Raw genomic sequence first — 227,405 nt, 5'->3', positions numbered from 1 at the left:
GCACCTGTAAAAACAATATGCTCAAATGAAGGCTCTTCAGACAGTATTAATGTCGAGAGATAGAGGCCAGCCCATCTGCTGGTATTTCAGCTACTACCAGAAACATGTACTAACAATGACTTATTTTTGGCCAATGAGAAAGGTGGTGGCTTCATTCTGGCAATTTCAAGTTTGATCTAGACATGGAAGCAACAATGACACCTGATTTGCCTTTGCTTGAATTCCAAAGCTAAAATCACACCTAGTTAATTCTTGGAGGAACACAGCCAGGAAATTCCAGGGTTGTAAACTGAACAAGGACGTCAGGGGTAAAAACACCTAATGGAAAACAAGAGCATACCTTTTCCACAAAGCTGCCAGCAAAACTGCAAGGATATCTCTAAATATCACAGATGGCAGTGCTACTGTTGAGTTTTGTGATGAAAAAACTGGGTTACAAATACCACTGACCTTCATTGTGGTATTTTGTTAAAGCTTTGAAGGAAATAAATAAATAATAAGTTACTCTTTCATATAAAGTGTAAACTGTAACACATAGGTGTGAGACTCTTGGCACCATTTTTCTTGATTGTAAATTTAAGCACAAATGTAAGTAGTAAAGTCAATACAGGATGACTTGCTTAAAATTCCTTTGACACTGAAATACAGACAAGCACACCAATTGGTGAGATGGTAACATCCACCGCCTAAATTGAAATAACAAAAGAAGCAGAGATAAGAAAAAAAGGGGTCTGCAGGAAAAGTCATGCTGTCCTCTTGAAATGTGAATTAACCTCAAAGAATGATTTTGGAAATGGGGAGGGCTTCTTCTTAGCCTCACGCATGATGAGTAGAAACGTATAAATTGGCATGATGAGTAGAAACGTATAAATTGTATTACTCGAAATCTGTCCTCGCACTCCTAGTATTCAAGCCATGGGGAAGAATCTGGGAGGCCGCACTTGCAACCGCTTTTTCAATTTCTTTGCAATAAAAACTTTTGAATTGTGAACCAGACTTGTCTTTTGAATTGTGAGCATAAAAATTGGGTTTTAATATCTCACAGCTTCATAAAATATTTTGAAATTTGTTATAATGGTATGTACCTTTATTTAAAACAGTGATTTTTATTGATTAAAGAATTCTTAAGTCAGCAATTTTCTGAGATTCAGAAGCTGGAAGGGAATCACACATAGGAGAGATCTTGAATATGCAGGGTAGAACTTGTGCCAGAACCTATTTCCAAATTGTCTCGATTGAGTGCAACTGTGACCTTTCAGGACTTGGATATGTTCTTCTAGAGATCTTGGGTGCCTGGGAGCCCTTCAGCTTGGATCATTTCTGGGCATGGTGGGCCAAAGGATTGGAGCAGCTTTGTAATGCAGGGGTAAGATGAGAGAGGCTGCCTCTAAGGTGATGCTCAGGAACTATAGGGGAGGCAGCAAATGGGCCCATCTCTGCCATGGAGTAGTTTTGAGTTTTGTTGTTTCCAATACAAATATTTTGTTTTGTGAGACTTAAGTTTTCAATCATTGTTTGGCTTGGTTTCTAGATTGGAATTTGATCAATGAGCATGGTGGTGTGTTATTTTTTTTAATTTGGCCAAGTATAAACATTATTTTCGGGAGGGGTTAAGGAGTCACCACACATTTGTCATTTTATAGAGTTGCATCAATACAGACTTTTGAAGAACTTTCATTCTAAAAATTTATAATCCTTTGTATGCTTATAGTTTGAATAATATGGATGCAGCAAATGAAATATTTTGCTTTTAATGATGAGAAGTTTTACATTTATGTATCTTTAAATAAGGATTCACCAATAGAAGAGAAGCCAGGTTATTTTTGACAAATGTATGTACAATGCCAAGGGTTAGAAATAGGAATGCAATACACTTTATTAAACTAAGTGGGTCATGGATACAAATGTTAATTTCTTCAGATTTGTATAAAAAATGCACTTGCAGAATTTACATTATTTAACGGCATCCAGAAATCTTTTTAAAAATGACTTATATTTTGTGCTTACAGGGATGACCACCAGTATTTATTTACAGTACCTTTATCACCATGCACCAGAAGGACCCATGGCATTTTAAAAAAATTCTAATCATTTTTATAATTAGATTAAACTTCAAACAGAATTAGTTTGGATTTTTATTCCATAGCTTAATCTCAGGGAAGAAACAAAGCAAGTGCAGCATTTAAAGGCAAATTAAAATATATGTGGCTAGTTAGGAAAAGTATTGTTATATATTGGGATCCAACTCTATACATCATCATGAAACTTTATCACAATCAAACAGAAATTTATAAACACCACCAGTCCATTTAGTCTGAAAAATAACTTTATTTTAAAACCAATTGCATTGAGTGATATCCTATTTGGCAAAACCAGTTAGAGCAGAATTCCTCTTTAAAGTGTGTATTTTCTCTTGTTCTAACAAGGAGTGCACTCCACAGGGGCCCCTCCATCTAAAATCTCAGCTTTGAGAGTTTCACTCACATATAAACTTATGCTTTTTAAAATTCCCTTTGTAGTATTTATGCATGAAAGTCACAGCTACAATAAAATGACAGATAAAAATAAATTTCCTGTATATTTGACAGAATATATCTACATTTCCATCTGAATTCCCAGACCGCAGGTTCAACAGAGAGGTGATTTTGTTTAGTTTACAGAAGGCCTCTGGACAAGAAGCATGAAGAAGCATTGTTCTCTGGACCCCAAGCTAAGGTGTCTTTGCAGAAGGGTCTGAACTGAAGAGAAAGGAAGGATCTGATGGCTTCATTATCCACATAACCCCTTCCTTCCTTCCTTTTTAAAAAAGGCTTTTCTGTACAAAAGGGATAAATACACAAAATCCCAAATCCATCAGAAAAAAACAAAAATATTGCAGAGCTTTCAAATAGGCATACAATTCATGCATGATGCCTACATTATATAAATCTCAGGAAATATTTAAAAAAATAGGTTATTGGATATTCAGAATACCTGATGAACACAAAATACTTGAACCGAGGCCTCCCACTCATCCTTGTGCAGAGAAATGTTTCTTGAATTCATGAATACAATGAACTGAGTTCTTCTTTAGGCACATACCAGTTGACAAATGAACTGATTTTTAAAGCCACAGATAGAAAGTTAAAGAAAGATGCATATTTATCAGTTCCTTTCCTGTTAAAAGTGCCCAAAATATTAACCATAAATTGGACAAAGTTAGATGGATGCTAAATTGTATGGCTTTAACTCTGATAACTGAATACATTAATTTATTGGCTGAGTTGCCTCTTCCAAAATAATATAAGCAAGCATACATGCTTGTACAGCTACAACATGCAAAAACCCACATTTCATCTGAAGATGGTATAGAAAACAGTAGCATAGCAGAGGTGAGACATCTCAGAGTTGGGCAGAGAAATAAGAAATGACGAAATTGCTTCATGAGGAATGGCTGGAATATCTGTGTCTTGATTACAGTAATCAGGCGGGGTTACCTAGGTATTTTGAGGCCTGTACTTCAAAAAGACACAACCTCCAAATTCCATTATTGAGACCATTAACTCAGACTTAGTTTTACTCTCAGTCATTCAAGGCAGTGCTTCTCAACCTCAGAAACTTTAAAATGTGTGGACTTCAACTCCCAGAAGCCCCCAGCCAGAATGTAGATTGGAGAAATCTGGGAGTTGAAGCCATATTCCTTAAAGCTGCCAAAGTTGAGAAACACTGATTTAAGGCACAAACTTTTTTTAAAACAACACCACCACCTGTTTCATTTTAAAGATAGCCAGACATTCAGGAGTCAACTTTTCTGCTATTATAAAATAGTGGGGAGACTTTGTGGGAATAAGTAACTGAAATAAATCCTCTACCCCCTCATCTTGGAAAGCAGGGAGAACAGTTCAAGTAATAGTTCAGTTTCCATTTTCTAAGTCTTTTCTTGGTAGAAGAGCCATTTAATGGCAACAATTTCTACTGAGCATCTGAAATCTCAGCTTCCCTGCATACTATCTGCCTAGACCTAGAGCAATGAAAGCTGATTATCAGCAGTAAAGGCTAAAAAGCAATCAAATACAGGTCTGTAGAAACATGTCCCAAACTGTGTACAAAAATACAAGAGAACATGCAATTTTATACAGGTTCTGTATAAATATTCCCCTCTGAATCTTTCTTTTCCTTCCTTTTCATTCAACACATTCACACATACGCACACATACACACGTGCACACATCCTCCCCCAAGGAGAATCTTCATGGCAAGAGGCACTTGAACAATATGTGGAGAATTCCTATGAAAAAGATGTTCCCCTCACAGTGATATGGGACAAAGAGAAACAGGTTCTCAGGATTCCATTTCCTCCTGGTCAAGTGGTGGCGGCACAAAGCTCACCACTTCATCATAGGTCAGGCCTGGAGGAGAAAGAAAGATGGGTTAAGGCTTTCACTAGCTCAGAGATAACTGCTTCCCATTCTTCTATCCCAGATGATGAAATGGTAAAATAAGCATAATTTTCTTTAGAAGAGAATGCTGATAAAGACCACATTCGACATGGCCTGAAAAGACTTTCCCTCCTTCTTAGCCTTTCCTAATCTCTGGTACAGCTGTATTTCTAAAACGCATTGGAAAATGGATTGGAGTCCTTTCTTGACAGAATGTCAGAAGATTTTTGTGGACTTGTGGAATTATAAGTCAGACCCAAATGTTTTTAGAGGAAAATGGCAAACTAATAACAGCAAATATAGTCCAATTTTCATAATATTAGATGCCTCCCAAGTTCTAATTCAAACATTCATAGTGGACATGTGAGTAGGGAAATACACATAGGATCTAGATATACAGTATGCTTCATCCACATCCCAACTACCTTTGTGCAAACTGTCTGAATTACAAGTACTGTATTTGTCCCAAAGGAAAATTAGAAACGAACAACTTAACTTCCCTATTTTCTCAATAGCATTGTCAACTCCTACTGAAAACATTCCAAAGGGCGGGGGGGGGGGGGAGAGAAATCTCCCAACAAATATGTGGCTCTGACCCATTTGTGAACAGATGTACAAATTTGTATACATTAAGTCCTTGACTTATGCTCACAATTGGGCCCAACATTTCTGTTGTCAAGCAAGAAAGTTATTGTGAGCTTTGCCCATTTTACCACCTTTCTTGTGACAATTGTTAAGTGAATCACTGCCGTTGTTAAGTTAGTAACTGCTGTTTTTTTCGCTCATTTCTGCCCTCCCCAGCCCCCAAGAGCATTCTGGAAGCCTCCTAAAGGCTATGCACAGCCATTTTGGTGAAGGGGCAGGGTTTCAGGAGGCAAAAAATGCTGTATTCAGTGTATAAGACGCACCCAGATTTTCAGTCTCTTTTTTGAGGAAAAAAAAGGTGTGACTTATACTCCGAAAAATGTGGTACATCCCATTGATTCAATGGCTCTTACTTTCAGTGTGCTCAGGATCCCACAAGTATGCAACAAGTGTCAGCAACTGAGGCCCCCTCTCTATCCATTTAAAACTCTACATTCATGGAAGGTTCGGATTCTCCTGGATCTTCAGTTTGCATGGAGTCTCCATAATTAGTGAGACCCTCCACTAGTCACTCAGTCTCTACAGTGGGAGTTCCTAACTGATAGAACCTTCTCCTCCTTCTCTCTTGCCTCAGCTTCAGTTTCCCGCCCGTTTGCTTTCTTTCTACAGATGGTTTCTCTCACCGGATTCTCAGCCAGAGGAGAAAGATAAAGCTAGTGTGCTTGTTCCCGTCTGCCTTGAACTATTTCCCTTTCTTCTTTCTGATTCAGCCATTTCTTTTCTTTATTTATAACTGTCCTCCCCCCCCCGCAATAACTTTCCTTTAACTGCCTCTTCCCATTATGAAATTCTTAGTGAATGCAAAATAATTTTTCTTTTCTTTTCTGTAGAATGCAAAAACTATAGTGAAGAGAAGGATTTTGTGAAGTGTTCTTTCGCTGAGCATCATCAGAAGTGTTTTAATATTAATGGTAAGTCATAGAACTCATTTTATGCAACTATACTCATTTCCTGAGTTTCTCTATTCAGAAGGTATGTTTCTGCACAACCTATTTTGCCAAACTAGATTTCATTACTTCTTGACATCTTTATCTTTTCACATGAACTACAACAATAATGTTGTTGAATGGCATCAGCAATACTTGGTTCACCACATCAGTCTACCAGAAAACTTACTCTTCCACTCCTCAATATCAAGTTCTCTGCTTTCAAAGGACTGATCATAAGGATCTGCCACTGGCTCATCATCTGGGTCGTGATACTGAGAAAAATAGCCGTGGGCCAAAGCCTCAGCAGCAGTGATCCGTTTATCTGTGTCCAGCACCAGCATCTTCTCCAGCAAGTCTACAGCTTCAGAAGCCAAGGGAATAGAACAAAAAGAGGGATTAATGTCCAATTCCTCGTAAAGTCCCAACTCAACTTAAAGAAAATCAGTATTTCCCAATGCCAATATGCTGCCATTCATTTTTGTATGCAAGAAGAATATGAGTTTAATATCTATAAACATTATAAGAAAAACATGCTTCTAAGAAAAGCATTGAAAATTTGAATTCGGCAGGAACCCTTGGTTGTGTTTCTGAGCATAAAGGTGAATAGTAAAAGTACTGAGTTGTGTTTGTGTGTGTGTGTTGTGTGTGTGTGTCTGTGTGTGTCATATACGGCCAAGGAAATCTGCAATGCTTTTTACAACAAAGTAGTTCTGGCACTTCAAGATTGCTAGTTCATGGATGCACACTATTCCACAGTGCACCAAGGGGGCAAACTAGCTTTGTACCAATGGGCAAGCAGAGTTCAGGGTATGTCGAGTTATTGGGCTTTCTTCTGCTGACTTTGCTTCGCATCCAGAAAATATTGAGTAATTAGGAGGCAGCACACCACATTTAAAAGGAAGAATGTTTATAATACTTATTTAAAAGATCTGTAGGGCCACTTATCTTAAAACACAACTATGGGCTTAGGTAACTTGAATGCAAAGTATGTGCTTATTAACCTAACTATCAATGAAAACTAAGTGACATGCATTATATATGAAATAAAACATAAGAAATAAATGAAAATAGAAAAAAATCACTTTTATCTTAAACATTTCTTTAAGAGGAGGAAGTGTGTGAGTTCTTTTTTGTCTCTTAAACAAAAACATTCATTTAATTAACAAAAGGCCAGATGAGAATAAAAAATTAAAAACAAAACAATACCAGACAACAGAAAAGGAAATGGTCATCCTAGTGGAACAGACATAAAACTCTCTCCCGGATGGATCCACATCCCCTCCTAACCCAAAGCCTAGGAAAAGATCTAGGTCTTCAGTGTTTGCGTAAAGTACAGTAGAATACAACAGAGCTGGGGCCATTCAAATCCCTAGGAAGATACTGTTTCAGAGCCCAGGTGCTGTAAAAGAGAAATCATGCTTCCTGGTTCGTATTGTTTAATGGATAAGACCTGGGATATGCTGACTCCGCCTGATCTTACAGGATGTGCACACACAAAGGAAGACAGGTGGTTCCTCAAACAACTAGACCCTATGCTGAATAGGGTTTTGTAGGATAGCTAGGACCTTGAACTGAAACCTAATGGTAACCAGTAACCAGTGCAGTTTACAAAGCAAAGGTGTTACATGGGCATCCCATAGCATGTCTTTTAATTGTTCATATTGGCGCATTCTAAACCAACCTAACCTTCTGAACTGCCTTCAAGGACAACTTCATATAGAGTGCACTCAAGTAGTCCAAACATGACATAATCATAGCTTAATACCTATTTAAAAAGTCTTCCAGTTTCAGGAACATGTGCAATTGCTGCACAATATGAATCTGTACCAATTTCTCCCTGGTTAACAGTTGCTGCTGACCCTTTGATCAGGAGCTACAGGAAGAATTCAAGAAGACCTTCAAATTGCATCTAAGTTTAATCAGGGAAACTCCAGCCTCATTTACCGTGTTTCCCCCAAAATAAAACAGGGTCTTATTTTCTTTTTACCCACAAAATATGGCTTGGGCCTTATTATCAGGGGAGGGTTTATTGTTTTGGGGTTGCCGGGCGGCTGCTCTCTTGCGAGTGGGCTCCCAAAGAGCCGGGCATAGCCTCAGGGGCGAACGGCTGTGTTGCGCTATCGCAGCAGCGCAACACAACAGCCACGAGGCAACCATGCTCACGAGCAGTCGCCCAGCAAACCCACTTTCCAGCTGGGCACAGTGCCATTCACTGACCTAGGGGTATCGCCAAGCCATGTGAGCGCCTGTTCGCTGCCACCCGGCTCCTGCGGTTTGGCACCTTCGAAATGCCAGTGAATGGTGCTCTGCACGGCTGGAGAGGGGGGTTGTGTGAGCGGTTATTCCGCTCTGGCTTAAGCGCCTCCCAATGCCCTGGTCCAGCTCTCCCTGCAGAGCCAGAGCACCTCCGCTGCCATCCCAGCATGGCTTTTTCGGCAGCTTCCAAACTGAGTCTTCCGGCAGTGGCCGCTCTGGGCATAGGCTCTATGGTTGTGAGTTGGCTACCGGCAGAGCATACTCCCAGAGCATACAACCATAGAGCGTATGCCCAGAGCAGCTACTGCTGGAAGACTCAGTTTGGAAGCCACTAAAAAAGCCATGGTGGGATGGCGGCGGCAGCGGAGGTGCTCTGGCTCTGCAGGGAGAGCTGGGCCAGGGTGTGAGGCTGGGAGCCGCATGAGCGAGAGCAGAACAGCCGCTTGTGCAACCCCTCTCTCCAGCTGTGCAGAGTGCCATTCACTGACCTAGAGGCATTTTGAAGGCGCCAAGCCACAGGAGCCAGGCAGCAGTGAACAGGCGCTCATGCGGCTTGGTGATACCCCTAGGTCAGTGAATGGCGCTGTGCCCAAGTGGAAAGGGGGTTTGCCGGGTGGCTGTGCCCGGCGCTTTGGGAGCCTGCTCGCAAGAGAGCAGCTGCCTGGCAACCCCCCTCTTCAGCTGGGCACAGGGCTGCTCACCAACCTAGTGGTATCTCGAAGGCGCCAAGCAACGCAATTACCTTTGCCTCCCCCCAGGTTCTCGTGGCTTGGCACCTTTGGGATACCGCTAGGTTGGTGAGCAGCGTTCTCCCTGGCCAGAGGTGGGGGGTTGTCCAGGGGTCTTATTTGTGGAGGAGGGCTTATATTTTTGCCCACCAGAAAAATGTGGCATGGCCTTATTATCAGGACATGTCGTATTTTTGGGGAAACACAGTAGAAGTACATATGAAATGTCCCTGGAACCAGACAATCTTTACATAGGTAGCCTCTTGGTTTTGCTAGAGCACCAACTCCAGGAACTGGAATCAAATGCTGACAGTATCACTGAGGTACCCATGAAGTTCATGAACTACTGGGCTGCCCAGACTCTACATCAGATGTGGGCAGGATGAAATTTCCAAGGACATTAAGTCTTTGAGATTTCACTGTTAACTGGCAACAGTCAAGCAGCTTATGTAGGGATCTCATTAAATATCCTGTTTTCCCCTTATTATCCCCAGATAATAAGCCCAATTAGGCTTTTGAGCGCATGTGCTAAAATAAGCCCTCCCCCAAAAATAAGCCTCATGAAAATATTGCAACACAGCAGCAGCAGCCATGAGGTGACCATGCTCGCCACCTTCTGCACCTCAAAAATAATAAGACCTCCCCGAAAATAAGGCCAAGCGCTTATTTCAGGGGGTCAAATGAAAATAAGACCTTGTCTTATTAATAAGGCCCTGTCTTATTTTCGGGGAAACACCATAGCAGGTAATCTGGTACAGCAGCAACAAATTAACTATTCCCTAGAGCCTAACTTCAGGCACAAGATCTTCCATCTGGTTATCTGTGGTTCAAAACTTTGAAAAGCCATTAGAACTTTGCAGATGAAAACTGCCCCCCTCCCCAGGTCATGCCAAATTAAAACATAAACGGCTTATTTCAGACAGAGAGACGCTGCCTTCCAGGTCCTTCCAAGTCTTGATTACGTATTGACATAATCAGGTTGGTTGCCTCAGCCATAATACAATTATCAACTTAGCATTTGTTTATAAGAAAAATTAAATATTTGAGAAAATATAAGTTGGGCTTAGGACTTTCAGTTAACTGGTCTCATTTTCCTTTTGCTTCCTCCAAATTACTTATTGCTACAATTGGAATTGTCTCTATCTATGGATCTATCTATCTCTATCTATTGAATTGTCTCTATCTCTCTATCCCTAGAAGGTCCTGATACTCCTGAGTTCTCATTTGAATGGACAGTTGTGTTTGGATGAATAAACAATTTGTTGCACTTGCTGGAAAAACCTCCCCTTGACACAAGTTTTATGGCAAGGTGCAGAATCTATTTTTAAATTATTGAAACAGGTCAATGACACTAGAAAGCAAATTCAAAAATAAAGGGAACAAAATGCACTAACAAATTTCAAAATTCTATTCAGGAAGGATTTTTATCCAGAAATTCTCCAGTATCATCATCTGAAAGACTAGCATTCAGTAAATTACATTGAAGTTTTGAGTATCAGTACGAAATGAGTAAAACAAATGAAACATTCTTTGGTCAGATTTGATGCTAAAGGAACCAAAACATGAACATCTGGATTGCTTAACCTTATCTCCTGGCAGAAGGAATGAAGTGGGAGAGATTTAGTGTTATGACTAAACCTATGACTGTATACAAATGAAACCATCTTCACTATGTATGTGAAAAACTACTTCAAAGCCTTTATCTTTATCTGTCATGCCAAAATAGTGTTCACAAACTTGGTATAAATGCATTTTATATTCTCCACTGTGGTGGAACTACTGTTGAGTCTTACCTAGAGGATTCGCACCAATAAATACATTTTCAAAATTCATCTTCGGCATGTAAGACAAGGACTGTATGTAATTTCTTGCCTGGAGGAAAATAAAACATGTTATTAAACTACCAGTATGCTTCTTAATCACTGCATTTTCTATGTAGATCTGTTTTTTAAACTTTGATTTCATCTGTTTTTAGTTTTTTAATTACTATCCACCTCTATCTTCTCATTTATATATTCAACATGACAGTGATGCTATAAATAAAGGCTAGATTTGGAGTCTTATGCACTGCATAAGCAATACCTGTGATATGCTAGAGGATAGTAATGGCACCTGAATGATCTTAAATGGTTGGAACATTGATTCATTGCAAATATTAAGCAGAGTAACATCTGTATGGGACAAGTGTACCAATTAAATGAGAGGTGTACAATTGTACTAAGAAGAATAGACAAAAATGTGTGACTTTCATCAATTTAGATTTGCTTCTGGTTACGTCTTCACTGAACTACAGTAAAGTAGTAAACTACAGCCTACACGTAAAGCTTCTTGTGAAGACAGTTTGAAAACCTCAGTTGGTATAAAATGCAGCTTTTGAAAGTTCTTGGGAAATACATGTTCACAGCACCTTTCTCTAATATTTTACTGTTTGTATAGATTTGTTATTGGTTTTCTAGTACTAAAACTTTAGTGAAGTGAGACAAGATTTCACCTGAAGCACTTAGTTGTACTAATATAAGCTTCCTCAAAACAGCCTTAATGATCCTCACGCTAGTGGGTATCAAAAATATCTTTCCCATTATCTAGACTGAATTGCTTCTTTTAAAAATATATACAGTTCTTTATGTATTATCGTTTAAATACATTGTAAAGATAATTTTGTTTTAATTGTACCTACTACTGGAACATGAAATGCTGGAATTACATGGAGAGAAGTGGAGGAACCAGATCCTCAGGTCAGTAAGTACTTTTAGATTAGGAGTAGATTGTTATAAATGGCTTTATGATTGTTTAAATTTGGGTGCCCTTGGAAAGTTAAAAAATATTAAAGTGAATAAAATAATTAAATGTTTTAAATTGCAGACCAATGTGCACATCCTCCTAAGATCTCACCTCATGGCTGGGCATCCTGTTAATGAGATATGCAGGGGGTGTCCCCGTCAGACGCATGATTTGCTGAAGCTGGTTAATATCTTAAAATGCCTTGTCAAGGGCTTTGTTACTATTTCAACAGTGTCAATGCTCAAATTAGCTTTCACTCTTTTGCTACAAAATAGAATGCCTTGAGGGTACAGCATCTAAGAATCTTTCCTATAGATACAAACTTTCAAAGCAAACATGCAATATTAGAAAGCACAAAAATACTACTTTGTCAGTGAATAAAAGAAAACTGATTTAGTATCAACTAAAGACAAGTATGCACAAGTGACTAGCAAAAAAAAAAGCACACATTAGTCTATTTAATTCCATATATGACATTTCATTCTAAATCACAACTTGCCTGTGTAGGGAAGGAAGAAAGAGATTTTAACCAATTCATGACACTGTAAATACCAAACTAAACTAAGGGATACCAGATTTTTCAACTTCAGAAGGGTACTACAATCTATAGTCCTTTTGAAAATGTAGTATTACTTTCTCTAAGAAAATACACTATTATCATATTTTTGTTTAAAGAACATCATTATTTAAACAGCCAATAAACATTTTGCCTTTAGGCAGAAGCTCAATTCCTTAACTTTTATGGCAGATGCATATCTTTATCTGCAAGGAGAAGTCAGATTAATTACTCACTCATTGCTGAATTTTTGTTATCAAACTAAAAGTCACATGGGAAAAGATGGGCAACTTGTTTTCTCCCAGATAAGACAGGTATAAACAAGAGGCTGTATATGATGAGATTAATCAGAAAAGGAATTGAAGCACACATTGGAAAGTGTAGGGACTCTTATTTTCTCCTTCTTTGGACAACTAGTATAACGGAACAATTCTGGGGGGAAATTCAACCAACGAATAAGACCTTGGTACTGCCAATTTCCATACTAACAAATAATGCAAGTTAAGGCAACTGGTAATTAACAATCAAGAGCTCATATTTTAGCCATATAAAAAGTGAGCATGAAAAGAGGAATTTATCCTTTGTCTAATCAGACTTAGGAAAATGCCATGATATTATTTTAAGATATTACTAATACTGACAAGAACAGCAACTTATCTGTTCTCAAGAATCAGCTACAGGATTCCCTATATCTGAAATACAGATTCCAAGTTAGAGGGCCAGAATTTTTAATTTTTCTGCAAAAACATTGGTCTTCAATACTGTCTTTTGTTTATTCTCAGAAAAATCAATCCCTAATAAGTCTTATACTTTGTGTAGGTGAATGTTACATTTATCAGATCTGTATGTCACATTGCTTATTCAAACCAACGAGCTAACCAAAATCTTTATCTCAATTATTTGTTTGAAAGCCTTTTCAGATAACAAGATGCTGTTTATCGGCATGCTATATACACTTTATCAACTTTTTGCACTATTCAACATGCTCTTTCCTGAGATCTTGAATTGGCAACTAGCAGAGCAAAACCCAGCATGCATAAAAGAGTTGATGTGACAGTTGCAATCAATGAAGCTGTAAGGGGAAAAAAACCCTGTTACCTGAAAAGTAGACCCTGATTTCCAAGCTGTCAAGCACAAAGACAAGTATTTTTTTATTACACAACATACAGGAAAAATTAGTTTTCATGCTTTTACCAAACTAAAGCACATGCTTTTCAGAGGACAATTATTTTCCCTTTTCTCAATAAGCCGGTTCTTCTAAATCTCTCCAGAATTAGAATTTTGACTACATAGTTTTCTTCAAACTGTCATGTTTTCACCTGTTTAAATAGTAACTTTATTTACTTACTTATATTTCATATTTCTTAACCGCTCATTTCCCTTGAAGTTCTTGAGCATTATTCTTTTTACAATCTACAGTATTTCCTTTTTGTTCATTTGGATATTTTTTTTAAAAAGAGTTGTTTTATACATCCACATTATATATATATTCCTCTTTTATCAAATCTTCCTGGACCATATGAATTAAGGGTTTTTCAACCATTCTTATCATAGTTTTTCCATTTATGATTTCATTGATGATGTTATATTAAAAATTATACTGAAATTATATTAAAAATCTACTCATATAGAAAGGCAAAATGTGTTCGCTACTATGCTCAAATGTAGTTTAACTCTGATAACAAAAAAATTGGACAGCAATTTTATGACGCCATGCTTTGAACTCTAAATGAATTATGCAATCTGAAGCATCATTACATGAGATAACTTTCAGATTTATCAGCAAAAGATCATGCCGGCAAGGAATTCTTGCATATATGAAGAACACTCAAGTTTGGTGTGTGAAGGTCTGAAGCAAGTAATAACTGCAATTCAAATACTTCATTTCATGGATTGTTAAGTCTGTGATATTACAAATTCAAGTTGCAAAGACTAACCTTTAAGAAATGCACAATCCATTTAATAGAGAGGGCACACTGTGTTATCTATTCCAATGGCTTATTGGTACAAATTTTTATTGATAGAACAAAAAATAGATTCTTCCTAGCTAGAGAGCTAGATTTTCCTGAACAAATGTAGGGCATACGTGGAAAAAGGAGAAGTAAAGGAAAATGACACCCATTTCAGAGTTTGAACCTGCAGTATTTCATATGGTTTGTCAATAGCATGTGTGAAAATTTCTTTACTAATAGCATTTAATAAAATATATTTAATGTTTAGCTAAGCCTAAAATAGCCTACAGAGAAACAAAAAAATGAATAATATGAGGAACTAGTTAACTGAAAAACAATATAGAGGAAGCACAGTGAAACATCAAGAGGCCTATAGAAATAAAGAAAAAGTCAAACATAAAAAAATATAGAGACAATCTTCATGACAGCAGAGCAAATAAAATAAAAGAAATCCACATAAGGGAGTCATTACAATTAAATTTTAAACTCACAGACTCTGAAGAGATTTTCTTCAAAAGCTCAGGGCCTGGGGTTCCAACGAGTCTCAAAATGAGCTTCAACTGATCAATATCTAACAATGGACCATAAAGGAAAATTCTGGGACAAATAAAATGAAAAAGCAGCAGCCCAATAAAATAAAGGGGGAAAAGTTCAACCAAATAATTATAAGCAAAATTAGCATATCTCTTATGTATAAATATATATCCCAAATACCCCCTGGAAATTCTATAGTCAAACATATCTAAGTAATATGGAACACTGGCAGTAATTAACATCTGGAAGTGGTCACTCATCAGAGCAAAATAATTTCATGAAATTATTCTCAACATTGTGACTTTTTATCCATAAGCTGTTATTTTCCTGTTCATGAAAGTAACACATAGTTCTGAATGTAATAGCAATAATGTAGAATACAGGCCTTCTTCAGAATTTTGAGAATCACGTCTTATAGACAGTGTAAAATTGTACAGCTGACATAATTAGGTTTTTGTCTAAAGGATTAAAAATATGATGAGTATAGTTGAAGTTCTAAGATAAACCTATCACTAACCGAGGTCTATAAAGCATTTTTATTAGCTATTAAGTATTTCCAAGTTAATTTAGGCTTCCTCCACCTCATTCAAACCATTTCCTAATACAATGCACTTTTGCAATATCTAATTTATATACTGAAGACTGAAATGGTTTTAAGTTAGATGTATTTAACTCAAAGTCATTAGCAAGATGAACGTTCAGTGTCAAATACAAAAACGGGCATGCACAGGTGCTACTCATTGTAATAATTACTATTATTTACTTCTAAAGCCTACGTTAAGTAGCATTTTTGAGACTAGTTTTAATATAGAACAAAAAAATTGCTTATAGTCCACTAATTCAATTATCTCCTTCAGTTTATCCCAAATTAGTGAATTATTTGTATTACAAATTTATTATCCAAAACCAATAAGAAAAATGTCAAGATAATAATAATTATTTGAAACAGGAAGAATTTCGGCTTCTTAAATTTGAAGTTAACCTATCTTATAAAAGTTTTGATGTACATTGCTAAATAAAATTCTTATTAAATCCATATACATTTTATAAATAAATACAATTATTCTGATCATAGAGATACAAAGCTTTAATTCTTATCAGTAAAATGCTGTATTTGTAATACCAAACAAACAAAACCAATTGTTCTAAATATCTTGCTTCCTCTAGGACAGTGGTTCTCAACCTTTCTAATGCCACGACCCTTTAATACAGTTCCTCATGTTGTGGTGACCACCAACCATAAAATTATTTTTGTTGCTACTCTATAACTGAATCGTAATGTAAATATCTGATATGCAGGATGTATTTTTATTGTTATAAATTGGACATAATTAAAGTATAGTGTTTAATCACAAAAACAATATGTAATTATATAGTGAAATATTTATTTCTAATTACAAATAAATGAAATTTTGTCTTGAAGCATGGTGTAGCTTTGGTTTTTCTTGCCTAAGTGTTAAGAGTTTACTTTACTTCTACTTCCCTCTTCTTTGGGGCAGCCCCTTAGCTATTGGAAGACTGCTATCATATCACCCTTAAGTCCTTTTCATTCAACCAGACATACCCAGTTCCTGCAACTGTTCTTCATATGTTTGAGCTTCCAGTCCCCTAATCCTCTAGGTTGCTCTTCTTTGCACTTTTTCTAGACTACAGTCTCCACATCTTTTTTATAGAGGCAGCCAACATCTTGTCTGCTCCTAAATTTGGGGTCTGAAAAGAACCACATCCTGGAGGCTGGACAACCTCGGCTGCTATACAATCATACACACACATACACAGAGATACACAGTGGCTTTATTCCCACAGCCTCCTTAACTAAGTTGCCTGCAGCTGCATTCACAAACTTCCTTACCCTGCCTGGATGGATCTTCAACCTGGTTTGGTTTGTTTGCAGGAGTGCTCTTAACCTTGGTGGTGGTGGTAAGCTTAACTTTAATTTAATGGGCAAACATTGTGCATTGTTTATTTTTAATTTTTTTAAAAGTTTTTTTTATTTTCTCTTTCAAGTTCATTCACAAATATACACTTTTATAATCACCATTAATTATATCATTATCATTATCATTAATCATTATTTTCTTACAAATACATAGAATACAGTTTGGGTCACTTTCTTGCCACATTTTATTTTGCAACAACCTTGCTCCTATCTTCTCTACCTCCCTTCTCTGCCTTCTTCTTTCCTGTCATTCCTCCCTTCTTCTTCCCCTCTTTCCTCCCCTCCTCCTCTCTTCTCCTTCCCCTCTCTCCTACTCTTAATTCCCTTCCCTTACTTCCTCTGCTTTTACCCTTTCTTTTCCCACTTCCTTCCTCCCTTCTTCTTCCCCCCTTTCCTCCTCTCCTCCTCTCTCCTCCTCTTAATTCCCCTCCTTTACTTCCTCTGTTTTACCCTTTCTTCCTTTCCCTCCTCATCTTTCCTCCTTTCCGTTGTTGCCCTTGCTTATTTACTTTCTCTGATGGGTTCTCAGGGTGGCATTTCAGGAAATCCAACTTTATATTTTAATACATATAATTTTCTCTGTTACATTTTATTTCTAATAATAATTGCACTTGTATCATTTTTTAAATTGTTTACTTGCATTGCATTTTTTTTGCTTTTTTCCTTTGTGCATGGTTTATGGTACTTTTAGCAAGCAGGTTTTCATTGTGTGAATGGGGCCAATTCGGGCTCCTGAGCTTGGCTCTTGATGACACGTCTGGTTGTGGATTTAGATAGTTAAAAGTACCTGGCAGCGGCATGGAAAACATAGCCGCACGCACGCCCCACATAATTACAGCCTGGAGCAGGACCTAAGCCCCTTCCTCCCTCGCAGGAACACTTTCCCACCATTACAAAGTCTCTAAGGCTAATTGTACGAAGTGTGTGCGTGCACCTGTTTTTTACGGCGTTGAGCCACGGCAACACGCTGCATGGCCGGCGATGATTCTGGAGCCCATCCGCAGGGGATTTCAAGGAATGCGAAGTGAAGTCTAAAGTTTAGAGTTGCGCGGGTCTCAGTGACCCCTGTGAAACAGTCGTTCAACCCCAAAAGGGGTCACAACCCACAGGTTGAGAACTGCTCCTCTAGGATAAATGCTAAATGGTTTACATTATTTGAAAAAGAATTTGAAAAATGAATTAAGTTAGGTATTATGTATTCTTGAAACTATTTTATTTGCTACGTTCAAATTATGTTTCTTCATTATCTATACATATTTTTAAGAGGATTGAAGATATGTTAAGTCAGCAACTGATGAACATTTTGTATAAACAGTAAAAAATACTGAAATTGTATTATTTGAAACCGATCCAGAGAATAATTTGTACTCAGCTACAGAAGAAAATTCTTATACTGAATTATAACTTTGACATGATTAGATGATTTAATTACATTCTGGAAACGATTCCACAATTCCTGATTGCAGTCAGATTAAAAGAGAAGAGTAATCTATAACTACAGGGACAACTTGGATTGTGAAGTATGGAAGAAATTGACCACTTAGAAGAAGGCAATGACTTCTGTACTGTTGATATAAAAACTACATGGATATAGATGAAACATTTAAACAGACCAGGATACCAAATAATTGGTGAGCTACCCCACTTCTCCATTTCTGAGAAGGCATCCCTTTAAATTATTGACAAAGAAAGTCAAACTTTCATAAAGACATAGTCAGATCAATAGTGGAAGAAAAATAAATCACAGTTGGTACCAGAACTGAAAGAGAACTTTTAAAATTTTACATGGGTGCATAGTGTTGAAGCTTGAAATGCGAGAAGCAAAAATTAGACTGTCAAAATAAACATGAAGTGAAAGGAAAATGTTACTTCATTTTTTATAGTTATACATGGATACATGGATAAAAATATCAAATGAATAATCAGAGTTCAGAAAAGGCAGAGATGAATAGGTAGGTATCATAAGACGGTCAACAAAAACAGTGGACAGATATTTTACCTTTCTCTATTGATAACAGTAAAACTATTATATAGAATGTGGAATATAATATAAATCAGTGTGGAATATAATATAGCTAACCAGTATTTCAAAATACCTGATGATTCTTCTTTGGAGCAGCTACAACAAACAAGAAGGCATTGTTAAAAATCAAGTTAGAAGAAACAGATTTGTTTGGGTAGCAAATGGAGAGAGACACAGTGTCTTTTTAATTTTTACTATCAATCTGTTTAATTTATACAATCAATCTTTTATAATGATGAAAGACACAATAGATAGAATCAAATCTGAATTTTAAAACATGACAACCTAAGATACACAAATAGTATCATTTTGTTACTCAAAGTAAAGAATGCTCAGAAGAGGTGATTGCGAATTTAAAATGGGAAACAAAAATCTGGGTTAAATATGATAAAAGTTATCATGCTTAGCAAACTAACAAATGATGATAAAGAAATAAGAGGAAAGATATTTTTATTTTCTTAGACTTTCTGAAGAAGGAAAGAGGAGAGGGAGGCAACAAACATCTTAGACAATGTGATAATAGAAAAGGGAAAACTTATGACAAAGATTTTTCATTTAATTACTGTACAGTTAATGACCAGCAAGATAAAACAATAGCCAAAGAAAACAGAATAAATGAATCATTTTTATGTCTCAAAAAGTGTGACTTAACATAAAATATAAAATAGAACTTTACAAAACTTCATAATGCCCTTGTTTCAGAATTAAGATACATCAAAGCAATGAGGAGTAGTTAAAGCAATGGTTTTATGTTGGTAAATACCACAACTTTGAAAATAGGACACTGGAGAAAGAGAAAGACAGATTGCAAGAAAAACAATCAATTAGTCCCGGAGAAAATAAAAACTGCTTCCTTGAACAATAACTAAGAAGCATAAACTCACTATGAATGGATAATGTGCTAGGAAAGCTACTAGCACCAGTAGGGTTGAGAAGAGTAGAAAACAATGGATAAAATAGATGAAGGTATCTAAGTGGTCATTGAAATGTCATTGAAAGAGTTACCAATTACGGTCAGGCAGAGATGGGTGGCATTTGTCCATATAATCACCAAGGTCCCAATTCAAGGGCACCTAAGTTAGTAATTAGCAGAAGTAAAACTAAAATAAGAATTTATCCAAAACAAATTTTATTAAAAGAAAGAAATGCAGTAGCAGTAAGATTCATCTTTAAGGACGAGAAAGTCCCACAACTGAAGCTTGCCAAAATCATCAGCAATGAATTGTATAAAAGCCAAATATCTTATTCAGATAAAGCAAACTGTTGATCTATAATCAAAATGAATAATCAATAAGCAAATATCAAAAGAACATAATATTTTGAAATTATCTTTTCAAAAGTTTTAATAATACAATGCAATACAATAGCAGAGTTGGAAGGGACCTTGGAGGTCTTCTAGTCCAACGCCCTGCCTAGGAAGGAAATCCTACACCGTTCCAGACAAATGGCTATCCAACATCTTCTTAAAGACTTCCAGTGTTGGGGCATTCACAACTTCTGGAGGCAAGCTGTTCCACTGATTAATTGTTCTAACTGTCAGGAAATTTCTCCTCAGTTCTAAGTTGCTTCTCTCCTTGATTAGTTTCCACCCATTGCTTCTTGTTCTACCCTCAGGTGCCTTGGAGAATAGTTGGACTCTCTCTTCTTTGTGGCAACCCCTGAGATATTGGAACACTGCTATCATGTCTCCCCTAGTCCTTCTTTCTATTAAACTAGATATACCCAGTTCCTGCAACCGTTCTTCACATGTTTTAGTCTCCAGTCCCCTAATCATCTTTGTTGCTCTTCTCTGCACTCTTTCTAGAGTCTCCACATCTTTTCTACATCTTATAATAATTTAGAGTATTTTCATTATAAATTGTGTGCCAATGTAGACAATTTTCTTATAATATTTTATGCTGAGAGAAAATTTTAAATTCAGGTCTAGTTCACACATCACAGACATGTTGGAGTGTGCATAATTTGGGTTTAAGGTGTGACATTTGAAACCACTGTAATAATATGTAAATCCCAATTTATGGTCACCATAACTATGCTCAATAAATCATGTGTTATAACAGTTTACTACAGTATAAAAAGACAGCCTAAAAGTTCACCGCAACTAAATTAATCACACACTTCCCAAACCACATCACAATTGAAATATTACATTGAACGAGGTCAGGGTAGAAGGAATATTTAAAATTTATCCATCAGTTTTAGTCTTAGATTTTACTCAACACAATCTTGACTGAGCATTTTAATGTAATGTTGGGTATTTTAAAAGTACCCAAGTACCCAAAACACAGAAGAAATGAAAGAGAGACGGACTACCAAGTAATAGATAAACCCATTTTACCCCTAAACTAATGGGATATACTTAAAATTTGAGAAGCTTAGTATTCTCTTTAGGAAAACATTATTTTTGAAACATTAAGACCAAAGAGACTTTAAGACATTTTAATTTAACTAGAAATAAAAATGTATATTTTACTATTTGGAAAATATTCAAATAACAATATAAGCATTATACTATTATTCTCATAAATATTCCCACAAAGATAAAGGTTTCCCCTGTCCAGTCATGTCTGTTTCTAGGGGACTGATGCTCATCTCCATTTCTTAGCTGAGGGAGCCAGTGTTGTTCAAAGACATTTCCGAGGGTCATGTAGCCAGCATGACTATATGTCGAAGCGCACAGAACGCTGTTACCTTCCCATTGAATATTCACTTACATGTGTATTTTTCTTAATAAAACATCACTGGATGTTCTTAATGATGTAATTTCTATGGCAACAATGCATTTTCTCTTCTCAACCACAGTTAAATACCAGGCAACGACAATTCATTTCGAGTACATACAAAAAAAAAAGCTTTTTCTCTAAAAGAGAATGAATTAATTTTCCTAAACCAAGATTGACAAAATAGCCCTGCAATAATTTGCACAAGAAGGAGTGCCACTATCATAGCTTCATATTAATTAATCTATCCATTCTAGTTTAATCTGTAGTTTTATTTTATTTATAGATGCTTCTGAAGGATACGGTCTGTACCAGGGAACAGTGTTCTTCCAGTCAAAAGTTCAGCCATAATGCATCCAACTGACCAAATATCAACTGAGGATAAAACAAATCAAGTTAAAAAGTAAATTAATAGTTACAAAGCTTAACTGAAATATTATTCTACTGGTAAAAAATTCTATACAATATGTATTTAGTTGTTAAGAATTAATGAAAAAACAGATTATGTTGTAAAACTAAGAAAAAGTTAGGATTAATTAAGCTGATCCAATACACACACACACACACACACACACGGGAGGGGGGGAGGCACACACACAGATACACACATATAGGGAGAAGTATCTGTGTAAGTTAAATTATGAATGAAATTGATAACACATCTATCAAAAACTATGAACTGGTACCATTTATATTATACTGTGTGTACAAAAATATTATGAATATGACCATTGGCTTACATGAAGGGTCGTTCTCAGTGCACTGCAGGAGTGTCCAAGCAAGGTTAAATTCTGTCCCTCTGCCCAAGGACTGGATTGAAAATCTTTGGCCATGCCCTCTGGCTCCTTCCATCCTCAGTTTTTCAATGAAGGCATGGTCCATCTGAGACGGATGTCCGTCAGGCAAAGCATCCTCACACGGAAAAGCAGGACATCCTGGAATTAATACCCTAGAGTGGGGTTGGACACTCCTGCAGTACACCGAGAACGACCCTTCAGGTAAGCCAATGGTCATTCTCCAGTGCACTGCTTGGAGTGTCCAAGCCAGGGTCATGCCCAAGCAAAATGTCACTAGGGCGGGTGCCTCCAATGAGGTCCACAATCCACATCAAGATTCAGCAGAAACCACGCTCTGCAAGACATGTCTTCCGAAGGCAGCATCCGCAGAGGCGTATTTGTCCAGCTTGTAGTGCCTAACAAATAAGGATGGCGTCGCAAAGTCACAGCTTTGCAGATCTCCTTAATCGAGGCCTGGGTGGTCGCTGCGCTTCGGGTCGAGTGCACTGTCTGCCTGGGAGGTGTAGACCTACCCTGATGTTCGTAGGCGAGGGAAATACAAGCCCTGAGCCAGCGACTGATGGTGGAAGATGAAACCTTCTGGCCCATGGCCACCGGTTGAAATGATACAATTAAGGCCTCCGAGCATCAGAAAGAGGATGTACGCTTGATGTACCACTTCAATGCTCTCTGCATGTTGAGGGTATGCCAATGGCGTTCTCTAGGATGCCTCGGGCAAAAGTTCGGGAGAATGAGCTCCTGGACCCTGTGAAAGTAGGAATTGATCTTCGGGATAAACCAGGGGTCCAGCTGGAGAATGACCGTCTCTGTGGATGAGGCACAAATCCTCCCTGACTGACAGGGCTGCCAGTTCAGACACCCTGCTCACCGAGGTGATGGCGACGAGGAAGGCCGTCTTGAAGGAAAGGTGCCTAGTGGAAGAAGAGCGGAGATGTTCAAAGGGTGCTTCTGATAGAGCCCTGAGGATAACAGCAAGGTCCCAGAACGGGTATCAATGGATCACCTGCGGCCGCAGGTTCGATGCGCCCTTAAGAAAGGCCCATACGCTGGGGTGACAGCTGAGCTGTTGGGAAGACTCGACATATTACAGTGGCCAGTGCAGCGACTTGGCATTGTAAAGTGTTTGGAACTAGTCCTTCCTCTTGGAGGAAGTCCAGTATTTGAGGGAGAGACGCAGACAGTGGCTCTAGGTGATGTGAGCCGCACCAGGTGGAGAAGGCAGACCTGTAGATTCTGGTGGTGGAAGGGCGGCAGGCTGCCTGGATAGTATGAATAACCTGCCCCGAGAAGTTGGCTTGAGCTAGGAGATCCCCCTCAACTGCCAGGTGGTTAGATTGAGCCACTGGGGCTCTGGGTGTTGTATGACCCCGTGGCTGAGGGAGACCAATTCCTGGGAAATTCTCCAAGGCTGGCTGACCGAGAGGTTGGTGATGTCGAAAAACCAAGTTCTTCATGGCCAGTAAGGGTGCACCAGCAGCACTTCCGCTTGTTCCAGCAGAATCTTCCTGATGACTCGAGGAAGTAGAGGTAATGGTGGGAAGGCGTAAAGCAGGCCCTTGGGCTAAGGGCAATTGAGCGTGTCTACCCCTTCCGCCTGAGGTGAGCTGTACCTGGTATAAAAGCGAGGAAGTTGGGCGTTCTCCAGGGTGGTGAAAAGGTCAACTAGAGGAGTGCCGAACCTGAGACACAGTTGACAAAACAGGCTTGGGTGCAGACGCCACTCCGACTGGTCCAGAGTGGACCTGCTTAACCAATCCGCCCAAACGTTGTTTATCCCCAATATGTGTTCTGCTCTTATGAAACTTACATGATGCTCTGCCCACCGTTACTCGCTCGGGTTCTCAGAACAACGAGCCCTTCATCAATGCTGGTATTTGCCACCACCTTAGGGAAGAACTTTCAGCGATGGGCGAATGTGGGCCCTGGAGTTGCTGGCATTGGCTCTTAGCGAGGGAAGGAGGAACCATTGCAAGTCTCTTGCGTGCAGCCTTGCCCAAGGAACAATTGCCAGACAGGAAATCATCTTGCCCAGCAATTGCGACAGCAGGACCACGGGAACGGTGGGGGACCGTTGAACCTGCCGTACCAGCTCTTGGAGGCTGCAAATCTGATCTGGAGACAGGGACACAAGGCATGACGAAGTGTCGAACACCGCTCCCAAGTGTAACACTCTCGTGGAGGGAGGGAGATAACTCTTCTTGCGGTTGATGAAAAACCTGTGGTACTGCAGGGAGTCCATGGTGACTTTCAGGTCCCGCAGCGCTTCCGTGTGGGACGACTGGATCAAAATGTCATCCAGATAACATTGCAGATGAATGGGGCACTTTTGGAGGTCCAACACCACTGCAGTCAGTATCTTTGTGAAGACGCTTGGGGCCGATGACAGGCCAAAGGGAAGGGCCCGATACTGGTAATGCCAGCCGGCATAATAAAACTGCAGGAATTGCCTGTGGGCCCGTCTTATCAGAACGTGGAGGTAGGCCTCCTGTAAATCGATGGAAATCATCAGATCCCCTGGTCGAAGGCTGCCCAGGATTGACTGCATCTTGAACTTCTTGTAGGCAAGATGGTAGTTGAGCTTCTTCAAATCCAAGATGGCCCTCCACCCCCCTGAGCTTTTTGGGATCAGGAAGAGAATGGAGTAGAACCCCCTCCTCTCCTGTCCCAGGGGAACCGGTTCTATGGCCCTTACGAATCTGTCTCCATGAGCCCCCTCTTGATGGCACACCTGGGGGTGGGACAATGAATGAAATGATGGGGGGAAGGGAAATGAACTCTAGGGTGAGGCTGAGCCTCACTGTTTGCAGTACCCACACATCTGACGTGGTTGTTTCCCAGCGGTCTGCAAACAGTTGAAGCTGAACCCCTATAGGAGTGTGTGACTGGTGGTCATTTGTTGCGGCGGAATGGCTTGTTAGCCGATCCGCCTCGAAATGGGCGTCTAGAGAAGGACTGGTGACAGGTCCTGCCTGTCCTGGTTATGTTCGGAGCCCTGGGCATAAGGGCATTGGAAGGAGGAGGAATTGGAAGAGGAATTGGGTTGTGAATCAGCGGCTCGAAAGGACTGCTTCCAAAAGGAAGAGTTTCTGCGGTCTGGTTTATGCAAAACAGAAGGCATAACCTTCCGCTTGTCCTTATTCTCAATAAGGACAGAGTCTAAGGCATCCCCAAACAACTTGCTACCCTTGAAGGGAGCAGACGCGAGCTTCCATTTAGATCTCATGTCCACGTTCCAATGGCGGAGCCATAAGAGCCGGCGGGAGGTGATGTTAACGGCCATGGCTCTGGAAGCAAACTTTGCCGTGTTAAGAGATGTGTCTGTGGTGTATTCGGCTGCCGCCATTATTTTATTAACATCTTGGCGGAGCCTGGTATCCCCTTGGGGAATACGGGTGAGCAGTTGGCATAACTAGGCAATGGAAGCCCTGCTAAAGAAGGAGGCCGAGGTGGAGGCCCTAATGGCCCAAGCTGCAGCCTGGTGGGTCTTATGACAGGCTCTTTCCATTCTCTTATCTTGCGCCTTGAGCCCTTCCAAGAGATCTGGGGGAAGAATAGAATTAGAAGTCAGGGCCACCACCAGAGCATTGACCTCCGGCAATTTGAGAAGATCTTCCATGCCAGACTCTACGGCATAAAGCCGCTTGTCATTATCCTCTGGGGTCGCCCGGGTCCCTGGCTGAACCCACTGGTGTCCTTGAATAACTTGGGTGCAGGCACCAGGTCCTGAGCGTGGATGGTCTCATCAAACAATCTCCCACTGGGGTCAGCAGGGTCTGTAGATTCCGGAATAATGGTGGGGGGTCGCCTCCTGGTGAGTAATGACCTTTGCCTTATATAATAAAGACTTAAATAAGGAAGACTTGAACAGGCTGGTTATTAGACCCTCATCCTCAGATAGATCTGGTTCATCTAGATCCTCCCTCTCTGAGACTGATTCAGCACTAACCACGGAGGGTGGAGGTGAAGGTCTGGGAGTCTTAGACTTGCTCTTGTGACCTTGGCCTGATTTTTCAGCACGTTCCTTAAGGCCCTGGGATATTGCAGAAGCAATTACCTCCCTCATTTCGGCTGAGAGATGGTCCCTGGTCCTCCACTGGGCAGGTCCCCGCCCTGGAAGTAGAACTTGAGGCTGGCCTACAGGGCACAGAAGGAGGGGGAGAATCCTCCTCCTCATCCCCTACCCCACAGTCAAACAGATCTGCACCCCCACCAATAGAAGGGGAAGGGGACCTGGACCCTTCATATGACTGGTCTGAGGAGAACTCCTGTGGTTTCCCCACGCAGGAGGATGGGGGAGGGGCAGGTTGGGAAAGGCCCTGGCTCCCCAGAGACTGAGGTGGATCCGCATGAGGACTTGAGCCACCATGGTGATTTGCCTCTGCACCCTCTCAAATTGCCTAAGGCTTTTTGGCGCCCGGCATCCACTTTATCCTGCCCAGCCGACTCCTTCCTGGAATAAGGACACCTGCCAATCCCCCTTATAGCTTCCCTGGCCGTCCTGCCTGCCCTTCTGTTATAGGGCCTATCTACCCTGGTGGAGGGCCCTTGTTCAGGAGCTTCGACTATGGAATCTGTGTCCATGCTGCCCGAGCTACTGATAGCTGAACCTGAGGAGATCATGAGCCTGGAAGCAGATGGTGATTCCGCCTACATACTCACAGAGACTGAGGCACTGTGGTCAGGAGAAGGGGCAGGGCTCTGTTGGGCCACAGGTGGAACTTGTTACTGGTAGGGGAAAAGGGCCGTGGAGGATGGCAGCTGCGAAGGCCTCCAAACGCCCAAACACTTGCCTGAAACTGCTGCAGGTAGAAGGAGTGGATCCGCTGGGTCCTGGAGCTCTGGCAGCAATTTGGCTTTTCGGCGGGAAAAATCCACCTCCAAAATGGCCACCACCACTTCCCAAGATGGCCACGCCTAGTGAGAACACGCAGTGCGGCTCCGGCAGAGATATGGCCGCTCCTGGTCAATCCATCGTTGTGTGGCCTCTGGAGACACTGGAAATACCTCCCGAATGCCTGACGGGCCGCCGAAGCTTCAGACAGTCCCGTTGGTGAAGATCAGCTGGGCGGCAGCACCATGAAGGTGATGAGCCGCCTGGGAGGCTGAGAAGCACGCTGCTCTGTCCGGAGCAAATCCAGCTTTTCAGAGCAAGGCAAACGAAGCTACAGTAAGGAAGACTAGCTAACTGAAAAAAAAGGAAGGTAAAACAATAAAAATCTAAGCTAAGGAAAGTAGTGATTGAACTTTGTCAGCTAAGGCTGTTAAATACGTCTGATGGGCTTTGGACTGAATTGAAAAACTGAGGATGGAAGGAGCCAGAGGGCGTGGCCAAAGATTTTCAATCCAGTCCTTGGGCAGTGGGACAGAATTTAACCCTTGCTTGGACACTCCAAGCAGTGCACCAGAGAATTATTAATTATGCTTAATGTAACATTATGACTAGTAAATTGTGGTAATTAAAAAAAACCAGGGATCTGGAAACTCTTTCTGAAAACACAAGCCGTGTACAACATCAGAACCCTGCATAGCTCTTAATATGGAATGAGAGTTTGTCAGGGGAAATAATTTTTATTTAATGCAATGGGAATAAGAAGTGCATGGGGCAAAACAAGAGATAGGGTCAAGAATGAAAAGGTGATGCGAAATCATGGATGTAATAAAAATCTGAGTGACCGGTAAAAAAATGTATATTGAGGCGGTGTGGTAATATAATGAGAATGAAAGTGTGTCAGATCACGAAACCTTTACCCGAAGGAAGAAGTAATAGGTTGAAAGGAAGAGCAAATTGGATTGGATAAAGACTGATTATTTCCTCAAAGCACTTCTGTAGACAAAAGTCTTTTTATAGACAAAAAGACTGTTTGAAATAGTATATGGTCCAGAAATGTATAGTAAATTCTGTAGATGTAAACAACATTTTATCTTCCTTTTCTTCTATATCCTGCTTTTAACTTTTTTGCTTACCACTTCTTAGTCCTTTCCTGAGCTTTGCATAGTATCTATTTACCTCAAAATGAAACACAGTGGTGGTAATCTATGTTATGAAACAACTGCAATAGGTATCTAATACTAAAATGATTAACTACCATGGGAACATAAAATATCCCACAAATATACTGTAATATATAAGAACAGATAAGTTCAGATGAAGAACTATTAGACAGTTCCAAAAACAACCAAATTATATTGTAAGAATTACCATATTTATCGAATTATAAAACACACTGGAGCATAAGATGCACCAAGATTTTAAAGAGGTAAACATTTTTTAAAAAGTTTTTGCACTCTGCAGATCTCCAAAGCCCTCTGCACGCCAAAAATGCTGTGTCAAGTGTATAAGACGCACCCAGATTTTAACCTTCTTTTTTGGGGGGAAAAGGTGCATTTTATACTCTGAAAAATATGGTATACACTGTTTATTAGGTTGGATCTGGATAATTGTATTATGGAGCACAACTTGTGTTATTTGTTAGTAAGAGTTAAGGCTAATGAAATATCTTACCTGTTTGATTGTAATGCATCCAGTTCAGCATGATCTCAGGAGCTCTGTACCACCTAGTTGCTACATATCCTGTCATTTCATCATCTGTATGCCGTGCTAACCCAAAATCCAAAATCTGAAAAATAAGAAAAACAGACTTATATTGACACAATTAAAAAATGTGAGCAAGAGAAGACAAAAAAGGAGGGTGAGACAGAGGGAGCACACTTTTATTCTAGCAAGCTACACTAGGAAGAAGTCTGAGATTAAGCAGGCAGACAGAAATGAAAAATTTAAAATACAACAGATATCAATGATTTATAATACATCTGAGACAGTGTATGCAAAAGAACAGTAATAATATATCACATTAACATGATTCAAGAATGATTAAATTATATCCAGAAGAACATTATGGACCTATATACACAGGTACCTACACTTCACTATCAAGATCTTGACCTATAAGATTAATAATGCTTAATTTCCATAAACAATGTGGCATATTAATTCCAAGTTACCTTCAACTCACAGTCTTCATTCACAGCTAGGTTACTAGGTTTTAAATCCTAAAATAAAAAAGGGAAAAAGAGAATCAGCCCGCCATATTAAAATAACTGTGCAAAACCAAGCTATTAAATAGTCACATCTTATTAGTAATAATTTTTATAACCTGCACTGTATTGTATAACAGCAACAAATGTTAAACACAAATGTATAAGATTATCCATAAAAATACAATATTGCATTTACTATAAAAGTTTACCAAAGACATCCTGCATTTTAACAGAGAAAATGAGTGAGAAAGGTGAGTGGAATCAACACTGTAACAAAGTTGGATGTATAATGTCTTCCTTTATATGGATAGGTTTAGTTATTTTCATTTATAAAATTTCAATATTTTGTCTTCTAGAAGAACTATACAATATACTATAAATATTGTATGTTTTAATAAAGCAACAATACTTACTCTGTGTATTATATCAGCAGAATGGATATACTAAAAGAGAAAAGTATTAATATTAGATTTAGGGCAATATTTTCAATTTATGAAAAAATATGTTTTTCCTACCCCATTTAATACAGCATTCATGATATAGTAATTGTACTTTTTTTGGTCTGGTCTCAACTTCTTTCTATAGAAAAGCAAATATCTGCAACTAGAAATTTTTAAAAATGCCTATATGAAAAACAATAATGTAATGTAATATTTTTATTCTTTAGATATAATCCTTTTCTGTTACATTTTGATTCAAAATATCTATGGGCAAAGTGTCTTGGAATCTGAACAATTAGATAATCTCATCAAAAATTACACCATAAAATTTTAAGGGAATGTCTGGCAGGTTGGACAGATTTCAATAAAATGAAAGTTGATTAAAGATATGCTAACTAACCCTTTCTATATATGTTTAGGAGAGTCAAATTCTCGTAGCCCAATTCCATCTTACTGTAGTTGTTACTGTTTGTGTTTTGGAGTTATCATAACTAGTACTAAACCAAACTAGAAACTAAGAGACTGTGAGTTCTGGTCCTATCTTAGACACAAAGGTGTCTGGGCCTGTCACTCTCTTTCAGCCCCAGAAAGGAGACAAAGGCAAATTCCTCTGAAAAGATGCCCAGAAACAAACAAAACAAAAACCCAAACAAAAAATGTTTTCTTCCAGGACTGCCCATTTTGTTAACCAAAACAAAGAGCTGAATTTTGGCTTTGCATAATGTAGTTCAACTAGGCCACTTTTTCTCTGGGCCAATATAGGACATTTCCCAACTCTGTGTTTCCTTCCTGAACTGAGTGCAGTCAAACAGGAATCACATGACAGGCAGTATCAATAAAAAAGAAATGTAGACAATATTTCCTGAACTCATTTTATGGGAGATTAGGGAAAACAACTATGTTTCTGAATTTAATAAAATGGTTGAGAAAATATTACTACTGGCTACATTATAAAATTATGTTTTTCATGCCTGTTGGAGAACTTTCCTATCTTTGTCTAGATGACAAAGGGGTGGGTGGGAGAGAGTACTTTACAATGTTATCTACAACATGACCTCTTCTCCTGTTAGGTAGTATTGCAAACAGTTGAAAGATTAGGTGAAGACTTTTTAATATCCCCTCCCTTCAAGTGTCAAAAGCAGTCTCCTCTTCTTCATATCTAATAAAAATACAGCACATGCAGTACAAGCAAATGAAAAAATGCCATGCACTACGAACATTAATGCCTTGAATATAATATAGAGCCAAATACAAATTCAATTGTGCAAGAAGCAGAACCAATTCAATAGTTGTGCAACAGCATTTTTGCTTCTATCCCAGATTTCAGAAAGGACAAACCTTCTTCAAATCTATTTAAAAGGAAATCACTGTACATAATTCAGAAGAGCAAAAATGTAATAACTGCCTTTGCCCGAATACATTATTTGCCTCTATAGTTCTTTTTAAAAGAGGAAGTAAATGTACATAGGAATTAATATGCTTATAAAACTGGAAATACCTTCAAACCCCTAAGAATTTGATAGATGAGAAACTGTACATGGTCATCTGTGAGTTTCTGACATTTTACAATATTGTTCAAATCTGCTCCCATAAGATGGGTTACAAGGTATCTGGAAAACAGAAGTCAAAATGTTACTTCTTTGTAAGACACCTGAACAAATATGAAAACTCTACCTGTGCAAAAATATCCAGAAGAATGTTCCATCAAAGTCATTGACTTGAGTGAACTATTTTTCTTTGAAGTATTAAAACAGTCATGTCTTTCTTGAAAGACTGTCTCCAGTTGTTTGCATTTACATCTGTAAGCAATACTTTCTATGGAATTGTATACAAAGAAAAGCAGTTGCATGTGCACACGTAAGCACAGACAATCCGAAACAACCTTCAAAGCAGACTTGAAGCCTTCCAGAGAACATGGCTGCTTTAATATTTGAGAAGGGAAGTTTTGCCTATTAACTTTATTTGCAAAGCATCTCAACCCAGCATTTCTGAGATTAAAGAAACGGAAGCAGAACCACTTAAAATCATTAATTATAAACAGCATGTGTGGTATATTCCAAGACATATAACCATGTTTTACATATCTACTAATCACCATCTTACAGTAAAGTGTAGTCTTCATCAGTTGAACTACAAATCTTTGGACATCAATGGCAAAAGTTGATGTATACAAAACAATTGTCAATCTCCAACTCAGTATACTATAAAAATGGCTATGGAGATTCTCAGTTATCCAAGTCATGGTTGTCCCAAAGATGCTTTTTCAAGAGGCAACTGGACTTTCTAGTTTTTCTTTGAACACGTTTTGCTTCTCATTCAAGAAGCTTCTTTAGCTCTGAAAAGTTAACTTTATCTCAAATTTTTCACAGAGAGCTTTATTTTACAGAAATATAATTTTTTATGTATTTTGTAAGTACAAAATCAGCACCATTATCCATTTAATCCAAAAATATGAGATTTGTGTATCTATAAAATTGTATTTATAGAATTTTGTGTATTTTTATTATTTGGGAAATATATCTAAAATATTCTAGATTATTCATTTCAAATGGAAACAGGATAATAAAAACGAAGGCTGTTTCATATAGGTTCTGGCGTAAAGGTTATAAATGTGAGAAGATAAAAGAGATCTCATGACAGTCTCCCACTGTGTTCACATAACTTTTATTATCAACCAAGCCATCCACTCACTGCAGCCACAATAAACCACTTCTCAGAGAAATTATAATAAGAGAATAAGAATTTTCAGAAGTCAGTTGTTCTTCCTAACAATGAATTAAGGAGATTTTTATCAGTTTTTCAATTTCTCTGAAGAAATGTAAAAAGATTGTACAGTACAGGCTAAATGAAACATTTAGTCATCCATCTAAATGGACTTATTAAAACAGGAAGCCTGTCTCAACGTGCCTATGAAAACTGTTACATACAAGTTTTACAACTTTTAAGCACAGCTCTTAAAAATGTTTGCCACTTCATAATCTACTATCTCTCATCATACAGCTGCAAGTACGAGTCCTTTAATGCAAATTAATGATGGAACAGAAAAGCCTGAAAATTTAACAATAAAACCAAGGAACTTTATTCCTCCCTGTTATCAGACATTCAAAATATTTTGCTCAGCTTTTCTTTTTCTAAGTCCTTCCCGCCCCCACCTTTTCCCAGAAAGAAAAGTAGCCAGTTCTACTTCAGAAAGTAAATATTTTGCCAACACCTTTTATTTGAATTATAAAACCTCAACTTCAAAATGGTAAACAACATAAACAAAGAGATACAAAGCTCAATAGGTTGAAGAGAGAGAGAGAAAGAAGGAGGGGAGGGAGGGAGGGAGAGATACGATGGCATACAAACGGAGATCCTCACAAAATTCTGTACTGTTATTTAAATACTTAAAATCAATTTATGTATGAGATGGCTTAGAAACTATTGTTACCACATGTACAACAGTTCTAGTATTTTATCTCCTTTTGACATGAATATAATTAGCAAATTATATATTCTATGATCCTGATAAATACTGACTGGGTGTAACACATCATATTAAGTTACGACTTTGGGAGAAGAAGCCACAAATTCTAGGGAGTTTGAACATGTAGGCTAAAGATGCTGCCTGAACCTCTCTTCCTACTTGCCCAGAGACAGGTGCTTGCCCAGTAGAGTGGGAATGTTGTCTATCAGTGCTTTGGCATTGACCTGCAGGACGCCAGCCAAAATAAACACACTGTGGGCATGTGGGATGGGGCCATTTTTTTACAACCTGATTAGAGGACCTGGAGTGTGAGCTTCCAGACTTCAAGCCTGGGCCCCATGCTCCAGGATATATCTCTGTGCAAGGTAGGTACAACCATATTATGATCTTATATGCGTCAAATGTGCCAAATGCAAGGATCAGATGCTATGCGGTTATGATGTGCTCAGGCAAGTGATATGGTAGGAGAGGAATAACAGTAGGTATCTTGAAGATGGGATGCAGATTTCTAGGGTTGTGTGGGACTGGAGAGGCTTATCCTTCTAATTGAAAAGGATCATTTTGCATTTGATTCTTTGACTGTTTATTTCGAATAAACAGGTTTTGTTTCGTAAGGTTGCAGAGTTCCATTATTGTCCTGTCTAGTATCTAGATTACAATGTTATTATTAAGGACGAGTGATATATTTCTTTTCATGCCTAGTCCTGGTCCTAATAAAATCATTGCTTTGGTTTGGAGGAGTCAACATGAGCTTATTAACCTTTTTTTTTTTTTTTGGGGGGGGGGGGGAGGGATACCATCAAGTTTGAGAACTTCTGCACGAAACTATACACCATAATTCCCAAACTACAATACTGACTTTAAACAACACATAAAACAAAATGAAACAAAGTATTATCAATGACCCTATCTATGATTTTACTGTTTCCTCAGAAAACATATAGTGTGAAGCAGTAGGTTATTTTAGGTTAGGTTATAACAGGTTATTTTTCATTCCAAACACAAGATTTTTCAATGCTCATACACTTCTACCACAACAAAACTGAACAGGTGTAAAACTTAAACTATTCATGACCTTAGATGCATACTCTCACTCATATTTGCCCCATTAACTCTCCTCACATGCAAGTTTTCACACAAAGGCTATAAATTTTGGATTAGTATTTTTAAAAATATAAAGTATACATTACAAAGTTTTAAACTGTTGCTTACACATCATTGAACTCTTCAAATGATTTCGCAGGTGAGAATACATCTAGAAGTCCAATAACCTGTAAAATGGGGAAAGATATTCCTAAGTAAGCATATACATTAACACATTTTTTTCCAATACATTTCCCCAACTGAAGTATATTTATTATCCTTTTCCAGAGTGCCTGATATGTAAATACTTGATTTAAAGCATCAAATCCTCTATCAGTTTCATTGTTCTATTGTTGCCATGTTTTTTATATATCAATTTGTAGTAAAAATAATGTAGTAAAGCAACTAAAGAGTAATTTTATATTTGGGTAGAACTTCTACTGGCACCCAATGTGCATTTCAAAATAATCATAATGATGATAGTGATGTATGGAAATGTATTGACAAACTCCAGTGAAGAACAGTTCATTACATCTTAAATAATATGGTGAATTTGCGGTGATCTATCCAACTTGCATTAGATATGACTGCATTAGCCCTAACGGACCAAAATAAGTGCATTGGGATGTTACAGATCTAGCTCTGAAGACCTAAATCAGAGGTACTTACTACAGCCATCTGCATGCAGTCTTTATAAAAATGGCTTATTTATTGGAAATGCCACAACCAAGAAAAATGTTACCATATGTAATATATGCAGAAAAAGATCAAAAATAGTGGAAACAGATTTATCAAAATATACTGAAATTAAAATCGAATCAAAACCACAAATATTTTATTAAGTATGATTCAGAGAATCTTATTGAAATGCATCATAATTGATTATGCTAACAGTGGCAAGAAATCAGTCTGGCACAATGTTGCCAACAATACAAAACTGAAAGATTAAAATTGGAGAATGGAGTATGTGGCATTTTCATACAGTTTTTTTTCCAAATAACAGCAGTTACTTCCAGTTTTTAGCAAACCAATGCTTCGGTTAATGACTATGACATTCACTTAATGACCAATATGTTTGCTTAACAATCTCAAAAATGTCATAAAACCGATTGCTCATGTTACTGACCTGTTTTAGGCTTATGACCATAGGTTCCACTACGGTTGTAACTCAAGGACTACCATTACTTGGGACCGGAATTTTAGCTAAGCAATGTGATTGTGCATCACAACATGTAACCCACATTGCTTAGCAACATCAATCTTGGCAAAGTTCAAATTTTTTTTGCAAAACCATGCTAAAGAAAACTAATATAGACATGCTGGGGCTTGCTATAACTCATCACTATCATGCTGAATATACTCTGATTACTGATTGTTACTATTATTAATTGCATTTAATAAAACCAATATTATACAAGTAGTCCTTGATTTATGACCAGATTTCCGAGAGAGTTTGAGGATATGACCCCAGACCCTGAAAAAGATACTTACAACCCAGATTCAAGGATCTTACAATCAACCTCCCTGTAGTCATATGACTGCATTTTGGGCGCTTGAGCCAATATGATGCAAAAAAACTGAAATGAATGACTTTGGAGCAAACATATATTAGGAGATAACTAGTTATATTAGGAGACTGGCTTTTCGAAAGACTTTTCTAAATTTATGGGAATTTTAATTACTGTGGGCCAAACATTTTAAAAAAATTGTAAGTGCTAGAGTTATGTTATGCTTCTTTGATTTAGAAGAGGGGCTTTGGAACGTGTAGAAGTGTGAACAGAGCACTAGCTTGTAACTCCTAAAGCAGCTCATCTCTTTCCAGGACCACATGTTCCAAATTATGGAGGTTTCGCTTACAATCATGGCAGCACATTTCCACTCCCGCATGTTTTGTAGCAATTCTTCTAAAGTGTTCACAGTTATAATATTCATCCATCTATCCATCCAATATCCAATCCACATTAATATCCAATCCAATTTACATGTGAAAACTTTTCACTAACATAAGTAGTATTAAAAAAGTAATGGACTTTTACTGAAATTCCTAAATATTCAATGTCAACAATAAAAACCAAGGTAGGCCTGTCCTTAATGAGCAATTGAAAATAAATATATGAGCAAATATAGCTTTTGAAGCTTAATGTTTTGCCATTTACATCAATATATTCCAGTAATAAATTCTTTACACACAATTACAGTTACAAACGACCAGTCTTTACTATGGTACATTCAGTGTTCTGACATTACCCGCAGAAGAATGAAACCTGATAGTCCTTGACTAATAACAATAGCATTTAAGACTTTAAGCACTCTTCCAAGTGGGTTACAGTCAGCATATTGACCCCAACAATCTGAGTCCTCTTACTGACCTTGGAAGGAGGGAAGGCTGAGTCAACCTTGAGCCTACTAGTGGGCAAAGTCAGCCTGTAATACTGCATACTAACCACCCAGCCACTATATCTCAGTATAAAAAATATATTATTTAGAAACAAGGCACAATTCAATAGGAACTATAGTTTGAACTGTTATGCTCAAAGAGTTGACAATCTGATCATATAGGCTCATCTGCATAATTTTGTTGTATTGATTTTCCTAGCATTCAAAGGGAAATTAAGAGGTGCTTTTATAGAACAACCTTTCCACACTTTCATTATTTACTAATATATCTGAAAAAGTATTTTGATTAAAAGCAGATTAGCTGTACTGTACTTCAAAAATCTCCATTAGTTCAATCCTTAATACTGCAGGCTTTACTCAAATTGTAGGATAGATCTATTTATTAAATATTGTAAACTTTGCATAAGATGACAGGCGTAATCATTTGATTTATGCAGCTGCTTATTTTATATCTGTAGCTCTAGAAATGAATAAGGAATTAAAACCAAAGAAGCAATACTATTTAGGCAAAAAACAAAAAATAAAACAAAAATTCCTCCAAACAATAAAATGAAATGTGCCTAGAGGTCTTTAAAAAAAAAAATCAACCGAATTCTAATCAAACAAGATAAGAAGAACTCATCTGACATAGTTGCTTAACCTGGACAACAACTGAACTAGAGGAAGAAATGTTTTTGCAATATTGCGCTCCAGAAATAGAGAAGCTATGAAGCATTTCACAACATGTTGCAGAATTAACAGTTATATTATTTCCTCAAATTTGACTATGCTCTTAGTTAATAGGAGAATAAATACTTCACTACTATATCCCTCCACTGTCATTCTTTGCTTGAAGACTAATGTCATTTTCATTTCATTTCATTATGGCTGACATGTAAACTGACACATGCAAACTCATGGATTGCAGTGTTCAGTTCCAATGTGTGAAAGGTGCTTTGGATTCAGCACAATCATATTCATTGTACCTGTGAGCGGCCCTGTAAAGAAATCTTTCAAACAATAGTTCTGCATGAGCATGACCAAGCCCTTTCCTGCTCAGAGACTTCACTCGTAAAGTGAACCAGAGTTAACAAACTGTTCATACTCAACTTCACTCTGAAACCAAATACAATTATGATTTGTGTCAAACTCACATTTTCATGTTTCATATGTTTGAGCAGTCGCAGTTCGCGGTAGGTCCTTTTGGCATGTATGATAGACTGAAATGGTCTGGACAATTTCTTCACTGCCACACGGAGGCCAGTTTTAGCATCAAAGGCAGAGCTATAAAATCATTTTAAAAAAGCATTAATGATGTAATTAGTGTTAACATTTTATTATGAAAACATTATCATTTATCATATTCTTTTGAGACAATGTAACTAACTTTTGTAACTTACAATATGAACTCCAAAAGAAGTTGAAAATTTTTCTCAGAGTAAACTTGGAAAAAGAATTATTATATGATGTTCATTTTAATATACTATACTAAATGAATAACTTTGGGAATTATTTTGGCGTTATAAAGAATGAATGAAAAATCTTGCAAATATATGACTAATAACCCAGAGATACGATGACTTCCTGTAAACTTCTTGAAAGTTTCAACCTCAAAATTCACATATTGTGACATTTCATAAACAACAGCTCCTATATCGTGAAGCACGATGTATGCCTCACAGCAAGTCAGTTGTGGAAATAATGCCCAAACTACTCCTCAGATCTTTAGATTGAATAACTTAATTCAGAAATATCCACGCTCTGTTTTTTTCAGACATTGGAATCAGTAAAATGTTGAAATGTTATTGCCATGGTTTCTGATCTAATCAGATTAACAGATAATACTAAAGAGATACAGTATACTCATTTCCACGTATTAAAAAAATCCAGACCATATTTTTGTAATTGTTATTAAAAAGCAAACAAGTGTAAAATGTACAAAGAAGCACCCATCAGATCTGAAGATGAAATAGATATTGTATATCTGACTACCAACAATTCAGTAAGAAATAATTTGACTGTTTGAATAGAAAAAGCATTTGTCAGAATAAAATTATTTTAGTACAGATTTCATTATAGCAAGCCAATGTAAGCAATAAATAGCTCAAATTTTTCTGTTTCTGTTAAAACGTATCCTAAAACTAATGTACCCATATCATTTTAGCTTGAAATGGAATGGAAAATCTTTTTTCACTCTTCCCCAGAATCAGCCATGCCTGCACTAAATTTGAAAATAATTGCTTATGCGTTATTAACTACACTGAACTGAACATAAAAAGAGACATTCCCACAATGGATACTCAATTATTTAAGGCTGGCAGGTGTTCTTGCAAAATATCTGCAATGTTTGTATTAGCACAGGAAGAAATGATGCCATACACCACTAATCGACTTGATTCTTCATCATGCCAAACTAGTCCCAAGGAAAGGTCCATATCTAATCACCTTCTCCTCTTCCTTTATATAAGCAGGTGGGCAGTTTTTATTCTAATTTTCTAAGAATACTTTTGAGGTCTAATATGAATCCCAAATGCATATATTGAGTTAAACAAAAAATTATGAATGCCTGACATTTTGCTCTATCAATTTATCAGGAATGCAAAACCTACCATGATTCTTCTGGGTCATTGTCAAACTGGCCATCCCTGGCCAGTTTGCCAGAAGATAATTGTCTGAAAACAGAAACGTTTCTGATCTTGCAGATGTGGTGGATCATGGCTCAGCGTCTTCGAGAACACCAGAAACCAGACCTACCTAGTTTGGAAAAATAACTTCTGGAAAATTGCCAAATTTCTCTTAGAAGTTCCAGAAAGGAGGAGGAGGCAAGTGTGGTCACGGCTGCTGCTGTGCTGCAATATTTTGGGGGCTTATTTTCGGGGAAGGGCTTATTTTAGAGTTTGCGCTCAAAAGCCTAATTGGGCTTATTATCTGGGGAGGTCTTATTTTCAGGGAAACAGGGTATATATGACCTTGCTACAATGAAATTGGATTTACTGCAAATGAATCCAATAATTTCTTCCTCTGGCTATTGTTTCAAATTCTTACAACAATCTTACATGAACAGATAACTTGTATACCTACTTGGATGCTAGCCTGGATTCCTCAACCTATCTATATTGCTTAATTATCATTAACTGATCAAACTATATACTGATTAAATCCTTAATCTTGACGCTAAAATATTTGCACTGTTTTACATCAGGCAAAAGGAAATATGCCACCAGATGCCTCTTAACGCTTAGTACTCTTATAATATTTGGTCAAGTATAATACTGGCAAACTAGTACAAAGAAAAATTTAGTCTGCAATCAGGAACTTCTCTTAACTTGTGCAATGAATACACTGTAAAATATTTTAGATGACTTAGAAGTGCTCATCACCATACGCTCCAAAATTACTAACTGCAAGAACCCTTGGATTCTCTGCACTATAAAGATAATGGGTGACTTCATGGATACATCCAAGCAACTTACACAGCTCTATAAAAGTGTTTTTAAAATTCCAGATATGTTCATCAGTCCATCAAGACTGAAATTCTGAATTATGGCTACTAGAAAAGGACTAATAGGACTCAACTCCACTTTAGTTTGAATTATTTCAAGATATGAAGGTAAAAGCCCTTTGAAGAATGAAAAGAATCAGAAGGGGGGGAGTATTTCCTTCAACAATAATGCCTCATCTTCAAGTCAAGAATCATACACTGGATAAGTGGGGAATTGAGTAAGCCAATACCATCTCACAACAAGGTCCCTTTTTGCTGCTTTGAAGCACAAGCCACCAAATTGTTAGAAGAATCCACAAAAATATTCTGTTTTATCCTGAGCCTGAATGTCTATGGAGATTCTCAATCATCCAGATCCTAAAGGTGCTTTTTCAAGAAGCAATTGGACTTTGTTTTTCTTTCAAGATGTTTTGCTTCTCAATCAAGAAGTTTCTTAAGCTCTGAATGGATTCCCCACCATCCAGTCAGAACTGAAGAAGCTTCTTGGATGAGAAGTGAAATGTCTTCAAAGAAAAACAAGGAAGTCCTGTTGCCTCTTGAAAAAAGCACCTTTGAGTATATTCTGAGCACTTACAATGGATGTTCTTGTCAGCTTAAAAGCAGGAATTTGTAGAACAATGTATACTTGGAGGTATATAGAGAATGAGACTTTTTCTCCTTTCTAATTCAATTGAGACCCCAAAACACACCGAAATTTCTAATGCTAGAAGCATTAGCTGAAATAGTTATGTTATCCTGAAAAACTATAATATGGTTCTCAAGATGGAACAAAGTACAGGTAGTTTTCAATTTACAATCATTCATTTATGATTGAAGTTACAACAGCATTGAAAAAAGTGCTGTTACAGCCATTTTTCACACTTATGACCATCACAGCATCTCCAAGATCACGTGATGATGAAAATTAGGACTCTTGGCAACTGCATGCATCTACCATGGTTACAGGAGCCTGAGATCATGTCATCATCCTTTGGGACCTTCCCAACTAGTCAAGCAAAGACATTGGGAGAAGCCACATTTGCTTAATGACCATATAATTCACAACAATCATGGCAAAAAGGTCATAAAATTGGTCATGATTCACTTAAGTCCTGCTTAACAACAGAAATTCTGGTCTCAATTACGGTCATAAGTCTAGGAGTATCTTAAATGTATAGTAAAAGGACAATGGGAATGTTTAGGTTAAGTGAATATCTAGACATAGTTAATTATTTCCCTGCCTTAAACTGTTTGGAGGAAAGGGGGATAATATAACTATTTAAAACTTTGGAGCTTGCCACAGAATAACAGAACTACATTGATTTCTCAAGGAAGTCCACTATACCCTATTCATATTTACCTGAAACTGAATCCCATTGAATGCCTTATTTTTGAATAAGGAGTAGGAACTAAAATCTAAGTCTAACTTAAATCTTTGAGGCTATACCATAAAATACAATACTAAATTAGGAAATTTAACAATCATCGTATGAATTCAAAATATACTGTTTTTCTCATGTGATGAAATGTTGGTATACAACGATGCTCCAGATTCTCAAAACTAGGAGTATAACATTAATAATCTATTTTCTAGAGGTATAAACATTAGAAAGAAAACTTGAGTGCTAAACCTTTAAAAACTGAATTACGTTTTTACAGATATAAAAGTATGCTGATTCTTTGTACATCTTTCCATGACTATAACATACGTAGTGCTTTTGGATTGGCTGAAACAAATCATTAAAAACTTATATAAACAAACTCTTAAAAATATACTAAACACATTGTTGCCAAGAAAGCATGTCCAAACTGAGTTTGAAATGGCTATATAAAAATCTGTATCAAGAAACTAATAACTTTATGTGCCTTTGAGATATTTGAAACAATAGATTGAACAAAAATATTCATAGACCAAAGTAGTCAGTAGACATGTACATTCATTAAAAAACTTAATGAAATACATTTTATTATCATTCCAATGTCCTTTCCATAGAATAAAGGTAGTCAACTTGCAACAGTTGACTGTTCGAACTTACAACAGCACTGAAAAAAGTGACTTATGACCGTTTCTCACACTTAAGACTATTGCAGCACCCTCCATGGTCATGTGATCAAAATTCAGACCCTTGGCAACTGATTCATATTTATGACAGTTGCAGTGTTCAGGGTCATGTGATCACCTTTTGTGATCTTCTGACAAGCAGATTCAACGTGGAAGCCATTTCACTTAACAAATGTGTTACTTAACAACTGTAGTGAGTCACTTAACAAATGTGGCAAAATAGGTTATAAAATGGGGCAAAATTCACTTAACTCTCTCGCTTAGCAACAGAAATTTTGGACTCAATTGTTGTCGCAAGTTGAGGACTATGTATATGATGTATTTTGAATAATGGTACACTATTTCAATGTTTGACTCCTGCCACAATGTTATCTGGGAGGTTCAGTGCTGAATTTCAGTAACGTAGAATATTTAGAGAATCAAGTAACGTAGAGCATTTAGAGTTTAGAGTTTAGAGTTTATTGGGATTTATAGGCCGCCCTTTTCCCTGAGGGGACTCAGGGCGGCTTACAACCACAAGGGAAGGGGGTGCAGCGTCAAAAAAAAAAAAAAAAAACAGAATGTGAACAAAGAAAAAATAGTAAAAACACAACTTTCGTTCAGCAATCAAACACTCGGGCGGGTAAATTAGGAACCTATCCCCAGGCCTGCTGGGAGAGCCAGATCTTGAGGGCTGCGCGGAAGGTCTGGATGGTGGTGAGGGTACGGATCTCAACGGGGAGGTCGTTCCACAGGGTCGGAGCTGCCACAGAAAAGGCTCTCCTCCGTGTGGTCGCCAGTCGGCATTGACTGGCAGATGGGATTCGGAGGAGGCCCAGTCTGTGCGATCTAATTGGTCGATTTAGGGAGGTAATCGGCAGAAGGCGGTCTCTCAAGTACCCAGATCCACTACCATGGAGTGCTTTAAAGGTGGTCATCAGTACCCTGAAGCGCACCCGGAGACCAACAGGTAGCCAGTGCAGCTCGCGGAGGATGGGTGTAACGTGGGCGAACCGCGGTGCGCCCACTATCACTCGCGCGGCTGCATTCTGGACTAGCTGTAGCCGCCGGATGCACTTCAAGGGCAACCCCATGTAGAGCCCATTGCAGTATTCCAGCCTAGAGATCACAAGGGCTCGAGTGACTGTTGTGAGAGCCTCCCGGTCTAGGTAGGGCCGCAACTGGCGGACCAGGCGAACCTGGGCGAATGCCCCCCTGGTCACAGCTGACAGCTGGTGGTCAAAAGTCAGCTGTGGGTCCAGGAGGACTCCTAAGTTGCGGACCCTATCTGAGGGGTATAAAATTTGACCCCCCAGCCTAAGCGTTGGTACATTGGCCAAATTATTGGGAGGGAAGCACAACAGCCACTCGGTCTTGTCCGGGTTGAGTACCAGTTTGTTAGCGCTCATCCAGTTCTTAACGGCCTCTAGACCCTGGTTCATCACGTCCACCGCTTCATTGAGTTGGCACGGGGCGGACAGATACAGCTGCGTATCGTCCGCGTATTGGTGGTATTTTATCCCGTGCCTCCGAATGATCTCGCCCAGCGGTTTCATGTATATGTTAAATAGTAGGGGGGATAAGACCGAGCCCTGCGGCACCCCACATGTTAGGGGCCTCAGGGACGATCTCTGCCCCCCGACCAACACCGACTGCGACCTGTCCGAGAGGTAGGAGGAGAACCACCGTAAAACAGTGCCTCCCACTCCCACCTCCCGCAGTCGTCGCAGAAGGATACCATGGTCGATGGTATCGAAAGCCGCTGAGAGGTCAAGGAGAACCAGGATGGACGCATAGCCTCCATCTCTGGCCCTCCAGAGATCATCGGTCAATGCGACCAAAGCGGTTTCTGTGCTGTAACCAGGTCTGAAGCCGGACTGGAAGGGGTCAAGATAACTAGCTTCCTCCAAGGCCCGTTGAAGCAGGAAGGCCACCACCTTCTCAACAACCTTCCCGATAAAGGGGAGGTTGGAGACAGGACGGAAGTTGTTTAAAATGGCTGGATCCAAGGATGGTTTCTTCAGGAGGGGTCTCACCACCGCCGTTTTAAGTACGGCGGGGAAGTGCCCCTCCCGAAGGGAGGCGGTCACAACCGCCTGGATCCAGCCATGTGTCACCTCCCTGCTGTTGGCAACCAGCCAGGAGGGACACGGGTCCAGAATACAAGTGGAGGCACTTACAGCTCGAATGGCCTTGTCCACATCCCCAGAGGCAACATCCTGGAACTCAACCCAGAGATGGTTTGCCAAGTGGTCCTCCTGTGTCTCGGCTGGATCTACTGCGGTGGAGTCCAAGTCCGACCGAAACCGAGCTACTTTGTCCGCCAGGAATTGAGCATAGTCCTCAGCCCTACCCTGCAAGGGGTCTCCCGCATCCCTCCTATTAAGGAGGGAGCGGGTTATCCTAAACAGGGCGGCTGGGCGTGACTCGGCGGACGCAACCAAGGCAGAGATGTATGATCTTTTAGCAGTTCTTAATGCTCGGACATAGTCCTTGGTGCAGGTAGTTAAAAGTGCTCGGTTCGCCTCGGACTTATCGGACCTCCACAGGTGCTCTAGGCATCTCCTCCGGCGTTTCTTCTCCCGGAGCTCCTCGGTAAACCAAGGAGGCCTCCGGGATCCACTGACCCGGAGGGGCCGTAGTGGCGCAATCCGATCAAGAGACTCCGACGCCGCCGAATACCAGGCGGCAGCCAGAGTCTCCGCCGAACTGTGGGCGAGAGTATCAGGAATGACCCCAAGCTCCGTCTGGAACCTCAACGGGTCCATAAGTCGCCTGGGGCGGAACCACCTGGTCGGTTCCTCCTCCCTACGGTGGGGGTTTGGCCTCCGGAAGTCAAGCCTCAGTAGGCAGTGGTCTGACCACGACAGGGGTATGATCTCATTACCCCTCAGACCAAGATCACACATCCACTGCTCCGAGAGGAATACGAGGTCGAGCATGTGACCCGCTGCATGGGTTGGGCCCCGAATTACCTGGGTCAAGCCCATGGCTGTCATGGAAGCCATGAACTCCTGCGCCCCATCAGAGCGTTCACCGAGCGATGGCAAATTTAGAGTATGAACTAAAAGCACTGATATGTATATTGACTAATCCTACTGCATTTGTTAAGCAATGTATTTGTCAAGAGCACTTTACTTCCTTCTGATTTTTTTAATCAGAAAAAAAAGGAAAGATTTACCAGCATAACTGACTTTTAATGTTTTTTTTAAGATTCTAATGTAAGAATATTCAAGCATTCTGTACAAAGCAATACCAGCAATATTTACTTAAGCTCCACAAAAATTTGTGGAAATTAAAAATATTGTCTCATCTGGAATGTATCCTCCTACTCATTACAAAATGTTGGAGTGGCAGAGTGAATCTATAAAATCTATAACCTATCACAATAAAATGTTATGAGTAGAGGCAGTAATCATTATAACTATTTTTAAGATATCTACAATATTAGCAAAATCTATGTATTTCCACAAAAGCAAAAAGGTAGGCTGCCTCAGCTTTATTTACTGTCTAACTTAACATAATGTAGGTGTTATTAATAGTGATTTGTTATTGAATCTGATTTCCTTGAACATTCTTTCTCCATGAGGGATAACTACTGTATAATATTTTGTTGTACTAATGCACGTCATAAAATAGAATGAAAAACATTTTTAGGAGAAACATTACAACTTCCTCTTCTAATTTACACTACTCTGTTTCAACTATTTTACAATATCTTTAGGCTCAGCCTATACATTCCATAGCTTCTTCTATTTACAAGAGCTGAAGTATGCTAACTTTATTTAAGAAGGTGCTATTCATACGCTCAGAAAATTCAGTTTGGTGTGTTGAAATTTAAATCCATTAAGCCTTATGCCAGTCCTGGTCAGCCTAACATACCCACAATCTTTGTAAGAAGAAAGACAATGGGAGAACCAAAAGGGTATATGAGCTTCTTTCAAGGATAAAGGAGATGAACGCAATAGATTTGGCTAGCTTACTCTCTCATCATGCAGAACTGAAGTCACTGCTTTACTGATGTAGGCCCAACAGAAAGCAACATCACCCTAATAAGAAACAATTTTTGCCTGGAAAGATCCTGAAGTCATCAAGGCACTAAGGTTTTTTCCTCAACCAGACAACCTGCCCAGCAATTCCAAACTGAAACTGGGACATGAATAATTAAGCAATTCCTCTCTCCCAAAGCCTATCATTTAGGCACCAGAAAAGCAAGATGGTTTATGCATATTTGTTAAATTTTTATCTGGTCTTTCCTCCAGCTCAAGGCAGAGTACAAAACGCTCAATTTGTCGTCATCGTCCCTCCATTAACCCCGGGAGGTAAACTGGGCCGAAAGAGCAACGGGACGAAGGAGAAGTCCAAAATTGGCCAACGAGCTTTCCTGGGTGGGTGGGTTTAGTGCTTGGTTTCCCTGGGTCCTAGTCCAACAGGATAACCAACCACCTACCGGATGATTGCTCAGAACAAAATAAGTGGAAAGCGTCCACGAGGGAAAATGAGACTGACAGGACAATGTGATGGTAGAATAAAGCATAGGAGGGCAGCATAAGTCTACACGCCCGGACTTTAGAGAGTAGAACAGAACAGCCCAAACCAGTCCTTCTGATACCGCAACTTGAACAACCCCTTTTTTGGTGGGGGGGGGAGAGGTGAAAGCATGCTAAGACCAACCATCCCGAGAGGCTTTTAAAACAAAGCAAATTGTCAAGGAATAGGATCTCCACCTGGGTGACAGGCCTCGGTGAGAATGCAGACAACTGCATGTCGGGCGGCGTTGCAAAGATGCGCGTTCCGCTCTTTGGATGCAGCGCAGACGGCGACGTTTCCTCTCCCCCCCCCCCCATGGAATGATTGCAACTCACCAGACGGAGCCGTAAGCTCCAGAGCCCACCGGCGAGAGGTTCTGGTAACGCTCGGGCACCTCCCAGATGGTCTTGTTCAGCTCTTGCCGGTAGAACTTAGGCCGCTCCTGGGTCATCGCGACCCCCAAGTCCGCCCCACCCAGCGGGGCCGGGAGGGAGGAGACCCTCGAACCGGGGACCTCGGCTCCTCCCCCTGCAGCGAAAGGGAGTTTCCCGCGCGGAGGGAGGAGGTGGGAAAGTCGCCCGCGCCTTCGCTGCAACTTCGGTCGCTTGACCGCGGCTCGCCCCAAGCGCCTTGCACCGCTGCAGCCCTTCCTCGGGAGGAAGGCAGAAGGACCGCTGCAGGAAGAGTGGCCGGAGCGCGGGGACCCCGCAAGCGCTCACTTCTCCAGGCTGCGCAATCCCTTGACGGGAAAGGCCACCTAGGGTGCACGCAAGGTCTCTAAGGAGACCGGAGCTGGTTTAAGAGTCGAGCGGGGACCCAAGCAATGACGAAGTCACGCCAGTCTGACTTCTGCGAACCTCTTCCTAGATCCTCGACCAATCGATCGAAGAGGTATCGCGAGATCTACGGCTCGGAATCGCTAGAGGCGATGCCCCAATATGGAACCTGATTCTTGCGGCCTATACGAGCACAGCCCTCTAGATGGTCTCGCGAGATCTAGGAGAGGGAGAGAAACGGAGGAAGGCGGAGTTTGAGGCCATCGTAGGAGTTGCCTTCCTGGGGGTTTAGTTTGACAGCGCGAGCCCGCTTTTATGTCTTCTTGCATTTCCTCCCTGTTGCTATGGGAAAAGGCTGCAGCCCGGAGCTTTAGGCGAAGAAGCGCCGTAATCTTCATTGCGACATTTCTAAGGCAGCCTCTTTGGTTTAGAGATGAAGAGTAATGAAAAGTGCTCCACCCCCCAAGCTCGTTTTTGTTTAACCAGTCTAAATGTCTATCTAAGTAATGGTTGTCCCAAAGATGTTTTTTTTTCCCAAGAGGCAACTGGACTTTCTGGTTTTCTTTGAAGACGTTTCGTTTCTCATCCAAGAAGCTTCCTCAGGTTAACCAGCCTAAATTACTGAAACTGCTGGATTTCCGTTTATTTTAAATCCAATTTGCTTTACTCCACGAGTGTTGTCTAGCCTTACTCAAGAAAACAAAAGCGCCCACGCTGTTTCGTTTCCTTGTACTGACCACTGTTGATGCCATATATTCACCCGTATGCAGAATCGAGTTTTGCTCGTTTGTTCATCTCCCCCTACTCTTGGCAAATGGGCAACTTACTAACAGGCAATACTCGTTTCCGTTTCTCCCCCCCCCCCGGAACAGGATCTGTAAGGGGAATCACGCTCTATACATTATATTACCTTCAACTTATTAGTTAAATGTAGCTAGCCACCCATCTCACATAAAGTGACTGAGGGCGACTTACAAGAATAAAACAGTACAAAAAAAAAGCCATGTAAAACGTAGAGATATTATCAGATATTAGACGCCGCTCTGCGGAAAGATACTTCTTGAAAAATGGGAAAATAACACAACCCTAAATCTCACGTTAAAAGTCGATCCCCAAACGCCACTAACAGCCGTCTCAAAACGGCCCGCAATTCTGCAGCAGTTTCGGACGCTGCGACCTGCCGCCACCTGCTTATGGATGGGGGCCATCAGAAACCAGTTGCCGGAACAATCGCTCGTTCTGGGACTCCGAAAGGCGTTCTTGCACCTTTGACTGTCATGTCGGCTGTGCCTATGAATTGAAACTTCGCCCGCAAGCAGAATTGACGGCGGATACGTCACAATTCTCTGTCTAGCGACGGCACCTCGCTACCGCACGCTAGGCGGAGTTTTTAACCCTTACCCCGCTCTCTGACCCCGCCAAATCCGGCGAAAACCGAAAGGGAAAACAGCGGGCTGCGGAGGGGGAAGCGCATGCGCTCCGCCCATGGGACAGGGGGAGGCGGCCGAGGAGCCTAACGCGCGGCTTCGCCCTCCCATGCAGAGGAGGAGGGGGCGGTGCCGTACGCGCTTGGAAGAGCCGGGGGGCGTGGCTTTCCTTAGTAGTCCCAGCTCGGAAGGAAGTGACAGCAGCGGCGGCGAAGAAATTTGGTGGCGCGCACAACGGCGCGCGAAGATACCGGCCGTACGCACGCGCCGGCCGGCCCGCCCACGCCCGGCGCAGGCGCAAGGAACAACTTTAGAGCGCACGCGCGGGAGCTCAGAGAGGCTGCCGTCGCTGGCCGCCATGGAACGGAAAGGTGAGCGCGTTGGGCTTTTCTTTTTGCTCCGGTTCTCTCCCCCCCCCCCTTTTGCTTAATTCGCCTCAGGAAGAAGTTACTCTTCTTGGTCTTCTTTTAATTTGAATTCAACCTGCTGCTCTGATCTAAATGATCTGGTTTCTGGGTTCTTTTTAGTATACTTAATAATAGATGCCTGTTGCATTTTTCAGGTATGTTGACAGTGATGTGCTTAAGTGTCTGCCTAGCTTTCCTCTTTGTGCGTACGAGGTGGAGAGTATGATGCTTTGTCTCCACTTAGGTTACGTTCTTAAGGAAGAAAAAAAGAAAATGACGGAGGCATATATTATTGAAATCGAAAATAAATGGTGCCTCTACTAAAGGATTTGTAAACCAAAGATGATGTTAAAAATTAAACTTTCTGTACCCGTTTTTAATTCAGCTTTCTTCTACTTCCCCGTCTCTTTTCAGTTTTAGCATTGCAAGCCCGAAAGAAACGGACCAAAGCCAAGAAAGATAAGGCCCAAAGAAAGTAAGTGCTCCCCATTAGGTTTGAAATGAAGATAATGGTTGAAAGTTGTATATTCTAAACTGAAATAAAAGGGAAAAAGTCTAGTAAACATTTCTGTGTTACCCAGTATTACCCCTGTTCATACCAGCCTGTCCTTATGGCAGCATGTGTATTAAAAGTATGTGTTTAATCTCTATTATTGTTCATTTATCAATTTTTCTAAAGTAAGTTTAATGAAATTAATTATAGAAATGCTACTAGGATTTTTGAATCACATATAACATTGTATGTTTTCGCCTGCACTGGGTATTCTGCTACTGTACTTTAATTTTCATGGTTATTATTTGGATCATAATAGTCATTTAAGCGCATTATGGGAAAACCCTACCTGCTGCCTCTAAGAGATTTGAAATAATTAAAGTTTCTTCTGGTTTTGCACAATTCCCCCCCCCCCCCCGTCCCCCTTCTTGCTTGTTGTTTAGCTAAAGGCATTCCTTTATGCAGCTTAAGTACCATAGTTCAATTTAATTATAAAGCTTCATTTTATAGCCATGGGCAACGCAGGAACTCCACATTTTAACAGTACTGATTTATACCTTGCCTTCAGCGCCCACCTTCTAAAACTTCCAATAGATTTCAGTTAGGCTTACTATTGAATAACAGAAAGTTATTGCTTGTATGTTGAGGTGCTCTTTATTTACATTTAAATTCATTCAATTATCTGTCTACGATTTAATACCCTGTGGAACATTTTAAGGCTTTAATGTACACACTGGCAAGTGTGTAAGCCTATTGCACACTAATTTATTTACTTATTGGATTTTTATTTTTAAGGAAGTTACCATCATGTGATTCTTGATGACTACAAAGAATAAAATTCCCTGGTCCAAATAATACTGTAATAAATGCAACCATTAAAATGTATCTTTAATTGGCTATCAGAATGATATGTAAATAACCTCTGAAGCTCTGTCCTAACTACTTAAAACACTATTCACAAGAGCTCCTTTTTATCTTGCTTCCAGAAAACCACTAGGGTCAGTGCAAGTCTAACTTCTTACTTAACATCATGGGTTCCATAACAGAGAAAATCACCTGGGTTGTTCTGATTTCATGTTAATGGAAAACTACAATTGTTTCTTGGTTAGGCTAATACTGTTTGAAGTAGACAATCCTGAATGTGCTTCAGCCCTAAGCCATATAGAACTGCAGTCATTAGAAGCTTATGAACAGAGTAAACCTTTAATTTACTGCACTAATAAGGTGAAAAGATGCCCATCAAAGCAATGTATCTATATATGTGCATGAAATTGGGATGAGTCATTAGGCATTTGCAGTTACCATATATCAGATGTATGAGAAATGGTGACTAGACATGGACAGATTGTTGCATCTAAGTTCCATTAAGGTGTGTGTATGTGTGTACATACACATATACACATGTATGTATGTATGTATATGTGTGTATATATATGTATATGTATATGTATACACACATACACATATATATACATCGGCTCATCACAAGAGGCCATCCAGACAGAAAGCCCAATATTTTAGGCCCAAAACCCAGCCTGAAAATGGCGAGTGAGACCTCGCTGAAACATTGCCAAGACAATCTCAATCTTACATGGGAAAAGATCCAAATACAACAAGACCAGCATACGTACACCCGTGAAAATCTACGAAAACGTGTGTGTGTATGTATAGACAAACACACACACACATTCTCGTATGTTAATGTAAAATATAAAATACCCTGGACTATCTGCACATTTACCTTCTCAAATGAGCTCTGCAAAGAAGCAACAGCAATGAGGTCTATTTACTGCAGTTCATAAACAACAAAAGCAAATATCCACTTTTTCAGCTGTTCGTTACTGTTTCCAATTGCATGTGTATAAAACATAATTCTGACATTTGGCATTCTGAAACTACAGAATCATAACAGTAAGAATTCTTGTAATGCACAAATAGTATATAGTTTTGCAATCATAACAGTAAGAATTCTTGTAATGCACAAATAGTATATAGTTTTGTATTTGACAGCCTGCACGAAAAGCAAGTGCATAATGTAGTCATAACGTCATGATATAATCAATGAACTCTTCACAGAAAGAAATTCAATTGCAGCACTAAATATGTCTGTTGGACATGCAGCGTTACTTTTTATCTTTATGTTTTTTCCCCCTTCACTATCATACTTCTGTACCCCTTTAACTTATCCAGGCAATCGCTAATAGGGATGAATTTAGTTAATGCTTTCTCCCAAGTTTCTGTGAGTTAGAGGAATTTAAACAGAAGAATGAATCATGCAACTTGGACATATTCAAAAGTTCTGGGACAAAACTATAGTAATTTGTTTGTTCTGTGGTTGGAACTTTAAAATACTTTTTTGGTTTACAACATTTAATCCACCTTTAGGATGCACGTGGTAATTTGTAGAAATGGAAATTACAATCAGTCTTTGAGCATTAGTAAAATGTTGCTTGATTTTGTGGGAAAAGCTATAAATCATTAATAGGCAAAGTAGTACAAAGTTGTTCCTGCTCATTTTTATTTGTTTATTCAGAAGAGTTTATCAAAAGGAATAAAAATATCTGGGTTTTAGTTAAGCAGGGTTGGACCCGATTACTATTTGGATGGGAGACTATCAAGGAATACCAGATGGCTATGCTAGAAAAGGAAAAAAAGGAAATCAGAAAACAGTGACAAAACTGCTTTTATGTTTTAAAAACTACTTGGACATGAGGTTGTCAGCTCCATAAAGTTGTCAAAAATCACTTGTCAGAAATTTTCTTTTTAAAAATCTCTTAAAATATTGAATGTATTTTTACCTTAATGTATGCATAGGATTTTTTATTCATTTGGTGGCTTTTTTAATATTCAGTTTTTAAAATGTGCTAATTCTTTAAAAGGGTTGTTCTGTTTACAGATAAGCTTCTGCAAGCTTCTGTATAATTTTAGCAGAAATAGGTTTATACTATGAGAATTTGTTTTAAGCAATAATTGTAAAATTACTTTGTGCAGTGTTTTATTATGTAAAAATTGGGAGGATCTCTAAAAGACACTTGAAACATAGTGATTAATCTGATAGAAAGATTTAAAATATTTTTATATTTTCAAATAGCTAATAAGCCACAGAATTGCTCTGCCTGCCCACGCATATTTTTGCTATTTATCTGTCTTCTAAAAGAAAAAAGAACTAACTTTAGAAAATTTTCTTCTGTGGAATTAGGCCTTGCTCATATTTTAGCAAATGGTCATCAGTAAATTGTAGTGCTGTGCGTGATGTTTGATAAAGACAAATTCTTGTGGAGTTTATTTTCTGGAAAGAGGGTCACACATTTGATGCAAGTGGCAAGTATGAGTGTGTGTGTTTGTGTGTGTGTGTGTGTGTGTGTGTGTGTAGTATATGTATCTACATACACGTACAGGATTACATGTATGGAATCCCTTATAAATTGCCTTCTAATCTAATTATCATTATTAAAGTACAAAATACACTCATCTTTCAAGTTCAAACTATTGCGGAATGGTCATTAAACAAGACTCAGCTGTAAAACCTTGATGTTAACCCTAAGCCTAACCCTAACTGACAGGGGAATTATGGATTACATTTGAATTTGCACACAACATTTTTGCTCTAGTGATTAAGCAAATCACCATAGTTCCTACGGGAAACATCAGGTGACTGTGACTTGTGACCTTCCCTGATGGCTTCCCAGTGACTTTGCTTGTTGGAAGCTGGCTGGGAAGGTCGCAAATTACAATTATGTGACTGTGTGATCTGCAACTGTCATAAATTCGAGGCAGTTGCCAGGAGTCCCATAGGTGCTTTTTCAGGAGGCAACTGGACTTTCTTGTTTTTCTTTGAAGATGTTTCGCTTCTGATCCAAGAAGATTCTTCATCTGTGGCTGGATGGTGGGGAATGGAAGGATCAGAGAACCATCCAGTCAGAGATGAAGAATCTTCTTGGATCAGAAGCGAAACATCCTCAAAGAAAAACAAAGTCCAATTGCCTCCTGAAAAAGCACCTATGGGGCAACTATGACCTGGATGACTGAGAATCTCCATAGACAGTTGCCAGGAAGTCATTTTTTCAGCCCTATCATAACTTGAAAAATTGCTAAATGAATGGTTGTAAGTTGAGGACTAGAAAGGAGTAGAAAGATTGACAGTGTATTTGTGGTGTATATTCAGACCTAGACATGATGTACTTTGGCAAATTGATTGATGCTATTGTTACCATTCTTGGCTTTTAACTTTTTTGGAGGCAACTAAGTAGTTTGAGCAGATTCCAGTTGCATTCTATAGTATAGAGTATGTGTTCAGCAGTATTTGTTGATATATTTTGGTTTGGTTCTTGTTAAGCATTCATATGCCTAAATTCATGTCTACTAGAGTAATCCAGGAATTAGTGGTAAATAGATACTTCAATAGATAATAGATCAGGGGTGTCAAACTCAAGGCCTGTGGGATGCTTAAATCCTGCCATTGGGGCTTCCCTGGAATATCAAAGGACCCAACCGCGGTTCCTCTGGTGGCTAAAATGGGTCGCGTGCATGCCCCCATGCCTTGATTTCACCCTCCATGGTTTTCTGTAGCACTCTGCCGGCCAAAACCGGCCTGAAAAATGTGCCCAAAATAGGCCAAAAAATGGGCCATGTGACCCTTTTTTGGTCAGCAGAGCACTACAGGAGGCCATAGAAGAAAAAAATTAGGTGCAGCAGGGCAGCATGTGGATTCCCTAAGCCCCCTTTTGGCCAGCAGGCTGCTGCAGGAGGCATCCGTGCCACCCCGCCATTGCCCCCCTGCTGCCGCCAGCTCGCAGAGGGGAACTACAACGCTGATCTGGTGCTCGAAGAATCCAGTTTGATAGCCCTATAACAAATAGTTCAATTTCTGGCAGTTATAGAATAACAAAGTTGGAAGGGACCTTGGAGATCCTCCAGTTCAATCCCTGCTTGAGCAGGAGATCCCATACCATTCTAGACAAATGTTATCTCCAGTCTCTTCTTGAAAACATCCAGTAATGGAGCATCCACATCTAAAGGCAAGCTGTTTCACTGCTTAATTGTTCTTGTAATTAATCTTATCTTTAAATAATTAAGCAATTGATTACTATTTATTTAGTTAATATTAAAAATTAATATTGTTTAAATTCAGGGCCAATAAAAAAGAATTATTCAGATGCTTTGCGAAGTATATTCTTTGCAAGCAGATCTTTTTGGGACTTGCATGTGATTTGGGATTCACTAAAGTAATATGCTATAAACATTTTATGTGGTCAGGACTGATTTTCACTTTCTATTAAGCTTATTAATTTCTCAATATAAGGTCCAAGTTTCCATAAATTATATTTAGTTTATATAAATTGAGTGACATTCCAGAAATAAATCTTTTCTTCTAGGCAGAGTTAGTTGCAAGAAATACAAAGCATTTACTAAGATTTTTAAAATGTCTCTCCTTCCCTGATATTGTAATCAGAACTCCCTTGTAATAAGAATTATCTACTGTGGATTTTTAAAAGTTTTGAAGGAAGTAAATTATTCAGCAGAAAACTAAAAAGCTTTATTTATTTTTATAAAAGCTAGACAACAAAATCGTTATACAATAAATATTCTGTCATTCCAAAGTATAGCTAAATTTTGCAGGAAGCAAATCTGAAATCAGTCCTTCCCACTGATGTTGCAAGCCATTTACCTGCAATGCAGTGTTGTACATCTGCAGCTAGGTGGTGGAGGCATAGTCTGCTTTTTCTTCCTTCTGCACAAAGCTTTGCTGTATTCAGGGACGGCCAGCACCCTATTCACAATTTATGCATCCCATTACCAGGACTAGTGTGCCATTTGGGTTTTATGGCTCTTTTGAAAATTGTTGATTCATCTTCAGAGGTACCTTCATCAATGGGTGTGCGTGCTTCGTGCAGGTAAGCTCCCCCCACCTCCATTTTCTTACTCAGGAAGAGTGTGATTTCAAGAACCAGAATTTTTCAGAAATACAGTGCTTGAGATGAAATCTTTGAAATTATTGTAATATCTTTGTCTCCACTTGTAAATCAACTTTTAATTTGATGTGTAATAGCTGCAAAATTATCTGCATATTATTCTGTCTTTGATTTATAGTCTGTTTAAAATAAATCTTTTAACAGTATTATTTGGTTTCCTGGCCTATAGCAATAGTAAATTGGGATGCATTTTTAAAAGTTGTGGCAGGAAGAGTTACAAAGATCACAGTGAACATTGTTCAGAATTAATTGTAAAAGTATACATTCTTTGTGAACAATAAATAGGATAGGTCTCTGAATATGTTCAGACTTATGTTATATTCTCTGACAATGATTATCATTTTAAAAGTGTAATGTTTTAATATGTTTAAAGGCAAAGATGATATGATACTTTAGTTTCCTTTAGATCAGTGTTTTTCAACCTTTTTTGTGCAAAGGCACACTTTTTTCATGAAAAAAATCACGAGGCACACCACCATTAGAAAATGTTAAAAAAAATTAACTCTGTGCCTATATTGACTATATATAAAGTGTTTTTTCCCACGGCACACCTTACACTATGTCACGGCACACTAGTGTGCCACGGCACAGTGGTTGAAAAACACTGCTTTAGATGAAGAACAAAGGCAGCCAAATGCTTTATGGAGACTTTCTAGTAACTTCCTTGCTACAGGAAAGTTGTGCATGTTGAAGAAACGAATTATTGCAGAATATCTGATAGCATTCTGACTAAAACATTATTACTGAGGTTTAGCAAAAGCCACAGCAGCTAAATAATCATTAATTGATTGAAATATTGTACAATGTGCCTTAACAATTCAATTTTACAATATTTATGGCATAATTAATAAAAGCTATGCTAATGAGTGTAGCTTTTAATTGGATATAAATCGTATTTACTTGTTTGATCTCTGGATTCAAGAATTACTCATTATCCTTTTCTATATTGCTCTTAGCTGTCAACTTTCCTATTAAACTACATAGTTTATTATTTAATTTTGTGTTTATCTCTGTGGGTTCAATTTCTGTTACTTCTACTATGTAGATTTATTATTTTTCCTTATATAGGAGATTTGAATAAATCTGCAACCACAGGAGGTAAGGGAGAGAAATGTTCATAAAAGAAAGCTTATTCATTATTCTAATAATGTATCTCGATATTACTTATAGGGAAATATTTTTTACCAAATCATAAATGGATATAGAATTGGATATTTCAGATTTTTTTTTTACAAAAATAGTTGCATAGGTATAAATTATTATCATCCTCATCAGAGAGTTCCAAATATTTGATTATTTGAAGCTTTTATATTTCTAGATATATTTCTGTGTAAGAAATTTGTGTATTTTATTAATCTTTATCACCATTTGGTCACAATAAATGCTGCTATTGAAGGAGCTTCCTGATAAGTAGTTCCATATCTGGAATTCTATTCAGTTTCTTCAAGGCTGTGATTCATAAAGGTGCCTTCAGTAGGGTTGTAAGAAGCTTCATTTCTTTCCAATTAACATTTGAATGAAGCTTCCCAGTGAAGTTTTGAACAAAGCAATAATGGTTCCCTCATAAGAGAGTTCAGTCAACAGGCAGGACTGTAATCTGTTAGGCAAACTCACAAGAAACCATGAGAACTTGATAAATAATTCTGTACTGAAGTAAGGTTAAATCATATTCCAAGAATTTTAATGATAGCTTTAAGACTCAGCCTTATATAGAGAAACAGTATTTAACTTGTGTAATCCTATTCTGTTCTTATGTAATGGACTATCTGGTCCCCCTTTTCATTAGGGGAGGCCTGATTTTCATCCATTTTGGCAATGTCAGTTTTGCTATTGTGCTATTTTTCATTGTCTATATAAGAAGGAACACTAATATTTCACTTTCAAGATGAAACTGACTGCTAACTTCAGAGCACCTCCCACCTTTTAGAGGTTGTACTCTGGAAAAAGGTTGAAAGGATCCTTCTCCTACAGTACCACCTAAGGGGCCTCCACAGATAGGCAGTTGTACTGTGAGTTCTGGGGGATTCAAAGATTATACGCTGACTGAGCAACGGAATCAATCAAGCCAGCCTGGCCTGAACAAAAGAAAATAAATTATTGAGCATTGTTAATTTTAATTTGAATTTTTTAAAAATGTTATTGTCAATTCTAATTGGGTTTGTTTGAGATATTCTATTTAATTTTTTAAAATTTTTGTATTATGTGTTTCTTTTAATGTTGTACGCCACCCTGAGTCCTTGGGAGAAGGGCGGCATCTAAATCTAATAAACCAAACCAAACCAAACCAACTACAGCATGTGCTGAGTCCCCTTTGGCTGCAATCTCCTTGAATTACTTGCTAGAGCTATTTGGCCATGTTGAGCTTGGCCAATGGCACCATAAAAGCTTTTCTGTTAATAAGCTATCAAGAGAGTCTACTGACATGCATCCTTTTATTTATGTAATTATTTATTCATCATATTTATATAGCTTCCCATCTCATGAGATGTCCTACCTTCTGCATCACTTGCCTTCTCCTAATCAGTGCCAATGAATGAGAGAAGGAGGAATGTGGAAGAGTTTATTGTATGTTCCTGGGCTTCTCCAACTGTTGGGTAGCTGATATATGTTTAAGACAGTCCAGCAGCATAGATCCTTTGCATTGTTGGCATTTTTCTGATCTTTGTCAGCAGTGATATACTCCAGAGTTGTGTTCCTAGATTCTCCCAGCTACTCATCAGTTGCAAGCTCAATGGTATGAAAGGATGCATCATCCCTTCATGCCTCTGGCCTTTTCCATTGGAAGCTGACCAATATGAAATGAGGCCAAAAACCTTTGGGGAGTCCTGTTGAGAAAAGCCTTATGAGAAGAGCCTTTTTCATGCCCATCCAGGGGAGCCCTTCAGGCAATGCATTTGAGAAGATAAGTCACACTGGCCAAAGTATTCAGTGTGCATCACTGAAGATATGTGCTGGAGATCTTCTAGGAAGGGTAATGTTAGGAAGACTTCAGGCAATCCCAAAGTTGCTTGGTTTGGAAACTTCTCACCCAGCCCTGTAGAAAAAGGCTTACAGGAGATTTCTCCTCCAGTGTAAGCCTGTAATGATATCAGGTCAAATAAATTGCTTTGTCAAGGCAAATAAATGGGAAGTACGGTTTGCTTTGGAGCAGCAAATTGGGTTGCCTTTGTGACCTGAATGAATTCAGATCAGTGTTTGAATTTTCAGGCATAATCTGCAGGAAGGTAACTGAAATGAACCAAAGTCACTACAGGTAGTCCTTGTTTAGTGACCGTTCAAAGTTACAGTGGGGTTGAAAAAAGTGACATGATCATTTTTCACAGTTATGGCCTTTACGGAATCCCCATGTTATGAGATCAAAATACGGGCACTTGATAACTGGCATGTATTTATAACTGTTGCATTATGCTGGGGTCATGTGATTATCATCTGTAACCTTATCAGCTGGCTTCTGACAAGCAAAGTCAATGGGGGAGGCCAGATTCACTTAATGAACACATATTTCACTTTAATAACTAACTGAATTGCAGTCATAAGTCAAGGACTTCTAGTATAAGGAGATTCTATAGAAAATAATTCAGACTCCCAGAATTTTTCGTTTGTGTTGATTCCACCAGCAAGCAGCTTTCTCTGCAAGCATTTGGAGCCAGAATTCCTAGTGTAGGAATTATTAATTCTAGTAATTCTGAGAAAATTAATGATGTAATTCATAAATATTACAACTTTAGAGAATTGCATGAAAAAGATACACAGGATGAATGGCAAAACCACATTCTTGAACCATTCTTCACTATCTGATTTATGTAGTCGAAACTCCCTTTTCTTTTGAATTGGCATTTGCAAGCATAGAAATTTGCTCCCTAAAGTAGAATTTTCCTCATGACCTCGAGATAGAACTTGTAATATAAGAACTATATAAAGTACAGTTGTATTTGTTGATAATGTAACATTGGTATAATTTGCAGCTTATATCACTAATTTAAATATTAAATATGCTGAGATTGATATTGAGAGCCAGTTTGGTGTTGGTGTGGAGTTAAGATGCTTACCAAGAGACTTTGAGTTTCAGATATCCCTTAGGCATGAAAGCTGGCTGGGTGATTCTCTTAGCTCAACCTACCTTATTAATTGTTGCCATGGGGGAAAATAGAAGTTGGAAGTATTACGTATGTTCACCATCTTAAGTTTAACAATAAGCCAAAATAGATTAAAAAGTCAGAATAAATAAAATAATAATTCAATGGTTATAGATTTAAGCCATTTGACAGCATATTTATATTTAGTCCTCACTATATTTTCAGCAAGATGTTTCAGGCAGTTTCTTAACATGTATTTGTTAACTATTCTGTTCACCAATTTGCTTTCCTTGTTTCCATTCTTTAGATTATTTAATATATGTCGGAAACAGCTCTAAATTCTCTTTTTTTGTGGGCTGAGGGCAGTAATGGTTTTCTCTTATCTTCGCTACCAGTTCAGAACTAGGAGTTCACAAGTGCACTTCTGCATGCACAGAGCGTCCTGTAATAATGTCTCCTGCTGCCACCCGCCACTACCGGTTCGCCCAAACCTGGGTGAACCGGGCAGAATATCACCTCTGGCTGAGGATATATAAAATGAAATTAATAATATCATTTTTGAAAATCAATTGATTAAAACCATTGTGATAAACTGTGACTAAATAAATAGTTATAATATAGATTATGTAAATGGCAAATCAAGTATGCACTTTTTTTTCATCTTAATTTATTTAAGAATAATACTCATCATATATTTATTAGATATTTCCAGTCTTCCTTTCTGATGCATTCTCAAAGTGGTAGACATTGTAGAACTTTATATGTAATGGCTTTCTGGTAATTTTGAGAGATTTTGAGATTCTACACACTGTCTTTTTACAGCTATGCCGAGCCAAGAGCATGTTCTAGAATTGATGCCAATCTATGGTAAAATTAGGTTTTCATTCTGGTTGAAGTCATCCATTTCTTGTAAAAATGCCAGTGAGCACCTATGCTAATGGGAGTGACTCTTGATACAAAACTGGAAAATAGCTTAGAACAGATTAGTTTATGAATCTCTTGAGTCATTCCTCCCCTCCCAAGATCTGGACAGCTCTCATTCTGGAGGTGTTCAGGAAGGCCTTAAAGACCTACCGTTAGTTGTTCTCTCAGATCTTGAGGTGAGGATACATGTGACACTCCTTTGTTAGGAGTTTTTGTTACGATTGTTTCATTGTTGATGTTTTTGTCTGGACTATCATTGTGATATTTCTCTCTGTATTTTTTTTTAAATCTATGTTACTGTATCTAAATTCTGGTTTAAATTGTGAGCTGCCCAGGATCAATCTAGAATTGGGTATGCCAAAATAATTTTTAAAAAAACTATTTGCCTATCACTAGATAAGTGATAGAGGATTTTTACTGTATATCTGCAATATGCCTTCAATGAAAATCCTGTCTAGTGCTCAGAGAATCTCTAAACCCAAATTTAGGGAAACAAACTGGGAATGATACCAAAAGACTTGTTTTCAGAAGTGGGTGGGTCTGAAAAGGTTTGTATTCTCTGCAAAATTACTGCACAATGTTTTGAATCATAAATGTAGTTTACTATAGACACTAATAACATGAGATCTGACTTTTTTTTTTTAAAAAAAAAAAAGAGGACTATTGATATATCCAGCCTTAATTTTAAACAGCATTTTAGTTCTTACTTATTCTTTATTCCTCTCCTTATAAACTTACAACTTAAACATTTATGCTGTATCTTAGGCCTGAAACTCAACATCGTGGCCCTACTGCCCATGCAGAGAATGACCTTCCTGAGCAAGAAGAAGAAATACTGGGGTCAGATGATGATGAGCAAGAAGATCCCAATGATTATTGCAAAGGTATGTAATTACAGTTCTACATTTTCAGTGTGTTTGTTTAGGCCAATAACACTAGGCTAATATTATGACTTGATGAAACCTTGCATAAGTCACATTATGAATTTGCTTTTAAAGGAAAACAAGGCTTAAAAGATTTAAAACTGTTTATAATAAGAGCAGTTATATACTAAGGTATTTCTTTGTTAAACAATTTAATATCATAACTTCAAGATGAAGGAATATGGTTGTTTCAGGTATATTTTATATACCTAATATAGCTTAGGCATGAAAGTCAGCTAGGTAATTTTGAGTTAGTCACTCTCTCCTAGCCCAACTCACCTCACAGGGTTGTTGTTGTGGGAAAATAAGACCAGGAATGAGTTTGGTATGCTCACTGCCTTAAGTGATTTATAAAATTAAAGGTGCACTTGAAATAAATTAAATTTAAATAAATAAATATTTAAATGATTCACAAATTGCAGAAGGAGCTGCTATTGCCCTTTGATGGACAACAAGACTCAGACTTTACTCTCTGCTTGGTCAGGGTGACAACTAATTTGTTTGGACACACTTTGAATGAAAGCTTGGAGTGTAGTCTGACTAAGTGCCCAGTGTTTTGTGTATACAAAACTGGTTTGCAGTGAGAATTTATTCTAGGTCTACCTGGTGAAAATAACAGGCCTAGGAAATTGCACAATCAAATTTCTCCAAGCAAAAAGGGCTCCAGCTTCTTGCACACTTAAAATTCAATTACTGTCAGAAGATATCCCAATGAAATAATTACTTTTATTCAAAGAAGGGTTAAAAAATTAATACTAGAAGTAATTTAGGAAATCATAGTGCCACAAAGTTTTAGAACCACATCATAAAGCTTTCATTAAAACTATACTATAAGGTACTAGAAAAGGAAAAAATAATTTAAAAATAATTTAATAAACATGAACATTTTAGAAGTAAAACATAGTTAAAGAAATGATTCAGTAGCCCAGAAAATGAAAAAAGGCAATAGCTTTTAAATGCTTGATATAAGTAAATGCCTACATGCCTAGTGTTTCCTGATTTGCCTTCCAGTTAGCGCGAAACGCAGAGGGATTCATGGGAATCTCAGTCACCACATAGAAAAAAAAGGCCTACAGTTAGAAAAAGTATTAAATATTGTCAAAATGGTAGAATTCTTTGTGTTCAAATTACCATATAAATATATTTAATACTACGAATATAAAAAGCACTTCTATGATATAGCAAAGATTAAACATTTCTTCCACTGAAATGCATTTCTTCCTTTTCGGTGAAAAAGTATTTTTAAAATCTACTAATTATGGAATATCTGGAATTACTATAATGGGAATTCTGGTTACATGAATCCAGTATTTTAGCATCTCTCAATAAAATATAGGCAGTCCTGGCTTAACATTCATTTGTTTAAAATTAACATTCATCTATTTAAAATTAACAATGGTGGTGAACAAAGGGACATGACTGGTACTTGACCTTATGGCCATTGCAGTGCACACACACACACACACACCCGCCGCAGTCACGTATGAAAATTTGGGTGCTTAGCAATCCACCTGCTCTTTTGAGTGGCAGCACGAGCACTGCAATTGGCCCCATCTGCCCATCCCAATCTCAATCATTCACCAGTGAATGCAAAACTACTATGGCACTGAAGGCCAGGTCTGCCACCCACTTCATTATACCCAGGAGTGCTTTCAGTTATATATGATGATTTATTAAAATGAAGTATTGTATTAATTTAGCTTGATTTATTGGTTTTTATGTTGTAAAATTTTATGAGTTGTCTGCATTTGAGTCTATAAAGTTATGCAAATAAATTTAACTTTCTGTTAAAGTTATAACATAACCTCAATTTAACTGTTGATTTAATAATTCATTATACGTTTTGTAGGTGGCTATCATCTAGTAAAAATAGGAGATCTGTTCAATGGAAGATACCATGTAATCCGAAAACTGGGATGGGGACACTTCTCAACAGTATGGTTATCGTGGGACATCCAGTAAGTCTTTGTTCTTTGGTTGGAGTTTCTGTTAATTGTTCAACAACTATTATAGATAAACAGCATTTTTTATTTTATTCTATTATTTTGAAATCGAGAGCATTCCTATTATGTTTATAAACAGAGTGATACGGATATAATGATCAAATGTATTTTGTCAGGATTCATGTTTCATCCCTTTGTATCATTTGTTCATGATTGTGTTTCATAGTCTTTGGGGATGATACTTAGTTCAAGAAAGATCTAGAGCAGGGGTCCCCAACACCCAGTCCGTGGACTGGCACCAATCCATAGCATATCAGAAACTGGGCCATGCAAACAAGTGAAGCCCCATTTGTGAGATGCAGGAAGCATACAAAATTACAGACCCTTCGGTCTGCAAAAGAACCTCTCTCCACAGAACCAATCCCTGATGCCCAAAAGGTTGGGGGCTGCTGATCTAGAGAAAGGTCTCCCCAGTCACCCTCTGCACACACTCATCACCCATAGGACATAGTTCTGAGCTCTCATATTTTTATCTGTCAGCATTATGTGGTCCCTAAGAACAGTTTGAAATTAAACTTTGTGTCCATTAGGGGGAAGAGGTTTGTGGCAATGAAAGTTGTGAAGAGTGCTGAACATTACACAGAAACAGCTTTGGATGAAATTAAATTACTAAAATCTGTGAGTATACAAAAGTAAATTATTACAATATAGCTTCAAACTTATAATTTTTAAGACAGGATGTGGTTGGTTTCAGATCTGTTTTTCAAAAGTTGTGAAAAGAAGCACTGTTTGTCACAGCCTTGCATGTGCCTGTTTCTTTTCAGATGTAGGCAATGAGAGAAATTTCAGTTTGAGTGCTTAAAATGTGGTTGGATTTAGTTACAATGATTCTTGAGAGTGGGGAATGTTGATATTCTGCCCATGTCATCATCTGCAGATGTCATTAGCATTCTCTAATAGTATTTATAAAGGGTTGAATTCCAGAGGCTGCTCCGACCCTCTGGAACGAACTCCCCGTGGAGATTCGCACCCTCACCACCCTCCAGGGCCTTCCGCATAGCCCTTAAAAGCTGGCTGTTCTGACAGGCCTGGGGCTAAAGACTTGTAACCCCACTCGAATGGTATGACTGTTGTGCTTTTTAACGGTGTATGGTTTTATCATGTTTGTAACCTGTCTGTTCTCCCCTCCCTTGAATTGTGAGCCGCCCTGAGTCCCCTCAGGGAAAAGGGCGGCATACAAATAAAGTAAAATCAAATCAAAATCAATCAATTTCATGAGATGAAATATGAATTATTGTCTAAGACCAGATAATTTGGTTATATGCTTTTTTTAAAAAAAAAATCTGGCATATTAAGAAAAAGAAGTGCTAATGTGAGAATGTAGCTATCTTAAGACAATCAGAAACAGAATTCAATCAGAAATGATGATGCATTTGATGATGGAACTCTTAAAAAAGCAGTAAGAGGAGCTGGAAAAAATTCTTAGAAGGTTTGGAGGGATCTTCCTGTACTCATTTTCTTCTGTCATTTGGTTTCCCTCTCCTTTATATAGGTCCGCAACACTGACCCAGATGATCCAAATCGAGACCGAGTAGTTCAGCTTTTAGATGACTTCAAAATCTCAGGAATTAATGGTTCCCGTATCCTTTTCATAGAACAGATCACAAAACATGGGTTCAAACAATACATTTATATAGCATTTAATGTATTGTAACATTAATTTCTGTCCATTGTTCAGCCACTACAACTTTGACTTTGCTGTGGTGTATAATAGCAGAATTATTAGTACTTACATCCCAAGCTTATCCAACTATGCCGACATGCTTGTTAGAAGCCACGGTACTATTTTTTTTAAAAAAGATGTATAGCTTTTTTAAACTTGGGAAAAAGTCAAATTCCTTTCAGGGGTTTATTTTTGTATTGGAAAAAATTAATAATTTCATTCCACATGGTTCTAATCTGCTGTATAATCTCTACGTTCCAATATGGAATGGTCTATAAATGTATTAATGTTGTACCATCACCCATGTTTTCTGATAGCATTCAGTCACAATACTATAAGCATTACAGATGCTGTAAAGAAGTTAATGCAGACAAAAAGAATACTAATACAAAATTTCAAGAGGAATGTCATTATTGGAATAGTCTAGAAATTCATCCTTGACTCATCTCAGATATTTGTATGGTATTTGAAGTATTAGGGCACCATCTTCTGAAATGGATCATCAAATCAAATTATCAGGGGCTTCCACTACTTTGTGTAAAACAAATCATCCTTCAGGCAAGTTTCATATCTCTTTCATATATTTCAGTACTAATTTTGCTTTTAAAATTTGTTAAAAATACTTTCATCTTCAGTGTTTATTAACGAAAACATGCCCTTGAATGGTGAGATATAGATAGTCCTCTAGTTACAGTGGCATTTGGCATTGCCATTGCTAAAAAATATGGTTGTAAAGCATGACATCACATGGCCTCATCAATTAGTGATGGCAACCCAAACATTCTTCGTTGCTATTGTAACCCCACAACAAGTTCATTGTTAATCAGGAAGCACAGGGAGTCCCGGTCAAATAATATGGAGAGGTCATGGGGTGTTGGGGGAGGTCCAACAAGGCTATACAGAGTTGGGGTTCCTGTAGTACAGCACAAATTCAAGGAGTCTGGGGAAAGCGGCCACAGTGTGTGAAGGAGGCTGAGGAAAGAGGGTGCAGGCATGCAAGCATGGGGAAGCTTGGAAAGGAAGGTGCTGGTGGGTCCCTGTGTGCTGATGGGTCTTGGCTGGAGATGCTCTTTGACATGACTATTCATTGATATATTTCACTGATAGAAAAATACCCTAATTTGTGCAATGATTCCACTACTATTGAATCCTAGGATGAAATACTAGTCTGCTTGTAATTAATAGTCAGTAATTTGAATCAATAGAGCACAATAATTTTATTATTGCCTTTAATAACTGTTAGCATTGTGTTTTCACTTCTGGATGGGGTCGCATTCTCCCTGACTGAACTGGTTTGTAATTTGGGATCCTCTTGACTTAGAATTTCTCAAGAAGCAGGTAGCAATTCTTGGCTAGGAGAGTCTTTGCGCAATTTCTTCTTGTGTACAGAAATCAAAGCCATTTCTGTATCCAGGGGCCATAAAGCTATTTTGGTGTCCTTTCAGTTGGACTGTTGCTATTCACTGTAGATGGATTTGACCTGAAGACCATCAAGAAGGTACAGTAGGTCCCAGATACAGTGACTGGAGTAGTTAAGGGTATTTCTCAATTTACTTAGACTCAATATTACTAAAGCTGCACTGGTTGGCATTTGGCTTCTAAATGAACAATTTAGGATGCTAGTTTTCACTTTTAGAGCCTTACATTGCTTGGAATCTGAATATACCTGCAGAACTTTTCTTTCAAACGTACCTCCCCATCCTATAAGATGATGTAAGGAGGGCACCATTCAGATTCCATTTCTGATGGATTGTTGTTATCAGGGACAACAGGATTGTGTCTTTTCTGTCTCTATCTCTCACCTTTGGACTGAGGTCAGCATTAACTCTGTTGGCACTGAGAAAAGCTGCTCAAACCTGGCTATTATGGGAAGCCTCGGGAAGCTTTGTAAGACTGATCTTGTTTCATCTTTGAAAGCTGCCTGGAATTACTGAGAGTGAGTTAGGCCGCCATATGCATTTTGTTAAATAAATAAATTTAATTCCTGCATTCTTTGTAAGCTGCTTTCAGACTTCTTCGAATTGAGCTACATATAAATTGCGGTAAAAAATATTATAGAAGTAAAGTGGACAGGAAACTTAATGGGACACAACCAAAGCGTCGGAGGATACTTCTGAGCTATAATTTTATCTCAGGGTGAAATTGTTGTTCCTTTTTTGCAAAGCAGGGCTGCAGGACCATAGCTAAGTAGCTTTGTGTAGAAAAAATCAGGGGGAAATGGAATATTTCACTAGGACAGACCACAGACCTCACTGCAATATTCTGACATGCAGCATTGAGATCCGAGTTACCTGTTAGTATGCCATCTCTTCTGTAAGGAGGAATCGTGTGAATAGGAAGTGAAAAGCAAAGAGTGTTGAGAAAATGCTACAAAAAAGACGTTAGATACAGTATAAGTGTGTGCTTTTTGAACAGATGTGTTTAAAAGTATCTCGGAGGAAGGCAAAGCGGAAATTATTTCTGTACTGTTGCCCTTAAATTGAATAGTTATATATATGAAATCAACTAGAAATTAAGCTTGATTCAAAGGAGATTACCTTGATTAAATTCTGTCTCTTTAGTATTCCATTAAATGTACTATGTTGTATACAACCTGAGTACTTGATTTCTTTTATCTTTTGTGTTTTGCAGGTCTTGCAAGGTCTGGATTATTTGCATGCTAAATGTCGGATTATCCATACCGATATTAAACCAGAAAACATTTTGCTGTGTGTTAATGACCAGTACGTCCGTAAACTAGCTGCAGAAGCTACAGAGTGGCAAAGATCTGGAGCCCCTCCGCCTTCTGGCTCTGCAGGTTTGTGCTTCCCGATTGTTTTTATTTCAAATTTGGCTCATTCTAATGATAACCTCAACTTTTCTCATTCATCTTCTCAATTCTTTTTTGGCTTGGTTTTTCCAATGGGAAGATGGAGGGCAAGTGTTGGTGATCTAATTTGTTCTGTTAATAGCCCAAACTGAAGAATATAAATTGTTGAAATAAATAATATTGAATATTTCAGTTTGTTTATAAAATGAATATGTTTTATAAAAAAAAGCTCAGGAAGAAAATTGTTGTAAATGTAAAAGATTAGATTTTTAAACTTCATTAGTAATTTTAGGTAATTAAGTGCAAATATGACACCGGTTTCAGTTAAATCTTTTTTTTTTAATGGCAATATAGGTAGTCTTTATAGTAGGACCCTAATGGAACCTTCCCTTTAGGGTTGTAAGTCAGAAGTATTTTTTATGACTTCTTCTTTTCAGCTCTGTTCTCTTAGTCACTCATGCCCTGATCACCTCCAAAATGGATTGCTGTTATATACTCTGTGTTCGATTGCCCTTGAAGACTGTCAAATTAAAGAGCTAGATATGACGTTTAAAGCCAGATTATCTGAGGGCTGCCTCTCCTCATCAGGTTCCCCAGGATAGGCATGTTGTTCTAGTTGGTTAGGGAGCTTCATTTGATGGACCTCCTATTTAAGCACTAATCTGGCTTTGCTTACCTATTTTGAAATCATCAAAAAAGTATGTGACATTTTAAAAATGATAAATAGAATATTTCAGCCTTCTCCACAAATGTGTGTTTCTCTGAAAAAATTGAGGAAAATTCCATTGTATCAAAATTTTGGGAAATTTTCTCTCAAAGAACATTAATGTTTTAGAGATGAACCATCGTTACTGCTTGTCACAGAATCAGCCAGATGTTCAATCTGAATTTGGCAATTTTATCACCTATCGGGTCCTTCCCAAGGACCTAAGATAGGCAGATGTGGATGTTTGATAGTGTTAAAAAGAATTGTCATAGGATGTAAGCTGTTCTGAGGACAATATCTTTTACACCATTAAATGCCCACATCTGCCTATCCTAGGTCTTTGGATAGTAGTAGGTGGATTAAAAATGCTGGTTCCAATCTGAACTTCTGGCTGATTGTGTGATGAGCTATGATAATAGTATTATTTGCTGCCCATCGCACTGTTTGAACTGATTCTGATAACCCATTCAATGGCATAACCCATTCCTGAAGGGTTACATTTTAATGTGAATATCTACATAAACGCACATTCTATGCTGCTGGCATCTTAATAGAAATAATATTCTGCTTAATAAAGATGTGTGTATTGTGCAACTTGTACTGCATCGTTGCTCCTAGGATAGAAATATACTAATGCTGCTTGCTTTATTTCACAGTGAGTACTGCACCACAGCCCAAACCAGTAAGTTTGATTATTTCTGCTTTTTATACTTAGATGATACTTTACATAGTGGGAATAATCTGGTTATCATTAGATGTGGCTGGGATTTTGGGTTTTAAGAGTTAAAAGATTTGGGCCATGCAAAGAGGTAATGGATTTCATTTTAACACTTTTTCTTGTCATGAAGCTCTTTTTGTGCTGTCACTTACTAAAGCCAAGAGAAGCTTCTGCCCCAGCTTTGATGAGATTGTGCTGCAGAAGGTCAGCAATATGTTGTTAAGAAATAAAGCAACTTTGTTCTTTAAAGCAATGAAGCCACATTACTTCTTTAAGAGCATTTCATTTAAGTCCTCGTGGAAATGAAATATTCCTTCAAAAATTTGCACAGCCCTACAACATTTTTACTTCATGAACAAATAATAGTTCTTCATGTAATAATTGGCATATAGCAGACAGGATCTCTGTATTAAACCACCTATAGGAAAACAAGCTGTTGTCACAGAGACTTTCCATGTAGCATCTTTGCTATTGTATACTTAATAACCAATGAAATTATAAGAAAAGGAGAAAGATTGAATTAAAGCTTAACTTTACAATCCAAACGATGGCTGTTTAGATGGAAGTATGTTCTGTTGAACCCAGTGATATTTCTTACTAGCCATTACTAGTTGTCAGTGTATGTAGAATCTCACTTTAAAGATTGGTAAGGAATTTCCATTTTATTATTTATATGAGTTTGGAAAAATGCCTACTAAATTATTATTGGCAATAAAGTAGACTCATAAAAGTAGCTGGTTTGCATTTATCTCTTAGGCTGACAAAATGTCCAAAAATAAGAAAAAGAAATTGAAAAAAAAGCAGAAACGACAAGCAGAACTGTTGGAGAAGCGAATACAAGAAATTGAAGAGATGGAGAAGAAACAAATCCTCTGCAAATTGAGTCTGGAGAACAAGAAGAAGTGGAGAGACCAGTTGAGCTAATTTTAAAAGAGAGTCCCCCAGATGAGGGACTGTCAGCAAAGACAGGTACTGATCTCTAGAAAAAAATGTTTTGGATCAACTTATTACTCTAATCCTGCATTCTTTGAAGCTGAGCAGGTCTTAAAAATAGAGATTTGAATTGATAAAAGTTTCAAGATATTTGGACTGATAAAATTTTTAATTGGGTAAGTTAAAATTTCCTAATATGTATAATAGATGTTTAAATTAAGTAATGTTCATACCATCATTATCTCTGGGCCCAAACTATCTCAGAGGATGATGAGGGAGAAAAATGATGAGAGGAAGTGTTATTTATACCATCTTGGAAAAAAAGATGGGATATCAGCAGCATTGATAATATTTTTTTATAAATGATTGACTGGCCTATATTTCCAGTTGCCCCTTATCAGGGTACATTGTGATTCCTTTTGTGTCTGTTCTTCCCTTGCCCCATAAACATAGTTTCTGCTTTTTCTCTTTTTGTTCAGAGCAAAGTAGCTTAATGGAGGGAATCGAAAAATGTGTAACAGAAATCAATTGCAATGGATTGGTGCAAATGTCTACTTCTCGAAATCCATCAATCAAGTGTCTGTGAAACTCGAAGATGAAGTTCATAATGCCAATGATTTCACTGGCCCTTCTCAAGAGCAGGAGGAAGAGAGCAGTGCTTATAGCCAAAGCAATGGTGGTTCAGAGAACCTAATACAGGAAACAATATCACAGCTTCCTGTACCCTTAATTTCAGAGGTTCTTGATTCAATGGTTTGTCAGGAACCCACATGTGAGGAACAATATTTAAATGCACAGCAGATCATCCAATTACAAGAAAGCATCAGGTCAGAAATTCCTTCAGAAGATGAGAATGAAAATAACGGGTCTTCTGAAAACAGTAAAGGTACAGCACATTGATTCTTTGTCAGAAATAAATTGTTTATTTTCAAGGAGAATATTCCTTTTTTTTAAAAATGTAAGAATGAAATGCTCAGAGTTGCCTCAAAGTATGAGATGGATGGCATATACATTTAATAAAAAATCCCAATATTTCATGGTTATATAGATTTTTTTCTAAGCATTTGCCATATAGAGTTTAATCTTATAAGGATCTTATACAACATGTTAGTACTTTTAACATTAGACCATTTATAATCCATAATTTCCGTTTGACATGTTTTGAATAAATCATCTTTAAGTTTAATTAATCAAAAATGGAAGGCAATTCTATGGCTTAAGAAGATTTCTAAGCAAGCTTGATTCCCACTATGGTTTATAGCTAAACCATTGTTTATTATATTTTCTAAACCATCTCATTGGCATGAATTTTACAAAAGATGTTCCAAAGTTTTTTTGACAAAAAATATCTCTAAACTGCATTTTTTATTATAAGCTGCCCAGAATCACTTAAATAAGATGGGCAATGTAGAAATTGGATGGATGGATGTATGATGGTTGAGCTAACTAATGTTTATGCTGAGTCTAGAAAAAGCTGCTGCTGGAAATTTCCTCCTTAATCCGCTTGAATCTGGGAATGCTGATAAACTCAAAGTGAAGATAGCTGATCTAGGAAATGCTTGCTGGGTGGTAAGTTTGCTTTCCCTCCTGAATGCCAGCATTGCTAATTTTGCAGTTTGCTGGAATGAACATAGTTATCATTTAAAATATCTTAACATGCTTCTACAAATGCAAACTTAATTTGTTCATAGCTCTTAAATTGTTCAGTGTTCCCTTGGAAAAAAACAGTTCTTTCTAATACAAATTTTCAAAAGACTTGATTTTATTGGGCAGGATGTAAGTAGAACTGTTAGAATTTCACCCTAAATTTGAACTTTACAGTGACACCAAATTTCTATCCAGGAATGAGAATTCTATCATCCATGCCCTCAATTTGGAAAAAGTATCTTACCTCTGCTAGCAACCAAATTATTGTCGCTGCTATAAAGCAAAGAGGTATTAGTTTCATGGATAGCATAGGTGGAATGGCAAGATCATTTCCCTCCTTTTCATTTTGGTCTATATTTAGACCAAATAATATTAACTTTTTATTCATAACTGAAAATAAATAAAGATGTATGGCTTTATTGAAGGCTATTGTTTTATAGCTATCCTGCACCATTTCTGGATTTATATGTGGCAATATTCTGCTTATTCTCTATGTGAAACCATTCAGTTTTCCTAGAGAGATTAAGGAAAAAAAGATGCAGTATCTTCCATTATCCCTTTCACTAATGATGCTGAAAGCCATTCATATGAAAGGATCCTAAGATTTTTTTTAAGCCAGTTAATATGTTAAATGTTTGCATGATGTATGCCCTTACAAGAAAAGGCAAATTAGACTTGATTCTATTATTTGTTTTTCACTATACTTTGCATGTAAAACATACATAAAATGTTATATCCAATCATTCAATTTAGGAAAAATATGTAATGTTATAGCATCTGTAATATTACATGTGTAAAATATGTAAAAAGAACTAATAATTAAATGTATGAACATTTATATAAGACAGCCTTCCTCAACCTTGCCCCACAGTTCCCATGGTATTGATCCATGCAGCCTACCTTCATCAAGGTACATGGGAAAGCTGCTCTTGACTGTTAATGAACAGAGATACATCCCAGGAGTCGTGGTTTATGTCATCTCAGCACATTTTCTGCATTGAATAATTTTTTTAAATCTGATTTAGTCAAAGAAGTTCCACTGATCTTTGTTTGAGAAGACAATGTTTTTATAGAATGACGATGGGGAATTTCGATCCCATTGTTTGTATTAATTTTCTAACTTCCTTTTATTCTACAGATTCAGGTTTTAGGAGTGATTACTCAGATTCAGTGTTCATGAAATGATTTCAAGATATCAGAAAGCAATAAATAGCATATCTCTTTTTTAAAAAAACTAGTTGAAGACAGAAGTGGGATGGCCTGCTTTAGCATCTCTAGCTGTGCTTCTAATGCTTGAAAAATGATGGAAGAAGACACTGCTTGCTTGCTGTCTCTAATGTGTGGCTTTTTAAAAAACAAATAACTGTTCTGCTTTTAAAAATGTAATGTTAAATAGTTGTAATTTATTTTAAATGGAAGGACACCATTTGGGTAAATGATTAAAACAGCATCTTAATGGAAACTATAGTAGATAGAATGAAATACATTTATGTGAGAAAACAAACAGACTAAAAATAGGTAATTCTTTACCATCTTTCTCACTGGCTACATTGCTAGTAATGCTATGGATCCCTTGGGCTTTAATGGATGTCACCAGTGAACTTTGTGGGATTTAGTTTTGTTAAAAAGGTATAAGACTGGTCTATAAATATACAGAATAAAGCTTTCCCAGATGTGTAAGAGAATCTTAGTGGTTTCAAGGGTTTACATTACAGAGTCAGATCATCCTAACTTCCTTCTTAAGTTTTAAAAACTAGAAATTAGAGATACACTTCTTACCAATTATACAAAAACTTCCTTTGCTTCAAATTGTAACACATTTCTTCTTCTATAGCATAAACATTTTACGGAGGACATTCAGACAAGGCAATACAGAGCTTTGGAAGTACTGATTGGAGCTGGATATAGCACTCCAGCTGATGTTTGGAGCACTGCCTGCATGGTAAGCTTGGTTGTACTATCTAAACCTGTGGTACGATGTTGATTCACAATTGGGTAGGAGTCTGTAAGTCCTATCACAAAAAACTGATTTAATTTCTACAATATTGGATTATTTTATGTTGTATATTATCCTAAAATCTGACGTGTTGAAAAGCAATATTTGGATTGTTTTAAATGCTTTTTTTAACAGACCGCTTCATTTAATGAAAATGATTTTTTTAATTTTAATTTTAAAACTGAGAAGTACTCAGATCTAACATTCAAACCACTTATAAGTCTGAAATCCAGTTGGTAATTTAACAAAACAGTAAGCAGGAGACACTGCCTTAAATCAAATTTGTGAGAAATCTGAAGTATGTTGCAAAGCATGTCTAGGACACCTCTAAATTACAGAGTCATTATGCATTACGGAATAATTAGAATTATGCTTTAAAACTTAGATCTTAGATTTTTTTCTGAAAATTATGTTATTTTCATCTTCAGGCCTTTGAACTGGCTACTGGTGACTATTTGTTTGAGCCTCACTCTGGTGAAGATTACTCTCGGGATGAAGGTGAGAACCTATGCCAAAACTGTGTTAAGTAGCAGAACCTGGATAGTAAGAAAATCAGCAAAAAAATATGACAGGCTTTTTTTTTTTTTTTTTTTTTTGAAAGTCAACCTTAGATTCTGCTATATTTTTGGGGTGGTTTTTTTTTCCTTTTTTCCTTTGTTTTTTTTATTTATATTTTTTTCAAGTATCTTGGAGAACATTAAAGTTTGGCTATAAATTAGAGCATGGATAGCAGAATCAATTTCTGTTTTTGCAATAATGATCTTAGCTATATTTATGTCTATATTAAGGACACAAATTTGACACATTTATTTCAATAAGCATTTTGTAAAGTATGTTTTACATTGCAGAATAATTGGGACAAAATTATAAAAAGAGCTGTGCGAAATGACATGAGCCACCAAGAGACAAACTCCGAGTTTCCCTCATAGACATTAAGTTTACAGAAATGTCTTAAACTACATTTCAGGAGACAATTAAATGGGTTCAGACCCAGGATTTCAGTTGATTTAAATTTATCGATCACTGTATATTGCTTAATTAATTGAATTTGAAGGCCATGCAGTAGAAATTTCATCGGTCAAAGTCAAACGACACAAGTACGTTGAATTATTCTGGCAGAAGGATATTTAACTGGGAATAATCATTTATGCTTTATTTATTAAAATGACTTACAATTACTAAAAAAGTACAAACTGTTAAGTAATCCAGAGCAATATCTCTCTGAGTCCTCAGGAAAGCCATGTTAATGAGATTTCCGCATATTAGGAGATCCCAGAAAAATAGAGGTAGATCTTTTCGCTACATTCTTTCATCCATAAAATTTCTAAAAACTACACAAAACCAGTCCCAAGGTTCACAATAAAGTCAGTATGACTTAATTCTAATTCTTATAGTCTCTTCCTTATTTTCTCCCTGGAAGCACAGATCATATCGCATTGATTATAGAACTTCTTGGAAAAATACCTCGTAAGCTCATTGTAGCTGGAAAATATTCCAAGGAGTTTTTCACCAAAAAAGGCAAGTGGGCAAATAATTTGACTATCTTAAGATTTTTGTAAAGTTTGTTGTAAAGTTCTACTGCGTTTCTGAGACATTCCAAAACATTGAATTTCAAAGTGCAATGAAAATTGATTCTAACCTGCTTCTGTCTATCTGTCTAGTTTTACTTGGCCAGAGGCCCTAAATAACAAAGTACTAAATATAGTATAAAATTTGGTATTAGATGAAATAGTTATTTTATTGCTAAATAAAATTATTGATAAAAGAGTATTCTGTATTTACTTAATGTAAACAACTAAGAAACATAGAGAGCTGAAAAGTGTAATAAATATGTAATTTATTCCAAACTTCACAGGTGAACATGTCACTTTGACTTTTCCATTAATTCCTGTACTAAATAACTTCATATTTTTTGCTTAGCACAATAAAATCCTGAGGTCAAACCCTAGAATACAAATAATCAGGATCAATGCCAATCTGAATATCTCTTTGGTCAGCTGTTTAAACCATGAATTTACAAAAGAATCATTTGGGATTTTATGTAGCAGTCCGTCCTTGGTTTTAAAAACATGCATTTAGAACGTAATAACATTTAGCAAGGTTTTTGTTTTAAAAATGGAGTCAGTTTCCAGGAGAATAACAGTTTCAAACACAATTTGGAACATTTAAAAAAGATCTTAAAAATCACCTGAAGTTGGGCTGTTGTTACAGGTAGGCCTCAAGTTACAAATGTAATGGAGCCTGCCAATTACATTCATAACCCGAGGATTCCTAGGAGTGAGTCATATAACTTGACCGTGATCACTCCCTCCTTTCGCCCACACATTCGCTATTCAAATGTGCAAGTCATTAACTGCACATGATGTATCTAATGGTGGAGAAGGCCATGTTGGGGGAGGGGGGTGTAGTGATGGAACAGGCTACCTGCATCAGAGCACCCAAGGCTTCCTCTGATCCACAAATACCTCATGAAATTGCTCCCCCCCCATCCTGCCACGACTGCCTGCTTGTGGAAACTCATTTACCTTTTGAAGGTCTAGCGAGTTATCTCCTCTCCAGGAGCAGAGGAGGGGCATGATGAGCATGTCCTGCTTGGCTTCTCTGACTTACCGAAGCTTCCTGCCACTTCTGGAGCGGCCAGCAGCCTTGCTGAGCCTCCTCCAAAGGCTTCCAGTCTTGGCATGGAAAAGTCTTTGCATGCCAAAGTGAGACTTTGGGGCAGCGAACCTACGTTGCTTCAAGCCTCTTGTTGTCATGTAAACACTTTTACTCCGAAGACTGGAACCTTCTGAGTGCCCTGATCTCACATGAATTGCTCTGTTTCCAAGCGCCCCATTTGCATGCAGATGAAGTTTCCAGGCTCTGTCAGATTTCCGTCCCGATGGGCACTTGGGAACTGAGCTATTTGTGCGAGTCAAGGCACCCAGCAGGTTCTCCAAAGGAAAATGCACGCCAACGAGAAGCTAGAAGCAAGTTCACTGCCCCAAAGACTCACTTCGGTGTGCAAACGCTTTCCCACACCACTAGGAAAAACCAATACAAAAAAAGTAATTTGTACTATTGAGTTTTCCCAAGATAGATAGCAAACTAAACTTCCTATAATTGACAGGGTCTTTTATTTCTCTCTTCTTACACAGGTAGTCCTCAACTTACAATCACAATTGACCCTCAGATTTCTGTTGTTAAGCGAAGTAGTTATTAAGTGAATTTTGCCCCATTTTACAACCTTTCTTGTCACAGTTAAGTGAATCACTGCCGTTGTTAAATTAGTAACCTGGTTGTTATGTGAATCTGTCTTCCTCATTGACTTTGCTTATCAGAAGGTTGCAAAAGATAATCACATGATCCTGGGACACTGTAACTGTCATTAGCTGTCATAAATATGAGTCAGTTGCCAAGTGCCCACAGTTTGATCACGTGGCTATGGGGATGCTGCAGTGGTCGTAAGTGTGAAAAACAGTCATTGGAAATTGCTTTTTCAGTGCGATTGTAACTGAACGGTCACTAAATGAACTACTTTAAGTCGAGGACTACCTGTAATATGGAACTGATAGCCCTATTCCAACTTGAAGAGTTTAAACCATAGTTTTTTATTCCTGGAAATAGGACCACAAATAGAATTTAATAGATACATTTTTTCCTGGCCAGAAACCTTATCAGAGTTTATTATTGAAATAATAAATTTCGAGATGAAGAGAGAAGTGTTCTTAACTTATGCTGGCAATTATGCCAAATGAACCTGAAAATTAAATGTTCCAAAACTATATAATAGCACTAATGCAATGACATCATGTATAACAGCAAGTCTAGTTTCATATATTTCTGCACATGTTTTTCTATATTGAAAAGAATCCGCTTTTATTTTGGGTGATAAATATATTTATTTGGTTTCTTTGAAGATAAGGAAGAAAATTTAGAATACCAAATTTCTCAGCCATGCTTTGGAATCTAGACTGCTTAATACATATTCTGCTATGCAGTGCTGCTCTGCCTGCATAATGCAAATTATAAATTTTGGAGCAGAAAAAAAGTTTCTTTTTTTAATGCATCTTTTAACTCAGTTCTGTGAACTGTTCAGTTGGCCTTCCTGCACATATTGTATTAACCTTTCTATTATTGTTCACAGGTGATCTGAAGCACATTACTAAATTAAAGCCATGGGGTCTCTTTGAAGTATTGGTGGAAAAATATGAATGGTCCCAAGATGATGCAGCTGCATTCACAGACTTCTTATTACCTATGCTGGAGCTGAATCCTGAAAAAAGAGCTACAGCAGCACAGTGTCTCAGGCATCCCTGGCTCAACCCCTAAACACTCCAGTCTGATATGGTGGCCCTTTCATTGGGTTACGGCATAAAATATATAAACACACACACACAAACACACACACATACACCTAGATGTCTCAGCTGTCCCTTTTCCTTCTTCCAGGTCAACTTTTTTCTTGTTGATTTTCAGAGTGAAACTTCTCCTTGAAGGCTTTTTAGATTTTAGATAAATCTAACTGTTCATGTGAGATTGTGTATTTGACTTGGTGGGGACTATTATTAGCCAGTGGACATCCAATATGATTTTCAGTGATTGGAGTTTGCCAAAGAATTTTTATGGGAATGTGAAATTATTGCATAGTCTCTTCCTTACACAGATACCTTACCTTGAAGGAAATCTTCATGGGGATATGCTCCCTTAAGTATATTGCAGTCATCCCAAGGGGGATGTGAAGAGCTTGTGAATCCCTCCTTAGCTCACTGACTCTGGGAGTCATTTCTTAGTGCACATTCAGTTGCTGGCAGTAGGAGGAAAAGTAGCAGATGGCACCAAGGTGGTAGCTCCATGAGGAGCACTAGACTCAACTAAATCCTTAGGTGTCTGCTCTGCTGCTTGGATAACTTTTTTCTTATTTTTTTGGACATACTTTTCTTTAGCCATTGACTCTTTTGAAATTATTTACATATATATAAATATATAAAACATATACACACATGCCATTTTTGATCTTTGGTGCTCAGGGTAGTTCTGAGTCCAATGAACTTTGCTCTCCAAAGGTGGGCCATATAAACCTGAATAAGTTTCACAAGGGAAATAAAATGAAAGGATGTGGTAAAAGTAACCTTTTCTGCAGTATGGATCTATGCATTTATTGCCTGCAGAGGGGAGTCAGACTACCCAAATTCTAGGCCAGGTCTGTCCAATACATAGCCTTGGGCAATATGTCATTGCCAGCCTGATAATGTGGCACAAGAGTGCTTGATAAAACATTTCTGCAACCCAACCTGGAGTTCAAAAGTAGGAATATACCAAGTTTGTGGCAGTCCACTTGTTACATAGGTCTGCTTTATGCCATTGGTGTCATATTGGCCATGCGTGAAATTGTATTTTTATTAGAGAGCAGTTCTCAGAAAGATAGATTATATCCTTACTGTAAAATAAGAAAAGGTGGTATTAGTGCTATCTTTTCAGCCTTGCTATATGCCCAGACCTAGAACCAACAAATGTTAATGAATGTAATATTATCAACTGTGTTAACTAGTCTAGAATGCTAGACTTTAGAAAGTACCTTTTTAAATAGAATGCTGTTTTTACTTATATATTAACTTCAGGGCAAATAGTCTTAATTTTTTTCCAGTAGAGATGAAGTGACAATTCTGTTTTCAAGATCATTACAAATATACTGTTCAACAGAATATATTGTAACTTTTAAACTCTAAGAAGAAGAACTGGTTGTGAGTGAATCTTACCAATTTTTTAAAAAAATTAGAAGAGTATAAAACACCTGTTAGTTTTACAATAAGCATCTCCTAGACTATTCCTGGTTACTTTCTTTTATATGTCTTCTGTATTCAGATGTAATGATAGGTTTGGGGTAGCTGGGTCTTCAGTTGCCTTCCTAACAATGGACCAAATAGAATTTTGACATTAGAAAATTCTCCAAGGCTGGAAAGTGCTAGAGAACTGGTATGTTTCAGGCACTGTTTGAGACAATTCAGTTCATATGCCAATAGCAAGATCATTCTTTTCATTGTGTGGCAAATCCCGATCTAGATGCTTTTTAGATGCATCCCTTTGCTGAAAAAATATCTGTTTAGCATGTGTTAACAAAGCACCATATCTCCTTTTTAATTTAGTCATGTAACAAGATGGGGGTTTTAGCAAAATGTTTGTTTCCATTTAGAAAAGCTTAAATAAAGTTCTCTGTGCATAATCTTAAAAGGAAAAAGAAAAATGTTCCAAAAGTTTTAATTTTACTCACATTATTTGGGGTATCTTGCCTCCCAAAAGCACTTCTGTGCCTGTCTGTAAAAAAGATTTAGGATAGAACTTAGAATGTATGTTAGTACTTCCTCTCTGAATACTGTGAAGACATTCTGGCAAAAAGAATTGAACTTCTGGTGACAATGTAGCCTCATTTGCATACCCTGACTATCTGATTAGAACAAGAGGCATCTCTTGGTTGTAATACTCCAGTGAAGGAGGCCGCTCACAGCTCTTTTGCACTAAAAGAGATGTTCTGAGATAGTACAGGTGGTAGTTTGTCTGGATTGTCTGTGTACTTTGTAGTTCACATCAGGTTCACTCAACTTCCAAATTGCCATAAAGTGCTCACTAACCAATTTGTACTTGTTTTCTTGACCTAAAACTAGAAGGAAAATACATTTTTATTCTTTCTATTGGGTGTATTGTCTTTTTTTTCTTTGTAAATACCGCACAATAAACAGATTATCCAATAATTCACAGATACTTCGGAAATGCTGTCTATGTTTATCTAAAGTATTTATTGTAGAGCTCTCTTCAGATGTTGTGTGAAATATACATGGTTTCCACATGCCAAGCATAAGCATAATATGACTTGTTGAATAAGATCAAAGTGGTCAAGGATTGTATTTGAACCTAGTCAGTGAAAAAATTAAATATGAGCACTATAGATGCAATCCTATGAGTGCTAAATATACGGTAGTTTTGTAACTTATGGTGATAGGAGGAAGGAGAATATTTCATTTCCAGTTCCTATAATATTACTTAACATACTTTTTCTGCTCTTTATTTTTAGCCAAATTCATAATCAGAGCAGTACTTAGACCAGAGTGAATTGAACAAAAAAAAAGCAGGGAAGTTAAATGTGACTAATCAATTATATTTAAGGAAAACTGTTGCTGGAGGCTAATTTGTTCCCCTTCTTTTTTGAATGAACTGTTATGAATGCACTTGCTTGAGCTCTTGCTAGGCTTCTCCACATACACATTTTAGGAACAAAAGAAGCAGCAGAGCCTGTGTCCAGAAAGGGCAAACTGAAATTAAGGCAAATGGAGGAAGGAAAACAATATCCTTCCATTTTCAGAGATCATCAAGTGAATTGTGTGAGAAAGCCAGGATTCTGAACTCTATAAAGAAGTATGTTAGGAGTTTCTTTTATTGTTTTAAAAATTGCTAATCGCTATCACTAATGAATATGATGATAGAAAGTCAGCTGACTTAGTGGCATAGGTTTATCAGAGTGTCATATGTATGACTGTCAGTTGGCCATAAACTGAGTTCAGGTTTAATGCAGTGAGCCTTTGATTCTTGCAACAAGTCTCCCTTTGAAACCAACATAGCTGAGCTGAAGATCCTTAGAAAGGTACAAATAAGATCTTAAATATAGCATCTCATTTCTAGGTTAATAGATTCCTTGATGTTGGTGAAATGAGTTTACTGGGAAAGGACTTTTCAAGGATAAAGAGAGATATACTCCTAGGAGGAATTCAATCCTTGGATGATGAACTTGTGTTCTACTGAGGGGAGCAGTTGGCTGTGGGTTGTAGATGAATCAAGCATTGGAAATTGAAGTGATAGGTATAGTGCTTCTGTATGGACTTTGCATACAGGTAGTCTTCAACTTAGGACCGCAATTGAGCCCAAAATTTCTGTTGCTAAGCGAAGTATTAGTTATGTGCATTTTGACTCATTTTACAATCTTTCTTGCCACAGTTGTTAAATTACTTTGACATTGACTGCTTGTCAGAGGTCACAACCCTGGAACACTGCACCCATCATAAATATGAATCAGTTGCCAAGCATCTGAATTTTGATCACATGACCATGGGGATGCCGCAATAGTCATAAGTGTGAAAAATGGTCATAAGTTGCTTTTTTCAGTGCCGTTGTAACTGAATTGTCACTAAATGAACTGTTGTTAAGTCGAGGATTACCTGTACTATGCAGATGGACTGTTGGACAGTACCAAAAACAGTAGTCCAAATTGGAATTAATATTTCATTAGTCAGCCAATTCTGAAAACCAAATGTAGGCAGCTAAATAGCATATTAAGGTCCAGGACTGATTAAGCATCCTTAAAAACACCTGTTCTATGCCAAAAGCAGAGTATTGGAGCCATTTAATTAAATCTTTGTGTTACAAATGATAACATGGAAGATGTAACAGAAATCCAGTGGAATGGTGTCATAAGGATAGGATCATCCCTGAAAGTGACCTTTATAAAAGAATAGATCAGCATGCACTGAAGTGGGGGTGTGTGCTTTCTATATCACATAGGATGTATACCTAATATATTCAAAACTTTGAAAGATCCATCTCTTTCAGAATTGCTTTGTGGCAAATGTAAATTGGATATACAAATATACTATCACCTCTTGATTGAAATGCAGAGTAATCCTGAATAACATCTTGATCCAAAAGTTCAAAGCTGTAACTCCTACGTACAACCTAACTTTTTTCAATTCATACTCGCTGGACAAATAAATTAACGGGGGATTGTATCCCATTGGTTTAAGGAAAGCATAACCATATCTGCTATATATAGACATTTGAACAGAACTCACAAGAGCTAAAGGGTTACATTTTCCTGAAGTAAGAGTTTGCAGAGCAGCCATATATGCCTGTTATAAGTAATATTAAACTAGCTGAATAGATGCAATATTTAATTCAGCAAAATGTTTTGAGGTCTATTATTAATTATCCAGATCTGTTGGGCACTGCAGGTATAGAACATACAAAACATGGTTGCAAATAGGATGTGGAGATCCAAACCAATTAATGTCACACTAAACAAAATTTATTTCTAGAAAAGAGCGCACAGTTTTTTGCAGAATCATTCTTCTATAATACAGACTGATGTGTCTAGATAACTAGCAGAATCCACATTATCACTTATGTATCAAGCAGTTTTTCTGAGTCCAAGGTCAAGTTGGAGTACTCAGTATTCAAGGACAGAAGTAGGTACACTTGCGATTCCTTCAGTCTTTATTTATTTGCTTCCTCTGCAGGACAAAAGAAACACGCCATAATAATAATCCACAATGTGCCTTTCCCCTCCCCATTTCCCCAAAAGCAGCTAATGGAATAACACCCCTTCATGGTGTGAAGTATTTTTCAAATTTGGCCACTTTCAACTTCTATCATGCTGTGTGAGGAATTCTGGGAGTTGAAGTCCCTACATCTTAAAATAACCAAATTTGGTCTAAATCAGGGGTGAAAATCAGCAGGTTCTGACAGGTTCTGGATCAGCAGAAATTTTTAGTAGTTCAGAGAACTGGCAAATACCATCTCTGGCTGGCCCTAGAGTGGTGTGGGAATGGAGATTTTGCAGTATCCTTCCACTGCCACATCCACCAAGCCACGCCCACAAAATCGGTAGTAAAAAAAATTGAATTTAACCACTGGTCTAAATAGAAGCTGCTATGTCACATGCTACATTTAGGACAGAATTTGCCATTAGCGCTTGATGAAGAGTATTGAATTTGTTGATCATGCTTGACTATGATTATAAACCCAGGGACGAGAAGGGCTCTGCTTTGGAGTAACTCACTTCAACTGAATTAGCATGGCAGTGACAGTTAGTGACAACCAGGTCAAGTTTATATGTGTCACTAAAGAAAGAGTGAGTAACAGCTCCCAGCTTGAGCGCTCTACCAAGTTTTTACAGCATCCGGAAGGCTGCTCTGTGAAAAATGTAGAGACTATTTTTAGTTTGTTTTGTTATATTGTTTTGAAGTTTTGATGATAATATCCCCAATAACCTTTTCCTTCTTCAACAGAGGGCACTGTGAAACAGTTTTCCCCATGTTTTCTGTTACTGAAAGAGAAAAAAAATCCACTGCAGTCTTTTTTGTTCTTGTTGACAATCAGAAGAGACACATTGGTTGAACAGACATGTTGAATGCACATTTGGAGAACAGGTGAAAAGGCAGAAGTTTTAATCACCCATTTTGTTGCTTGAAACTTCTCCAAATGGGAAAGATTGGCCTGACATTTGGGAAAACATAAATTCTAACCCTCTATATAAAATGCAGAAATAATGTCCAAATTGTATCCTTTTTCATTCTAGAATCCCAAACCCGCTGAATTGCACTGAAGGCCAGTGGAATAATTTCATTTTTATCAAAACAGTGGATGTTGCATATCACAAGATGTCTAAAACTTAAAACAGTGATGAGACACAAAGTTACAGTCTCATGCCTATGATGCTATTACAATTATTTTTAACAGCTAGGGAAAGAGAATAATTTAGAAGACAGTTTATACAGTAGCTACAAATAACAGAAGCGTACTTGTGAATTTTTTAATTTTAAACTTTATTTGGAAGGTGAAGGGCTTCCAAACAAAAGTTTGCAGAAGCGTTGCATGTTTTTCTCCAATGATTTATAATGCATTCATGAGTCTGCTGTGCTCCTCACCTGCCCAATCCTTCACTTGCGGTGAATTAGAATATTCTATTTTTTTTTCTTAATCCCTGCACCAGCAGAGTCAATTATACCATCAGCCATTGCCAGGCAGATAATACAGGGGCACATTATGGATATTTACAGGACCGCATATAGCCATATTTTTTGACAGTAGACACCTTGTAGCTTGCATGGAAGAAAAATAGGATACCATGAGAACAATTTAAATTAAGAAAAAAGTGTTTCTGACAATTCTAATGTTGCATGAGTTGTAATATTAATAATCTGCTCACAAGACAAGCTTTTGCACTTTTTGTCCTTAAAAATTTTATGGAAGTAAATGTCCAAATCTCATCATCTACCATTCCATTGTCATTGCTATTTTGACTATGGCGGGGGTCAGCAACCTGAAACACTCAAAGATCCATTTGGATCTATTTCCCACAGAAAAGAAAAGACCGGGAGCCATGAAACCTATTGGGGATCGAAAAGCTCAATAAATTGCATGGTGGCGGGTGTTGCACATTGGCAGTTATGTCAAATATTTTGAGCAACGGAGCAGCAACAGAGGGATGAAAGAGCCACATGCAGCTCCAGAGCTGCAGGTTGCCGATCCCTGGACTATGGAAAGAGTAGGTTCTTCGAGGAGGGCGGGGTAATTGACTTACCTTTGTTTTCCACTTGGAAATCAGAGGGTAGAAGATTGTCTTGCCGATTGCCAAGCACAAATGCTAAAAAAGAAAGGATGAGGGCATCAAGAATGCCGATGATGCAAAGGATGTACGCCCAGCGCACAGTGCAGACTCCCAGGGTGTATTTGTCAGTCTTCTCTCCACACATGCGTTTCACCTCAGGGGAGTCCCAGCCATCAGGGTAGAGCAGGCAACCAATAGACAAGCCGGCACCTGGAAATGGAAGGTATTCAGTGACGATATTGAAAGACACAGTTGCAACCTCAACGTGGTATCTCTTCTCTTGGGTTTTTCATATGAAGTGTTCTGCTCAGGCTCCTGATTATGCAGGCTGGGCAATAAATCTAATCAATAAACAAATAAAAAATTGGGACAGATTCAAAGAGAGTTTCAAGTGCAAATGATGGCAAGACAGTGCAATATAAAGTACACTCACCACCTTGTACCACTTTTGAGAAATGGAGGTGGCTTCTGGATATGTCCCCTGTTTTCTATTCTCTCCCTTTTGAAACTGATCAGAAAGCCTGATATCGTTGCTCATCTTGCTGTCTTTGCCAAAAATTGCAGTTTAAAGCTTGGTGAAAGCTTGAATTAGTGCAAATACAGCTTAATTTGGGAACTAAAGTTGCAGTCCTAGAAACTATTGTTAGCATCATGCCTTTTCTTCCCTGATTGAATAACCACAGGTCAGCCCTGTATCCAGGGCATAGACAATCACAATACATGATTGCTTTTTGGAAATAAAATATCTATGATTAATACTTTATAAGCTGTTCTTAGATGAGTATAGTAAGAGATCTATAACTTGTACAAAACACTCATACTATTAGAGTTAAACATGAAAAGTAGAAAAAAGAGCACAAAATTTCTGTCCTTGGAAAAGAGTGGACAAGCACAGGACATTGAAAATTGCTTTTCTTACCATTTAGTTTATGATTACATGCTATTCCTGCAAGAGATCTATTGTGTGGCCCTCCAGCAGCCAGTGGAGCTGGTAGCAGATTCAGATAGTGAGAAAGTTGGGGAGGAACATGGGCCAGTCTTGGAGTCTGAGGAAGGCTCTGATGCAATGTTCCCTCTTAAGTTTTTTTCAGTGTGAACGGAAAAGTATAGTGTTTGAGTGGCGCAGTTTCATGCCTGAGCACCTAAGAGAGCAACAGTTTGAACTGCTGTCACGTCTGCTGGACATTTGCGCAACATTCCAAGCGTCAAGCACCGATTGCGAGTGAGGTTTCAGCCTGATGAATGTCAGGCATGAAAATGTGCCGTTCAAACACTTTGCTTTTCCACTCACACTGGGGAAAAAAGGCTCTCTGCTCAGCTTTTACATTGTTAGACTGGCTAGAGAGAGACATGGCAGCCTGGGTCCTGGCATTTTGCAAGCAATCTGTCCACTCACATTCCTTTGGAATGCAACCCATCACATTTGAATTAGATTTTGCCAATTATCCTATTAAAAGATAATCCTATTATTCTAAAATATGACTAACTCAATATTAAAAACTGTAAATATTTAATGCTGATAAATAATAGCACTAATTGTTATTTAGTATGACTAAAATCAGTATTGATATATCAATATAATATCAATCAAAATTGACAAACACAAAAATAACAATACAAATATATAATGTGGAATATAAATGTAATAAATATAATATATAAATGCAATATAAATGTAATAAAATGCTATGTTATGTTACTTAAGAATATATATACCTCAGAATCAGATACAACATCCACATCATTTCCAACTGAGTCGATAAAATAATATGCCATGCCAAAACTATTTTAAATAAAGATATGAAATTAATCAAGTATTGCATTTATTTTTCAAAATGAATGTAGTATTTTTTTATCAGGGAGTGGGGAAAAGGGAGGGAGGAGATACGGCCACAGCTAAGCATGCAGCAACCTCGGTGTCTAAGCAGGCGAGTCCACAGCATGCACGCCCGCACGTCCGAGACAGGGCATAAAAAGGGAAGGAAAGGCGGGGAGGAGACAACCAGACCCAGCTCCATTTGGGATGGCAGCTTCCACAAAAGCAAGTCCCCCATGCAGGGTGGGGAAAGGCTTTGTTGAAAGGTCCAAAGTCCAGAGAATCAGGAGGTGCCACCCACATGCAGCCACATAATAAATTGTACCAATTCCGCCCAAACTTTTTTAAAAAATGTTGTCAACAGTCCTGTTTAGCTGGAGGGGGTTTCGTTTGTGATTCCGTGGCCGTTCTGCAGAGTGCAGAGACTGCAGTCCGTGTCCGGCAAATGCCACTGTGCGGCAGTGGGAAACTGCTGCACGGTGTTTACTTGCCATGTGGGAACCTTAAAGGAGTGAAAGGGGAGTTTCAGTAGACAATTAGTCTTGTGACTCTAAGACTCCTTGCCAAGTTTTGCAGATATTAGCCTGGCAGCTTTCCAAGCCAGATAAGGTCTGTGACTGTAAATCCTCCCTGAAAAGACTTCGCTGGATGTGAATGAGCAAAATTCACAGTAAATTAATAAAAGAGTTTTTTGTCAGACCAGGAGTTTGCGTCATGATCTTGGGAAGCCTACATCAGAACAAGATCAATTGTTGTCCAGAGAAGCGCTAGTCGAGCCTTTCCTTTACTAAAAGGCTAGTTATTTGCTATGGCATTGAAAGAAGAGTCTGTCCTACATTCAAGAAGAAAAGATTTCTAAATATCTACTCATTCCCTTTCTTTGCATCCTGGGTTTTCATCTATGACAAGACAGTCCTCACTTAACAACTGCCTTGTTTGGCAACTATTTGAAGTTACAATTGTGCAGAAAAAAGTAACTTTAGGAAGGGTCCTCATACTTACAACTGTAGCAGCATTCTGGGTTATCCGATTGCCATTTGCACACTTCACAGCCAGCTTCTGGCAGGCAGAGTCAATGCAGAAGTGGACAGTTAAAATTGCAAGTTGCGGTCACATGATGGCTTGCATAACAAGTAGATTGTTTAGTGATAAGAGTTGCCTGTTTCAGTTGTGGTCATTAAGTGAGACTGCCTGTACAGTACTTTAAGATGTAAATTTAAACATCCAGGAATTTATATAGAAGTATGTTGAGATTTCCAAGGAGCCAGATTCTAAGGTCAGTATAACACATTATTATTGTTATTATTGTGAGGAAGGTAAATATTCAGATGAATGTGAGTGTGTTACTTGGATAGAAACATATCGCGAAGTTGCTGTGGCAATTTACTGATTTATTATTTTAAGAAAAGCTTTTATACTCCCCTGTTACTTAGGACAGTGACAGCTAACATTTTCCAGACCAAGTGCCCAAAGCATGCATGCCCCATGCCCCCCACATGCGCAGCAGAAACCCCCACATGTGCCCCTCCCCCCATGCTCATGCACGACAGAGATTCAGAGACCAGATGGCTGGTGGGAGGTACATGTGCATGCACAGTGGAGCTGAATTAGGGCGATGGCTCGCATGCCCACAGAGGGGACCTTGCATGCCACCTCTAGCACGCATGCCATAGGTTCACCATCATGGATCTTTACAGTTCTCCAGCATTGTGCTCTTTAGCCAATGTGGGTTAATCAGAAGCCTTTTCAAGCCTCTTAAGTTATTTATGTTTAAGGCCAGGAAGAATTACAGCTTTCTTTAATGCCACGCCTGTCCTTGCAGCTTATTCAAAATGCTACTACTGCTAAACCTGTTGCTGTGCTGCCAGACTTACTTTAACCTCTCTTTCACACAATGCATTTCTATTTGCTGAAGAAGCCTCTGCAGATCATGTAACCAGGCTTTGTTCCCCGGCATGAATATTTGAAAAAGGTTTCCAATAACGTTACTGGCTTTCAGCATCTTCTTGCTTTAAGATCACATGGCCACATGGCAGGTCTCTCTCACTATGGAAAACCTGCAGAGAATTATGCTCATCTTTGGGCATCCCCATTACGGGCAGGCCTTAATTAGCTTAAGCATATTTAAGCAGAATATTCCAGGCGGAATGGAAAGTCATTACCTAATTCTGGCCCTAATTTGAATTTGTGGTAATTTTTAGAAGATGGAAAGCTAAAGTGCATTTCATCAAGCAAAGAATGCTAGTGTTTTGCATAACATTAAATAAAGCAGCTCATTTATTTCTCTCAGAATGAGGTAGAAGAAGCAAATTTTTTTAAAAAAAACCTTTGTCACTAATAGCAAAAACCCATAAATGAACAAATAGAAGGTAGGATATATTTCATGTTGAGTTTCTGTCTACATACTATTTCCCAAACAGCATTATTTAATTTTGCCTCTAGGATCTTGTATGTGTGCTGTGTGTGTTCTGACTTGCAATGCTTGTTAGGCTCAGGTTTCCTTAAATATGATTTTTCTTTCTATAACATTGCTGACAAATATGGGAATACTATCCATCATGTTATATGTAAAGTATCCCAATTAAAACTGGATCTTAAGTCGAAATATTTTTGGTGAATCTATTATAATTATGGCTATGTTTGACCCCAACCCACTATTTATTTTGAATTAGTAAAACCTGTACCCTTTTGCTAGTAAATATTGCAGCAATATACTTTACTTTCATCATAACCTTCCCATGGCCACACCAGCACAGAATTATAGGAAGTGTAGTTTAACATATCTGAAAGGTTTCAGCTGGTAGTGACTATTGTACTGCCAGTATTCTCTTATGAATCACAATTTTACCCTGTTTTTCTTAGGCTGCAACTATCTTTATGATTTTCTGGCTTCTCTCATACATAAAAGGAAATACAAACAGAAGCTCATTTTCCCTTTGGCCTCAGAAATTTCTAGCTGCTAATGTCTTGCATAAAGCATCTCCTTTTCATCAGAAAGAAGCAGTTTTCTTAAAACACACATCTCCTCTCTAGGCAATGCCAAGCACTAAATCTGCCTGTCAAAAGCACTGAAGATGGAGCCTTGATCATATTCAGCAAGATTCCTCCAGTGTTCTCCTTGCTCATTCATGGTTTGTTCTAGTGATGTTTTAAATTAATACCACTTCTATATAGTCACTTCATGATTACATCTGCCCCTTCACCAGAGACAATGGTTATGGGAGCCGCAAAGAAAGCAGATTAAGAGAAAAAAAAAACATTAAAACATAACTTCATTTTTAAAAAAAAACAAAGAATCAGAAAAAGTGCATCAATTGCTTGTCCTTCAAATAGATAATACAATTAGGTGTCATTGCATATCACTTAACAGACTGCAATATACTTCAAGAACAGATCATCTCACTAAAATAAACACATTGCTGGCTGACAAGGGAACTAAAGAAATGAATATTTTGGTTTCAGCGACAGCAGGAAAAAGCTGCCAATGGAACTTGAATCCAAATAGCAGATTTATATTCACAAACTGAAAGGAATTCCATCATCAAGGAACTAATATTTACTTTGCAGTACCACAAATCTCTTTTTCTTTTTCATTACTAGGAGTGATGCCAATGGAACTTCAATCCAAATGGCAGATTTATATATCGACTTTAAATAGATGCTCCTTGCATTGCAAATTTGGGAGATAGGACAAAGAAGTTATGGTATCCCCAAGCATAATATACTTGAGCAGGAATCCCTTAGCACATTGAAGCTATGTTTAATTGATGCCTTAATCTATCCACTGGGTTATCTATGTTCAACTCACATGCTGCCAGTTGCATCCAAGCACACACTTTGTAGACAGTGGCTGCATTGCAGAAGAAGAAGAGGCTAAAGCAGAGGATGCAGCCAATTATAAGAAAGGTAGAAATTCCCACAAAAAACATAGCTGTTTTGAAAGCACTTGAAGGGATAGTGCCAAAGTCCAGTGGGCTACCCTTGCAGATGAGTTCACTGGTCAGGGCATTTCCAATGCAATAGGAGTAGAGGCCAAAATAACCAGCTTGTGGAGTGTCAATGCTGTCCCCAATCCAATAGGGCTGGATGAATGTTACCACCATGATCACAGCGAAGCAGAGGGTGAACAGTGCCCACAGCACTCCCATGGCTCGAGCATTCCTCACATAGTTGGTATGATAGATCTTTGCCGCTTCCTGTGCTGGCAGCATCTTTGCCATGGCTTCAGAGATGGCTATGTCTTGTAAGACATGTCTTGAAGTTCAGGGTCAAACAGAAAAACGATTGTCTTCTCACTCCAGGAACACATAGGGAAACTGAATCCAAGGAAGAGGAGCTGCAAGGTTGGCTTTCCACCTCACTGACAAATCAGGATTCTGTGAAGCAGCTCTTGCATTTCCTATAACTCTTTGCCCCAGCCACAGATGCTCAGATGACCATTTGCAAGAAGAGCTATTTGTTTCCATACTGAACAGCTCGGTGGGAGGTGCTGTAGCCTGAAGAGTGCTTAGCCTTTGTTGCTGCTGCTGCACTACTGCCGCTGTCGCTGCTCCTGTTCCTCCTCTCCCAGCATCCAACATATCTGGTGCTTTCCAAGAAATTGGCATTCCCTCCCTGTAAAGGAAATATCCCTCATATCCCTCCTGCTTCCAAACCAGCAAGGAAGATGAATTTCTGCGGCTTTATTTGTGAACTCTGTTTCAGCACCACAGACAGCGATTGGCAGAGAAAGCCAGGAAGCCCAAAACTGATGAACCGAAGGCTAGATACCATTTCCCATTAATTGGGGGCACACATCAGAGGACAGGCACCAATTCCCTTGACTAGGATAGATAGAGATTAATCCACCATCTACCATTTCAAATTAAGTACTAGCAATTATACCTTTGAAAATAGTTTGTTCCTAGACAGGACATATAAATCTTGTTCAATATAGAGTTAACATAAAAGCACGTGCTCATCCTACAAAAGATAGCAAGACACCAATTTGTACAACATCAAGAATGAGCTGGTTGTTCTAGATATTGGCTTTAAGGCTGGATTCATAAATCTCACTAAGCTATTATGTGATTTATATAGTTTTGATTATAAACATTTCCAAACAGTACAGTCAGTCCAATAAATTTTATGACTTAGAATATTATGCAACCTTGCAAATAGTGTCTTATTTAACAAATAGTAGGCATGTAAATCATAGTTAGTGTAATGTATGTATGAACATTAACAAAGTTAACATTTATATCATATATTAACTCTGTATTATTCTATCTTAATCAGGTTCCCTGCAAATGTGATGAGCTATGCTCCCAAAATACCATGAAGCTGACAAGTCAAATAAATATTATTATTATCATAGACCGGCATAAGAAGGGAGGAATACAGACAATTAATAATTTTAAAAGCTAAAAAATTACACAAAATAAAAAAAATATACTGTTAATACACATCTATACTAGCATTATAAAATATATATTTTGTATTTTTTTTACTTTTTTTATAAAAGCAAAAACCTAAAGAAACTATAAAAAGGTGTTAAAAGGTCCTTAAAAATTAATATATGGTTATCTAAATCTATCACAATACAACAATACTCTCAACTAACAAGTTAAATACTCATTAAAGTTGGTTTGAAGCACAATTGATCATCTGATGGATTTTAATTGCTTCAGCAGAGAGCCTAGCAGCATTGTATGGTGTAGCAGGATTAGTATCTGAAAGAAGCAGGGAGGTATAAAATTGTCCTGTGTGCACTGGATATTTATATAGTATTGTTGAGATGAGGCTAGCTAGCCAAATGTTTCTGCAGTCAGATCCCTATTGCAGGGATCCCCAACACTGGTCCCCAGCCTGTTGGGGACCAGGCCACACAAGCAGCAGGCAAGTGATGTGCACATGCATGGGATCTAGTTTACACATTGAAACCATCCCTCCCCTTCCCCCCTCAGTCAATGGAAAAATGTGTCTTCATAAAACTTGTCCCTGGTGTCAGGAAATCTAATAAGCAGCAGTATATAAGGAAGCCATTGAGCACCTGCTGTCTTCTCCACAATATTGTGCTGACCCTTCTCTTCCACCAGTTTGCCCAACAGAAGAATCAGTGCACTATGGATGGCAAAATAGAGATCATTGATGAGCAGAGATCCCAACTCTTTAACAGCAAGCACACATAAGAATTGTTGACATGACCAAAACATGAACCTGCTGCTTGGAACTTCCCAAGAATAATTTTGATGCTTATTTTTGTACAGTCTCTGATTCTTTTTAGTTGGAATAGAGTTAATAGTGAGTCAGTTCCTTGGCTATCTAATTTGTACAAATATGATTTTCTAAGATGGTATTTTCTAAGATGGCCTCTTGTTGCTGCAGGGCATCTGGTCATTTCTGAGAATTTCTGAGAAATCAAGTGTTCCACTCCATCATTGCCAGAAAGAAGCCCATTGAAAGGGAATGTACAGAACTTGCTTGGCTGATTTAATATTCACCAAATGTATTGGAACAATTGGCCAAAAAATGGAAAACATGACATAACCTGGCTTATATATTCATTAGGGCCGAGGTGGCACAGTGGTTAAATGCAGCACTGCAGGCTACTTCAGCTGACTGCAGTTCTGCAGTTCGGCTGTTCAAATCTCACCGGCTCAGGGTTGACTCAGCCTTCCATCCTTCCGAGGTGGGTAAAATGAGGACCCGGATTGTTGTTGGGGGCAATATGCTGACTCTGTAAACCGCTTAGAGAGGGCTGAAAGCCCTATGAAACGGTATATAAGTCTAACTGCTATTGCTATTGCTATTATTTCTAATTAATTTCATGAAAAATATTTAAATGAATGTGCAAGAATCATATAAGTATGTCCACATTTTCTCAAATCCTTGCAGAGAAATGTCAGGGGCATTGTTAAACTAAAACCATCATAGACCTTACCAGAGTATTTGATTTTTCTCTGTAAATACTACTTATTTACTACTACTTATGATATACGTAGCTCCAATAATTCTCAGTCAGAATCAGGTTAGGATAGGCAGTGTTACATATCTAGATAGAGACTAATAATTCTGCTAGGCATTATCAACAAGTATCTTACTGGCCGATTAGTCCAGGATTGCATAACAAACATTTGGATCCTGAGAAAGTTCCAGTAGGCCATATCTGTTATTGGTTCCAGGTAACTTCTTGTTTCAGGCAACCTGGCATCCAACTTTGAGAAATAAGATGTCTTTCACACATGTTGTTATAGCAGGATTTTTCCACTAGATTCTGCTGAACTTTCTGTATTAGCTTTGTCTGATACAGTTCCTAATATTAGACTGGAAAAATTCTTATCACTGTCAGCTGGCATGGCCACGCTGCCAATCTATACAGGTGTTCAATTGTCCAGATGGCTCTACACTGGGGAAATTTATGCTCTCTGAAAGTATTGTAACATAAACGATAGGGAAACAAATCGTAAGATTCTCTGTTCCTTTTTTCAATAAGCCAACTAGAAAGCTAAGGAAAGAGGTTCATATTTGCTCTTATTAATTTTGCTTCATCAAAATAAGTTCTATCAGTTTATCAAAGCTGTTGATGAAAGGATCAAAACCTTATTAATGAACTGACCTAGACTACACATCACACTAAATCAACAAGGCAAAACCTGTAACATTACACTAAACCAGAGACCATGATTTTCTCTTCCAGTGCCTGGGTTCACAAACACATTCAGCCAAATCCTACAAAGGATTGAGCAAAGTTTTTCTGAGTTTCACAGAAAACTGACATGCTGGGCGGAGATGGAAAATTCAGGAAAGGCACAAATTACATATCATACATCATGGTTTGTCAAACATATCAAGTTGTTAGATTAACATGTAACAATTAACTTTGAATCCTGGTTTCCAACAACTGGCTGACCTCTTAGAATATTCTGAGGTAAACAGATCACAAAAAGGACTTCCACAATGTATGAATCTATCAGTGTGATGACTGCTTTGCTGATATTGAGGGTCCTCATCTCTGCAAGTTTCAAAATCAAAAAAAGACCTGTTCTTAACTTAGTATCCCAAGGTTTATAGACTACCATGTTTCCCCAAAAATAAGACAGGGTCTTATTTTCTTTTGACCCCCGAAATAAACACTTGGCCTTATTTTCAGGGAGGTCTTACTATTTTTCAGGTGCAGGAGGCAGCAAGCAGGGTCACCTCATGGCTGCTGCTGTGTTGCAATATTTTTGGGGAGGGCTTATTTTCAGGAGAGGGCTTATTTTAGTGCATGCACTCAAAAGCCTGATTGGGCTTATTATCCAGGGAGATCTTATTTTGGGGGAAACAGGGTACAGCTCTTATATTTTGCTAGTTTCTTTACTATTTCATCTCGTGTTTCTTTCCAAATCAAGTTTGCTATCACTATCACATGTTTCCATGAGATACATTCATTGGAAGGAAAGATTCACGTGACTTTGACAAAGGGTTTTATTAACTGCAACTTCCAGGCAGATCTGGACTCTCTGATCTCAAGAGACTTCGATTAACTCATTGGCTGCCTAGAATCAATGGACAGACTTTGGATTTTGTCACTGCTGACATTTGCCTTGGCAGAGTCTACTATTCATCCAAGAGGACTATTTATTAACTTAGTAAGTGAATGTGAGATATCCATATTTTAATCCTTCCAGAATTATTTTCTTTTAGATTTGGACAAGTATAAGGCTAGGAATAATTTGCCCTGGTCCTATTCTTTTATTTAAAATCTAGGGTACTATGTAAATCAGAACATAATCAAGATCAGTGTCAACACATGACATTCCTTCAAAATTCCTGTGAAATGATTTGGCCAACATAACCTGATTATTACTCCGTGAGCTAACATATTTTTATGAGAATGTAGTGATGAATCTAAAGAAACAAGGCCTTTCACAAAAGGGCTGAAGTAGAAAAATGAAAAGAATGGACACATTACTGTATTAACTGTCGTGTTTACATATTTACTTCCTGGTTTCACATTTCTTTTTCTCTAGGAAAATGGAGAGCTGTGTCTTAATAGTCTACAGTGCAAAAGCCACTGTTGTCACCGAACCACAGGCTTAAGTCTTGCTCGCTGTGCAAACAAGGCAGCTGAAAACCAAGAATGCTCCCTAAAAGTGAGTGTCATTTGTGTGTGTGTGTGTGTGTGCCCATTGTGAGAGAATGAGAGACATATTCTGTTCAACATGATGGCAATTAAGTTCAGCTATTAGCACAGAAGACAACTTTAAAGTGACCATGCCTTGTGCAAAACAAACACTAAGAAATAAAATGATATATTAAGCCATTGGCACCATTACAGTAGGAAAATGAAGAGTTTAAAAGTGAGAAACATTTGTATGGAGAAACATATATCAGCGGATTCATAGCTTAATGTTGGTCTATATCCCAGGCTAATATCTCTGTTTTTCTGCATCTTGGGAAAAGTGTCCAACACAAGGGAGAGGTTGTTATGAATGATGGAAAGACTTATATTCATTGCCTGAATGTGTCCCATAAGCCTGGGCATAATTATCAGTATCTTCCTGTTTCCTGCAGAGTCTATATGGAGTTTACTACAAGTGCCCTTGTGAGGAAGGCTTAATCTGTGATGCTGATCGGACCATTGTGGGAAGTATTGTCAATTCTGACTTTGGCATTTGCAAGGACCCATCAAGTAAAATCAGCAGTGACAAAAAAGAAAGAAAGAAGTATGGTGGATAGATTTTTACCCCAGATCCTTTAAGTAGCCATATAGCTGTTATTCATTGCAAAACAAATTCCTATGCTTTTATGTACTGCTCCAATAAGCATACCCTTTGTTTATCTAGATTTCAGTTAAGTTCAAACATTTTTCTGATCCACTCTACTCAAAATAAGGCCTTGCCATACATTTTTAGTATGATATCATCAAGCAGTAATATCTGACTCACCTTACTTAGACTTGGGACCAAATCCAGGGTGGAACAGCCAGTGATTGGAGGACAAATCATTCGGTTAAAATGCCATGGCAGTAGCCTAGACTGGGAAGCTGAAACGATATCCTGACAAAGTATTTATATCAACAGGTGTGAAGATATCAGTACATCTTCAAAATGCATGCAGAAACCTGTTACCCTCAGGCATGTTCACTCTCTTTAATGATTAATATATTTCCCCTTAGTACTACATTTTTAGAATGACTAAGCCTAAGATGGGAATTCATCTTTCACAAAATTGGAGTGCGGGAGATAGAGATGGCTTTTCAACTTGCATGAAATTATAGATCAGGAACTGAAAAGAAAATAGACAACAACAGCAACCAATGAGCACAGAAAGAAAAGTATGAGAATCAGGAAAGAATTTTTTAAAAAAAATTATTAAGGCAGTGGATTCCACTCTATTCTGGTGGTCTAGCAATGTAGTGAGTTCTAATAACTAACCTTCTCTCTAAGGAGCTCCGCAATTTGATTTGTACAACAGCAATGTAAGGTGAGCTAGAATGATGGATAATAAGTGATTAGGTCAAAAACACACAAGACATTGTGACTGTAATGTCAGGTCCAAAGCACAGTTGAAAAGTATCAGTAAAATCTCTTCCAACCAAGATGTCCTCCTGGTCATTTCATTGACAGCATTCTATACGTTTCTTTGTAGCAACATGAATAGGATTCCTATTGCCTTCTTTGGGCTATTTTTTTCAACTACCCAGTCTAATTGGAAAACTTAGTATGATCTATGAGAGTAGCAACTGTGTTTAGTTCCAAGACACTGCCATGTCAGATATGCAGGACGAAATTAAATGATCTTACATTTAACACAAACCAGTATTTGTTGTCTGTCTTACTGGTATTTTACTGTTTTTATTGATATTATTATTCTTTTAAAAATACATAATGAAAAAGGAAAATAATAATATGGATCAGCAACTATTTACTCCAAATTGCCTCTTTTGACTAAGCCTTCCGTTTTACTCTTTACATTGTTCCATGCCTTTACATTTCATTGTTTTAGCTCTCTGATCATGCTTCTCTCTGCTTTGCTACTGCAAAGTACTACTACTCTAATTTATCTTCTAGCCAAGTTTTTTTTTCCAGGGAAAATGTTCTTAGACTTAGGAATATTCAAAAGTTGTGCATCAAACAAGTAAGGAAGTGTTTAGAAGAAATTGGCAACCCATTGGATAGTTAATAAAATGTCTATACCGTGATACATTATTGACGGGGCCTGACCTTTGATAACCCTATGCATCTGCCTGGCTGCCTGCCTGCCTCTCTTCCTATCTACCTACTGCAATGTGTCATAATCTGAATCATTTGAAAGCTGCCATTCTGAGAAGTTCTGTGTTTTGGAAATGACTTCTGGGTGAGAGTTAATAAAAATATACAATCGAGTGTTTTTCCATTTTTCATGATTCGTCACACAGGTCTCTAACACATTGTACTATTTCTGGCAACAATTTCATTTTAAATTGCCTGCCGCTCTGGGTAATGTTTAATTGTGATGACGTAAAAGCCAGAATGAAACAAGCTAGGGGTCATTTTGGACTGCTTAATTTTGGCTTTTACGTCATCCCAATTAATCATTAAAGAGAACACTAAGTGATGCTTAGAAGTAAACTTAATTAAAGAGAGCTATAAGAGTAATATATAGATAAACATTATCTAGGTTGAAATACCTAGATGCTAAATCGTAGTTGTCAAATAAACTACAATGACTGGGTTAGCACATAAAGCAGAGATCTACATTTTCCAAACCAGAGCACTGAATTTATTCTATGCACTGAGCAAAAGTCAAACAAGCAACTTAAGAAGCAGTCCAGTCAGAGGGAAGAGAAAGAGAGTGTCAAGAGAATATTGTGTGGCTGTGCAGCAATTGTGGAATTGACTTCCAAAAAAATGAATTGAAGCATCCAGTATGATGCATGAATGTATCACCTGCATGTAGCACCTTAAAATAGACCCACTTTTCCCTAAATCATGTTTCAATAGGAAATTCTCTACAACCTAAAGGTACAAGGCTCTTCTATTGGGTGACTCATCTGGGGATTTGTGAAACAGAAGCAAGTTATTCAGAAGGACACAAAGATCAGCTCCAAATCAGAAGACAAGCAAGCCTACAAATCCCTTAACTCAGAAACCAAACAGTAGAGAAAGAACAGCTACAAGCCCTACTATACCGTATTCGGTTCTGAAGAATTCTGAGCTGGAGGAGACACTTCTAGTTTTAGGAATGTTGGTAGCAGCTGAGGACATCCAGAGAATCATAATAATCCCAAATAATGACATGGGCAGAACGGCATCATCATACTGTACATATAATATCACATTACATGATACAAATATGTAAGTCACAGCATGTGCATGATTATATCATATGCCAGCTTCATCATATCTTCACATGATCTCTCCTCTAGGCATCCATCGGAATAGGCGGGTGGTGGTGGAAGGCGAAGGAATGGCTGCTTGTAGGGAAGGGCATCCAAGGAAGGCTGAAGCTTTGGAAGTCTGAAAACATACACCAGGGAAAATCAGCTTCAACTGTCCCTGGCTAGAGAATAACGGAAACCTGGTTGTCAAAGTCCACTTAGACTTCGGAAGGTCATCCACTGAAGCAATGGGTTGCTTGTTTTGTCTGAATTCCTGAGAACATTTACAGCTGGAACCAATTATCTTTGGGAATGTGATTTGTGGAGTTTTATCTCTTGGACTGACTCAGACACAATTACTGCCTTGCATCCCTGGTGAAAACGTACTGCTTCGTAAACAGGTTCGGCAGCTACTGAATTCCTAGATTAGGCTGTGAAAATACATATGAGAGAAGACCTGGGAAATTTAGTCAGATTTTATTTGAAAGAAAGATTTGTGCGAGTTGGATAACATTGTGTGTGTGTGTGTGTGTGTGTTCCAAAAGGTTGCCAATAGTTTAATTTTTAAGCAATTTTAAACAGTTTGAAAGGGGAGGGCATTTGCCCAATTAACTTTGCTATGATATGCCCACGATGGCAAACGTATGGCATGCGTGCCAGAGGTGGTATGCAGTGCCTCTCTGATGGCATGCGAGCCATCGCCCCAGTTCAGCTCTGACACGCATGCACATGCACCTCTTGCGGGCCAGTTGGCCTTCGGTCTTGGCTGCGTATGCGGGGGGCAGGATGCGCAGGGGGTGTCACATGCACATGCATGAGGCATGTGCGAGGGGTTCACGCACATGTACGGGGTTGCAGGTGTATGCGTTGGGGCGGGGACCGTGCATGGGTGTGCACATTGCACTTTGGGGGTTCAGCCGCACACACGCGCATTCGTACACGCTCACCCACACGCACACCCATACTTTGGGCACTTGGCCTGGAGAAGGTTTGCCATCACTGTGCTAAGCCAAACCAACGTTAGCAAGTTGTAATACACGAATGTAGCTTTGGAGTGAAATCGTTGAAAGGCTGTTTACAATGCTACAATCCATGATAGGCAGGATATGGTTATTACTTGTGGTGGAATCTCCAGCTAGACTGGAGAGAAGTGTTAAGAAGGGTGCAAGTTCAGAGTTTTTGCACTGCAGAAAGCACACAGGCCTGGGAGAGGCAGGAATATCAATCTCTTTTGTCATTTTTTTTTCTTTTTGTAGAGAGACAGAAAGGCATTTTCCTCTGTTTGCCAACCCATTTTATTAGTCTCTTTTTTCCTATGTACAACTTCCCCCTTCAAATGTTGTTGTCACTTTCAATTGGGGGAGTGTGAAAACTATCCATGGGTTCCTCCAGGACAGGCTCACTGCCCTCCACAGAGATATTTGGAAGGGGCTGAAAGCTATGATCGGCTCTCTCAAGGGGATAAAAGCTATGGCCAGTCTCATTGGTGCCCAAGAGAGGGTGAAAGCTGCCACTAGTCTCATTGGTGCCCAAGAGAGGGTGAAAGCTGCCACTAGTCTCATTAGTGCCCAAGAGAGGGTGAAAGCTGCCACTAGTCTCATTAGTGCCCAAGAGAGGGTGAAAGCTGCCACTAGTCTCATTAGTGCCCAAGAGAGGGTGAAAGCTGCCACTAGTCCCATTGGTGCTCGAGGGAGGGTAAAAGCTGCCATCTTTTTCACTCTGAGGAGCATTAGAGGAAGACTCAGTGGTTGGGACTGAAGACAGGTTAAAAAGGGAGGCATTGGCAATCTGGCTTTTTATGGTGGATTCAAGAGGGTAAGCACTAATCTCAGACTCCTGAGGAAGGTGAAAGCTGCCACTAGTCTCATTGGTGTCCTGGGGAAGGTGAAAGCTGCCACTAGTCCCATTGGTGCTCGAGGGAGGGTAAAAGCTGCCACCTTTTTCACTCTGAGGAGCATTAGAGGAAGACTCAGTGGTTTGGATTGAAGACAGGTTAAAAAGGGAGCCATTGGCAATCTGGCTTTTTCTGGTGGATTCAAGAGGGTAAGCACTAATCTCAGACCCCAGACTATGCCCATTACTGATCCTGCTTTCTTCCTTGTTAATCTTCAGGCTGAGGATCACTTTGCAAGCCTGAGTCTGCACATCTTCTTCAAGATGAACAATGAGAGCCAGCAAGCGCTCAGAAAGACGGGAATTGTCACCAAAGATGATTTCATGGAGGGAGTTTTTGTTATAGTCCCACTGCATTGACTGGTACTGTGGAGACTGGCGCCCTTCACTAAGTCGTTCCAAAAATACTAACATCTCATAAAGCAGATTCCCAGGTTGAGATGACTGGAAGAGGTTCAGGAAGTCAGCGGGTGCCTTGGAGGAAGAGATGAAAAACACTTCATTCATAATACTTCAGTTCAGAGCCTTCCTCCTCATTCTTTCCTCTCTCCTCCTCAGCTCAAGGAATAAAAAATAATACTAACCCACTAACACTAACTCCCGCATTCTCAAGCTAGACACAGCATGTTATTACAAAAAAGGGAGGGAAAATAAGGTATCAACTTGTATAAATTGGGGCTGTATATAATTTTAACTTCATAATTGAATTAAAAGTGCCCTGAATGTCATTAAACGAAAGAAGACTGTGACCAAGTTCTCTGCATACTAGTTCAGCCTGTTATCCAAGAGAAGTGGATGGGCAGCTTCTCCACTGTGAAGTGTCATCATGCATAATCTCTCCATCCTTTGATGTAGACCAGATCAGGATACCACATGACAAGGATTTCAAGAATACAACTGAACTGTTGTATGGTATAATAACATTAACTCGAAAGCCTGCCAGAGCTTTCCTCCGCTCATCATTAAACCAAACATAATCAACATAGCGTTGTTTTGAATTCCCCCTCCTGCTTTTTCCTTTCCCAGGGCTGTGTTGTCAGTTACTTTCTCTTAATGGCTCTCCTAACAACTCTTTGTCAAGGTTATCTTTGTATTGCTCTACTCTACATTATCTCAGAGAAAGTTGAAGAAAAAGAGCTATTTCTGGTTTGGGGCTAGAAGGTGCTTGCATATTCATGATGAGCAGTGGTGGGATTCAAATAATTTAATTACTGGTTCTCTGCCCTGATGACCAGCTGGGTAGGCGGGGATCAGTAGTCATGTGACTGGGTGGGCGTGGTCAACTCAACATCACTCAGGTCAATGGGTGCTTCGCCTTAACTGTTACAATGTAACAAGGGTTAACTGGAGAGGCAGTTTCTGTAAGCAGGGTAATAAAGATTAGGCTAGGAACAACACCAGACTGTTTCCTTCCTGCCTTCTTTACAGGATTTGCTCGGTAAAGTGAGGAAGGGGGAAACAAAATGAGATTTCTTCCAACAACCAGTTCTCCGAACTGCTTAGAAAATTAAGAACCGGTTCTCCCAAATAGGTGCGAACTGGCTGAATCCCACCACTGATGATGAGTAACAGGGACAAGGCTGGATCAAGCCCGGGGCAAGAATATGACAGCTAAGTGCTCGACTGTGCCTATCTTCCTGCATTAAAACCCAGAGAATGTCGAGAGTCAGATTCAGATTTGAAGAACAGCTGAGACAGATTCTGCAGGATCTGGATGTTCTCCATAAGCAATATCTAGGTCTCTAAAAACATAGCTTTATATTGGCGTTTGAATCTGCTCACTAAAATCTCAATCTTATTAACTGCGTGTTTAGATCAGTTGCCCGTGATTTTAACCAACGCTGTTTGTGACTGACCAAATGCAATAAAACTGGGCTAAAGCAACTGATGCAAGTCTTGAACCCGATGCCTAATCCATCACACACCCCAAAATATGGAAAGGTTGAAACTATGAGTTATGCAAGGTTGGTTCTAGAAGTATTCCTAGGCATTACCACACCCCAAGGACAACATTGACCAGGCTCAAGAGACTAGGAAAACAGATTAGCAGTGCTTAACTATGTGGTGTGACAAATTGACATTCTTATTTCTTCTGCTTATCATCTGACTTTTATTTGGCAACTATTTTGATTTGCCACCGATCAGAAGGCGTTCTGGCTGATTTCAGTGATCAAACAAGGCTTTAAACTATCCTAGAATCTAGGAAGTCAAGCTTTCATAAGTTGCTGCTATGTACTCGGATCCTAAGAAGAAGCAAGAGATGCTGTGGCTCAGTGGCTCAAGGATGCTGGGGGATGGTCTCTGCTCCAGTGGTTCAAGTCCTAGCACTGCATAGCAGGGTAAACTCCCATTCCTTGCCTCAACTTCTACCCACCTTGCAGTTTGAAAGCATGTTCTATGTGAGTACATAAATAGGTGCCACTTCAGTGGGAGATAAGCTGATGCTTGATGCAGGCAGTCAAATTCCTGCTGGCTCTGGACCTTCCCAGTTGCAATGTCTATTTACGAGGTGGCTCTGGTGGAGGAAGGGGGTCTTAGGTGCAGGAAGAGCCATATGTCTTTGGTGCACCTTGGGAACTGCACAAGCGTGAACCTAATAGAGCTAGTAAGCAGGCAGCCAAACTACTATTCTGCATTAATACTGTAGTCTCCTGGCTAATGTAACAAAGCCATATTCTAAATAAAAAAAAGATTATGAAGAAGTAAAACCCAAAACAGATCATCTCTTCATGATCCTGGCAATTCCTGCTATGTCCTACTGCTTCCTCCCACCCCAACATAGACTTCTTACCTGGCAATTCATGATGTCATATAGCAAGTCTTCCTTCTCCATGAGTGAGCCAAGAAATTTGAGAACTTGTATCTGATCAAACAGGCAATAAGATCCATTTTAGAAACTGCCGTGTAGAAACAAGACCAGTTTAGCTTCCTTTACAACTAAAGCTCTCTAGCAAATAAAGAAGCACTGCTGCAATATTTGTTGCTGTTCCTGGTCATCTCCCCATAAGGGCTTTATTGCATCAATCTAGAGCACGGGTGTCAAACTCAAGGCTCGGGGGCTGGATCCGGCCTGCAGGTGCTTAGATCTGGCCTGCAGGGCCTCCCCGGAAACAGCGAAGGACCGGTCTGTAGTCCCTCTGCCAGCAAAACAAAAACCTGGGAGCAGTGGCGGATTAAGGCTCACTGGTGCCCTAAGCACTGACAAATCTTGGTGCCCCCCTCCTTTTTACATACTGTACAAATCTTCATTGTTGTTTTTTTCTTTCTCAACTTTGTGGTGCCCCCTTTGGGCCTGGTGCCCTAAGCACATGCTTAGTCTGCTTAATGGTTAATACACCACTGCTTGGGAGGGTCACATGCAGCTTCTGAGCTCCATTTTCACTGCAGAGGGTTGCAGGAGACTGTTATAGCCAAAAATGGAGTTCGGGAGCCCATTTTCACTGGCAGAGCACTTGGGCTACCACAGGCGCCATCACACAAGTGACGTCAGGCTGGCCACCCCCAAGGTGATCCCACAACCTGATGCAGCCTTCAATGAAATCGAGTTTGACACCCCTGATCTAGAGTCATCCAACTATTATAAGTCAAAATAACCATAAAGAGCAGTGACGTGCGGTGAGGTTTATACCTGGTGAGGCTCAGCTGGGCATCCTTTTGCGAAGCAGCTCAGCAGGGCAGGGGTCGGCCTCAGCGGGGGAGCGGGGAATTTGCATCGCGGGAGCAGCCAAGCACCCGGGTCTGCAGCAAAGGCGCTTGGCGGCTCCCGCGATGCAAAGTGCCCCGCAGGCCCCGATGCTGCCGCCCGCCCGCTGCCCCGGCCTGCTTCTCCAGGCTCTGCCACTGGAAGTCCCGGATCGCCTCTGGGGGAAGGCTGGGTGAGAAGCGGAGCGAAGCTTCTCCGCGGCCTCCCGGCGCTGCGCAGAGGCTCTTGCAGGAGTTTGTGCCAGCGGCCAGCGGCCCGGAGCGGCCACGGCTGCGAGACAAGGCAGCGGCTGCTTTAAGCGCTGCCTTGTCTCGCAGCCAGGGCCGCTCCGGGCCGCCAGCTGCTGGCACGCACTCCTGCGAGAGCCTCTGCGCAGCGCCGGGAGGCCGCGGAGAAGCTTCGCTCCGCTTCTCACCCAGCCTTCCCCCAGAGGCGATCCGGGACTTCCAGCGGCGGAGCCTGGAGAAGCAGGCCAGGGCGGCGGGGGGGCACTTTGCATCGCGGGAGCCGCCAAGCGCCCAGGTCTGCAGCAAAGAGCCAGCCTCCTCCTTTTCCCCCACTCCTCTCTCCTCTGACGCACGCCCTCTGAAATAACCCGCCCAACGTAAGCGTGCTCAAGAAGACATGATTCGCTGCTTCCAGATCAGGAGGCAGGAGAATTAGTGCCTCTTTTGCATCTGAACTTTTTTGCCTTTTAACTCTTTCTTAACTTTTAGAAGGCGAAAAATTCCTTATCTTAAATCTTATGGAAAAGAGGCCCCGAGTTCTCTCGCCTCCTGCTTTGGTTAACACTAAGCAGAACCAAGCCACTGTGACCTGGAATCTGGTTGCAACTATCTTGGTTTTAATTATTAAAAAATATATTTAAATTTCTTTCTTTTTCCTGAGGAGACTGGTGAGGCTCCACCTCCGTTGCCTCTAGTGACTGCACGTCCCTGATAAAGAGGACAGACTTCATATCCTTTCAGTGATGGCTTGAGGGAAAATAGTCCGGCATCCAGAGACACTGAGTTCCTGAAAAGTCACTCTGCAATGCTCAGTGCATCAACTCTTCCCTATGCCAGCAAATTGATTGATATCCTCTATTCATTTGCATGTCGGGGAAGGAGAAATTAAAGATGAAAGTTTATTTTTAGTCCAAGACCACTCAGGTAAAAAAAAATATCAAACACAGGAGAAGGAGAAATCTATTCTGCTGAAAAACAGCTTTTCCCCCTTCCAGTTTTTACTCTGCCTCTCCTGCCTGTCTATATTAGAGGGAACAAGCATGAGGAGAAGAGCACTTCTATCAATAGATGCTGATTGTGCAGGCCTCCAGAGCATCTATGACAGATTTACCAGTTGCAAACTGTAGTCATGAATCAGACTGGTTAAGGATTCCATGTAAAGCTTTCCAGTCTTGGCAGCACTTACGCAAAGCTGGTTTGATAAGTGAAGTGACAGGCAGCATGAGTTCTAATAATTATTCTCTGCATTTTTGATGTTGAGGTTGTCGATGTAACCAAACTGACACCACTTACCCAACACAGAGAGAGCTTAGCAGGCTCCAGGATTCTTATTTTGGCAGATGTTAAAACACACATACAGTTACACCTACAACAGCACACTCCAATGGTGGCTGAGTATTAGTGCTCATGAACAGCTAACAGCAGTTGGGGCACAGAATGGTGTACTCTGGAAAAGCCTGAATAAAGGCTGATCAACATTATACTCTGGGTCCAACTTTTTTGTTCTATTTCTAATATTAGGACATGATCATTTTCATTCAGTCAAAATGGCAACATCAATGAATGGGAGCAAGCCAACAGCAAAGGATAGGATATCCCCATGGTGGCTAACCTATGACATGTGTGCCACAGGAGGCACACAGTGCCCTCTCTGTGGGCATGCATGCTGTAACCCCAGTTCAGCTCTGCTATGCTTGTGCATGCGCTTTCCTCCGGCCAGCTGGTCTTCAGGTCTCTGCCACGCATGTGCAGGGGCAGGGCACATGCAGGGGCCATGTGCACATGCCTGGGTAGTGGGGCAGATTTGGGGGGCCATGTGCATGTGCACAGGGGGCAGGGCACTTGGAAGAGGGGCATGTGCAGGAGTGGGACACATGCAGGGGGTGCATGCACGGGGGCAGGGCCCATGCTTGGAGAGCAGGCATGCATGGAGAGGGGCATATGCAGATGGGCCACACATGCATGCGCATGGGATGGGGTGCATGTGCAGGGTCCTCACATGCATTTTGGGGGTTTGGGCATGCACGTACGCGTTTGCGCGCATGCACATGCTTTGGGCACTCCGTCTGTAAAAGGTTAGCCATCACTGGGATATCCCAAGGTGTACAAAGAATACTAACAATTTTTGAAAGATGAGGGAAAAAATGTTATTTAGTGTGGACCGAATATACTTAATGACCCACATAAGGTGGCTTATAGGGCTGGAATGTGGTTCAGAAATTAGATTCAAAACTGAGTCAGGGTATTAGAGTAAATCAGAATCTGAATGACTGCAATTAATGATGTATTTAGAGGAAAGATGCTGGATATTATTACATCTCTTTATAGACATAAAGCTCTATTTTTGCTCTGCTCCGAGCTTAGCCAGTCTAAAACTCCTGAGCTTATCGCAAGAGAAGAAAGTGCCTGTGTGTTGTGTACCTTGGTCGAAGTGTTTGCTGTGAGCAGAATGTCCATAAAGTTTGTAATCTGCGTTCTCAATAACGTGTGTGTGTGATCTGGTATGTGCAGTGCATTCAGCAGCTTCAAACCAGCAATTTGCAGATTGTTGTCCCAGTTGCTCGTCACAGTCTCGATGATTTGGGGGACATATTCCTGTGAAGAAAGATACATAAGAAGAATTGATAATCCATCTATCTTTGAGACGCAATGTCAGTAGTTGACTTTTGACTTTTTAAATATACATCTCTAAAGTATTCTTTAGATACTTTTTCAACTTTAGCAACTTTAAGATGTTCCACTTCCAAAATTCCCTAGCCAGCACACTGGCTTTAATTTAAAATTTGTGAATTAAAAAAAAAAAAAAGAATCAATACTCCTTGATCATAGCGCCTTCTACTGGCAGCTGAAAGAATGTCTTTTCATTGACAATTTAAATGTAATTTCAATGGAACGAGATTTTTGTTTTAGCTTTTAAAAACGGGTGTCAGCCTCCCCAAAACAATTTGTTCCCTTTTTATTTTGATTTTTGGAAACATTTAGTGAAGGTGTGTGTATATATATTCTTTTTTCTTTTTCTTTTTAGTTTCAGCCCAGTATGGCTTCTCTTGTGTTGTAAAAGCCAAATATATTAAATATACCTCTAAAAGGAGGCAGATACTTACTAAATTGAGTAACTCACTCATAGAGAAAGAAAAGTATAGAAAACTGGTGCCAGAAAAAGACCTAGTGGTCCTTCAAGTCTCCCTTTTGAATTTTTTCTTTTTTTGTCAGGTGATGGGCATGTGTTTATCCCAAGCATGGTTAAATTAGTTACAAATGATTGACCCATTACCTCCACTGGAAGGTGTTTCCAAGCTTCCACTACTCTGTCTGTGAAGTAATACTTTGGAACATTACTTTTGAACTTCCCTTCTTGTACATGAAAAGCATGTCCTTCCTCAAAGGAACAGTATTTTATCCATCAAATAGATTGATCTAATATACATAAGTGGAAATTTAAAATTGGATAACTATATTGTAGTTCTGACTTACAATTACTCTACATTTGTAAGAGAACAAGAAATAAGCAATTCATAAGAGGTTTTCTTTCATTGATTGTTTATGAATGTATTGCATTTCCTTGTGGATCTCTTATTTTTTCCCCAGATTATATTTAAATATAACTTTATTATTCACAAGCTTCATAAGTTTTTTATTCACAAGTTTTTTTGTTATGAATGAGCTGTAAATTTTATTGGCTGTTTGGAATTCCTTTAAGGTAGGTATGTTTGTATGTGTGTTTGTGTGTGTGTGTGTGTGTGTGTGTGTGTATGTTCATGTTTGTTTATTATACTCTATAAAAAGAAAAATTGGCAAGTGGAAACAGGAAAAAAATTTTTAAGCATATATGCAGATAATTCAAAATCCCAATTACACATAGCATTTATTCTTGCTGCATAGAAATACAGTTGCCTCTATGTTTTGAAACAAATCACTGAATGATATAAAGCAGTGGTGGCAAACCTTTTTCTCCTCAAGTGCCAAAAACATGTGTACCGAGGGTGGGTTCCTGCCAGTTCTAACCTCTTCTATAGAAGAAGTTTCACAAATCTACAGTGCCATTAGAACAGGTTCCAGCTCCCTTCCCCCGCCTGTCCGCACATCAAGATGAAGAGCGAGAGGAGGAATTCTGGGAGTTGAAGTCCACAAGTCTTAAAGCTGTCAAGTTTGAATACCCCTGGGGTTTTTTCTAAAGGGTTAGGAGTGCAAGGGTCTTGTAACTTGACAGCTTTAAGACTTGAACACTTCAATGCCAGAGTTCCTGAGCCAACATTTTGGTTGCTAAGCAAGAGCATTGTTAAGTGAGTTTCACCACATTTAATAAGTTGGCCATGCCCACCCAGTCACATGACTGCCAAGCCACTCCTCTCAGTGACATGGCTGGCAAGCTACTCCCACCTGGTCACAAGGCTGGCAAGCCACTCCCACAAAGCAGGCCACACCTACAGAAGAGGTTCTAAAAATTTTTGAAACCCACCGATGTGCACCCACGCTATCATCGTGCCTCCTGTGCATGCTCACATGACCGCCATCGCTGCTCGTGCATGCGCACATGGCTTTCTTGGAGCCTGTGGAGAGCAAAAATGGCCAGCCTTGCCTCCCCAAGGACCTCCGGAGGCAAAAAAAAGGCCCATTTTCTGACTTCCAGTGGGCCCGGTACGTCCCTTTTTCGCCCTCCCCAGGCTTCACAGGCTTTTTAGAAGACTGGGGAGGGCCAGCAACAGCCCATTTTCTGACTACCTGAAGTCTCCGGAGGGCAAAAAATGGCCAAAAATCAAGGCTGAAAATCCAACGTGTGCATGTGTGCTGGAGATGACAGGGCCATGCCTTGTGTGTCCTCAGAAATGGCTCCACGTGCCACCTGTGGCACGTGTGCTATAGGTTCGCCATCACGGATATAAAGTAAAAGTATTGGGAGCAAACTAAAAGTAAAGGTAATTACTAACCATTCATCCGAAATAGTTGCAACCATGTAATCTTTATTATATAAACCACACAGAATGCCCAGGAAATAGAGAGATAGATAGTTTGATTAATAAATCAACTTTTGTTTTTGGGCTGCACTTCTATTTTGCCAAAGAATAATAGATATTGTTACAGGAAAAACTACTGATTATCCTTACATATTTTGAGACTTATTTTGACTTTTCTGCCCCAGCACATTTCAAAATCCAAAATGATGCTTTTTAAAGGTTTTTCCAAGTTTCTTTAGTGAGGTTTATAAAACTGGGACTTTAGAGACAGGTAAAGACCATGCTCACTGTGCACAATATTTTAATGAAGATTCCTAGTCATCCAGGCAGAGTTGTCTGGAAGTTGACTCATGGGCAACTGGGTGTCTTTTCTTTTTGATTTGAGACCCCACAGAATAACAGACTGATATATATATATATATATATATATATATATATATATATATATATATATATGTATGTATGTATGTATGTATGTATGTATGTATGTATGTATGTATGTTTGTGTGTGTGTGTGTCTTTGGTTATTTGGGTTTTCTCCCGCGTAAAATTGGAAGTGTCTTGGCGACGTTTCGACAAAGTCTCATTCGTCATCTTCAGCCTGCTTTACTCGGTTTTGTGCTTCCAGGAGCAATGTGAGATCTCAGCTGTTTCTTCCTTTTAACTGCCAGTGGGGGTGTGAGCTGATTGGGTGGGAGCTTGGCTGTGTTCTGATTGGGTGGAGGTGTGTTCTGATTGGTTGAGGGTTTTGTGCTCGGCTTAGTCTGAGTTGCCAGGGGATTTGAGCTGGTGAGCTGCATTGCTGTGGTTTGGCTTTGTGTTTGTGGCCGTGTAAGGTCTTCATGGTGGGTGTCAGTCTGCTTCATGTATGGAATGGAGGGTTTTGAAGTGGCTAATGATGCAGCTGCAGTCTGGCTTCTGGTCCTTGGTCGTGCCTCATCATCAGTGTGGGTTTGAGTCTGCTTTCTGTGTGGATGTGTGGTGGTGACATCCTGTGTGGCTCTCGTGAGTGTGGGTCTGGTGTCATTCCTCGTGTTAGGGACTCGTTTGTCAATTAGGGCGGGTTTCCAAATGGCTGGTAGGCGGGAGGTATCATCTCGTTTGTTCCTGCTGTGTGGGCGTTTTTCTATCTCAATGGCTTCTCTGATTATTCTGTTGTTAAAGTGTTCAGCTTTGGCGATAGTTCTGGTCTTTTTAAAGTCAATTTCGTGTCCTGTGGCCATCCTCCCATACATAAAAGGCACCACAGACAAAATCAGCAAAATCCTCCACAAACACAACATCAAGACAGCATTCTGCACAAACTGAAAAATATCCACCATCCTAAGAAACCCCAAAGACAAAATTGAGTTAGAAAATCAAGGAGTATATGAAATCCCATGCCCCACCTGCCCCACCACATACATCGGACAAACCAACAGAAGAATAAGTGCACTCATTGAAGAACACAAGAACACAATCAGAAAAGAGGAACCAACTTGTTTCCTGGTCCAACACCTTAAAGCCAAAGACCTACCTACATACAAAAACCTCAGAAAACACACACACACACATACATACATTTTCAAAACAGACACAACACAAAGAATCCTCCTTCTTTACATACTGTAGAAAGTGTATCAGTTGGTTACAAAAGACTTTTGTGCATCTCTTCCACAGTCATCAACCATAATTCATATTAACTCAAGTATTTTAACTCAAATATATTTATACATATTACCATCATCATATCTCCATTTTCATTTGACTATAATTGTTTAAACGTCCATCATCATAAAATATATCAAGATTTAAAACATAACCACATACTGGCATTTCATTTGCTATTTCTAATATCCTCCAATAACACTGAATCCTTATGGCCTATTCTGGCTAAACATCCATAAACTTAGTAACCAAAATTTCTAATCCTCCTTTCCAAATCACTGTTTACAATTTACATCTACTTTCCTTATGTTGTACCCATGCATATATGTATGTATGTATGTATGTATGTATGTATATATATGTATATATATATACATACATACATACACATACATACATGCATGGGTACAACATTATATATATATATAATGTTGTACCCATGCATGTATGTGTGTGTGTGTGTGTGTGTGTGTGTGTGTATATATATATATATATATATATATATATATATGACTATAACACAAATGTAACAAATGTAACAAAAAGGCAACAGTAAAAAATATTGGGTTTCTGTCTGGATGGTCTCTTGTGACGAGCCGAAGGACAGAGAATGGAAGTGTGATCTTCCTCCCATATTTGGGCATACCAGGGGTTGTGACTTTAAATATAAATAAATAAATAAATAAATAAATACACACACACACACACACATTGTTATCATTATCCCTTCTTTATTTAACTCTGCCCTTTATCATAACATTTTCCCCCTAATAAACAAAACTGAACTAAATTTAACTTCGTTCTTTTTATTAACCTTTATATATAACAAAAAAAATTCTAATCTTCCTTTCATAGGTACCATTCAATATTCATATCCAATAATTACTTATCATAGCAATACACATGTATACATTATTATCATTATCAATTATTTATTTAACTATATCTATTGTCACTAAATTTCACTGTTTAACTAGTTTTAGATTATACCCTTTCATCTATCAACCTGTATCTTTCCAGTAGCAAAACAATCTCATGTCTTCTGCCATTTGTGGTATCAGTCCTCTAATCTTCTCCTTAATCAAATTTGTATGGAATCCTCTTTGCAACTCATTGCTTATTAAGTCTCTCATGTAATTTTGATGGCCTTCTTCTATTTCCTTAATCATCTTATCTTTAATTGTCAGTGGTGTTTTCAACGATGTTGCTAACAAAATTTCTCTTTTTAAACCCATAAATTCTTTTATTTTTTCTTATTCTGTATCTTGCCATCTGGGGTAGAGTTCCCCTCCATTTAATTCTCTTTCTGTATCCCACTCTGTCCATTTGCAGACGCAAACCAATCACCATAGATATCAGCGGATTTAATTTCTTTGTAGTCATTTTTCTCTTTGGTTTTTAGGACACTAACCACTTTTTCCACTTGATAAACATCTCTAACTTCTTCATCATATTTTACTGTCAGATTCTCTAGATTTTCCAACTTCTTCTCCGTCCTCTCAAATGTGTTTGATAATTTCTGAATTTCTAACAATATCTTTTGCAAACTTAAAGTTTCTTTCTGCTGTTGAGATTGTGCCATTATCTCAAGCTGACAAACATTGCTGCTCTGGCTTGGAAGGTTTTTACAAGATTAAGCATAAATTCACAATAATGTCTTATTTTCACTTTTCTCTGGTTAAAGATATACTTCAAAGGAACAGCTGTATGCTTTTCTTCTTATCACTCTCTATAGACAAAACCATGAGACATTGAAGTGTCAAACCAGAATAATCAATGAGGAAAGTAAAAGTGTTTTGTTTCCAATACACAAACTTCCAGCCTCTGAGTAGCAGTGTTGTCTTTCCCTCTGTTGTTACAATTTTCTTTGTTGCTTTTTGTATCTTTTTTTATTCCAAGTTTAAAAAAAGTCAAATTCTTGAATGAAATAGAGAAGAAAAAGGGAAAAACACATGCAGTAATGAAGAAGGAGAATTTTAGTCCATAGGTTGCAAAAAATAAAAAAGAAGAAGAAAACTTAATCCCTTCAGTTTAAAAGGCTTGCATAAATTCCATCCATGAAAATAACATTTAAAAAGTAAATGTTGCAATGGTTTGAATAGTCCAAAACCATTCAAAGCTTAATTCTGCCGCTTATTTCTTCTGTTCCCAAATCTAAATTAACTTTAAGTTTTTTATATGTCTCTTTTAAAACGGTAAAAATTCCTCACAAGCTGGAAACACTTTCTCTTTCCATATCCTTCCATTTTGGAGCTGCCCTGACTTCATCAGCCTGATGGCTGGACTTTTTGTCGCCGGCTTGAAGAACTTTTCCTGGATCGATCAGGGACTTTGCGATGTCCCTGAGATCAGCAAGACGTATTCTTCCTGTTCACTGTCTCTGCGGGACGGTTTAGGTCCAATTGCACCACCAGCAAAAGTATCGCCTGCGGTCTCGGTGCATCGAGACCGCACAACCGTATCATTGCGACGTTGAATCCTCCTCCAGACTTCTTCATTCTGAAGAAGATACTTGGATAAGCAGCAAAATGTTTCAAGCCAAAAAGAAAAGAAGTCCAGTTGCCATGAACACTCAAATTCCAGACTATGCACATTATTCTCCAATTTGCTTGCTAAATGTTGATGCAAAATTATTGACCACAGCGTTGTTATATACTCTGTCAGCAATATTGGTTTTCATCATCCATCCTGCACAATCTTGTTTTAAAAAAACAAAATGTCAAGCATCTGATAATTGAGAAAAAATGTAATTAATGGTGGAGATTTTATTGAATGGCAGAAAAAGCCATTACTAATGGTACAACAGATTTTTTTTGAAACATATATCCTCTGAATGCAAATTTTCTCCTCCTTTATGAATTGGATCAAATTGTGGTCAAATTTCCTTTCCTGAGTTATTACAAATGGAATTACCTCTTTGACTGTTATGATGTGGAAGTATTCAAGGACATCTTTTATCTCCTCTAATTTTTAAATTGGTTAGTTCCATCAATCTGCTTGAAGTAACTTTAAGGTATAAACTTAGGGCTATCACTACTGTATGTCATTATATCAGTCTTGAAGTAAAATTCATTTATGCAGCATTTATCTTTCATAAATTTGATGAGATTTTACTATCAATAATATATTACTAGCATATAATATCATATCTGCACTGCTACTATTATGTACAAAATTGTCTAACTGACCAATTGGGAAGATTTTGACAAGGTAGTATAACTCGGACCCTTATTCGCATATTTATACTTAGCTAGGTAATTCTAGTTTAAAAGGGCTCTTCTGGTAATCAAAAACAAGCAATTACATTAATAGGTTTTAGATCATATTATTGTCAATGAAATTGAAAATTTGAGTTATTGCAAGAAGAATCTGGAATGCATAAAATTGTTAAATGGCAGAATATTCAGTTAAAACATCTCTTTATTTCACAATTTGTCCAAATACATTAGAATTCTATAAACTCTCAAGTTATTTTTAGTATTGGAATGTTTTTCAGATGCTTTGATAGCTACCGTATTTTAAAATAAACAATTAAAAGCTTTTTCTTAAAGATAAAATTAAAAGGTATAATTTATTGAAATCTGCGTACTACTAAAACTTTTCTGTCTGTTTGTAACACTTAGCCATTGATGCAGTGGCTCAGTTGCTAAGATGTTGAGCTTATCGATCAGAAGGTCAGCAGTTCAGCGGTTCGAATCCCTAGTGCCATGTAACAGAGTGAGTTTCCATTACTTGTCCCAGCTTCTGCCAACATAACCATTCAAAAGCACATAAAAATGCAAGTAGAAAAATAGAGACCACTTTGGTGAGAAGGTAACAGCATTCTGTACACCTTTGGCATTTATTCATGCTGACCACATGACCACGGAGATGTCTTCAGACAGCGCTGGCTCTTTGGCTTTGAAACAGAGATGAGCACCACTCTCTTGAGTCAGAAATGACCAGCATGCATGTGCAGGGGAACCTTTACCTTTAACCTTCTATTGGGGAAAACAGTGTATCACGGGGCAACAATTTTTGAATCAAGGTATTTCAAATGGCTAATTTAAAGAATACATCCAAATCCAGGACCCATTCTATGGGATTGAGATTTCAAGGATTTTAAGACTACTTACATTGGCAAAATTGTGCCACCCTGTAGCATCATTATGGTCAACTGAGGCCATGTATTCATAATTTCTGATCCTTCTTGCCAGCTTCCCACAGGCAAAGTCAATAGGGAAGATGCAGAAAGTTGGAAGTCACTCCTGCTCCATTGTTTTTTTGCCTACCCATGTTGATTCTGTTTTTCTATTCAAATATGAAAATACATATAAAACTATGACCCATAGATCATGGTCTATACTGTATTAGCTCTTTGCAAGAAATATGGAATCTCTCAGTAGCTTGCTAGACAATGGTAACCCCCCTGTGTCACTTTCTATATTGAATTACTATAGATCACATTTTCCCACAAGGGAAAATATACAAAGTAGAGCATTAAATAGCTGTGTTCATTTAATTCATTAAAAATTATTATCCCATCCTTTCTAATAATGCCCTAGAGCGACTGACAAAAATAAGTAAAATATAATTAAAAAATAATTAAAATACAATTTGGAAAGTAAAATACAAAACATACTTTAAAAAAAAAAGCCTAAAAACATCCAAAAAGGAAGGAAAGCATGTCAATAGCAAATACAGGATAAAAAGACATCATCTGTAGAAAGCGTGCTGAAGTCAGAATCCTTATGAATGTTTAGGCAGCTGCTAACCTCCTTAATGTCAGTTACACATTATGTATGATATATGATCTATAAATAAATAAATAAAAACTATAAGATCATTACTACAAGAAATCATTCCTAGAGATAAATTTGAGATCCATAAACCATTTCCAAAAATGTTTACCTGGATTTTGATTTGAAACTTCCAGATGGTACTGAAGGCTTTGAGGACATTAAGGGTCTCAGTTTTAGTCTCTTTATCCCTATCATCCAGGAAAGAGACCACTAATTTTATGTCATCATTGGTGCAACGACTTGCCTAGGAAGTAAGAAAGAATCAATCACGTGGCTAGGCACATCAGCCTTATCAATCACCATACTTGAAATCCGGCAAATATGTCATATTCACCATAACACCATCTGACCCGTATTATGTACCAATTCACAGACCAAATATAGCATGGCTGTCAAACTCGCCGTGTCACATTGCCATCACATGATGTTTTGCGTCTTTTCCCCACTTTGTGGAACTGGGATGGGCGTGGCCTGCGTGTGACGCATCTGGCCCACGGGTCACCAGTTTGACACTCCTGATATAGACAGTAAAGTGGTAACTGTCAAGAAGTATGCAATACATTTCTATTGACATTGACCCTGGAGAGTAATTCCATTTCATGACGGGAATGCAGATCTTGGGTGCAGGGATGGCATAATCTGCATTTTACTGGAATAAATGCCAAACCTGTCCTATGTCTTTATCAATTCCACCCACCAAAATGCATGCCATCTTGAGTTTTTTTATATCCCCTATGGGTATGCCTGTGTAGGACAGCCTGCCTTCTCTCACCCACTAATATGTTTAATTACAAGCCCCATCAACTCTGCACTATGTCGAGGGGAATTGTAGTAAAACATATTCTGAGAGCTTTAGTTTTGGCAAGACTCACATAGGATCAAGGATCACTGGGCAAGTCAAATGGAAAGAGAGTAAAAAAAAAAATCTTAGCACTGAAATTGCTTTGGAGTTTTTGATTTTTATTTTTGAATGGGATTTGATCTCTAAGCAAGGGAACAAGTGCTTAATTTACACTTAATGTCCCCAAGTTCAAAAAAGAACCGAGGAAATAAATTGATCTCCAAAAGACCTCTGTCTTGTAGTCTGAGTACACACAGATCCCAGGCTTATCCTGGGATGAAATATATCCTAATTACCTGCATTTAAGTGTACATTAGGACAAAAGTAGTCTCCCCTTCATATTCAAGGACTTTATAAATGATGTACATTGCAGAAACTGAACAGTAATTCTAATATCTATTCCAGGTCTGGCCAAAGTCTGATTTTCCCAGAAGGCTGATGTACAGATAGGAACTGTTGATTTTATCAGTTGTGATCTATTCAGTGGTGAGATTCAAATAATTTAAAAACCAGTTGTCTGCCCTAATGATTTCTTCCAACAGCCAGTTCACCAAACTGCTCAGAAACTTAACAACCCGTTCTCCCAAAATGGTGTGAACTGGCTGAATCCCACCACTGGATCTATTACCTTTCATTTTCTGTTGAAAAGCTAGCTTAATTTTTCCCAGTGAAAACATCTTAAGTATCTCTCAGTAGAACATTAAGCTGATCTCTGCAGAATCGCTCAGCCCCTTCTCCAGAAAAAATACAGAATCTTGGAAACTGATCTCTAATGGAATGAGGGAGGGTAATAGTGGAATTTTAAGGCTGAAGATATTGAGCTATACACCTGGGCAGCTGCATAAGATTCAACCTTTCTCATCACATTCTACAGCATGTCCTGTAAGGTAGGACTTTCACCTCAGATTCCTTCAAGGAGATACACTGAGCGATATCACGAAGTGTCCTCCTCTTGGTGTCATCATCTAGGTTGGGACTGAGGGACATCAGAAGCCGAGTGAGCTCTCCTGGAACACTTACTTTTACAGATGCAGTATAGAAAGAGTCTGTAGATAGGCCTGGAAGCAATAATTCAAAAATGAAATTCCAATTCCATGGAAATCAAAGATGGTTTAAAATTTCTGCAAAGACATTTTTGCACTGGAACATCCTGCATATACAGGTAGTCCTCAACTTACAACAATTCATTTAGTGACTTTTTGAAGTTATAACAACACTGAAAAAGTGACCTTTGACCATTTTTCACACTTACAACCGTTGCAGCATCCCCATGGTCACATGATCAAAATTCAGACACTTGGCAATTGTCTCATATTTATGCAGGGTCCCAGGATCTTGTGATTATCTTTTGTGACCTTCTGACAAGCAAAGTCAATGGGGAAGTTAGATTCACTTAACAACAACCTAACAACTGCAGTGATTCACTGAACAACAGTGGCAAGAAAGGTCGTGAAATGAGGAGAGGAGAGGAGAGGAGAGGAGAAGAGAAGAGAAGAGAAGAGAAGAGAAGAGAAGAGAAGAGAAGAGAAGAGAAGAATTCTTTCTTGGCCAAGTGTGATTAGACATACAAGGAATTTATCTCCAGTGCATAGGCTCTCAGTGTACATACAAGCAACAAATGATAAATCATGATCATAATCATAGCACAATCATCACAACTCATAAGATACAACACTCAGTGATAGTCATAAGATTAAATAAAAGCAATCAAAATAATTCTGACACAAATAACAAAGTGGCATTATAAGATGCTAAAAGAATAGACAATAGGAAAGATGAAAAGGATTAAAAACTCTGCCAATATTGTTATTAATATATGCCAATCTACAGTACTATTACACTGGTGTATTACCAATCTCTGCATTTCAAAAGGAATATTACAAAGACAAAAAGGTTTAAAAGGGCATCTAAAAATAAGCTCTCTAAGAAAATGTTGCAAATTTTTGGAGCTTTTTACTTATGTACAAGTAGTAAGCAAATAAATGCATTGCTTCATAGGAGAAGAGTATAAAATTAAAGAAAACAGAAAAGAGGAAGAATGAAATTTTATGATATTAGAACTTGAAATCATAGTATTAGAAGTATTTATTCCATTACAGCTAAATTTCTCCTTAGCTCCAGATTGGATCTCTCTGTAACTAGCTTCCCCCCCATTGCTTGTTGTCCTGCCCTCAGATGCTTTGGAGAATAAGCCGACCCCATCCTCCCTGTGACTGCCCCCCCCAAGTACTAGAAGACAAATATCATGTCACCCCAAACCTTCTTTGTTAGACTAGACATACCTAATTCTCTTAACTGTTCATCATACAGTCCCCTTACTAGTCCCCTTATCATTTCTGTGTTCTTTGCATTCTTTCTAGGGTCTCAGCATCGTTTGTGTCATTGATGTCAAATCTCTCTTCCACCCTCCCCTCCTCTACTTTCAATTGTGCCTCTTTCTATTACAGTGTCCTTGTATGGTTCATGCTGGGTTTTTCTTGGGAAAAAAATGCTTGACTAGACAGGTCATTAGGTGATACCTTCTAGCCAATCTTGACTAACCTTGAAAATCAAGCAAAGTCAGTCTTGGTTAGTATTTGGATCCAAGGCCAATGTTGGAACTCAGAACAATTGGTTAAAGTGAGAAGTTGAAAAAAAAAAATTATGGAAGAAATAAATGTTTGGATGGATGTCATAATCAGCAGCCCAGCTCGACTCAGTGGGTCTTTAGAAACCAGATATTGATACTGTTTTGCTAGCAGGGATACATTAATGCAGCATTTGTTTTAAAATGTGGCTATAATAAAATGGCAACGATTCTTTGATAGCAAAAAATTGCTTTAAACCTTTTGACATTCCTGCTCAGGACAACATGTCTTGTACCCCCATTTCTCCGCCTTACATGGCCTTACAGCTGCCATATGCTTCTTTTCCCAGTGACTTTTGACCACATAAAATATAGTTAGCAAGGGCTTCTTGTGTATTTTCCAGTTCACTTTTTCTCTCCCCTTATTTTATTTTAGTTCAACAATCAAGATGACTCTTCAGTGGTAAAGCAAACGTAATAGCCACAGTGTTCCAGGAAGAATCAGAAAAGGTAAGTGGGAAGGGGAAGGTTGTCAATTCAGAACAACCGAGCCTAAAAGCAGGATGGTATTTTGCAAATAATAGTCAACACTGGAAAGGTGACCCAGAAACAGGAGAAACATGAGAAGTGGTTGAGAAGATCTACTGCAGACGGGAATATCAACCTTTTAAGGTATTTCCCATTTCCACTACCTGCATAACTGCTAGACTGGCCTTATAATTTGGCACCAGTGCCTAACAATTCTTCATACTCAGATGATGATAAGTGGTTGGAGATTGGGGGTGGTGGTTGGATTGCTACTGAGAGATTGAGAAACTGAGACCCCATCCCATCCCACTTGAAACTAGAGGGAGACTTCCAGACTGAGGAGAGGAGAAAGACATATCAGAGATAGAAATTCTCCCCTACCAGTTCCTGTTGTCACAATGAGATGGGCATTCCTATTCTCAAATCTCCGCTGCCTGAAGTTGAATAGAAGACTTTTGGACTGGGGGAAACCCTAGCCATTTCCTGCTATTAGGAAGACAAACAGTCTCCTTCTTCTCCAGGAAATCAGGAAGCAAAGATACTTTGACAGTCCCAGCCAAAATACAGATGAAGGCTTGGGGTAGACATTGGCCCTTGCAGTTCCTCATGCCTAGACGAAAGAGAGGAGACACCTTAGGGTTCAAGGAAGGTGGAGAATTCTAGGGAAGGAGAAACCTAGAGAGCTGATGTGAAGGTAAGAACTGGCAAGATTAAAATCAAAGAGCTTGAGATGAATTGGTCCATCTAAATAGCAATAATCAGGGGTCAGGTGTTTGTCACCATGAGAAAAGATTGGCTGTCAATCCATTACAGAATAAAGGTAGGAGAATGAGACAGGATTTAAATATGCAGCACTTCAATCCTACAGTTTCCAGCAAGGCTTCTCTGGTATCTGAAATGGCCATGAATCTCCGATTGTGAGACTTCTCATCTGGATATCAGTCTCAATGAAGCCTGGCAGGAAGGAAGAGAAAGAGAAGGAGAGCAACAGCAACAACATACATTGTGAGCATGTTCAACTCTTATTTCATTTAACTCACTGGCTAAGTTCATTGAATCAGGGTTGTAGGGGGGGCTTCTTAGAATTGCTAGGAGAGCCTTCGACACCAAATAGATGGCTGTAGCTCCAGTAGCTGCAGATACCATGTTGTTAGAAGTTATCAACTCATTGTACTTCATATTGCTTTAAACTTCCAGGAAACCTGATGGAACCCTGACCTGACTACAGGCCAACCCATCCTTCACCTGTGACAATACTATACTTCACATAGTTTGTGGATTGTGATGTCACCTGTGTGCCCTGCATGACAACTCTGGCACATCATCACCATCATATGGGTTGGCCTCTGAATCTTCTCTCCTCTTTCTCCTAATATCAGGAAAATACCATGAGATCTTGAGAGAGAATTTATTGGCATTGTATTTGGAATGAAAAGATGTTAAGGAGAATAATTAGTTAGTAGAAGAAGGGACACGAAAGGTTCACTAGCTCAAGCTCTAGCATTTTTCTACCTATAGAGCAGGGGTGAAATTCAGCAGGTTCTAACAGATTCTGGAGAACCAGTAGCGGAAATTTTGAGTAGTTCAGAGAACCAGTAAATACCACATCTGGCTGGCCCCAGAGTGGGGTGGGAGTGGAGATTTTGCAATATCCTTCCCCTGCCACTCCTACCAAGCCACGCCCACAGAACGGGTAGTTTAAAAAAATTGCATTTCACCACTGCTATCGAGGGAGTGGGAAACAATCAAGATAAAAAAGAGTCCTCTGCATGTTACTTTGGAAAATCACTGTCAACAGAGAAAATCAGCTCTCTCCAAATCATTATGTTGCAACTACTTGAAAATCCGGCCAGAAACCCTCCCCCCCCCCCACACACACATCATATTCTTTGGGAATATGAAAAATCCTCTTTCCATAAATACTTTGTTGAAGAAGAATTTTAATGTTCAAAGTGTAGATGTTTTGAATTCATACTTTAGCTTTTAGCTTTCTTTTCTTCTCCCTGCTGCTCAATTGTTTGTCTTATAAATGTTTTGCTAAAGTGTTATTATTTTGGAGGGGATTATTATTCCTTTAATTGTTTTACTATTTGTAAACCAGATGAAGTTGTTTTTGTAGAAGTATAATTGCCACCAGTAAATAAGTAATAAATTGCCCATTCTGGTGGATTTTGTATATGAGCTGTATCTCAAAGGTAAAGGGATGAAATCTTCTTTATTGTCGAAGGCAGCAAAATATTTTGACTACCCTTATGTGTTTCCATAACAAAGAACAAAATATAGCTACTGGATATAACCACACTTACTTTTTCAGAAATGAATTTAATGTGGCATTTAAACACATGCACACACAAATCTGTTTACTAAGAAGTAAGTCCCACTATGACACATTGCTTAGTAGATGAGGGTATGATGGCACCCCATATTGCTGTAATTATGCTTCATTTTTAAGGCTGATATACATTTGCTATGTTTTTAGGTCTTCGAAGAACATTTGGGAGACTCCAGAAGAGGGCAGCAAAACTCTTGAGTTGAGTGACAGCCCTTCTACTCCCAGGAAACAGTGTTTCTCTAGGCTGTATCCCAATGAATCAGAAAGAAAAAGCTGCAGATGAACCAAGCCAATTCTTTGGAAATTGGCCTTTGTCTCCTTTCAGGATTCCTCCTCCTCCACCACCACCGCCTCAAATCCAGCTTTCCTGATCTCAGATGGAGATCATGACACAAGGTGACAACTCTATTTCTCTAGTCTGAGAATTCTAATAAGAAAAGTATAAGACCACACACAAAACTCAAAAGATTGCAATAGTTATTCACACTGGCTGACTGGGTTTGCAATCTAGTTCCTTAGGGTACCAAAAAGCACTTCCAGATGATCACATTTTCCCCCTGTCTGAATTCTTCTGAATGCAGTTCAAAACACACCTGAGAATGATCCAGACTGTCTTGACAATTTCCAGAACCATTTGGACAACAGGATGCTATAACCACAGGATTGTTTCTATGTTTGAAAGTCTGCAGAGATCTTTCAACCCACCAGCTAATCAGAGCTTGCTATTTCTTGCCAGTACTTGAGAACAGACCATTGTCAGGTAGTTGATACTCACTACTGGCCAGCTATTGAGTACCTTATCCTCTCCCTTCAGGTCTCTGTTAAACACCCATCTTTCCTTCATCCACAAAAATAAAGGATTTGTTTTTATTATACATTTTCCATTCAACAAGATTTATCTAATCATGCAATGGTAAAATCATGTAAGGGGATAAAATGTAGTATGTTTCAAGAATCCTTTGAATAAGAACACAGACCAGTGGTGCAATTCAGCCAGTTCTATCTGGCTCAGGTGAACTGGTAGCAGTGGCAGTGGGAAGCTCTGCCCACCCACCCGGACATTATCACATCCTGTTTTTGATGCTCTGCGCATGCGCAGAAAGTCCTGCGCATGTGTGGAAGTGGCTCTTGCCCTCACTTTTGTGAACCGGTAGCAAAGGTAAGTTGATTTCACCCATGACACAGACTATTCCTGTAAGCACAAGGCAGTGCATTTGCTGTTTCTGAAGCCTTTTCACACATAGCTATGTCACTAATCAAGGCTATAACAAAACTGTTCATGATTGTAAGTCCCAATGACAGCATCATGTGATTAGCCGGGGTCTTATCTTGCATGTGGTATAGAGTGATGCTTCAGTTGACAGACCTCTTAGAGATGTGGATCAATACTGAATGTAAAAATTTGGCAAATAGAAGTCTGATATAAGGTCCTATTCCTGAAATGACCCCCCCCTTGTTCATATCCCTATTTCATGCTGAAGTAGATTGCAGCAAAGATATGATGCAATTAACACATGAGAGGGCGCTGAACAGCAATTCTGGTGGGACTCCAGCATTTACAAAAAGTACACAATAGTTTCAAAAGAGTATCCTAAGGCACGAATCCTAAGCAATTTCTACTAAGGATGTGTTTTGTTTCCAGGAAATATGGTGAAAGACAAGGAGAAAATTAGGGGACCAGATAAGATCAGCATCAATGTTGTGATGTAGCACTTAAGATGTCAGCTTAAAACAAGGGGGTTCACTTCTGCAGATTTGAGTTTACTTTCAGTGATGGAAGCTCCCTAGATGATGTTGGGCCAGTCTATTTTATTACAAGGTTGCTGTGGGGAGAAAAAATGGAGAAGGGAGTACATTGTATAATAAACAAGCCAGAGCCCCTGGAGACAGGGAGGGATGTAAGTCTAACAATATATACGATAATAAAATTCTCCTGCAAGTGCCACTTGTGAGACGGTGATTTCATTAGCAGACACACACATATAGTTTTTCAACATCTAATGATTTACAAATGGTGTTTGCTGACAAGACTCTATTGTAGCAGTCCCTAGGATCTCACCAGCAGCTTAAGGAAAACAAGTCTGAGGCTTTTGCAAGACAATTGTCAAATGATTCCAGAGGCACCCTTTTGTATACGTGTCACTGCCATCACACACACAAAAACTGACACACAGGCACACATGTATATATAAGGAAAAAAAGATTGTAGAAATGTTACAGTCAACTTATCGGTCTTTCACTTTCTCCACAACTTAAAAAGAAAAACAAATTTGCCCGTGGGAACAACTGCTTCTATGTACTGGCCCTGAGGGTGGATGCAAATAGCTTTATGCTGGATCGAAGAACTGATGTGATTCAGGCCATGCAAAACAACTCTATAACCCAGGCAAACAACTCTGCGACCTACTGTATGCATCTTGACCCTTCCTAACCCAGAACATCTTATTCAACATAAAAATAACTCCTGCCATAAAATTCTGCTTGCACAAACATTTAGCTCCCCAAATCACACACCAGCTCCTATTCGTTGTTCATTGTCCACTGTCACATTATCATGGCAAGCTCCTTCTTCAACAGTCTTTTGCTTGGTAACACCTCTGTATAATTTTTCTTAATGTTCTCAGAGACACTTTTTATGACAAGGGTTGTTTATTTCATGGCATTATTGGAGTCACTCTTTAATCACCATCATTTCCTAGTGAAGCTGTTGCTAAGGTTCTTGATGCCCCGTGTTATGTCTATTCTTAACTTAATGAGCACATTTGGCAGAACGCTCCCTCCCACCCTCTGATTATATCGTGAAAAATCCCCACTGGATTTCACAGGCCTCACACAGCTGGCTCTTTAAGAAATATCCTATAATTGATAACCACCCGAACCAGTATCCTTATGACTTTGTGGTAATGGCTCTAGAGAGAGATGATAAGCCAAGGTTCAATAATTGAAGCCTCTAGAGCAGTGTTTCTCAAGCTTGGCAGCTTGAAGATGTCCGGACTTCAACTCCCAGAATTCCCTAGCCAGCATCGCTGGCTGGGGAATTCTGGGAGTTGAAGTCCGGACATCTTCAAGTTGCCAAGCTTGAGAAACACTGCTCTAGATATTGAGAAGGGGAGGGTGCACTTAAATGGGCAACCTAGATGCTTTCACTGGGAAGTTATAGTGGTGACCCTGCTCACTGGGTTGACTGGAGGCCCAGGACTTCTCCCTGAAGTCTGGTCCAGATGCAAACATTTAAGGATGACTTTACTGTTTTTTGCTACATGATAATCATGAATAAAAGGGCTTTATTCAACCTCTAACAGATGACCAAAGGAAGCTTCTCCATAATTTCTCCTCAAAATTTTCTGCTTTTACTTGCAGGAACGCTCAAACTTGCCACTGGTGAGCACCATCTTAGAGAAGGCATCGTGCGTTCTCCTCAGCTGAGGCAGGAGCTTCTTTTAAAGTGATCTTTGCAGCAACACCTACAGGCAGCCTCTGCAAGTGAAGGGTGTCTGCCTTTCAAGAAATCCCTGTTCCAGTCACAGGTCAATTCTGCCGATTTCATTGATGCAGAATCATTTGATTAACCGATTAAGGTTCTTTTTAAATGCAACACAGGCGCTCCTCATCTGACACAGTTATTTTTCCCCCTCCCAAGCTCCCTATTCCCTGTCTATGCACATGTACTCAACCTTCTCAAGCCCACACAAATGCACTCACACATCTCTTGCACGCCTTCAGTACAGCTGCTCCCCCCCCCCCCCGGCACAGCAGCGCCTGCCTGCCTGCCTCCATTCCCCCACCCCCACTCTGCCCTTACAGGACCGTTTTTTTTTCATACTCAAAGGTACAGGATGTTCTGTTCTTTCTCTCTCACTCACACGCTTACGCGCGCACACCCTCTCCTCCCCCCCCCCCGCCTGTTTCTGTTCCTCAATATCAAGCTTGGGGCCTTCACCTTTTTAACCCCTTCAGCGCCGGTTTGCACTAGGAGAGGCACGGATAACAACACAAACCCTGCTGCACCACCACCCCTCCCTCTGACAGGCTAAGCATTGCTCATTGCGGAGTCTGACAGGCAAATGTCGTGGCTTCTCAATTAGCAACCCAGCCTGCATTTACCAGGGGGGTTCCTAAAGAGTTGGGGGCCAGCTGGCAGGGGAGGCCTTGGGCAGGAAGAAGCATTTTTTCAGTGCTGTTGGCGGTGGGGCCAGAGAAAGCAACCCTCCCTCTTTCTTGACTCGACCCAGGAGATTGAATTATTTAGTCTCCTTGGGTCTCTCCTTCTGACCTTGCTTTGTCTCACAGGTTAGCTGTCCCTGACTAACAAGGTTAGGAAGAGGATGACGTAGATTCAACCGATAACACCAAGAGATGAGCTGGCAACCGCTGGCTGGCTTTGTGTTGAGGGAAATACCGACATTTTTGCTGAAGAAGCATCTGGCCAGTCATCGCCTCAGTTTCTCTAAAGCAAATGACCCAGAACTGATCAGAACATCTAAATAAATTTGCACATCCAAAACCAGAACACTCCCCCCCCTCCAAAAAAACTTCTATTTGATTTCAGGCGGATTACAAGGAAACAAATACAGTAGAACCTCTGGTCATGTCCATAATTTGTTCTAGAACATTGGTTGCAAACCAATTTGGTCGTGACCTGAACCTAATTTTGGAAATTTGGCGCTCACAAAAAAATGGTGCGGAAGGGGAAATTGGCTACGGGGGGGGGGGGGGGAATGTGAATTTTTTGATCGGAACCTGATTTGGTTGTGGTCAGAAGCATTCATGAAAGCATTCTATTGTAAAAATGCAAAATATTCATAATGTAAAACAAAAAATAGGAATACATAGTGGTCAGGAATGATGTGACCTATATTATTCATACAACAGGAGATAGGTTCTCACCCATGCTAGGGCCTCAAGCTTGATCACAAGCCACAGGCCAACACAGATGGGGCCAATCTAATTGCGGGGGGGGGGGAATGATTTCTAAAGGATGGGTGCCACAGGAGAAAAGTCTCTGCTTCTATGCCTCTTCAGCTGTCCTAGAGCATGCCCTTCTTGCCAGATTGGAGAGGCTTGGGGGGGGGGGTTCAAATTTAGATGTTTGACACAGACGCTTTCATCATATGCACACTTTTTGTGATAATACCTGGGTTTTGTTGGTATTCTTCACACAACAGCAGGAATTGGACTGGGGCTGGTAGCAGGAATGCTGCCTATGAAGGAGGTATCACAGGAAGTACAGTTGAAAATGCATTCAGTGTGCACCATAGTACAATAACAATCTCCTCTTCTACTTAAGCTTTCTCACCTGACACATTCTGGATGAGCCTGTTATTTCCATTTGCTAGGCCTAGCCCTTTTTTTTCTCAAGGACATTACTCACAGGGATACAAAACAGAGCTCAAATAGAGTAGCTAGGGAATCAGTCCCACTGGATTTTTGACTCAAGTGGGAAAACAAAAGATTCAATACCCAACTCTCTTTCTTTCAAGGGCGCTCATGTTTCTGCACACAACCCAGATCATCTACCAGAACCTGCCCATACTTATTTTATGTGCCATCACTTGAAAGATACACATGTAGTGATATTTGAGATAAGGCGTTTTGATAAATTCACCCCTTCAGAGGATGGTGTTGAGATTGGCTTCTTTATTGTTTTGTATTATATTGGCAGTGTAGCCAGTTTTGTTGAGTGTTTTACGTCACCGTTTTGTTTTAATATTAATACTGTTCTCATAGTTAAAGGTTTTTAATACTTTTTAAAAAATAAATTGCACACTACTCTGCATAACTGATGCAGAGCATGATTTATCAACACCGGGTTGCCGTCTCCACAATATTTAAAGCCTTTTTCAATCGCATAAAGAAGAGGAAAAGACTAGATTATGTGCACCTGACATTCTTCAGGCTATTTCTGCAGTTTTTAAAGTCGAAATATTTTGGAAGGGTATACATGGGTACTTAGTATTAGTATAGCATTCACAAAATAGGCATGGGGATTCCTCATATCCTTATTTACACCATCTGTACATGTTTCTCAACTTTCACTGCAATCCGGAAACTGTTAGAAGAACTAGACCATGATATTAAAAGTAATTAGAGGGTTTGTAAAAAAGGAAACCAATGTGACCTGGAATAAACTATAAACAAACAAAGCTCAAGAATTCCTTTCAGGTGTCTGATTCTGCTTGCCAAAGTGAATTAAATTCTTGCCATTGACATAAACAGGAACAAACTTCCTATATGTCCCAGATGACTCCATGACCAAACTTTGTAAGGAATTCACATCTTTGCAAAAAGCATCTTACTAAGATTCAATCTTCAACCAACAGCTCTCCTGTACCTTGAACTTTGGAAGTTCCTCCAGAAATGAAAACTGCCAGCCATTCTCATAACTCTGCAGGGAATTATTCTTTCTCATCCACAGGTCATTCCTGTGGATGGAGATTGCTAGCAAAAGTCAGGATGCACTGATGCATCTTGCTATATGTCTGAAAGAAACTTTCCTGTTAAATGGAATGCCACAGCCTTCAAATAATACATTTTGAAAACAGTCCTGGAGGGATATATCTGGTCCCAATCAGCACGGTAATGAAACTCAGCTTCAGAACCAGAGATATTTATTTTGACACTCATAGAAGCATCATGTTCATATAGCAAATATCATTGGCTAGTGGACTGTGATACAATCAGATTTACATTCACACCTCAAGCAGGGCTGGGATGCTACAGGTTTGGATCGTTTCGCCCGAACTGGTAGAAAAAATGCTATCAGTTCTCCCAAACCAGTAGTAAAAACGATCAGCTGTGACGTGAAAATATTTTCTATTAGCTAGAAAGCAGGATTTCGCGCATGCTCACATTTGTGAACTGGTAGCAAAGGTAAGTAGATTTCACCCCTGACTTCAAGGTGTGGTTCTATAGCAAGTTTTTACTCTCTAAGGATAAGATGATGGTGGTTTCTCTTCTTGGCCCCAGAGCTTTGGCCCATATACATATTTTCATCATACCAGCATGGCTAGATTTCAACAGCAACAGGAAATGTAATTAAAAACTCCTGGAAGGCACCAACTTGTCTCATCTCACTAAGACAAGCCTTCTGTACATGTGCTGGCAGAGGAGGCCTGCTGCAGATCCCATAGATCAAGAAACTCTGGCTGGTGAGAGTTTCCAGGAGAAGAGTCTTCTCGGCTGTAGCATTAGCCTTCTGGAACATCCTCCCCCATCCGCACCCCACCCTGGGGTGAGGTCTGCCCCCACTTTCTATCCTATCCTTCAGGGCCTGAAGACCAATCTCTGCCAATTGGCTTGGGGAACTAATAGGGGAGTACCACACTGGTAGTGGCCTGCTAGACAAATTAGCTAGTAGCTAATTAGCCCCACTCCTCCTCCCCTTTCCCTCTTTATTTTTATTATTTCATTGCTTTGCTATTATGTTTACATTTTTTAATTATTTCCCCCTGTTTTACTGTTATAAGCCACTCAAAGTAGCCCCACAGCAAAAAGAGTGGCAAATAAAATTTAAAAATAAATAAATAAATATAGTTGGGGAAAGTTATACATCCTCCTGGGCAAAAATTCCAATTATTAGTATAAGACTTCAACAAACTTTCAATATAAGTTTCAATAAACCTTCCCTCCCCCATTTCTATAACTATATAATGTGCTTAATTGTACTGTACTGGCATTATCTACTAAGAGCCTTGATAACTAATGTTACCAGGAATAAGTTATGAGTAGCAAGTTCAGTTCTGAATCTTTTATTCTCCATTTCCATCAAAACTCTCCCAAGCCCTTGCAATGCCTATTTACTGAAGGGAAAATCTGCACAAGATTGCCAAATGCTCAACTTATATTTGCTTGGCTTTTTTGGTTTTGTTCTTTCAATGAAGTGCATTGGCTCCTATTTCTTTCTTCTATTTTTTTTTTACCTATTTCCATGTTACATGTAATACTAAATGATGGGCAGAAATATTCAGAAGATAATGAATATATTCCACCAAAGTACTTGCACATTGAGGAAAGCTTCTATTTCTAAATGTCTACTTCTCATGCCCCTATTTTTTTTTTTTAAGTGAATATTCAATTGGCATCAGATGCCATTTTTACAGCAAAAATTTGCAAATGTTGGTAAGGGATAATTTAAGTCTAATATGCTTCTGGAAGGGAGCAGATTAGAAATCCTTGACCTAACAAGTGAGAGTTACCTTTCAGTCCTAACATTTTATTTATTTTGATTCATAATCAGCAAATTAGAAGGAAAAAACACAATGAAAAAGGAAAAATAGCAGTGTGTTCAGTCTTGCCCATCTGTGCCTTGTTTCCATTGCAGCAACGTAAAATGTAGCTATTGCACCAATGATAGATAACTGAGAGAAGATTCATATAATAATCATCCATTCTTCTTGGGTATTGTTGCAGCAAGCGTATGACATATCTATTCTGAAGAGCCCTGTAGAAATTACAATAGAGTAGGATATGATATGTGGTAAAGTGTTTCTATTTCCATTGAATGTTCCACCTTCTTTTATTTTAGGATGTCAAGCTTTTTCTTCTTCCTTGTATAATTTTGATGCGTGTTTCCACCTCTTGGCAGTCCCTTTGTTCCTCTTCTTTCATAATAACATTCTGTTCTTCATCACTTCATTTTATCTAGCTTATCCTACATCTTTTGTTCCTCTCTTTTTCATTGCTATTTAAATGCCTGGTTTTTCTGTCTACGTTCTCTCTTTTCACGTAAGTATTCTAGACTATGCCATGAAACTTTCTTCTCAGGACATTGAAAATCTGTCACCCTTTGTTTGAGGAAGGTCTGGGTAATGACATTCTCTAGGTGTGCCACTCATCTGTTATCCTTGCTACATAATGTTTAATTTGGAAGAGTTCATATTTTGGGCTTACACAATAAATTTGTGGCAGGGTTTTTTTAAGGCTTAAATCTTAGCAGTGGGTAATTTGATGGCTAAGCCATACAGCATATGGCAGAAAACCATTTATGTTCTTGTTGTTAGTTGCAAAGTCATGTCCAACCCATGGCGACCCCATGGACAACATTCCTCCAGGCCTTCCTGTCCTCTAATCCAGTGTTTTTCAACCTTTTTTGTGCAAAGGCACACTTTTTTCATGAAAAAATTCACGAGGCACACCACCATTAGAAAATGTTAAAAAAATTTAACTCTGTGCCTATATTGACTATATATAAAGTAATTTTCCCACGGCACACCTTACACTATGTCACGGCACACTAGTGTGCCGCGGCACAGTGGTTGAAAAACACTGCTCTAATCCTCCATCCTTTGGAGTCCATTTAAGCTCATGCTTACTGCTTCAGTGACTCCATCCAGCCACCTCATTCTCTGTTGTCTCCTTTTTTTGCCCTCAATCTTTCCCAGCGTTAGGCTCTTCTCCAGTGAGTCCTTCCTTCTTATAAGGTGGCCAAAGTATTTGAGTTTCATCTTCAGGAACTGGCCTTCTAAAGAGCAGTCAGGGTTGATCTTTTTTAGGACCGACCAGTTTGATCACCTTGCAGTCCAAGGGACTTGCTGGAGTCCTCTCCAGCACCATAGTTCTAAGGCCTGAATTCTTTGGTGCTCAGCCTTTCTTATGGTCCAACTTTCACAGCCATACATTGCAACTGGAAAAACTAGTTTAGTTTAGCAGTGAATATTTTGATAGCTCAGCCATACAATATATGGCAGAAAACCATTTATAACCACGGGTAAATGTTTTGTATATTTTAAGGAGTTCTTAATCACAAACTAAAGTGAACATCTTTGTTACAACACTACCTAGGAAATGTAATCTTCCTGTAAAACAAAAACTTCCAAACTGTGGTCTACCCACAGTCTGAAGAATAGTTGGAGTTAATTAGTCCTTCACTTGATTATAAATAATTTTCTGATGATGGAAATTGAGGCTGTTTCAACCAGGCTAGATTATCAAATAAGCTAGTCAATGAAGTTCTAGTCCCTGATCATTCAGCACTGGTCTCCAATATGCTGCAAAAATGAAAATTAGTATAATGAGTTATGTAAGTTTTTCAAGTGGTTTTATTTTTAAAAAAGTTGAAGCTTTACAATGTAAAAGTAAGGTGATTTTGGAGAAGAGGATCTGAAATAGAAAAAAGGGAAGCATGATTCCATGGTTTGAAATAGAAACAACGCAGACTTTGCCATCATTTCAGCTGCTCACTGTTTCTGCATTCTTACTTTGCTTCTTGGGAAGTATACAGTATATCTAAGGGTCCCAAGTATCATCTGCCTGGGGGGAGCAGTCAAAAAAAGCCTAGATGCTGCTCACAATCATGGAATTGAAACCTTCCCCTTTTCCCAATGTGTGTAAAAAAAAGCCCAAGGCTTTGATCATATGGCTGTGGCATCATCTTGACTTTTTGGATCATCTGCACAGGCACCCCTGCCAGGGACAACGATGAGCAATTTATGCTGAAGAGCATCTCATGCAAAGCCTCGAAATACTTACATTGAAATTCTTATGCATGAATCTGCAAGCAGTTTGCCACAAAGATTTTTTTTAAGAAAAAAAAAACCCTCTTCAGATACCACAAATTTGTGAGGTCATATTTATCCACATCCAGTAAGGGGCAAAGCGCCTCTTTCCTAGGAGTCATTGGAAAGCCTGTAAGTAAAGATCCATTTTAAAGTCCAAGTGAAATTCATGCATAGGAATTTCAGCAGCCCCAAGTAATTTGAGATGGGTTGAGATTGGCCAATACCTTGTTCCTGTAGTTCTGACCTGATTTAAACTCATGCTTTCACATTGAGTTCCCATAGAAGTCAGAAAAGGTAATCTCTAGCCTGAAGCATTCCTAAGGCCAACTGTGTTTTGCTTCCACTTCTGCTGGTGTGGGGTGACATTGAAAGCCTTCGAGAAAAGCTTCCAGAGGACAAGAATGTCTTCAGCTATTCTTTGGGAAAGGAGAGTGCCATATTGTTAAATGTTCTGAAAAGATGGTGGGCAGAAAGTACAGGTAGTCCTCAACTTATAACAGCTTGTTTAGTGACCGTTCAAACTTACAATAGCGACTTATGACCATTTTTCACACTTATGATCATTTCAGCATCCCCATGATCATGTGATTTACATTCGGATGCTTGAGAACTGGTTCGTCTTTAGGATGGTTGCGGTGTTCCAGGGTCATGTGATTCCCTTTTGCAACCGTCCGACAAGCAAAGTCAATGGGGAAGCCCGATTCACTTAACAACAGTGTTACTAATTTAACATCGCTAGTGATTCGCTTAACAGCTGTAGCAAGAATGGCCATAAAAGGGAACCAAACTTACTTAATAACTATCTTGCTTAGCAACATAAATTTTGGGGTGAATTGTGGTCGTAAGTCGAGGACTATCTGTAGTTCAAATTCTTGCTATGGATCAGAGAGAGCTTGTCATAGATCAGCAGTTTTTGACTTGCACAGAGGGTTTTTTCTTTTTTTCTTTTCTACACAGGTTAATGGCTCACTGGGCAAAGTAAGATATCATCAGACAGTTTCACTACTGGTTATGACTGTGGGTCCTTGTAGGATTTGTTTTGCTTTTTTGTAGTTTCAAAAATAACTGATTCTATTAAATCTATTTGCTCCTGGTCTAAAATGCCTAAGGTGGCAGTTGTCAGGACAAAGATTTCCTTCTACAGATTTTAAACTAGATTTGGAAAGCAGACGTAAATTCAGGAATATCACACGTAAGAAATCAGCCTATCTCTAACTGTAAGGTGAATTGTTAATCAAAAGTATAAATCACGAAGACATTTCTGTTGTTCTTGGAAGTACAGGCTGTGGAAATAAACAGATTTAAAATTAGTGCTCAGCATTCAGAATGTAATCTGTAATAGTCTTGAATCTCAAAGAGCCTCCCCTCTGAGGCAGCCTGAACCTAATCATTCTGTTTCCCATTTTAGAGATGGATAAAGTGAGATTTGTACTGCCTATGGCTTCTGAACCTAAAGCAGAGTAAGAAAAATAAAAAGAACAGGAATACTCCTTCCTGAATCTCTGATCTTGAAATGGGAGGCAGGCAAGAATGTGGAGATAGACAGACAGCTGGAATCCATGAATGTCTCTCTTTATGCCTTGCAGTCTCCGTGGTCTGTTGCTGTGTTTCAGGAGGACTGATGCTGCTGACCACAAGCCCGCAGGAGTGGTTTATCTAGCGGCACAGCACACCCACTTCCCTGGCTGCTGAGTCAGGCTGTTCCCTTTGCTGCCTCGTGCTCTGTACATTGTGTTCCAGCTCTCCTCATTGGCACGTAGCCGAGCTCACATCAGCTTCTCGCTCTTGTTTGTGTTCTCAGTTTGCACTGAGGGCTGGTTTGCAGCTCCACAATCCTCCCCTCCCATCTGCGACTCCTTTCCTCATCCTTGCAGAAGCTGGGGCTCCCCAGTCCGGAGGGAAAGGAAGCCTTCGTACAAGGCTGGGATAGCACCAGGAACACAATTCTTTCATAATAGACAGGTTCTGATCAGACACCTATAGCTGCTTGGGTGTTATTCTGCAAGCAAAACATCACCCTTGCCCTGCAGGTCTAATGAGGCAAAGAAAATAGATCATGGTTGCAGCAAACTGATATGCATGATTACATAGAAACTTTCTGGGAAACACATTCTTTCAGCAGCAGTTGGTTGTAGTTTCTAAAAGCCCAAGTAAAATGCTTTCTCTCCACCATCCTATTAACCATCTTACTGCATGTAAGCAAACAAACAGGTTTTTGGCACCTTGATATTAATTACGTTTGTGTCCCATGCTGTATTCAAATTTCTTCCTCCAATTGTTTGGCTTTACTTTTCATAGTTACCCAAAGGGAGGCAATGCGATAGCTCAGGGATGGCTAACCTTTTTGCCATTGCGTGCCAAAAGCGGGGAGAGCGCAGGAGGGGTCAGGCGTGGCCATGCCCACACCCATAATTCTATGTGTGTGACCCCCGTGCATGCGCAATACCCCACTCTAGGAGCCTGGGGAGGGTGAAAAAGGGCTCCCATGCCCCCCCCCCGAGGCCTTCCAGGAGACAAAAAACAGCCCAACATGCAAACCAGAAGTCTGTTCCTGAACTTCCGGTTTGCCCGTAGGGCTGTTTTTCACCCTCCAGAGGCTTCAGGGAGGCCTCCGGAGGGTGAAAAATGGCCAAAATTGAAGGCCAAAATCAGCTGGCCTGTATGGATGCACACTGGAGCTGATAGGGCAATGCTTTGCATGCCCTAACAAATGGCTCTGCGTGCCATCATGGCTACAGCTATTGTCCCTGATGTACAGAGTAAATCCATGAGATTGAACACAGGAGCTATATCAGTGGTGGGTTCTGGATTCCACTGCAACTGGTATGGTGCAATGGGGCCCGGCGTCCCACACATGCAGGCGCGCAGCATGCACACACACACGTGCAGCATGCACATGCATCCTTAGCTCCACGACACCTCTGCAATGCCTCTGTGATGCTCCAGCTGTTTGGCGGAGCGTCATGCAGGTGCTGTATGCTCCGTGCACATGCACGAAGCACCAAAGAGCTCAAAAACAGGTAAGGAGCTTGGGCGGGCGGGTGGGCCCGCTGGAGCACTGTACCAGAACAGTACCCGGTGCTCCTGGCAGGCACTGGTATGCCCGCACTGGGGCGTACCACCTGCAACCCACCACTGAGCTATATATACTGACACATTGACTATATCAGTGTACCGCTTCCACAATCCATGCAGAGACTTTCTGTTACACAAGAGCCTGATTATAACACTAAAAAGTTAACTTTGCCCTCAGAGACCTGGTATGCTCAAACACAAATATTCCCAAATTTTTTGGGTTGAGCCTGATACAAACAATCAAGCAGTGCCCTTCTTGTGGAAAAGGATGAGCTCAACTTATAAATACAGAGATGTTTCAGAGATTCACAAGGCCATCTGAACACCAACAAAGTCTTCAGAGATTAATGAGACCATTTTAGCTATTACCAAGTGCTCAGGAGATTAATGACCGTCTCTGAAATACGCATAATGTTCTGGGGCCTGGCAATGACCTCAAGATCACATAAGGCTGGGAATATCTGAAAAGAAATATGAGTGTATTGGGAGTTGGGTGGATGCATGGGATAGCAGCATGAATTATAGGGGAATAAGTATTGAGAAAAGGACATACAGGATCAGAGACTGGGATTGTAGCTATGGAAAGGGTTATATATATCAAAAAGGTCCAGAGATTTTTGTGAGCTGAATTAGGAGTACATCAAAGCTAGAGATTCCCTAGACCTGATGTAATAGACAAAATATTCCATACAGTATATAAAACTAGAAGCATGTTATTAAGGACCATTTGCATTTAACTTGCCTTTTATGAAAATTAAGTTATCAGGAAACTCAATAATAGGAAACTCAGTCAATAGTCATTTCCAGTTAAAATAAAAACTCCTTGTTGTACTTGAATTGTTCTTTGGGGCTAACAGAACAGATTTGATGCCCATTAGTCATTCTGTTAGCCTTGAGGCTAACATTATTTATTCATATTTATGTGAGTCACTCAAATGTCCACGGAAGAAATCAGAGAGGTTTCTCCCCACTTAATAAACCTCCTAAAAAATACAACCGAGAGAATTTTATAAACTAAAGAGTCCTGTGTGGTTGAATCTAAACAGCTTGGTGATATCATTTAAAGCTTACCAAAGCTGAAGAGAAAATCTTAATGGATAAGTAATTTTCTCAAGACCAGTCATTGGCTGGTGTATAACAAGATGTATAAGCTGGTCAAGTCATTCAGCCAGGGGTGGGCTTTAAATTTTTTAGCAAGGTATTCTCTGCCCGATTGCTGGGTGGGTATGGCCTAGTCAGCCTCCTGCATCCTGGCAGGGGGGACGTTTTTGCTCTCCCTGGGCTCCAGAGGTTTTTCTCAAGTCTCCGGGAGGCCGAAAATGGCTTCCCCAGGCTCCAGAGGTCCTCTGGAGGCAGGAAATGGGCCTGCTTCCGGCCTTCTCGAACTTCTAGTAGGCCCTTTTTTTGCCCTCCATGAGCCTCCGGGCATGCCCTGCATCCAAAATGGGCCGTGTGGGGACTCCTGGGAGGGGAGGGGTGTGCGGGGCCAGCCAGATGTGGGATTTGGGGGTTCTCCAAACCGCACAGAATCTTAGCCAGAGGTTCTCCTGAATCCCTGCAAACCAGTGACGTGCGGTGACGGTTACTGTTGGTGAGGCAAGACCACAGCAGCGGCGAGAAGCAATGTCCCCGGCACTGTGTCCGACAGGCGTCTCGCATTTATGGTGGACATAAACGCGAGACGCCTGTCGGACACAGTGGCGGGGGTGTTGCTTCTCGCTGCCGTCGCGCTCCACCGCCTTGCCGCCCGCCTCCTCCGATGAACAATCCTGCTGCCCCAGCCTGCAGCCAGCCCAGCCACCCCCGCCCGACCTGCTCCCTGCCTGGACTCACCACTCTCCTCCTCCCCACTTGGTGCTGGGCTTTAAAGGGGTCTCCCCTCCCCAGCCAGCCAGCCCACCCAGCCAATTCCTCCCACCACCACCACTGTGTCCAACAGGCCAGGTGTCTCGCGTTTATGGCGGACATAAATGCGAGACGCCTGGCCTGTTGAAACACAGCGGCAAGAACATCCCTGCCGCTTCCGTGCTCCACCGCCTCGCCCCCCCTGCCTCCTCCGACCCCACCGCTGTGAAGAAAGAAAGAAAAATACACACACACAAACCTCACAATAAAAAAATTACAAATTAAATTACAATAAATTTGAATCCCCCCCCTCCATCTGATCCACCTTTTCCAGCTGTGGAAACTCTCTCAACTCTCCTCTTGTCCGCCCAACGTAAGCGTGCTCAACGTAAGCGTGCTCATAAGGCATTATTCGCTGCTCCCCGATCAGGAGGCGGGAGAATCAGTGCCTCTTTTGCATATGAAAGTTTTCGGTTTTTAACTCCTCCTTAACTTTTAAAAGGCGAACAATTCCTTAGGCAAAAGAGGCCCCGAGTTCTTGGGCCTCCTCCCATAGTTAACACTGAGAGCAGACACCAAGCCACTGTGACTTTGAATCTGGTAGAACAATTCCTTAGACAAAAGAGGCCCCGAGTTCTCTCGCCTCCTGCTTTGGTTAACACTAAGCAGACACCAAGCCACTGTGACCTGGAATCTGGTAGCAACTATCTTGGCTTTAATTATTTTAAAAAAAATATTTAAAATTCTTCCTTTCCCTCAGGAGACTGGTGAGGCCCCGCCTCCCCTGCCTCTAGTGACTGCACGTCCCTGCTGCAAACCCTCAGCAGCCCACCCCTGCATTCAGCCTGTGATGCCAATAAGAATGTGAGAACAAGACAATGATGTTGGGTAAAGGAGCTGTTGACAGATTTCAGAAACTGGCATCATTCTACTGGCAAAACGTTGGCTTTTTTAAAACTGATTTGAGATCCATTGAATAAAGAGAAACACACATGTTTCCAGGAGAAACACCCCACCCCCACCCCAGAAAATCAGGTCTGGGACCATCAATAGAAAAGCCATTTGGTTTTTTTGCATGATGATGACTCCCCTGCACAGTTCAGGGCAACCTCTTACTCTCCATCCCATACTCTCCTCTGAAGAATCCCTTCTCCTGCAAATCCCTGCCCTGAAATACCTAAGTCACTGCTTGGGAGGAGATTGGTATGATTTGTTACACTCAGGCCAGAATGTACTTTGTGTTACAAATGGCTTTGGTTCAAGGCTCAGAAGCTGGACTTTATTTATACTTTCCAGCTCCAGACTCAGTTACATCCTGCTGTCAGTTATGTATGTCTCCCTGCCTTGCTCTATCTGGGAGAAGGATGACTTGGCCTTTAAAAAGTCATTCATATCATTTAAGGAGGAGAAAGCAAAATGAACCATGTCTGCCTGCTTTCCTTTCCAATGAACAAATCATCAAATTAGTTCTATGAAGAGAGGGAGGAAATATTGAATATCAATATTTAGGTTGCCCAAATAAGAGAGCAATAAGCTCAGGTAGAGTAATCCTAAAGTGATAGCTGGTTTAATATGACCTTGGCCAACCCTTAAGGTTTTTTTATGCTTCCTTTCCACATTAAAAGGTTTTTGATTACTTTTGATTAAACAATTTCCAGGTGGACCTTTTAGTGTAATGTATGTATGCCGATTAATTACAGTAACTTCACAATGTTTTTAACACAACTCATCAAATGGATGACTGTTTCATAACACTTGAACTGATGTATCTGGAGGTACTTTGTGTGCATCCTATCCAGTGGTGGGTTCCGGATCCCGTTGCAACTGGTACCACATGAACACACGCATTAAGTCCTTACCTCCAGCTACTTGGCAGAATGTTGCGCGGGCCCTCCATATGCGGAAGTGCCAAAGAGCTCAAATACAGGTAAGCAGTTCAGCAGGCAGGTGGGCCCTCTGGAGCACCATAACGGAATGGTACCCAGTGCTCTGGGCAGGCACCGGTACACCCGTACCGGGGCATACCACCTGCAACCCACCATTGACCCCATCGTATCCCAGTATCTGGAGACTATGAGGGTCTGGATGGTCCACAGCAAGCTTTAGATGAACCTTGGCAAGACTGAATTGCTTTGCCTTTGGAGGCCAACCAATTCTAGGACTATGCCATCTTTCATGCTGGACAAGAGGGGCATGCTGTGGGTTCCATCTCTCAGGAAACGATACCTGGCAGGTCCATGGAGGCAAGCCTCCTGCTGTGGTACCTACCTTAGGGAACATTCTCTCCCCACCCCGCAAAATAATACTAATTCCATCCCTTCTTATTTTCAAGAATGTCTCAAGACCTGGTTTTGTCATCAGACCTGGAAGAAGACCAGGGAAAACTTAAGATCCCTACGTTGCGTGTGTCTGTATGCATGATATGACTATGTTTAACATGCTTATTGTTTCATACTTGTTTTTTTGCTCTATCCCATCCAGAGTCACTTCTTGTGATATGGGTGGCTATATAAATTTGATTAAATAAATAAATCAGTCCCCATCTTCTACCCAAAAGTTATTCAATCCCTATTGAGCACACGGGGAGGTTATGTTCTTTTTTCTTTTTTCTTTTTTTGCTTGGCACTAGCCAAAAGGTTTTTGCCTGTTGTAGATTAAATCAATTGATAAAATATTCTTATTGTGATTACAGTGTGGATACGTACCATGCATTTGCAGAGGTAACTGTCAACCATCAATCAATAACCTTAACCTACCCCATTTGGCAGGAAAAAAAGTGTGGGACATGAATGGACATAATCGATTAGTACACAAAATTCTCTGCAGGACAAAACCTTTTTGGCAAATCAAAAAAGGAACAACAAGAGCCAGTGGTAGTTTTAATCGTGTGAATTAGTGTTTTCTATTTTGCGTTGTTCCCTTTACAACTTTGTTTTTAAACAAACTCTTACAAGTTTGCCACTTTTAAATATATTTATTGTACCAAAACTTTTCTGATCATAGCTGAAGAGAATTTTTTCTATGGATACACTTTACTTGAAATCTGCATACTTTATTTTTTTTAAAAAATTCTGTAATCATATGAAAATACTGATTATGAAGACAACAGCCACAATAACTCAGTGAAAATCAAGCCACATCAGCCTTCTAGTCAATAATGTTGAAATGTTTTATCTCTAGAGACAGTTCATTTATATATTAATCTGCCTTAGTTAACCATTTGAAAACTTGATTGGCAGGTTTTCATTCTAGATCATAGCTTCTTTCCTATCTCTACACATCCCATAACAACAAAATATTTCACAATGTCATTTGCAAAACAACAGTTACGGGGTTAACATGTTCCAGAAAACACATCTGAAGTGTGAAGACATAAAATCTAGTATTGCTTTTCTCATGGGCAAATGATATATGGCTTCAAGCAAACCACTGCCGTTCCTCTTTACTTCTCCATAATAAATGAGCCATATTATCTTGCAATGTTGTAAGGTAAACAGTGGGGGTGGGGAGGAGGCATGATATGACTTTGCAAAATAAAAGGGCAATTTAAAAAAGATAATAGCTGCAAATAATGCCTCAGGAAATGACTGGGGTTTTTTTAAAATACGTTTTATTCAAAGTTTTGCAAAGAACATGAAAACTAACACAAACTCATAAAGAGTAAAAGGAGCAAAGAAAGAAAAGAAAGAACAACCCAGTACTCTCAGTACTTCACTAGACATTCCCTCTTTTTTAAATTCAACTCCTATAGTCCTTGAAGGATGTGGCCAACTTCCCATTCCACAGAGTAACAGTGTTCAGAATCTCCTAGGGTAACAACAGTGATTGAATTTTAGCCTGTGGCTGAATTCTAATACAAGTGTGTGTGGAATAGGATATACCTTAAGCCTTTTCAAATGACTTATGGAAGAATAAAAGGCAATGTCACTATGTCCCACTTCTGTTTACACCTTCTGCACCATTTCTATTCTAAGGATACAACTGAATATTTGGGATTTGGAGCTGACTTACTTTGAGCGCAATATCAGAGAGTACAAATAGACTTTACAAATAACTTTAATATATGGAAATTGCAGGGAAATTGCAGGGACTATCTGTCCAGGAAGTCCCCAGGAAGTCCCCACTGACTCAAAGGCACAAAATCAAACCAGCTATGGAAAAATGGAGAGAGGCAAAAATCTACTTCTCTGTACATAATTTTTAAGTGAAATAAATTATTAAGACAATCCTAAAGGGTATGGGGAATTTTGGGGAATTTTAATTTAAATCAGGGCAATTGACTAAGTTTCATAACTTCCAGGCATAATGAGATTACGGCACCGTCAGCCTTGATCATTCCCAACATACATTAAAACTAATCTGCAGTTTGTGCACATTGTACTTACCGTGAGCTGATCTCAACCACTTTCAGTGTGGTTCTATTTCTATGCTCATAAGGTAGGAGTTCACAAGTGGTTCTGCTGTCAATCACTGCTTAATCCTGAGTGGAGAGCAAATCATACTTGGCTTTTTCTTCCAAATTAGCTAATTGCTGAAAATCCTGTTCCCAGAGCTTCTACCATTCCATGAATTAACAAAGAGCTCTGCTCTCTTCCTCCACTTTTAGTTTCTAGCACCGCATGCTGTGTGTGTGTTTGTTTGTTTTTTAAAAAATGTGGTTGGAGATACACTTCTTTAGATGGATTGCTATGGAGGCAATTGCAAAGGAAGATACAGATTTTTAAGCTATGAAGAAATACACGCCAACGTCTCAAAGTTCATCATCCTCCAGATCAAAGAGGCAGAACAAACTGGTGAAAGTGACATTCTAGTAAATTTGGGATTATCTTGGCATATCCTGAGTGTGGCATGGACAGCAGAATGTCTGGCGGGAAAACATGCCTTCGAAAGCACAAATAAATATTACTCCCTTATCTGGGCCAAATGAAAGAAGCAGGAAGATACCGAACACGACAAGCAGTCCCTTCACGATAAAACACTTGCCCTTCACGATAAAACACTTGCCCGGCACTGTTGGAATTTGTTTCTGAAGCGAGGGAGTGAAAATGCGAATTGGCTTTTCTAAGGAAGAGATTGAGTTGAAGATTTAAAAAAAAAAACTGTATTCCATCAGGATTGGTGTGCTAGCAACGCATGCCATATGAATGATAAAATAACCAGATTCAGCGCATCTCAGGACACCGGGTTAGGACGAGATAGCTTAAACTTTCAAAAGTTCATTTAAATCATTGGATTATCATGAGCAATGCTGAGATCAGTGCACTAAGTTCTATAGTCTGTACTGAAAGTATTAGAAATAAAACCAAGCCATTAGTTGAGCTTGCCTTGCATGATTATTGAGATAAGAAGCAAGTGAAAAGTCAATGAGCTACAAAAACAAAATGTATTCTTAAGGACCAAACTATATGGGAGTAGGCAAAGGAAAGACATTATTATGATCTTTTAAAACATCTGTAAACAGAATAGATTTTGATAAGAAATGAATGAATCAGACTGTGGCTTATACAGGCAGTCCTCGACTTACAACCATCACGACTGAGCCCCACAATTCTGTTGCTAAGTGAAACATTTTTAAAATCAGTTTTGCCCCATTTATGACCTTTCTTGTGGCAGTTGTGATGCAAATCACTGCAGCTGTGAAGTTAATAACGCGGTTCTTAAGTGAATCTGTCTTCCCCGTTGACTTTGCTTATCAGAAAGTCACAAAAGGGGATCACATGCAACAATCATAAATATGTCAGTTGCCAAGAGTCTGAATGTTGATCGAGTGACCGCAACGATTATAAGAGTGAAAAATGGTCATAAGTCACTTTTTTCAGTGCCATTGTAACTTCAAACGGTCACTAAATGAACTGTTGTAAGTCAAGGACTACCTGTAAATAGTAGGAGGTTTGCCCTTCAGTGGATATATTCCTTCTCTAAGGCTGCCACAGGTAGCATTACCATCTAGCATGTGTGTTACATAAATAATTACATAGCATGCATAAACATAGCCATGGCCATGGGCAGAGTATTTCCAAGAGAGTTTCCTTGCCAGGCCAACCAGCCTCTTGCTCAAACCTCCCAGATGCAAATTTGGGACAACTTTCATCACAAAAACAGGCTGGGAAAAAAGTTTAGACACTCCTCTTTCGGTATTGCAAAATCCTAATCCAGACCAATCTCCTGTTGTGTGCAAAAAAAAACTGAGAGCACAGCTGCTGCACGCCAAAGTTTAAACCCCAAGGAGCAACTTATGTATTTCTCTTGACATATCTAGTAATATTTGAAGAAAACTCAGAAATTGCAGCCAGTCCAGAATACAGCAGCACAGGCAGTTATGGGCATGCCATGGTTACCAAGAGCCTCACGGCTTACCAAGAACCTTCCAGGAACAAAGTGCTGGTTATCTCCTACAAAGCTCTTCAATATATGGCCTGATTATCTGAAGGACAATCTGTCTCCATAGTTTCCACTCACCCTCTGTGATCAGGCACAGTTGGTACACTTCAGGTTGCATCATGTTGACATAAGCCACTAGGAGACTCTTTTGAATCGCAGTAGCATAGAAATATGCATAATAAATTTATATAGTTGAATAAACAAACAAACAGAAGATGGGACTAGAAAATGGGCCTTATCTGTTTGTAGCACCTGCCCCCTGGAATGATGTCTTCTCATTCACACACACACACACACCATTGCTCTTCAAATGAGTCCTAAAAACTTGGCTCTTTCCTAAAATGCACATCATTCTACTTGATTTTATGGAAGGGCAGAAACTATGGAAGACACAGTTGCGATGAAACAAACGAACAAGCAAAGAAATGAAATGGTTAGGGGACCTGGAGCAAAAGCTCCAGTCCAGTACTCCCAGCATGCTCTCTTATCCCCAACTTACTGAATAGCCTGGGGAGAGTATTGGAAGGATGGTTTAGCTTTTGTCTCTGCTTTTATAGATTAAAAACAGATAGACAGAATTAACAATGATCCATTATCTTATCACAGTAAATTGTACTCCTCTAATGCTTGAGGATAAAAAGTATGTATCTATGTATTACTAAAACTCTTGTGTCTGTAACCTTTGATTGGAGAATTGGTGGATCACAGCAGGGCAAGCTCTTTTTATTCAGGTACCTCAAATGGGCTAACTTACAGAATGGTGGGACCTATTACTCCAACAGGAATGAAAATTTTGGAAAGTTCTTGCCATTTCAGCATTGTTGCTCTGCTGCTGGTCATCACTGCTGCAGGGGTCACGTGATCCTCATTTACAATGTTCCCAGACACCTTCCCACAAGTCAACAGAGAAGCCTGGGAAGCTTGCATGGAGAAAGTGAGAGACACATGATGTGGCTGCGGGCGGGGGGGGGAGGGGAGGGAGGGAGGCAGAGAGCAAGGCAGCTGCTTTGACTAGCATTCTTTGTTTAGGTAAGGAAATATATCTGGAAGGATGAGCCAATGGGTCATAGGTTGTCTAGTCGGTACACATACACACACACAAAAGAGGAAAGCGACATCAAACAACTAAGCATTGCTATGGAGAATGTTTGCAACCCTCTGATAAGATTCAGCTGCCAATCCAAATAGTATATAGAATGAGACACAAACACCAATTTGCCTTCTCCTCACCTAGTATAATGTCTTGGGAGTACCTTATACCAACTCAGGCTAATGATTAATCTCTACTAATACTGTTAATACTACTGGCAATTAATTGTTAAGGTTTGAAGCAGGAGTTTTTCAAAATAGAACAGAAGAATGTCATAACTGAGCCTAGTGTTTTCTGCATGTGTATTGTGAAGATCAGATATAGTGATACAATCCCAGTTGCTAATTTCCCTGAAATGCATCTTTATCACAAAAATTGAGCAAGTGTTAGTGTTTCTTGTGTGTAAAGGTAATAAAAAGATTGGTCTGAAAGTGCTTTGATAACTGGTTTCTTTTTTTTAGATTAAATCCTGACTTGCAATCAAAAACTAAAATATATTTGATATAATGACTATACACAATACTACGTATTTGTTTCCTTCCAACTTCCACATGAAAAAGGCTGTTTGCATAAACTACATTTTTCTTAACAATCAGCATGAACTCCTGAAAACATCTGTAATGTACAAAAATCAGTTTTCATAAATGAATGAAAATGGGAGGTCATTATCTGCTACAGTTTAGAATTCAATAGCAATTTAGCCTACAAGATAAAAACTATGTTGGATTTTTAGAATACTACTCATCTGAAGTAGCAGAACCAAAAGTAGTTATCAATCAGAATTCAAAAATCCAAAGTCTGTGAACCAAATAAATGCAAGCTCTTCTAGGAGCTACTTAGTAACAGAAATAAGAAAAAGAGTTTATTACCAATTTATTGTTTATATCCAGTCAAAGTTGCTTACCAGAACTTGGGCAAACAGTTGTAGGTCTGTTTCAAGATCAGAGAACTAATGATTAGAATTGTCAGAAGTCTGACATTACAAACCTCCATTAATATGACAGATAAAATTATACATATTGCTTCCTCTTTAGCTTCAGAATCCAGTATGAATACATCCAAAATATCTTACACCTTAGAGATATTATGGGCAACTTTCTGTTTGGGCTGATTAAGTAAGCATGGAAGTTTGAGAGATATTACCTTCCTCCTTTGGATTCTTCAGATATTAATGATTAATACTTCCTGGGAGGAGAATATGGCCTTTTCTTTCTCAAAAAGACAATCATTCATGATTGAATAAATTTTGGATTACTGTTCTCCAGTATTGAACTTGCCATTTCTGGACATGTTAATGAAATGGGAGTTAAGGCTGGTTGACCTTGCCAAGAAAATAAGATGTTAAAATGGAAGAATGTATTCTTTCTTACTTTCTGGGATTTATTTATTTTACTATTGAGAATAGGATCTTTCTGGACCATCCTTTCCAAGACTTGGGGGCACAGTAGTAGGACTTTCTGCAAGATCCAGAAATTCTGCTTTATGGTGGAACAGGTCTACTCTGTCTTCCATATCTTTAAAAGTCATCCAGGAATTGAGATGAAGAATTATTAGTATGCAAATAATTACAATTCATACCTCTCATTTCCATAGAGAAGTCTCAGGAAGGCAGAGAAAACATTCAGAGCTGTCTAGAAGCAGGTTTTGGATGAACAAAGAAAAACTCAATGTTAATACAGAGAGTATTATTGACTGGAAAAGCTCATGAGTAAAAATGCATGATGAATTTTAGAATTTCAGTGAAGAATCAATAGTGTTATCTATTAAGAGGTAAATGATTTCAGTGCCAAGGCAACAGTTATCCACTTCATTGGTTCATGCACTGTGGCCCTATCTGAAAAAAGCAGCCCTAACAATGTTACACCTGCACTAGGCACATCATTAGAGAAGGCCCTAGGAAGTCATTCAGTGGCCACACACTTGTGGAGTTAAATAATTTGATCTTCTCATGTGTAATGATTACCATGTGGTTACTGTTAAAGAAACCACTGAAGTCCTAAATGGTTTCAATCCAATTTTGAACCCACTTTTCTCCATATCAAATCTCTCATGGTCATTGTTGATCATTGGCCATGGAAGTTGTTTCTCCTGTGACTTTGTAAGATAACATATCCCGAGATCTACATTTGGGAAATGCTAGGAAAGAGATTTAACTGTTGGTACAGAACCACTGATAAGCAGGGTATTAGATATAGCTATATACCATACAGGCAGCCCTCGAATTATGACCACAATCGAGCTCAACATTTCTGTTGTTAAGTGAGACATTTGTTAAGTGAGCTTTGTCCCCTTTTATGACATCTTTTGCCAAAGTTGTTAAGTGAATCACTGCGGTTGATAATTTAGTAACATGGTTGTTAAGTGAATCTGGCTTCTCCGTTGATTTTACTTGTCAAAAGGTTGCAAAAGGGGATCACATGACCTTGGGACACAGCAACGGTCCTAACTATGAACCAGTTGCCAAGTATCTAAATTTTGATCATATGATCATGGGGATGCTGCAAAGGTCATAAGGGTGAAAAATGGTCAAAAGTCACTTTTTTCAGTGCTGTTGTAATTTGAATGGACACTAAATGAACTCTTGTAAGTCAAGGATGACCTATACCAGTGATGGCAAATCTTTTTGGCACCAAGTGCCCAAACCAGAATGTGTGTATGTGCGCCAAAGCCCCGGAAACTCAAAGAACAGCTGGCCAGTGCACATGCGTGTGCTGGCCACCTGGTCTCCTGGTTTCTGGTGCATGCATGCAGGCTGGCCAGCTGTTCTTTGTGCACACTGGAGCAAGGGAAACCCGAAGACCAGGTGGTTGGTGCACGTATGCACATCGGCCAGCTGGTCTTTGGATTTCCGGGGCTCCGGCACATACGAAGATCAGCTGGCCGGTGCGCATACATGTACTGGAAGCCAGAAGAGCAGCTGTGGATGGCGTGCATGCCCACACAGAGGGCTCTGCGTGCCACCTCTGGCACATGTGCCATCGGTTTGCCATCACGGACCTATACCTAATGATTTTTTTTCAACTTGGCAATTTTAAAATGTGTGGATTTCAGCTCCTCCAGTATAGGAGTTGACGTCTTACTAGTTGCTGAAGTTGAAAATCATTGCCATAGATTAAAAAGAAAAAAAAGAAAACCTGTACAAGGGGAACCTCTTTCAATACCATAAACCAACAAAGCTACATGAAAGCAGAATCTAGAATTTTTCTGTACCTAAGTTTATAATTGGCAATGTGTGTGTGTGTGTGTGTGTGGGCAGAAGGACAGCTAGGAACAGGACAATCGTATGTACAGTTCTGAACAAAAGCTGTGAATTTACCCAGGAGACATTCAAGGCTGTGATAAGGAGTCCCTGAAACATTACAGAGCTAGCCTGCCATTTTTCTTCCTACACAAGCATGTTTTTGTTATCTATTTAGCATTTGGAATGTTACCATTAAAATAACAAGCCCAGAAATATAAAAACAAGTACACGTTATCAGTTCTGTGGTTTTGTAACAATGGCTGCTTGCTTCTCCCTGAATGCAGTTGATACAAAAGGCTAAAGTCAATTTACAGCACCACAGAAGAAGAAACATTCATTAGGCACATATGGTCTGTGATGACACAAATCTCCCATATTGATTGCCATCATGCAGCCAGCACATGAAAGTACTCTTTACGTTATCGCCAGTAAATATTTGGGATACAGAAAGCAGGAAACAAGCTTGTCACTCAAGGTTGTTTTTTTTTCCTGAAGGCTTAGGCTTTATGGTTAAAAACATATCTGGTCATAAATGCAGCCCGCTCCTTGGGGAAATTAAATACCGCAAGTCCTCCTTGCTCACTTCAGTCTTAATGGGAGAAAGAATGCAATCTTAGGCTGCTGCGAGTCATTTTAGTTCGAGTCATTTTAGTTCGTTCTATTAATCCTCAGTGTTAGTACATCCTGTCCCCATTTCACAGGCAGCAGCGAAAATGCTAGGGATGGGGCAGTTGCACCATGTTTAAAACTGCAAAGAACCCTTCATGCAGGAATGATAATTGAAGATTGTTTAGACCTATCTGTTGTTGCACTTAAATCGTCATCTGGAGCAGCTGCACCCAATGCTTACAACTGGTACAGAATGTGCTAAGAGGCTATGCAAGCTATTGTGTAACTCAGAGGCCCCAACAAGCTGTAAACATGCTGCCTATATCCTCTGACGTATTTGCTTAGGCCTAGGTTTCATTTAGCAGTGGAGGGCAGTGCTGTCCTGCCTCACTCAGTGTGCACAAGACACTCCCTGTTGTAAACTTCCAAAACATAAAGGATTCTTGCGCAAACTACAGCATACTTTCTCTTTCCCCCTCCTCTTTTGGGTTAAAACTTGGCATCCTGCAATACCAGCCTCAGAACAAATATTTTTAGAAAAATGTACAAGGAGGGGGGGGGGAATTAATGTGCCTGAATGAGGCAATAGTTTATCCAGGCTATTGCAAGAGACATCCATGCTGACTGCTTTAAAGTAGCTTTTTAAAGAATCTTTTGGAGCGCATATATTATCAGCTGAGATTTTTCTGTGGGAGAGAACATATGTCATTCCATCTGCAGGACAGTGTCTTCAGCATACTAATACATATATGATGATATGCAATATGTTCAATGTCCACATATGTGGACCCTTGCATGCTTTTGTCTGTTGAAATAGCGGGCATTTGGTAGGGTATTTGAATGCAAGTGAGAAAATAAAAGATTTAAATATACATTCAGTCCTCCAATCATTCTGGGCGATTGATCCAATCATTATTATCTTCCAGCCTAACCTATCTCATAAATCTCAAAAGGGGAGCTACCAAAAAGTAAGGGTGGGGCTTGCTTACCTCGTTTCCTCTTTTCCTCCCCCCCCCCCCTTTCAAGCTGGCTCTCTCACAAAATTGAGAAAGGCTGAACTGGAAAGTTGCAGCCACCCCTATCATTCCTCCCCCGCTTCCCCTCCCTCCCCCCATCATGGCTTTGCAGGAGACTTCCTGGCCCTTGACACTTTATTGAAACATGACACTATGGTGGTAATGGTGGCGGTGGAGGGGTGTGTGAATCCAGAGGTACATGAGAAAACAAGGGGAGAGTTGCTACAGCTAAAACGTTTCTGCTCTGCTCCCCTCGGAACAATTTTTTTTTAAAGTGACACCAACCTGTCAGTATCAGCCTTGGGAAATGCGTTTGAATCCCCCTTACCAAGTTCTTCCCAAAGCTGGGTAAATTATCTAAAATTGGTTAGAAGTGGGTAAAGAAACTTGAACTCATGAATCACCGCAAGGAGCTTTAAATAAGGACTGAAATAAGACTGAAATACTGAAATAAGTAGAGTTTGGGTAATGAAGGAACAAGTTTGGGAAGTACTGCCCGAACCCTTGTCAAAATGAGGACAGTAATGAGTTCCCCATTGCTGAGCTGAAGGGCTATCCATCCATGCTTGAATAGACAGAAACCTCCATCAGCATCAAGTGAGCTGTCATTAGCCTCTTCATTGCTGATCCTCATTCTCACTTCTATAAATCAGATTCCATCCTCTATAGCAGGAGTCTCCAACCTTGGCAACTTTAAGCCTGGTGGACTTCAACTCCCAGAATTCCCCAGCTAGCTTTGGAGACCCCTGCTCTATAGGATCAGAAACCTGCCAATGAAAAGAGCCTTCTTCGCCACTTCTCCCTTTCTTTTTTCTCTTCTCCTGCTACCCAAACAAAAGTAGCAAAGGAGATAAGACGTCCCTCTGCCTCTCCCTCCTCAAATACAGGAGATAAAGAGGGGGAGTGTGTCTTCTCTCCTTTCCTCTTCGGTAGAGGCATGCCAACTGAAGAGATTTCCCTTCCCATGGAGGAAAGGAAGTGGCTTTTTAGTTGATTCCCCTCTCCCACAACTCCGTAGAGCTGGCTAATAGCTGCTTCTCCTGGCTGCCTTTCCCACATTTCAAGCATCTTTGAGCTGGCAATGCTGCAATGCTCTAATTTGGGGAAATTAATTTGGGGAAGGGGAAAGAAAGAGATGTTCAAAGATCTTCCAGAATTTTACTGAAGGAGTTGTCTAGCACGTCTCCCCTACTTTTAATGTTCTAGCAGCAAGCCTGCAGCGGAAGTGGGATATCACTGTGATGGCAAAATCATGGCACGCGTGCCACAGGTGGCACGCAGAGCCCTCTCTGTGGGCACGCGAGTCATCGCCCCAGCTCAGCTCCACCATGCATGCACGCGTGCCTCCTGCTGGCCAGCTTATTTTAGGGCCTTTGCCATGCATGCACGGCAGGTGGGACGCATGTGGGAGACACTCATGCATGCCTGGGGGGGTCACATGTGCATGCACAGGGGGCATGGGGAGCAGGGGCAGCACGCCACCCCCCCCCCCCCCCGTGGCCCGTTTTTGGTAACAGGAGGCTGCAGGGACGCATCCTAGGCCCAAAATGGGGCATGGGGGATTACACATGTATGCGTGGGGGTGGCGGGAGCAGGGGGTCCACATGCATAGAGGGAGGGGCACACAAGGGTGTCATGCACATATTGCATTATGGGGGCAGGGGCAGGCTTTCGGCATGCGATGACCAAAAAGTTAGCCATCACTGGGATATCATATCATGGGATTGCTTTTCCTTGTAGCATTGGTGCAGAATGGCCTCCTCTCAAGGTGCCCAATTGTCTTCCATAAAAACTGCTGAGTCCATGTTCAGAAGGATTAGGCAATGTGGCTAACAGCTGTCCTAAATGGATGTTGGCAGCAGGGCAGCTTGGGAGTGAAAGTGTGATAAGTTTGGGATAAGTGTGTGTCATCTTAAGAGGCAATTTCCTAGCTTCTCTTCCCTTGAGCTCAATGGCCCATATCTTATGCACACACCCAAAGGGAAGAAATGGATTGTACAAAGAACTGCCCAGTGTCTTTTATGGCAATGGAAGTGCAGAACACAGCAACTAGACAGAGGGTATGTCCCAAAGCAGACTTGCCAGGCCAATGAATTGCTGATCTCCCAAGGCTCCTTCTCCATATTCCTGTCTTGTCTCCATGGGAAGTCTGGTTTCATACGAAGAAGGAAAACATTCATCCTGGAACAATTAAAGCCAACCTTGGACTGCCTCAATATGGTCTGCTAACAAGATAGTTTGTGTGTGTGCATCTTGAGAACATGTCTTTGGTAAATCCTTACTGGAGTATATTTTACCACACCAAATGGAACACATGACAGAGTCCATAGCCTAATAGATTTTATAAAACGTGAGGCTGCTCTTGAATAATGTAGATATAAGGGGCAATACTATTTTAAGTATTAAGTACTAGGATAACTAAGGGCAACTTAAGCCTCATTTCCGATGGGTTGGGGACAAGATGAAGGCAACTACATGAATTATGGTAGATGTTTCTGTGGTTAGTAGCAGGCAAATAAAAGATTTAAGTCTCCTTGTTTGGGTTTAATCTCTATTGCATGGAGGGACACTGCCACTGCAATTTAATTATCATTAATGTAATGATGATAGAGAACAGCCACTGATGTTCTTTTTCTCCAAGCACATCTCTAATCTTTTTAGAAGCCATCAAAGCCTAAGGACCATCACACATCTTCTAGCAGTGATTGTTACATTGTATGAAGAAGTCTGGTCAGCAACATTCTCCTAGGAGACTCTCTGATTTATTTTTGCTTCCATCTCTGCAAATAGAAAAACCCAACCAAACAAGTAATTTAGAGCAGGGATCACCAACCTTTCGGACCTTGGGGACCACTAAATTCATAATTTTAAATCCCGTGGACCACTGATATGATCTGCCTAATGACTAGCTGGGTAGACGTGGCTAGGTGGTCATGTGACTGGGTGGGCATGGCCAACTCGATGTCACTCACGTCAAGGGGCACCTCACCAGCCTCTACTCACCCCTCCCCTCCCAGCCCCTCCTCGCCCAGGCTCCTTAAGGCCCCAACAGAAATCAGTTGTTGGAGCTAAGCAGCCACCACAAGAAAGAGTTGGCAAAACAGCTGGCTCAGTTCATCTGACCAAGAAGGAGGCTCAGTAGAAGCATATCACTGAGTACTATGAGCATAGGTTTTCCAAGCAGAGGGAAGATCTGGGGGAGTGCAATGCCACATACTGGCGTCTGGAGTTCAGCGGGCTGAAATAGTCAGCCAGTTTCAGGCCATGATGCAGTCCCACTGGAACAAGGCCCTCTGGCTCTTTGCCACCAGAGGAGCTTCCCTCCAGCCTTCACCCAAATCCCCGCACCAGGAGACTGAAGCAGGCCCCAAGTCAGGATTTTTGCCCCCCCCCCCTGCACAAAAAGACCCCAAAGGGGGAGACTCTTTGCAGCAACACAAACGTTCATTGCACAAATCTGGCCCAGGCTAATCTGCAATGGCTAGTCACACACCTCCAGGAAACTTACCAGCCGGGTGTGTATGTGTCTGTGAGACAGAGAGTCAGGGAGGGACACTATTCCTTTGTTGTTCTCTCCTGCTCTAAGTATTCAGCAACTTCTGAACATGGGGGAGGAGAGCACTTAATCCAAGTTCCAACAAATGAACAGAAGGAAATGACTCACCAACAGTTTTCTTGCCCCCACAAAGACAAGGATATAGGATTTCATACAGTTAGAGCATGGTCCTTTATTTCTATAGATGCAAATTTAGACATAGTTTCCATGATTTAAAAGAAATGATTTACATCTTGCTAAATAAAGATTCCCTCAGGTTGAGTTCAACTCCTGGTGTCTGCATGGAAGGCATGTCCGTGTTGTTTTCTTAGTAACAGTGCTGAAGTGATTGGCCTCAGCCTTCCTCCAAGATCTTTGTTTTGTTTTTGTTTACTTTCTAGAGTATCCTATATTCCCTGGTGGTCTCCCATACAAACATTAAACAGGTCAAATCCGGCTTAGCTTTCCTCAACATCAGCCAAATTTGGCTAGTGCTGGAAACAGTGACTACGTGACCTGAATGCCATGTATTCAGCTTGTTGTCCAACTGCTAACTATGGATAGACAAGTTCAAGCCTAAATTTTCTCCAAAACAGGAAACAGTCATATTAGCTAAGCTGTGACGTCAAGATGCTGTGGTACATGAGCACAGAGAAGCTTCCAGTAACAACATGAGTGAAAAACAATGGTAACTTTGCAGAATCTAGAAGTACAAATGGTGGAAGTTCTATTGTGCAAGACCACGACAGTGTATACCAGCTGAAATAGTTGTGCTTAAAAAGACAAATAATAAAAAGCATAGACAAATACTAGGGTAAGAGAAAAGTGATGAATTTGATAAGTCATGCAATGATAAATACCTGCCCTCTGTGTGTGAGGTTTATTCCCATAAATTATTTGATAATTTGTTATCCTGAATAGTGTGAGATTTTAAGACACACAAAAACATTTTTTTTAAAAAAAGAGAGAGAAGATGGAGCAAACTAGTGTTCTGGTTTTCAATTCGGAAACAAATATGGATTTCAATCAGTGTAAATGAAAGCTAATTCAATTCCCCAGGGAAGGAGGACTATATCGAATAAAAAAGAAAGAAGAAGTTATGTGACAAGTTAAAGAAAAGCCAATTTATTGTTGCATAAGCTTTCATAGAAAGTGGGAAGAGATAATAATGTTGTTTCTTCCATCTGAAACTTATTAGGCTGCTTCTTCAAAGCTACTAAGATGCAGTAGCTGGGTTTTGATCCCTCTCCAATCTTGTACTTCATAAAAGTGGGCAGCTGCTGAGTTTCTTGCAAAGATTATCTGATCCGGAATAGGCAGAAACCTTTCCTGGCAACATCAGGGTGAAAGCGCCGTATCTTTGTCTTGCTAGTGTAGTAATTGGCTGTGAGACTGACAAAAATTAAACTGTTGATTTTGGCTGTTCTTCACAAAACTCCAGGCATCCCAAAGGCGAGTAATGTTGCATCTCTATCAATCAGCACTCACAAGAGAATATTGGTTCTGTGCTGTATCTCTGTATAAGCAAACAAAAGGCCTCAACCTTTTGAAAATCGTGTACTAAGTAGCACATTCAAGCATGTAGTAAGCCTGTCAGCAAAGAGCAATATAATATTTCTTTTAGTACTCCTAAAAAAATATGATTCTACCGTAATGACTGAGAAACTAGTAAGCAAGGAGTAGAAAATCAACCATTCAAGTTTTCTCCCTTATTCTCCCAGATTTTTCATATATTTCCCCATATTTACAAGGTTGACTCAGCCTTCCACCCTTCCGAGGTAGGTAAAATGAGGACCCAGATTGTTGGGGGCAATGTGCTGACTCTGTAAACCTCTTAGAGAGGGCTGTAAAAGGACCATGAAGCGGTATATAAGTCTAAGTGCTATTGCTATTGCTATATTGGCAGATTATTCTAGAGAAGAATGCAATCTGACTAGAAATTTCACAGCTTTAAACCCAAACCTAACAGTAAGCATCTACTTTTCATTCCATTTAGCTTTAACTTTGTGTGCAATGCTATCTTGTCAGAAAAAACACACAGGGCACTGCAACAATTTTATTGCACTGTTTATTATCAGTGCAAAGCAAGTCACAAGCAAGCCACCGAATCAGTCATCTTTTATATCAGATTCACGACACTGCAAAACAGACAGCCCAATCAGCCCTAAACCGGACTAAAAACCTTCTTGCTCTTCCTCACAAATCTGTAAATCATTTGTATATGAATCAAGATAAATGCAACCCTAATACAGTAAAAAATTATTTCATTTAGGAAATGACTGAAAGTGCTGTCAGAGAAAAAGAAAACCCCAGTTCTTCTGATCACTGGAATTCATATTTCATCTCACATAGTAATTATTTTGGAATCACTGCAATAAAACCTTCAATCTGGGATAGGAACAATCACTGCTGTCCTTTGGTGCCATTGTTTCGTGTTACCTTACGTTGTTATGTGACACAAATGCTGTTAAGATGCTGCTGTGCTAATCAGTCTTCCTATTATTCAAACCCGCCAGATTGTACAGTGACAACAAAGCTTAGCACCGTTGCTCCTGTTTCACATCACCAGCAATAGACGTGTTTATTTGATAACTGTGAGTTTCGTAGAGAAATGACAGTCAACCAGAGCTTGCTTTCCTGGCCAGACAGTCTGTAAGCCTATAAGGAGTACTTTATTCCTTCACTTTTTGATCCAAAGCAAAACACAAATCTTCCCCCGTCCCATTAAAATAACAAAAGCAAAAGAAAATTCCAGCAGTTCATGAGATGACAAGCTGCCTAAAACAACACCCAATTATTGCAACTCCTTTCCCAAGCTTGAATTCCCTGCACCCAAGTCAAGGATACTGGGAGGTTGAAAGGAGGATGAGCTGAATATGCCCTCCCATGCTCACCAAGCAGACCAATTCAACACAAACTTGAATAAAGCTGCTGCTTCTACAGTCACATTCGAGGCCCAAAAGGTTTCCTATTGGCAACAATCCTGATAAAAGCATTAAGAACAAACCAGGACAAAGACCCTGGTAAACCCCCTGAGCTGATCACCAAAGGGCTCACAGACCCACTAAAATGTACTCTCATCTGTTACAGCAATAACTGGGAGCTAGCCTCTGGTTCTTCCCAAGTGCTTCTTGGTGAGTTTCATAATCTTGTACAACCAAGTTGACTTTTTCAAATTAGAGGGGTAAAATAGCAATTATATACTGAGGTATAACATCCCTACAATGCCTCTCTCAAGCCTTTCAGAACATCTGTTAGTAGGACTTCCAGATTGTTGGAATCCTTTAGATAGCATAGCAAATAGGAAGGGAATAGGCTGCAAAATCAGGCCAGTTTGAACATGGCTTGCTTATACAGGTAGTCCTCGAGTTACAACCACAATTGAGCCCAAAATTTACATTGTTAAGTGAAACGTTTGTTAAGTGAATTTGCTTCATTTTACAACTTTTCTTGCTATGGTTGTTAAGTGAATAACTGCATTTGTTAAGTTAGTCACACAGTTGTTAAGTGAATCTGGTTTCCACATTGACTTTGCTTGTCAAAAGGTTGCAAAAAGTGATCACATGATCCCGGGGCATAGCAACTGTTATAAATATGAACAAGTCATCAAGCACATGAATTTTGATCCTGTGACCATGGGGATGCTGCAATGGTCATAAGTGTGAAAAACGGTCATAAGACACTATTTTCAGTGCCACTGTAATTGTGAACAGTCACTAAGTGAACTGTTACACGTTGAGTATTACCTGTAATGACTTCTGCAGAATGGGCACTCTAGTTGTAACAGTTAGGAGCTTTTGCAATGAAAATAACATAACATAGTTGCCCATTTTAAAAATTGGAAATAGAAACATTTCCTGATCAGCTATCCTTCAAATCATTAGCAATTTCAATATTTGCACACCTTGGCTTCCACATTCAGTCATAAATGTTTTATAACTGGCATAACTGAAATTTTCTATTCCTACTTATAGCTCTATTTTGGAAAAGTACTGATGAAGCTATGAAATGTAAGCCTATGTCACCAGTCAGATACACTGTTTTCTCATATACATGGCGACTGAATGCTTTGGTAGGAAAAAAAATCTTCGTAGCTTATTTTCTTTTTTTCCCCTTCAGAGTTAACATATAGAAAAAAATGCTTCAGAAAGCTCACTTTCACCTCTTCGATTTTTCAGGATAGATACTATCTGGAGTATGATCATCAATACTCAAATGCCTTAGGTCCCATTCAATCAAAAGTAAGGAGTAGTCATTGTGTGTTGTTATCATCGCTAGAATTATGTACCCATATTGTGAAGGACCCCATCATTTCTGGTTCCTTTCTAAGCGTTGGAGATCAAGCAAAGGCTCAAGTATTAATAATTTAAGGCTCCAGTATCAAGATATAAAAACTGATTAAATATGATTCTTTTAAGTAATAATTTCCATTAAAGAAGAGCCTAAGAGATATTTTCTTCGTCCCTTTATTGGAACTGTGTGTTGGTGTACATAATTTATAGAAGAAACTGAATTGTATGCATATAATGCAAGATGGATATTTTGACACGTCACTTTGTAGAGGTGAGAAACTATATTAGTACAAATTTCTTTTTTTAAAACCTGCACTTTAATCTATGTAAATGTAGCCTCTTTATTTTGATGGAAACTGTTAACTTTCAAAACTGAATTTGCTGATAAAAACATTGATAAAAATGTTTAGAATTGTCTTTTTAAACAACTATGACCGCTTCATGCCATTCTGCACAAAGCTATGCAAGATAAGTAGATAACTGAAACAAAACATGGAAAATATTATCCCCTAATTAATGGCATGATGTCCTTTTTTCCCCTTACCCCCTGCCTGAATTTCCCCCAAAGCAATCCAGCATCACAATCTTTTGCCTGCTCATTGCCTGCTTAGATGGAAATTGTCTAGACAAAGGTTTGCTAGTAAAGTTTTCCAAATGCATAACAAACACATGGGAACAGTCAGGTGAAGAACTACATCATACTGTCCTCATGATACCACTTACTGAACGTAATATGCACCAAATGTTTTTCTGGTCCTTTCAAAACTGTAGGGCAGATGTGTTCTGAGAGTAGTTGCAAACATTTAACTGCCTATGACCTTTTGAAGAATGCTAGCATTGCACTTGGAGAGAGAAGTCTTTCATGGGGTGAAGCACTGATGCTGACTAAATCTCCATGTGTATCGTGAAATGGTACAGTCTCATGAGAAATGGATTACGTGCCTTTCCTGAGCATTTTAATCAGCTCTAAATGTTCTGGAGCCACATAGTCATGAAATAACCATGGTAACGCTACCGCTGGGTTCAGTCATGGTACCTGAATACTGAAAGGTAGATAATGAAACACCATTTTTTAACTAAAGTCTTCGCAGCAATTCTGGAAAAGCTTTGGTGACCAAAATAGTGTCATGCTGTTATGACTATGTATATTAATCGGGAACAAATAGAAAGCCATTTAAAGGTAAAACCTTCACCATAGATAGTTTGTTGACCAAATGCAAATGAATAATTCACTTTATAAAAAACCTGAATTCCTATTCAATTAATCAAATTAGACTTATTCCTTGAATCTCGCTGCATCCATATTATTATTATTATTGTTATTATTATTAGATTGTTATTCCCACTCCTACCCCCGTCTATATAGTATGTGCCTTCACATTGTCTTCTGTAAAATAAAACTGAAGTTATATCCTATATCTTTTACTTTAAGTAATTGGGAGTAATCAGAGATTGACTTATCTACTGATGCAACCAGTAACGATCTGAAGATATATCTTCCATCTTGTGTAATGGCAGTCACAACCTATAGCCATGTAAATGGAATGATAAGGCAAGAGTCATATAGTCAATGACACAAGAATATGGAAAATCTGAAGAAGAAAAAGTAATAAAAGGCTAAAGCACAGACAGAACAATCTCATATGAAAAACTAATAAAATAAAATGCTTAGTTTGGTTGTCTCGGAAATAAGAAGAAGAAAAAAGAAAGGAGGGTCCACAGCTTGGAAAAGATGGTAGGGATTGTAATATATAATAGAGAGCATGCAAAACTGCTCTGCTTCAGTCTTTTCCTAAAGGGAAGCTATATTTATTTAAATATTCAAATAAACCTATACAGAGAAAGTGATACAAGAGGAGAGCAGCAATTAAAGTCCTTCCTTCCTTCCTTCCTTTCTTTCCTTCCTTCCTTTTCTTTCTCCCCAATAGGGTGACTTTTAAGAACACCAAGGTCAAGGAATGAGAGCCAGTTTGGTACAGTGGTTAAGGCACCAGGTTAGAAATTGGGAGATCATGAATTATGGTCCCATCTTAAGCCCAAAGCCAACTGGGTGACTTCCTCTCAGTGTTAGGAAGGAAGCAATAGCAAGCCACTTCTGAAAAAATCTTCCCAAGAAAATTGCAGGTACTTGTCCAGATAGTCTCCGAGAATTAGACACAAGTGAATGGAAGAAAATAAAAGTTCAGGGGGGGGGGGAGGGCATTCTTTTATGCTTTCTTCTTTCCCAGAGCTGAGTAGCTATAATGCCTCTGCCACTTCCTTCTCAAGGTCATGACCCTTGCCGCAAGGGGCTTCATAGGCGATGCACCTACAGAACCATGCAGTACACTAGGAAGTCACTGGTAATTAGTACAACTTGAATAGGAGAGATGCTACGTGATTGTATCAAAGCAGACACTGGTATTTAGATGCAGCCCATTGCAATATCCACTGATTAAAGTGGCTTAACTAAGGCATTGCTGATCATAAGAAGGGACTTCCGATTCAGGAAAGGGGGGACAGTTGGTGCACAAACAGATCTGTGCAAAGATGTTCCTGGCCACAGCTGCCACTTGCTCTTCAAGCAGGATCTGTGAATCTAGGAAGATACCCTTATTATGCACCAATTGTACCTGGGAAGTATCACCCCATGAAGTATTTAAAATAAAAAGTCTGAGGTACACAAAGAAACAATGAACTCCATGTCACTCAGTTTTCTCAGGGTTGAGCTTAATCCATCTAGACCCCAGTAGCCTATAAGTGCTGGGACAAATGGGTCTACCTTCTATAGCAAAATTAGTGCCTATACATTATATCAATTAAGATCTTATGCTGCTAGCATTGACTAAATGGGATGAAGTGAGTTCTTGTGAATCTTTATTAGCTGGAAAGTTCCTTGATTCATTCTGTCACCAGAGATAAAACATCTGAGCAGTCTGACCAAGGTTGACTTATGAAGATTGTTATATTGTGATTGACACAACCTGAAACCTCTAAAGGGGGAAAATATCAGGAGGATAGAAACTGCATTGGCTGAGTGGGAGGTTACCCAAGCCTGCCCACAGTACATTTAATTAGATTTTGAGTAATGATTGCTTCACTTTTGCATCTGCTCCCTATTCAGCTGGAGGTGGAAGACAACAATTCTGAGGCATGTATTTTGATCACCACTCAACTGTTTTAGCGTAAGTATTAACAAGATGTCAGAACAGAGTGATCTTACATAATATATGTGTTGGTGCAATACACAGGCAACAATAGGGTAAGTTAAGGATATTGTGGCTGCCTCAACAGAGAAAGTCTTGGCATTCAACTTATGCACATCATTTTAATCTAGATGAACATCTTATTTACTTTTAAATTGATACCAGCAAAGAGGAATTTGGAAAGATGTGAGAATGCAAAATGGGTATACAAATTTGTCTTGAAGACCTAGGAGCAATCTGGATGACAAGGAGAAAAAAATCACAACAGGCACAAAAGTTTAAAAGCGGGGGGGGGGGGGAGGTGTGTTTATTTCATACTAGTGTGGGAGTTCAGTCTGTTGACTCTCTGCCTGGATAATGAAATTATCTGGCATTGCCACACAAATGCACATATTATTAGTTAAAACAATTTGTATAGGAAAGTCTCAGTCTTATCTCCATGTCCTAATCACCTTATATGTTCTTAAGTACAAGTGCACTTCCATTGCAACCCCTTAACATGTTGTTTCCCAATACATTGTTTTGTTCTCTTCGTACAACACACTTCACGAGCCTTGCACATAACATCCTGTTTATAGGAAGAAACATTTCTTTAGTGGCAATGGTACGTTAGACACCATATAAACAATAGATATAAAATTGTTGCCTTCCAGAAGATGTCAAGGACGAGACATATAAGATTAGAATTAAAGAAAACTACCATACTAAGGACTGAATGTTGTAATGTTGGATGAAGAAGCATTAATTGGGAATATAAAAAATGATTACACCTTTACTTCCATTATTATGGTTTGCTAGATATGGATAACCCAGTCAAATAAATACTACTCTCTCAAAAAAAATTCATAAGGAAGATATTAGCAGCATATCTGTTGCAGACACTGGTATCTTTAAAATGGAATAACTCTCTGTGTTGGGACTAAGAATCTTCTCTCTCTCTCTCTCTCTCTCTCTCTCTCCCTCCCTCCCTATATATATATATATATATATATATATATATTTGTTATATTTATGCTGATAAATAAATAAAGGGAGACTAGTATAGATCTATTTCAAGCTATTTAGCTCTCATCAGCTAGCCATACCCAAGTTTTTTGGGGAATCGAACCTGTGCTCTATTGCCTCCCAGGCAGGGAGTTAACCATTTGAGCTACAGAGAACGACTCCTTTATCAGCCAGCCAGGGTGGGAGGTATACTAGTCTCCCTTTATTTATTTATCAGCATAAATATAACAAATGTAACAAAAAAGGCAACAGTAAAAAATATTGGGTTTCTGTCTGGATGGTCTCTTGTGACGAGCCTAATGACAGAGAGTGGAAGTGTGACCTTCCTCCCATACTTGGGCATACCAGGGGTTGTGACTTTAAGTATATATATATATATATTAGAAGTAGTGATCTTCCTCCCATATTTGGGCATACCAGGGGTTGTGACTTTAAATATATACCTTTCACCCTGGCTTGGCTGATAAGGAGTCGAGCTCTGTAGCTTATATATATATATATATATATATATATATATATATATATATATATATATATATATATATATATATATATATATATGTTTGTGTGTCTGTCTGTCTGTGTGTGTGTGTGTGTGTGTGTGTATGTATGGTGTCTATATATGTATGTATGTATGTGTGTGTGTGTGTGTGTGTGTGTGTGTGTGTATGTTTCAACATAACTCTGGATTGCTTTGAGAAATTTCAGCCAAACTTGGTATACAGATGACTTACTCTCTGGAAAAAAATATTGTGGGGGTAAGACACCCCTGAAACCCCTTGGGGTGTGTGTTCTGTTAAGATACAGCCTGTTATGCCTTAAAATGGCTTCTACCGTATTGCTGTAAAATGGCTTCTACTGTACAGCACAGTGGAGTTGTGATGGTAATGGCTTTACAGTACTCCACAAGGGGGCTCCCTCTGTTAAGGGGGAAAAATCCAACATCAGAAATTATGTTTGGTCCGGACAGTTCCCCCCTATAAATGAATACCTGGGCAATGCTGGGGTATTGGCTGGTTTGGAATAAATTGAAAGCACGATTGTCTCCTAAAATCCCTTTATGGCTGCCACCCCAGGAAGCTTTTTTTCAGAAGAGATATGATAATTTGGTTACAAACTTGGTTGACTTATCCTGATCCACTGATCTTCACTAAAAGAGAACCTAGATTAAAAACAAAAGTTGGAAAGGAGGTTATATTTTTCATTAGGCTGCCTATGTACAATTGCCAGAAAGATTTACACTGGACAAAAAGATTTTTTTTTGCAGATGAAGAAACAGACTTTAAAAGAAACTTATATACTAATGGAAACCATCTCATTGCCAACAAATATAAATTATTGTTGAAAATGAACCATAAGGATGAATATATTAATGAGTATATGATTAAATGCGCAAAAGAATTGGATATAATACTACGCTCAATCAATGGAAAAATGTGGATTAATAAATGAAATTTTAATTACCTATAATATGAAATATACTTTTCGTAAAATGACACATCTTCTGTCTTCTGAAAAAATGTCAAACTGTATATAATATCATTCAAGTGTTGAAAATATAATCAATTTGACAGTACTTTTTATCATCTTTGGTGTACATGTAAGACTGCCAAGTAGCATTGGGATCAGATATGTTGTTTGATTCAGAAAATATTAAAAATGAATGTGAAATTCAAACCAAAAGCTTATCACAAAGAAGCAGATTGAATGAAAGCATGGGATTCTATTTTCTATATATGACAATGATGGCAATATTTTTATATGCACAGAGATGAAAACAAATTCCCACTGAAGAGTGGATTCTGAAATTAATGAAATTGGCAGAGATGGCAAAACTGATATTTTGATAAAAGACAAAAATCTATCTAGCTTCATTTCTATCTGGAGACCATATTTGGACTTCTTGCTTCAGAAAGATAAAAAAATGAAAATTTGATTTTAGGATTCACTGATTAGATCTGTTATAATTACATAAAGTATATTTCAATATTATCATTAGACCTGCTCTCTCTCTCTCTCTTCCTCTAACAATATCAAGAGCTCATCTGAGAAAGGATGAGAAAGTGCTAAGAGGATACAAAATAAAACCAAAGCACTGAAAATGAGAACATTTGAATAGATTGATTAAAAAAAGAGAAGAGAAAGAAATTTGCCAACATTAATATATACTTATTCTTGAACTTTCTGTTCCCAATCATTTTACATGATTAAATTAAAAATTAAGACACATAATAATTTTAAACAACAACGAACATTTAATGACAGCAAAGATACAATTATCAAAAAGATCTATATTGGCTATGTCACAAAATTAGTATTCCAGTTCTCTGAAATAAATGACACTCTGCAAACCGTTGCCTCTGTGTCTGCAGTAATGATTCATCCACAAAATTAACTAGACAGTTTTGTATATTTACTATTGAAGGAAACAAGAGTAAGGGGCCCTAGTCAGGGGTGTTCTTGCTTTACCGGATATATAACCCGTGGTAGCCCCTCACTAATTGACTGATCCTTTTTATGTTTCCTGTAATTGTTTCCTGTTTCCACAGATTGCCATAGGAACTAGGATGCTCCCTTTGGACATATATAGAGCATTGAATTGGGTGGAAGATGGGAGATTTATGTAGTTATAATACATGTTTATTATTCATCAAGATTTTAGAAATCATTGTTTTACAAGTCATTGTTCCGATAAAATGAGGCAGATTTCCACTGGAATGCCTGATAACAAGTGTGTTTATGAGTGTGTGTTGTGTCTGGGACAAGTATTTGTGTGAAGGCATACTTGCATCACAAACAGGGACTTCCCTATACTTGTTGACTCCTTGTAATAGAGTCTTAAAGGAGACTTCTGCATAAGTATGTCAACACACAGTTGGATGCCAGCTATAATATTAATGGCATCACAGGTCTGAATATTTATTTGAGTCTGCATTATCTTAAATTCTGTGCATGCCATATATGGTTTTGCCACCCACTAAGAATGCCTATAGAGTCTTTGTAACACTTTTAGTCATTTTTATGAAGAAGATGCCAGTGGTTGACAGCTTGATTTGCAGGGGGGGGGGCAGCTTTTTGTGTCTGTTTATCTGTCTAGAAATGAATCTGATAGGGAGATGTGTAAGAGAAAAAGTGAGACAGAGAAAAATCAACAGTTAAGCAAGAAGCAAACAAACAGGTAATTTATCTCATCAGAAGCGATGTGGTCAATTAATATTCTGAGACGTAACTTCACAGACTTGAAAGCAAAAAGCACAAATTTATACTAACCAAGTGATTTGTTTCAATACAATAGCAGAGTTGGAAGGGACCTTGGAGGTCTTCTAGTCCAACCCCCTGCCTAGGCAGGAAACCCTATACCGTTTCAGACAAATGGCTATCCAACATCTTCTTAAAGACTTCCAGTGTTGGGGCATTCACAATTTCTGAAGGCAAGCTGTTCCACTGATTAATTGTTCTAACTGTCAGGAAATATTTCCTCAGTTCTAAGTTGCTTCTCTCCTTGATTAGTTTCCACCCATTGCTTCTTGTTCTACCCTCAGGTGACTTGTTTCTGCTCTACTATTTCTTTAACAAAATAACTGTATTTTTAATGTGTGCAAAAGAAAGTTGTCTTTCTTATTTCACTTTGTGTACCTCTTATTCATTATTGTTTTTAAATTGTACCATGAAGAGATTTAGTCACAAATGAAACAATTTACAGCAACCCCAATAAGCAACTATAGATTTCTGTTTTTATGTGTGCTGAACTCTCAAGAAATACTAGACCCAGAGTATTGGATTATTGCCAATAAAGCAAGCCAGAAGGAAATACAGAATACGCTCTTAACCAGGGATACTGGTCAAGGAATTTATGGAACCTAGACAATAATGTACAGTAACAAAATAAATATGAATAAATATTTAATTATGTACAATATATTACTATAAATAAAACCATGGTTTTGTGTATATGTAAGGCTAGGGGTATCTAAGAAGATAATAGCAAAGGGATAGGAAAAGAGAACCAACGGTTATAGATGAAGTACATCAGAAGATCTAAAGAGAAAGGACAAAGACAGTGCTAAAGATAGGAAAAAAGGAAAACAAGAGGAATATTTCCAGGAAAGCTGTTAATAGAACTGGAGCAGAAGATGGAAAGAAATTTTGGCAGGAAGAGAAACAGTGGGAGAAAATGTAGCATACTAATAGCATTGATCCATCTGACATCTTTTGATTTGCACTGATGATGTTACCTAGTTGGATAATGAAATGTCTGCAAGCAAAAATGAAAGTCAGAGAGCATCAAGAATTCCAAAGTGCAATGCTGAGCTATAGATATTCTCTTCTGTTGAAACATTTAAGCCTCTAATGAAGCCCTTTACTGAAGAGAGTAATACCCTCATAGATTAGCAACTGGTTAAAGAACAGAAAAAAAAGAGCAGAAGTGGACAATTTTCATATTGAAGAGATGTGAAAAGTGCTTCCTTCTCCAGGAATCAATATTTTGACTCCGTATCTGCATCATAAAATATATCCATATCTTTCAGCTTCTTGATGTCTGAGCTAGAGTTAAGCATCAGTACTAAAATTTGCAAATAATATCAACTTCTTCACAGCAATAAAATCAAAACATGACTGTGAAAAACTCCGAATTATTTTCACCAAATAGGGTGAATGGGTCATAATATCATCAAATTCAGTTTGGTGTTACAAAAAAGAAAGTGATAAGATACTGGTCTTAAATGCCCCCCGCCACATACACTTAACATACAGTACGTGTGAATGAGGTTTTTCCTAGTAATGACTGACCAGGAATATAATTTGGGAATGACGGTAAGATAGTTTAATTAAAAATGCTAACATAACTTAGTTGTGACAGTTAAGTTGCTTCTGAGGAAATGATTGTTGTCATTTTGCAATTCTGCTGTTAGTGATAGCATTTTAGATTAGAGATTCAAATGTATGCAATCCTGTTTCATGTTATTCATATTCTGTCCTAAGGTCAATATTATACAATATGACTGTGTTTTCTGCTCCTGAACACCATGAAGTAGAAGAAATTACTACTGAGGCACTTAGAACATCAAATCCAAGGTTAGGAATTAAGAAATAGCCCACCCAGTGTCTTGACACAGTCCTTGAAAGCCGAAAGATATGTGTTTCCGGATTAACTCTTGCCTAGAACTCCAAGCTACACTGTTACACTGCAAGTTGTCCTTTTTTTTGTTTATTGATATGTTTCTAATGGAAACACATTAGAGGGGCTTGTTGACCCCCACAAGGTCAACAAGCCTGGATTAAATATCCTTGAAAAGCAAAAGTGGACCAATAAAACTACCCAAAAAAAGCCTGGCTAATAACTGAGCCAACTCACTTCACAGAGCTGTTTTGTGAGGAACCCAGGAGGATTAGGTCTGGTCACAGCCTTGAGTTATTTATAAAAATAATAAAGGAGAGATTAAAAAATAAATAAAAGATAGCTACTCAGTGCTTCATAATTTCTAGCATGCTACCCAGGGGTGGGTTGCTACCGGCATTACTGCCAGTTTGATACGCAATTTTTTTTTGCCGGTTATGCACGTTCCGCGCGTGTTCGCATTTGCATCTAAAAAGATCTGCACATGCGCAAAGCGTTAGAAAAGGGAAACAAATTACATTTCTGCAGTGAAAATCGTTGGATAACTCAAAAGACAGTACCTTCCCAATTTAAATGGACATTGCTTGCCTCTTTTTAGCATGAATTATTGTCTCTCAAATCTGGCATACTCCACAAAAGTGGCTCTTGCAACTCTTAGTATTGGGAATCTGGGAGTTACAGTCCCAATGCACCTCGGGAGGCTTTTGGTTATAGAAGATTTAAGAGGTGCTTCTTGAAAGTAAACAATGTAATTTTTCGGATACTGGTTGAAATGCCTGGAATTCAATTCAATCCAGTAGCTAAACATGACATCCCAGACCATCCACACAGTCTTTAGGAAAAATCTGATTTCTGTTCCTTCTCTTAGCTCCTTTTGCATCTGGTATCAACTAAATAATAGATCCATAAACCTGATAGATACTGGTTAAAGCAAAATGATATGCTATAAATATAGTTTCAGTATGTCTGTGCAGAATTTAGAAAGCTGATTTTCAGCTTCAGCATACTGAAACAAATTGAGTGATAGCAAAACAATCATCCATTATTACACTACATATCAGTGGTGCTATTCAAATAATTTAACAATTGGTTCTCTGCCCTAATGACCAGCTGGATAGGAATGGCTCGGTGGTCATGTGACTGAATGGGCGTGGCAACTTGACGTCACTCATGTCGATGGGCGCTTCGCCTTAGCTGTTGCAATGTAATAAGGGTTAACCGGAGAGGCAGTTTCTGTAAGCAGGGCAATAAACATTAGGCTAGAAACAACACCAGAATGTTTCCTTCCTGCCTTCCTTACAGGATTAGCCCTGTAAAATGGAAAAAAACAAAATGAGATTTCTTCCAACAACCGGTTCTCTGAACTGCTTGGAAAGTTACTAATCGGTTCTCCCGAATAGGTGCGAACTGGCTGAATCCCACCACTGCTACATATCCAGTTCAAGTTTTTAACCAGCAATAGTAAATGGCCCTGTAAACCAGGGGTGTCAAACTCAAGGCCTGTGGGCTGGACCTGGCCCGTGGTGTGCTTAGATCTGGCTCGTGGGGCTGGTCTGGAAATAGCAAAGGATCGGCCCACAGTGCCTCTGCTAGTAAAAATAGGGCACGGGCAGGGCATGTGCACTCCCCCGCAACCACTTTTGGTCTCTGGAGTCATCCAGGAGGACTTCCAGGCCCAAAGCGGGGGGCCCGGAGTATTGCAGGAAGCTGTCCTTGACTCAGAAGGTTATAAAAGGGAGGAAAAGTAAAATATTTTACCTTTCAGGCTTACAAGATTCTGCTACTAGCCTATGTCAATAATTTATAGTTCTAGTCTTCCTATGGAGTCGGTTTCTTCATCTTCTCTCTCTCTCATAAGGTGATCAAGCAGATAAAGTAAGTATTAAAAAAAAATCCCAGAAATGTACACCTCCCTATTTTTATAAGTTTATAAAACCATGTCTGTGGAGGTGCGATTCCGTATCACGCCTACCATGGCCACCCACACCATGGCGACCCACACCCCCCCCCCACCCACCTGGCCCTCCAGGGTAAAGGTCCTGATGTGGCCCTCAATGAAACTGAGTTTGATACCCCTGCTGCAAACTGTTCTGGCAAAAACTGTGCATATGAACATTTTATGCTGTATAGCAGACATTACAAACTTAGCAAGTGCTAATGAAACCCTCATGTTCCTGAACATTAGGACAGTACTATAGTCATACAAACTGAAAGCTAGTTTCATTATCTCTGGTTGCTAAGAGGTGAGAAAAATACAGTGAATTTATGTTTAGACATACTTACCATATACCCAGTTAAATTAATGGGACTTCAGTTATGACTAACTTAACCCACTGATTGGAACCAGTCTTCTCTTAATATGACTTTTCTGGGCTCAACTAAATAGATCATAGAATAGTCAGTCTGAAAAAAGACTGCAATAGTTGGCTTGTAGGCAGTTAGACTCATCTATTACAAATCCTTGACTAAATTAAAAAGGTTATCCTGATACATTGGACAATACGTGTTAATTATTAATGTGCTCCTTTATTTTATAAGATCTATTATTAACAAAAATACAAGTGGCAGATGACATGATAAAGCCATTGTGGAGTATGGCAAGCTTCTGAGTAATTCCTTCCTCTTTATCTGAGTATGTTACATGCATTCTTATTTTTCTCTCACTTTCTTTTTTCCAAGAAAGAGCCTATAAATATATATAATCACCAGAGGCACAGAGTGCAACTCCTATCAGTATTAGTTGTAATCCAAAAGCATGAAGAGCATCAGATTGGGGAAAGATGAAGGCATCACCTAATTTTAAAAGAAATTATTTATTCTTATTCCTCAGTAGATAAAGCCACAAATTACCCTCTCCCACACACACATTAGATTAGGCAACACCCTTTTTATATTTAAGAATAAAAGTAGAAATTTTCCATCTCTATAATTATCCTGTCATTCTTTTTTAAATATTTGAGGAATTATTTTTCAAACAATATTCTGTAGTATGGGTTATCTTGAACATATAATTAAGTCCCCCCCTTACAGACCTGACCACACGCACAAAACATAAAGATGTTGTTCAGAGTATGCTGCCAGTTCTTATCTTCAACTCACAAAGTTAAAGAAAATAAAGATTCCATAGCATTAACTCTGTCCTCCTCCCTTGTTATTGCCTGCGAAATGAATAAACGTTGAAATGCAATTAAAAACATAATGCAGAGACATAGAGGTGAGTTGATGGCAGAGAGGTGGGTTTTTTTGGAGAGGTTTTTTGCTGAGTGATCAGACCATGATGAAATTACGCCTTGTCTTAATGCTTACCTTCACTTTCTTGGGAAGTGGGCAATTTTTCACCTTTATTTCTGAGTACTGGTGAATAAGATACCTAGGTTTTCAAAAGCCAGCTTCCATAATAATCCTCAGCTATTCCTACACATTCCAGCCCAACTTTCTAGAGCCACTGACAAATAACCTCCTGCATCCTAGATCATTGATTAGCTTAGTTCCATCGGAGCCTCTTTCCCAGCAGAGCCACTGTTGTTGATCTCTTCTCTTTTTTTTTCCGAGCTGCTGATCACAAATGTTGGAGTGGGAGGGAGGGGGAGAAGGAAAGAAAACGAGACTGGATTGAATAAAATGGTCTCCTGCGAAAGAATCTTGGCCAGCAGAAAGGGTCGAGATTTCATAACATTACGGACGTTTTCAGAAAAACAAAAACATGCACGATCAGTGGTGGACTGGTAGTAAGGAAAAAAACCCAAACGTGATGGCTCCATCTATGGGTGCGTGAGCCAGGTATACAGCTAGAGAAGAAAGCATTATTTTAAACTGTAGGTTTCAAGCAGGATTTATTCAATATTCCAAGTTGAATGAACCTGTAGCAAATTCGCCCGGGGGTAGATTTTACTCGAGCAGCGTTTCTCCGCAGGCGCTGATTTAAATACGATCATCTTCCTAGCCACGGATTTTAACTTAAGAATTCTTAGGAACGGGATCATCTTCTATCATAATCGTACGACTTGGTAAAATAGAAAGCCCACATGTTGGGAAAAAACAACAACATCGAACTATTGGGGGGGGGGGACGTTTTTGCAAGATGATTTTGCCAGGTCCTCTTACCTTCCAACCCAGAGCGTTGGAAAACACCTCTCCTTTTTTTTTATCACGAGAGGGTGCCGAGAAAGTTATACCTGGGTCGAGTTGGGATACTTCTAAGTACATACAAGATCAAATTACACCCCGGCCAAAACAGTCGCCTGTGATCTTTGGCGGGAATTTGTCCCCACAGCCTGCCCTCTACCTGCCTTTTAAATAAACTTCAGAATACGGTTTGCGTAAAATCCCGTTTACGCTACGTTGCTTTAATTGGTAGGGTCTGCCCACCTACCCTCAGGTTAAAGTACTTCAACTGGAAGAAGAACACCACAACGGGGGAAAATAAGCAGTAACAAAAGAATCAGAACACAGCCTCCTGTGGGATTTGTACAGCACTCAATGAAAGATGTTGCCCGTCCAGGGCATCCCTGAAGATCGCATGCGGGGGGGGGGGGGGTAGAGACGCTATTGCCAGTTGAGCTAAGTAGTGGAGTTCATCTGGGTGTGGGGGAAGAGACGCAATGCTTGGGATTTTACTCTGTCTGGCTCAATCGATCAACCCTTTAAAAAAAATATTTTCGCAGAAGCAAGGGAGGGCACGGCGGACGGGGGGTGGGGTGGGCGGACTGGGAACTCGAGACTTCGGACTCCCCCTCGGGCGGCTAATTGTCGATTGGAAAAGGAGGCGTTATTTACATACGGGAAGGAAGACGTGGCCAATGAGAAAGCGCTCTAGGTGCCCTGGCTCCTGACGGGCAAGCGCCAGGGCCAGTAAGGCACGGGAAGGCGGGCTTTTCGCGAAGGGGGACTCGCGGCCAGCGCCGGTAGCTCGTGTCATTCCCGGTTGGGTAAGGCAGCGGCGGCGGCGGCGGCGGAGTCGGAGCGGACGGCGGCAAGGGCAGGTACCCGGCATTGGCTCTCGGGTTGGGGGCGTCTTGGCTTTGTGAAGAGAGAGAAAAAAAGGCGCCCTGCTTGTGTGCCTCGTCTCCTCAGAAAAGCGGAGAGGCTTCTTGGCCGGGGTGACTCCACAACCTCATCAGTCGGCGTGCGGGGCGTTGGGGGGGGGGGGGCTTTGCAGCCACCCTCCCTCCGGCCCCCTATCTTTCCCCCTCAGCCCCACTGGAGAGGCCTCTTTCATTCTCTTTCCTGCAGGGAAATCTCAGCAGTCCAGGCTGTGGGTCGCTTGCTGTGTGGTGGCGACTTGCTCTCTCTCTCATCCTCGCAACAGCCGCCACTCATTCCCCCCAACCTTCCTCCCCTCCGCCCCGCCGCCTCTGCTTTTCCAGGTCCGCTTTCCTGGGGCCAACGAGCTTTCTGTTCCTTTGCAAGATGCTGAATGGAACGGGTCTGGTTTTAAAAGGAACGTTTGTGGTTAAACACGAAAAGAAAACGAGAAATAACACGCCCCTCACCATCACTTTGACATGGAAGCCGGCCTAAGGACGATTGCAAATGCTGCGTCTGGTCTATAGGACGGGCGGGGAGAGATAGAGAGATTGAAAGAGAGAGGGAGAAAGGCGCGAAGGAAGAGCCGGTTTGCTCCCAGCACCACCCCGGAGCAATTACGGCTTCTGGGGATGTTGACACACCTTGCATTTGCAGCCTAGATTTCGTGTATGGTCCATTTTATAAACTACAATCGTAGCAGTAAATGTTACTAGCACACAACAAGAGGAAGGAAGGAAGGAAGGAAGGAAGGAAGTTTTTTTGTCGCCACTCTCCCCTTTCTCTAATTGTGGAAGGATAATTTGGAATTTGGTTAGGGTGGGGAAGAGAGCCTCCTTTTGTTTCCTTCAATCACAGCCTTGGGAGATGGCTGGTTTGGAACTAGACTGCCAACCGAAGTTAACCATAAAGACCAGAGGAAAGACTTCATAGAGACAGTGAGCTATTTTTCTTTTGAGCCACTCTCTGCTAAAGAGATGTGTCCCCAAGTTCTCAGAATTTTCAATTTACCTGGTGGACTCTTACCTTTGTACCTTTTGGGGTTGGTTGGTTTGTGTGCTTGCTTTTACAGATTGAGAATGAAGTCTGGACAACAGTTTGGGCAGATTTATCATTTTCATTCTAAACAGCCAAGCATATAATTATAGTCAGTAAGCCAAAGGTATTTTAAATGGGCAAGGCCCATTTAATCCTATAAATTTTGGTCTCAATTGACAAAAACCAATGAAAATCTTTGTTCAGATAGAAAGAGAGAGGAGGGAGAGAAAGAGAGAGTATTGTCCCAAGCTTATATGCTTTAAAAAAAGCATTTGTCAGAACCTGCCTACAAATGTCTTGATATGTAAAAGAACAAAATAATGGACCCCATGATCAAAAAGTTTTCTATGCAAGATCCACTGAATTTATTAGCAAGGAGAAGCCCTACAAAATTAGGATGAAAACATAGTTGTCCTTTTAGTGGTTCCTATTTATTTTAAATAGGGCTGCGCATGAGAAACTGCTGTCAAATTTATGCTTGAACCATGAAAACAAATGTATACTAGGTTTGTTTGTTTAGATGCATATGGCCATCCCTCTCAACACAGTCACTCTGGGCCATGAACAATTATGTTACAACTAATTACATTGGTTAAAAATAACATGTCTGTAATAAACTTTAGCAACCAGATACTTTTATTTCCCTCCCATCTAATTCATTGGTGAATGCACTGTCATAAAATATTTATTTGTCAAAAAGTAGCATTAAAAGTAAAATTATTTATTAGATTTATATGTTGCCTTTATATTCTACAATTCTAGTGAGCGTACGTAATGTTCCTTCCCCCACCTATTTTCCCCAACACAACAAACAACCTGTGAGATGAGTTGGGGTGAGAAAAAAATGACTTATCCACAGCCTGCTTTCATGCCTAAGGGAAAACTAGAATCCATAATAATGTCCCAATTTCTATTCCAGTGTCTTAATCACTATACAAAAATGGATTCTTTGATAAAATATATATTTTAGGTTTATTTAAAATACCAGTAGTTTTTTCCGTAGCCTTCACAGGGGTTATAATTGCACTTAAAGAGCACTTTTGTTTTGCAAAATTAAATGTTCATTAGTAGAACCAGCTGAAAGTTAGAAATTGGTGATGAAGAATTTTGAGTGAAAAATCTATTTGGGAGGACTGAAACCCCTTTAAGCACAGCTTCCTTATAGTTTTCATGTTGCATAGTAACACTTTTCAAGAATGCCTACATAGGAAAGACAGCTGTAAAAACCCAGAGTATGAAGGAAAACTTAAGGTTGTAAGAATAAGTGCTTTCAGTTATCTTCCATTAAACTTTATATTAAACTTCCTCTTTTGAATAGTACTGTATTAATAAGGACTGCAGTTTAGAGCAATAGGATTTTCACAAATTAGTCAAAGTGTTTAAAATTTGAAAAATATTTTCATGCAGTTTATTTTAAAATTTGGTTTGTAGACATTTCATTGGGTTTGCTTTCTGCTTAAGGCATTATATACAGGAAAAGTTGTATAAATTATTTATGTTCATTCTGTTTAGCAAGCTACAGGAGAACTCGTAATATTAATTGTATCAAAGAGATTTAAGTTTTATGCAAACCTACAAACATCACTCTTATCTCACTCTGCATGTTATAATAGCCATTATTCTTCTACCTGAGCAATGCAAAAAAATATTGAGTAGAATCCCATCTATCTTCTCAGATGGAATAAAAGAGAAACTATAACTCAATGTAGTTCTTCCCATGTAGTAAAAGTTCAGAAGTGGATAGCAGAATATAGTTGAAAGTCTAGATAAAAAGGCCATAGCTTTATTTATTTATTTATTTTGCTGCTTATCTTGCATGAATCTGACATCTAATTGTACTTAGCTGTAATTATAGTGCCTTTGATCTCCTCTTTTGCCCTCTCTTAGCTTCAAGTGGGACAAGGTGTACTGTATCTGATTTATGGTTTTCTAAATCCCTGTCTAGATAGTTGCTGATAGTTTGGCTGGTGAGACTTAATACTGTGTTTATTTAGGTGCTGTCTCATTACCAAGCTTAACACATCTTTTTAAGCATTCTCCCCAGAATCCCTCCCAGTGCCAATTTTCTTTGTTTCTCTCCCTAATTCCTATACATTTAATTATTTGTATTATGGAATATTTTTCCTTAAAATATTTCAGTTAATATGGGACAAGGAACAATGTCTCTTGTACTAGTTGTATCATCTTGAAGAATAACAGGGGCCAAAGTTTGTTTCATGAAATAAAATCTCACATTATAAGTGCTTTTACTTGAATATATTTGGACTCTTCAAAGTGCCTTTAGATTCCATTGTAAAAAAATAGAAAAGGTTTATTATTTTGGATTTGGTGCTTTTAATGTTTTAATTACAGCAAAAAAACATGATTTGGCTCTCTTTTGATCTTTAAGTCTCAATTTAGTAGAAGAGAATAAATGTAAATATTTCTGTCAAACAAGTTTAATAAATTATTTTTGGTATTGGTGTTGTCAGTATTCACCAGTATTCATATGACAAAGACTAGAATGAGAAAAATTGAAAATTTCTCCCAATATAATGAAATTAATGAAAAAGTATTAAGAAAAGGATGTTTGGTACTAGTAAACTTCACAATTGTTCTTTAGAAAAGTTTAAGAAACCTTAATTTGGATGGCTAGTGTCATTCAAAAAGCACTGATCTGTATTGGACATCATCCTAAACCATGTTTTGTTTAACCATTGTTTATTTAATAAACTATAATAGTAGGTTAACATAGCATGCTAAATGTTAATTAACCACTGTGAATTATGACATAGGGTGATGTGTGGAACAGTTCATTAGGTTTGATGAATATAACTTTTTCATTTTTAAAAAATAGTAATGACTCAAGCAGGCTTATTGTAGAAGGAAAATTATTCTTATAACCCTATAGTCCAGGCAGACATTTGCTCTAGTATGAACCATCCTCTGGCATAAGTGAAGATGAAATTTATTCTTAATTGTTTTATTTCATGGAATCTACAAGTTTAACCTTAGTCTGGAACTTTTGTTTATGAATAAGACAGCTAAAAAACTTTCCAATGATGTTGCACATTGTCATGAACACATGTTCAGTACAAGTCAAGAATAATTTTTTATAGAACAGGATTTTCTACAAAAATGAACCTTATAAGTTGTTCCAGTGGTGTCTTATTTCCTACAATACAGTATTTCAAATGGAGAGTCTCCTGGATCATATAATGGAACTGTATCAGATTCCAGGGCAGAATTTTACCTAGAGTACAATTCTATTACTACTCATAGATGTTGATATCTAAGTCTACAGTACTCATCCACCATAATTTTTTAATTTAAAAAATGGTTTGCATTTTATTCTGCAAGCTAGAAAATGGATCTTTCTGTAGTCTTTTGAGTATTCCCTTGTCTTTCCATGCAATTGTACAGGTCTTCCGTTGGTAGCATTTTTAATTTTTGATATGATGTTTGTTTTATTGTAAGTCCCATGTCTAGTAAGAATTATCTCACTGTCACCTCTATTTCTGTTTATGGATTAACTATAAGGCAATTATTATTGCAGAAGGAATAAAATGCAATATGGGTTTGACCCAGAGGTGGTTGCTAATCTTTTTACTACCAGTTTGGGTGCACTCCCATGTTTGCGTGTGTCCTGGCGATCCGGGCCAAACCAGCAGCCAACCCATCTCTGCTATGACCTCTTCACCCTTCAAACAATAAATATTTCTCAAATCGCTGTAGAATTAAATGGATAATGTAATATACCTCTATTGCTCTGTGCAGTACCAAGAGCTGTGGAAAGAGTCTTGCACTTACTCAGGTTTATAGTTTCTTTATAATCTCAGACAGACTGCAACTGATACAAATATTTGACCAGTTTCATAAAAGCGTACATCTGACTGAGTTTGGTGTCCTTTTTAAGGTAGTAGCTGTGAAAATTTAAGCATTCTAGTATTGCTTTAAATAATAATGGTGTTTATAAAATAAAATTTCTATAATTGGTTTTGATTATCGAATTATTTAATTTCAAGGGGAGTTAACCCCCTACCTTTTATTTACTTAATGATTTTTAAGTTAATTTTTGGCTCTGTAAAATGTAGAAAATCTGACTTTTAGAATTTGCTAATAGCAGGCCAATTGATTTTTATAAATGCACGGTTTTCAAAGCCTCTTTGGTTATTGACATAAAAGAAGTCATATAATTGAGTGCCTAAACAAGAACCCTTCAAGGTTCCGATTTGGTGGCTCACTAATAAATCTCTGAAAATGATGTCAATAGGACCATCATAAAGCAAATGGCAATGAATATCAGTATTCTGTGTAATAAAATTTAGAGATTTAGAGATTTAGAGATTTATTAATATTTGTAGGCCGCCCTTTTCCCTGAGGGGACTCAGGGCGGCTCACATAAAATAGGGGAAGGGGAGATACAGACATTAAGATAAGACATATAATAAAATAATAAACAACATACATTCATCATTCGGGAGGGGAATTATCCTTGTCCCCAGGCCTGACGGGCGAGCCAGTTCTTCAAGGCTGTGCGGAAGGCCTGGACGGTGGCGAGGGTGCGGATCTCTACGGGGAGCTCGTTCCAAAGGGTCGGGGCTACTACTGAGAAGGCCCTCCTCCTTGTAGTTGCCAGCCGACACTGGCTGGCCGATGGTATACGGAGGAGGCCTAATCTATGTGATCTTATTGGTCGCAGGGATGTAATTGGCAGAAGGCGGTCTCTCAAGTATCCAGATCCACTGCCATGTAGGGCTTTATGGGTGACTAATAGCACCTTGAAGCGCATCCGGAGATCGACAGGTAGCCAGCGCAGCTCGCGGAGGATAGGTGTTATGCGGGTGAACCGAGGTGCACCCACAATCACTCGCGCGGCCGCATTCTGTACTAGCTGAAGTCGCCGGATGCTCTTCAAGGGCAGCCCCATGTAGAGCACGTTGCAGTATTCCAGCCTAGAGGTCACAAGGGCCCGGGTGACTGTTGTGAGAGCCTCCCGATTCAGGTAGGGTCGCAACTGGCGCACCAGGCGAACCTGGGCGAATGCCCCCCTGGTCACAGCCATTAAATGGTGGTCAAACGATAGCTGTGAGTCCAGGAGGACTCCCAAGTTGCGAACCCTCTCTGAGGGGTGTAGAATTTGACCCCCCAGCCTGAGTGATGGAATATTGGTCGAATCTCTGGGAGGGAAACACAACAGCCACTCGGTCTTTTCTGGGTTGAGCACGAGCTTGTTAACCCTCATCCAGTCCATAACAGCTTCGAGGCCGCGGTTCATCACGTCTGCCGCTTCATTGAGTTGGCACGGGGCGGACAGATACAGTTGAGTATCGTCCGCATATTGATGGTATCTAATCCCGTGCCTGCGAATGATCTCACCCAGCGGTTTCATGTAGATGTTGAATAGTAGGGGGGATAAGACCGAGCCCTGAGGCACCCCATAAGTTAGGGGCCTAGGGGACGATCTCTGCCCCCCCACTAACACCGACTGCGACCTGTCCGAGAGGTAGGAGGAGAACCACCGCAACACGGCGCCTCCCACTCCCACCTCCCGCAGTCGTCGCAGAAGGATACCATGGTCGATGGTATCGAAAGCCGCTGAGAGGTCGAGGAGAACCAGGATGGAGGAATGTCCTCCATCTCTGGCCCTCCAGAGATCATCGGTCAATGCGACCAAAGCGGTTTCTGTGCTGTAACCGGGTCTGAAGCCTGACTGGAAGGGGTCTAGATAGTTTGCTTCCTCCAAGGACCGCTGGAGCTGGAAGGCCACCACCTTCTCAACAACCTTCCCCAGAAAGGGGAGGTTGGAGACTGGACGATAATTATTAAGGATAGCTGGATCCAAAGATGGCTTCTTCAGGAGGGGTCTCACCACCGCCGCTTTCAGTGCGGCGGGGAAGTTCCCCTCCCGAAGTGAGGCGGTGACAACCGCCTGGATCCAGCCTCGTGTCACCTCACTGCAGTTAGTAACTAACCATGAGGGACACGGATCCAGTACACAGGTGGAGGTACTTACAGCCCTCATGGCCTTGTCCACATCCCCGGGGGTAACGTCTTGAAACTCAACCCAGAGTTGTTCAAATTGATCCTCCTGTGCCTCGGCTGGAGCTGCAGGGGTGGAGTCCAAGTCCGACCGAAACCGAGCAAAATGTTTTATGAGTTAATCAGCAGTAAATGTTTAAAGGCCAATTTGTACATTTTTTGCTAGTTTTGATAGAAATTTGTTAATATTTACAGTAGAGAATATTATAGGAATTTTTAAATAGTATATAGTTCAATTTTGCATGTTAATTTTGTGTTGTTCAGACAAATGGTTAAAAATAGTTTTATTAAACTGTTTAATCTATAGACTCATAGATCAAAGAGAAAGTTATATATAAAGGTGGCAAATTTTAAAAAAGTAACAATGTTTACTTCCATCCTTATGTCAATTACTTAATGCAAGAAAATATTGATAAGCATGGCAAGCTAAGAACAGGAATATTACATGGTAATAAAGATAAGACCCCAAATTTATGTTATATTTAAGTATAAAACTTTTACATTTTCTCATTCATTCCCAGCTGAGTTAGTCAATTTGTTACATTGTTGATCAATTTACACTAATGAGTATAGAATTATAATAAAAATAAGATGTTTCAACCAGGAGTGGGTTCCTGCCAGTTCTAACCTCTTCTATAGAAGAGGTTCTACAAATCTACAGTGCCATTTAGAACCGGTTCCAGCTCCCTCCCCCCGTCTGTCTGCACATCATCAAGATGAAGAGCGAGAGGGGGAATTCTGGGAGTTGAAGTCCACAAGTCTTAAAGCTGTCAGGTTTGAACACCCCTGGTGTTCACCCCTTTTTTTCTTAAGGGTTAGGGGTGCAAGGCTCTTGTAACTTGACAGCTTTAAAACTTGCGTGCTTCAAATGCCAGAGTTTCTGAGCTAACATTTTGGTGCTAAGCAAGAGCGTTGTTAAGTGAGTTTCACCACATTTTACAAGTTGGCCATGCCCACCCAGTCACATGACTGCCAAGCCACTCCCACTCGCTCACATGGCTGGCAAGCCACTCCCACCCGGTCACATGGCTGACAAGCCACTCCCACAAAGCAGGCTAGACCTACAGAAGAGGTTCTAAAAAATGTTGAAACCCACCACTAGTTTCAACACTTCACATACTGCTTGCGTTTTAAATTTGTCAAATGTGCATATTAATTGCTTAATATACTTACCAACACGTACAGCAGAGATTCAGCATTTACTATCCAAGAATTTTTTTTCTCTACATGGCAGTATTTTGCATATAATTTTGTAAATGTGAATTAAGAATGAAAGTTAAAAGTAAGATATATTTAAGAAACATGGGACCCATGAAGTCTTCATATAGTGTTTTTCAGCATGTAGTATAAAGAATAGAGAAACTACTTTCCACACAAATTGTGTTATATAAATTGAAAATGGATTAGCTATTATGTATTGTCTTCCAATGCAGCTTCTTGAATATCTTGAGAGCCAATCATTGGAACAGAAGGGGGAGAGGATTGAAAAACTTCATTCTGTTAATAAAATTAAACTAAGAGGTATTTTTAGACCTGTTGAGTAAGTCCTATTTCTTGTTGGTTAATTTGCTTTGGGTAATTTGGGTAATTTGTTTTGTTCTCCAGTTATGAATATCTATAACTTAGCAGTAAATTGTAGTATTTTTAGTATTGTAGTATTTTTTATTTTCTTTTTAGTATTTTTAATCTTTGATACACAATTTTCTCCCTGTAACTGCTACTCTTGTTAGAATATGCTGGACTTTTATTTAGTAAATTACTGATCTTACACAGTACTAGAAGAATATCAAAGTGTTGTATATTAAATTGCTTCATCAACAGATGAAGATATTGAAGTATTTTAGTTCCACAAGTCTCCTCACCCCTGATCCTTTAAATATTTACAGTAGATTATTGCAGAAATTTTTATTTCAGTGGTTCAAAATAGAAACAAGTAATGCTTTGATTGAAGTTTATTTTGTAACTATTTCCATCTCTGTCTCCAGCCACCCTGCCTCTAGCTTCTAGGGAGAGTTGACATGTAATGTTGATTAATAGTAAAAATGATTTGTTTAAAACATTATTTCAAATATTTTTGAAAAATTAGTATTGCCACTTGGGGGAGCTAGGACAATTTATATTCCAAATTATTGTGAATCTTGCTGAACTTGATAGGGTAATTGGAAAAACAAGTGGGAAGAAAGCTATGAATTATGTAACATTTATGATGGATGATAATGCCAAAAATAACGCTTGGAAATTGTAAAAAATCTGGAAATTCAATTTTTGGTTAATAAACCTTTAAGACCAATATGCCTAGTTTCAATAAGAAATTTGGTCAGAGACTACATTTAATTGCCTTACTGCAGTTAATCAACAGTAATGTCAGAATAAAAGTCTATTTGATACACTGATTTCAACCACTTTATGTAAATGCTATACAGTTGATTTCTTCATACTATGTGTAAAATTGTTACAGGTAGTTAATTGCTAACAGTTTTCTCAACATACGACAAATGACAATTGTCCTGTTCAGAAAATTGATATTTAAAGGTATCCCTGTGTATACTGTACATTGTTGATTCTTATGAGGTTACTGAAGAATGACACTTAGGAATTCTTAAAAGGAAAAATCATTGTTTGTTTATGAACGATAACTAAAACTATAGACCATCATAGACTTCAGTTACTTCAATTATTTAAAATCATGGCTCACAAACTCAAATCATCTTCCCAATTTGCTTGCTTCCCTTGACAGTGTGCCAGCAGCTGACAGTCACACAAATAGTGAAGAACTTCAATGGTGGCAGTGTTTGTCATAAGGTGATTAAGTGCAATGCCAGGAATGCAAATATGGCCAAACTTGTCTGCTGGTCTCATCCTTGTTAGACATTGGATTGGACACTGTCAAGGAATATGATGGCTGCAAGTTAATTTATCAGAATCAGAAACGATCTCTGGAAAATATATTTCCATGCTATTGCCAAGAAAACTGCATGTTGGGTCCATCAGGAATGAAGATCAACTTGAGGGTATTTTTATCTTTTATTTTAAAGACCATAATTATATTTATGGTGAAAATATGAGCTGGGGTCTGAAGTTTTACTGTTTCACTTTCTACATTTTTTAGAATGTATTGCATTCTGCATTAGGGATTTTAAAGTATCATAAGCCATTTTAAGAATTATCAATAAAATTGGAGAATTGATGAAAATCTAAATATTAACTAAAATTGGCTTTAAATGGAATGAAAAAAAAATATGTATATGATAGGGAGACATCTGCAAATGACTAAACAATTAGCGGGTACAGTTTCCATGATGTTAAGGTGCCATTTTTTCCTCTTCTGAAGAGATGCTAATATGTTCTGGAAAAGAAGTGGTAGAAAGGGAAATGGTATTATTAGACGTAGCCTTTTGAGCTGACCCAGATTCCTTCAATTACTCAAAATGGTATTTACAAAACATATTTTTAAAAAAGTTAATTTGCTTTGGTGTTTAGAAAATATTGCCAGGGAAATAAATAAGACTAAATTAAATGAACAATATCTGTAGTTATTATTAGCAATAGCAATAGCAGTTAGACTTATATACCGCTTCATAGGGCTTTCAGCCCTCTCTAAGCGGTTTACAGAGTCAGCATATCGCCCCCACAGTCTGGGTCCTCATTTCACCCACCTCGGAAGGATGGAAGGCTGAGTCAACCTTGAGCCGGTGAGATTAGAACCACTGAACTGCAGATAACAGTCAGCTGAAGTGGCCTGCAGTATTGCACCCTAACCACTGCGCCACCTCGGCTCTTATTATTAGAGTTGGGAGTTATGAATATCCTGAAACTTCAGATAAAACTTGATAGAACATGGAATGATTAATTTGTAATTTAAACATCCTTTGCCTCCCCATGTGGGAAACAATGAATATGTAACGGAATACATATATACTACATATACATATGTATCACTTCCATTTCAGAGTGAGCAGTACTACAGAAAGCACAACAAGAATTAGAATAATAAGTAAAATAATTAAAAGCAGGAAAAAAAGAGAGAAATAAAACTATTATTTTAAACTCACCCAGTTCACTATATATTTGCTTATATATATGCAAATATCTGTCCTTGTTTTTCAAACTTCTCACCTCTCTTTTAAAAAATAACACATGAATTCTAACCAAGTAAAACTTTCTCTTTGTTCAATCCATGTATTCCTCATATGATTTGTTTGTATGACCAAAGTACCAGTACTTATTTTTTTTTATATTGGACATTCCCTTTTCAACATTCCTTTATAATCCTCTCCTATTACAATATATACTTTTAAATCAATCCATTCCCAATATTCTCCCAATATGCCCAACTTTTACAAGAGAGTGCATAGAATAACATGTTTATACATAGCAATTTTGCTTCTTTCATCAAACATTTGTTCCTCATAACATATCATATATTACATACTATGATTCTACTTGCATTTGATCTACTTAATTAATTTTCTCTTGAATACTATGAAAATATTCAAACTTCTCTACTTGGTCTAATTTTATATCATGTATGATTTTCAATTATTCACTTCACTTGCCATAGTAAACAGAATTACATTGATTTTAATGCATTAATTTTCAAATCAATACTCATTGTTTTATTGATTTAAATATACATTGCAAATCATTTGGATTTTCAACCAACATGGCATTGTTTACATATAAAAATTCATAGACATTCCCCTATCAACACCTACCAACCATAAGCATACCTTATTTTCACATATATTTTAATACATTTGTATGCATTTATCCATAAACATATTAAACAGTTGAGAGGGCATCATGTATCCCTTATATTTCTCTCTGATTGATGGTGAATCAGTAATTAATGAATAGTTATTTTTATTCATGCTTTGCTTTCATTTTATACTGATGTTATGACATTAAATAATCAACTTTCATCTTCATTTTTACCTAGTTCAACCCCATTCATTAGTATGTTCTTTTCCAAACTTTCAGGAAACCTCCTTTTAAAAAAATTATTTGCTGAAGAATAAAAATCTGGTTGCATGTACTTTTACTACAGATTGTTTCTATTACTACAATTTTGTTCACTGCCGTCTTCTAGAATCTCCCTCAACAAGAATTCTTCCAAACACTTTGTCAGGCAAATTGTTGTTACCTTTCCCTTTGTATAAGAGAACAGAAATATCATTCTTCCAATGATCAGATACAGATGGAGTCCTCACAAACTCCAGTTATGACCATCAGTTGGCCCAAAATATCAGTCATTGAGCGAAGTGGCAGTTAAGAAATATGCTATGTGACTGCTTCTCTTAAAGACTGCAATCCCAGTTCTCTCATCACAGTTGTTAAGTGCAGTGCTGGGAAAGGGCATGGGCCTTACGGGTGGTGGGGCATCAAACCTAGGAGGCCTGGACCCTCTGTCTGCCCACCAGGAAGAATAGTCATGAGCACGATAGTATTTGCTAGTATTTTCACCAAATTTGAAGTCTCAGGACACTAATAAATGCCATCTTTCTGAAAGGTTTAGAATCCATTTGTGAGGGGAAAACACTAGTAAACACAATGCTTTGAGTTTTGAACAAAATTGAACTACATACTATTTAAATATTGGCGTTTGTTAGCGGTTTTGCCAGATTTGAGGTCTGTTTGTCCAGATTTTCAGACATGCAAAATCAATGGTTTTCTCCAAAAGGGAAAACGATAGCGAATCTGAGCATTCTGAAAGGCTCAGAATGCTGTCATTCGCTAGTGTTTTCACCAGGTTTGAGGTCCCTTCCTCCATCATGTGACAGGATTTCCCTCCCTGCACAAAGGGGAGAGAAAATCCCTCAGCGCACTGGGGGAATGGACCCCAAATCCAATGTCCCTTCCACTTGGAACCTTTCCTGCCAGCTTTCCTGTGGACTTTCTGGGGAAGCCAGCAGAGAAAACTGCAAAGGTGATCACATGATCAAAGGGCACATGGCAACCTGTAATAAATGCAAATAGGATGCCAAGCACTCAAAATGTGGTCATGTGACTAAAGGCAGCCAGCAAGTTGTTTTACAGCAGCCAGAAGTTATTTACGTCCATAAAGTATTCATTCCCAGGAGTTGCTGAGTATGAATGGTAGTAACAATCAATTGTAAGTTGAGGACAAGTTGAACAACCATTGGATAAACAAATCATATTCATAAACCTCAGCTGCCTCCAGTCCACTAACCCACCAGCTAGAAGATACATATAGTATATAAACCCATTCTACATATAGTACTTTAATAAAATTGCTTACAATTAAAATTAAAACTGCATTGGATTCATTCCTCATACTTGATACACAATCCAGCAGTATTCCTTTCCATTTTCCCCCGTTTCATTTAAGAACTGACATAAGACATTGAGATGGAAGTTAAATAAAAAATGACTCCATTCGATTGCAGATCTAGCTGGTGTTCCAGACAGTTTGAAAATACATTGATTTATCATTTATGATTTCCAAGTAACGTACAACACAGATAAATTTGACCAGTTGAATTCTGGCACAAAAAATTGACTCAAGTACCAGACAACATATTTAAAACATGTATTAACAATATATACATGCTTCTGGATAGCTGGATTTTCTTACACTGTACCCAGTAATGACAGGGCTAGTTATTCCAGTTGCCGCTCCCATAATGCCCATAATTCTCCTGGAACATGTCTCTCTGCTTTATTCATCATTCAGGCTGAGTCATATGTGCATGCATATATGAGGGACTGACAGTACTTTCTTAACTTGTTTATGTCTTGGCTTTTTGTATTTAAGATAAAAAATTGATACAGGCAGTCCTCAACTTACAACAATTCATTTAGTAACTGTTAAAAGTTATAACGGTATTGAAAAAAGTGACTTATGACTGTTTTTCACACTTATAACAGTTGCAGCATCCCCATGAACATGTGACCAAAATTCGGATGCTTGGCAACTGACTCATATTTATGATGGTTGAAATATTCCATAGTCATGTGACTTTCTGATGAACAGAGTCAATGGGGAAGCCAAATTCACCTAAGAACTGTGACAATAAAGGTCATAAAATTTGGCAAAACCTACTTAACAAATTTCTTGCTTAACAACAAAAAATTTCAACTCAATTGTGGTTGTAAGTCAAAGACTTCCTGTATTTGCCTGAAGGTAAGGAGTTTGCAACATACAAAACAAATAAAGCTTTGCCAAACATTTCTTGGACAGCACGTATATTGCTAGGCCTTCGATCCACTCTGACATAATTAGCATCATAAATCATGTGAGCAGAGTAGAACTACAGTAGATAGATAAGACATACCGTATATACTCGAGTATAGGTCGATCCGAATATAAGCCGAGGCACCTAATTTTACCACAAAAAAACTGGAAAAGTTATTGACTCGAGTATAAGCCTAGGGTGGGAAATGCAGCAGCTACCGGTAAATTTCAAAAATAAAAATAGATACCAATAATGTTTTTGAATATTTATTTCAAAGAAAAACAGTAAACTAGCTCTGTAAGTGGAAAAGAGGGTCAATAAAAACAATATGGTATCAACAATAACTTTAAAAGTACAAAAACCTTAGCTCATTCAGCAACCAAGCTAAAACACAAGAGTTAAAATCCTTCAAAACTCATAGGCTCATAATATACATTCTACCAGTGTCCTGCCTGTGCCCATTGAATATACAACCTGCCCTGTGTCCATTAATTACAGCCTGCCATTGCCCATTGAATAACATATACAGCCTGCCTGTGCCCATTAAATATACAGTAGCCATTGTAAAAATTTGCTCTGGATAACAAATTATTATCACACAATACCGGTGTATTCAATGAAATACTTCACTCACCTCATGATTAAGGTGACCAGATTTTCAGATTGGTAAAGAGGGACACCTTTGATCGGGGGGGGGGGGAGGGAGCTGGCCGCGGCGGTTACTGCCAGCCCACGGCCTTGCTAGGGACGTCTGGTCACCTTAATTATACACATCCTCTCTCTCTCTATTCACTATGTCACGGCACACTAGTGTGCCACGGCACAGTGGTTGAAAAACACTGGTCTAAGAGACAACATGCACTGCAACAGAAGGAGTGTTCCCATAAAGCTAAGGTTTTCAGGACCTACAATTTTACCATCCAAAACAAGAGTGTCAGCATCGGTGTGCACAGAGTATAAGGACATCCCAGCAGCTCTCCCATTCATTCCCCAAAGGATTCCCAATGACCCCATAAACCATTTTTACCATGTTCACACTCTTCCCTATCTATAAATACACACAGTGCTACAGTAATGCTAAGGGTCAGCAACTGTCACAAGGGCTTATAGACAAAACAGCTGAAAGAAAGGGGATCCGAGGTCAAGTCTGACTACCCCCAAAATGATGAATCAGCAGATTATCTGTTTGGGTCCCCCTTTTTCCTTTCCTCCCCTTAACCCTAGTTAGCCCCCATTCCTTTTTTTGTGTGTGTGTCTGTGTGTGTGCAGAGCATACTTATGGGTGACCTCATGTTGATGAGTCAGCAGTGTCTGGACTCTGCACACAGAAGGCTGCAGCCAGCAGATACAAGGGGGTAATTCAGTCCACCTCATCCCTTTGTAAAACACCCCCCACCCCCAGCCGCTCTGTGAAACACCCCCCACCCCCAGCCGCTCCTCAGCCCCACCCGTTCCCAGACACCTGATGAGTCAGCACTACTTGCCCAGATGGGGACAGCGCACCCAACGCTTAGGTAGTCCGAGAAGAAGCGGGGAAGGGCCCCACTTCTTCTTCTTTCCACCCCACCTCCGCAGAAGGAAAACTCAAAGCATCACGGCGATCCCGGGAAAAAGAGGCGAGCCGGGGAGCGGCGGCATTTCTCTCCCTCTCCCTCTCTTTGCCGCGACCTGCCGCCGGCGGGCAACAAGGACGGCCACCCACGCCGCAGATCCACGTCCAGCAGGGAGGAGGAGGAGGGAAACCCACCCACCTGTCAGCCACGGGAGAAAGGAAGTCGGCGAGCGGAGGAAAAGACGGGGGAAAAGGAAGCTCGGCGGGTGAAATGCGGTCCCCGCCAGGATCTCACCTCGCCCTCTTAGCCTCCCCACCCTTGACACACATGCACGCACACGCACCCTCCGCCTAGCCCGCCAGAACATTCCCGGGTGGGAACAGCCGGGGGTGGGGGGAAGAGAGAGAGAGAGAGACGCGATCGCGTTCCCGGCAGTCCAGAGCAGGAGGCGCTTTTTTCCAAAAATAAACACAGTGGATCATCTATCTCAGTGTTTCTCCACCTTGGAGACTTGAAAGTGTGTGGACTTCAACTCCCAGAATTCTGGGAGTTGAAGTCCACATATTTTCAAGTCTTCAAGGTGGAGAAACACTGATCTATCTAATTAATATAATTAGTTATAATTAGTTGGGAGGGAAAAGCGCTTGGTGCAAAGAAGGAGTTTCTTTCAACCAGCGGAACCCCCTGGCGCAATCGGGCTGCGATTGGCGGCCGTCCTTGCTACAATCCGCGCCGCCCGCCTCATCAATGGGGTAAAGTCCTTACGTCCAGCTCTCATGCGGGCGTAAGGAAAGTCCTCTCTTTCCCCCTCATCAGAACACAAGCCCGGGAAGTGAGTGGAAGTTCTCTGCGCGACTGAAACGGAAGCCACGGCAGGAGAGTGAGGCTGCTGCCAGCCATTTCACCTCGCGCAGAGAACTTCCACTGGGTCCCGAAATGGAGGAGAAAAAGGGGCGCCCCTTTTTCTCCTCCATTTGGGCAAATTTTTCACTGACTCGAGTATAAGCCGAGGCAGCTTTTTTCAGCCCAAAAAGTGGGCTGAAAAACTCGGCCTATACTCAAGTATATACGGTACTTGCAGCTTTAATTTCTTTACTTTTTGCCCTCTCTTTCTTCAAATCCATTATATCCACTAATATATATAAGTGTTATTATAAATAAAAATTCCTACATGCTGAATGTATTGTTTATAATAGGGAAAGTTATTAAATTGAGCCTATGTGTGTCATCACAATGCTTTGATATTTCCTTATTCCAGGCATAAGCAACTTCTTTTGCCTTTTTAGCAAAAATAAAATTGACATAGATTATTAAGACCCATTGTTACCATAAACCTAAATTCTCTCTTCCAGATAAATAATTCCACCTATGATATCATTGCATCTTTGGATACACCTCTTATGTTTGACATTGTTTTGCTGGTCATTTGTAAAAAAAAAAAAGACCTCTGTATGAGGGGAAGGCTTCTTGGCCATTAAGCTCACATAATGCATACAGCTTTCATTGAAAGCTGCGATGGAAAACCGTAGTTTACAGTCAGTTTTTTCCCTCAACAGCAACTACAGCATAATAATAGTATATTGCATTTATAGAGCTTCAGTGTATGTACTTATATGTTGATCCATTCTTTTATTTCTTTATTAATGTATGAAAAAATGATTAAAGGAAATGAAAAGCATGGAAAAAAGAACAGCAATCTCTTGAATGGAGATTTGAATTCATTTAAAATAAATAGATATCCTCTGACTATGCTTCTGCCAATTTTGAACTTCAGTCCTGTTCCTTCTTGCTTTTCAAGTTCCGTGGTAAAATATCTTCCTGTTATTGTGGAAGATTGAGACAAAGTAAGCATCAAACAGCTCTGTTTTCTCTCTATTTGTTAGCATGTTGCCATCTTCATGAGCAGCTGGTACTGTACTTTTATTCCTTTATTTTCTCTTTATTTTAAACATACCTGAAGAATCCTTTCTTTATTTTTAACATTGTTGGCCAGTCTTGGCTCATTTTGAACTTTTATGACATTGTCTTTACTGTTCATTTTCAGTGTATTTCTTCTTTGATTATCTGTCCTCTTTTGTACTACTTAACATTTAAACAAAAAAGATGTCCTTGCTTTCAGAACTTCACTGAGATTTTTTGAGAAAGCTGTCCTTTATTGTTTCTTCATTGGAAGTATTTGTAATTGGGTTTTTAATTTCTCTTGCTTTTAGTAATTATCAGTATCCTTAAGCACTTTTACTCTTTAGCTTCTTCTTCTCATGGATCCTACTAGCATTGTTCTGCATTTATTAAATCAAGCAATCCTTCCCTTCTTCCCTCTTCTTTCTCTTTCTGTATTTCTTACTCTTGCTTTCTCTCTCTCTCTCCCCCTCCCCCTCCCTCTATCTCTATCTCTTTCTCTCATAGTTCAAGATTCATGTTCAGTGATGTTCAGCTTCAATGTAAGTCATGTCCTTTTTATGTGCAATTTTTTTATTGGACTGAATGTGGAAACAATATAAATATCATATTCAGTGAAAAATATGATAGTGTTAGAAAGGCGTCAATTCTATTTTTAAACCAGATTTGATAGACATTATCCACCAGATCAGTATTTTCTTTTCTAAATAGATAAACATAGTGTTTATGAGTGTGCAAAAAATCGAGTGGAAGGAATTTTTGACTTTCTGCAGGCTTCCCCATTTACTTTACCTCTAGGAAGCTGGCAGGGAGCATCAGAAACCACATGATTGAATACTAAAATATAACCTATCATGTTGTTGTTTGTTGTTTTAACCATTTAGTCCTGTCTGATTCTTGGTGACTTTATAGGCAAGTGCTATACAGATAAGAAAAAAGATTCTTCATCTGTGACTTCTATTATAGAATAAGGTTCAGAAAAAAAGTGGCCTAATGTTTTAGTATTTGAAATGCTGGATTATGATCATAGTAGCACAGAAGGATACTTCATTTTGCTATCGTGTTGTTTGCCAGCCATCTCAATCTGGAAAAAAAAATTAAATGACTGTCAATATTTTCAGTATCTTCTACTAATGTGCTGGGTTGTGTTTTTCAAATAACAGATTTGGAACAATTAAAATGCTAGAATTGTGTTCTTCAGCTTTTCTGAACATATTTTTCTTTAGCTGTTGAAATGATAACTACAGATGGTCAATAATATGTGCCTGAGCAATTATCTGTCTTTTTGATTAAAGATCAGACATGATTCTCCACTTAAACACTTGTCTAATGTTTTCTATAACAAAATTGTATTTGATTTTTCCAAACTCCCTTTTTATGCAGCTCAGTTATTTTATTATTTTTTTCTTTATTGGTTAACATTTATGAATTGTCTAGCTCTAGAGATCCTGGGCAGAGAAAATAAAACTCATAAATACAGTATTGTATAAAGACAAAAAGTCGGGATAGAGGATGTGCAGTAATGGAGATAGTAGAGAATTGGAGAAAACCATAAAATTCAAATATCTGCAAATAGAAATTGAAGGACTATGGTAAAAAGAAGCAAAAAAATTACCAATAATAATATGTGCCTTGGATGCCATCCCGAAACTAGCTGGAGGCAGGACTTGAACACAACTGGCATTGACAAAATCACTATCAGTCAATTGCAAAAGGCAGCTTTACTGTACTTGGAACAGTTTACATCCTGCAATGATACCTCTAATGCCATCAAACAACATCTACCTGAGAAGTTTTTTTCTCCTCTTCCTCCATCACCTCACAAAGTATTCCTGCTTCCCTCTCTGCCTTTCTATCTTGTTTGGCTGCATTTTCTCCCTGTCATAAATCCCACCCATCCAGCCCCATCTTATTTTCTACCCACTCATCCCATTCTACCCATTTTGCTGCCTGTTGTTGATGCTTTTTCTATGATCAGTCTTACATCCTAGGATGTAAAAATATATCCCTCCTTCTTCTACCTGCTCCTTAAATCCATTCTTTTTTCCATCCCAGAATCTGATTTTCTCCTGCTGGTCTTCCCAATGTAGAATACTACTTTGTCCAACCCAGGATCTAGCTCAATTCTTCCAGATGTACTTCATTGATTATTTTTGTTGGACTTGTTCCCGTGTTGTTTTCATCACTTCAGAATCATGGGTAGAAAAGAGATACACTTCAGGTCGCATAGTGTACTGTCTGTAAACATGATTCATTTGACCACAGAGTTCACTGGTGATGGGCCAGTTACTGTTTCTCAGCCCAGCCTGTGCAGTGTTGGTTTTTTGGGGGGGGAGGGGGAATAAACCTTAGAGATGGCTGTCATGTAACCATCTTGAGCTCTCAGAAGAAATTTTGGATATAAATACATAAATCAATAAATACATTTTCTGTGTCCCATTAAGGAAAACAAATATCTCTCCAAAGTGTCCTTTTTAAAGAAAGATCTACTATGACATATTAAACTTTTCGCCTTTTCTTGTTCTCTCTCCCATTTTTCCTTCTCTTTTTTTGGGGAGGCAGGAATGAAAAAACAGAGATAAAATTTGTTCTGAAGGATAACAATTAGAGGTAGCTGGGTAACTTTGTAAGTTTTACAAATTTTCTTCTTATTTATTTATTCATTATTAGATAAATAATGAAATATCTAAGATTTTTTCACATCCAACAGTAGCAAAAATAGGTCCAAATTCAAATAATATTGTAGAAGTCTCCTTAACCTTCTTAAAAGCTCATATTGATACTGTAATAAAAAAATAGTTGTATTTAGTATATAAAATGTACATATCACAATAATTTTCTAGGACTCGGGTGCTAATAAATTTATTTAAAATATTTGTGTCCCATTTTAAGATGTCCACAGTTCTTCCTGAACTGTGATCTATTTCTTTCTTTCTTTCTTTTAATTCATTTCTGTCAAGAACCAAGTAGCCTTTTGGGGTTACAACTGGTAACCTGTGATACATATGTGTTCTGTGGAATTTCAAACTACTTTGTATACCAGTAAAAAATACTACAGAAAATTAATGTGCCTCCCAGGCTTCACTGGAATGGGAATAAAACCAAGATGGTTAGAGGAAGAAATAGAGATAGCAGCTGCTTGCATTATCTCTGTGGGAAAAAGGCTCTCCAGCCATGTATTAATTTTTTAATGATTTCTACTATTTATATTCATTAATTATTAATATATGGAGAAATTGTCATGTAATAGATGGCAGCATTTGGAGTAACATTTAATAGGGCAGTTTATCCTTATTCATTCAAGTTTGTATTTGTTTGCAAAGGCTCTGCCTATGAAATGAGACCATGACAACTGATGAAGCTACAAAGAAGGAAGGCGAGGTCCAAGCAGCAACTCTTGCTGAACAAGGTGAAGATATAACACCAAATAAAGATCGAGGAGTTCTGAAGGTGAGATTGTAGGAGAAATTAATGTTCAAATGGCAGCACACTTTCCCTATCCCATCTCCATTATAATAATGCAGTGCTTGTCTGTAGTAAATTTAACAGAAGCAAAAAAAGTGGGATAAGTACAAGATATTCGATAACACATTTGTACAATTTGGGTGTTTCCAGGGGAATTAAAAACTAGCTCCTGAATAATAATGTATTTTATCATGTTTCCCTGAAAATATGACATATCCTGATAATAAGACCATGCCACATTTTTCTGGTAGGCAAAAATATAAGCCCTCCCCTGCAAATAAGCCACCTGGACAACCCCCCCACCCACCTCCGACCAGGCAGAGTACCGCTCATCAACCTAGCGGTATCCTGAAAGTACCAAGCCACGAGAACCAGGGGGAAAAGATGATCATGTTGCTTGGTGCCTTTGAGTTACTGCTAGGTTGGTGAGCGGCGTTGTGCCCAGCTGAAGAGGGGGGTTGCCGTGCAGCTGCTCTCTTGCGAGCAGGCTCCCAAAGAGTCGGGCACAGCAGCCACCCGGCAAACCCCCTTTCCAGCCACGCAGAGCTCTATTCACTGACCTAGGGGTATTGCCAAGCCATGTGAGCGCTTGTTCGCTGCCGCCCGGCTCCCTCAGCTTGGCGCCTTCGAAATGCCAGTGAATGACGCTCTGCACAGCTGGAGAAGGGGGTTGCGTGAGCAGCTGTTCCGCTCTTGCTTGCGCGCCTCCCAGCCTCATGATGCCCTGGCTCAGCTCTCCCTGCAGAGCCAGGACACCTCCGCTGCCGCCTGGAACAGCTGCTCGCGCAACCCCCTCCGTGAAAAGCGCCATTCACTGGCATTTTGAAGGCGCCAAGCCGCGGGAGCCGGGCAGTGGCGAACAGGCACTGACGCGGCTTGGCAATACCCCTAGGTCAGTGAATGGTGCTCTGCCTGGCTGGAAAGGGGGTTTGCCGGGCGGCTGCTCGTGAGTGTGTTCGCTTCATGGCTGTTGTGTTGCGCTACTGCTGCGACAGCGCAACACAGCCATTCGCCCATGAGGCTGTGCCTGGTACTTTGGGAGCCCGCTCGCAAGAGAGCAGCTGCCTGGCAACCCCAAAACAATAAACCCCTCATAATAAGTCCCAAGCCATATTTTGTGTGTAAAAAGAAAATAAGATCCTGTCTTATTTTCGGGGAAACACGGTAGTAACTTTACCGTTCAAATTTAATATTGTGACAAATGTGAAAAGGGGGATTTAGCTAGATATAGAAGCCATAATGACCTAGAGAACTGCATTTGACTTTTCAGTAAGTTGTGGTCAAACTACCTGGGCTTTTTAGATCATTAACTGATATTGTAGTTGAATACAGTGTAAAATAAAAGAACCAGTTTGGATACTTCAGCAAAATTTGCACTTTCTTAATAAATAGCATTTTGTAGCATTCTCTACAATGAATGAAACAAATATATTTAAGAGATTCAAGTTTATAAATTCCTTACATTTTTATAGTTACTTGTAATGTGTGCTGATGTATTGTCCGCCAAGTTTTTGTTTATCATTAAGTTCTTATTATGGATCATGATTAGCCAGGAATTGGACACTCCTTAATTTTTGTGCTGTGTGTATCAATCCTAAACTTTAGAATTACACAATTAAGAACCAATTGAGTCATTATAAATGAACAAATTGGAAGTCAAAGGATTTTCTGGGATGTGGTCCATATGCACTTATATTCTGATTATAGTTTTTCATATATTGCTTTTATCTTTTTGTGATGAATCAGTGCAAATTATGAAATTATAAACATTTGAATAATATGAAAGAAAGTTTAGAACTGATCAATTGCTAAACACCTCTTAAGTTACATGTTTTCATATCTTAATTCTAGATTGTGAAGAGACCAGGAAATAAGGATGAATCTCCTATGATTGGAGACAAAGTTTATGTCCATTACAAAGGAAAGCTGGCCAATGGAAAAAAGTTCGATTCCAGCCGTGACAGGAATGAGCCATTTATCTTCAGCCTGGGCAAAGGTAAAGAGTGGAAAAGGTGGAGAAAGGTAAAGAGAGCTTTAGGCATATGAATGGGTTTTCCCCCCAACAAAATTACAATATATTTGTATATAATCCTGTTTTCAGAAAGACTATAAGAGCAAACAGAGAAAATGCTTAAGAATTAGCAAGTATATGGATCTGTCACTACCGGGCAAATCAGGCACTCTGTATTTTTTTTTTCTTCATAATATTGCTATGAAATGCTGATCTTAACTTGCAATGGTATTTTTGGCTGCATTGAAGATGCAAACATTACAAAATGGTTTAACTCTTAGAGTTTTCCATCACAATCTGAAAGACTTGAAAATTATATTTCTGTCATAAGATTAGGGGCTTTATAGAGGAAGTTTTTTTGTATGTGCATTTATAATGTTCAACTTCTTATTTTCTTGAATGAAGTTACTATACTAATTTGTTCTTGCTCTAATAGTTCAAATTTGTAGAGTAGATTTGCCCTTAGTAGTTACTTTGAAAATGGGATATATTGCTGCACCATCACTGCTAGAGTTCGGAAAGTATGTTGCCATATTTAATTGAAAAAGATGTTTTCTAATGTTTTTGTGCAAGCATGACTAGCTGTGTATCATTCTTGAAAAACATATATATATACATACATACATACATACATACATACATACATACATACATACATACATACGTTCACTTCACTCCCTTCTTTTTCTAGGCAGGGACTAAATTTCCAGTTTACCATCAAGGCTAACACAGCACTTGTTTTGTTTGTAAACATTAAGGATTATCAGATGGTGAAATCTTCATCCACCCATTGTGCAGTGGCCAACTTCTTGTAGGTTTATAAATACTTTTAGAGCAATCCTGGAGTTTTCAGATGTGAATAAAATTTACATGATTAGTGGCCTCATGTGATGTATCTGTTACTGATTATGGGTGAGGAATCAAATGCCTGACCTTTCTTCCTGACATGCTAGTTTTCTATATGCTTTTCTGTTTTGTCTTTGCCTTTCCCATCAGTTACAATCTGAAATAGTTTAATAAACAAACATACATTACATGAAACTGCATGTCACTGTTTATTTTGACTGTGGAGAAATATTTTAGCTAGTGGCAATACTATATCTTTTTGATTTGGCTTTTTTAAAAAGGCAGATCTTACAATTCTCTCTCATCTGAGGAATTTTTTGCATAGCTGCCAAGCAGCATGATTACAGAACTGTGAAGGAAGAGAAGTTCATTGTACAACCTATATATAAAGCTGTTTTACAATGATTTTTGTCAAAATGTCCTCTATGTATTGGAGCACATTTAGCTGTCATCTGAATAAAATCAGCTGCCTAAACTCTTTCTCAGGATTTGCTTTCACTCATAGTAATTCTAGAGGGTTTCTTCAGACCTTCTATTGTTAATGTACATAACTGAAAATGTGTTCAGCAATGGAAAGAAATGAACATTTTAAAGAAATATGTTGAAATATTTGTTAAATTTTAAGAGTAAAACAGCAGGTTTTAAAAATAGACTGGATTATCAGCTACAATGGTTTCCACTATCAGAATGGAAAGAGACAATTTATCTCAGCCTGTCATTCATTGATCAACAAAACCTGCTCTGGAGCAGATTTTGAGTGTGGAAGGAGAACCTGGGCAAAAAAAGAGGAGGACATCCTGCTATTTCTATTCATATGAAAATGATTCTGCCCTAATTCCTGGACACTGGGAATTCTTTCAGATTATCAGTTCCATTGAAGTCTTCCTCTTTCTTTTTCTGATATGTCAAAGTGTAATAAAACAACATAGTTATTAATTGTGTTTTTTTAAAAAAAACTGCTTAAGTACTATAAGGAAACTTTAACACTGGTAGCTTTTCATTATTATTATTTTTAAAATAATATTCAGGCAAATAGATGCATCTTAACAATAAACACAAACACTAACAAATTTCTTGCGGCAGCATAACTTTTTGTCATTTATAATTGGCAATGTATATAACCTTTCGACTGATTTTTTTTTGGCCTATTAAGTTTAAGCAAAAGCAGTAATACTAAGTTCTACATTCTTTAATTTTAAAGCCATTTTTATGTGTGATTATGTCCTACTGTGAAGAAGTCACCATCAGTTGATAATTCAAAAGTATTGAAGTTGAATTTCTTTTAACTGCAATGAGATTTTTGATTTTGGCAAACATGTAAAGGGCTTTATAAAAATTGTATATTTATTATGTACTTGACTTTCTAGTGTGTACCTTTTGTAATATACATTTCTGCCTTAGAAAGTGGATGGATCACCATTCTCCAGTGGTGGAATTCCATTGACCCATGAAACTACTTAAATTTTACACTTAAATTTTAAGATTGGCACTTTTTACACAAGTTTAGTTTCATATTTTAAATCATTTAATCATTGCTGGTACAATGCGAATCATATTTTCCTATATTTGGATAAAGTAGGGTACTGATTTCATAAGCAAAGGTCATATATATGGGATAAGGGAATGATCTTGAGGGATAGTAGGAAGAGCCATTACCAAATCAGTGGTCAGATAAAATAAGCCTGACTCCAGTGTGGATTTGTAGCCTGAGAAAATGACTCAGACAAGACTGCCTAGTTCTGACAAATAATGTATGTGTGTGTGTGGGGGAATCATTCAGATTGGCAAGATTCTGTTACTATATCCCTATAATGAAAGTTTTATTGGCCTGCATAACTTTGGTTTTGTGATCTGGTCTACCTTGAAGTGCTGACACCATGTGCCTGCCTGCATGGTGTCATATGCTTAAAGAAAAGATGAACATGTGAGATTAAGGGCTGATCTGCACTTCTTCTTTGGCCCACTTAGAATAGAGATTACCCACTCCTTGGTAAGGACAAAAACAGATCACATTGTTTTTAACCATTTTAGGCACCTAGGAAGGTGACCTTACCTGACTTCCTCTGCTTCCTCTACAAAAGTAATTGTTTTTCTCCCCTGCAATAAGCCTAACAGCCTATTCTTTTTGCTGTGCTTCACTTTGATTTACACAAATGCCTCTTTTGCAATTGGCTGTTCTTTATTCTGATGGGCATCATGCCCTCCTCCACCCCCACCCTCTGCCTTTGCCTGCCATTTTGTACTGGGCTGCCTGCCAAGAAATGTCTTTTCTTCAGATTCAGTAGTAGAACATTGAAATGTTGGCTGTGCCTTTTTTTAAAAAATACTATTGTTTGAACAGGTTTAGCAGAGGACCAGTGAAATGCCAAGTTTGTTTTTCTTTTTTTCTTTTAACTAGGCAGAATTGACAAGAATTCTGCCAAGTATCCTTTTCTAGCGTAAGTAATAGCGAGAAGTGTAAAACTAGGACAAGTGAAGCCCCCACCTGCCCCAGTTTTACAGGCGGGGCCTTCACCTGTCCTCAAAAGCCATGCCCAGAGAAGGAAAAGTAATGGCCACATGCTTTCATGGCATGGGTGAGAGCAGAAAGAAGGAGGGAATATCTAATCAGAGATCACATTGACCATAGTCTGGATAGAATATGTGTAGTGAGAATACTTGGATGTCACTGTGACCAAAGAGCAGGAAGCAGTTGAAACCCTGAAAAACATTTCCTAAATTGTCTTCCTTTCCAGCTACTTCATACATGGAAGACAAGCAGCTGCAGGCTTCAGTGCAGAAAAGCTTCTGCAGATCATACTTTGCCTCCAGTATAGTGTAAAGTCTGAATTGGATGATTATGCAAAACTTCCTTGCTGAAATGAATGCCACTTCAGTAAAGGACTTTCCAGTTTATTTAAGCTGTCAGATAAAAAAGTCACTGAGACATACAGTTTAGAGTGTCTTGTTTTGTCATTTGACCATGAGATTGTGTATTTCTAGATAATTCAAGAAAAGCTTACTGAACAAAATTATTAAATTGAAATTTTCTTTATGTTAGGTCAGGTTATCAAAGCATGGGATATTGGGGTCTCCACCATGAAAAGAGGAGAGATCTGCCACTTGCTATGTAGGCCAGAATATGCATATGGTTCTGCTGGTAGTGTCCCAAAGATCCCCTCAAATGCAACACTCTTTTTTGAGGTAAGTTTATGAAATATTTTTCTTACTTTTATTTATTACAGGTATTCAAATTCCATGGTTCTAAAGGAACTACAATAAAATATAAATGTTTAAAAACTATGTAAATTATACTTTTATACCATTAATACATCTGCTTGCTAAAATAGTTAATATGGGAGCTGTGAACGATAAAACCACTAATATTCACATTTGTATTTCTTATTCTGGGAAAATGTACTTGCAGAAAGTAATCATAAATATTTTTTTCAAAAGTAAAAGTCTGTAGGCAATCCAGTTTTACACATAAGATGAGGCATGAAAAGGAGGAAGCAATGTTTAATCAATTTTGCAAATGAGAGAAGATTGGGTGGGGTATTAATACCCTGGAAGAAATAAACAAAAATAAGTTGATTGAAAATAACGGTATTAAATATGAGAGACATGCAGAAAACTTAAGGAAACAAAAATCAAGTGCAAAGATATAGAATGTGAAATGCTTGCCTTGATAACAGTACTTGACAAAAATGGACTTGGCACAGTAATTGATTGCAGATTGAATATGAGCCAGTAGTGTGATGTGGCTGCAAGGAAGGCAAATGCATTTTTAGGTTGCATAAACAGAAGTATAATTTCTGAAATGAAATGAGTACTCTAAAAAATGGAGAAACAGAAAACTGATTTTTTTTTCATTCAGTGGATAAAACAGTAATTTGAACTAGTTATTTGTATTAGGTACCCTTAAATCTACAGAACTTTAGGTAAAATTTTCATACAATTACTACTGTCTGTAAAGCATAATCCTATAACTAAAGATATAAAAATTACCTTTCCATCCATATAAATCTTGTAAATATTTCCAACAAGTGAATAAAAAACTGATCTGTTGTTATCTTTCAAACTTTTGTAGCACACTAGCCACAAAATTATTTGCAGTCCACAAAACATTTCCAAAATTGTTGAAAAGGTTGCCAATAAAAATGTGTTTCCTTCACAAGAACAAACATTATGAGTTTCTTATCTTGCATTAGTCTTGTGATTTTTTTATTTAACTATAAAAATTCTGTTAATGTCCTATAAAAACTATGAGACAAATTTACGATAGTGGGAAGTTTAATTGAGTGACCTAAATTATATCCCCAAATACTCTGTTAGAATTGAAGTGCTTCTGATATAGTCTGACAATGGCAATGCTTCAAACATGTTGCAGGAGTAAAATTGTGTCAGGCTTGAAAAGGATCATGCCTTTGACACACTAAATAACATTTATGTTGCAAATGTTATCATTTAAATCCTGTTTAGGCAACCAGGTACTCCAAACCATAATCAGACTGAGAAAGGATATGGAGGCCTATGCCTGAAGCTGCATTGCACAGAGCCTGATTTTGCTCAGAACCCTTGGAAAGGTTTAGTGAATAAAGAATCAGTGAAATATGTACATTTTTTAAAAAAATAAGTTTTAACAACCTTAAATCAACAGTTTGATTTTCTCAACAACAACATGGAAGTGATTTTCAATTGTTTTTAATGTGGGGTTTTTTATACTTAAATTCTACACCATAACCTTGAATTTTTTGGGGGTAGCTCCTCTAATATTTTAAGATCAGTCAGGTTTGACTAGGTGCTGATATTTAGCTGGGCTTAATACAAAAAAGAAAGAAAAATCATCCTAAATTTGGGGTAAAAATGTTTCTAGATGATACTGACTTAACTTTGACCCACCATTTGGCTCTAATAAAGTCTGTTGTAATGCTGATTCCATGATTACTCTGGTTATAGTGCCTGATAAATCTGTCAGAATATTACTACTGAAAGCTGAATATATAAATACTTTATATATCCCTTTTCTTATAAATATAGAGGAAAATAGGCTCACTGGAAGAGTCATCGTGTAGCTTTGTCTTTAGATATTAGATGTCTGTGTTTTGTCAATATGCTTTTATATGCAAATTTGCATTATTTAAAGTTTGAGCTATTTGTTTGTTCATCTAGATTGAACTGCTTGATTTCAAAGGGGAGGATTTATTTGATAATGGAGGCATCATTCGTAGGATCAAGCAAAAAGGTGAAGGATATTCTAACCCTAATGAAGGAGCAGCTGTTCAGAGTGAGTATTCTCTTCAGCCTACATAAAATACTGAAGTCATTGCACAGAACAGTTGACCTGTCTTATTAAAGTACATTATAATAGTAAAAGTAGAATCCATGGCAATATTGTTCTTTCTCTCTGTGTGTCCTCCCCCACCCCATATATGACTAAGGTGACCAGATTTTAACATTGGTAAAGAGGGACACCATTGACGGGAGGGGGGGCATTCTTGATTTAAAAAATTTTAAAAATCGGGAGTTTTTTAAAACCCCGCGGGACGTGGGGCAAATTGTTCACGTGTGCATGCTCACATTTGTGAACCTGTAGGATTCACCACTGGTCCTAAGTCACTTTTTTTAGTGCTATTGTAAATTGATTAGTCATTAAATGAACTGTTGTAAGTCAAGGACTACCTGTACTGTTCTAAACAAAAAACCTGTAACCATATATCCCCATAACCATAGTCTGATCAGCACTTGTAACATATATCACAGCCTTCAAGATGGGGACATCTGCAATAGGAGATCAAAAAAGATAGTTTTCAATTATAGGCTGGAACCAGCATCTTGACTATTCTGACTCCCCACAACCCTACTTCATGTTAATATAAAGAAATTAGGTGGATACAATTACATATTGAATTCAAATTGACTTACAATCGTGTGTGTGTGTGTGTGTGTGTGTGTGCATGTACACAGTATATCTTATACATATAGCATTGTAAAGGTGAAATTTCCACCTATTGTCACTCATATACTGGGTTCCTAATTTTATCTAAGTTCCTGTTAATTTTAATGGTTTTATATTGCTGTTTTATTGTGTTGTAAGCTTCTCAGTATCACTTTGGATAGTAAGATGAGTGGCATATAAATTTAATAAATAAATAAATAATACTCATTAACTTATCATACCTATCTATAGATAAGCGCAAAAAGCAATTAAACAAGCATTTTCAAGAGGAGAAAAGTACCTTGAGTCTAAAAGAGTCGCAAAAGGTTTGAATGTTCTGCCAGTTCCCTTTTGTTTTGAATTATGCTATCCTGATGGGAAATAGTCTTCAAAACATGTAATTAAATATAATGAACAGAAATAGGATTTTAGGTACTGTTCTAAAGATATATTGCTCCTGAAAATCTCTTTATAAACTGTTTATCAACACTAAGGTACCTGTAGCTGTAGTTTCATAGCAAGTTTGTTGAAAACTTTATTTCATATATTTTGAAATTGAAATGATCCCCAACTAATCAAGCAAGGCAGAAATGTATGATATTCTAATAAAGAAAAATAAACCTCAATGGACTCAATGGGAATTGTTTTAACTAAGTGAGCAGAAGATTAGTCCTACTAACAAAACTCATGAATTTGGAATACAGAATACAGAATTCATATTCTATATTGTGGCATACAGAGCTATTCCTGTCAGCCATGTGAATGTTACAAGGCTAGCATACTGTGGACACTTTCTCCCCTGTTTGCTTCCACAGGAGCTTCTGCTATGCATTTCCAGGATGACCAGAGGCTAAAGAAAACAGGAATGTCATACATCACTGCAGAATATATACATAATATCAGCTGCTAATCCATATCTCATTATTTCTTTGCATCTGCTCCCCAGTATTTTTTTCAGGAGCCTGATAATTTAACAAAAAGTGCTTTTCCAAGCTTAACCAGTAAGTGGTCAGAAAAGATCCTTCTGCCTTAATTAACCCAGCTAATTGTTGCAAGCACAAAAGTATGCTGTTAGATATTGCACAATAGGTATGCAAGATCTTTATTCCCTTGTCAATTGCCTTTATTAAGGTTTGCTTCCTTAAACTGCTATTAGTACTATTACTACTATTAATAGTAAAAGAAGACAAGCTCCACCTTTGGAAAACAATATGCCTATGAATGAAAATATGTGTGTGTGTGTAACTAAATAGGCAGGCATGCCAAGTGGCACAGGACAGGCAAGAATTTACCAGGGGCTTTTTAATTGGGGGTGGAGGGAGATGGATCTCAATTCAGGACCACGCGAGGGAGTCCTGTTCTTTCAAGCAAGAATTCTCAAAGAGCAGTTGCTGCCACAAACGAAAAGCTGCTTTTAACCCCAAGCACGATGCCACGAATGTCACTATTTCCATCCGAGCTGCCACTGCAATCCTTGCACCCCAGCGAGAAAGAGGAAGCGGGAAGAAAAAAATAAATAAATAAATAACCACCCTCCCAAGCAGCTGGAGCTTGCAAAGGGCGACATTGCAATGAAGGTCGTACTCCTGACCCTCTAAAACTCTCGGGAAACTCCTTCGCAGCCACGGGGGGGGGGGCACCCTGTCACGGGAGCAGCCCCCCTGGTGGGAGAACAAAGGGATGGCTGCGAAAAGGCGCAAGGAAGGGGTGGATTGACAGCAAGGGTCCGTACCGTCGCTTGCCTTAAAGCTCTCGCCTAGCCGAGCTCTGGGGTTGCAGCCGCCGCTCGCCATTCCCTCAACTTGGATTTTGTGCTTTAATCAGTGGGGTGCGTGCTGGGAGGAATCTCTCCTCTCCTCCTGGCACGCACCTCCCTGCCTAAAGCGCTTCCTCTCACCCGCCTGATCTCTGCTGCGGGCGAAAGAGAACTGGGAGGACAGGAGAGATTCCTCCCAGCACGCACCCCACTGAAAGCGCTTTAATCAGTGGGGTGAGTGCTGGGAGGAATCTCTCCTCTCCTCCTGGCACACAACTCCCTGCCTAAAGGCTAAAGCGCTTCCTCTCGCCCGCCCGATCTCTGCTGTGGGCGAAAGAGAACTGGGAGGACAGGAGAGATTCTTCCCAGCACGCGCCCCACTGAAAGCGCTTTAATCAGTGGGGTGTGTGCTGGGAGGAGTCTCTCCTCTCCTCCTGGCACGCACCTCCCTGCCTAAAGTGCTTCCTCTCACCCGCCCGATCTCTGCTGCGGGCGAAAGAGAACTGGGAGGACAGGAGAGATTCCTCCCAGCACGCACCCCACTGAAAGCGCTTTAATCAGTGGGGTGAGTGCTGGGAGGAATCCCTCCTCTCCTCCTGGCACGCACCTCCCTGCCTAAAGTGCTTCCTCTCACCCGCCCGATCTCTGCTGCGGGCGAAAGAGAACTGGGAGGACAGGAGAGATTCCTCCCAGCATGCAACCCACTGAAAGCACTTTAATCAGTGGTGTGCGTGCTGGGAGGAATCCCTCCTCTCCTCCTGGCACGCACCTCCCTGCCTAAAGCGCTTCCTCTCGCCCGCCCGATCTCTGTTGTGGGCGAAAGACAACAGTTTAATCAGTGGTGTGCATGCTGGGAGGACAGGAGAGATTCCTCCCAGCACGCACCCCACTGAAAGCGCTGCCTTACATTTAGTGTGGATGGGCGGGGGAGCGAGCAACAGCAGATGGGCGGGGGAGCGAGTGAGCTATAAAAGCAGGACTTTTTGAAAACTGCGCGGGGCGCGGGACAAATTGTAGAAAAGCGTGCCTGTCACGCTGAAAGCGGGACGTCTGATCACCTTATATATGACTAGTATTTCTGATTTGTGATTCTTTTTTCCTCTGTGTATATGTGTTATAATATTAAAAATAGAGATTATCTGTTGAGGCAAAAGTTTGCTGTTATGTCATTCTAGTTATGGTAATAATAATATTGTGTTGCAAGTTCTCTCTTCCTGTGGTTTTGGATACAAGTCTACGCTATATCAACCCTAAATTCTACAATGGCCTCTAAAGGAGACTAAGCATATACTGGCAAGTTACATATATTTTGATTTTTTTTTTAGGCTGAATATGAATTCCTCAGAAAATAAGATTCTAATATTGCAAATGCTATTCTCACGCCCTCTTTCATCATTGCCACCTTTATGGCTTTTTTGTTTCTTTATGATTATGACTGCAAGGTTACTTTCCCCCTTCGGGGGAAAAGGGCAGCATACAAATACAATAAACTGAAACTGAAACTTAATTTAATTATTATGTTTTGTTCCTGATTATATAATCCAGGCCACAAATCATTGTAGACATATTGTTTGTAGTTAAATTGTTTGTTTGCCTATTCTTCAGAAATGTCAAATAACCACATTTCTTTGAACAGCATGCAATTCCAATGACAAATAAGAAAATGTTTTTTTTTTAAATTATATAAGCCAATAAAAAGCAAAGGGCAATCGTCTGTTACTATTTTCCATTAATTAAGAGAACAACTTACCTCATCTCCCTCTTCTTGCTTTATTAGTGATGGAGGCTTATGGGAAATAGATGCTAAAGTTAATTGAATCATTTCAGATATATGTCTAAAAGATAAGATCCAGGCACAGTAGTGGAGGTTAGTCTAATTTTCTAACACACTTTTCTTTCTATGAAGCTGGGGTTTCCCAGGACTTCTCTCCTCCCCCTTGTAGGAGGAAAAAAGTTTGGAAAATATAGCCTACTTTTTTATAAACTTGCTCTCTAAATTATAAAGAATATTATTCACATGAGGAAGAATAATATTCTACTGATACTGTAGGGTAGGGTTGTTCATTCCTTATGTTAGAATATCTAGATGGCATGTGATAATCAATAGGCATCATGCCTATAGGAGCAGCATGTACAGTGTGTTTGTCCATCACACACACCACACTATGCTTCCAATACTGAATATGGCAAGACATATTCTTGACAGATGAAGGTTTCTGTAGTTTGTCCATCTCCCATGGAATTTTCCTATTTTCAAGGATAATTTTGTGTTCCCTTAGAGTGATATCCTTTCTCTGTAACAGCAGTAGAACTGTCAGATTGAAGGTGGGATTCTTCCATCACATTTTTACCATTTTTCACTTCATTTCTGTCTCTCAGCTTTGCCTGATCAATCCCCTGAAGCTTATTACATGTGCACAGATCTACAACTGGCAAGGCATTGTACTTCCACATCCTCGCTAGCTTTCTCCTTTTTTTGGTAGCTTTTTTTAAAAAAAGTATTATCTTGGAAACAAATAGGGAAAAGAGGTGATGTTGATTGCCTGTCCTCCATGCACTATTACTAACGTTTTCCCCTCCCCCCTTGCTTCTAGCCTGATCATGTAGGCTGTTATCCCTGTAAGACGGGAATTTTATTCGTGCCTATTCTGATTCCCTGTTTTTTCTGTCATTCATTTTCTCGGGATTGCCAATTCAGGGAAACATATTAAGTAGTATTGTTTCCACATCTTCTGACCTTAGATATTGTATCTGTATTGTCAAAAATTATGATAACAACCCTAAAATAAATTTTGAGTGGCATGGAAATAAGATGCTCAAAGGAAGTAAATATATTGTGCTTATGAGCCTTGAGAATCCAGAGTGGGATGGAGCCCATCAAATGGCTTATTTGGCTGTGTGTTATTGCCCAGGATAAGGGATTTTTATTTGTTTTCTATACTATGTTATTATTGTTTGTAAGTCACCTAGAGTCACTATGATATGTCAGTGATTATCTTCTATTCTAGGAGACAAATTTATTTGGATTGAGAACCCATTTCAGTTTTCTTGTCAACTATAGTGAAGTGGAAATGTTTTGGTTGATTTAATATGAATATATAGTAGGTTGGTGGAAAACCAGAAAAGTAGTTCTGACTGTACTTTGAAAACAAGCAGGCGATTAAGTTTGCACAACAATCATTAACTGACAGTGTTTTTGCTGAGTTGTAATAAAACCCAGCGTTAGCTAGGAAGCTAATTCAAAGACTACTGGTGTTACTATAATTAGGACATACATGTAGTTGTGTTAAAATCTTAGGGAAGGATTTATGAAGACAGTCTTATTAACTTGAATGATAGGACATATTTCATTGCTATGCTTCCTAAAACACAGACTATGCTTGTATATTTGCATTTCAAGTTACTATGTAGCCCTCTGCTGTTTTAATCAAGTTGTACAAATTGCTGTCAGTGCACAGAGTTCATGTGCCAGCCACATTAAGAACACAATGTTCTGTGCTCTTCAAAACAAAATTGCTCTAGGCACAGGGAGAACAATAAGTCAACTCAACAGCTGAACTGATGTTCCCTAGTCTGGCTGGAATTTCTTACTGTGCAATCCAAGTGTAATTCAACCCAAGTGATCTCTTTCAGATAGTATTTAAGTAAGCTTTGATAATCATGTTATGGAAGTATTTCCTGTACTATATTTATGCAGAATAATTTTATCAAAGAGTGAATTTAGTTAATCAAGATTGTTGGCACAGAACAGAATGGGACTACCCCAACCTAGTATATATCTAATACTATATTTATATATATGAGTTAATTATTTTGAAATTTGTACATTACACTTTTTTTCTAGCCACAATCCCCCACACCTTTACCTCCTGATAAAGATACTGAGTAGAAACTATAAAGTTAACAAAACATTGCAAGAACTCAATTTATTATCTGGAAAGGGAGCTTCAAAGTTCACATTAAATGCCAAATAATGGAACGTCTATCTTTTGCTACTACTTTTAAATTAAGATGACATTTTATTGCCCAGTTACAGTTATAGAAAATATTTTGCTTTTTCTCTTATTTTCAATGTAAAGTTTGCATAAATTCTACAAAAACAATAATATATGGTGATACTTTACATCAGAAAGATTGTTCTACGTAATATATACTCAAAACTATACCTGGAAAATAGATATGTCTTTAAAATAATAGATTAGAATCTTTGGAAACTCCTTCACAGCTATCAATAGATGCTGTGTTGACACTAACCCAATAATGCTGCTTAAGAATACAGGGAGATAATTAATTTAGATGTCTACTAGTCTAAAGTATTGTAATACATAAGGTGATTCCATAGAATTTTTGACCCCTTTGTTCCAGTGATACAGCCATTAACAACTTCAGTACTGCAAGTCTTCTGTGTATCATTGTAGACAGGTTTCATGTTCCCTTAGGCCACTCATAACATACTTTAGAGAAATATACACAATATAACACCTAAAATATTGCCTCAGATAGGATACTTAGAAAGGATATTCACATTGCTCAAGAAAAGGAAAATACTGTTTGGATTGTTTGTTTTTGCAAAAGACAAGTGTTACAAGCACTTGGCGAGTCATAGAATAGGATTTGGTAAAAGAAAAGCATACCTCCAAGTATCTTACGTTTTTGTGGCAAAAAGTGTTGTTTCTCAGACATAAAGAGAGAGTTCCTAGAATTCAGACCTACATTGTAATCTCTTTATTATATTACCAAACAGTATAGACAATAATGAATTAGATGGGCATGCTTTTTGCTCTGTTTTTTCATTGAGAAAAATATATTTTTCTATTGATATACCAGTAGTATAAGAGATTGCACTCAGGAGATTGTCAAATAGAAAGAAAAATGTAAGATTTAGAATGTGTATTAGTAATAATGGAATGAAGCTCACATTTCAAAAGGACTTGAGCTCTTTGTTTATTTGAACAAAATCTCTGGTGGAAAGTGGTTTTGAATTCCCATCCAATTTCATTTTATAGCATTGTATGCTAAGTTTCTGGCATCTTGCTACATTTCAATTTTTTTATGATATGTATACTTGATGATCCACAGATACCTAAAATTCATAATGTTGGCTTCTAGTGCAAAAGGCTTTTAAGAAGGAGAGGGTTTTGTTTTATATTTATATTGGCAATTGTTTTTATTCGAACACAAAGTAATTATTTCAGTATGAGAAGGCCAAGAGTTAGAAATTACAAGGAAGAAGCAAAAGATTACAAGGGTTTAACTAATTTTTACACGGATTATAAATACAAGATGTTGTAGTGCCTTAAAGAAAAATAAAAGTACTGTATTATGAATGTTCCTAGACTAGAAACGTTTTCATGAAATACCTGAAGCATTTCTTAAGCTAGCAAAGTTGTCAGGGGGTTAGTAACAGAATGTAAACAACGAAATAAAATTACAAAATGTTCAGTGTATGTAAAATTAATCCATGGACCACTCAAATAGCAATGTTAATGATAACGAAACATTCTGGCATTGGTAAGCTAAAGAACAGAGTAAAACTCCATCGCTTAAATTCAAACCATGCTGACTGACCCAAATCTTTTAATCATGTGAGATAGCTGTCTTGAGCATTCCTTGGTTGAAGTGTATGGATTATACTGTGACTACAAATGTTACATTGAACGATAGGCAATTAAACAAACTTTTGATAATATATTAGGCGTTTGGAACAGCATTGTCTGAATACAATTCTGGATTTGTTTGCAGATTCTTGTCTATAGACTAATCTCTAGTTTAGACTTCATATGTGTCCTGGTTTTGGTGATAAATTAGAGCAGAATTTCTGCAGAGATAGGCAACGGGTTCCTTGGGTTCTGGAATGTTCCCAGGCATCTCTTCTGATTTCCATCACATCTCTGTCTATATTGTTTACTAAATGATTTTTAGAGAGATGGTATTATATTGTATACCACCCAGAGCCCTTCTCTGAGGGAAATGGATGGTTAAGATATGAAATATAAATAAATAAATGCTGCCAAAACAATTAATCATTCTATAATATCAATTTGTGCTCACCAAGATCCAATAGAATGGTAGAATGCACCTTATATTCTCAGGTGAGGAAGGAAATACTTCCTCTTTTGGTAAATGTTTTTTTTTATGATTGGCCAAGGGACCCATTTTTATGGATAGGTAGGTGGCCTGACCTTGAGCGGACTCATTACATGATTTCAAGGTTCTTAATGTACTTCCATTGAAGAACACTGTAAGTTAATAATTACAATGTTTAGTTGATGTAAGCTTTAAGCTGTGTTAACAACATGTCATGCAAGTGTGCCATTGGGCTTTTCCTTTTGCAGTCATTGAGAGACATCTTGCCCATCTGTATAGCCCAATTACTGGCTTAGAATGATTACAGAATTCATGTTCTTTCAATAATTTAACACTCCCAATTGGGGGATTATACCGAGTGCTTTGGAGATTGCAAAAGAAGGGGGAAAGGGTTGGTGAGAGAGGTCATGCCCAGTCATTCTCACACATGTATCAATGCCAGTTCCTACATATTCGTATACATATGCATAACTTCTGTAAACAACAATCTGGCTTAGCCTCCCCTATTTGGATGCCTTCCAATTATTATTATTATTGTTTTTTTGGCAACATAACAGAAGTGTTTTACAACTGCCTTCTTCCATGAATTGTTTTCTACTTCCAGTCTAGCCTATGGCCTTGATGTTTCCATGATAGTCTTATAATCAGTTTCTAATCAGGTATGCCCCTCCTTAGCTTTAATGATCAGTGAACATCAGAATTCTCAACCACTTCATTCCTTGTTACTGACCGTATAACTTTGTTTTATATCTAGGATCGTATTTATGGGGTGGTAATCTTAGAGCATTCTGCAACTTAATATCATTTTTATCTAACTTTGAGGAAATAAATGTCCCCATACCTATTCTTCCATTTTCTTAGCAGGTGTAATTGTAAAGATGTTTGTGATATTTGCAATAGTTTGTGCTAATTTTGTATTTGTTTTTTTTTCCGTTTTCTTTCATGAGCTACGGTATAATGCAAAGAGAATTATTCCATTAAAATATGTGCGTAGCTTTCTTCAAGAATATTACTGAAATCCTGTTGTTTATTGGCGTTCCATTACAAAATAACAAAACACAAATAGAAACTATTAATATTTATAAATTGTAATATTAATCTATAGTACTTATAATAAAGCAAACTATCGGTGGCTTATTCACAACATTGATAGAATAAAGACATAATACTCTGCCTGGCAACAAAGATAAAGCTATCTGGCTCTTCCTTTTGAAGCAAATTATCATCTTAGTTCTTGCTGCTATCTAAATTCACCCTGTTATCCCCAGAGTACCAAAGAAATTATATCCTGCCAATGTAATGCAGTGCCATTTGGCTGTTTTTTGTGTTCAGGCAGAATGGTAGTAGCTTTTGTAGCACTGGGTTACATCCAATCTGGGTTCAAAATTAGGCAGGATTTTGCTGTCTGATACTGAGAGCTGCCATCTTCACACAATTGCCTCAGAGAACTGGCCCACAATGTGAGTAAACCTGTCTTCAGTTCTGTAGGCTAAGAACAGTTGCTTTTAAACGAGATGGTGGCACATAAATTTAATACATAAATAAGTAAATAAAATTTAGGCTTTTTAAAAAAAAAAAAGTTAACATCAATCAGTTTAAGCATGGACTCGTTTTAGAAATAGGGAAAAGTAAAAAACAATGTGATTTTGAAGTTTGTTTTGGGACCAAGTTCTTCTCTTATGCCAGCTATGGTGAAGACAAGAATGGCAACAAATAATGTGTTTTGATCATGCTGTTTAATGCATATTGAAATGTTGTTGGTACTGCTTTACATTCCATAACATTTCTCTCTCTCCCATACAGTACAATTGAAAGGGTTTTGTGACGGCAGAATGTTTGATTGTAGAGATGTAGCTTTCACTGTTGGAGAAGGGGAAGACCATGACATTCCCATTGGAATTGACAAAGCTCTGGAGAAGATGCAAAGGGGAGAACACTGTATCTTGCATATAGGAACACAGTAAGAAATGTGGGAGGGGGTGTTTGTCATCTGTCTGTCCCCCATTTATTATTTGTTTGTTTGTTTGTTTGTTTGTTTGGTGTCTTTGGCTCAAGTCTTGGCTTTCAGTGTCCACCTGGAGAAGCCTATACATTTGGGTTTTTTTGCAAGATTTTTGAAAGTGGCTTGCCACAGGTTCCTTCCCAGACTGAATAAGTGAGTGGCCCAAAATCATTAGTGTGTTTCATGCCTAGAGCAAGATTAGAATTCCTAGTTTCCTAGTTTCTAGCCTGATACATTTAACCACTACAAGAACCTGGCTCTCAATCTACTTTTACATAGATAGCTTTTATACAGATCTCATTTATACTTAACACCATAGCTGGTGCTAGCTGATTGTTATGTAATGTAAATTGTTTTAGAATAAACCATTTCTTTTAAAATATATTTAAAATGATGATATTTAAATAGTGTATAGATAGAATTAGGCCATTATTTCAAATATTCTTACCATTTGCATATCCACTGCTTAGTGTAATTTCAAGATTTTGAAAAACATTAAAGGATAATAAGTGCATGAAAAATTGAAAGAATGCACAATATATAACTGCATCCAATCTGAATACAAAGTAATAACATTGAGTTCAGTATAGTATATAAGTGTTTTGATCCAAATGAGCTACTCAGATATTGGTTTCCTAGGCAACCCATGTTTTGTCTCCAGGACCTGATATGTAGCTAACCAATTATCTCCCTGTGAATATAAATATCCAGAATGCTGAATAATGTGCCTTATCCTGAGTCATTTCTGCTATATTTTTTCCCATGCTTTATTTTAGATATGGGTTTGGTGAAGGTGGAAAGCCTGTATTTGGCATAGAACCAAATGCTGAACTTGTGTATGAAGTTACATTGAAAAGCTTTGAAAAGGTGAGAATGGAATTTCTTCAAATAACAAACCATCCTGTACACATTGGATGTTTACCCGCAGGAACTTTTCTACAGTGAATACATTTAGGAAGATCCATTTCCAGCTCCATCCGGCATGTTTGTCACAAACGTTGGTAAAGATATGTCAGCAAAGATCACAGTGTTCTTGTGTGTGTTTTATTGTTTTGGGTGGGGTCCAAGACTTGTCCTAGGCTTGTTCCTTTTGTAGTTCTTTTTCTGGTTGAAGAAAAAAAAAACATGTCCTGCCAAACAGTACTGAAAGGAGGGCAGGGCAAAATTGCTGAACAGGCTGTGCCCTTTTTAGGGTGATGGAGAATGTACCATCTCTGTAAAGTACAGGGAAGGAACAAGATGTACATAAGGTGGAACATTGATGCCAATCTATAATGGGAAATGTTAACAGGAAGGAAACTTAAATGAAAGAAATCTGTCTACCCGCAGGAGGATTGTATAGGCTTCTTTCATGATTCTGGGTTATCCTTTCATACTTTTTAACTCCTCTGTCTTCAAGACAGATTTAAGTGGAGCTGAATATATTTTGGACTGGAAAGAAAATATCAATGATATCAATATGAGACTACTTCAAATTTCATTCTGCCTTAAGTTCTAAAGCCAAATATAAATTTGTGAATATTTTTATATACAATTATTTCATTGATTGCTATTAACTTTTGCAGTGGTTTTAAAAAGACTCTGTATTGGGATTAAGTAATACTAAATTTGAAATTAGCAAGAGTTGACAAATCTTACTATATTATGAAGTATAGTTTAGATTTTCAGCATTCTATCACTTTCTGTTATTTGATTATTGCTAAAAATACTTGGTTATAGGCCAAAGAATCCTGGGAGATGGACACCAAAGAGAAACTAGAACAGGCTGTTGTTGTCAAAGAAAAAGGAACTGTGTATTTTAAGGTATGTGTCAGCATTGTAGCATGAAAAAACTTGTCTCCTATTGATAAGCCTTCTGTAGTTCATTTATTTGCTCAGAGAATCTCTCCTTCTTAACATTCACCTTTCCATGGTAAAGGTCTTTACCTTTCAATGGCAGATAGCTTTCTTAAAAGAAGAACAGTCTCTAAACTTTGGTTTGGAGAGCTGAGCAGTTGATATCCAGTATATGTGGATCTGTCATAATGTATCATATTTTTCAGAGTATAAGGCGCACCTTTTTACTCCCCAAAAGAGGGTGAAAATCTGGGTGCGTCTTATTTTCCAAATGTAGCCCCGCCCACCTGGACCGTGCGTTGGATTTTCAGGTGGTTCCAGGCAGCGGGGTTCCTCACTTCCACATGGAGACTGATTCCCAAAGCAGCTCAGGGAATTACATTGAAAGCGGAGAAGGTTCAACCCCCTCAGGAGCCGCCAAGCGCTTGCCGCTCCTCTGACACCCGCTGAGCCTCCTCCCACTGCAGACACACCTTCTCTTTTCCCCTAGCCAGATTCACCACCTGAAACGTGAGGATCATAGAGGAAAGAGCTTTCAGATGGCAGCGCCTTCTGTACACACCATTTTTGGAATCGGGGAGGGTATCCACCACCTGAAAATGCTTTCCTCCATGATCCTCACGGGTGTCAGAAGGACGGCAAGGGCTTGGCAGCTCCTGAAGGTGTTGAACCTTCTCCGCTTGCAACATTATCGCTCTGAGGGTATCGCTGGCAGCCGTTTCCCACAGCTCAGAAGGTGTGCGCTATCCCTCCTGCTGCTGCTCGGCCTGAAAACACTTTCCTCCATGATCCTCATGTTCAGGCTGAGCTGCGTCAGCAGGAAGAGCACAAGAGTGGAGCTGCTCTTTTTTCCATGGGGCAGAAGGTTTTGAATCAAGCTTGATTGTACCCCATTCCAGGTTTTTAACTTCCTGATCTAGTGTCAAGAGAAATCTAGCAACTCTGAGGCACCTCTCATTTGCAGGAAGAGGAGGAGGGCGGCTTATACAAAAGCCTCTGAGTAACTGGGAAAGAAAGCCACGCTTGGAACTTGCCAAAAACTGCCGCCTGAAAAGCATGGCAGCTGGAGTGCCGCGGGCGGTAAGCACGCATGCACACGCTGCATGTGTGCTGCACGCATTCACATGGACGTCGGGCCCCGTTGCAGTGTACCGGTTGCAACAGGATCCGGAACCCACCACTGCTGCGCTGCCACCCAAAAATGCTGTTACAGCGATCTCTGCAGAGCCCACTTCACTTGCCCCTTCTCAGGCAGCTCCAGGTGGGAGAGATCGCAGTAACAGCATTTTGGGGTGGCAGCAAAGCGATCTCAGGAGCTTGATTGTATCCCATTCCAGGTTTTGTGGAGAGGAGACTATTCTTCTTTTCTCTTCCTCCACTCCCACCTCCAATCTGCCTGGATCTGTCATGCAGAAAAGAGATATAGTAGCTGGGAGCCTGGCACCTGCTTTTGCACCAAGACTAAGGAAGCAGGATTGCGAAGAGGGTTGTGAATAAGCCCGGTTTTTCAAGGAGGCAGCCTTGCTGGGTCGTATTCTTTGGGCTTCCCTTTTGCTGCTCAGGCACCACCACGAGGAACTGTTAATCCAAATGGAAGGGATCCCCACCCCTCCTCGCCCAATGGGACGTTCTCGGTCGAGTGCAGCAACGGCCATTCAGCAGCCCCCACGGGTCTTTCTCTCTGAAGAGAAGAAGAGAGCTGACTGCCGCTCCTTGGGATAAGCAGCTCTGCATGGTCGCCGGTCAGAGGGAAGGGGAAAAAAATAAAGCATAGAGAGATATGTTTAGCCCTGCCCTGCCGTGGGGAGAGGTAGAGAAAAGTGGATTTGAGATCGATAAAAGCCTTACCCTTTAAGATGATCAAGCCCCCACACATCGCGTTTTTGCCCTCCCTGGCCCCCAGAAGCACTTTGCAGGCCTCCCAAACTCTACATGTCTCAGTATTCAGAGGGCCTGCAGAGTGCTGGGGGGGGGGGGGCGAGGAGGGCAAAACCTTTTTTAAAAAATGTACCTCTTCAAAATCTTGGTGCGTCTTATACTCCAGTGTGTCTTATACTCCAAAAAATACGGTAGCCAAAATAGGGGCATTTGACATTACAACTTTCTGTTATTAAAATTCTTAATTGCAACTTGCCTATTTCTTTACTATTGAAATGTTCCCCTTTCCCCTCATTCTTCTATTACTGATTGTTCAAATTATAACTGACGTTTAAGAAACAAATATGTTCTACTTTTCAATGTAATACTCCTCTTTAAGCTTATTTAATCTTATTCTTAGGAAGGCAAGTACTTGCAAGCAGTAATTCAGTATGGAAAGATTGTATCCTGGTTAGAAATGGAATATGGCTTATCAGAAAGGGAATCTAAAGCTTCAGAATCTTTATTGTTGGCAGCCTTCCTCAACCTTGCTATGTGCTACTTAAAACTACGGGAATACACTACAGCAATTGAATACTGCAATAAGGTAAAAACACATCTAGCCTTGTGGATCTGGGGAAGCACTAGTGATGTTTGATTTCAGTATTTTCTCAATCTCCTTAATTTTCATTCTGGGTGCTTTTTTTTTTTTGCTCCAGTTAATTAAATATACTAGAAATAAATATCAAATGATGCAAAAAAAGCTTTACAAAGCAAATAGATACATATAGATCTATATCTAATAAATATAGAAAAGTTGACAACTTAAGTTCTTAAAATTCTTTGATAATTATTTGCATTATGCAATTAAAATACACAATAAAATAATTTTGTAGCATTTTGGGAGCTAAGGGCAACTTTATAATTTATTTTATTTTTATACATTTGCATTATATAATTTTATATAAAATTTAATATAGATTTGTGTCAGCCTTGGGAGTTGGTTCAGACAAGACACCCAGAAATACTAATTCTGACTTTATTGTAAAGGTACATTGGCAGAATACATCTGTCACCCCTCATCTTCACAGTCCAAGAAACTAGGGAGGTCCCTTCTGAGATATTTTATCATGTCCCCTTTTCTTCTGCAGACTCAGCTGCTATTCGTCTGGCAGTTGTCTAGTCTGTGGTTTTTTTCTCCTCTCCCCCAAGGTCATTTCCACATACCATTACAGATTGTCATTGCATCGCCCATCAGTTGTTTTTCTGTAGGCTAAGCTACTCAGATTCTTGAATTGTTCCTTAGAGGACTTAATTTTCAGAGCTTATGTCATCTTGGTAGACCTCTGCTGAACTTACTTCAATTTCTCACTGTCCTTTTGGCTAATCAGAATGGGAGACAGTACTTCAAATGAGTCTGACCTAAGCAGATTTGAATGGAACAGTCGCTTCCTATGATGTAGCCTGTGTTCCCATTAACACATTCCAAGATAGCATTTGTCATATTGCAGATGCATTACCCAGTTGGGTTCATATTTAACTTGTGACTGATAAGGACACTCATATACTACTGCTAAGTCAAATCTCCCACATGTTGTAGAAGTGCTTTATGTTTTTCCTACCCAGACACAAAACTTTAAATTTCTCTTTGTTAAATTCTATCCTATTCATAGCAGTCTTGTGCTGAAGGCTTACAGTAGATATTTTTTAAACTAATCTAAATCAGGGTTGTCAAATTCGCGGTCCACAGGCCAGATGCATCATGCGCTGGCCATGCCCACGCCCAGTTTAGAAAAGGGGAAAAAAGTTGTGATACGTCATGTGACGACGCCATGATGACACCCCTGATCTAAATTAGCTACCTCACCCAGTCCTTTCTCATCTGCATAGTTTGTGAATGTCCCTATTCCTTCATCCAAATCATTGATTAAAATGTTGTTGATAAAACTCATGGCTGACTTTTGTATCATTTCTCTGAACCGTGTATTAAATACCTTGATTCTTGTTCAATATTGTTTTTCACCATTACAAGATTAAAGCTTTTTCTCCCAAGAGAAAAAGTATACAGATTTCTGAATATAGTACAGCTGGAACAATGTGTTAAAAGTGAGACAGAACATTTATGTTAGTGAGATAATTATATAAAAGAAAGGCATGTGTTTTTGGACAACACTATAAATATCTGGGCTTTATGAGTCATCATATAAACTTTGCCTGTAAGTTTTCTGTTGAGCCTCCATTTGGAAGTTTTAAGCATATATCCATTTACATTTAGTCATAGTATCATATTACTATTTCTAGAAAGTTCCATTTGTAGCTATAAAAGCCTGTGCTCCACAATATCTAAATATCCAGTTGCCTTTGTGGCAAAAAAAATCCATTTTGAAGATTAGTGTAAGAGTTTTTCATAATTCTAATGACACTATATTTGAGAGACAGATTGCTATGATACATTTTTAAATACTTTGCGTTTACAGTAATATTGTTCTTATTTCTATAGAAGTATATGTTGCATTGTAAAACAGTCTGGTAAAAACATTGTACTTCTGAATTTTGGTTTCGTTTTTGATAATTACACTGTAAAATTTAGCATATGCAGTAAGAAGCTTTAGTTTTACTTTCCTATTTTAAAAATAGCTGAGTTTCATAGTTTTGTTACTGGCATTAGTAACCATGTCGTTTATTATGAGGGAATTTTCCCACCTTTAATTTATGTTAATTATAAGAATGTTTGTTTGCAGGCATTAGCACTGGATCAAGCCAATGAAAAGGGCTTGTACCGAAGAGGAGAGGCAAGACTGCTCATGAATGAATTTGAGTTGGCAAAATGTGACTTTCAGAGAGTGCTAGAAGTGAATCCACAGAATAAGGCAGCCAAGTCACAAATTACCATGTGTCAGAAGAAAACAAAGGAGCACAATGAACGGGACCGAAAGATATATGCCAACATGTTCAAGAAATTTGCAGAGAGAGATGCAAAGGTTTGCACCTTGCCAGTATGGCCCTCTTCCAACGATTGTTAAATTACCGGATTTCTTATGGAATTGTACAGAAGTATTGTGATAATACAATTTCCTTTGTTTGATGCATATAAAATGTCAAGCTTCAGTCACATTCATTTATTATAAATTATTTCCAATAATCCGGTAGCACTGCTAAAGTTCTTGTAACCATTATACAAAAGTAGGAATGAAATAATTGCAGTTGTGATATTATGACAGTAGAAATGATTCCTTTAAAGGATTTCTGTTCATTTTTATGTAACGGTAATCAAAATAGTTAACAAAGAACAGTGAAGTATCTTTCCTTCGATCACTTTATACTTTTTCATGTGCTCAAAGTGCAGCTTTATAATATAGAACATGCATAATATTTCATATACTTCCAATTTATACCAGATATATATTTAGAAAGTTCAGAGGTTTTGTGAATTACTGTGTGATTCAGAAGTTGTGCAAACAACTTTCATTTCCGTTCTGAGTCTCATAGCCATTTTTGTTTTAGCAAATTTGAAAGTGTTCCTAGCAAGTAATTTCTTTTTTATTGATCAGTTTAGACTGAAAGACCTATTGTTTTTTAAACTTATGCTTGTACCTCTCCCCTAACGCCCACGTGGGGCATTTGTTATTGGCTGTAGGAGGAGGCCAGTAAAACTACAGAAGAGAAGGAGGAAAAGCCATCTTCAGAAATTGAGCTTAAGAAGACAGTGACTGATGGCAGTGAATCAGAGGGCCATGTATGACTGTGCAGCAGAAGGACAATCCTGAATTTAGCCTGCACCCAGACAGGTTTCTGAAGAACTCAGAAATTCTACAGTGTTTAATGTAAAGTTTGTTTCTATAGGCATTATTGTGGAAGCAAAAGCCTATCCAGAAGCTTCACAAGAAATGATAAAATTACTGCCACTGCTGTGACCATGCTCAGCAGTGCACCATAAACCAAGGACAGCATGGGACCACTTCTAGTGGAGCAAATGGTTCAGTAACAAATACCCACATGGTTCTTGATTATAGATGGCTCAGAGCTGATTTCAGTTTGCATCAGGCAGTGACCAGGATAGGGCCCTACGGTGATAAGAGTACAGGAGCTGTCAGTTGTGTAGATTTGGCATTGCATTTGGTTGTGTTTGTGGTAGCATCAAATGGGTATATTCTGCATGTCAGAAAGATAGGCCCAAGTGCTACCAATTCAAGGTACCACTCTCATGTTAGTAGAATCAAATGGAAAATAGTTGTAAAAGTCAGACTCCTGGGATTTTGTTCTCTCTGTCTAGTAGTTCCAATGGGTTTCTGTAGCACAATAGTTTCTCAGGGAACTGAGTAGTCCAAATCGTGCTATTATTGTTGTTCTTGTTATTAAATAATTGCTTGCTGGCAAGGTCCCCAATCTATTGATGACTGAGTGCAACAGAAATGCCAGCTTCTGGGCCTGAGCATTTCCCACCTCATTCCCCACTGGGCTATAATATGATCAGCAACAAACAGTGCTGATTAGCTGCTGCAGAAGAAGGGAAAGGAATATGGACTGAACAAGGCCATCCCCCCCCCCTCTCCAGGATCAGTTGGGTGTGGACATAGGGATGCTCGAGAAAAGTAGCCTTTTTCCTTTTTCTTTTTAATGTTTTTTCATGCTGTGTGGGGCAAATGTATGCAGTAATCAATTTGAATTATGTGTTGAGACCTATTGAATGCATTGCTCAAGTTTGTAACATGATAGCAATCAGGATATTTTTTTAAAAAAGAAAGAAAAACATTTTCTTTCAAAAAAATCTTTATGATTAGTTTTATCAATAATATGGTGACATGTTTCGCAACATTAAAAACACTTTTAGAAACAAAATTCATAATTTGGTTTTAAAACTTTTTGCTCATTCTGGGAATCCTTCTTTAAACTCTTGATTGGATACCCCTGAAGCTGTCAGCTTGTTTTTGAATGCTTTTAAAACAAAGTGGGTCCACTCTCAATGCTATAAATGGTAGGGCTGGGCAGCATTTTAGACATGAAGGTGAAAAAGCTGATTTACAGTTCACACAAGTGCAAACAACACCTATCTACAACTCCTTAAACCAAACCCATCTTTTACCAGAATCACACACCAAACCTTCAGGAGATCCCGGGAAAAGGTGAGGCTGCTTTAGGAAAATGGCTTTGAATCTGAAGTGCCAAACCATTTTGCCTTCAAATCCAAAACATCACTCAGCCCTAATAAATATTTTTAAATATTTTTTTCAGAATAAAGCAGTGAGTTTTTGCTGCAGATGGCTCATATCAGTCTGCATTCTATCTCAATCATTCATTAATAGCACTGAAATTCATTCCTAGGGAAATATAATTTTACTTAAGTCCCATTGAAATGGCAGCATGATTGCCTCATTGCTTTCAATGGTGCTTATGAATCTAATTTTTTTTCTCTGGGCCTGGGTCAACATGTTTACTGATCTGTGATGGAACATTACATTTCATCGTGCGTAGAGCTGTACCTCCATTACAGAATGTGTAGGGCATTTTGCTTTCCTGTATGTCAGATGGACAGCACTGCTATATTTTAAATTCGTTTAGTATTTTCAATGTTAATTTCTCTGAGTTTAAGACGTGCTTAACTTCTTCTCTGATAAAATGCCATTTTATGTTCTTTTCTTCTTCATTTCTTTTCTCATTGAAATCATTGCTCCCTCTTTCTCTCTTTTCTGCTATTGTTCCACTGTTTAATCATATACAGGTAATCCTCGACTTACAACAGTTCATTTAGTGACTGTTTGAAGTTACAACAGCACTGAAAAAGAGACTTATGACCATTTTTCACACTTACAACTGTTGCAGCATCCTTACAGTCACATGATCAAAATTCAGATGCTCAGCAAGTGACTCATGTTTATAATGGTTTCAGTGTCCTGGGATCACCTTTTGTGACCTCCTGACAAGCAAAGTCAATGGGGAAGTCATATTTACTTAATAACCGTGTTATTAACTTAATGATTGTAGTGATTCACTTAACAATGCTGGCAAGAAAGATCATAAAATGGGACAAAGCTTTGAGCACTGTTGTGGTCATAAGTCAAGGACTACCTGTATTAAGAGGAACAGAGAAGAGATAAAATGCAATTGGCATTATTTTTACACTTAAGTGAAACTTTAAGTTCCTTTGTTTCAATAACATGGAGATGTATCCAGTCTCTGATTAGGAAAGCAGTATCTATTGGTAGTGGGGAGATCTTCTGATGGTTCTATCTGAAAAAGTTTTGAATGATAGATTCTTGTTGGTTATTCTGTTCATTTTAATGGAAACTAAATTTTATTTACCATGTTTAATCCTAGCTTTTGAATTGTTATATACCTCTCCACATGTACCCACATTTCTGTACAGGATGCTAAGAGATGGAAGGAATAATATGGCTATCTAGAGTATGCTGACCAGCAATTTTGGACACATGCCCCAATGTTCATTTTGTTACATAGCTGATTATATTATATTTCTATACCAAATTATAGCCTTGAACATTACTTTCATGAGCCATATTGACATAGTAGGGAGCAACTCTTTCAGATTTAGAGTGCAAGTCATAATTCTCATTTTTGCTTTCTGTGTTCATAAATTGTATGAATTATTGAAAGTCTTAATATAATAAGCATCCACAATAAACAAAAAAGATAAAAATTCATTCTGGATGAAAATTATCCAACAATAGCAAAAGATTGATTCTTTTTTTATGTTGCAATATTTCACCACTGACACAGAATTTAGTACAAGCAGTAATGTGTCCTGTTGTCTGCTATTTGTTTTTTCAAAGAGGGACATGAGCAAATGGAATGTCAGTCTTAGACTATAGATGGATATGTTATTTTGTCTTGTTTGAACAGCGAATTTTGAGAAGACTCTGTTTGATCTTCCAGATGATGTTGATTTACGATGCTAGCTATGGTTTCATTCACCATGAATGTTTTAGTTACAAGAAACATTTTCTGTTTGAAATAGATAAAACTTTTTTCCATCTAGGGAGGATTAGTATATGCTATTGCCCTCCAAATATTATGTGGTATCCAAAATATGTTCCAGTTCTTTTAGAAACATTACTTTCAGTGTGCCTAAAATCTGTGACTGAAACAAAGTCACAGTTGTTTTAGACTTTCCACCTGTACCAATTTCTATATTTTTATGCTATCTGTCATAATTTTAATATGGAATCCTGAGTTTCAACTAATCTTCCCTTTCTTTCATATCTGTACCATTACTCTCATTTCTCACCAAATTAACACTAAACTCACAACTTTGCCGAGGGCATATGTTTAGTGCGATGTGGCTTGGAAATATATACCTCTAAGGTGGATGTTCAACATTTCCTGTTTTGCATCCTGTAGATTCTTAGCTTATTGGAACATCAAGATAACTACATCTACCTCAGTAATGTGGCTTTTCTTTTGTTATTCAACTCAGCCATTTGATGCTTGACTATTTGATCTAAATTAAGTTAGTTCTTTCGGGACTATTTTATGCTGAAGAGAACTTCAGGAAACTAGTCCTAGTCAATAAATGAGTCCCAGCCACAAAAATCGACACACGACACCATCACCAATCACCCTCACCAAACATCAATTCCATCAACCAATCAAGATGTGACAACACAGCCAACCAATCTGTTTAAAGCAACAAAGCCAACATTCCACACACACCGACCTATATTTATAGAAAAACGGCAGCTCCGATGATGCTTTGCTCGCACAAGCACGAAGTCAAAGGCACCAGCCTGAAGATGACGGGTGTGACCTCTGGTCTTGTATTCAGGTCTTTTCCCATGTAAGATTGAGATTGTCTTGGCAACGTTTCGGCAAGGTCAATCTCAATCTTACATGGGAAAAGACCCGAATACAACAAGACCAGCATACCTACACCCGTGAAAATCTACGAATATATATATATATATATATATATATATATATATATATATATATATATATATATATATATATATATATATATATATATATATACCCACCCACAATATATATAAAAGGCCTTAATTCCACAGTCCATAAGTATATTAATCTGGTCCATTATTCCTGACTGCTTTTTTCTTTTTCCCTTTGTGATGCCCGTAACTAAAAGAACAATAAAATATATTTGATCTTGGTAGCTAGCAAAACATACAGCTGTGTCAATTTGCCTATTTCTTAGATCACAGGAAAAGACCAGGACTTGTGCCTATAGCTCTGATGGGCTCTCATAAATATTCACAAAGAATAAGAATATTTCACTGTTTCAAAGTGCCTCTAAATCCTAACTTTGCAGATTACCACCTATCAGTCTCTCACTTTGTGCCTGTTAGCCATGCTAAATTCAATGACACACTCAAGACTATATACTACACAGAATTATGTCCAAACCAACCTGATTTTGCTTTCCACATGGAGTATTTTCTGGGTAGCATGGCCTAGCAATGCCTGTTAGTGTCTTAAGAACATAATGCCTGAAAAAATAGGCTAACAGTCCTTCCAAAGGAATATTGCTGTGTTTTCTCTATTACAGATGTGTAGAAATATAAATATTACAGATGTGTAGAAATTGTCAATTATCCTGTGTATTGTCTATTGCTGTCTATTTTCCTGCTTTCTAAGTCCTCACCTATCCTGAATTACTTGTAAAGTAGATTACCAAGTTAATAGTTTGAAGAGTTTTAAAATGGGACAGATGGATTTGTGAAGGATAGATCTGTAAATAAAACTACTGACTAAGATGCAACTTCTATCTTAACGGAGAACGTATCTTAGGTAACAGACAGTGGGAGGGAAATAAAGAGAAGCTGCTGTCTTATTTTGCTTGGTGAGTCATCCTTCTGAAAGCATTTACCTGGTCAGTGTGGCAAACAGAATGTTGCAATAATGGGCTTTAGCTTTAATTTCTCCAAGTAATGTTTTACTTGTTTCATTCTCCAAAGTTTAGCTTGTATATAAATATGTACTAAGCACACCAGAATTATTCAGGCATTGTATTGTGCATCGTGTTTTTCTTGAATCTTGGTAGATTCTGCCCCACTAATTGTAAAAGCTATCTTGGATAAGCTGTATATTGGAGCTCAGCAAGATGTAAGATTGCGGTTACTGTATTTTTCAGAGTATAAGACGGACCTTTTTCCCTAAAAAAAAAGAGGCTGAAAATCTGGGTGCGTCTTATAAACTGAATATAGCATTTTTTTGCTCCCGAAACCCCCTTCACCAAAATGGCCGTGCATAGCTTGTAGGAGGCTTTCAGAGAGCTACTGGGGGCTGGGAGGGCAGAAATGAGCAAAAAGTGGGCCATTTTTTGCTCAATTTTGCCCTCTCAGCTCCCAGGAGCACTCTATAAGCTTCCTAAAGGCTATCCATGCCCTTTTTCTTTTTTGCAAAAAACAGACCCCTTTTCATGAAAAACGGGCCATTTTCTGCTTGTCCCCCCCTCCCCCAGGAGCACTCTAGCCAAGGTGGCGCAGTGGTTAAATGCAGCACTGCAGGCTACTGCTAGATCAGCAGTTCAGCGGTTCAAATCCCACCGGCTCAGGGTTGACTCAGCCTTCCATCCTTCCGAGGTGGGTAAAATGAGGACCCAGATTGTTGGGGGCAATATGCTGACTCTCTGTAAACCGCTTAGAGAGGCCTGAAAGGCCTATGAAGCGGTATATAAGTCTACTGCTATTGCTATTGCTATTGCTACTAGCCTCCTAAGGGCTATTCATGCCCTTTAAAAAAAGGCCTGTTTTCATGAAAAATGGGCCATTTTGGGGAGGTTTGCAGAGTGCAAAAACTTTTTCAAAAATTTGCCTCTTCAAAACCTTGGTGCATCTTATACTCCAGTGTGTCTTATACTCTGAAAAATACGGTCGTTTAAAATGCTTAAGCTTATGTGAAAAACCTCAACTCAGTTTAATAGTATAAACATATCAGAAAAATTATCAAAGTTCTTTAACTGTTTAAATGTAAACTCTTTAAAGTTTAAACTGCTAAAGTTGAACACCTCCTTTGCTAACCACACAACTGACTACTTCAGTGACAGAAAGCACAGGGCAACAATGGAAACTGAATCCCAGTTGAAGACACATAATGCAATGCTATTTCTTTGATTTTCTGCAATATATAAAAAGTTACGATATTGATGCTGTAAGGCTTGTGCACTTTTTCTTAAAGGATTAACTATTATGTTTGGAGTGAGCTATACAATAGCCTCCACAGTACACTTCTAAGACTTTTCTGAGACACGTAATGCAACTTTGTCCAAGGACAGTTGTTTCGCATCCAGCCTGAAATTGCAAAATTGTTTAAGGGAGGGAAAACTGCTTTCGCGGCTACATCAATGCTCTGTATTGCTTGCTTCGTTTGAGAAGCCAGGTTGTTTATATTCGTGTTATTACTCATTTGCCTTACTTTACATTTGCTACTGTAAGAAGAGAAGCAGTTTGATATAATGATTAAGGCATCAGTCTAGGATGAGAAACTGAATTGTAGACTCTGCCTTAGGCACAAAATCAATTGGGCCAATCATATCATTTTAGCCCTAGGTGGTAAATTACTTCTGAAATCTTGTCAAGGAAATGATAGGGACTTGTCTAGAGTATCACGAGGAGGCAACACCAACTCAAAGGTACAATAAGTAAAGCATCTGCTAAGACTGCCTAGTGAACCTGTGGGCATCACCATATTCCTTATCCATCCTCTTTTCACTGAGAGACAGTGAGGTTTTCAACTCATGTGAATGCAGATGTGGCCTTTCACACATTATCTTGATGTAGGCTACATAATGAACTTTGTCTCCAGGACAAAGATGAAAGCAAAGGCCACTCAAGGGAGAGAAGACTGAAAACTCTCAGCA

General features: G+C 38.9%; 5 protein-coding genes across 18 annotated transcripts; 3 read left to right on the top strand and 2 right to left on the bottom strand.

Annotated features, from left to right (window-relative positions):
• Positions 1 to 2,308: 2,308 nt before the first annotated feature.
• On the bottom strand, positions 2,309 to 47,429 carry MAPK14 (mitogen-activated protein kinase 14). Of its 2 annotated transcripts, none has more exons than XM_032217910.1 (12): positions 47,069 to 47,429; positions 37,836 to 37,965; positions 34,435 to 34,493; positions 31,255 to 31,366; positions 29,730 to 29,759; positions 29,281 to 29,328; positions 28,781 to 28,895; positions 21,785 to 21,856; positions 14,757 to 14,836; positions 10,770 to 10,848; positions 6,180 to 6,353; positions 2,309 to 4,388 (listed from the first exon to the last, which is right to left on the bottom strand). In XM_032217910.1, exons 1-12 carry the CDS (start codon positions 47,182 to 47,184, stop codon positions 4,321 to 4,323), a joined length of 1,083 nt encoding a protein of 360 aa, XP_032073801.1. In that variant the 5' UTR covers positions 47,185 to 47,429; the 3' UTR covers positions 2,309 to 4,320. The 2 variants fall into 2 exon arrangements, with proteins under 2 accessions (XP_032073801.1, XP_032073800.1); XM_032217909.1 differs by lacking the exon at positions 14,757 to 14,836 and adding an exon at positions 11,869 to 11,948 and having other exon boundaries at positions 47,069 to 47,282.
• Positions 47,430 to 49,232: 1,803 nt separating this feature from the next.
• On the top strand, positions 49,233 to 80,872 carry LOC116509084 (SRSF protein kinase 1-like). Its single transcript, XM_032218018.1, is given in 18 exon segments — positions 49,233 to 49,307; positions 49,758 to 49,818; positions 61,574 to 61,692; positions 63,581 to 63,689; positions 64,265 to 64,352; positions 65,227 to 65,314; positions 65,849 to 65,955; positions 68,029 to 68,194; positions 69,569 to 69,594; positions 70,387 to 70,486; positions 70,489 to 70,599; positions 71,043 to 71,108; positions 71,111 to 71,449; positions 72,032 to 72,132; positions 74,045 to 74,152; positions 74,635 to 74,704; positions 75,632 to 75,724; positions 78,333 to 80,872. Coding segments are annotated over 18 exon segments (1,950 nt in total). The 5' UTR covers positions 49,233 to 49,294; the 3' UTR covers positions 78,518 to 80,872.
• Positions 80,873 to 83,233: 2,361 nt separating this feature from the next.
• Positions 83,234 to 172,308, bottom strand: LOC116509713 (LHFPL tetraspan subfamily member 5 protein). 11 transcript variants are annotated; one of them, XM_032218985.1, is made up of 9 exons: positions 142,975 to 143,914; positions 118,648 to 118,805; positions 117,016 to 117,150; positions 107,945 to 108,118; positions 104,385 to 104,456; positions 97,776 to 102,067; positions 97,287 to 97,397; positions 85,533 to 85,769; positions 83,234 to 83,460 (listed from the first exon to the last, which is right to left on the bottom strand). In XM_032218985.1, the coding sequence occupies exons 2-6, from the start codon at positions 118,732 to 118,734 to the stop codon at positions 101,033 to 101,035; spliced, it is 1,503 nt and encodes a 500-aa protein (XP_032074876.1). In that variant the 5' UTR covers positions 118,735 to 118,805; positions 142,975 to 143,914; the 3' UTR covers positions 83,234 to 83,460; positions 85,533 to 85,769; positions 97,287 to 97,397; positions 97,776 to 101,032. The 11 variants fall into 11 exon arrangements, 9 of the variants coding, with proteins under 9 accessions (XP_032074876.1, XP_032074875.1, XP_032074874.1 ...); XM_032218984.1 differs by lacking the exon at positions 142,975 to 143,914 and adding an exon at positions 171,369 to 172,281 and having other exon boundaries at positions 97,287 to 102,067; XM_032218983.1 differs by having other exon boundaries at positions 97,287 to 102,067.
• On the top strand, positions 95,621 to 97,279 carry CLPS (colipase). The gene is made up of 3 exons (XM_032218993.1): positions 95,621 to 95,987; positions 96,369 to 96,491; positions 96,913 to 97,279. Exons 1-3 carry the CDS (start codon positions 95,904 to 95,906, stop codon positions 97,075 to 97,077), a joined length of 372 nt encoding a protein of 123 aa, XP_032074884.1. The 5' UTR covers positions 95,621 to 95,903; the 3' UTR covers positions 97,078 to 97,279.
• A 633-nt stretch (positions 172,309 to 172,941) lies between the features above and the next one.
• Positions 172,942 to 221,747, top strand: FKBP5 (FKBP prolyl isomerase 5). 3 transcript variants are annotated; one of them, XM_032218363.1, is made up of 11 exons: positions 172,942 to 173,044; positions 194,118 to 194,244; positions 196,111 to 196,255; positions 200,157 to 200,299; positions 202,268 to 202,382; positions 212,680 to 212,836; positions 213,655 to 213,745; positions 214,598 to 214,681; positions 216,993 to 217,178; positions 219,313 to 219,552; positions 220,209 to 221,747. In XM_032218363.1, the coding sequence occupies exons 2-11, from the start codon at positions 194,140 to 194,142 to the stop codon at positions 220,311 to 220,313; spliced, it is 1,371 nt and encodes a 456-aa protein (XP_032074254.1). In that variant the 5' UTR covers positions 172,942 to 173,044; positions 194,118 to 194,139; the 3' UTR covers positions 220,314 to 221,747. The 3 variants fall into 3 exon arrangements, with proteins under 3 accessions (XP_032074254.1, XP_032074255.1, XP_032074256.1); XM_032218364.1 differs by having other exon boundaries at positions 172,967 to 173,040; XM_032218365.1 differs by lacking the exon at positions 172,942 to 173,044 and adding an exon at positions 182,889 to 183,157.
• The last annotated feature ends 5,658 nt before the right edge of the window (positions 221,748 to 227,405 follow it).

The sequence above is a fragment of the Thamnophis elegans genome, chromosome 5 (genome assembly GCF_009769535.1).
Source record: "Thamnophis elegans isolate rThaEle1 chromosome 5, rThaEle1.pri, whole genome shotgun sequence".
Taxonomy (NCBI): domain Eukaryota; kingdom Metazoa; phylum Chordata; class Lepidosauria; order Squamata; family Colubridae; genus Thamnophis; species Thamnophis elegans.
This window is presented reverse-complemented; position numbering and strand designations above follow the sequence as displayed.

Excerpts from the sequence above, each read along its gene's own strand:
- MAPK14 (XM_032217910.1), bottom strand. The coding sequence starts at position 47,184 with ATGACCCAGGAGCGGCCTAAGTTCTACCGGCAAGAGCTGAACAAGACC. Across the intron at positions 34,494-37,835 it reads AACATATGAAACATGAAAAT|GTTATTGGACTTCTAGATGT; the intron begins GTGAGTTTGACA and ends CCCATTTTACAG. Across the intron at positions 10,849-14,756 it reads AGAAAATCTCTTCAGAGTCT|GCAAGAAATTACATACAGTC; the intron begins GTGAGTTTAAAA and ends ATTTTCCTCCAG.
- CLPS (XM_032218993.1), top strand. The coding sequence starts at position 95,904 with ATGGACAGACTTTGGATTTTGTCACTGCTGACATTTGCCTTGGCAGAG. Across the intron at positions 95,988-96,368 it reads GAGGACTATTTATTAACTTA|GAAAATGGAGAGCTGTGTCT; the intron begins GTAAGTGAATGT and ends CTTTTTCTCTAG. Across the intron at positions 96,492-96,912 it reads ACCAAGAATGCTCCCTAAAA|AGTCTATATGGAGTTTACTA; the intron begins GTGAGTGTCATT and ends TGTTTCCTGCAG.
- LOC116509713 (XM_032218984.1), bottom strand. The coding sequence starts at position 118,734 with ATGTCCCTCAGTCCCAACCTAGATGATGACACCAAGAGGAGGACACTT. Across the intron at positions 117,151-118,647 it reads TCTCCTTGAAGGAATCTGAG|GCAAGTCGTTGCACCAATGA; the intron begins GTGAAAGTCCTA and ends CTTACTTCCTAG. Across the intron at positions 108,119-117,015 it reads AGTTTCAAATCAAAATCCAG|GAATATGTCCCCCAAATCAT; the intron begins GTAAACATTTTT and ends CTTTCTTCACAG.
- FKBP5 (XM_032218363.1), top strand. The coding sequence starts at position 194,140 with ATGACAACTGATGAAGCTACAAAGAAGGAAGGCGAGGTCCAAGCAGCA. Across the intron at positions 196,256-200,156 it reads TATCTTCAGCCTGGGCAAAG|GTCAGGTTATCAAAGCATGG; the intron begins GTAAAGAGTGGA and ends TCTTTATGTTAG. Across the intron at positions 213,746-214,597 it reads CATTGAAAAGCTTTGAAAAG|GCCAAAGAATCCTGGGAGAT; the intron begins GTGAGAATGGAA and ends ACTTGGTTATAG.